This window comes from Equus asinus, chromosome 5 (assembly GCF_041296235.1).
Source record: "Equus asinus isolate D_3611 breed Donkey chromosome 5, EquAss-T2T_v2, whole genome shotgun sequence".
Lineage (NCBI taxonomy): Eukaryota > Metazoa > Chordata > Mammalia > Perissodactyla > Equidae > Equus > Equus asinus.
The window spans coordinates 9,223,847-9,512,204 of NC_091794.1; the positions used below are offsets into that span (position 1 = coordinate 9,223,847).

Here is a 288,358-nt window from a genome sequence, read left to right on the forward strand (position 1 = left end):
ATGTATCTCCCATCTAATTCTATGCGCTTTGAGGGTATAACTATTACTACTATGCATGGGATTTTGCATGTACCACGTACTTTCACAACACTCTGCTGTGGTTCTTGATATAAAAGCAGTTATTAACATTGTTCTCTCTTCACTATATTCTGGGCAGTAACAAATGGTTAGAAAAATCAAGAATTTAGAGAACAGATTCCTTGTTGATTAGGAATGATCGACTATATGCTATGTCAGCCGAGGACCTGCAGCCTTTCCCAGATCGGGCATTCCTTACTTGGAACCTTAGTATAACTTTGACTTTCAGTTCGAAGACATGGGAGTAGCTCATCTATGCGGTATTCTTAAAATGACATGGTTTTGATATTTAATAACAAAATCTTCTGGGATGGGTACTTTGTACCACTTGGTCCAGTGAGCTTTTAAATCAGATGTCTTTTGCTTAAAATCAAGAAGAAAAATCACCAAATAGAAATGCTCTGAAAGAAATGTTTGTGCTCATTTGAAAGACAAAATACCAACTCTGCATTTTGTTAACATTCATTTTATAAAATACCTTAAAAGAACAGATAAAGTACTTGAGTTTACATAATAACCAGAATTGAAAAAGGGTGAATAAAATATAAATTAATTGAACACATAACTATTTGCCACATTAGACAAGTTTAAAAAAGGCCTTTAAAAAAATAAAACAGTAATTGGGAAGAAAACCCTTCACTCTATTGCTGTCTTTTTCTGGAAACTTCTCCCAGAAGCACTAAAATTCCAGGTCAACAGGTAGTACCTGTATTTTTGAAAACACACTGTAATTTGCTTCCAAATCTGTCAGCTTAATAAGAGGAAAAATTAAAATTTTAACCAGGTTAGGCAATTCAGTGCAAATTAAAGCTTCAAGTTGAAAATCCGAGAGGAAAAGTAATGTCCAAACTGTAGGAAATGCTTCTGGAACTGAAAAACAAAAAATTCACATTATGAAGAAATCTTTGCAAGTGTTCTTGTGTGTGAAACATTGAGTAACAAATGGGCCCTTTGAAGTTGCCATTAGGGATCTGTTATTAAGACTTTTTGCAACGTGGGCAGGGGGAAACGGATGGAGAGGGGCTAAAGGTCGTCTCTGTGGAGGGAGGTTCAAGGCAACCAAAAGCATTGCTCTGATTCTAGACAGTTGGTCAGGATATTACATGAAAGGGAAAAAAAGAGATTATGGAGATTAATTTACTGGACTATCACTGAGGATCAGTACTTTCACCCCCAGAACATGTTGCCGGGTCGGGGAGAGCAGGTTACTGTTGGCCATGCTAAGTTTTAATTTTATGGACATGGCACAGTGGCTTAAAAAATCATCTTATTACCAAGTCTGGAGAAATGGGAGGAATGTCTCCTTTTTGGATCACAGTGCAACTAAGTCTGCTTCATTTACAACCAATAATAGGTAGTCACTTTTATAATTAAAAAAGCATTTTGGCTTAATTATTTCCTCAAAAATTTTTTTTTGGAGTTTGGTAAGTCATAGGTAATAGGTAGCAACGGGTTTCCATGACAGTGTTGGATAGAAAGTTTCCTTCTTTCCATTTGATCCTGTACAACTTTCTGACTCATTCTTTTTCATGACAAAACTAATGGTTGCTATTGAGTACAAGATGCAGAGAGATTTTGGTGGAGGCTAGTTTTCTTTGCAGAATAGATTTTTAAAAACATTTCAGGTCTAAATTTACTACGTCGTTACCAGTCTTTTTCTAATTCTCACGGGAAATTTTCCGTATTACTTGAAAATTGTTTGAGAATGTACTAAGTTTTCTAACATTCATAATTTTACATCATTTCCTACTCTATTAAGAACACCATAAATATGAAGTGGCAACTTCTGGCTTTTAGACTATACCTGTAATCAGCAGGTCAAAAAAAGCCAAAATATACAGTGCTATTCCAATGTGACATCAGAAACTGAGAAAACAAGTGAAAGATCATGAGGACAGAACATGGAGTTCACAAAGTCATGGAGAATTAGCCGATACGATTTTAAAAAATTGTAAAAAGCTATACTCGAATATGTATGTACTCACAGGAAGGACTAAGGCAAATTGAAACTTCCCCTCTAGGGACCTTAACCAGCTCAGAATCATCTGGAGAAATTAAAACATGAGCACAAATTACCCAAGGCCTGTGACTCCTCAAGTCCCCCAATCATGACAGCCAAACTGTCAGGAAAGGCCACTGTCACTTGGCAAAGGAACGCAGTAGCTCCCCTCCCCAGGTCGCCCTGGCTGATGACAGTCTTGAACGGCATTCACTCCCCCGGGGTCTGCTAGATGTCTGGTCATGTCAATTCCTGAAGAGAGGCTCGCTGTCGGATGCATTTCTTGGCATCACACTGTGTTTGAAACTAAGAAAGGAGTGGCCGAAACAGGCACAACCCCACAATTAGTCCATATTTAGAAAACCTACTGTTGGTTCAAGCATTTTACACAGACCTGGTTTTGTTTCATTTCTCTACTAACTTCTCATTAGGAAATAAAAATAAAAGCAAACTGCCTGAAAATTCTGAAGCCCTGATGGGAACCTTCTAGGCTTTGTCCATCAGAAAGACTTACCATCGAAAATGCAGATAAAGAATCAGAAAACATTATATTGGAATCAGCTTGCAACAGTTTGTGCTTTAAAAACACAGTGCCTAACAGCGCCGAGCACATCATAAATGCTCAATAAATATTTGTAGATTTACGAAAGGTAATAACACGGTTTCTGAAGAACCAACCACCATTTTGCAAAAAAGGCAAAACTCTATTAATTTCTTTCACCTGACTGGATGGAGCAATGTGGAGCAATGAATGAGAGAGTCTACAAGTTAGATACGAACTCTAATTTGATTGCAGAGAGAAGATGACTAAGGACTTTGCAAAACACATTGCCACAGTAGCATCAGCACTTAACAGTGCATCGAAGAGTTAACGTTTCCACTGAAATAGGAGCTGGTTCCTAAGCCGGTTAGGTACCAGAGTGTAATAAGTCAAACAGGAAATGAACTCTATTCCACTTCGGGGAAGGAATGACCATAATTTTATCTGCAAATTATTAATATATTTCAGGGAGCTGGCCCTCTTATTCAGCATGCCTCAGAGTAATGCGGGCATAAATATCAAGGGACCTCATCATATGACTTCAGTATGGCATTGTCATGTGCAAGTGTATTTCTCCCACATCTGCAGTAGTTGCTTTCTAATATTTTAGATTTTTACAGAGTCGTGACACGCCTGAGATGACAGAGATGAGAATATGGAAGATTGAGAATCACAAAACTTACACTAAAAAGGGAAGCTCCTTTATATTATATGAAAACCCCTTATAAAAGGCAATTCATTGACAAAAAAAATGCTTTATACATTCAGATTTTCTCCATCTCTCAACAGCGATGGTTTCCAAAAAAAGACTCAGTAGTGAAGGCCACACACTTTTTTTTTGCATTAGTTTCATGAGTCGAAAATCAGAACTTTTAAAGCATCTTGTAAATGAGAGAAATGGAACTAGACCTGGTGGGGGTGGGATGGGGATATGATGGGAGAGGCCAAAATGAAGAGGTGACTAGCTGCTGACATGGACGGTGAAGGAACGGGTGGGACTGTTACAGCAGACCTGACCACGCTACAAAGGGTCCGTCAAGAACACAGTACAGGTATCAAAAAAACCAAAACAAAACTAAAAACGAGAACAAACTGCAACGTCGCCAACTTGTAAACAAGGAAAAGCATTTCACAGATTCAAAGTTCAAGGGAAGTAAACGTCTTTAAATTATTTTTGTCAGTTCAACCCTGATTTAAAAGTATGGCTAGCAAAAAAGAGGAAGCCGCGGCCGCTGGCGTCCTGAGCACGCAGCTGTCTTTTGGGCGAAGCAGCACTTCCAAGCCTCGCTCTTCTCCAGATGCCACGTGAGGAGGCGACACCCCTCTGGAATACTTTCCACACTCCTGGAATACTCATCGATTGCTTGATGTTTTGGTGTTTACAGTCCTGGCTGCTATAGATTTAAACGTGGGGAGACTGGAGGGGGGAAGGCAAATTCTCGGAGGATGCTCCGGGCCACTTCGACATTATTCTGGGCTATCTCTAAGGCTCTCTTCACTTCTTCAAAGGCGTAACCCTCTCCCATGAGTTTTGCAATTTTTGCATCGACGTTTTCCAACGCAGCCTCAGGCCCATGGGGTTTTCTGTGGTGAACTTCCGGTGCAGTCCTGCGGGGCCGGGGTTTAGGGGGTCTGGCTGGTGCTTGTGAACCATCTGTAGATTTTCAGAGAGAGATCGTTTCAAGAATGAGATAAAGAAAAGACTTAACATATTAGTATTGTCTCATTATTTTATATGAAAACACTATTTTTCATTACCTCTACAAATAAACTTTTTCCATTTTTACATCCTATTGAGGGTAAGTTATATTGTTCCCCTTTGAAACATTAGAAAGCTGAAGTAGAATGTGTTGGAAATTCAACTTAGAAATTAACACACATTTATTCCCAATTCCACATATTATTCTTCAAACCACATGAAATAAAAGAGATACAAAAGGAAAAAAAATAAGAACAATTGTCTGAAGAAGAAAGGCTTCCACTCAGTTTGGTAATACAGCTCCTCCTCCTCTGCTGTGGCGGAGGAACTTTCTTGGGTAGTTTCCACCAGAGGAAGAAACTCTATTACAAGCTCGTAGACATCGGTGCAGAACATCCCCACACGGCGCTCCATCCCGCCCTCGTCACAGCAGAAGTGCTCTGAGACATAGGCTTTGTAGTGTCTCTGCCTGTCTGATTTTTCAGGTTAATAACGCTAGAAAGTGATGCCTTATTCCGATGCTGGGGTGGGACGGAACGGGGAGGAATAGAGTAGATGTCTATAGTCTCACGTTAGTAGGTTGAACAGAAATAACCTCCGTGCTTTGTTCAAATGCTTTATCCAGATCCCAGTGTAGGAAGTTCTGCCTGAGAAACAGCAAAGCCAGCAGAAACGCGAGCAGTGAGAGCTAGGTTCCAGGTCAGTCCTCTGATGACAGTGTCTTAAAGTTAAACCAAACGACACTCGTGCCCATGAATAATCTTATTAAGAGGAAAGAAAATTAATTACAGGCCATCACCCCACACAGATCACCAGGGCATGGGCTGGTAACTTGAGAGGGTACTTTTTATCGCCGATGTTTGGTGCTTTACTTCAAGAGCCTCGATTTTAAAAAAACGTTAAAATAAAAACTGTCAAATTTGTGTCATGAAACACATTTATGGATTTAAGACTAGGGAGATATCAACACGTATTTAATATCTTTCTTCTTAGAACACTGACAAATGATACATCTAAGGACACAGGTAAGTAAATGAGGAAGTGAGGCTAGAAGCCAACTGCCTGGTGACTCTTGTCCCCACCCTGCCCCTCCTGGTCTCTGCTGCCTTACCAACTTTCCCAATGTCTTCAGGAGATATTGTAAGTTGATATTTTCAATAACAATCAAATCTAAATCATAAAAAACTATTATTTCATTATTTTTTCCCTAAGCATGATATTTTTCTATGAGGAGGTAACTTGTAAAAAACAACATCCTGTTCACAATTCTGGCAGTATCAATATAACAAACACAAAATAAAAGCCTTGAGGATGAAAATATTTGGTTCCACCCCAAATTGGATGATAGCTCTTTTTTTAATTTTTCCTTTCTTCTAGGATAATGTCCAGTTTGAAAAAAATATTATAGCTGTAGATAAAGCTTATTAAATTATGCTTATATACAAGAACACACATTAATTTCTGCTTCTTGCTAAAGTCTGTACTGTTTCTTGCATCTGTACCTAAACAACATCTCAAATTATTATGGTCTGCTAAATTACATTTCTTACTGTTTTGAGGTTTCATTTATTTTTCTATTAAGTATTTCCATTATATCATGCAGAGATGGACAATAAATTATACTTTGCTTCTAATCATTTCCAAAACACATTAGAAATTCTAGCAAGCTTTCCTTTACTCTAGTCAATTACCACAGAATTTATACATTGAAATCTTATCTGTCCTGATTTACTGTTAAGTGAGAAAAGTACCTAGACTTAAATACAAGTCTAAATTTCTTGCATTCTCCTGGTAATTTTCTAAGAGTTTTTCTAATATTATTTTGTTTCTGTCCAAAATACTAAGAAGGGCACATGAATGTCAACCATCTTTAAAAAGAACAGCTGTGTATACTACTTGAGTGGGAAGGAGACTATGGCAGCTGGAGGCACATGTAATAGTGTAATTGGCAAAGAAGTCTTAGATGTAGAACTTTTAGATTTAATAAACATAAGTATTTTTGATCTTGGTAGATGACACTAAAAAAGATGGCACCTGTCACCAGGAAAAAACCCCAAGAAACCTATCTACTCTGTGAGGCTGCTACAATTCATACTGGCCAAAGCAATCTTGAGAAAGAAGAACAAAACTGGAGGCATCGTGTTCCCTGATTTCAAACTCTAAAATAAAGCTATACTAATTAAAACAGTATGGTATTGGCATACCAAAGGACACACAGATCAAGGAAACAGAATAGAGAGCCTAGAAATAAACCCACACATATATGGTAAAGTAATTTACAACAAAGAAGCCAAGAACATACAGTGGGGAAAGGACAGTCTGTTTAATTAATGGTGTTGGAAAGGCTGGACAGCCACATGCAAAAGAATGCAATGGCCCTCTATCTTACACCACACACAAAAATTAATTCAAAATGGATTAAAAACTTGAATGTAAGATCTGAAACCATAAAACTCCTAGAAGAAAACATAGGCAGGAAGCTCCTTGACACAGGTCTCGGTGATGATCTTTTGAATCTGACATCAAAAGTAAAAGCAAAAATAAACAAGTGGGACTCCATCAAACTAAAAGCATCTGCACAGCAAAGGAAATCTTCAACAAAATACAAAGGCAGCCTACCAAATGGGAGAAAATATTTGCAAATCATATAGCTGATAAGGGGTTAATATCCAAAATACATTAAAAAACTCATATAACTTAGATTAAAAAATGGGAGGAAGTTCTGAATAGACATTTTTCCGAAGAAGATATACAGATGGCCAACAGGCAGATGAAAAGATGCTCAACATCATTAATCATCAGGGAAATGCAAATCAAAACTGTAATGAGACCTCACCTGTTAGGATGGCTGTTATCAAAAAGACATGAAATAACAAGTGTTGGTGAGGATTTGGAGAAAGGGAACCCTTGTGCACTGCTGGTGGGAATTTAAATTGGTGCAGCCACTATAGAAAACTGAATAGAAATTCCTTGAAAAATTAAAAACAGAACTAGCAAATGATGTAGCAATTTCACTTCTGGGTCTTTACCTGAAGAAAAGGCAAACACTAACTTGAAAAGATTGCTCCCATTCTTCACTGCGGCATTACTTAGAACAGACAAGACATGGAAACAACCTATGTGTGCATCAATGGGCGGATGGATAAAGAAACTGTGATATGTATGTACAATGGAATATTATTCAGCCATAAAAAAGAATGAGATCTAGCCATTTCTGACAACATGGATGGAGGTCAAGGGCATTATGCTAAGTGACATAAATCAGACAGAGAAAGACAAATAGCATATGATCTCTCTTATATGTGGAATCTAAAAGAGAAAACAACCCAGCTCATAGATAGAGAGAACAGATTGGTGGTTGTCAGAGGCTGGGGAGTGAGGTTGAGGGAAAGGGATGAAGTGGGTCAAAAGGTAAAAAAAGAAAAAAAAAGTTGGTTAGAACTGGAGTGCCATCTAAAGGTATTTAATTCACATTTAAATATATCTATACATATATCTATCTATCTATATTAATTTTGTGCCAGCAAAAGAAAGAGATAATAGAGTGGATCCAGTGGCCACTGGGCCTCCAGTCTGCATGCCCGGGTCTAGCCTTGTGGGTTGCACTAAAGGGGATCAAATGCTAGCTCAATTCAATCACTGGTTTGTGTGATAACAGCAACACTTACACACCCTCCCTATGGGCTAGGCACTGTTCTGTTTTCTATCTGTTAGCTCATTTAATCCTCACATCTGCTCTAAGAGGTAAGTGTTCTCTATTTCATGTAAGGAGAATTAAGGCTCAGGGAGGGTAAGCAGCTTACCCAGGCTTGCACAGCTCATAAAGAGTACAGCCAGGCTTTGACTGCAGGCAGCGTGGCTTCAGAGTCCATGCTTGTAACCTCTACTCCACACTGCCCGTTCTGGAGTGAACAGCACAACCACCACCACCACCATGAAAATCGTAGATGCTACAAGGGTTCATGGCTCTCCAAAGGGTCATGAACTAGAGATAGAAAGTATATCTGCACCCTTACACTTTCATTGTTGCAGGGGGGCAGGAGACACTAGTGACAAAAGTTCTAAAAGGCCCTTAGGCAGAATATGATTAAAAAGAAAAAGTGAACACGTTCTGTGCGCCTCCATCCACAGGAGTGGATGGTGCTCCCCTCAGCGGCCGCCAGCGGCTTTACTGTAAGAGGTCCTTCTTACTTCCCTCAGCATCTAAACTTTGGGGGGATTTTCTTTGGTCCAGCAAATATCATCATATTGATGAACAAATTTTCCTATTTTCTATTTCTGTTATATTAAGGCTTATTTAACAACAACAATCACACCGAGTTTCTAGATTTCTAGACAAAAAAAAAGGGATTTAATGTGTTAGTTTTCATGCATATAAAGTTAGAGTTTGTTAGAGTTTTAAAATATTAGTGTTTGACAGTACATACAAATGATGGACTATCATACAATAACTGAAAATAACATTTACTTAAAAATGTAATGATGTGATAAGGTACTTATGATACTATATCAAATGGAATTGAGACAGAATCGACATATTATGATCTCAACTATGTGCAAATGTACACAGACAGCACATCAGAAGGAAGCCCTCCACAATGGTAATGATGTTCCTTATTGATGAGACGGTGATGGATGACTCTTTTTCTTCTTGTTTTCCTGTAATTCTATTTTATTCTCCAATGTACGTATACCCCTTTCACAATTAGGAAAAAAAATAGCCTCAGGTCCCCTCTGGGGGTTTCACAGCTCTGAGCTGCTCGAGGATCTAAGATGAGAAACAAAGACTGATTTTGAGGTACAAAATGTATAAAAACCATAAAAAGCCTACAGTGAGTGGCTTCCTAAGGTCACGTGAGGAGTGATCAGAATCCAGGTTCTGAAATTCCTGGTAGAGCCAGGCTCCCTCCAACACCTCCTCCATCCTCTCATCACTCTTCTTTTGCTACTCTCTACTTGATCTCATCATTGGGCATCTCCGGGTTCAGTTTAGCGATCGCTGGTATAGACACACGTGACTCTTCAAACTTAATTTTGGCTTAGCTACTGGTGAGATAACAACAGCAACCTTGCGAACAAAAACATATGTGTGTGCATAGTTGACTGAGGAAAGACAGAAGTGAGTCAAATCCCGTCACAGTGATACTTACTAGCTATGATGCTGTGGTAAATTACTAAACTTGGTTGTGTCTTACTCTCTTCTATACATTGACATTAAATTACCTATTTCTGATTGGATGTGAGGAATAAAATTACATCTATATCTATATTATATGTAAAATTTATATTTTATATAATCATATAATGTAATATGCATTTATATAAAATACTCAATATATTATCAATATACAATGTAAAATATATATTTCATATGTATAACTATGTAAATTACATATGTCATATATGTGAAATTAACTTTCTCTATATAATCTATATATCTATATCTAAAGTACTCAGCATAGAATCTGACCCATAGTAAGTGCTTATTAAAAAGTTTTAAAAATGATTATTATGTAAAATCTGAGACATAATCTCTAAAGTTATTTAGTAATTCAGTGACAATACTTGGGATGGATATCAAGATTCTTAGACAACTGATTCTCTCAACTATAACAATATCTGAGAATTAAAAGAAAAAACATATAAATTTCACTGATCAAAACATACAACAAATCTCAAACACATCATCATTATGACTTTGTTATTACTATAAGTTGAATCAATTAATTCTGGAACTTAATAAACTCGAATTGCTGCCACTATAGATACACTGTCTACTTTTAGAGGGACATGTTTCATAGTTTTCCCTAACTACGAATGAATAAAATATCTTCACATATACTGTGGTAGATAATTATAATAGTTAAAGCTGAAGTTATAACATACAACTTTTTGCATACATCCAGAAAGAAAATGGTCATAAAAGAACTACCTTTGTATTAGATATGTAAAAAAAAAAAAAAAATCTAGGTTCTACAGCTTTAAAACTGAAGCTATATGTAAGGAAAAACATTTCAGGTTGTTGAATTGTGGTAAAACTCTGACATTGCAAATTCCTTTGAGACACAAAACAAAACAAAATCTTAAAAACACATAATTTATCATAAAACTTATCACTAATGACAATACACAATTCCAACCCTTGTAGGAAGTGCAGCCATGATTTCCAACTGAGATCTTAATGGAGATAACTACAGAATATTTGGTCTTAATATAAAATTGATTAAACATTGCATCACTCTTGCTTTCAGCGAGTAAATGACAAGTAGTATTGGAACCAATTCCTTCTATAATGAGACGGCTTTTATTTTGTTGGTGTTCTCGGCAATTAGATCTTTTACCAGCTACAAACACACATAATACGAGTCATGTGAGGAAATTCCAGCATTGTTTTCAAGTGTCACCTTGAACTGCCTTCTAAACACTACGTCTATGAAAGATCTTCTCAAGGGCTAATGCTGGCCCTTCAGCAGCATGAGCACAAACACGTCGTCATTATGACTTTGTTATTCTATTATAAGTTAGATTCCCTGGGTGTTTAAAGAATGGTATTCAAGTTGTAGCACATTATATCTTACCATAAGAGAAAAGTAAACTGGAGAACTTGTAAAAACTCACACAAAGCTAGTATAGATTTGAACACCATGTGAATAACATACCCATGTGAAGAAATAATCAGATTATTAGCAAAAAGCTTTGCCACATATACAGTTATATGCGAATTTAACACAGTCTTGTAAAATCTACTTATTTCTAATTATCATTCTGACATACCCATATCATTAAATATCAATTGTTATATCTAAAAAACTTTAAGGAAATTATAGAATATTTTTGGGGGAAGAATAAAACATTTGGAAGGCTCTTTGTATATGCTACATACATATACATGCACAGGTCTTTTTTAGATAAGAGGATAAGCAAGATACTTTAAACCAATGAAATTATATTTTTGAATTCTTTAGAAATATTCTATTCACAGAAAGCTTATACATAAAAAAGTAACTATCAATTATTTAGACCACCATAAAAGATAAGAGAAATTGAATTTCTAAGGTGCAGCAATTATATTTGCTCAATGGTCATCTTAAAAATGTCTTATTAGAAACATGTTATTGCCCAGTAAGGGTTATTAGAGTCCTAAAGGCACAGAGTACTCCGTCTGAGGTTTTTGATGCAAAGACCTAACCAAGAAGGCTATCCCAGTCCCCTGCTGGGATGAACTAAACTCATAGACAGCACGGAAGCCCTGCAAACTGCATGTGAGCACACATCTTGTTGGATAAGAAAGTATCTTATTTTCTGTGGTTGGACTGTGTTTGTAAAGAGAGTTCAGGGAGGAGGGTGAAATATTTGATGTCACAGGCAGCTGAGGCTCTCAGGGTAACAATCAAGACGATTTTAGCACTCAGGTAGAAGCCAGTTCAGGCTTCTGGTAAATGCCTCTTTGGGGATATTTCAACAAGGTACGTGAGTCAAAGTTCTTCCTTGAAATTTCCAGTGCAATGCTAATCAGAATTCCTACCACTTGAAATCATATATATGCATGATGTTCCTCTGGGCTCTACAACACCCACATATTACAGAACAAACTGCAAAGGAGCTGTGAAAATAGTGTTTTGGTCACAACTCTTCCCATAACCTGAGTCTAAGTTTCTTTTACTCCAGAGTTGGTGGTACTGACTATGTTATCTTACACCACTCATGCTACCTTCCTCAAAGTTGTATCTGAACGTTACTTCCTTCAGGGATTTGCTTCCTTCTCTTACACAGAGGCTGTCAGATATCATCTCCCGTTCTTCTTGACTTTCACATTTTTCCATTGATCTGGAAATCTACCCTTTGGACTGGAACTACAGTGTTTCAATGGCTACACGTGGCTATATCTGAAATCTTGAAATGACAAGAGGTATATTGGTAAGAGATCATGGATCAAAATTTGAAAACTTTAATAACATCTTCTATGCTTTCTTGAGTTATATTCAAACGTGAGAACTAATACAACTCTAGAGGGATTCTGCATCTCCCACGCATGTCGTCACGTACATAAGAACTACCATGCCGATGATTCTCAAAGCAGCTCATTAATGATCTTGATTCAGAAGTTACAGAATGTGTGGCTATCACTACTAAGTCTTCTGTGACTCGGTTTGAGCTTAAAAACAGAAAATAAAACTCTTGAAATTGGACAAAAATCCACATAGGAAAAACTTCGGCTATTCACAACTAAGAGACAAAAATATTGTTCATATTGCTCGAAACGTATGTGTGTGTTCACCATAACATAGACATCAGTTACCCTTCCTTCTACTCATCCACCCACCCACGAAACATGTGCCAGGCAGTCTTCTGGACACTCGGGGACACAGCAGTGAACCAAACACACTCCTATCTTCAAAGCGTTAATACTCTAACAGAGGAGATAGACAAACAACAGTCAAGCAAAGAAAATGAGCAACATTTCAGGCAGTGACAGGTTCTACGAAGAAAAATAAGGCACAAGAAGGGGACAGAGAGTGACTGTGGAAGATGGGGACTGTTTTAGACAGGGTCTCCGGGAGGGCTCTGGAAGAGGCAGAGACGCAGCATTTCATAATTCATGGCTACGAGTAAGACTTGTATTTCCTAAAATGAGACTTCCTTCTACCCAATGGCTGGCAGTGGAGCACTGCACAGGAGCCATAAATAAGCAATGAAAATTAATAGTTTGGTGCTAATATTAATTCTGAAGAGATTTCTTCCTTTAATGGAGAAATAAGACAATTCAGCATTTCAATGTACAAAGAGATTTCTCATATCTAATAAGGCAAAACAAAAGTTAGAGAATGAACAGATTTCTAATCGGAAAACGTGCTTGACTAACTGATCAAAGATGGTATTAAGGCCTGATTTTTTCTTTTCCATGAGGCAATTTTGTAGGTAGTCCTCTCATAATTCAAGCTTTATAAGCAAAATGCAAAGGCAATAAAAATACTTCCTTAGGCTGGCGGTGCTCATTAAGTTACATAATGAAATGGTGCCCTGAAAGGCAAAAAGTCCTCTGCAAACGTAAGGTTTTATTATTACTATTATTAGCCAACTCACCTGCAGATGAAGGAAGCTGATCATAATCCTGCGATGTTCTGTTGGATTTGACATTTTCGCCTGGTAATCTCCTGGCAGGAGGCAAAGGAACTTGGTTGCTTGCAGAATCAAAAAAGGGATCTTAAAAATAAAAATAATTTTCAAATTAAAACGATGATCTCTGCCAACTGGCTGAAGAAAAAAAATTCTAGACATTCTCTATAAGGATCACATTTTTTAAAAAATAAATTAGAAAACAGATGACTATTAGCCATTTTCTAATTTATTCATCACTTGCTCAAACATGCTCTTCTCATTCATTCCTAAGTGATACGGACTACTGATTTTATATTTTTATTTTTCAGATCTCTTACTTATTGTAAATTTGTTGATAGAATCTGCTTCTAATTTTTATTTTCTCTCCCAATCTGTCTTGTACAATGAACAGAAACTGTTCTAAAATAAAAGAAAAAAATGGGTTTTGGATTTTGCCTGTAAGAGGTATCAAATCACTTGATCTCTCCAAGTGGTAGGCAGACATCATCTCTAAAACGGTCCTGACATTTGGAATTTGTGAGGATTAAATGAATTCACATATGTGAAATTTCCTGTACATATAAGGCGCTTTATAAGATAATATTACATTGGGCATCACGTGCTAAAAATCATTGTTAATTGGCTCACTGAATAGAATAGTAAATTCACTTGTTAAAAACTGTGCCATTATAAAGATTAAGGTTTGAATATACAATAAAAAGTGATATTTTTTAACCATTTGGCACTCAAAAGAGGGGAATCTAAAATAGTGAAAAATATGAATTGTAGACAAAAACTATTTTAATACTCCTAGTGATATTTACTAACTGGAACTAAAGGCAGAAAAAAGATTTTGTCAGTGCCACTATATTAAGTCATTAGGACCATAAACCTAACGGGCTTAAAATTAGTAGAAAATGGGTTTAAATCTACAGAACTGGTCCCCTGATGAGCAGATGAACTTTACCTCTGCAGTCTCTGGTTCATGGTCATTTATGTGCCACCACTTCCATCTCAGGCTCCTCTTTTCTCCTCTCTCACATCGTTCTGCATTACGTCTGCCAGTGTCTCCAAAGGCAGCCTATGTTCTTCTGAAGGCAGGGACTCTCTTTCTCGTCATGTTTGAATTATGTCTCTTATCACAACACAGTACCAAGCACATTGCTTGGCAAATAGCTTGCACTTAATATCTACTTTTCTTTTCTTTCTTTTTTTTTTTGAGGAAGATTAGCCCTGAGCTAACATCTGCTGCCAATCCTCCTCTTTTTGCTGAGGAAGACTGGCCCTGAGCTAACATCCATGCCCATCTTCCTCTACTTTATGTGTGACACCTGCCACTGCATGGCTTGACAAACGGTGCGTAGGTCTGCACCCGGGATCCAAACTGGAGAACCACGGGCCGCTGAAGCAGAATGTGTGAACTTGACCACTGTGCCACCAGGCCAGCCCCAATATCTACTTTTAAATGACAAAAATAAACCTACACAGATTCAGATTTTTCATAAATTCAAAATCAGTGAAATTTGAATTGCTAACATAAACCTAAAACTGCAAATATTAAAGATCTGATTATATTTCATTATTTTAACTTCCATTTAGTTTGACCTTAAGAATATGTAAGAATTTCGTTATTTAAGAAGTAAATCCATGCCTATACTAATTTTTGACTAGACAGTGGAAGGCAAGAGTTGAAGTCATTGATTATTTTCCCCTATTGGAGTACAATAATTATCCTCAGCTTTGCTGGCGACCTTTTGGCCTAAGCAAGGCTATTTAACTTGCTTTCATTAATTTCAAGATTAAAATGAGCCTTAGATTTTGAGCTTTCAATATCTGAAGAGTCAATGGTTCAGCCTCATTAATTTTGCTGAAACATTTTAGGAAGGAATGAGAAGATAAATCAAATTCCATGCAAAAAATGTTAATCTTTTGATTTGGAAGAGTAACCAATCATGGCGATTTCTCCATAAATTTAGAAATTTCCCAAAGATTTAGATTTAAATATTCAATAAAATTTACTCTCACTTCTTGTGTATTCTAAAACATCACTGATACATTAGGTCAGAGGAAAAATTGTCATTTATAATACATACGCTTTATTTCGTTGGGGTAATTCAGAGGTTTATCAGCTATACTTATGCTATTTCTAATCAACTATTATCTAAGACTAAACATCAGATTCTGGATACATCGCAGAGTCATACATAGACCACAACATATACAGCTGTATGATATTGCTCCAATAAACTATTTCACTTAAAATGTTACTAGGGACACGAAAAACATTACTATAAATAGCAAAAATACTTCTTTACACTGTAGTTCAACTCTGAACCATGGTAATGTTCTGTCTTGCTTCACGCTAAGTTTGCCACTGGTCAGGCAGAGTGTAAACCAGGCTTCTGTGCAAACTTGTAAAGTTGGAAGCATTCACGCTTCGTTGGGAAAAGATATTATATACAACACAATTACTACATGGAGTACAATAATTACCAACTGTCTCCTGACAAGGAAAATCTGAAAAGCAATAAAGTTTTTAAAAATAAATTCTTTAAAAACTAATTAAAGTAAAATTTCATATCTACACTTAGGATTAAAACATGTAACAAGAATAAAAATATTTCGTTTGAAAAGGAGGAGAGCTAACACATGTGGTTTAAAACAAGAGAAACAGTTGTCTCAATGGATCTCATAAAGAATCTGGCAATGGACTAGAAATTTGTCACATCAATGACATGAAGGATTGGAAAAGGAAAAAAGTTGTCATTTTTTCTTTGAAGTATTTATTATTAAGGATGTCAATGCTATTGGGAACGGAATTAGAATACTTCTATGTATAAAAAGAGGTCAAGAGAGCAATAGGTCCAAATGACACCGTTCTGTCCATGTTAGCCCCACACCACAGACTAAGGAAAACTGCTGCTAAGCGTCCTGGCAGCCAAGTATAGCCCCACACCACAGACTAAGGAAAACTGCTGCTAAGTGTCCTGGCAGCCAAGTATAGCCCCACACCACAGACTAAGGAAAACTGCTGCTAAGCTTCCTGGCAGCCAAGTAAAACCCAAATGAGCAAACTCTCCAGGAAACGGAACAGTTTATACGACTTTTGCTTTATCTAGACAAAAGGAGGCATTTTCATTTTGAAGTAGTAATTTTTTAAAATATTTAATCTTGAGAGGACTTTTTATGAAGACTTCTACATAAAGCACAATGAATAACAGAATTATGATAAAGAATTAAAACATTTTACACTTAGTTCTTTCGATAAAAACAGGTAAAAGTATGTACCTGTGTAAAATGTTTGTTTCCAGGTCCTGGAAAACTTGACTTAATTGTAAAAGAAGGCACTGCATTAAGCTTCCATTTAACGGGGCTTAAATCACATACATAAAAGGTGATAGGTACATTGTAGGAATCTGGCCACAAATTATCCAGAAGTCAACCTTGTGAAAGGTTAAGTCAACTAAGATTCAGAATGGCTTATTTTATTAAAATGGTAAAGTTCATGACAAGACAAAGATCTGAATAAGTGTATGTGAAAAAGATAGCAAAATGTTAGTGTTCTTAGATAGCTATACAAATAGAGCCCAAGACTTATCCATGCTTTCTGCTTGGAACAGAAGGGTGACGACCCTCCTCAACTGGTAGCATCCAGTGAGTTCCTGTGCTCCATGAGGGCAGGGAGGCATCCAGACGAGTGGGCGACACAGGGACAACTCAATCAATATTTATTGACGAAAATTAAACTCAAAATTATTTCTTGAAAATAAACTACTTTTAGAAACTGAAGCTATGTATTCCAATTATATGTCTATAATTTTTGCATCTTATCCACAAATCATTTTCTAAGCTATCAAACCAAGTGAAAAAAAACCTGAGAAAAATGAATGCTAAAGGTGAATGATCTTAGCTAAGATGTCCCAGTTTTCAAGGACAGGTGCCAAAGCACTCTTTAAACACTGCACATTTGCTCTCATACAGAAATGTAAAGCAGTTGCTAATAAGGAAAATCTTCAGCCTGTGTTTAACCAAACCAAATGGAGACAGCACAGGTTCCAGAGCACAGGTCACAGTGTCACCAACAGGACAGACTGGAACAGTTCCTGTCAGCAAATCCAACACAACTGAACTCTTTCTTCTGACTGAGGGAGCGAACGGCTTACTATGTCTCTTTATTCTTATTTCTACTCCTCATTTGAGTTAAAAAAAAAAAAAAAGCTATGTAGTAATTTTTCCTTGCAGATGAGTAATTTTAGTAGTTACCTTGACATATTAAAAATAACAGTATCAAAACAAAATGCAGACATTTCAGAAAAATTTGTCTATTAATGTTACAACGCAATTTACCAAAATATTATGTTTTTGAATAAAATTATGATCCTAAGGCATATCTAGTAAAATTGAAAAATCTTATTAATAGAAAACAAATACTGCACTCACAATCCAGAGACAGAGCCTAAATTTTGTCCCCATCACTCTCCCAATCACAGAGCCCTCTGGTTCTCGGGACACCTTCTGAGACATAAGGGTGTTATTTGAACTGGATCATCTCTATAGCACCACTTCCAAATTCTCTGATTCCTCTTGCTTTGCCACTTTTGTGATCCTTTTGGCATTAAACCAACCAATTGACAAACAAATCTGCCCACTGCGGTTGCCCCACCCAGGGATTCTCCTGCTAGGGAGCTAGAAACCTAGAATTATTAATACATATTTGACAGTGTGATGTTAGAACTATTTTTCCTTTAAGTGAAATGTTTCCCTTGGCTTTTCTCTCCTACCTGAAGGAAGAAGGAAAAGGTCCTGTCCTGAGGATGGTCGGCTACTGGAGCCAGAAGGTTTTGAATGTTCGACGAGACTGTGCCTTGCGGGAGGTGGGGGAGGCGGGAGGGACGGGGGGAGGGCATCGAAAGCATCTTCACCTGCACGTGAAGAAAGGTCAGTATCAACAGCAGAACTTCATTAATCAAAACACAGTATCAGCCAAAGTAATGACTGACTTTCTCTTGCCGCTTATCAAGAACTTCCCCTGCAGGGTTTATCCAGCAGTTCACTGACTTTGATAACAGAAGCCAATTATTTTGTGGGAGTGTTCGGAGAGAAACACAGACACACAAACACACATGTGCAGGTGTCAACTTTTCTATCTCCCAGGCCTTTCTAATAAAAAGAAGCATTGCACGTTATGAAACAGCTTCTTATTCGCTTGCAATCTTTATATTAAGACACTGGAAGCATGCACTAAAAATTATAGGTCATACCATTAAAATAGAATTCTTTGTGTAACAATGAGAGTTCACTGCCTCTAAATAGAAAATCACACCATGCACAAAATATTTAATGTCACAGAATACTTCAGATTATCTTTTGAAGTTTATTCCACTGGATTTTAATTCATTTAAACTAATGTTCCATATATCTTATTGTCAAAACACATAGAAAATGCACCTACAGTAGGAATCTGGTACTTGTCTACTTATCAGATCTAAAGAGAAACAGTTAAATATAGAACTACCTTTTGTGGTGCCAAAGCTAGTCACTTATATTTGCATATTTCCCAGCTTTAGTAACTACAGAATATCACAGCATGCTTTTATGTCTACTTATTTTTCCCCTGCTACATCTTACTATTCTACTCAGAGTTTCCCTTGACTCTAAAAAAATAAAATAAAATTGCGGCGTATGTATTTTTGTAAGTGATCGCAAATATCTGTGAATGAAACAGAGTATAAACAAACACCTACATATTACAGTAATAAAAATTTACATGTATTTAAGTTTATTGACTTAAACACAAAGGTATATTTAAAAAAATGGTTTTACCATTCATCCAGCTTGCCTTGCAAAAAATATTCAAAATATTTTCTCCAATGATCACAAATCTTTTTCTAACTTAAAATATTTGAAGGTACAGGAGGCAAGAGTGAGCTTCGTTATCATTCCAACCTTCAGCTATCTGCTACATTATTTTATTCATTCAAATCCTCTTTCAGCCTCTCAGTGTCAGGCACCAGGCTAGGCACATGGGTAACGTGAAGATCAAAATCACAGGGCCTGAACCAAGGAGCTTAGATTCCACAAGGAGATCTAAGAAAAGTTCACAAATGATTCACCAGTGAATGGCCCACAGGTCCCACAGAGAGTGCTATGCCCTGTACGAGGGAAGGGAAACGCAGAAAGTGGCATTCAGCAAGGTGTCACCAGGAACAAGGTGGCCTGGGATTTCAGGGGCTCAAAACATTTCCTCATCAAATGCGAGGATGGTGCCTTCTGGGCAAAGTGACTAGTGTAAGTAAAGCTCGAGAGGCACATGAAGAGCTAAAGGAAGGTCGGGTTAAGAAGACAGGTTGGAACAATTATATGCACTGTCCAGTGTGGTAGTCACCATCCACATATAGCTATCTAGTTTCAATTAGCTAAAGTTCAGTTCCACGGTCGCACAGGTAAATACACTGATCCTTCACATCACCACATAAAGTTCTACCGGACCGTGCTCATCTAGGTCATGAAGCCTGGGGAACACGCCAACAACCAGCATATAAGAGGATGTGGAACGGAGAAAAAGACTGGAGATAAAGAAGGAAGTTAGTGGGCTCTTGTAATTCATGGAGGTGAGAATAAAGCACTGAACTACAGAAAGGACAAGAGCAAAAGACATTGCAGTTATATACTGGCAACACTGGTCGATGGTGTTTGTGGAAAAAATCGAAAGGTTCATTTCATACTTCTAGGAGCCTAGTAACCAATTCCGATAAACTAACAAATGGACTTTCATCATACATTATTTTACATTAGGGTGACTTGTTACTGCGAAGCCTTAAGGTGCGAGGAAGTTCTCATTGTCTTCCTTTAAAAATAAGGTGAGAAGCTTCCTACTTAAAATTAATGAAATAAACACAGACACCTGCACCAGCCACCTGTAACATACACACCTGGGTGTACCTTCACGTGTACACACACAAACACACGTTACAGTATTTCATATTAAAATTGGAAACAAAGAAATTGAGATTCTTTGGGTGTGTTGTCATTGCAATGATTATAAGACAGAATTTATTCTCAGCTCTCGACAATAAAATATATAATTTTCCGTAATGTAATTAGCTTAGTGGAACTGGGTCATTTTATGCTGAAAGAAAAAGTAAGTACACATTCATTAAGAACTGTACTTAAAATCTTAGATAACACTTGAAATCTACTATAAGAAAAGCACCTGGGAGAAGGAACAATACTCCCACAGGTTTTATAGACTGCATTTAGTACATGAAGAATATGACTTGATAAAACCCTGACTGATGCCCAGCTATTTACATTATTGCTTCAATCATCTAAATGGAATAATGGTCACATGAACTTGAGAGCCAGCAACACGTGGAGAATCCATTCTAATTCAGATGAATTCACAACCCTGTGAGTCTGCGTTACACTGAAATCTGAATTCTGATAATTCAGATATTAACGGAAAGAAGAGACAGGGTGGCTTGTTTGAAAATTTTTTAAAGGTTTCAACCTAATGGAGGGATGAGAAGATCATAATCAGAGGGCGTCCTGTTGAGTGAAGAACCATGCTTTGGACTGTCGCGAGTTGGAGGCCTGGCAGGTGGTAATGGCACTGGATCAGAGGCTGAATCAAAAACATCTCCTAGAGGATAACACAAAATCTTAATGTATTTTCAGTACAACAATGGGATGAAAATTTGCCTTTAAATTCTGACCATTAAGATGTAGAACATAAAAAGAATACGTTGCATACATACCCTTTAAATAGATGCCTAACTCTGGAATGTTTGATTTCTTCATCTCTGAAGATGTACCATGTGTTCCATTCAATATACAATGACCATTGTCACAAGACCTAAAGCACAGATCAAAGGACAAAAATCATAAGGAGAATTACTCTCCGTTTAAAATTCAGGCGGTGGGTGATGCGAACTAGCAACTCTGTTCATATAATAAAATTTGAAAATAAATATAATTAATTTCCTTTTCTGCAAAAAGTACAAGTAATATTATCTAGATACTCTTACTCAAATACTTTTACAGAAGTAAATATCCCATGGAAGACAGTGCCTCTTTTTTTTTTTTTAAAGCGAAACCAAGAACTCCAAGGGCCACAAAAATTGTTGATACCCTAAACATATCTGCGAAATTCACACATTGTTTTGCAAGAGTTCAATAATACTTTGTCAAGTTTTCGGAAAAAAAAATGTAATAAAGTGAAAACTACATAGTCCCAATGGCTTCATTATTTGCTGATGGTATTTAACATATTTTTATTTCTCTAATTTAAGCTTTCCTTATAACAAACTAGAGGCCATCAAAGGAGAATCATTAAACGATAAGTAATTTATTAAAATTCTGACGGGCATATTCAAAGACCTAGAGTCTAGGTATAATTTCACTGCTGCCGTGAAGAAAACTCTGGCACTTCTGACAACTGTAAAAAAACGACTTTAGCAAAGGCCTTGGGTACATGACAAATATTTCAATCTGGTGTCTGTAAAGGATAATACTCACTAATAAGTATTTTTGTTGCTGGTATGAATACTTTGGAGTCACACTATGAACCACAATGAACAAAACTGGGGCATGGGAAGACAGTGGCAGGAAGAGAAGACACAGAGTGCATTTTGTCTTCAGGACACAGCCAGGAAACAATGAGCTCTCTGCTCACCACGCCATTTTGCTCACAAAGAGCGATAGAAAGCAGAGTTCATATTTTACTTTTCTCTGATTTACTCTGAATTCTTGGGGCAAAGTAAAAGTACACAAACAATGGAGGAGACAGTGGATATTTGAATAGTCAATGCAAGTGTGCTGCATTGGAAATTCATTTCCATTCTCTCTGGTGGCCTCGTCTCTTTAAGGGGCCAGAGATGGTTCATTTAAAAAGATTTACCATGTACTGAATTTTCATAATACTGATAGATTTTTACTGAAACCGAATTTAATTATTTACCTACTGTTTAACTTTTCCACATACTGGCAATTTACTTCTCCTGATGTTCCACAGGGGCAAAAAAAACAAAACCAGAAGGAAGGAAGTGTTTAAGCTTAAAGAGTGCTTTGTAGAGGACACAGAAAATGCCTCATCCATCACTTTTCAAGAACAAATTAGACAAAAAATTCACTCCAATTAAATTTAGGGATTATCAACATTTATTACTTCTCTATAACAGTAGAAAGATGGTAATGGTGGTCATAATTCAAATTTACTTTCAGGATTTGGGAGGCCTGCCACTAAAAATCTCATCCTGTATGATATGACAAATAAAATTTAAAGTATTAAAATTATCTCTCTCACTTCTCCACCAAGGAAAAAAATGAGACTCCAAAGGAGACCAAAAAAGCTCAACTTATCTCAGTTTTTAAAAATTGCTACACATTTGTAAAAGCCAAAGGAACGGAAAGTTGTAACAATTATATTCGATGTCAAGGAATAACTTTCTTCTCTAATCAGAGCAGTAGACATTGGTTCTTCTGATATAACAAATTGACTCTCAGTTATTTGCCTTCTCGATGATACTATTTTATCAACAAATGCCTTAAACACCAGCAACTAGCGAGAAATGCTTTGATTCTTGCTTTGAAATATGAAGCCCTGGACTGCAGAGTGTTAACAATCCTGGTTAACAACTCTGCAGTGTTGATAATGCTAACCAGGATCACTCATTAAGACAGATTTCTGGCTAAAATGAAGATCTATCTCTCTTTTCCTAGTATTGCATTTTCTACCTCATTGCGATACTCAAAGAAAGGCCTTAAAGTATTTTTTAGACTTTTCATCTGAAAAGAACATTCCACTCATAAAACACTTTCCGTTGATTGACTTGACCTCAAAAGGAAGTGGCACACTAAGTAAAGATGACACAGACGACTGAAGTGCTCAGTGCTCTCCTATCCTTCTGTCAACCAAGAGATACCGGGAGGCAGGAAGGCCAGGCCACCAGCTGTGGTTGAGCACTAGTCTGTGTGCCGAGCACAGCTCCAGAGATGTTGTTATACAAAGGAAACTGGAGCTCAGAAAGTTCAGAAGCTGAGACTGGACTTACTGAGTACCTCATATATGTCAGATTAAAAAAAATAAACAGAAAAATATTCGGTTACAATTTACTAATTCAATTATATAAATGCAGAATCACCCTTCTACTTAAAGACAACTAATATTTCAATACACAACACTCATTTTTAATAACTCCTATATACCTCAATGGGGCAGGCACTTCAGAGACCAAGGATATCGCCATTATAGTGAGGATAAACAAATTGTCAGGAAGAAAAGAAAAGAAAACACTATTTCTCAGATTCTTATCTGATCCAAGGAAAAGTAAAACAGTACGTGATGAGAAACACTTAAAACAATTTTAGGTTTTTGTTTTTACTTCTTTCTTCAAGATCTGAATAGGAGGAGGTAGCATATCAAGAAGGGAAATGAATATAAATTATACTGGTCTTTACAGCATGAAGAAAAATCCTAAGGAAGGGTGGCATAATACCTTGGTTTCTAAGCACTAAGTTTTCTTCATGACATATGTGTTCAGAACTGATAAAATGCATTGAAAATAGCTTACTGAAAATTCTTGAATCAATCACCACTGTATGTAACCTGGAGCACAGTTTTATTGAGTATAATTTGTTTTTTGGGGGGAGAAGGGCCACAAAATGTTCCGTTAGACTCACTAGTCAACTAATTTGGTGAAATGACTTTCTGATTAATGAGAAATATCCATGTTTTAGTTCTGTCTGAAAGTAATGCAAAAAATAGTGTATAGGAAGAGGAGGCTTTGAGCAAGAAATCAAGGAATTTTAATTAAATAGATGTGATTCCATTGCTAAAAACAACCACCACAAGTGATAATGCTCATGCAGATGTGAGGTGACAAAAAGCCGTGCATTTTCTTACCTAAGAGAAGGTTTCAGGTTATGACAGTGAGACGGTTGTGAGTTCAGGGGAACGGGGTGGGATGAAGGAACCTTGTACTCCTCATCCTCCTCTTCTGCTGGGTCTCTTGTTTTCTCTGAAAGTGAATTTGCTAATGGACCAGTACACCTACCAGAGGAAAAAACAAATCCAGTCTAGCTTAAGCATTGTAATTTAGAATAGGCAAGGCTGACGTCACAGACTAAAATCAAAGAAGCTACTTTGTCACTTGTGTCATTTTCCAATTACAGGGTAACATCAGAAGAACTGTTCTTACACTAAAGACAGACGAAGAGGAGTTTCAATCTTTTGTGAAGACTCTATTGATGGAATAAAAGAATTTCGTACTTATGATTTTAAATGGCACACTAAGGAAAACTAGTAACCTGTCAAAAAAATAAAAAGATCTTGGAGCAGTAAGAGAACGCATAAAATTATTCAAACCAAAGCTATTAAAAATATTACTATTTTGTTCCAATGTAACTTAAATGGGCAAATTAAGATGATAAATAAATAAATAAATAAATAAATATATATATATATATGCACTGGAGTTTTACGTAATAATGAAGTCTTTATAGAAAGGTCAAACTGTTTCTTGTGAATATTACCTATAGTTGGAAAAAAAAATTCACTTTAATTAAATGAATCAATACTTTCTCCTGTGAAGTTACAATTCAAATTGTTAATTTTCTTCCAACAACTAAGAACTAAAAATGACTGGAACAATTAAAAGAAGATAATAAGAGAACTTGAGTCTTTGAGGTAGAGTACATTATTTTCTGGATTAAATTCTATGGCTAAAGAAAAAAAGAATGAAAATGAGTAAAACAATCAAAAGAAATGTTAAGCATTTTACTCATCCATGAGAGTAAATAAAATAAAACAAAGCCAAACAAACAAATCTTCCTGGTTTCACAGTTGTTGCTCCTGGAGTTTACCCTACCCCTTGCTGAGGCCAGTGAAAACACCACAGCGGGAAGGCAGATAGCTGCCCTGGGCGACCAGCGAGTCTGCAAGACCCCAGGGACACATACGGACCCAAAGCTTTTTGCTCATCATCACGAAACTCAAGATAAATCTGTTTCAGTAAAAAATCAAGAAAAAAAAAAAAAAAAAAATCTTTGTGGCTGCAATTTTGAAGCACTTTCTGTAGAGGGAGCAAGAGGCCTTTGGTATATGAGCCATTAAGCCTGAAATAACTTTTCCATTTTGATTTCTTCTCACTAGTTAGAATGAAAACACATTTAAGGGCTTTTCTCTGTGCCCATTACAAGACCTTTTGAAAAACCTGAAGGTTTGCAAGTTTCAAATACATATCTGAGTCTCTAGGAAGCTCAGGATGAAAGAAAAATCTCTCCTAAGATTTTTCTGAAGTGTATTTTTACCCGTCTTGGAAGACTTTTTCAACACTGATTCTTGAATTCTTGTTTGTTTGAGAGACCTTGGAATCCAAATGACAGTTTATGGCGTGATGAAAGCACAGTGATGCAGTGACAGAAAGTCCACCATCACCGCCCAGAGCACAAGCTAATAACTTTATTGATAACCTAAGGGTTACAGCAACTATGGTGTAGCCTTGGAAGCTGGACATCCCAGATAAAGGCCATGAGCACATGGACTGCAAAATGGTGACCTGATGAGCATTAGAGAGGGATTTCAAATATTACTTGCTCACAAATTCTTATAAATATGGACATCAATTTAGCTAACTCAAGAATGGGTTCTAATAGCAAATAAGAAAAATATGCATGCTTTCCATGCCCTAATATACTTTCATTCATAACCAATCTTTCTTCCTATGCAATTCAAGCATATACTGAATAAAAGAAAAAGACTTACTGAGCAAATATTCAACAACTACATCAATGTCAGGAATGTTCTACTACCTGCCTGTTGCAGGTTAGTTCCCAAGATTTAAGACTTTTCAAAGCAGCCCTGCACTACAAAATAAGAATGGACAAATTCTGAGATCACATCTGGTGTGGCTGATTCTATATTTTCTCTTCAGTGATAAAGAATTTCATCTGGGTAATTTCCCCCTACTCTTTTGCTTTGCTGCAAATCAACAGATGGAGTAGGTCTGAAGGAAATGAAAAGCAAAACCCATCTAATACTTTATGGAATAATAAGGGCTTACCGCTAAAACTTACAAGTCAGAGATTACTAGCATAAATGGATTTTAGTGAATTGTATCTAGAAATGAAAAAAATTTCCAAGTGGCATTTGCATTTAAATCTGAAAAAGAATGCTTAGATATCCCCTTTATCATCATTTTAATAAAGTTCTAAAGAGTCAGATTTTATTTTTCATTATATTTTTAATGCAAACTTCTTATATCAGTATAATATTCTACTGAGATTAAAAAATATGCCAATTTATAAGAATATCATTCCAGTGTACTTTATTCAATATTACATAAATTTTTATACAAAATTGATCTTATCCAGTTCTGAAGGGGAAATAAAAGCAGTTCCTATCATAAAAACCTTGGAATATAGCCTATGGATTTAGGATAATCATGTGTCAATGTAGGTCCATCAATTTTAACAAACATACCACTGCAGTGGAGGATGCTGATAATGAGAGAGGCTAGGCATGTGTGGGGACAGAGAGTATATGAGAAATCTCTGTACCTTCTCTTCAGTTTTGCTGTGAATCTAAAACTGCTCTAAAAAAATAAAATCTGAATAAAAAATAATAGAAGAGGAAGGTACAAACAAGATTAAAAAGTTGTATATAAAGTACCAAAAAAGAAATCTCAATTCACGTAAATAATTACACTATTTGTAATTATGTGTGGGGTTTTTTCCCCTTCACAAACTCATGCAAAAAGTAGGTTCTATTTTACCACTTGCAACTAAATAAGTGGTAAAATAATTAGCTTGAGAAATTTCATAAGCTATCTTATATGTTTACTTTTGGCAGTGGAGAAAATACCTAACTTATGGGACATGGGAAAATTTTCGGTCATTGATTTAGCTTATGGGAAATTTTTAGGATACCAGAAATAAAATAGAGCAAACTGTATTTGGCTGGTTCCAAGTTAAAGCTGCCAAGTAATCCATCCTCTCATTTTCACCCATGACTTCATTCCCTTTCTATTATCATCATGCATGCACAGAGTGTTCTGCATTGTTGCTGTCATTCCTGAGTCAATACACTGGTAATGCACAAGGACACATACTCCCAAAGAGGCTCAGCCATCCCCGCTGTAACTGCTACCTCTTCTTAAATTCACTGTGTGTATGTTATTGGAGCCTTCAGTGAGAAATACATCCATTTTCTGCACGTGCACACTTGAAACAAACCAAGAATATATTTTCTAACGCCATTCTTAATTAGTGGTTTTCCATTTTGAAACTGAAGGCTCACAGAAGCATTCCTCTACAGCTTCCTATATTCCTGATGTGAGAGGCACAGAAATCAGAGGGGTGACCTTTGGCACATCCCACTGGCTTTACCTATACAACTTGTACCTCAAACGTCACCCTTGACAAGTCCTTTTCTTTCCTTCATTTGAGTAATTCCTGATACCTCAATTAGTCCCATCAACTTTTTCAGAAAAAAAGCAAAGTAGATATATCTATCTTTATTGTCTATATATGAACCTCCTGCGACATCACCCTACAAAACAATAATGTTCTTTCAACTTTAATCTTTTCTATTACGTACATTTAGTGTATGTTCATTCACTGATATTGTGTTTTTTATACATTCATCTATGTCTTTCATCTATTTCTGTCTTGAGTTGCAAAACGCTTAAGGGTAGACCCAGACTCAACAAAGGCCTGGCATGGTGTGTGTCCAGGGGAGCACTCACAAGCTTTCACACAAAAATAATGAGTGATGATTAAGGAAATACATGACCAAGCTGTTAAGGAAAAGAGGTCACTGTTAGGATCCTTTCATAATCTAGAAAAGCATTTTAAATGTGATATGTTATTTTGTTTTATACATGTAAGAATTTTTCTTTATTTAATAATATCTGAAGGCAAGGTTTTAAAAAGTATCTTTTATTAAAATCAAACTTTCAGAGCCTGCAGCATACATTAGCCCATATTTCTTACATTAACTATCCCATTCTAACATGGAAAATACCTAAATCAGAGACATGAGAGCCAAGAGAGGTGGTAACAGAAACCATAGCTCTATTTGAGATGACGATTACACATGTGCCACACATAAGCCATTTCCCCAAAATATCAGAGTAAGTTTTATAATAGACATATTAATTTTGATAGTTCTTTCATGATATCAAGAAGAGTCAGTGTGGTATATTCCTGGGTTTAATATAAACTTTAATTATAAGCATTTTCACTGACTTGTTTTTAAATTGGAGAAACAAATTTTGTTACATTTTTAAATTAACTTATTCCAGAACAATATTCATTTCTAACACTTTTTGGGGTCTGCTTTGGAAATCAAGAGGATAGGTGTTGAGGAAACTCATACTTTTCTTGAGAATCTAATTTTCCAATACATGTTGAACATTCAAGACTTTATGATAATATTTGAAGTGGCATTATTTGTAATTGCCAAAAACTGGAAACAACCCAAATGTCCTTTAGTGGAGGCATAGATAAAAAAAAAACATGGTGTGTTTTACAATGGAATACCTACTCTGAGTAATACAAAGAAACAAATGATTGATCACTTGGCAACATGGATGAATCTCAAATGCATTATGCTAAGTAGAAAGAAGCCAGACTCAAAAGGCTACATACTGTATGATTCTATTGATATAACCTTCTGGAAAAAGCAAAGCTATATGGACATGAATCAAATTGGCAGTTTCCAGGGTTTAGGGTGAGGGGGGAAACTGACACAAGGCACAGAGGTTTTAGAGTGATGGAACTCTTCTGTATCTTGATTGTGGTGGTGATTACATGACCATGCATTTGTCAAAAGTCACAAAACTGTGCATTAGAGTGAATTTTACTGTATATAAATCATGCTTTAACGTAAGTGGAAAAATTTCATTTTAAGCTTAAAAACTCATTTTAACTCATTTAAGATATTGCAGATAAGCATATTTCACAGACAAATATGCTTAATATTCTTAGTGGCCTTCAAATCACTTATTTAATTCTATTTGAGCCTAACAGAAACATAAGAGACGCTTGAATGTGGTGGAACACATGAAGATGCCCTCACTTAATATGAAAAGAAAACCTCATTCTAACGCTACATACTTTCTATCAATAGATCAAAATGTTCATCGAAAAATGGAGACTATATGGTAGATTATGTCTCTAATATGACAAGAAAGAGACACTATAAGAAATATAATTTGGATTGTATATTTAAGTAGAATCTAATGGCTCACATTTCTGTTGAAGGCTACTTAAGTATTTGTGGTCATTAATCAGTTTTACGGTAAATTACAAGTAACAGATTTGTCAGACTACTGGGATTAATGTTAATATCAGTTCCCCATCACAGCTTTTAGCCAGAGAAAATGAAAGATTAGTTGAATTAGTGGCATTCTCTGACCCAGATTATAGCCATCCTCTAAATGTTATTTTTCAACAAAAGATGACAGGGGGATTACAATTCTATGTGAATTTAGAAATTATAATAATAAAATGGAGAAAAATAATGCCCACAATATTTATTTTTTACTCCTTCCACACATTATTGCTCTTTCTTTTGAGACCAGTTTAAAACGATATACTTGCAGCCCTCAATTCTTTTCATCAATGAGTCAACACGTAGATTCTAGAGATTCACCAGAGAACACTAGAAAACCTGTGTTAGGATGGTCAAGCTGCCTTTGCAGGAGATTTTAACAAAACTTTATTTTTTCTGCATAATCTCACTGATTTATAAATTAAGTCTGAGTTTCAAACACTGAGTCATACTAATAGGTCAAACCAAATGTACACCATTTCTACATGATACATCAGTGAGAGAAGAAGGCCACAGTGATCACAGTGAACAAACTGAAGGACCCATTTCCACACCATCCCCTATATATCATGTCAACTGCTACTTACAGGGGACTGCCATCTTCGATAATAGCCACTTTTCCATCTACCCGAGGTCAGGCAAATAAAAATAGTGCATCATCTTGGCAAGTCTTAAAAAGACTTTAAGGTACTAGAATGAAAGCTGGTGAAAAACTAATAAAGAGCAACAATGTTCACCCACTGAGTCAAGAAAATAGAGTAGCTCTTAATTACAGCTCTATTTCCACTAAACAGTTTACCATTTTTTTAAAAATTTAAATCAATGATACTAACTTATCACTGAACATAAACAAGATTAATATAAAACTGAAGCAATTATTGCCTACACAAATCCTCAGGTGAACAATAACCGAACACGTTTTCCTGATCTTCTGACATTAAGTGCAGGTAATGAAGCCTGGTATGCACCATACACAAGATGAAAATTTCCATCAAGCTCATTCCCCTTAAGTTTTTTTAGATTACAATGTGATATTTGTTTTAATAGCTCCTGTGGCTTAGCACTTTTTCCTCTTTCTCTGTCATTTTGCTCTCTAGTTAAAAATAAAGCAAAACAGAACAAAAACTTTCCCCTCTATTATGAATTTGTCCATCATTTCAGTCAAATTGGTCTAGCTTCACAGTTTTACATTTATCTATCTACAGCCCATTTTGGCCACTAGTTAAAGATAACCAACTCACACACGCCCACACGCACAGATGCCGAGGTCGTTTGGGGGTGTGGACCTCCTTGATAACTCTCACGGGAAGGTGGCAGCAGTTGAAGCTGCATTCACAAATCCACAGGTCTAGTTTATTTCCCCCAGCAATTCGGCATATACAGAGAGAATATGATGATAACCAATAATAGATAATGTTTACCAAATTTTACTAAACAGAAATGTTCTAAATACGTTTTCCACAATATCAACATTTTAGGGGTAAATAGCCTTTTTCAAGGTAATACTTTAATATATAAGTTCTTATATTGTTAAAAATATCACAGAGTTACATTCATATGTCTAAGAGCGTAGCCGATCTACTAAATTTGAACACTGGGCATGTAGAAATGCATTTATCAGCTTTAGATAGCACCTAGTGAGATATTTGCCTGAATACAACATAAAGTTTAAAAGCTCAGATGATATGTCCACCTGTCCCCACAACATCTCTAATTGGATGTGTGTATATAACAGGATCTCAAACTCAACAGCTCCATAAGTCTTCATTTTACCACCTCTGCCCCTTTCCCACACCTGCTGCTTCTCCAAGCTCCCTCACTTTGGTAAATGGCCTCAGCCATTCACCCTACTTCTTTAGCCAAAAACCTATGTAAGGGTCATCCTTGGCTGTCACACCCCACAAATAGCCAATTTATTAACTGGTATTGTTGAATCAAAATACAACCCAAAGCTGACCATGTAACTCCAGTCAAGCCCCGCCTGCCTCTTACTGGCCAACCACATCACATGACCACACTCTCCACTGGTCTACCCGCTGTCACTTCTGCTGCCCTAAAGACAATCTTCCACATAGCAGTCAGTGAAACTCTTTAAAAACGCAAACCAGAATCATGTCATAATGCTGATCAAAACCTTCCAATGGCTCCTAAAACTAACCAAAGTTCTTACCATAGCTTTAGAGGCAGTGTAGGATTCGCCTTATTCAACTCCAGCCACTTTCCCTTCTCGCTGTTCTTCAGATACGCCAAAGGGATTCGGCTGCCTCACTGTTTTGCACTTGAGCTCTGTCGAGCTTTCATGCTCTTCACCTGCTAACCTCGTGGCTCGCTCCCTTCCTTCTTTCAGGTTTTTGTTCAAATACTACGTTTTCTGATGACCTCATCTATCACTATTTACCCCCTTTCCTGCTTTATTTTCCCTCCCAGTGCTTACTACCACCTGACAACATACAATCTAGTTATCTGTTCACTTTCTGTTCTCCCTAAAGAGAGCCATACATTCCAATGAGGATGGGATCTCATCTTGTTCATGCTCAACCTCCAGCCAGGGCGTGCAACTGAATGAAAATAGGATACTTAGGAAAAATCTGGATTCTCTATTCATGGAACCTGAAACATCACCACCTGATCTGTTTAGAAAAGCATATATAATAATGATCAACACCACCACTTCCAACAACGAAAAACTTTTTACAAAAATATGAACCAAGTAATATTGGTTCACAGGTATTTGAAAAATTAAGATTAATATGTCAAAAGTACAAAAAGTCCATTTCTAAAGGACAAGGCAGGAAACAAAATTCTAAGGAAAAAAAAAAAAAGACATTCCTCAGCTTTCCAGAACATTATCTTACCTGGAAGGAATTACTCTATTATTACTTGCAATAATTCCTCTGCTTATTTGTCAACATCTTGCGTCAAGCAGAATAAATATTTTTAACTGTTTAAGGTTCATTTGGTTTAATTTTCAAAGATCAAATTACTTCAAGATAAATATAATTTAGTAAAAATTTACACTATAAAGTTAAAATTTCATTCTGCCCCTGAAAAATATTACCCATGTTTCAAGCTTTTACTTAAAAATTTATATTTATAGTTTAAATGTCAATGATATTAAATAGAAACCATTTAGAAAAATAATTTCAGAAAAAAATTAGTAAATCTATACACAGTAGTTTTAGCTTACTTTTACAACAGTATATTTTTTAAAAATAAATTCTATATTCTAAGTTACATAATTCTAAACTACATATTAAAAGTCACTTAATTGCAAGCTTATAGTTTTATAAGAAAGTAAATACTATTGCAGAGTAGCCTCCTACAGCAAGTAAATGGAAATCAGAGTAACAATATCAAATAATTTAACACTTACAACTTCAGTTAGTATTTATAACACCAGGGTATAGATTTAAAGGTAAATACTAGCTTTGACATTATTGAATTCAACACTGGGATTTTCAACATCTGTGAGAATTGCAAAAGTCTATGTTAGGTAGTAATTTGTAATTTTGTTTGGCCTGATTTTGAAACATGCACTAAGAGTCTAACATGGAAACAGGTCCTTGAACACTGACGTGTCTCTTCAGTGAATGACATTTTGCTAAGACCTCTGTTCCGCGCCCCTCCAGGCCTGAGGGTCTATACTCAATTGTACTCTGCTTATACATGCTAATGAGGCCAAAGGAGACAAAACATAAAAAACAAATATCAAACAAATAAAAAGAACCAGGGTACTAATCCAGCTCATACTGGTTTCAGCAATGGGTTGAAATCAACCAAATATAAACGGACATTCAAGTTGCCAAATATTTTCTACATAATTAACACCATGGATGAGCACTCCTTAAAAAACAGGTTGTACTAGGGCCGGCTCGGTTGTGTAGCGGTTAAGTTCACGCACTCCGCTCCAACAGCCTGGGATTGGCAGGTTTGATCCTGGGTGCAGACCTACACCCCACTTATCAAGCCAGGATGTGGTGGCATCCCACACACGAAACAGAGGAAGAAGGTAAGAGATGTTAGCTCAGGGCTGATCTTCCTCACCAAAACAAACAAACAAACAGACTGCATAGGATCTAAAAAGTTGAACCTCAAAAGGATTTTTGAAATAATTTAAGGTAAACAGATTCCCTCAATTATCAGATGGAGAAAGTGAGGCCCAGAGAAGTTACCTTGTTCAAATCAAGAGAAACACTTAATGCTGGAGTCAGGTCTGTGACCAAGTCTGATTTTACTTTAATGTTCATTTCAAAATTCCATGCTGGTTTCATAATAAATACAGTGCATACATGATTAAGAAAAATATTTATTAAAAAAATTTTTTTTGATGAAGATTAGCCCTGAGCTAACTACTGCCAATCCTCCTCATTTTGCTGAGGAAGACTGGCACTGAGCCAACATCTGTGCCCATCTTCCTCTACTTGATATGTGGGATGCCTACCACAGCATGGTGTGCCAAGCGGTGCCACGTCCGCCCCCAGGATCCAACCCGCGAACCCTGGGCAACTGAGAAGCGGAACGAGCAAACTTGACCGCTGCGCCACCAGGCCGGCCCCCTATTTATTAAAATTTAAGTGACAAAGGAGGGCATGAAATTATCTTTACAGTCAAATCATGTAAAAAGAAGTGCAAAAAGAAAAAACGTCAAAATGTTAAAACTCTTAGCATTGATATTTGGGGTATATATATACCTGTGTTTATGACTTTAATTTTTCCTTTCTTTTCCATACTTTCCATATTTTCTACAATGATGTGCTACCCTATATCGTCAGAACCAAAAATAAACTGGAGAGATAAATGTGCCATTAAAAGCCAACACTTGGCTGTTAACTAAGGTTAATAGTAAAATAGAAAACTAACTTGCTGCTAAGCATGCACTATTAAAATATTTCTCTGGTTGAGTAAAGCAAATGCATTGTATCTGAGGGAAAAATCAAGACTAAATAGGGAGAAAGTATATCCACCTGCACTTACAAATTGAAGTATTAAAAAAAATCAATAAAATGCATTTTACTATGAATTTGTTCTTCTCTCTTTATAGGAGAAACAAGGACTCAATATTAAATACAAACGAAGCAAACTGCAGCTCAGCTTCTTATGCCTCTCGCCAACATGAATTTAATAAACGGAATGTGAAAATTTCATATCTAATTAGCAATATTTCATTTACTTCATTTTCTAACATTCTCTGAATTATCAGAGGTATTTGAGTTTAGATGTTTTATTACATATAAATATACCAGAAGTTCATTTGGGGCTAAAATATCATATGTTCTTACTGGTTTAGAGGCTACTACACGGAATATGTGTATTTGCTTCCAACTTCTATGTCTGCTACATATCCGGCAGTTCCAAGAAAAGTTCCCACTAGAGAATGGTCCAACTAGCTTAGTTTCCCACTGTCCCTTGAATGATGTCAAATTTCATATTCTTGCTTTTTCTCATATACTATCTTTTCCAATTGTGCCCATCCTTTGTGACTCAGGAAATTTCCATCCTCTCTATGAAATATCCTTGACTTACAAAGTCTATGACAGCCTCTCCTCCAAGCTTATATAAAAAATAACAAAGTATAATCATACAATTTAGTGCATAATGTTCTCTAGTGATTTCATGTACACTAATTTTATATCTTAAAGTAGATTGTAAATTTCCTGGGAGCTGGGAGCCGGCTTATCATTCTTCTGCATTCATATGTACAGTGGGAGCCCAGTGACCAGCAGAGGAAGGAGTGAAGAAGCTCCTTCAATCGGAAATGAGGATCTTAAGCTGATAAAATTAAAGTCAATCAACCAAGCAACCAAGTATTCTCGGTGTACTCAATACAAAGCAAAAACAGGGAGGTGTTACGGGAAAATCAGAGAATAGCAGGCTTTTGCCCTCAAAACCTTATAATCTTTTTAATGTGGAGAGGCACTTTAAAATTAGAACAGAGTAGAGCACAGTAAATAATTAAATGTGTAGAAAATACACTCCAGGAAGAGGAATGAGAATCAGTCTTACTATCATCATTCTGACTGAAGAAGTCACAGAAGTTTCCTAAAGAAATAGAGCCTGAGACACAGACCTTTAGAATAAGGATTCTGAAAAGGTAATGCAAGGGAGGGAATAGTATGAAAAACTCACAAAGCCAGAAAATTATCAAGACACTAGGAGTTACTGAACAACATTCTAGTTGAATAAAATTCTGTGGCTCTTACTGCTAAGCAGGAGAGCATAGAATCAATTTAGAAGGAAAAAAAACAATGTTGGGTTTTGAGTAGGAAAGTCATCAGGGGAAAGCAGAATTTAAATTAAATCAGCTACATGAACAAAATATACTGGAGGAGAAGCAGGCAGCCAGATTTAATATAAAGAATAAGAAAATGGAAATCAGGAGAATTGCTTTACCGTGGTTTGACTTGCACAGACATATCACTTAATTGTCCAATGTGCCTCTTGTGCCCTCGTTTTTCAAACGAGACACCCAGGTTAACTCATTTTCTAGGTTTAAAATCCACTGTTATTACCTCTGAGACCATATCATATGATCAAGTATAAGGCTCTTTCAGTTGTCTAGCTATGAGGCGAAGCTAGGGCAATGGGCAAGATCAGCTGAATATGAAAAACTTCCAAAGAACAGTCAACAGGACTTAGTGGCTGAACAGATTTGCGAAATGAGAAAACGGGAGGAACCAAAGATTATTTTATATCATATAGGGTAGTTGGGCTAAATGTGACCTGTCTGAGGAAGAGAGGCACACTGTGAGGGAGAGCTTGCTGTGCTTGCTACGCTATCCTCTTCCTGGATGTGGGGAGAGTCAGCTTTCTCTCCCGGTGGCTCTATGTGTAATCTCAGGGTTTAGGTAAGTCTCATGGATGCTGTGGTTACCAGCAACGAATCAGGAAGGAGCTTGATTACTGGCACTTTAGTTTATAAATCAGGCTGGATCATTTTTATTGATGCTTTTTTTATTCACCCTGTACTTTCTGTACTGAGAACCTCAAAACCACTATTTACCGTATCTTTATGCATGGACAAGCGGTCACCAAATTCAAGAAAACTCACTTGATGCTAGGGAGAAGGGTGGTAGCTGGAGGAGGAGGAGAGAGCCGGGGAGGAACATCATATTCTTCACTTCCCAGGTGGCCATTGGAGAAGACCTGAAAGGAAATCAAAAGGTTAGTTCGGAATTTAACTTCTGGAGGACCTGAAAATAATAGCAGCTCCTAGAAAATCTATACGTTTGAAAAGAATACACAATTTCAGTTTATTTAAACAAGTGGAATACCATATAATTAACTTAGGAGGCAGGTGCACCACAGTGATTACTCACCACAACCCAAAGCAGTACCATGGTATATGGGAAAAATACCATATAACATGGTTCTTAAACATCTGGAGAAGGAATGCTATAATTTCTATAAATCAGATCTAGATAGCTAGATAAATAAATAGTAAAATTCCCCAAACATGATGAGTTTTCAAATGATTCAGTAAAAAAATAAAAAAAAAAAAAAAGGCAGCACTGATATGATTCTTATTTCAACTTCTCCCAAATAAAAGTGCTCTAAATTATACGTCTCTGGGGTTAGCAGAACATTTTCCAACTTCTCCATAAAACAGTGCATGAGTAGAATCAGAAATGCCTTTGTTCTTTCGAGGGCGAGGCTTTGGCACTACTGGGAACTAGAGATCTGTCTGGCTTTCGAAGTGCAGACAATTTTAAACATAATTTTCAGTGTGTGGACAACACACACCAAAACTGTTACCTTGCTCATAAGGTACCACTGAAAGCCAGAGTTTAATTACTCAGAATTCAGAAATTCTGATTTCCACGTTGCTCAGTTACATGACAGGAACTGTCTGAATCACTCCTCTTTACTAATCCAACAACTGGAAATTAAAGCAACTTAAAAAAAAAGAATAACTTTTCAGAGACATATTTACAAGAAAAGATTAAAGATATTTTAAGACCTTTAAGTAATCATTGGAGTTTTATTATGGGGCTCTTTCCCACACCCTTATTAACTCATATTTAAAAGGTATAGGCTGATGTTGGGGCAAAAAGGATGTCACGTGGCTTGAAGAGTCCTCCATAACCCAATCAGTGACCTACCAAGTGCTTCTCTTCCCCCTCACATTTCTAAAATGGTGTTGAAGCTTTAGAATGCAAAAGTGAAAAGGCCATGTCTTTCTCTATCAACTCAAAATAAGTAAAGGAATATGTTTAAAGAATACTTTTGAAATATATCAATGTTTGCATTTCAAAGCTACACAATCTAAATTTTATAGCATTAAAGTTTCACTCTAAAAACTAGGTCCTATGCCATAGTGTAGATTTTTCTTTTTCATGTCTCCTTTCATTAGATTCAATATATGACAATTACATTATGACAAAACACATCTTTAAATGAAATGATTTTATCATAGGTTTCTGACTATGGACCACATAACAGAACAAGGCAGAGTTTTTTGAACTTTGCTAGAGAGAAGAAATTTCTAAGCAGATATTAATCATTGCAAAGTTCAATGAAAACCTTTAACATAAAAAAATGCCTTTTATCCAACAAATACATGTATCAAATCACAAATGCTCATTGTGATAATGAGCATTTAAAGCCATCCTTAATTGGGGTCCTGTGCATGTTGCCAGGATGGATACAATGTAAGATTTTTGCAATGGAATCTCCTCGATGTTACTGTTTCACAACACATTTAAAGTTCATTCTGTAAAATGTAATATGGGTTTTATATGGAATAATTTGTTTTATTAGGAGAAAGTACCTAATGTACTGTTAATACCTAATAAAAGTTCAGCAATTATTAAAAAAAGGGGAGACATGGGAATATTTCTGTTGTATTACCTCTAATTTAACAATAAGACAACCATAATTTTATACTCAGAACATTGTGAACATATCTGAAAAGGAATATCAATATATCCAAACATTTACTGATATTAAAAATGCTTTCACCTTGCACATTAGGTAAATAGGAGAATAAACATATTAATAACAGAGCTTGCACAATATTTTTGCGTACTACCATAAATTTCAACAAGTCATGCAGGCAATGATGTCTATCATCGGTAAAAACCACGAAGCACAGTTAATGACGCAATTTATTGCCTAGGAAAGCAATAACTGAAGAAAGTTAAGTGACTTATTCCTAATTTTGTGAAACAATCTACTAACGTGGTTTAAAACGCAAATAGCACTTTCTCTAACTGCTTTAGAAACACACCGTTATTAACGCACAGTAACTCAAGGATTTCTCCTGCCTCTGAAATGCCACAGTGTCTCTTCTGAACCATTCATTTGGCACTTGGCCTCTGCTGATTTGCTTATTTGTGTAGTTATGTTCTGTGGAAGAGCACTCAGGCCACACTGAATCTCTTTCAGCACAAAGACTCTCTGATTTCCTCATTTTATAGGACGTTCCTCAGCGCTTTACACACAGTAGGGCTTAAACGAATACTGACTGCTGATGGGCTTAGATGACCTTATTAATGGAGGCATTAACCAATGGAGTGACTTTCCTTTGGTACTGCTGGAAGAAACTCATTAGTTTACTGAGCTTCTCTTAGCAAATACATCCAATTTGTTAATGGCTAATTTTGTATACTGTTCTAAAATATGTACTGAGAGTTAACAATATGCCTAATACCAAACAAGTAGTTCTTCACAATTCTTTCCTAATTGGTAGACTGAGATTACACTATGTGCAAACGGCAAAGGACCTAGATATGCAGGTAGTACTATAGCGATGTTCATATTTGTGTTCATTTAACGTGCTCATTGACATTACTTGATAGTGGTTGGATGACAAGATTTATTTCATTCTGAATTCTATGTTTCCACCTGCACCCATTTCATTTGACTTAAAATCATTTTTGTTGCCACTAATTGAGGGAGTGCAGTAAGTCGCAACCTTTTGAGCGAAGAATAAATAGTTTTTGTTCTCTGGAAATCTGAGAGGCCTGTTTGCAAACAGGGGAAAACAACAGTTCCTCAAATATGAAGGCTGATACTATCAACTGAAGCAATTCACACTGAAATATCCCTGGGTCAAGCCTCCTTAACTCTCAATTAAGGAACCATCTTTTTCTTCTGCCTTCCCAGCTCTTGGTCACAAATCTACCACAATTCCATTGCAAATGCTACCAACTTAAATGTTCTGATCCTATCACTCCTCTGCCAAAAAACTTTAAAAGCTTTCTCCTGTCTATCAAATTAAAGATAACTTAGTGTAGAGGAGAAGACACTCCATTACTGGTTTCCCTCTACACTGCCATTGTTTGACTGGTCCTTCTTACTGTATGTCCTATACCCTATCCAAACTTGACTTCCTACACTATGCATATTGTCACACCTCCATGCTATCCCTTCCTGTCACATTTACAAAAACAACACTTACCAATCTTTGAATGTCTATAGTCAGTGACCCTCTTGCACGAAGCTTTCCTTATTCCTTCTTTTACCTGCACCTCAATCAGAATGTCTTCTTCCTCTTGGGGATCCCACACTCTATTTTCTCGATGCTTCTCCTATGCCTTATCTACACACACACCTGACTCCTCCTCATCAGATGGTGCTTCATTCGTTCGTACTCCCCACCATGAACAATGAACAGCCTAAATTCTCATACAGCTGACACAGGCTGAAGGGATAATAATGTGTTAAGGGAAGTTTAGACTTGTGGAAGAAGTATAATCTGAGTTATCACATAATTTAAATTCTAGATTACCCTAGATTAAAAGTTTTCTACATGCCTCAAGATGGCATTTAATCCTAATCTTGAAGTTTGAAATGTTTTCTCGTGATCCAGATACTGTCTAAAAATTAAGGTTAAAACATTTGGGACCCTTGAGAGAGAGGGAAAAACAGATACTTTTGTGATAATCTTGCCAAAATTAAGAAAAGCCTTTGTATTGGTAAAGAATCCCAAGCACAACCCTTTTCCCCATCCCACATATATAAACCCACACATACACGACCACAAAAATATTGCTATAATTCTGCCTTCAACAGTATCAGATTGGCAATGAAACCAGTGTACACAGAGGACTTATTTTCTGAAAAACAGTCCTTGAGATTTATAGATAAGTTTAAGGTCATTCATATAAACATGTGCCTTTCCACCAAAACAGCAGAAGCCACAATCTCAAAAAGGGGAATTGTTCGGTGTATTTATCTAGTGGCATCTAACAGATTATTGCATATAGGGAAGGTCACTTTAGAATAACGTCACTTCAAGTAACATGAGAAGTCAGAGATAGTTTTATCACATAAGAAACAGCAGTATTCTTAATCTTTCAAGAGGAACGAATAAAGATAGATGGACACAATGTTACTATCTAGATATAAGTAGATAAATTTCAAGTTTCCAATGACATTTTAAAACACGTTAGTGCAAATATTTTAACCTCAGGTAATTAAAACACACAAACCAACAACAACAATAAATAAATATCTAGCTGACAAAATATTTATTAAGGAACGGGTTTATAATGTGGCTAGAACCTGAATTCCAGAGGATGGAAACCGAACCACAGGAAAGAAATGTCTTGCATGTAAAACAGATAAATAAACCTAAGGCAGTAAATGAAAGTCACAGAAAATCCTCACACTTCATTTTGACTATGAACTACCGGGATTTTCCCCTCAGAGCTCTCTACAATTACCAAATGGAATAATTACAACTGAATTTATTCTTGCTCTCCTTACCATTTATCTAGTGAAGATGCAAATAAAAAGGGCAATAGTTCTAATGGACGTTGGGAACTGGCACACTGACAGATGACAAATATGAAGGTGAGTGAATCTTTACTCCATTAATGGGAGGGTTTCGGTTTTGAAGTCCCCTTATGGTATTCCATATGCACATTTAATTTAAATGGAAACTTTTAGTACTTACCCAAGTTTACGTGTCTTTAAAATGAGAAGATATTTAATTTGAAGCATTACCTCTGATGAAAACAAGTCTAAATGATCGTTGTTACTATTTGACACAAAAACGTATTTGCTTGCATTTGGAGACTGATGGGTTATTTGAAAATAATAGATCAGCCTTCAAATATATAAATCCCCAAACACTTTATTCCTATGATAAAATTTTTAAAAAATTGCACACTAGGTATGGCAGGTGAGAATACATGGTGACATTTACCATTTTCATCAAGAATATGAATCCTTTTTCATCAAAATAATTTCCCTTTCCTCTTCAGGCCTTCTACAGAAAACTACTATTCTGGTGTAAGGAGGAAAAAACAGTCTATTTTAAATAAGAAAATTACATTCTACCTTTGGTTGAAGGTCACTGCTGGAACAATACATCAAAAACTGTCTATGCCCCTTGTGTATCATGGATGTCCTCTTTCTCCAAGTCCTTTCCTGCCTTACCCAAGACTCCTGACAACCCCGGCACGCACACAGCCTTTCACCTCTATCATCCGCTTAAGTACTGGAATAACTCAGCAACCAAGTTACTGAGTGCTGACCACGTACTCATTAGGAAGGACGCTAAATAAAAGGAGAGAGGAAGGGCGGAATGAAAAGATGATTTGGGTTTTAAACTCTAAAAAGAAAAAGCACAACTATTTTGAATGAAAATGTCAACTGTTCCAACTTATTCTGATACTCTGTGCCTAGCTGTTATTTTGGTTTTATTCAGAACCAAGAGGTACGGGGATTTAGATATTTGGAGGGTAACTATTTTAGATACTAGGTACTCGTATTATTCCATTTTATAAAGTAAGGAAAATAAGTGGAGTTGGGGGTGAAGATGTGGCAAGTTGCTCAAATCCACAGAGCCAGTAAATTCTAGTGCAGGAAGTAAAATTCGGGTGTGATTCCAGAGCCTGGCTAATCTATGTTGATAAGATGTTTTAGTTCTGTTAAAACACAGCCGTCAGGTTTGCCTTATCATTTTTACTTCTGCCTGAAGGAGCTGAACGGTTCCTCTTCTATGAAGACACTTTGTGAAATTTGAAAGGGGAGAGAACACTGGGACTCTGGTTATCCCAAACACCAGGAGAGTCTTGCCTATAGAAGGGCCTTACAGATGTGTAATTAAACTCATTTGGACTGAGGAGCTACAAAGATAGAATTGTGAGAAACAAACCCCAACCCAGGATCACAGAAACCGAGAACTCAGGATCCCAGATGGACTGACTCAGTCTTTCGCTGCTGTTGTTACTTGAAGCCAGCCTCTTCAGTCTCCCACCAGTGAATTGAGGAATGAGGCTTTTTCTACTTTATGTAAGTTGTGATATTCTCTGTGGTCTGCTGAAGTGGGACCATTTTTTCTTTCATAAAGATAATGAAAAAGGAGAAAAAGAAGAGACATGGTCTGTTTTATAGCACTTAATACATTAACTACATATAAATCCTTCTTTATAATCCACTTTAGAAGTCAAACAGCTAGATTAAATTAGAAATCTTAGAAGTCTAATTTTCTTTTAAATGCTAAGTCTAGTTGTAACATGAAATTAACTTTGAGAATATAAGCACTGCAATTTCATACACACAATGTATATTAAAGACCTTAAAGAATCTTGATGAGGATTATTTCCAGAGAAATAAACAAGATTAAAATCCAGCTTTCAAGGAAGAGAGAAATTTGGCAATTCACTCAGTGTTCTCTGGGATACTGATATATATCAATGATCAGGACAAAAAGTTCACATAGAAAACATTTAAAGGGATGTTCATAACTGAAGTCACTATTAATATTTCATAGCTACAGTTAGTATAATAAAAATAAGCTTTCATCCCTATAACCTAAGAAATTTAACCCCAATTTTGGAAACTCTAACTTTCTAGACAAAAATTAACAGCCAGCGTCCCAGGGCTTATGAGAGCAAGTCTGTTATGAGCGCTAGAAGTACATAACGTATGACGTAAAGGAACCCTGAAACAAGAGGTCTTCAACCAATTGGCTAAGGTAATTATTCTAAGTATTTCTAAAGTCCTTTCAGAAAATAAACTGTAACATGCTGCTGAGATGTAACCAGGCAATTCTGTCGGAGCTCACTCCACCACTCTTCTCAAGACAAGTATGATCATATATGAATGAAAAGTGATAGAAGCTAGAGAGAAAAAAAAAAAATCACTGAAAAAAAAAAAATAAAAGACTGGCAGGTCCCTCCAAGCAGGATTCCAGTCTGTGGAAACATTGTTCTAAGGCTGAAAAGCTCTCCATTTTCAGAGAGCATTACAAAAATTTCTTTTCTAAGTGCTTTCTCTTCCACTTACATCGTATTTACATGACCTCGGAGGAAAGCTTTAGAGCTTCTTGTATATAACAGACGAGGAGACTGACAGTACCAAGCCGAGTCACTGACGAAGAGTCACGGCAAACCACCAGCACTTCTTGCCTCTGTTTTGAACGCCATACTAGACGGTTATGACTCTTCCTATCCTGGCTACCCTAGAATATCACTGAGGCTAAACATTATCATACACAGTTTTCATTATCACTTTACCTTCACACGTGCACACACACGCACGTGCACACAAGAGTCGAGTACATGTCACACTTTACACTTCTTCATTTCTTGAATATCTTATAGGATTAACTCACCAACTGCAAGCCATTATTTTGAAGGAACAGATCAGTCACCTCAAGTAACAATTTAAGATCAATAGAGATGAGGTCACTTTAACATTGCAGTCTTCAAACGAGGCAAAACCCCCTTCAGCTGAGAAAAGATGGCAGCGATCTGATCGCAGAGCCAAAAATGTCATCGAAGCAGATACCAGAAAATATTATACCTCTGCCAAAGGCCTACAAAGAGTCATAAACTCAATGATTTCTGCTGCTGCCTCTTTGGTTCCCTCTACACTTCAATTCTTTCCTGGACCTATGAACGACAGTGGTGATGTCCTTCACGTAAGAGCTCAACAAGTGTGAGAGTCTCCCTGAGTTTTATGGAGGAATACTTGCTCGGTAAGAGTGCAGTGGACTTGGTGTTTTTAGGTATGTGAGAAGTTCATTTTACCTGGCTGCCTCAGGTGTACTGTGCTGGGCAACAACAACTCCAGTGACTGATTTATGATATACTATAAATACACAACTCTTTTTCAAATTAGATAGAGCTAGGAGAGTTAAAAAAAAAAAGAGTGCTGGTTCTCCCACCAACAAGTTGTTAACGGGAAAAATTTTTGGCAGATGAAATAAGGGAGAGTGAAATAAATCTCTGGCAAACTGTCTCGTGTCTTCACATTAAAATTAAATCATTTCGAACCTTCTTCTTGACAACTTCTTTTAAGTTCAAGTTTTAATGAGCTTCTGATTATTTATAACTTGGAGATAATTAAAGACCTGCAGGGAAGTGCCACACTGGGCAAAAAGACACTGTCCAACCTTTGACACTACCTCTGATCAGAAGAGTTTAAGCAGACTGTTTATCTTCTGCTTTGCAGATTTCTTACCTTGGCTCCTTCTGCAGGCAGATCGTGGCGTCTGTGTTTCCTGATAAGCACTGGGTCAGTGCCCATTCTACTGTGCCTTCCATTTACATTCGAACTAGCTGTGATTCCAGGCTTCGGAGAGCCATCCCCTAGCAGTCGACATCCCACAGATTGATTAGTCCCAAACACATCCCGAGGGCACCAGGCTTCTAGAGGCATCGGCTGGTCTCTGGAAGGCACACTTTCCATGTGATGGAAGTGACGACTCAGTCTATTGTCAGGTGGGACAGGGGGAGGTCTCTCAGGTGGAGGGGGAGGAGGATCTCTCAAGGGAGGAGGTGGTGCTGGCAGCGGTTTATCTTGTTTTCTCACCATGCAGGGAGAAGACTAAAGAGACACAAGAGGAAAAAAGAAAATCAAAAGTTGCCCCATGCACTGAAACGACTTCCAGACCAGTATATCATTGCTTTTGTTTTCTAAGGCCTCATGGAGCTTTATTAGCTTACTACGCCATCTTTCCATAAGTTTCTTTTTATCAGCAGTTAATGAAATTTTAAAAATTTAATGAACGACTCATATAAATATATTTCTTTAGGAGTTTTGTAGAAAATGAGTACACAAAGTCAAATAGTAGGATTATAGAGACCATACAAGAAAAAGCAGAATATCAAAATTATTTGATGATTTTGACTGGTTGACATTAAAAGAATATTGAGTCATTAATTTATTTGCACATTTCCATGATTTAGGAGAGAGAGAAGAGGCTCATCAAAGTCGTCATAGTTCTACCTTTAAAGAGCAACCTAATTTGTAAAGTCTCTGGAAGACTTAGTGTTGGTTTTGCCATTTTTGCGTCCGCCATGGCAATACAGAGCAAATGGTAAGAAGCAAATTTGCTGTGGTTCTTTCTTTCATCAGTTATTAGCAGAATAGTGAAAAATCACAAATAATAGAGGAGCATCATTTATAGATCTTACTTGAATTTTATGAATCCTTAAAATGAAAAGAAAACCCCACAACAGTCTGATTCTTCCATGGAAATATGAAGGTATACGCCACTGAACTGAACCCCTGTGACTTTTTTAGCTTTTATTTTTATTACTATGGTTCATTTGATGAATGATTTGTGCCTTTATTGTTAGAAAATACCACAGAAAAAAGGAATGTGTTGTGTACTTACATAATTCTGACTAAATAACATTCCAAAATGTCTTAATACGATCTTAAAACCAAGTTGACTATAATGTAGAAAAATCAAACACTACTAAAATATTGTGCTTCCAGCTAATTTTAGACTATAAAGCATATTACCAAATGGAATTAATTTCTAAAATCTTGTATTTAATAAAGCAAAATGATGTGCTCTTATCAAATCTGGAAAAAATTTGCACAGAATTAGAATAAACTGTGGGCTTAGATTCACAGAATTAGAATTATGTCTTTAATATTAAACAGTAATGTAATTACTTTGCAAATATTGTAATTCTTTGTAATTAATTCCTTCAGGTATTAAAAGTACATATAATTTCCTCTTCTGAGTCACCTTGAAACATGGGTGATAATTTATCACACCTTAAGCTCTTATGCAAATACACTGCCATCATATTTTTCTTGTCCTGACACTACGAAAATGAGTGTAAAATATCATTTGATAAGAGCATGCAGTTTATTTTAATACATATAATGACTTCTAAATCCATTTTATAGAATAACTATTCTGACTCTATTTATTTTAGCAAATCAGGGGGCTGTTACAGACACATGCTCTCTCTGAATAACTCTGTTAACTTTTATAGTAATAAAGCCAGAAACACGATCGTGGGCTCACCATCAACAAAATAAGAAACCCATCAAAGTTATTCATAAACAAGAGCACAAAAAATATGAGCCATGGAATTTAAAAGAAGCTGAGCAGTCGATAATTGTCACATAAAATTATCGTGTGTGTTTCTAATAAAATTGATTTACCTTTGGGGAACCAGTTGGGCTGCCACAGGGAGACCGCACTATGCCCTTCTGAATCAGGTCCAGGCGAGGGGGCACGGGGGGCAGGCTCAGATGTGGGATCTGGAGAGGGTCTGGATGTGGTTTTCTTCTCTGTGCAAGGGGAGAGGATCCTGGTGATGTGACCGGTGAATTCTGCCTGTCAGTGCACTAAAAGAGAAAAACGTTGTTTATTCAATGTGGAAAGCGTATGCCTTTCAGTTCTTAAAGACGACATTTAGTTTTGAGAAGGTGTCTGCCACTGAACGTCTGTTAAACTCACTTAGTTTACTCTGATTAATAGACGGAAAGAGCTCACGTTGTCCCTCAATGGCAGTATTACATAAAGAATAAATGAATAAGTTTCTCCTACACATTGCTTAGAAAGGGCTTAGGAAAAAAGAACAGCAAAAGCACAGTTTAAGAACAATCAAACGCAGACATTCTTCTGGAAACCCATCCACGTTTCATGAAGAATCCCAGAAATTCACAATGCAGTAATGCACATTGCTCTTGGTTATCCATATTGTAGAATTTTCTTCAGTCTTTGATTTGTAGTACATTCTAGCACTCTAGAACTTAGAAATTATTTCGTTCCATACAAAATATATATCCAGTGCATAGTGTACTTTCCTACGAACCAATTAAATCAGGTAGAGTTTAAAAAAAATAGTGATTTAAAATAAACAGATTTAAGCCCAAATGTTTTCTTCTCAAGCCTTCACATGGGAAAGAAATCCTCAAGTTTAATGTTTTTTCCTTTAAAAACAATGAACTAAATCTAGGAAAGTTTGTACTTCTGGTAAAAACTGATACAGTTCTATGCCACTACAGGTTTTCCATCTTGTCTGATAGACAAAATAGCATCAAAAAGCCAACAAAAAGTACTTTGATTTGTACATATGTAACCCTTTCTATTTTGGAAGTTTGTTCCTGTCTTTTTTTTTTTAACGCGATATAACCTGATTGCTACTTGGTATAAAAATCATACTGTTTAATCAAATAGCCTCACTAGGATAAACAAGAATCTGTTCTGAAATCGTGGGCAGTGTCCTTTTCAAGGCCACATTACTAGCTCTTTGGAGATCCAGGCTTAATTTTTAAACCTACTACATTAATCTATCACGCTTTGATATTCAGCTGTTTCCTAATGCTACTATTTATAAAGAACTCTAAGCTTGTTGTTAAGCCATTTCCCTCTAACATTACTCACATTTATAAGAGTAGTTGATGTCAACAATTGACACTTTAATTCGAACTCTTAACAACAGTGAGAAAGATTTAGCCATAGCATCTTTAACTAAGATGGGACAATAGATTTGTCAGCAATCTGCGCTTAGTTACACGGCGTAAGGCTTTTTCTCTAACGAACTGAAACTGGGGTTTCCCTGATGTTTTTCTCATCATTAGACTGGGGTTATGGGCTTTTGGAAGGAAGACCTGGGAGGTAAAGTAACATTTAACCACAGAGCTTCAAGGGTCCTTGTCATCCCTGTGACTCGTCACTGTTGATGCTGGCCCTGATGAGCCGGCTGAGGGACGACCACCCAGGTTTCTTCTCTGTAAAGTTCCTCTCTTTTCTCCCCCTTTCCAAACTGTACTCTTTGGAAGGAAGTTACTATGTGCAGCCTGCACTTAAGGAGTGGGAAGTTATGCTCTCCCTTGTAAAGGCTTTTTAGAAATAAATTTGAGTAGCTAAACAGAAGCTACTCAATATATTTAGACATAATTTTACACAATTTTAAGAAACTTCTCCTTCAGTAATTTCATGATTCTTTTTCATATCTCTTACCTATGATAAGGCAAAACAATTTCAATTGTTACTAAATTGAAGAAGAAAAAGTAGAAATTCTACAGTCATAAAATGATTTTAATGCAGCCAGTGATTCTTAAGACAATTCTACCCTAGAATCATGGGGCCCGACATGATCATGAATTTGAAACTTAGGGAGTAAAACCAATCCCAACATGATCATCAACAGAACAGAAAGATCTCCTGATGTAAACCTATGTGCGTCACAGAATCGTAGCATTTCAGATCACATGACGTCTAATTCTCCACAGTTCCCAGTAGCATAAATCACATTCTCTAAGAACTAGCAAAACTGTTACCCGATAAAAATGGTTTGTGGATCTGTTTACTATCCTTCACAAAAAAAGACTCAAGAAGCCAAGCCGTCCACAAGTTCCTGTCCCAAACAGTTTGTTATATATACAGGGAACGCATAGTACTTCAGTCAGTCAGTCACCTGCAGAGAAATCGTTCCATGCTTGGTGCACACCCTGCAGAGACTGTCAAACCAGACCTACTCTCCTCCAAGCACGTTTATTCCACAGCCATCTTCCTGCTTCTCTCATTACTGGAGATAAGAAAGAGAATTCTCACAGAGCCAACAGCCCACCCTCACTATCAGAACTTGACTTCTAGCTTTACACTGAATTACTTATTATCATTTAAGCAATTACTAAATTCTTAGTTTGTTCAAATAATGGAATGGATTTGATTCGAAATGAGTGAAGGACTTGTTAGATATTGAAAGGGTATACTGAAAATCCTCAGGACAGACGTCCAAACTAATGTGTGTGGTGCAGCAATAACCTTGAACTTCTAGATACTTCCAGAAGAACACACTTTGTGAATGAAGAAGAGCAGCTTTGTGAATGTAAATGGAAGCAGACCTTGCTTAGCACAATTTATATTGTGTTCTCAAGGTGATTATACACTGTCCTCCTGAAGAACTAATTCATTTTGAAGCATGACAATATCTGTAAGTTGGCTTAGTTAGAAGGATTTTATGCAGGATATATTAGTATGTGAAGCATCAAAAAGCACTTTATCTTTATTGATTATTTGGACTAAATTCACCATAACTTTTTCACTTTCCCGAGTTCTCCTAAATACAGTAAAATTCCCATGTAAGAGTAGATAATTTAAGAATACTATATTTAAGATATTTAAGACTGTATTATTTTTTGCTGAACCTTTTGCGCTATCAACTATTCTGCAACTAGAGCATTGCAACTTTGCACTAACTTTTATTGCTGAAAAAAACTGAATGCTAACTATGAACATCTGGAAACATTTTTAGTAGACGGTGTCAGCAGACAGTCACATGAAGAGGTCACTTCTCATTTATTTGAATAGCCTCCCTTTTTCTTTCCTTCCTATTTGAAAGTCTAAGGTGGAAAGAAGCCTAACGCAATGCTTCACTCTCCAGCTCATAATTAAATTCTTAGATGAGACATTAAAAAATCACTGGGGCTGGGCAGGTGGTGTAGTGGTTAAGTTCACGTGCTCTCCTTCAGCAGCCTGGGGTTCACAGGTTCCAATCCTGGGCATGGACGTACACACCACTCATCAAGCCATGCTGTGGTGGCATCCCACATACAAAATGAAGGAAGACTGGCACAGATGTTAGTTCAGGGACAATCTTTCTCAAGCAAAAAAAAAAAAGAGGAAGACTGGCAACAGACGTTAGCTCAGGGCCTCACCAAATAAAAAACAAAAATGCCAAAACAACATCATCAAAAAAATTCATGATATCAAAATTTATCAGTTCAGGGGCCGGCCCGGTAGCACAGTGGTTAAGTGTGCACGTTAGGCTTTGGCGGCCCAGGGTCCGCTGGTTCAGATCCCGGGTGCGGACATGGCACTGCTTGGCACACCATGCTGTGGTAGGCGTTCCACATATAAAGTAGAGGAAGATGGGCACAGACGTTAGCTCAGGGCCAGTCTTCCTCAGCGCAAAAAGAGGAGGATTGGCAGCAGTTAGCTCAGGGCTAATCTTCCTCAAAAAAAAAAAAATTATCAGCTTAACTTTAAGAATAGAGAGTTTGCCCATTTTTGCCTTCTGAAAATAAAAAGCAAGATAGATTGATTTAACATAGATTGATAGTATTTCTTGCATAAACTACACCTCTGTCTCCATATAATATTTAAATATTTAATAGCCTTTTAAAGGACTTTGATTTCTAGAGTATCACAATTCCCATAGTTATCAGGTATAAAACATATCTTACAGCTGAGATGTGACAAAGGGATGTGACCAGTCATCTTTATTCTACACATTTATATTATTCCACACATAGATTCCACAATCAGACATTTCCCTCAGGCTTCTTCTCTGCCTTCTTCCACAGAGCTAATCCCCAGCCGAGGAACACACGGGCCACTGATCTTTCTCTACTTCTGACAGGCGACAAAGAGAGTTGTTGGGGAAAAACAACAACAAACAAACCTGGACCCTATCCTCTGGCTCAGGCTTAAATTCTAAGACTGTGAACTGTGCTAACTTAATCACCTCTTACTGATTTATCCAGCATGCCTCATAATCTCTAATGTCCACTATGTACAGAAACGCAGATTTAATACATATACATGAAACATCTTGAGTAGAAGAGTAGGAAAGCATGTGTTTAAATCCTGAATAACACCAGGTGAGTGTTTTGTTGATAGGGATACACTGGATTGGAATACGTGAATTACAAGTGTGGCTATCAAACTGTAATGCCAACTGATTACAAAGAATAAGGATGTTTTCTTTAATAACCATATAACTAAACATGTAGTCTGACTTCATATACACATATTCCCTATGATATTTAAGTTTCAGCCAGAACTTTAAAATGACATGTAGTCTTGTATAAATCACCACCTGTTGATATTGTTACCTGCAGATTACAGAATAAGGTTAATCTGTTTTGTGGAGACTTTATGGCTTAAGAAAATTAAATGAAGTATGGTAAAATCAAGGCTGCTATAGAGCATTTAATTTTTATTTGGATGACACAGTTAGGAACACTGACTATTTTGATACAGAAGGGACAGAATGCCACCTATTACATCTCCAAAGTTCCAGAGCTTGCTCATCTTCACTCCCAAAAGATAACTCTATTGGAGATATCTTTAACTCTCTTGAAGGTTCCCATCCTTCTTATTTTGTCATAGACAATCTGTCTCAGTATCAGACCCAAACAAAGCAAGAGCAACAAAATCAAATATTTAAACAAATAATTAGACTAAAGTCTCACAATGCATTCAAAAGCCAAACAGAAATGCCACTTGGATTATTTGCTGTAATTAACTTTGACCATTAGCACAAAAATCTAACATTGCATTTAACACCAATTTTTGTTTTTTCATCTTGATCTAGACAGTGTCTAAGTATAGAGAGAACAAATAATAAGAGGAAGAGGAGCTGAAGAGTGTGAGTAGGTCCATGAGTTTAGGGGATGCCTGCTGTCAAAGTGTTTACCACAGCAAATGAGTTTCACAGGTGTGGGCATGCCTCTCCTTGTGTCTTTTCAATGGTGTTTTCATTTCACTTTTTTCCTCATTATTAAGAACACAATTTCACTGAATAAAATTTTGGAATTATAGGAAAATATAAAGATGTTTTGAGAACATCTACACAGCCATTGGTGATGGCTCCTAACCACATACACAATTTTTAATCTGCGCTATATTGGTCAATATCAGACCCAAAGAACTTTAGCACCATTAAACATTCTTCATGAATATAATTTTAAAGGGTGAATTTTATGGATATACCAATATTTACATAACTCTTCCCTTGCTGTGAACATTTACCAATTTTTCTCTATTAGAAAGCAACAATATAAAGAAGTCTTTCACCATACGTACTTTAATTTTTAAGGACAAAAATCATAGAATTTTTTGAGCATAGGACAATATACTCATAACTATGTCAAAGTTCATGAATATCTCTAAAACCCTTTTGCTGTCAAGATGGTAAAACCAATTTATTCCTCTACTAGTCAGGTGTGATGGTTACCAGTGTACAAACTTCAAAGGCATAAGAGTAATTCTAGTTTTGATTTTTTGTTTGATACTTGATTGGCATTTCAATGGCCCAAGTTGATGTGTAAATTTGAAGTTTTTTGACAAATAATTAGCAAAAAAAAAATACACTGTTTGCATTATTTCTTCTTTGGATTACTGGCTTTTTCTGTTTTATTATCTATCATATTCTTTTATTTACCCCTCAATGATTTTAACGAGCTCTTTATATATTAGGATAGTGAACCTCTATATGTTACAATTGTTGTAAATACTTTTTTCCCAATTTAATTCATTTTCTAATTATTTTATGGTAGAGATTTCACCTCCACTCTTGTGGTTTTAATTTCTTAATGAATAAATAAAATCTGATTAGTATAATAAAAAAGGCATATTAATCCAGAGATTCTTAAAAGGATCATGTCCTTTTTGCCATTGCCTTAAATGAATTCCTTCTTTTGTCACTCCTTCATCTTTACCTGTCCACTCTGTTAGGTTAGGATAAAGAAATGGAAAGCTTCAGAAAAATTAATTAGTAAAGTATGGGAAGTAGGATGTGGACACAGAACTAACTGTTACAGAATTCACTGAACAATATTAAAAAGAATCATTTATATAGAGATAACTGCAAGAGTTTGGAAGAATGGAGCCATCCTTTCAAGTTACAGGACAGCTGATTTGTATAATTCCATTCCTTTACTTTGATTTTCAGTAACTCTCACTTTTTTCTAGTATTATGCTTGTTCTCAGAACTTTAGAAAAAATTGTCTTTTTTCGTTTTAGCTCCTTTCAAAATACAAAAGCTGGGCGCCTTAATTCCTGCCTATATCATTATCATACAAGCATACTTGTCTAACAACTTCTCTCAAGTTCTTTAATACTGGTAGCTGACGAGTACATCTTGAACAAACTGGAATCCTGGTGCTCTCGAAATTTAAAGACCATATTTCATTATTTTATGTCTACATATTCAAAAATTTTTCCCAGCCCTTTTCTTCATGAAATGAATAAATGCTATTCCTCATTTCTCTGACAAAATTTACAGAATTCTTTAGTACTTAGAATAGGATGCTAATGACTACCATAATGAATACAGAAATATGAATTTGCAATTTTGACAGAAAATCCTGAGAGAAAAGGCCCAAGACGTAAAGTAGTCAAAAGCCCATCTCAGCATGCTCAGCAATTACCAATAATAATCGGGGACTTGTCCTATTTTAGTCACTCTTCATTTTACCCACACCTTTTAAAGAGTGATTTTATAAAAGCTTTAATAAGGTCCACTATTATGGAAATGGAAAAACATTTGGTAAGAAACTTCAAACCCAGCCAGGCTATTATTAAAAACAAGACAAGAGAAAACCTCTCCAATTACTAATGAGAGTTCTGACAATCCCGGAGATAATCAAAGTCAACTTTGTAATATTTCTAACAAGATTTTCACTTAATGAATTTTCATACCTGAACAAAGTAGATGCACGTATAATAAGGATGATGAGAAGGACTCTTACAGGATCAACATTTTGCTCTAAATGCATGAAAATTAATGAAAGATACTGATAAAACTTTTATCACATAAAATATAATATTCTAAGTTTATTTCCCTTGTGAATATTCTCTTGGTTCTTTTTTTCTCATATTAACTGGTGAATATAAAATCTAAAGTCTCTAAAATAATACCCTATACAGAATACTATTCAGAAGGTATCTATTACAAGAACAATTACAGACACACACACATATACCCATATGTAATTTACAGTATAAGCGACTTACATTGTCTATTTTGGAGTACCTATGCCTTTGTTCCCTTTAGACAATAAACAGAAGCTTATATGAGGAATGTGGTGTAAGAACAATATAACCATTTCCTGCTTATCCACAGTCACACTTCCAGAAGCCTTATCTGCAGGAATTTAGGGAGAAACTCAGAGTGAAAAAGAAAAGTCCTCCCAACTTGATCTGTAGATTCAATGCAATCCCAGCAAGTTATTTTGTGGATATCCTCAAAAGGATTACAAAGTTTATACGAAGACAAAAGACCTGGAATAGTCAACACAATATTGAAGGAGAAGAACAAAGCTGAAGGACTGACACCACCTGACTTCCAGACCTACTACAAAGCTACAGTAATCAAAACTGAGTGGTATTGGCAAAAAAAAGAAAATAGCTAAATACATCAGTGGAACAAAACAGAGAGCTCAGAAATAGATGCATACAAAAATAGTCAACTGATCTCTGACAAAGGAGCAAAGGCAGTCCAATGGAGCAAAGACAGTCTTTTCAACAAATGGTGCTGAAACAACTGGACACCCACACTCAAAAAAAAGAAATCTAGACACAGACCTTACAGCCTTCCCGAAAATTAACTCAGAATGGACCACAAACCTAAATATAAAATGCAAAATTATAAAACTCCTAGGAGATAACATAGAAGAAATACAGACGACCTTGGGTTTGCTGATCACTTTTTAGATACAACACCAAAGGCATGACCCATGAAAGAAAGAATTGATAAGCTGGACTTCATGAAAATTACCAACTTCTGCTCTGCAAAAGAAACTATCAAGAAATTAAAAAGACAAGCCACGGACTAGAAGAAAACATCTGGAAAAGACACATCTGATGAACGACTGTTATGTAAAATATACAAAGAACTCTTAAAACTCAACAATAAGAAAACTAACAATCAGATTTAAAAATGGGCCAAAGACCTTAACAGACACCTCACCAAAGACAGACAGACAGCAAGTAAGCATATGAAAAAATGCTGCACGTTCTATGTCATCAGGAAAATGCAAATTCAAACAACGAGATCACTCTATAGTAGCGCCCCTCCTCCATGGTTTCGCTTTCCGAGTTTCAGTTACCTGCAGTCAAGCGGGGTCCGGGAGCAGATGCTCCTCCTCTGACATATCTGATACATCATCAGAAGGTCAATGATAGCCTAACCCTGTGTCACAAGCCTATGTAATTCACCTCCCTTCATCTCATCACGTAGGCATTTTATCATCTCCCATCATCACAAGAAGGGTGAGTACAGTATAATAAGATATTTTGAGAGAGACAGAGACTACATTCATAACTTTTATTACAATATATTGTTATAATTGTTCTATTTTATATCAGTTATTGTTGTTAATCTCAGACTGTGCCTAATTTATAAATTAAACTTTATCATAGGTATGTATGCATAGGGAAAAACATAGTGTATATAGGGTTCAGTACTATCCGTGGTTTCAGGCATCCACCGGGGGTCTTGGGACACATCCACAGTGGATACGGGGGGACCCTACTGTACACCTTTTTGAAGGGCCGAAATCCACAACACTGACAACATCAAGTGCTAACAAAGATGTGGACCAACAGGAACTCTCATTCATTGCTGGTGGGAATGAAAAATGGTACAGCCAGTTTGGAAGACAGTTTGGTAGTTTCTTTCAAAACTAAACATACTCTTACCACACAATACAGCAATCATGCTCCTTTGTTACTTACCCAAAGGAGTTGAAAACTATGCCTACACAAAAACCTGTACAAAGATGTTTATAACTGCTTTATTCTTAATTCCCAAAACTTGGAAGCAAACGAGATGTCTTCCAGTAGGTGAATGGATAAATAAACTGTGATACATCCAGACAACGAAATATGATTCAGTACTAAAAGCTATCTAAATGAGTACTAAATGAGCTATCAAGCCATGGAAAGACATGGAGGAACCTTAAATGCATATTACTAAGAGAAATAAGCCAATCTGAGAAGGCTACATACTATATGAGTCCCACTACATGACATTCTGGAAAAGGCAAAGCTAGGGAGACAGTAAAAAGATCAGTGGTTGCCTGATCTTTTGGGGGAGGAGAACAGAGGATTTTTAGGGCAATGAAAATACTCTGCATAATAGTATAATGGTGACACATGTCACTAAACATTTTTTCAAACCCACAGAATGTACCACACCAAAAGTGAACCCTAATGTAAACTAAAGACTATGGGTGATTACGATGTGTCCACGTAGGTTCATCAATTGTAACAAATGTCCCACTCTGGTTGGGGATGTTGATAACGGGGGAGGCTTGGGGTACATGAGAAATCTCTGTGTTTCCTTCAATTTTGCTGTGTACGTTAAACTGTTCCAAAAGTCTTACAATACAAAAACAAAACAAAATGAAACAACCACCAACCAAACCAAAGAAAAGCCCTCTAAATGAGGGGAAAAATTCTGCTGCATCTCTCCCTGTAGGAACGGAATGCAGGCACCTTGCTCCCTTACTAAGAACATGGATATTTGATTTGTGTGTAAAATGAGGTTCACTATTTTAAGTAATTATTATTGTTTACGTTCCACTAATAACTTCTGGAAATTTTGGATACTACAAACAAGAAGCAATGAAGAACAGGAAAACGGTTAGAAACTTATACTTGGAGAAATACTGACGGGAGTAAGAGCTGACTTCTCCCTGAGGTTTGACAAGAAGGCGGTCAATAAAATTGCCAATAGGGTCAACTTTAAAGAAGTGCAAACAGCCTCACAGATGGAATAATCCCAAGGCACCGCTCCATTAAAAAGTTAAACATTGTTAACTACACAGAATTATACTGCTTCCTCTTGAAGTACCTTTTATGAGAAGGACATAATCTCCTGGCTTGTGACTAGCCTCCATAACCCCGAAGTTTCTTTGAAGTTTCATATTTCACTTTAAACACTTAAATGAATTTCGCATCCTGATCCAAATATATATGTGATTTAAATTTAAATTTACGGTTCCTTTCTCTTTATGCAACTTTCCCTTAAATCTTGTTGTGAAATGTAAGCTTCAAGAAGTCTGTCATGTGGACTGTCGTGGCTTCTTATGCCCTTTGGTTCACTCAGCTGCACAGGCAATTTTGAGAAGTCAGGGAAGGGTGACATATAATTCAGAAATATTTCCATAAAAATGGCTGAGAAACAAGAACATTCTGGGAATTAAAGGAATCAACTGCAGTCACTGAAAAATGCTCTCATGTGAAACCCCTAGCGTTCCCCAAATACCAGGTACAGCTGGTTTGAACAACAAGCAATTACTACGTACTGTAGTTCTTCATCCTTCTTTAGAGAATGCTTAATCATTTCCATTTACTTATGTCGAAAATAAGACTGTTAGAAGCTTATCTAAATTACTTAGTCACTAAAATAGCATTTCCACTGACATGTTGGCAACTGTGTATTTTCTCTGAGTTTTAAACCTAAAGATTGATTTTATAGTAAATTACTTAATGTGACTAGGCAATGAAATAACTATGTAGATATTAACACATTAAAGAAATCAAACCAAGTGCTTGTCAACCCAATACAGTTTTGTCTAATTCTTCCTAAAGAATGATAGGTAACAGTAGCCAAAAGAAAAAACTTTCGTAGACATTTCAAAAATACTGATATTTAATGCTCAGAAATACAACAGTATTTCAAGAGTCTTAAATAATACTATATATAAAAAATGTTAATAACAACTAATACTTAACATTCACTAGGTACTAGCACTGTTCCAATGATTTCACATATATTAATTCATTTACTCTCAACTCTAAGAGGTAGGGTTTCAGAGACAAGGTCACTGAGGCAGAGGGAGTTAAAAAAAACCAACAAAAGGGGCTGGCCCCGTGGCCAAGTGGTTAAGTTCACATGCTCCGCTGCAGGTGGCCCAGTGTTTCGTTGGTTCGAATCCTGGGCGCGGACATGGCACTGCTCATCAAACCACGCTGAGGCAGCATCCCACGTGCCACAACTAGAAGGACCCACAATGAAGAATATACAACTATGTACTGGGGGGCTTTGGGGAAAAAAAGGAAAAAAATAAAATCTTTAAAAAAAAACAAAACCCAACAAAAGGCGCATAGATACTAAGTAGCAAAACTTGAACATGAACTCAGGCAGCTGGAGTCCAGGGACCACAGCTCTCCTTGAGTGCAGTGAAGAACAAGTGTCACCAGTGATCATGCAGGAAAAAGAAATCTTTCTCAAAGGCAGACTGTGCGTCAGGCACCATGCAAGGCTCCAAGGACGAAGAGGAAGGCCGGCCTCTGCCCTCCAAGGCTCCCAGTCTACACAGGAGGCTGACCCCAAACTGAGAAGCAGAGTTCTGTGCTTCTCTAACTACTACACATTCCAACCACTCTTGAGGAATATGTAACAATGTTTTCAGGGTCCCCTATAACATCATATAGCACTCAGATGAGGCAGTATTTTCCCTTGGTTAATCACATACTAATAAAGAAAACGCTACTCTTTTGCATGGAGAGCTTTAAGAAAATCAGTAAACAGAATGCATTTAAATGGCAAACAAGGAAACCTGTACCTTTGGATTGTTTACTGTCATCAATGACTCATCCACGCACAGCTGGAGAGGTCAGGACTACTGGCATTGTGATTGGATTCATTCTTCTTGGGTGGGGCTGTTCCATGGGCTGTAGGATGTTTCCCACTTCTGGCCCTGCCCACTAAATGCCAGTGGTTTCCCCCACCACTCAGCCACTGTAAAAATCAAAAATGTCCCTACATATTTCTGAGCACTCAAGAGGCAGAACTGCCAGTAGCTGAGAACCATGTCCTATGATCTGAACGTCTACGTTTATCTTTGTATCTCACTTTCGCTGTAATTTTTGTCCTTACTGTCCCAGCATGGCTGAAATCTAAGTCACATTAAAAAGGCAACACTCTCCTAAAAACACTGTGACCTGTACACATGAACTCTTTCCTCAGGATCACGGACATGATGGATCCTTTTTTCACACTTCTTATTAGGAAAAGCAAGAATCAGATGACATGTTAAGTTTTCAATTAGCAATATGCATTTTAATTGGTGACAGCAACATTAGGAGAATGTACAAAAAAAGACAAAAGAAGAATAGGTCCCTTGACCTCTGGCCACACCCGTTTTTGTTCTTATATGGCCATTCATAAAGATTTTGAATATTGTTTTAAGAAAATATAATGTTTGAGACCAAAGGAATTAATCTCGGTTCATATCCTAGGTCAGTCTGTCAACATTTTTGTTTTGTATGAAAATCTTTATCTGTTTCTAATTTTATGTCTTTGGTGAATAATATGTTCCATCAGCATAACTGCTAAGGAACTATTAAGACTCCCATTACACCTTTGGCCAAATGAACAAAACTCTGACTAGCAACACCTTTTGCTAGCTCTGATCTGACTGAAGTCAGAGAGAAGGATGTGACTGTACCAGTCACACCCCAGACTGCATCCAGGCTCACATCAGATCCAGTTATCCTAGAGATTCTGACAGCTTGGGAACTCAGCCAACAGCAGAGTTCCAAGCAAAATCTAAAACCTCTATTCAAAATCATAAAAGAGCTTATATCCAGGAAGGCAACCAATACACCGTATTATGGATTTTTTGGTTCTACTTGCTTTTATAAAGATTAGCATTATTAGACATACCTAACTTCTTATAAAAGAAATAACAAAAATACATTCTATATGTCCAGATGCTACTATTTATCCACTCCAGCTGCAGGATATCACCATGGTAACAGATATACAAACACCTCAGTCCTCTATGCTACGACAGAAGTGCTACTAGTTTAAAGAATGCAATATGCTTAAGACAGGCAGAAATGATTTCACCATACAGTTATCAACCTGCTCATAAAAGAGGAGAAAGATGAGATGAATATTTCAGATGGCAGATAAAGAAAATTGAATCATTCTGTTGGATGATGACTGACAGTCACTCTTGGAGTTGAGAATGAAATGTTTTAAAAACAAATAAATGAATGAATGAATGAGGCAAAAGAATGATTTAAAAATAGAGAGGAAGAAAATTCAGACAGAAGAGCTATTATGTCAAATGACCATGTGATATTTGTTTATAACCTCACCTGTAAGACAGAACTGGACAAAACCTATAATTTTAAGTATTGTACATATTTTTGCATTCAGTCCTCAGATTGGAACAAAGATAAAAAGATGCATAAGATCAGGTCATTGATCTCAGAGAATATGTGAGCATGCAGGTACATTTATTATTTCATTTAACAAATATTGACTGAGTGCATTTAGGTGCCAGGAAACACAAAGATAAATATGACATTGGGCCTGGACTTAAAAATTAATAATCCTATGGAGAAGATAGTCCTTTAAATAAAACATTAACAATGGAGTCTAACTCCTGAAATAGACGTAAATATAAAGTATTACGAGAATATAATGTCATAGCAACATTTTTCCCAATTATTCAGAAAGAACTGATGTTTTGCTTTATCTACACTAAAATTTAGGTTTTACTGACAATTAAGTGGCCAGAATTAAGAAATATTACAAAGTTCACAATCTGTTTAATTGACCAGAGGCACTTCAGTGCACATAAAGACATTTAATGGAAATACGATTTTGCAACTTAAAAACAAATAATTACAAGTCCTTTCAATTTCCCCAATACCTAACTGCCACAGGAAAGCACAGACATACTACTAACTGGTGAAGCCTTCGTGAGGCAACCCTGTTGATGGCCCAATAAGCCTCTGAAGTGGGACGTCCGGGACAGTTAGGTCTGAGTGCGCCAGTCCTATCTCTTACAGGTCGACTAAAGAAAAGAAAACTATAAAAATCTTTCAGTTCCCTCGACAGAAAGCTCACCAGTGTGGGAGAGAGAAGAAAACAGGCACGGTCTTGAGAGTGGGTGAAAAGCTCAGGGAAAGTCAGAGTCACCTGTGAGCATCTGCTGCCCATGTCACATTAGCAGAGTCCTTTCAGGGTCAGTGGCACTACGGAAATGAGGCTCAGCTGCAACGTAAAGTGTGGCTAACAGGCCGAAACTGAAAGTTTCCCCAAACTCACAGAGGGCAGACGCTGTTTTCCCCCAAGCAGTAAGGAACACAGCGTTCTTGGAAGAACTACTCTGAAGGCCCCACTCCCCTCCCCTGACTTGAATCACTGAAAGAAGAAAACCCATTTAGTAAAGAAAACTGAAATGCCTTTTCCTAGCTGGAAAACATTATCACCCAGGTCACATGAACTATTTGAGCTGTTGTATGTTTCTCAAATACTTTTCTGTCATTCCCTGTTATCCATGCATTCAATAAACATTCTTTAAATGCTTACTGGGCCCTAGACCAGAGATTGCAATCCTTTTCTTAAAGGGGTAGCTAGTAAATATTTTAGGCTTTGCAAGCCAAGATGCAAAATCAAGGAAATTATGTAAGTACCTATAAAATCATTTAAATATACAGCCATTTAAAATGTAAAATCATTCTTGGCACACAGACAACCAAACAAACCAAAACAGGCCACAGTTTGCTGATTCCAGTGCTAGATTCCAGTCAACTATCCAGGCCAAACTAAGACCATTAGGTTATTAAAAGCCAAGGTCTTTTGCACCAAGACCTAGCTTCTTCCAAGAAGGACCTACAGGAATGATCTAATAAAGCTCTGTCCAATAGAATTACCTACTGGCCAACAGACACTTCTATTATATCTATCTGTAGTAGATTTCAATACCAATAGAAAATGTTCTGTGCCTATACAGTTCAATATGTAGCCATCAGACATAAGTGGCTATTCAGCATTTAAAAGATGTTGAGTGTGACTGAGGAACAAAATTTTTAAATTTTATTAAGTTTTAAATTTCCGTTTATATAGCCACATATGGTTAGTCTATTGGAGAACAGATTTAATAGTCACTTATATACCAATTAGCAAAGCCTAATTGAATTTGCTTGGGTTTCTGGTGACTCATTAGGTAGGTATAGGGCATAAATATTTTTATAGGTTAATACCAACAGATCACAATTCAAATTATTTTTAACTTCTGGGTAAAAATAGGGAGTTACGTTGTGTAAATGATGTACATTATATTACAGAACTGAAAAGACCTTCAGATGACAGGTAGTTACACTCTCTCTATCAAGTACAATGTGTGTGACATATTCCAAAGAGGGCAAGAGGGGCAATATTGCACGATGGCTCACAACTAGATTTCTGAAGTTACAAAGACCTGGAATAAAGCACCAGTTCTGTAAAGATTAGTACTGGGATCTTAGGCAAGTTATTTCACCTCTTTCTTCCTCAGTTTCCTCTTTTATAAAACAGGACAATAATAGTAGCTTCTCCACTGGGTTGGTGAGATGATCAAATGAGATCAAGGATTTAAGAACCTAGAACAGTGCCAGGTCACTAAAATCATAAACGTTACTATTTTATTACCAATACTAATTAAAATTAATAATACTACATGATAAATATTCTGGGATACACTCCATAATCTGACTTAGAAGAAATCATTTCGTCACTCTGCATGTGACAGAGCTGCATATGGGGTGTGGATATATTGCTGTATTGTTATCCAGACAACATAACTTTGAATCCTGGCTCTACAATCTACTAATACAGCAAAGTCAGCTGACTAGTATGAGCCTCATTTCCTCATCTGAAAAATAAGAAAAAGAATACTTCCCTCTCCAAATTGTTAACAAAATAAAATACGTGAAAAACCTTTGCTCATCTAAAAGATATTAATATTGGTTTGTTGATTGAGTTCATCTTAAAATCAAGTCTCAATTCCCTGTTTTGATTTTTTTTCTTCTTCATTCTTTAGGATCACTGAAGAATATTTCCTTTCTCCTATCTCTTGGGTCAAAGATCACACAATTCAAAACTAAAGACTAAATGTAGTTGTTGGGATTAAAGGGTGGAATCCAGAGCAGTTTCTCTGAGAGTTAAGTTATGATATTTATGAAAAACCACTGAGGTGAAGAATAAAAATCATCCCAAACCAAAGAAAAATTTGAAAGTAGCCATGTTGGTGATGTTAACGTATTTCCATGTGTAAAATGTGTACATAAAAAATCCTAAGGGTGGTATACCTTTGGTGAGCATGGAACACTGGAACATAGGAAATGCAGGATGCCAAGAGATAAACTTGACGCAGCCCTAAAGAAGGGGTAACCCAAAGAAACGTTTCATATGTTCACTGCATCAAGTGTTTCCCTACCACAGAGGGAAGCACATGGCAAATACACATTATCATCACTCCGCCTAGATGGCAAACAGGGTTCATGTTACCTGCCAAATTCTAATGAATGGCAGTAGAGGTTCTATAGGGCTGTGTAGGCCAAGTATGAACTCAGCAGGGATGAGTCCGTGATAGATTAGCCATGTCTGCCATGAGTCAGGAGGAAGGGCGGCACCTTCATACTGTACTTGCATCCCTTTCATACCACTCACTGTCATTTCTCTGGTTCTGAGAGCACAAAACTTCCAGGTGTAATCTGAACTTCACGTATCTTTCTGTACAGAGAACAGCCTGGTATCTAAGAATCCAGCTGTCTTGATCATTCTATTTCTAGTTCATAAATTACTCAGTTGGCATTCTTGTTCATTGACTAGTCTCTTGTGAACTTGGTTATGTAAACCCCAACTGGGCAGCAGTAGCCATTCTCAGTGAACTGACAAAGTCAATTTTTCGAGTTGGCAATATTGATGAGCAAACCCCAGAACTATGATAAATACACAAAATAAATCTATGTAACCTCTTAGTAGGCTGCATTCCCGATAAGAACTCTATGAGACACTTCTTTTAGACTTTAACAAAGACTATTTTTAATCAGTATCATCACTTCCAATTTTAATAATTTCTTTTCTTACATTTTTCTTCACAGATCTGCTATGGCTAGTCTTAGACGATGTCTAATTCTATACAAAAGCTCTCACCATCTCTCACTTTGAAGTTTCAAACCAATGAGAGTACTCTGAGTTGAGTCTAGTTCTTTCTCATCTATGATTTCATCAGCCTGTCAACATTACTTATGTTTTCACCTTTCTTTTGATTCCTGAATCTTTCTTTCCCAAACCCAAACCCACTCAGTTATACTCCATTTGTGACAGCAGCATTTCATTTCATGTCCACACACTGCTCTATTTAAACCTATATTTTCTATTTTTACCTTTCGAACATTTGCCAACCGATTCATCATCAAGGACTCCTCTCGGTCATCGTCGTCATCCAAGTCCAGCATTGGCATTCCAAAGGGGTCAATGATGCTGCAGCACCTGGAGCCTTCATCTCTCGGATCAAAGGGGTCCACAATGATGGGCTCTGTTCCTTTTATTTCGCAGCGACAGAAGGGGCAGCCCTGGCCATCTGACTCCTGAACAAACACAAAACATGTGGTGACTCGTCTTTGTTCAAATAATACAGTACTCAGAGGGGCCAGTGTTCTACAACTATAAAGAAAAGTAAAAAAAGAAGTTTTAGGGGAGGGGTCGGAGGTGAGGGAAGATAGGTCTCAAAGACAGAGTGGAGTAGGAGAGACAGCCAACAGAAAATATGAGAAATGTTCAGTATTTCAAAGTTTCAAAGAAAAAAAATTTCTTTTAAAAGGAAAGATTTCCATTTTCCAAAGAAAAGGAACCTAACTTTATTTTCCTGAAGGCTCACTTACAATTTTAATGTATCAAAACTTTAGAGTCTGACAGAAAACTAGAAATTGAATCATGTCTCGTCACCAAAAGGCAGCAGTGCTAATTAAACATCCTAGAAAAAGGACATTTTGATAAAAATCCATAATAAATAAAGTAGTAGAATCATTAATAACAATCTATTGCAAAATCCATTTTGGAAAAGTTCCTGTGCCAATAACTGTGGCTAAACGTTTCCATTTTAATTGCCTTGGTCTTTTAAAATCTTGATTTACAATCAATCAGTGGGAAAAAAATAAGAAAGTAAATTTATATTCAGAAAGCATCATCTGTCCTGAGAGCCTGTCATCCTGACACAGCTCATTTGGAATATAATACTATATATATTACAAAATACTAAGATGTTAAGTTGTGCCCCTCAGCTTGCTTTCAAACTAGACAGTGCAAAAAGATATGTGCAAATATTTTGGGGCCAGAAATTCATTTACTGGTAATTATTGAAGGTTTTGTTTAGAGTTTCCCAATTCCATTTCTGAAAACTAACTGCATTAAGAATTCACAGTTGGTAGGGAAAGAGGACAAGATGGTTTTCTTGCCATGCAGATAATGCTGCCTTCTAGAGACAGACTATATAATATTCTCCACCATATTTCAGGTTTTGTGTTATATCCTGACTTTAGTAATGCGTTATTTAAAAAAAAAGTAAAAATCATAAATCATTTCAAGGCAGAAATTAGATGAATTAGCACCACTGTAGACATGAGACAAGGGATACAAGAGAACTAAAATCTTCAAAGAAATCTCTCAGTACTTGACTCAGGACTGTAGCACCCATCGGTATCTACCTGCCCTACAGTGGTACCCTGCTGAGCGGTGGAGTAACACGCTCCCTCTCCTCTCATTGCACAATTACTGAGTATCTGCTCTGTGGCAGATCCTGTGGTAAGCAGTTTATTCTTTCCCAAGCACCACTTCGATTAATAAATTGAACATCTCCTTTGCCACACAAATTGTCAAAAAAAAGAAAAACAAACACTCTTTGAATCGGTTAATGAAAAGAAACTGCAATGTTCCCTTATTCATCTACTGTGACATAATTTGGGAAAGAAACTTGGAATGGTAAAACAGTTGAACTAAGGTGATGTTTAGAAACACAGACAGGCTAATACAAGAACGTTTGGTGTTTACTGCCCCACACACTTGGGTCTGGTGGGCTTCAAGGCAACTTAAATATTATTTGCTCATCATTTTATAGATAATAAAGCTGCGAGTTAGTTGTTCTATTTTGGAAAACGTTCTCACATTGATATTTTCTAGCACAGGAGTAAATATTTAAGGAAAGTTAATCCTTTCTCCTATCTCTCAATAACAAGAACATTAAATTTAAGTGCATATTCAACATACCTTGTCCTATAGGTAAAATTTCCTTATTATAAAAGCTAAAAGGGATCCATGTTGCGTGCCTGTAGTAAAATTTTCTTACAAATCTACATAAAATAATATCAAAAAGATAGTTCTAATTTATAAGAGCAGAATGTGAAAGAGCTGATGTTCCCAGTGTCTTTAACGCATGAAAGATGGAAAGCAGTATTCGGAGGCCTAAGTAGACACTTCATTCCTTCATACATTTAAGCAAAAATTACAGAAAATTTCAAACATATATAAAAGCAGAGAGAAAAGTGTAATGAATCTCTATATACCTATCACCCAGCTTCAACAATTATTAACTGATGCCAATTTGTTTCATTCATACCTTCGCTTCCTCCCTCCATCCTTGGACTATTTTGAAACACATCCTACACATTACATAAATTCACCCATAAATGTTTTAGTTTGTGTATCTAAAAATAGAAAGTCTTTTAAGACTTAACTACAATTATCATAACTTAAAATCAATCCACTTGATCTAAATCAGTAAAGTTACATTATTTTTTAGTGCAGTGCCTACAATGTGTAAGCCACTGTGTTCAGCTACAAAGTCTTCTCTTAGAACCTCCATGGGTCAACTTGCACATTGTTTTGATTACAGATGACTTCCAGTTGATGTGATTTACTTCCTGATAAAGGGTAACTGAAAAGATTGAGTTTGGAAAGGGGAGCAGGAGAAAGGCAATAATAGCATCTTGATGGTACAAGAAAGAGACTGGAAACAGTTCCTCTAAAACCAAACTCAGGTTTTTCTCTCTCTCTCCTACCCAAAAGTTAATGCTACACAAATTACCGAAGCGTGTTAGAGCAGTTGTGTTATAAGCATATATTACAAAAGATATTTTTGTTCAGCTGTATCTTTGTTGAGAGTTTATATCACTCACTGGATCAAAAACCAGCTGCAATGTATATCCATTCTGAGTCGCAAACACAGATTGCACTGAATGTGTCTCCTTAATGGTATTTACTCTAATATGATCCCACCCATCACTCTTTCTCTGTAAAGCGACTACTGTTATATGCAAATTAAGTTCAACCAGAAATTCTCAAATGCCACTTTGGTACTCTGCCCTAGTTTCTGTCAGATGGTTGACTGAATACACAAGAAGAATGTCTTCGATAGACATGTAACTCATCAAGATTGTGCCTCAGTAATTAAAATAATGTTTCTCTCAATATATACTTAATGCAAGATCAAGGAGCATATGTTAATGAAGACAGAGCAATAAATAACTCCTTTTCTAGTCCCCAAAAGTCACATTCCGAGAATATTAAGTAGTAGTACTTTGGACTCCATCCGTTCTAATTGACTCAGTAGATTTCACTTCCTCAAATCAGAAATACTTCTAAACCAAAGGATACAGAAGTTACCAGTGAGTACGACACTCACCTAAAAGTTAACTAAGTAATATGCACATGATAAAACAATTTAGACTCATTAGCCAACCATTAAAACTATAAGTTAATATTAACTATAAATATAACTTTAGGTAACCTGAGAATAAATTGACAGAAAAACAGAAAAAAATTTTTTGACTTCCCCCAAAAATTTCCCATTCCTCAATAAAACCCTATGTAAAAACCTAAATAAATATTATCAGTATCATCTCATCACTATCACCATTATGCATCAGTTACCTGCCATATTCTTTGTTTAAATATTGTTCAGATGGATAGTATCTCTTAAATAAATGCTTTCCTTTAATTCTTTAAACATAAACATTACATATAGTACAATGTATTTGCTCTCAGCATGATTAATTATTCGAGGACACATTTTAAGGTCAATCGCTTCATGCCTTCCCACAAATACAATATACATGGAGGGCCCTGGAGAACACACAGGACTCCATGAGTCTCAGCTTGGAATGCATTTTATATGTGTATTGTGTATGTTTTCTGTATCAGTAACTTTTAATTTACATTATCTTGCTCTTCATGTAGATTTGAAGTGACCACAAATCTTTTTTTGAAACATGGAATAATTATAAATAAATAGATAAATATAAAACATACATACACACACTGAGAGTAGACTGGGTCGATACTAAGCATTTTCAGAGCACAAAATTTCCCATAGAAACACAAAACTTCTTGTTACAAGAAGGAATAAGGACAGTTAATAATAATCTTAGACTAAACAACCCAGAGTGGGAGAGATCTTTGGCTGTGGTGCTCTTTTATGATGGGCAAGGGAAGAGGACTCTGGGGAATCCAGACTCTTCTAATGTTAATATGGGATGCCCCTAAAGGCATGCAAGTGAATCAGAAAAGGAGCATGGATGTTCTGAACCAGGACACCTGGACTGCAATCCAACACCCATAATTACAGCTGCCTGACAGTGGATAAGCCATTTCATCTTATTTGTAGAGTATAGTGAGAAGTATAGTGAGAAATGCACATTTTAAGGGACATCATAAAGTGAGATAAATTAATTCAAAACTTTCCAAAGTGCTATGCAAATTCCAGTTGGTATAATTACTATAAAAATAGTCTCAGGAACAAAGAAACATAGTAAGATAATTGAGGAAACATATCATAGCATCTGAAGCAAAATTCATATATCCGTAAGACTTTCATCTTGTAATGAAATGAATACAACTTAAAAACTGTGTGGGCCAGCCTGGTGGCCTAGTGCTTAAGTCTGTGCACTCTGCTTTGGTGGCCTAGGGTTCACGGGTTTGGATCCCAGGTGCAGACCTACACATCGCTCATCAGCCACACTGTGGCAGTATCCTACACACAAAACAGAGGAAGATTGGCACAGATGTTAGCTCAGGGCCAATCTTCCTCACCAAAAAGAATAAATAAAATAACCTACAGAATTTTCAGTGTACACAGATTAACAATAATAAGAAATAAGACACATATTCTTAAGAGATTTCATCAGTTTACTATGTTAGGAACAATAACAATAACTAAAATTCCAGGCAATGTTGTAAGCACTATTTATGTGCTAACTCATTTAATCCTACAAGGTAGGTACTGTCATTCTCTCCATTTTGCCAATAAGACAATTGAGAGCTTACATAATTTGATAGAGGTCACACAGCTAAGCAGCACTGAGTAGGATATCCTGTCTAGGAGGTCTGTTTCTAGAGCCCAGTCTTTTTGTCAGTCCACCTCACTATACCACACCACAGAATCAGGATGTGGTAGAGTTCCTTAATCTCCGATCCACTGCTTAGGTTAAAATAAAGGGGTTTAAAAACGGCTGTCTAGTATTGATCATTCCAAAATGGAAAAAAAATTGTGAACTACTTTGCTCAAATTGCAAGTTTCAAAATAAAAGAAACTACTATAATCAATGAATTTTGTTTGCTCTAATTGAAAAATTTCAGCTTTAATAGGAAGATGTAAAACGTGTCCTAGTAACTATAATTTTCCAGGAGAAATACGTTTTACATAGTAAGAGCTTTTCTGTTTAAATATTTGCTAGAATCCAATTTAAAAATTTAATGCATGAAGTTTGTGAGTTTGCATTCTGAAGATGTTTTATTTAATGGAGTGAACTTTTAAAACATCTATTAAAGGCCCTCGTTGAAGCCAAATGAAACTGTTTCCAAAGGGCCAGTACTGGCCATCGTCCAGACACCCTGTGATACAGCAAGCATCCACTTAACTCACTCCCAAGACTCAGAGTCAAGCATCTGCTCTTCCCAGAGTTTATTTTCTCAAATCTGTCTCCTCCTTTTCACTCCTACTGACATCACTGTTCATGACATCACTGTACCACTTTTGGACAATCCTAGTAGTCCTTATATTACTCCCAAAGTGAAATAGGAGCTGGAACATTTTATTTTATCACATTTATACAAAAAGATACAACACATAATCAAAGACAGAAATACCAACTTATAACATTCGTAAAAGCAAATATTTTATTTGTAGTACTAAGGTTACAAAATTTCACTGAGTCTAGAAATTTGAAGGTTGGTTGCTTCTGACGGAAGATACAGTAAGACATTCTGTCTTTAGGCCTTAAATGTGATCAGTTGAGCTCACTTCTCACCACTCTTAGACAACTACACTTTTTTTCCCTAATGATGCTCTCTAAATATGGGACATCCATAAATCTCTTTAGTCACATGTCATATTAAATCAGGGTTTACTGATTTTCACCTATTGACTTTTTTGTGAATTACTATTTTGAACACTCCAATATTTTTTCTTTAAATTATTCTGAAAAAATATGCAGAAGGAATAATCACAGGAGAAAATTAATTTTCCTTTTAATTGAATTGAAGTCCTTGGCAGTAATTCAAAACAAGGCTGTATGTTTAATTGACATTTGTGTATCCTTTTTCACTTTGAAAGGAAGATTGGAAAACCACAGAGTTTGTGCCATTCATGAGCTCAGAAGCGATTTTCTAGATTCCTGGAAAAAACACAGAATGAAAACAATTCCTTACTTTACACCTGATGTGATAAGGTGACCCTGCAACAGCACCGCGGTATAACATGCTACATAAAAAGAGAAGACGTGGAGGAGCTGAGGGTGAGGAAGAAAATGTTTTGTTAATATCCATGGAATAGCATGGAAGGGAAAGAAAACTCTCCAAGTTTCATTGTCAAGAGTAGAACCTAAAGGCCGCACCCAGTGATACTGCCTCAAAAAATGCCTCTAGAGAGGAGATTATTCAACTTATTTAGTATTCTGTGCAAACTCTGGCTTGCTTATTCAATTTATTAAATAACACAGATGTTTCAGAAGGAGAAAAAAGTATCTGACACCTCTTCGGAGGCATGACTAATGGGCCATTATGACAGCAATTAAAGAGGAACCACTTGCAGCCTGTAACTAACTGACACTACTACCATGCATTTCTTAGGGTTTCTGCTAATTACATAAAATCTTAGTCTCCACTGAATTTCAATTAAATCAAAGTAGGGCATCAAATGGAAGGAAAAGTTGGTGAAGAATGACTTGCTAAAAATGCACACTGGCTGAACACATAATGTTTTATGGTCAGGGTTTAATATTTCCTATTGGACTCTGACTGATTTATCAGCACTTCTTGGCAGACACACAGCCTTTAAAATCCTTTTCATACCAGCATGCCCAACCAAAGTAGGAGAAAGTCACAAAAAATGTCTCCCATCCCTAATTAAATCTGAAGGATAACTGGATGTTCATTTCAAGTAATTATTAGTATCAAGCCCCTTTATAAAACTTTCAAATTTAATTCTAACTTCTTGAGGGTGGAGGCTGTGTCTTGGTGTTCTTCTTAGCTCAGAGATTAGCACAGAACCCGAGACACAGCAGCTGCTTAAGGAATGCTTCCTAAATAAATAAATGAATAAATGGATTTGAGATCTTGGAGGACAATGGACGAAACAAGTCATGTCTGCTTCTACCAAACCAGTTAGGGGAAGCAAAATAACAAATTATCCCTGTGCATAATTAAGTTTGAAAACTTAATTTTTTTCTCTATAGAAAAAAACAACGAGCATATAAAACAGGAACACAGGCTTTAAAGACAGAAAAGATGCACTCTAGCCCTGTACCATTTTGAATATGGAAAAAATTGAAAGAGAGAGACATATATTACTGCAAGTACTCAATCCAGAGACTTAATACTCACACAGTTCCCATTACATCTACAAGCTTAGATACAATGTTTGACAATACATTGCAGAACTATGAAAATGCTCAATAATTTTGTTCTTTTTGTTCTCATATTCACCATCAACTGGGTTAAATCTAATGAGCAGCTCATTGAGGCTATGATTTGAAGTTTTTAACATATCTAATGTTTGTCAACTGTGTTTTAACTGGATTAACTTTATAAGACTTTTATTTTTGTTAAATAATAGGGGCATTTTGCAATAACACATTTAAATGATTGTCAGACACTGTTATTCATACAACAATATGTAAGCTGCCACAACAGAGCTGCTGGTTGGCAGGAAGCACCACTCTGTGAAATCTATATGTAAATGTAGAAATATTCAGGTCATCCAAAAGTGGAAATGTTGAAAGTTGAAGCTTCCTTTAACTGCTAAGATCCCACTGAAATATAGAGACTGTGGAATATCACCTTGAAATTCTCAGACCTTGGTCTCAGCACAGTTTTCCTCAGAGTAGAGAAAACGTGAACCAGGGATCATCGTGCATGGTTCTTGGCGTAAAAAAGCAATATCTAGAAACTCAGTCGTATTGCCTTTAGGTGAGTGCCAGTATTATTGTAAGCAATAAAAGTATAATAACGTGGCTCAAAAATAAGTGGAAAAAATCAAAATGTGAAAAGTTGAAGGGAATTCCCCAGCAGCTACTGAATGGAACAAATGGATCTGAGGTTTAAAATTCTTAGGGTTCATTCTCACATCAAGCATGATAAAAGGTCTTTGAAAAGATCATAAATACTTCTCAGAAGAGAAATGGACAGAACTAAGACATTACAAGGGCTTTCCAGAATTGATCTACAATACCAATGTCTTTTTATTTACTGTAATCTTAGTACTCTTCTTCTCTTTCCTTTATACTATTGAGCATTTACTGAGTATTCATGTGTCGGTAGGGAGCATGCTAGAGGAGAGGGATTCTAAAGAGGTAAAGCAATCCACCTTCTAAAGGAGGAGCAGGTAAATATGTAAATGCTTACAATGCAAATACAATGAGGTAAGAGCTTCCAGGGACATTCGCAAGTGTATCAAAAGAATACTTCTTAATCCTGAACTTCCTTGTGTGGGAAGAACTCAAAAACAATGGTGAAACAATGCCTCTGCATATTTCTCACTAATCTATATGCAAAATTTTATGATCTGGTCAGCATAATAACATTATTCACTAGTGACACGAGTGTGAATTAATTTGATTATTTCAACCTTCTACTTTTGAATTTATCATTTTTGTTACTACTTAGTAAGCTACTTTCTACCAATATTACTAATCTCTCATATACCTTCTCCTAAAATTTTACTCAGACTGTTTTTAGTACTTGAAAATTTATGGACTTCCTCAATTCCTAAAAGTAAAACTGAGAAGTATTTCAAAGTTAAAAATAAAAAAAAGAAACAGCAAATGGTAACAATTTACAAATATGACTGGACGTATCTTCATACAAGGCCATTAGATCAATATGAAAAATCATGAAGTGAATGGAGGAACTGATAAGCTACCAGTAAGAGGAACCACACCACTTGGAGAATGCACAATAAAATATAGAAAAGTTGTGATGGTGTAAAGGGCAAAGAATTAATAACATAGTCATGATAACCAGGAAACAGTCCCGTGTCTTTTGCACATAACATACCTATTTTAAATATTTCATAAACTCAATAAAAATAAATATATAGTATTGGCCCTGAAACTTTAAAAGATAAATTTCTTTCAAAAAGTTTACAGAAAGTAAAAGAAATAAAATCTTTTTGTTTGTTTTATATTAGCCCATTCTCTTTTACTCACCCTGAGCCACAAGGTAAACAGATATTTTGTACACCTTAAACAATAATCTTTACTAATCAAAGGTTTCTGCCAAACTAATGGGAGTTTCTGACTCTTAACTCACTTAACTTCCAATTACTAGGCAAACTGAAGGTGCCAACTCCTGCAATACGTACGTGTGTACGTGTGTGCGCGCATATGGGGTCCAAGACTGGGGCCCCAAGAGAAGAGGCTGCGATACACAGGCCACGCCTGAAGGTAGAGAGGCCTGAGAGTTTGTGCCAGCCTAACATTCTGGTTTTCTTCCAGGAGAAATGCAAAGCTTTCATTTTCTTGGTACCTATGAGAACCAGCCTACCACTCGGAAGGCCACGTCAATCCAAAGGGTTGACAAACACAAGTAGCCTCTTGCCCTGAAATGCTGAATGGGTATCAGGTGAAGCGAATCACCCTAAAGCAGTCATATTCCAGTCAGCCAGGCACTGAGTCCACACCATCTCTATAATAGTTCCTACTGATACCTTTGAAACACACTTGCAAACAGTTTTGTCATCTACCAGTGGAACTAAATTTATTGTAAGTTATTTATAGAAAGACATTGCTAAGTCTGCAGAACTATGATTGTTAACATGATGAAAATAGCAATCAAGTGCCCTGGGTGTTGAGAACGAGCTTGCCAGTGCCATATTGACGTCCCCCTTCCTCCAGCTTCTCCCTGTACGATACAAAATCCCAATGCCATGAAGGATAAAGGGAAATTAGAGCAGCACATCAAGGAAAAGATAAAGCAAAATATAAAACAAATGCATCTTGAAAGAGGGAAGTGCAGCGATGCTGAACAATTTTTACTGAGGTAGCAAAGACGTCTGGGAGTTCAGAAATGGCATTGAAAATGTAAATCAATCGTAATTCAATTCCTAGTTCCTCCTCATTTTCTTCACCCATTTTTTAAATCTCTCCAAAGGAAGAAGGGGGCCCCTTTTATAAGATTGTGAAAATGTGAAAATCATTATATTTTATTACCAAATAATGGGCTCAGCAGGCATCAACACTCCTCTGAGTCTGCAGCCCCTTCCTAACCCTCTAAGGCCATCCTTCCTCAGGCAATGCAGAGGTTCTGGGACGGAGTGAAGACAAGGACTGAGAGGGCACAGGAATAGGGTAGGGATGTCAATCACATATTCAGTGGCAAAATTTTGTGTGTGTGTGTGAGAAAGACTGGCTCTGAGCTAACATTCATTACCAATCTTCCTCTTTTTGCTTAAGGAAGGTTGTCGCTGAGCTGACATCTATGCCAATCTTCCTCTCTTTTATATGGGATGCTGCCACAGTTTGGCTTAACGAGTGGTGCTAGCTCAGTGCCGGGGATCTGAACCTGCAAACTCCAGGCCACCGAAGCGGAGTAGGCAAACTCAACCACTACGCCACCAGGCCGGCCCCTGCAAATTTTTTTAAAAGCCTTGAAATTTTTGCTTTCTAAACCCCATCAATAACATTGACTTCAATACTGACTGTGTTAAACAGCAGTTAAAAAAACGGCTTGATCAAAATATTCTATGAATCCTCCAAATAGTCAAAACCGGAAATCTGTCCAAAGATCCATTTAAAATCCCCAAACTTTATTACAGATAAAGAAATATAAGAAAGTCCTTGGGGAAACCAGTCATTCCCCAGGTCTTACTCTAAAACATCAAATCAATTTCTATTTATTGAATGTCTGCCTACAGAGAGGAAGGCAGTTTGTCTTAGAGTCTGTTTCGGTAAATTTGAAAATTCAATGCCTGTTTCCATGGGCACCATAAATATTTGGGAGACTTTTCCTGTTTGATTCTCCTCCTTTAGCCTGACAGAGGAACTGGAGACATCCGTGAGACAGGAGCCACACCTCCTCAAGAGGAGGAGCGGGTGAAACACTCACACAGGATTTATCTACTGGGTTGACTGCTTCAGAATCTGACCTACTATAAATAGAATCTGACCTACAATTAACAATATAAATACGGTTAGCTGGTAATACTGATAAGAGACATTCTGAAATCAATAGTTACAGAGGTGGAACTACTTATGACTAATATCATAAAATTAAGTTAACCTCACAAAAGAAACAAAATATAAAACACAGCAAAAGAAATCAAATTATATAAATAAATGAAACTCAAACACATGAGATTTTTGTAACAACCATTCAAAACAAAGCACTTAGCAGTATTATTGCCTGACTAATTAAGCTGAAGAAAACTGAGAAGAGAAACATTAGCAGAGAATATAAGGAAGAAACCAATGTCCCCACTGAACCCGCGGTCAGACCTGCCATGCTGTCAGGCACGAAGTGCACATCAGATGGCCGCAAGGCTCGATCTTGACGTCTTTGTCGTTCTCGGCACAGATTTTACAGAGCTGAAAAGTGGAGCCCATTTCACAATACAATTCATATTGCTCCTGGAATTTGGGGGGAAAGAAAGGCAATGTTAATTATTTTTCTAGCAGGAATTGTTAACATTGAATTTTCTCAAGTACAATCACTTACAATAAATTCCTCACACTTGATCCTGTCAAGATTATGTCACCATTTAAGACATGTTTTAAGCTGATGATTACAATTTGGTCTACAAAATCAGTTTTTAAAAGTTTTGAGCTTTTATCAGCAATTGTATAGACTTCAGATTATTGAACGTCTCATCCCGTTCCTTTCGGAAAGAACTTGCTTCAATAACTGATTCAAAAGATAAAACTTATGGTTTTAAAAGGTAACATAAATAACTTTATTTTCTTTGTAAATGCTACATGATCATCTAATTTTACTGTCAAATTGCAAATATATCTGTATGATTCCGGCTGAACATTAAATTTTATGTCTTAGATAACTTTAGAACTTCTAGAATGGAAGAAAAGCAGCACGTCCCAAGTCCTTCCTGTGTGCTGGGGACTGTAGGCCACACTTAGGATGTTATGGGATGTCTCCAGCATAATAACACTTATTGAATTAAAAGAATACCTGAGGCTCAGTAAGTTTCAATTGTTTTCCTCAAATTCTACATCAAACCTCTAACTCTAAATTGCATACTCCTCCCCCAATCTAACGCTGTCAAGAAAACTAATCACTTCAGCAACCCAAAAACTGTTTTATTAAACAGGTATTCTCTGGATTTACTAGTTTAGAACCTTCTGGCATAGTAAAATTCTCAGTGTTCAGATACTGAAAAGATCTATGTCACAAAGAATATAAAAATATATTGGTAAATGTCAAGAAAATAAGAAAAAAAGGGTTACTTAACAGGGATACAAAGAAAAAGAGTTACAGAAATAAAAATCTGTTTAAATAAAGCAATGTTTTAGTCTAGTAAGTGCCTACTATGTACCTGGTCCTGGGTAGGATGAAAAAACGAAAATTTTAATCTCTAACCTACTACAAGATTTTACAATCTTGGTGGGAAAAATACATATAGACATATACACACACAGATACACACACATGCACATACACACATTCATACAGAAACTGTCTATCCTCATGTATGTAAAGGTGACTACATAAACAATTTTTAAAGAAATTAAGGAAAAAGATAAGAGAGAATGGATCAAGATGGAAAAGAAATAAATCTAGATAAATCTAAAGTTATCTAAAATAAATTATAAATTACTGAAGTCCCTGAAATAATAGATAAGTATTTACATTGGCTATGACACCCAAAGGACCAATTTGCAATTACAAAAAAATTACAATAAGCTACAATCGCAGATGCAGAACTCACTGCAACCTAAAGAGTAAGCTATTCACATCTATATGAGTAATGTAAGGGAATGCCACCACTCCTGCGTATTGTTAAACAATCGCCTTACAAACAGGAATTGTGTCTTGTGAGCGTTCTTTAACTTGTATTAGAAAATACAGAATCACTACAAAATTTAGGGAATGGCAATCATATATTAAATTTAAAAAACCACCCACAAACTGCACTGTGTCAACAACTGTGTTTCACAAAATATAAAGAGCACTGGGACTGAAATCTGGAGTATTGAAAATAAAATCAAAAGTTATCTATTGTCTTCCCCAAAACCTGTAATTCCTGGTTTTTACTATTTATTATACAAAGGAGAAAAATACCTAAATTACAAAATATTTTGAAACTGGGTTATACGTAGAATAAAATATACAAGGTCTCCCTCTGACTTCTCCCTGATTTCCCACAACTTCTCACTTCCTCAGTTAAACACTGTTACCAGTTTGGTTTTTAATCTTTATTTTTAAAAAGTAGTTTCATATGTTCATATATGGTTATTTCTTATGTATGCATTTATTTACAGAAATTGAACTTACATAATGTAACTTTACAAAATGAAATGTTACACAATTGAGCTTTACATAAATGGAATTTTTTTACATAACAAGACGCAGAAGTTCTCAGAGTATGTATATCTACTTCCTCCTGTTTTTGACTTTATTGTATAAGACAATAGGAGTGCCTTATGGTTTACTTAATCTATGATTGAGTATTTTCGTATGCAATTTTTCATTTTTATGAAAAATGATATAAATGGAAGCTAGAGTCAAAAGATATTTTTGTTTAGATTTTGATAATTACTGAGTATCACCCTCAAGAAAGGCTTCACTAAGCTACACTCCCACTCATAATCTGTGAGGGTGCCAACCAGGCATTTATAAGAATATAATTATTATCTTCAATTACTCATCCAACTCTAAAAGCTAATGCATATAATTATTCTGATTTTCTTTGGATTTTTCTAATCCTACAGCTCTCTCCTCATACTACCTACCTACCAATGGATTTATCTATCTCCCCACATAAAGCCAAGATTGTATTGGAAACAAAAATATTAATAGCAGAAATTTTTATCCAAAAAATGGAGAAGTAATATAATTTCTTTTTAAACACCCTTAGAATTCCTTAAGTGTCTTTTGCATTAAATACCTATAGATGATTTTAGCTATAGTATGAGACATTTATTTCAAAGGCATTATAGATACTTATCAATTACAAATACATTTTCAGAAATTGTCCTTACCTGTGTAACTTTTATATGATCATGGGGTGTAGGTTCACACAATCCAGTTAAATCAGGATTATAACTTCTCCCATCAGGATAAAGATAGCTGGATTATAAACAGAAATCTTATTACCATAAAAATACAAGTTTTAATTGCATTTAAGTTTACTTAATTGAATTCTTCTATACTCAAACACACATTTTGATGTTTCCTTTTTATGTAACTTATATCAATAACCTGTCCTATGACTGTTTCCATAATGTTACAAGTTATTTTTAGGTCATTTAAAATCTAGAAATCATTTCCATATAAGAAATATACAATGAATATGGACTCGGCCACTCAGCAACCATTTTCAATTAAACACCTTTACTGCATGTCCTTCACGTAAGTTAAACAATTTATTTTTCTGGACACTCATGATCTATTCCAAAATACTTTGAATATACACCTATTTGCAATTACTAGGTCTTTTACCTAAAGCATGGTTAATGTTAACTGTATCATTTTACACCATGCTTAATACCCCAAGGAGAGAAACATGGAATTAAAGCCCACAAGTTTCCCATATGGCTTGATGAGCAGTGTGTAGGTCCCTCGCGTAGGATCCGAACCAGCGAACCCCAGGCTGCTGAAGTTGAGCATGTGAACTTAACCACTCGGCCATGGGGCCGGCCCCGCCCATCCTCGTCCCTTCTGTCTCACCTTCCATTCATCCCAACACATACTCGTGTGCACATACACACAAGTTCAAAGAAATTAGAAAATGTTTCAATTTTATATTTCATTTACTTCAAATAAAGCTCCAAAGACAGAATGGTTTACAAACATAAGGTTTCATTATTAGGCTTAAAACAAGAACTAAAAGTTACAGTAATAATGCCTTCTTCTGTGCTGAAACAGTTTTTACGAATGCAGAAATTCATTAAAAACTGGTTTATTGTGTTGGTAAATACCTATTATAGATTTAAAAATGGTAATATTACTGCTGGATTTCATCATTTCATTAAATCAGTTAATTTTAATATCTTTCTGTTCTAGATGGCTTGAATGAAAAATTAAGAATATAATAGTACGGTGGTGAATATTTTAAAGGGCAAAACTATACTAAAACTATTCTGTGAAGTAAAAGATATTTAGCCTATAAATATATTAATAAGTGTTAAAATTTACCCAGGAAAACCAGAAAAAATGAACGTAGAGGACCGACAATTCTTATATGGTAAGGAACACATCGGTGAGATCACTTATTTTTAAGATTTAGGAAAAAGAGTTGACTACACCTGAATATGACACAAACGTAGAGTGTCATTATGGCGGTGAGATAAAACTCTACAAATATTAAATGAGGAGTGGTAAGCAAAAGTTGACAAATAACTTTCTTTTCATATGCTCAAATGGCCAATTTTTAAAACTATTATATAACACTTTGTTCATCACACTTCAAAAACATGTAGACTTGTAGGAAGAATTCAGAAATGAAAGATTACAAATGTGACAACAAGGTTGCTGGAGGAAAGGTTAAAACGTTCTCTCCATGTAATGTCTAAGGGGCATTTCAATGATTCTCACCCTCAGTAAACTAGGGAACTTCTAGGGAGCCCCTTCCAACTGCAGTGAAGGAAGGAAGAACCCTGGCTGGTTATCAAAGGGAACTTCTTCACCACCTACTGGATTAACGATCAAGGAAGAACAGCCGATCCTGATCAGGACCAGATGATATCCCTTCCGTTTTTACTGATCTTTAAGGGGGAAAAAAAAAAAACCCCAACCATCTGATTAATATAATGATATTTCAATCTAATCTAAAATCTGGTCTATTTAAAAATCAGGTTAAAATTTTAACCTAAATCTATTTTAATGTAATCTATCACTAAAGTTCAAATTCAACTCACCAAACCCCTCTGAAGATGTGTGTGTGCAAATATTAGCAGCTAATTTGTGTAGTTCAGAGGCTAGACTACTGATTAGAAATTATAATTTGTCATTTTTTGATTGACTTTTGAAAAACAGATGGGAGGTATTATAACAATCAGCTATATCAAATTACTCCATTTACAGATTTGCCTACTCCTAACCTCTATTTATAAATTAAAACTTCAAAGCACATTTTCTTATAAACAAAACTCCTGCCTAGTAAATCAAAAGCTACACATATGAATCTTTGATGTACTAGAGATAAGGTATAAATAACTGAGAATAGCAAATTTATGATAATTAAAAGAAAAATAAATACACACTTGATACCACAGTTTGCCATACAATTCTTATATAACTATTTCTTGAAAGCTCACAACTTTCAAAAATGCATTCTTTTTCTTCACATAGATCCTATCACTTTTTTTCCTCAGTGTCTTTGCAATTACTTTTGAAAGGGTAAAACTTCAATCATTTGCCTTTTGCTAATTCTGGTGGACATTCTCCTGCTAGGTTTCTATCACAATCCATGCTGTGGCAAGTTTGATCACATCTGTCTCCAAGTTACTCAGCAAGGCAAAGGGCAATAAAAGCCAGTATGACAAAGTGACACTGAAAATACAACAAAAGCATGAAGGGAATGGCATGTGACTAAAATGAATGAGAAGTTTATTATGAGGGGGCCTAGCACATTGTCTAAGCTTTGGAGAAAAATCATTATTAGCCTATAAAACAAAGGAGAACTTATTTATTTTTAAATTTTATTTTATTTTTTGTTTTGTCTTGTTTTGTTGTTTTTGAGGAAGATGAGCCCTGAGCTAACAAGTGCCAATCCTCCTCTTTTTGCTGAGGAAGACTGGCCCTGAGCTAACATCCATGCCCATCTTCCTCTACTTTATATGTGGGATGCCTACCACAGCATGGCGTTTGCCAAGTGGTGCCACGTCCACACGTGGGATCCAAATCGGTGAACCCCAGGCCGCTGAGAAACGGAACGTGCTAACTTAACCGCTGCACCACCGGGCTAGCCCCGTATTTTTAAATTTTAAAAAAGAACCGCTTAAGATAAATTGAATTTAGTTATTAACATAATTCAGGAACACAAATTTATTATTGTATGAATAAAAGAAGGGAGGTACAAAGAAAAAAAGGGAGAGAAAGGGTGAGAAAAAAGAAAATCTGGCCTACTGGATGAAATAAAAAGTCAAAATAGCTATTTGAGGGTGACAAGAGACAAAGAGAACAATTATTTTTAAAGAATTCTCTCTTAATATATATATTTTTACATTTATTTTAAAACTACTTTTAAGTTCCAACTTCTTCGCCTATGAAAGATATAAACTCATAATTTGATGTTGGAATTTATTTGCTTTAACATATAGTTAAATTCAAATAAGTACGTTACCTTAAAATGACTATTTTAAGAGATGAACAATACAAACTAAGAAGCATCCATTTCTCAGTCTTGAAACGAAAACCAGCAGCCACATCCTCAGCCTCACTATCCACTGCCCGCCTCTCAGAGCGGTCTCCGGTTTTCAAACCTGTGACTACAAGCACCCAACTCCCACTTCTCATACTCACAATCCTTCCCTGCTGCCATCAATCAGGGCTTGGAATAAGGGCTTGTTATGAGGGATGGTCTGCAAGATATTGCCATCCCCCGTCACATAGCCGATGGCCCACTGTCCCAGTCGAGTGCAGCTTAACCGGAAAATGTAGCTGTAAAACACAAGAGAATTACATTTAACCACATTCAAAACGTAAGCTAACTGCTAAACAATTTGTTGGGTTTTTTAAGCAAAAACAAACAGAATCATTTAGAATTCCTGATGTAAATTTCTATCTTCTAACTCATTTTAACACCACTGTACTTCTCCATTTATTGATCTATAAAAGAAACACTAATAATTTCATTTAAATATCTCCAGAGTTATATGAGGAAATAACTTAAGTTGTACACTATCAAGTGATTTACTGCCATCACCATCAGAGGGTGCTCTGTATGAAAGTGCTGGTGGTATGAAACAGCTATGACATACATCATTTTTGGAAAGTAAAAATAAAACAAGTAAAAATTTAATTTGTCCACTTCAGACAGAAATTGAGTCAGTTTCTACTGTGGAATTCAATATATTATTCTGTCATTTAAAAACTATGCATTTTTAGTTGTTAATAACTTGTTCAAAAATAATACTTATTCTTTCAAGCATTCCAGCCATTCATCTTTAAATAAAAACTCAAAAGGGCTGAACTATACTAACGAGAAGGCAAACGAGATAAGTTCATGGCTGCCATCTAACTCTGTCAAGTTCAATGTCTTGCAATAAGAAGTCAAAATAGTTCAAAAATATAAATCAAATTAACAACAATTCTGTTAAAATTAATCCCCAATGACCGGAGACATTGACTTGGCTTTAAATTCATCAGTATCATTTATATACTAATTTAGCTATTTATTTCATTTTAGATCATTTCTATTTATTTAAATGTATTGCATTCCATCTTGCCATCATGATATCTATAACTAGATTTTATAACCCCTTAAGCAGACCAAAGCAGGTAAACTTAATTTGTTGACTATATGTTTGAATACCCTGGCTGCTGGATGTATGTGGCGGACATAAGTGTTTCTTAATCTACATTAGTTACTGATGAACCAAGTACTGTAAAAGTAACTTTACAAAATAAGTTAGCACAAAAAAACAGTTACCGACTTACTGGATTTAATTAACTTGTATATTTAGTCCTGCAACATGATTTCATCGAGGAAAATCGAAGATTTTTAAAGAAAGGAAGAAGTTGTGATTTTTTAAATACTAAGAACTTCATATTGGTTATAAAACCCTTGGAAAGGACTTTTCAAGAAAGGTTAAAACATTCTCTTAGAGAGTCTGAAAACAGAATATCAATTATTGGCATCTTTAATCAAATAAAATAATTCCACACAGACTTATGGCTGTCAGCTGGATCCAAAGGAAAACACAGCCTGAGGAACCCACATGTCACTGGAATAGACCCAATTATTTCTTTACCATAATGCCAAAGAGATGAAACACATTCCAAGAGAAAGGACCAGTTAAGCACAGATATTCTGCAAAGCAAATATTTATCCAAGTAACTTGATTTTTTCACTAAGAGAGTTTTCCTGAATACATTGTAAACACTCCATCACATTTTACATATTATAATTTACCATAGACTAATCATTTCATCTTTAATTACCTAAAACTTAGAATAAATTATTACAGGGGAAGTTGGGAAGAAAAGGAAGATATCCTCTCACAGGGCGCTATCCTTTTATTGAGAGCCTATTCCAATAGTAGTAAGAGCTGGCTTTTGCTTCCAACACTGTCATTAATTATCTCCATGATCTTGAACAAGAGAACACAAAAGGGACTCCATTTCTTTATTATATTTATAGAATTGGACAAGATAATTTCTGAAATAACTTTTGCATTAAATTCATATGATTGAATGATTCCAACCATATCACATCTTTCAAATCATACTCCAAGAACAAGAAGATACTCTGATGCCAATCTAGAGACTAAAAACTATGGAAAAATCTGGTTATGAGAGATCCTTGAATGAAACAAAATGACTCATCTAAGCTACTGTCAAGGTGCAAAATATCTGACCTGCTCTCATGGTCACAATGACAACCAACTCTCCTTAATCTAAAGAGAGGACTTCAACAGGAGTCAAATTATTTTCTGTACCCAATACCTTTTAATATACCATATGAACTCTTAAAAATAAAAAAGGTAGAAATTCTCATTATGGGATAGAAGAAAGGAGTCAACAACATTGGCAGATTCGCCATTAATAAGGTATGATTTCTTGGCAGAAGCCAGAGGGGCTGACCAAACAGCTAACCTCTGTGAATCCCACTCAGTTTCATCATCTGGAAAATAAAATATAAACTCTGAGGATTCAAAAGCGTGAAGTATTATGGAATAAATTTTCACATACATGACATAGGTTTGCATTCTAATAATAGGCTTATACAGGTTTATGTACTTACATGTGTTTATCATGTATGTATATGCATACGTATGCGATTATGCGTTTATATGTATTAAATGTACTTATGTGTTTTATCATAGAGCCAAGTCGAGCGTCTTGAAAAATACTCTAAAATAATGAACATGAAACTGATTTATTTCGTGTTTAGCACAATAATCAAGTACTAAAATATACACATACAATTTTATACACAAACAACGCACCATGAAAACAGTTGATATGCTAATATCCTACTCCAATTTGAAAATCAGAACTCTGAGACTTAATGAATCTTTAAGCTCATCAAATTACATAGTACCATATCCTTTCACTTTATGAACACTCGGTTTCAGAACATGCACAAAGTATCCACTTAAAGGATTCAATTAAGAAGCATGGTTCTGGTATATTAGCATTTGCCTCCCCCACCCCCATGAGTGCTACTGATTGACTTAAGAATGAACCATAGAGGATTTTTCATCTTTACATATATCACATAGTATTACTGCTAAAAAGTCTTACCTTCCAGGTTTGGTGCTGTATTTCTGTAGTCGTGCTTTAACTTCATCATATGTGAGAAATGCCATGTAACCCGGATGCGTTACAGCTAAGAAATTCCAATTCCGTAAAATAGAGCCCCAAGGCTAAAAATATAAATAAATTAAATATTATCTAGAGAATATCAGCTATCAATTGTATAGCAATCCATCATTTAATACACTTCTTGAAATTCTCTTGGGTATTTTTACAGTGAATGTGAGCCTATATGCTTTAGGTTGACCTTTGTTATCTAACAGCAGACATGCAACAACTTATTCCCTTTTTGGAGAAATATGATTAGGCAGAAAACAGATTTCTTAGGAATAGAATACAGAGGGAAAAAAGGAAAACCACATAATCTCTTCTCTACAAATTCTATTCCCAAAGCAGCACTCAAGATCATTGTGAAACACAAACCACATCACTGCAAAATCCTCTAACGTTCAGTAAAAGCCAAAGTCCTTACAAATGGCCTAGAGGACCTTCCAGGGTTGATGCTCAGGTCCCTTTCCATCCCCGTCTGCTGTGACTCTCCCTCTTTCTGTCTCTTCTCTGGGTGCACTGCCCTCTCTGCTGTTGGCTTGAGAACAGTTGTGTTGTCTCATCTCAGAGCCTTGGCATTCCTCCACCAGAATTCTCTTTCCCCAAACATCCATGTGATTCCTCTCTCCAAATGTCACTTCCTCAGCGAGGCCTTCTCAGATCACCCAATTTAAGACTGTTACCTCTCACCCTGTTCTTTATATCCCTGTGTTTCTGACTGGTCACTACTGTACCTTCAGACATCTCATTTTATAGAACAAGAAACCATATCGCAAAATGTAAGTGATTTGGCAAAGATTGCACATCAACCATAAGCTACAAGAGAGCAAGAACATGCCTGTCTTGGTTACCAAAGGGATGCCAACACCAATGCACTGTGCCAAAAACAGTGATCAGGCAGGGACAACTGTTGTTGAACAGTTCCTCTAATTAGCGACTTGTCCAAAAGGCCTCGACTCCCAGCATAGTGGTCTTTCCATGGTAACATACGACTATGCTCGCATTTGGTTAATTCTTGCACAGTTATAAAATGAGAAAAGGCTGATGGTTTAGAAGTGAGTTATGCAAAAATCTTTTACAGAAATACACACACACGGTTTGTATCATTTTCTCTTCAATGTGATTAGTTGTCCCTCCAATTACCATGGCTGGAGAAGAAAGGCAGTCAGTGACAGACAGCTTTGCTTGAGGACATGAAAGAATCATCTCTGCCATGTTTTTAAGGCTGAAGCTACATTTATTCCAAGGAATTGGCAGGATACTCTATCTGATGTGCCAGATTATGAACTCAAATCTTCTACATAAAAGAAAAAAAAGGGTACTTTATTTTGCCAAGTGAAAGTTGTTGAAAGAGTCCTCCTAGACATGATTATTGGTAGAGGGCTCCTGCTTTTGTTTGTTTTGAGACTTGGTCTTCATCATTGTAAAGTAAGTTTCAAATTTACAAGGCAAATTCTTCAAAGATTATATCCCTTGAGATGAGGATAACAAGGGAAAGAACGATTTAGTAATGGAGAGTTTTTTAACCTTTTCTGACATAACAAGAAAAATCTTCAAGGTATTTCCCCATCACACTAAAATAACTAATTGGGCAAAAAGGAGCTCTGGAGAACATTATTATGAGAGGTTCTGTCCATGCACTTGAAAAAAAATACATGTTTTTAATTTTCTTCTTAAGGCATGACTAAAAATTGCATAAACAATACTTGGAAGAGTATCAGCATATGTTTTAAAAAAACTGAGAAATAACTGAGCTATTACAGGCACTGGGTTTTGACTTGTTTTGTTCTGCTTCATTTACAAACGACAAGGATGGAAAGAACATAAAATATTCGAGTGACTTCCATTAAGCTTACACAAATTAATGGAAGAGCTGTTAAAAAAAAATGCTGACCTTTATACGGAGCCAATGCACAGACAAAAATGCAAGTGAAGAAGAGATGAAATCAGAGTTTTGAGTCAACTGCTACGGTACTCATCAACCATTTCTTAGCATATAATCCAGAGGGCCAGCTTTTCAGTGCAAAAATATTTATGTAACAGAAAGAGTCCATGTACTGTTTTTCTTGTGAATGCAACCCACAGTCAGAAACACGTGGTAGTTATGTGTTTTTTTGTTTTGGGGTTTTTTTAAAAAGTATTTTGCCCCACTAATGACTTAAAGAAGGAAAAACAAAGTGCTTTGGAGAGTAAGAATTATTTTTGCCATTAGTTCTTAGAGTAAAGGAAATCTTTTCACACACAACAACACAAAATTATTTGGAGGTTCTTAAATGACCACAGAAATCAATGAAGTGAATTAAGGACAGTAGTCCCTCCATTCTCCTGAAATGTGATTATTTTCAACAAGAGCCATTTACTGACTTACAACTTACGCCAGAAGTGGGGCCTCACTGGTCTGCCCAGATACTCCCTCTTGTTCTTTGCCACAATGGCTGAGTTTCCTCCTCTTCTTTTTCTCCCTATTCCATTGATGCTATATACTCCGTACTCACTATTATATTCCCCCACATCACTCATTCCTTGTCTTGCCACCCCTCAAATTTACTGCTCCATTTCTCAACAACTCAGTCTTCTCTAGTAGTGGGGAAAATGGAAAAAAGGAGCAACAGCCCCAGGGAGAGGGAAGCAAAGTCCTGTGTTCCCATTCTAGGACTTCAGCACCTGCCAATCCCAGCATCTCTGAACTACCTGGAGAGGAGAAAGAGAGGGTTAAAGGCAGAAGAAAGAAGAGGAAATGAGGAAGGTAGCCATTGCAAGATCTTTCCAATGACTCCCAGGCATTTGATCCAGTTCTGGCAGAACACCAGGATGAGAGAAGAGAGGAAGAAAGGGTAACTAACATCCAGTTTTCTTACTTCTTTTGCTTCCTAAGCAATTCTCCACTTTATCTCCTAGCCCCTGCTGACACCTTCCTTCAAACCCTCATGCTAGCTCTCTATGTCAAACTCCAATCCTGAGGGTGTACCTGCCCACCTTCAGATCCTACTCTGCTAAAACACCCCACTCTCAACAATTGGGAGCTGCATGGATTCACTGCCAATCAACGACCAATATTGCGGCTGCAGCAAAATACATGTTCACGCAGTTATAGTCTTCGCAGACTTACATTTCTCATACAGAAGACATCACTGCAACTTAGGAAAACTATTACTCAATTATTAAAGTTACATAAAAATAAAAGACCAGTAAAAGTTAATATATCTGTTTTTCTATGCATAGAACCAATTTTACCATATTCTAAATCACAGGTATGATTATAGTCAAAGTATTTGAATAATGAACCAAAAGTAGTGAAGAATCTCCGAAATATATATGGGCTAATGAGGGTTCTTTAGCTACTTCTGCAATGTGTTTTAGAAGAGACTAGGTGTTCTTTGGTCCACAGGTAAGATTTACTTTTCACAGGAGCTCTACTTAAAAGATTCTTTTCCTCTTCCATCCCAGTGAGCATAAATAAAATACACAGACCTTACGGTGTTAAGATCACTTGGGCTGTTTCAAAGTGAAACAGCTTATAGGAAAATGTGTGCACATATTAAGCAGCAGTTTGGGTAAGCGTTTAACCAACAGTAAGTTGCCCTCGTATCTTTAATAGATAACTCTAAGCGTTCCAGCATTTAACAAAAAATAACTCTTCCTAGAGTGAACAGTTAGATTTAAGTATGAAAAACCTCAGTTCTCTTCCCTCACAAGGGGAAGAGGCAAAGCACCTACTAATTAGAACGTCTTTGTATCACGTTAATAAAGTATTTGTAAAATGATCAGAAACCTTCAAAAAAAAAAAAAAGGAGAGGTCCCATTATAAAAAGGTCAGTATCAGGTGACACAACCTTTTCCTAAAATGTACCTTAATCACTGAAAAAACAGAGGCTGACAACCTGTGTATAATAAAGGATTCATGAAACTACTGTGAACTGACAATAGGCACAAGCACACTTTCCGCAGTCGCTTATCTAACTTCCTATCCCACGCGCCTCGGCAGAATTAGGATTTTCAAGTTATAAGAAAGTAAAATGTATTCTATAAGTATCGTTGACAAGAGTTAATTTGCCTTCTGTTAAATTAAAAGTTAATCCTATGCAATCTTGTTTTCTTACATAAATCAGTCACTCGATCCTTGCAGGCTGATGCCAAGCGGAGGCATAAATCAAAGAAGCAAAACTCTTCTAACAAGGGCAACATGAAAACCAATATTACACTCTAACATTCGTTGAGAGCATGTTTCAAACAGAATAAATCTTACTCCAGACTAAAATAATAAAAGACTGTGTCAGAATATAAGCAGTCTGGTTTCTGATCAATTTGCCTCACTTACTATACAATTTATATTACTAGAATCGCAAAGATTTTGAGTGGGACTCTTTCATTTTGTGGCTACTTGAATTGAATCCCACAGATGATACACAATTTGGTGGCACAGCCAAATTCAAAATACAAATGTCAAGTCTCCATGTTTAGGGTAATTCCATCAAGATACACCGAAGAACAAAACGACAGCATCCAGCTTTCATCAGGATACCTGCTTCAGAATAGCTATGTGAGAACAATTATAAAGGAGTGATTAAGAAAAATAACAATAAACAGGACAAGAAGGTTATTCTCAAAGTCATTAGAGAGAAAACAAGAAAAAATCTAAATTTTCAAAAAGAGAGATTTGTTAAATTAAGGTCATACTATTTTTATGGAGTATTATATAGCAGCTGAAAATTGATAATTACATTGATGAAAAATATTTATTGACATGGATAAATGTTTATAACACATGGTTGAATGAGCAAAGCAAGATGTATGACAGTACACACCATGACAACCCCTCTGCAGAACAGGATGAAGTTGCTGTTTATTTCCAAGTTCACCATCTCCCTTCTCACCTAATGAATGTGGAGGCAAAGGGGAGACGCTGGATACAACCCCAGTAAGCGCCCACCTGTAGATGTTACATTCTATCAGTTACTGGGCTAAAAAGACAAAGGGAGATACTAAAGGGGGAATTTAAAACAAAGCTCCAGTTACACGAATCTTCTCAAAGCTGACAAGCAAAGGCCAGGCTGACTGCGTCTGCTCCTCCAAACTTCAACCCCAAACTGACAGCAATGATCAAAAACTTACACCAATGACCTGCTTTAAAATTACAGACCATCAAAAATGAGACTATTTCCCATACGTTTGTGTGTGTGCACATGTATGAAAAAGAGACACACACACAAATGCACACATGTACGCCCACACACACACAAGGAAAGGAAGGGAAGGAAGGGAAGATTACGCAAACAGAAAGCTTACCTGAAACAGCCTGGTAAAAATATCAAATTCAAAAACTGAAATGTAGTCATTACAAGTTAAATCAATTGTTGATTTTAGAGCCATTGCTTCCAGGCCAGAGCTAATCTGATGGACCTCATGAAGACACTGTCTGAACACTTTCCACGGGACGATAGTTCTGTGCAAGAAAAAAAAATGAGGAATTGAATTAAGTGTCATTTAAGACATACCTTCCATTGAAACAGCACAATTCAATTATAACATTAACATAATTGCATTTGTGCTAAAAGACAAATAGTTAAGAATATTCTTCATAATTCAGAACACATGTAATGGATTTTGCCAACAGAAATATTTTCCATTTGCTGAGAATGTGACAAAAATCTAAATCAATTTTTCTCTTAAACAGTCATTAGTTATCAAGATATTTTTAAAAGTACATCTAAAGAAGGTATTAGGTCAAAGTCCTGTGTGTCTGATCTCTGCATTTGTGTATACAAGATTATTTAAAACTTTGAATCAAGTTAAATTTTCCCCTCTATCTATTTTCATAAAATAATTACATTATGGGTTCTTTGAACAAAACACTCTTTGCTCATGGCACAAAAGGATAATTTGTATCCACTACTTTGAGGAAGTTCAGGTGGAAAGTCATCAAGACATTTGGGCCATAGCTGGACATTTTCTGCAGAGATGAAAGGCACATGTTATCCAACATATTAATGCAAAGGGAAATTTTAATGTGTTTTAACCAATCACACTGCCTATCATATGGAAATTTATTTATTCAACACTAATTCATTTTTACTAAATATCACATACCAAAATTTTTATCAGGTAATGCATTTACACAGTTAAAAACTTAGAAGAGCACAGAGTGGGATCCGGGCAAGTCTCCCAGCCTGTCCCCCACCTGACCCGACACTCGCCCAGCTCCTCCCAACCGTGAAAATAAGGAACGCTCATTATTGATTCCCTAGTTAATTTTCCTCCTTTTCGAATGTTAAATGTCTATTCCTGAATAGGTTAACGAAAGCCTTAGTTCATATTTTTAACATTTTAAGCTGCAGTTTTCACAAGAGGATAGCATAAGAGCTACATACACCCTCTTACAAGATTGCAAATATTTGTCTTAGGTTTTTCTTTACCAGCATCTCTTTAGAAATAAAAGACGCAGGCAGAATGGACTAAGTAGCCCCCATCCTATACCAATCCTCCTAGTGAAGCATCACCATAAATGTACAACTTTCGAATTCATTCAAGAATTCTCTCTTGCAGTGGTTGCCAAAGTTGAGCATGCATCAGAGCCATTGAAGGGTTTGCTAACACAGCAATTGCTGACCCTCAACCCAAGATATTCTGACTCAGTCTGACCGGGATGGGGCCTGAGAACTTACAGTGCTAACAAGTTCCCAAAGTGATGCTGATGCTGCTGCTCGTCTGGGGCCAACTCTGAGCCATTCATCTATTGTATCCATTAATGGCCAAGGCAAAGCACTGTGGAGCAACATAATTATGGCAATACAAGATATTCTCACTGACCTTGAAGAACACACTTTAGGGTAGAAATAAGATTTGCAATGCGGAAGAATACAGAGGGGGAACATTTAAGGAAGGGCTGGAGGAATTCCAGAGAATGAGCGGTCTGTGGCAAAATGAATAAATTAATGGTGAGACAGCCTGTATTTATAAGAAAGTTTAGGTTTGATATACCATTAAAAGAAAAAAAAAAATATCAGGCTGAATACATCAAAAGGTTTTTCTCTATGTATGAAAAAAACAGGAAACCACAGAGAACCGAAGAGAGACACCACATCAGACACCATTTAGAAGAAACACACGTCAGGCTCTGATTAAGGTTAACAAAATGCCGCTGTTTTAAAAGAACAAGGAAAACTTCTGATAATGTTAGAAGGCTATTGATTTATGGTGAAGTGTAAATATGCAATTATGTCCAGCTTCATTATGGTTAGTGTGGAATTAGTGCCTGAGAAGTACATTTTTCTTTTCCAAATTAACGTTTCAAATATTCAAGATACAAAAAAGACATGAACCATAATACTCAAAGTAAAAAAAAAAAATTAAATAAAGAACTACTGATTTAAGAATGGCATATGTTTTATCTTTGGTATGGAAATGTTAAGAGAAATTTGCCTCGTGTTATAAAAAGTAAATTGGCCAAACAGATACCTTCAATGTCTGTTACTGTAAAAAAAAAAAAAAAAATTATCCTCATCTCAGTATTTAAGATGCATGCAGACCATAACTCTTTTGAATGGTTTCTCAGGGTAAATTCTAAAAAAAAAAGTACAAACTTCTAAAGTTGTAGTCTAACATATCATTTTGAAACAACAATTTACAAAGGGGCAAGCGACATTTCCACAGTACTTGCGTAAATGAGCCTTCTTCACAGATCGCTTGTGATAAACCTAAGGTCTACACAAGCATTCACTGGAACCGTAATTAAGGGTAGAAACAAAGCTTAAGAAGAGAGGGCATTACCTGCTTAACTTTCCATACAGCACATTTGTACACAGATAGCCCTCCTTAGATCAGCTGAGCCAAAGACCCACCACTGGGAGAAGGTGGCAGGAGGGGGTCTCATAGTGAAGAACAGAATAGAGTACAATGACTTGTTTAAAAAAAAAGAAAAAGATTGTTCTAAACTGTTGCACTAAGGATGTAAACTTCCCAGAGAGGATTTCAAACTGCTACCACCTTCTTTCCTGAGGTGTACAGGGGGAAGGGAAAGAGAGAGGATGACTTTTCACACCTTAAACTGCAGCAAGGTGACAGAGTGGTGGTTTCTACGACCTCTTCCCCTAGTGACGAAGCAAGTGAGAGAAAACATTCGTACAAATTGTTTTACAAATATGTAGAAATTTCAGTATGCTGGCAGAGACCTGGGAAAAGGAAAGAGCAAGAAAAGAACAGAACAGAAAAGGGCCAGCTAAGCTTCAGGCTCTCACCAATCTAGAAATACTTTAATCTGTACTTTTACCACTCACAATTATGAATCACTTTAATTACAAGTTGAATTAACTTTAAAATCCACTGAAAAGCACAAGTAACTGTCAACCCACAAAGAATGGAATACGACACCAGTGAGTAGCCAGGTACTTGTAATAAGATGATTTTAGAATCTTTAGACTTCCAATAGGAGTAAGAGCTGCCATTTACTGATGATTTACTATCTGCCAATCACCAAGTTAAGTACTTTATATCTATTGCCTGATTCTGTCATAGTAACACTATGAGGCAGATAATATACTGACCCTCATGATACAGATGAGGAAACTGAGGCTTAAAGAGGTTAAGTGACTTGCCCAAGAAAGACCTTTTATGTGCCAGGCATTGTGCTAGGTTCAAAACAGAAAAATAAATAAATCAAACCACAATGTAATAAGTGGAAAGACTTGTAAATAAATTATGTTGTACCATGTGCTAAGGTTATCAGAGAAAAAGACGCATATGCCACGGGGATCCCATGGGATGGAGCTCCTTGAGAACAGAAACTGTATCCTATTCACCTTTGCCCAAGACAAACAAGGTATGCAACTAAAATCTGTGTAATTAAATTAAACTGTGTCTAAAGAAGGCAAGGGAGTGTTTCATGGAGGAGGAGCCCAGATATTTGATTGTGCTACCACACTTGCTTACTACACAGCGGTCTTTTGATGATGGAAAAAAAGTGATAGTCTATTCATGTAATGTCAGGAGAGGTAAGAACTTGATAAATATAAGGCTATATTACAATTCTGTTATCAGATAATGGGTCCTGGTCTATCTACCAAAAAAACAAGACTAACTGTCTTTTTTAAAGTCTTGAAAATAGAGCGTCCTTTCAGAGAAAATAGGATCAAACAGATACAGGTAAACAAAACTGAAAAGGGGTCAGCAGGTCAGCAACTGACAAATCACTCCATCTTCCAGGCTTGTCCTCTCCTCTGTAGAAGTGGAGGAGGGTATTATTCTAAATTTGAAAATCCTGCAGTTTTAAGACAAAAGTAAAAGGAGTGGAAGACAAACAATGTTAGGAGATTGTTACCAAAAAGAATGGCAAAATATTTTCATGAAACCACAAACTCATAAAAGGCTATAGGTTTTATTTTTAACTCATATAAAAAAAAATCCATAGGGACCGGCCTGGTGGCATAGTGGTTAAGTTCATGCGCTCTGCTTCAGCAGCCTGGGGTTTCCCATTTTGGATCCTGGGTGCAGACCTACACACCACTCATCAAGCCATGCTGTGGCAGCATCCCATATACAAAGTAGAGGAAGACTGGCACAGACGTTAGCTCAGCGCCAATCTCCCTCAAGTAAAAAGAGGAAGATTGGCAATACATGTTAGCTCAGGGCCAATCTTCTCACCAAAAACAAAAAACTCCAGAAAATAAAGGAGTGAATCTCAACAAAGGCTAGTGTGTTTGGAAACAGAAACTTTCAAATACTTCTGAAGTGAATGAGAATTTACACAGCATTTCTAGAAGGCAATTTGGCAGTAACTTTCAAATGCCTATAAATTTTGACCCAGAATGCCTACTTTTAGGGATTTTGCCTAAGAGGAAAAATCAATACACAGCAGTAAAAAGACTCCTCTGTAATTCTCTTCAATACAGTGCTGTTCATAACAGCAAAATATTAAAAGCAAATATATTCAATAGTAATAATAAACAAACTATATCCATAGATTAGAATATTTTACAGCAACTAACAATTGTGTGGGAAAATATTTATTGTCATGGAAAAGTGTCCATGGCACACTAAATGGGAATAGCATTTTTAAAATTGTGTGTCTTTTATGATCCAATGCTAAAAACTATCTAGAATGTCTGGAGAGATCAACACAAATTGTAATTGATAAGTGTGGTAGGATTATATGTGATTATTTTACTTTTTTCTATATTTCTAATATGCCCTAATGGCTTAAAAGAGTAAAAGATACACTAAAACTGCTTTACAATACATTATATAATCATAGAAAGAATTAAAAACCAAAATTAGAATACTATTTGCCTGTGGTTTTATATCTAGGAAATACAAAATAGTTTATAAACCATGAGAATTAATGAGAGAATTCAAAATGGTTGCTGAATATAAGACCAATATACAAAAATCAGTTGTATTTCTATATATAAGCAATATATAATTAGAAAACAACACTTAAAAATACTTGACCTTTACAATACCACCTGAAAACATCAAATAAATAGGAATAAAGCTAACAAAAAATGAGCAAAGCCATAACATAAACACACACACATACACAGAGAGTTAAAAGACATAAAGGGACATAACACTTTAATGGACTGGCGGACTCAACATTGTAAAGATGTCAATTCTCCCCAAGTTGATTCTTAGATTTAATATAACCCCCCTCAAAAATCCCAGGAGACATTTTTGTAGTAGGAATGGATAAGGTGACTCTAAACTTTATAGGGAAATGCCAAGAGCCAAGAATAATGAAGCCAATCCTCAACCAGAAAAACAGCGGCAAGCTTCTGCTCCTTTACGTTAATGAAAACAATGCAGCACTGGCACAGGGATGAGCAAACACACAGATGGGACAAAACAGAAAGTTTAGAAACAAATGCAACCGTATCTGGACACTGGAGGTATGACATCAATTATATATAAACAGCAGTGGAGAATGGACGATATTTTCAATAAATGATGCTGGGTCAAATGGATGTACATATGGATGAAACTGAATCTTGACTCCTACCAAATAAAAATCAATTTTAGATTCACCTTAGACCTAAATATGAAATATAAAACAATGAAGTTTTCTGGAAGAAACTTAAGAGACTGTCTTATGCATGCATTACTTTGGAGCAGGCAAAAATTTAAACAGAACCCAAAATGGGGGTCAAAGGATAAAAGGAAAAGACAAATTAAAAACCTGTATTCATGAAAAGATACCATTAACAAAGTCAAAAAGAAAGCCACATATTGGGAGAAACTATTTACATACATAAAATTAACAAAAGATTCACATCTATAATATATAAAGACAAAAAAGCAATTGTCCTTCAGTATATTTTCTCTGAAAGTTCAGTGACACTTGGTAGGTTCCTAATACACATGAAACACAACAGCTCACAGATCACAGCAAGATGGCCTTGATTTGCTGAGGTCAGACTGAACAAAATTAAGAAATTATATACTCTAAAAGTAGAAAGTCCTGCCACAGCAGAGCTTAGGTAAGGCTTTAAAATGATCTTACCTTTAGCATTAAGAGCCCAGCTTGTCTTACAAACTAACAAAAAAGTCTGCGATAATGCTGACTTTAAAAAGCTTTATTTACTTTGCCATTAAGTCTTTACCAGCAGAACTTGGTTCCAAAGAACCGGAGAGAGTCTCAGATTCTACCCAATTTCAAGCTAAGGAGTTAGCTGATCAGTTTCCTGGGTGCTGGCAGAAGACACAGCGTTTCTGGCTCTGAGCCAAAGGACTCTGTTCTCCCAGCAAAAGCAGTGGTCAGAGCATCAGCATTTTCTGGACTTGCCCCCTGGCCTCTAACTCCCATAGGAAGATGCAGAGGGGGCCAGGTGACATCTTCGCGCACAGTGGGTTTGTAACTGGAAAGGAACCAAGACTTTAGGGAGCCCAAATATTTTATAACGGTCAGTAAGTATGTCTGTTCTTTGATTTGGAGAGAATACTACCTCTATCTTCTGGGTCAGGAAGCAAGAGTGCTCTTTGTTCCAGAAGGAGAAACTGTCTCTCTACCTGCCAAGGTAGAAACATCTAGCAGAGAAGGGAACAAATGTTCAGAGGAATTAAAAATCAGGACCTTTTTGAATCCAGAGGCACATTATTAAACACTTTATAAGAAAATAATTCTTGCTCTGAATACAACATAAGAACTTCTGAGAAGGAAAAAATAAGTGACTTAAAAACTCTGTTTTAATGAATTAAACTGATCAACCGACTAGAACTAAGAAATAGAGAAACATGAAGTCTGGTTTTTTAAAAAACAGGGCCCTGCACAGGAGAGCTTTTCCAATGATACTTTAGAAACATAATTTCTGGAAGTTTTAGTGATTGGGTTAATGTTCAGAATTATTCAGGAAACATAAAGGGTCTCAGTAAATGGCATGAAGGCATCATCCTCATTTGGCAGAACAGATAAAAAGAAGAAAAAAAAAGGCTAACTAATTAATTATTTCTCAAGATGGGGCAGTAAAATAAGTAGCCAAAGTCTGGATACAAACAGGTTAGACTTTGGAGAGCAAGGTTACAATTATATCATTAGGAAGCTCTGAAACTTCAAAGTAAGAAAAGATTTTCAGATTCTACCCGCTAGGGTGGCTGGCTGTAATTCACCAACAGTCTTGGTAGAGGGCCAGACACATTAATCACCTACTCAGTGCACAGAAAAATCCAACGCACCTATTCAGTGCACACCAAAAACCCAACATACCCAGTCAGTACGCACCAAAAACCCACACAACATGTGGAGCCTACTAAAGCTTTGGTTATAAAGGAGACTTGCAGAATTTTAAAAAGAAAAAATAAATTACATTACAGATGCCTTGTTGTTACCGGATCTAATGAGAGCTTTTAAGTCTGCATCCAGTTGATCTTTCGGTACTATCATCTGGTTCATCTCCCTCTTCCTTTACGTCCCATCTTCCTTCAGCATCTATAATACCACACTCGCCAGGTGTTCTCCCGACTTTCTGGTCACTCTTCTATTTTCTTAAATTCCTCTGTGCATACTTCATTCACGGGAATTCTTTAAGGATCCGTCCTCTTCCTCCTCCCTACACATTCTCCATGGGCTACGTCAATTAGTCCAATGGCTTAACGCAGCCTTCAGAGATTACAAACTCCAGTGTCTGGGGAGCGCGCAGATAACTACGTGAGTCAAGAGGCAAGGGTGGCCATGAACTGGAGGGGAGCACATCTAACCTGGGCAACTGGCACCCAGGTCGAGCTAATTGGGGCCCTGTCAGAATTCACATCTAGTGTTGCCCTCACTCTCAACTTTTTAGTGAAATTCAATACAATATTTTTGCGTAAAATCAATAATTTTTCAAAGTTACCAACTAACTTTTTAAAAAATTTAAATACTGCATAAGGCCAAGGAAAACATTCCACAGGCTGTCGATCTGCAAACTCTCATAAACATGCTGTCAAATTTAAAATCCTATCTTTATTCTATATTCTTTCCACAACCTCAAGGCCATATATGCAACCTACTAACAGATGTCGCCATGTGGATTTATCTGTATGCATGAGACTAAACACATGCCAAACAGAACTGATCTGATTGCCAAATCTCTTCTTCCTATTTTTACTGTCTCCGTGAACGGTACCCAATTGTTTGAGCCGGAGACTGAGGCATGGCATTGAACTCCTTCCAATTTCACCTCCCATATCTTGTAATGAAGCATGATTAATTTTATCTTCATGGCATTCTCAAATTCATGCACTTCTTTAATTAATTAATGTGTGTGTATATATAATCTTAAGTACATTATTATAATCTCTACTTAGTTTCCAGCAACAGTCTCCTTCCTCTCTCCTAATTTATCAGTTTCTAAAGTACGTGAGGGGTTAGGGTTGAAGGAGGCAGTCATAGATCCCAGGAGGTAGGCAAGATGATCCTTTTTAGGATGAGGAAAAAACACTGAAATTCTACTTGCATTTTTATATAATTTAAAAAATTTATACTATAATGCATCTTTTATTTGTATTATATGTGAGAATACACATTTATTTGTAGAATAGTAGACATGTATTTTTCTGTATATGTATGTATGCAGACGATAGATACTATACGCTCAAAAAGTATTCAGTAATAAGTTAGTAATAAAGAATACAATTGAATGAGTTTGGGAACCACTGCTCAAATTCATTATCCAAACTTCAGCAAGAGCAACCCACCTAAAATGCAAGCGTGACCACTTCCCTACTTAAAACTCATCAATGGGTCCCCAGTGTTCTCAGCACTCCAAAGAACAGAGTTTTAAAAGTGCAACTTTGTCTATGGAACAACCAAATGCAAAGGCCAGAAAGAGACAGAGCTTTCAAAGCATAGTCCAAGAAAGAATAACAATTTTAAGTACTTTGGTCCTTGAGGCAGGGGAATTCCCCTGGTGGATCACAAACCACCACCCCTTATGTAGATTCCATGCTCGCCAAGAAATGTTCTGGATAAGATATGGCTCCACATATAATTTACTACACTATCATCATTTGCCTGACAGTAGCATTAATCGTTGTAAATTAATAAAACCATTATTCTGGGTTATAAATCAGTTTGTGAGCTCAGTTAAACCGTGTCCATTCTCTAATCATACTCTTGGACTCTAAGGAAATCATGTTTCATGGGTGAGAACCAGAACCTACATCATGGTGATTTCACTGGGGTACATGTCACTTACTGGGGAGTACAGTGAAGAGAAGAAGGAAACAGAACAAAACAACAACAAAAAGAAGAAAAACACCAAACGCCATTTACAGAACCTTGAAGTAACTCTATCTTTCACAATTCAGTCCCACTCGTGGAATTCTCCGCTGAACGGACTGCATTCTCCTTATTAACACATGTGCAACTCATACAAAATACCAGCCCTCCATATCGCTCTAGTAAGTAATTAACTCACGACAGTCGTGTGTCACTTGACAGGGATATGTTCTGAGAAACGCATCGACAGGTGGCAGATCATTGTGCGAACGTCACAGAGTGCACTTACACAAACCTAGATGGTATAACCTACTACACACCTAGGCTACATGGTACTAATCTTATGGGACCCCCGTCATCCATGTGGTCTGTCGTTGACCAAAATGTCATTACGTGGTGCACAACTGTATCTGTGACATACCTTAGGCACTTTCCTAATGGGACAGAACTGATTGTAAATTTTTATCATCTTTATATACTGTATTCCTCAAGTTGAATACATACTGCTTAAAGACAGAAAGTTATAATTTCACAACTTATTTGCTTTTCCTATCTAGGGATCTTGTTACAATGAGCTGAACAAAATAGCCCTGCAATTTTATTTTCCTTATTGATATAAAGATAGTTTGATTTTTCAAAACAGGCAATAATAGGAATTGACCAAATAATAACAATATTAAATAGCAATTCTTGAGTTTATTTCAGTTCTTTTCTTCCCTCTTTCTCGCTAGAGCTCCTGCTACACAGTTTCTTTGTAACAGTCCTTGATTTCTATCATGCACCTCTCCTTTAATTAAATATGACTAAGTTGCCTTTTCTTTGATTAGAGGGAAAACTGATCTAGTTAATATGCTAGAAAAACATGTCTTTCTCTTACCGGAAAGGTAAAGAAACCATGGTCATTTGTTTCTTACTAAAAGTGAAAGGAAAATACAGGAAACCAAAGAAGGTCCATACCACTTCCCCAGGAAATCAGGGGTAGAGGCAATGAACTGAGCTATAAATAGATCATCATTTTTCCATGGTAAGCAGGTCAGTTTCTTATAGTCTACCTTACTTTTACATAGGGATACACACAATTTTAGAAAGCTTTCATCTCCTTTTGGATTTAGCTTTTAAATTTCTAGGAACTGTGGAACCTCCATTATACAAAGTTGACTATTGATTATATCAGTTGTAGAATAATTAATAAATATACTCATAGGGTTCTGAGCAAGATTTAAGGTTTAAATTGGTTAATTACTCTACAACACAGAGTGCTTACTATGCACCAGACACTGCTCTACCTGCCTTAGAGGTAGATTTCAGCTCTTTTAACCTTTGCAACAACCCTAGATAGTAGGCATTACTGTTGCTATCATCCACATTCCACAGAGGAAGAAACTGACGGCTGGAAAAACCAAGTAGCTTGCCCAAAGTCAGAAAGCTAGTAAATGCTGCAGTGGGCACCTGAACACAGACGGCGCGCCTGCACACCCACCCCCAAGCACACTGCCTCTCGACAAAGCAAGCGAGCACATTCCGCCTCTCCTCTCTCTCACATGCACAGGCTCACACACATTCCTCTACTGCTCAACTCAGTTGAAGGAAAGAGCAGCAGCTCCCGGAGGGCTAAACATGAGACACTGTACTGAGCTACTTCCGGAAACACAGACATGAATGAATAAGCCTGACTCCATGGAGTTTATAGTCTAATGGGAAGTAAGATAACTAGACAGACAATCTTGACAGAGTAACAAATACAGAGGATAAATAAGAGCTTAGAGGAGTAAAAGATCTAATAATATCAATAAGGGATAGAATCATGAGCAAGACAACTGTGAGGGACAAGTGAGAACTTTTATGCCAGAGATTATAAAAATCTTCAAGCAGAAGGAGCAACATGGGCAAAGACAGAAACCTGTAATTGCTGATGTGTCAGGAAAGAGCCAAATAATCCAACTTGACTGAACAACAGGACATAAGTAAAGGAGGAGAGAACTTAAATGGTAGAAAAATGCACGATGAACTTGACCCACAGTTACTGAGCGTCTGTTATATAGACAGTACCCAAAGGACTCATTCAATAGCCATTGAAAGAATAATGCTTAAATCTTATACTGAAAATGGAGCCAGCATATGTGAATGCATTGATCACAGAGTTTGACATAAAATAACTCTAATAAATGTATGTTTTTACTAATTTTTGAATAAAAAATTCAACAAGGAGCTTCATAATCAAACAGGAAAACCCATATAGTAAACATAAATTCAATAATATAAATGTATTTAAAATATAACAGGAACACAAAGCATAAAGTAATTAAAGGCAAACATGTGGGAGGGTGCATATTAGTACGAACAATCCAGAAAAGAAGACTTCTGAGCTAGACCAGAAGAGAGTCAAAATTCTACAAAGGTGAAAAAGAAAGGGGGGAGAGAGGCATGCCAGGGAGCAGAAGTGTAAGAACCGATGACAAAAAAATCAATTTGTAGATAATAAAGTTATTGAAAATTCTGAGCAGAGAACAAACACCATCCACCCAAGCACTCATCCACACATTCAGTCACACAGGCTGCTGACAGTAAGGAGAGCTTACACACTCCAGGAGATGTGCCATGCTCTGAGAAACAAAACTCAGTAAGGCACATCCCTGCCTCCCAGAAATCTTTCTAGTCTCCTGGAAAATGTGAACATGTCAGCAGTTCACTGCAGTGCAGTCTGACAGAGGTGCGCACAGGTCCCTGGGAGCACAGAGCAGGGGTGTCCACCTTAGAATGGGGAGTCAAGGAAAGCTGCCAGAGTGGCAACTCTGGGTAGGGTGTGGGCGACTGGCTTCCCCAGCAGTGGGTGTAAGAGAGGGAAACAAAGACACTGATGTGTGAAAAAAAGAAGCATGTTAGGAAATAAGTGTGGAGTGTTAAGCAGTTTACTTGTGTCTTTGAGGATGAGCGGACCACAAACAGATGAACCCAGCAAAAACAGTTCCCGGAGCTTGTCATGTTAATGGGATTTTGGACTTTAACCCAGAATTAATAATGATTCATAGAAGCATTTCAGGCAAAACAAATTAGAATGATGAGTTCTGCTTTTTAAAGGGCTCACTGGTTTCACTAAGCAACACAACCGGATAGGTTACTGAAGATAGAGAGAGCAGTCAGAGAGCTGCTGCAGTAGTCCAGGGAAGAACTCAAACTTGAACTTGAAGAACAGAACTTGAAGGAAAGGAAGCATGGGGAGGAGAAGGTGCATAGAGAGATTCAGGAGTTAGAACCCTCGGTTCTTGCTGAATCATCATCTGCTTGGAAACGCATGTCTAAATCTCCTCAATGACAAGAAGTCCTCATTACGAGCAGCCCAGGAGCTGCTAGCAGACTTGCTTAGACAAATGACTGTCACCCAGAGTCTAATCACATTAATGTCTTTTTTCTTTTTTTTAAAGCTAATCATACATCTTTGGAGCCTCATCCTTAAGGTTTCTGAATTATAAACTACTAATCCAGCATGCGAAGACGCAGTTTGGTTTGGCTCATGTTACAGAATTTACTTAGACACATTTATTCAATAATGCCACTGCTCTTTTCCTACATATTTCTACTGTCTCCTGGTCAACAGACTAAGAGAACAAAAGCGGGATTCAACTATTAAAACATTTAATGAATTTGCATAAAAATCTAACAAATGCAAAACCTCCCAACCGGTTTCCCATGACACATGATGTGTTACTGATCCCTGGGGACTCCGGGCTGGCAGAGCCTCTTGGCGGCAGGGGCCAGGTCCTGAGCAGAGGTGGGCCTGCCGTGACGTCAAGAAGGCCTGGAAGCAGAGAGATGAAGCAGGGGGCATATGACCCCTAAAGAGGTTTGTGTGCCTGCTGCCTGTGTTTACGAGATCTGAATCCTAACATCGCCTTTAGGAGTTTTACAAAGTTTTCTGAACAATAGCTTTTTGCCAATTTTAACTCAATCTTAATATTCTGTTCTTGCTGACAATTGTTTTTGGGAAAAAAGTCACAGTAATACTAGTTAAGCTAAAAGCTGCTTTATAAAAATCATAATCTGTCTATTTTTAGAACCTACCTCTCAATGGTTCTGTTTTTGGAAAGAATACTGCTTTCAAGTTTAAAGGCACTTGGTTAGGTCAAATGAAAGCAGGCTTACATGTCCTCAATACGCAGCGAGATAAAGAACGGAAATACTTCCATAGGAGAACTAAGTTATGCAAAAACACAAACTACTATTAGAGCTTAAGGAAGATAAAGGAATTTAAAGTTCTGAAATCACTCATTTATTGGGTTCATTCATTCAATAAAATATAATGGAACTATAAGGTGAAAATCCTCAGAGAATATAAAGATGGCTTCTCCAATGATCTAATAAAAGAATCATTAATTTTGATGACTATAGAAATACATCTGAGTTCCAGAAGGAGCTTTAAATTTGGCTCTCATAAATCAAGCAATTTTCTAAAATAAGTGAAGACAGGAGACAAAGGCACAGGGTTGGGAGGAAGGGAGAGTATTTAATCTGTATTTCAAGAATGCCCCATTTGATTCACTAGTGGTTTCACTCATGTAGCAGTTGGACAGAAATTTCAGCCTCTTGATGTCTGTGGTTATAAATAAAGGGAAATAAAGATGTCTCAATGCATAATTCTCTGTGTCTTGAGGTGCCAGCAAAACTAACTCCTCTCTTGGAAAACGTGTGAGTAATCTGTCTATTTTTTTAACTGACCTTTTGGCAAGCAAACAATTTTATAACAGTAGAATTCTCAGTTTTCAAAAAGAAACACCACAAACAATTTGCCCCATAGGTTTTCTTAAAATTTTAAGATAAAGTTTATTTTGAAGTCACCAACTGTTTGCATTGGCTCAGTGCTAATATATGAGCTGTAACTTCAAGAACTCCTCGCAGCTCCTCTCTCCAGAAGGCCATCCCTTCTGCCTCCTACCAGTCACAAATATTTAATTAGCATACACTTGACCGCTATTCTAATAGATGAGAAGGAACGTTTTCTCTTTTTAATTTCTCATTTGTGAATGCATATAGGAGCATTACAAATAGCTAAATTTCTGGGACACAATGTCTGTGTTAATGGCAATAACCACATTTCCTCTTCTAGTGCCTAAGAATAATTCAGAATACAGTTTATTTAAGAAGTGGGTTAAAGGTTTTAATATTTTCAAAACCAAAACATTATGTACCTAATAAAATGTGCATTGCTTTATGTAAATATATTCTAATCATGGCGGTAGCTATAGATAAAGAGCACTTCATAAAGAAAAAGGAAAGAAAACCCAATGTTACAGTTAATTCACCAGCATCAGAGGGCTACGATCATCAAAAGCGTAGATCAACATTTTATGTCTCCTATCATCAGCTAATGTATAAATACAGACTTTTAACTACAGGAATGAAAACAGAAATCTATGTGTAAGCAATCACTCTTCCTCCTTAACACTCAGCCAGGATTCTGCCTGTGTTGAAGGACATTCTTAGGGCACTACCTCATCAAAGGGATCCTTAAAAGGCTAGGCAAGAAACCATTGCCTCTTGATGCTCAGTTCTTGATCATCTCACTGAGAGATTCCCAAGAAAAACCGTGCAAGTTTTATTTAAATTATACTGACTTTAGACATTCAATCCCTAGTATTTACTTAACTCACCAGAGCTTGTGTCTGGGTAGGAAGTACCTAAAGGAAACATCTTTAGCTACTTTGTGATAGAAGGCAACTTTGTGATAACCTTATCCTCATTTTCATATCTTGTTTACACATGTATACTTTCTGTGCAATGAGACAAAGCAAGTCTAAATACAGGCCTTTTCCCACCTTGATTTCAGATCTTAACCAAGCTTAGACACCACCTCCTCCAGGAAGCAGTCCCTGATCCTGAAATCCTGAAGCAACTGTTCCCCTCTTGGAATCATCACAACTTATTTACGCCGTTTTTAAAATATCTATCCCTTCTGCCTTTTATTCTGTGTATGTGTTTTATGCATGTACCGTTACAAAAAGTTATGAGCTTCCCATGTAGAGAGACTCTATCTTACATACCGCTGCTTCTTAGAGCAAACTCTAACTCAAATGCTCATCAAATAAGTAAATGTCGTATAACTGACATTTACTTGGTAATGACATAAAACTATCCAGCTATTGAGGTATACTTTTGGTGGCTAACTTAACAGAAAAATTAGCAATCAAAACACTTATCAAAAACACTCAAGTACATTCTCAAAATACCCAAGTAAGATCTATACCATATGGAATTGGAGGCAGGATTAGGCCATTTTTCAAAGATGGAGCCAAACTGTGAAATGATTTGTACTTACTTGTCCCCAAAAAACTTTCTCCAGAATTCTGCAGCATCTGCTTTCGTGATTCGAAAGGTATCTCCCTGGAATTGCCCATTAGGAAAGATTGCCTTGATTTCTGCCAGCATGTGACTGAAGATAAGGGACAGTTTTGTGAGATTTCGTCTGTAGACACAAGGGAGGAAAAATGAAGGGAAAAAATAAATATATATATGCATGTCAGTTTTAATGGGAATATACATTATAAAAAATAAAATTAAGTACTGTATCAACCTAGATCTTGGTGGCTGGTCACGAACCTCAACTTAATGTCCTTAAAAACAATGTTGATAAAAACTGTACATTTAAATTCCTAACAGGCTTTCACTTATCACTCATCCATACCCATGTGCTCACTCATGAACAAGATAAATTACATGAGTTTACTATGAGAGAGGGACACCTAAAAAAATCATCATCAGATATAAATGCTAAACACAAAAGAGAGTGTGACTATTTCTAGCAATGACTAATCTAATAAAGATTTGTCATTACAGGAGAATCCAGGAAGATAAGTAGTTGTTTGACAGATGACAGACCTGGAATGGACAGAAGGGGAGGGAGCGAAGGAAAGGAGAAGGTATTTTGGCAGTAGGAACAGCATGTTCAAAAGTACAGAGGGCTGGAATAGAATGGTTTGTACAATATCTTGCCTAAGTAAGGCTGGTGAAGAGCAGAAGGCGACTGGAGGAAATGGCCTGCGACAGGATGAGGACGTGTGGTTGGGACATGACATAAAGAGGCATCTGAAACAATGAACACAGCTTCTGTCAAATACACTTGCCACTCCTACCTAAAAATCAGAGTTTCTGATGTCGAGTTCCAGATATGTCATATTTTAGAAGCTCCCTGGGCAATTCTAACGTACTCCCCTCCTTAAGATCCACTGCTACAAAGAACTGGGAGCCAAAATTGATTAAAAAGCTTAAGGAACTGATCAAGTCTCTGTTTTAGAAGGAAGTTATGGTACTATGAAAAAACGGTTCTGGATGGAGGGAAATGCAGGTGTCATCTCTATTCTGATTTCCATGGTAAGTTCAGGGGATCCTCACGATTCAAAACAGGATTCCTACTTCAAAACGGCGGTATCATCGGCACTGCCTCCTACCAGAGCATACGTTTACAACATTAATTACGCTTATCAGTCCACAACTGCTAGTGCCAGATAGTAAGGAAACAAGTGAAACACAAGATACTACAAAAAACTTTTCAGTCTTGGACCGACCTTGCTTCTTTATATTCCTGTTTACTCAGAACCACCAGAACTCAACAGGCACACCTATAACATCTTTTCCTTTGGAAGCTTCAGCTGCTTTTGTGTGTGTGTGTTGAGGGGTCGGGGGTGAGTGTGGGGAGGAGGCATCTGCTTTAGAACTAAAGTAAATATAGAGGAAAATTAACAGAGAAAGCCATCAATCTGCAATGCACACAAAACCAATGTTTCAACAGGCCTTTGGCATTGAAAGTTGTGGTTCTTTGCCTCATTTTTACTCACGTACCTGTGTTTAATTAATCTCAAATAAGCAAAAAAAGCCATTTTAGGTACCAAGGAGATCATATGGTATGCACCCGTCTATAAAGTCAATGGGTGTCACTCTTTCTAAAACATTTACAAAAGAAATATATAGCTTCCTATAGAAGAGGAAAGAGGAACACAGAATAAATGAAGGCATTTGTGATAAAAAGTGGTAAAAGTAGGAATGAAGAGCAAGCAATAAAGTATAAACTAATCTACATCTCAACAAATTCATCTCTATTGGAAAACCCAAAATGTCCCAATTTCCACAAGCGTTATTAACTATGAGAAGATTTATGAAAAACAAGGGTCAGAACTCAGGTCTTATTTTAGTGCTGAATGGGAACAATAAAAAATCTGCAAAATCATGATGGTTACACAGAATGTTCTATCATTTCTTAGACTCAGCCACACTTAAGCACAACTCAGCCTCATCCAGATGTAAAACTTTTTTAATTAGTTGAATCTTTCATATCCTTATTTATGTCAACACACCCTCATTTAGATGATGGAAGATATAAAAAATTCAGTCTTAGGAAATGAAAAGCGAACTGCTGAACTATCAAAGGAAAGGACTGTGGCCAATGCACACTGCAACTGACTTTTGAAATCTGAGCTTAAGGAAAAACATAAAGTCACTTTAGAAAATCTGCAATAAATTTATTTCTATAATTAGGCAAAAGGGTTAATTTTCCACCAAACTTCCAATTGATACAGAAGAAAGAAGAGAAGTCAAGATGGCTATAATTAGGGTAAAGCAACTGTTCCTTATTTTCTGAACCGGTTGCTCTCCATCCTCTTGTTTCTTTGTTCTTTAATCATCGCCAAATGTTTTTCATTTTTATTTGTTAGCTCTCAGGTCTGAAGCACAATGCCAGTGAGCAGCCATCTGGGATATTAGATCCCCTGGCTATGTAGACACTAAAATTTACAGCAGAAATAATAACATCGTATCTTTATAATTTACAGGCTGGAAGCTCTAGTGATCACTGGTACCTATAACCAATCACTGCTTAATTATAAAATGTGCATATAGTTCAATTTTCTTGTTCCTGCAAGTGGATCAACACATTTTTATCTGACTTTTTGTATAAACTAAGGCAGTCAAAATATAGATTTTGCCTTTAGTCTTCAAAGAAATTCAAATTCAGGTTGTTGAAAATATGTGAATGCAACAGTTTCATATTACTTTATTTTTCACATATACAAGAATATATATATATATATATTTAGTGTGAGGAAGATTGGCCCTTAGCTAACATCTGTTGCCAATCTTCCTCTTTTTGCTGAGGAAGACTGGCCTTGAGCTAACATCTGTGCCCATCTTCCTCTATTTTATATGTGGGATGCCTCCCACAGCATGGCTTGATGAGTGGTGCCAGATCTGCTCCTGGGATCTGAACCTGAAAACCCCAGGCCACCAAAGCACAGCGTGTGAACTTAACCACTACGCCATGGGGCTTGCCCCTATATTTTTGTATCTAACTTTTAAATACATGCACACCATACTTATGTAAATAATCACTCTCCAAATCCACTGTTTAAAAGATTAATTTACAGAAGTTGCCATCCACACCAAAATATGAAAAGAACTGACAGCTAATTCTATCATCTGATGTCATTTAAATTTATTATCACAGCAAATAGGATTTGTCTTATGTGATTATGCGTGTGTGCGTGGGAGGTTTGTTGACTATATTCTGCTATACATTATGTGCTTTAATTCCCCACCCTATTCTGCACCATTTGATATCCATTTTAAAAATAATAACCACCTCTAATTTTGAAAATAAAATCCAAGAATACAGTCATCTTTATGACCACATAAACACAGGGGTAAGAAAGGCAACAATTAACATTTCTTTGTAGACGAAATGCTTTTGCCTATTACGCAATTTCTCCACATTTAGCCCATTTCTCTAAGTCCACTTGATTGTCCCTCATCATAAGGCCAAACCTGATGACTGCTTAATAAAGGATTAGATGCTTACTAATTAAGAATGTGTTTCTATCACTAAAACTACCCCACTGCAAACAACTAAAGAAATCAAAGTTTATCTGCAAAGTAACCCACAGTTTCAGTTTCCTGCTGTCAACCAAGGTCCAAAAATATTAAATGGAAAATTCCAGAAATAAACAATTCATAAGATTTAAACTGTGCACCATTCTGAGTAGTGTGATGAAATCTTGGGCAGTCGAGCTCCGTCCTGCCCGGGATGTGACTCAGTCCTTTGTCCAGCACATCCAGACTATACACACCACCTGCCTGTGAGTCCAACTTAGCCTCCTGGTTATCAGATTGACTGTCGCGGTATCGCAGTGCTTGTGTTCAAGTCATGCTTATTTTACTAACAATGGCCCCAAAGTGCAAGAAAAGGGATGCTGGCAATTCCAAAACGTCGAAGAGAAGCCATGAAGTGCTTCAAGTGAAAAGGTGAAAGTTCTCCACTTAGTCAGGAAAGAAAAAAATCTTGTACGCTGAGGTTACAAAGATCTTTGATAACTTTTATTACAATATATTGCTATAATTGTTCTATTTTACTACTAGTTGTTGTTACTCTCTTACTGTGCCTGATTTATAAATTGAACTTTATATAGGTCTGTATGCATAGGAAAAAACATAGTATACATAGCGTTCGGTAATATCTGTGGTTTTAGGCATCCACTGGGGATCACGGAACGAATCCCCCAGAGATAACAGGGGACTACTGTAATTTTACAAGGAATTTTGCAATACTTTATTTCACATATAGGAGATACTTTATTTTGACTAATTACTATCACATATCTCCCATTAATCATCCCAAGCTAAGCCATTTTTAAAATTTGTGTGGGGTTTTTTTTAATAAGAAATAATTTCAGAATAAAAGTAATTTGAAATACCAGGTAATCAAAAAGTAGCTTCTAGATGTCAACCGGGTAAATCAGTGAAGATGCTAATATTAGCAGAGACCTGAAGAAGGGCTGGGGAGGCAGAGAGGAGAAAAAAGCCAAGGAGGGGGAGGACAGCGGGGCAGCTAGCTACATTTATAAAAGAGAAAACTATGACAAATGCATCAGCAATGTCAAGAATATCACCGAAAAAGCAAGGTACCTCTTTTACCCTGGATTTAATCACCTACGGTTGTATTTCTTTAAAACAGTATGAATCAATTTCTACAAAAGTCAAGTCAAATGACTGCACAGAAATGAGGTTGGAGCAGAGTGACTGAGCATGACCGCTGGGATGATAGAGCCTCAGCGTTAATGAGTAAGTTTTAGGAGCCTAAGCTGGCGACAGCCAACAGCATAAGGAGACCAGGGACACAAAAGGTTTGATGATGACACAATCCTACCTTTAATAAATTTATCACATAATATGGGAGAAAAAGACATGAATAGGTTATTATGATACAGCACAGTGGGGGCAAGGCACCCATTATAACTATCTTGATGTGATGAATTAAATTTGAAAAACAAATTAAAAATATCAAGATTTGATTAGTAGCCTCCACTCAATGTGGGAGACACACAGGAATGTAATCTAATTAGATGGCACACAGTCCTTGCATTTTCTCCATTCAAGAAACAGCTGTGCCATAAATCAAGGAAGAAATTAAAAGCTTTAAATGCTGAACTAGTGAAAACCTTTAAATGACACTTTATATCAGAGAGGTCCAAAGTGTGTGAGAAGGTACTGCCTTTGGCAGAAGAAATGGGAGACCATTTTTTATCCAAAATCTATTAATAATTCAATTCTCACATTTAAAAGCTAGAACATGCTCTTCTTAATCTTTACAAGGTGAAACAAATTCAACATAAAAAGAAAGGCAAGGAGGAAAGAGTATAAACAGTGCACTTAAAATGAGACTCGGGTCCAGTTAAAGAGCAATTCCCATTCACTGTATTCCTGATGTAGTGCCCTCCAAGACGGGCTTAGAGAGTTACTTCACACTGTTTTTGACCTTGGGGACATTCTGATTCCTAAGAAATTGAGGAGACTAGGCTGATGGAAGCCTTGCCTTTCATTTATCCCTCTTGAGAACAGACTGTTATTAAGATAGATTCTGAGAGGCTTAAATCAAACTGGATCTTACCGATCCCCTACCCAAATGATTTAAAGTTTTCAATACTTCTAAGGGAGTATGAAGCAGATCTTAAAAGTCTAAATACCAATAAAGACTCAGTGTCCACCCTCAGGCATAAGAGAAGTCAAGAGTGTGCGCAGAAACAACCTCACCTGAGATGCAGGCAGCAGGGCAGTTTTCCAAGCTGCTTTATGTCACGTCTTAGAAACTGAACTGCTCACTTACAAAGGAATTTAGCAAACTATGCCAGCTCAAAACCTGCATTACAATAGGTAACCAAGGAAGGTCTTTTTCCTTTGTGAAAAGAATACATCATCCACCACTAACATGGCTAGGGAGGCCAAGCCCGAAAGTGTGGCTGGGAAAGGTGAAACATGGGCATCATTCGATCTCTCTGTAGTATGCTCTTGAACGTGTTGCCTACAAAGGTCTACACTAAGAGCAAGAGAATATCCCTCAAAATAAGGATGCTGCTCTCAGGGTAAACAGATCTGCTTGCTAAAATAGTTTTAAGTGGACAATTTGCAAATGCCTTACTTCAACATAACTCAACGTGAAATATGTCTATCATGTTCACATGTAAAATCCTTTGACAAGTGCCCAGGTTTGAACAAGTTACTTAACCTCTCTCACGGAATCAGTTTTCTTATCTCTAAAAATTTTAAATAAAAATGCCTGTCTCACCAAGTTGCTGTGAGGAGTAAAGAAGGCATATAGGTAAGAGTCTTACACATCTAATTTTAAAAACTCTCAATAAATAAGGTTATTATTATTAATTCTACCTACCACTTCTGTTTAAAAGTATAAATATATATCATAGCAGTCTTTATTCTTTTCCCATACAATATTATTGTCCATTAAACTGATGACCATCTTAGTAAGGTAAAAATCACCATTCTAACCCATTAAGATCATTAATTGTCACGGAGGTCTTTTATAATTCCAAGGCAAACACCGGGCATATTTGATTCAGCCATTCAGTCTTTATTTCACAAAGTTTGATTGAGTGCCTATTACATATTTGGCTTGGTCTAGGAACTGATGATACAAAGATGAAGATGACACAATCCTACTCTTGATGAATTTAAGGAGCTCAGAGATCTCCAAAGGTGCAGAACACTGTAGTGGGAACAGAGCTGAGACAGAACCAGGGCCAAGGTGGTCATCAGAGAGAGGGACCGAGGAGTTTCCGATTTCTGGGGTGATGTAGTTCTGGCCAGAATGTGGCCCTGCAACAGGCAGCTCCAGCAGAGGGAAGGTGAAGTAGGCTAAGAGCTAGGTAACTCCAAGGTTGGATGGGGTCATTCAGGTGGATTTCGAAGTTTCCTACGATTACGACAGCGGTCTGCATGAAGAAAAGGACTATAATAAACCTTATCTCAATATATTCAATAAAGCTTCCCAAATAATTTTTTTAAATGTCAGTTATTTTAACTTTGCGGCAATGCCAAAGGAGGATTAACAACATCCCTTTGATGATTTCAACAAAGAGTTTTTATGGAAAATTTATTATGGGAACCTGCTACAGTATGATATGATCACTCATACTTTCATCTGGTTTTAAAGTTTAACAATATCTACTTCAACAAAGAAAACTCTTTTGTCTTTAGTTTTGGACTTCTTTTGATTAAACCTAATCTGTAACAAGTATCCTTTTGTAAAACAAATATTTAAAATGTAGACTAGTCTATTAGTTGAGAAAGAAAAAATCCATTCCTACATTCCTTTTTATTTAAGATAAAACACAATGCAAGCTCTGTGAACTAAGTGGAAAGTCATCATTGCTATGAGATTCATATAGAAGAAACCAGAACACAGAACTTTGTTTTCTTTGTTTGATTTTCTTTGTTAGTTCTTGTTCAAAAGAAAAAGAAACATTAGAAGTTCAAACTATACTTTTACGACCTGGGGTAATTTGATAAAAGAAAAGTCTCATCAACAAGCAAAACAATCTTGACCTTGAAGCAACATTCTTTTTTAAATCTATATTTACTTTTTGTTCTTTGCAATTCCCAGTAGATCGTAAAATATATGTATGTATATATATAGTGAAGTCAACCTGAATTATGTCAATTAGCATTTATTCCTTCTAATGAAAAATTCTTAATTATCTTTTACTTGTTACATTCCCTACTCCATTATTTTTACTTTTATTTTTTTATCACACTTGACACTTCAAGGATGGCTTTTGTTTGGTTTTTACTCAATAGCATATAGTTTAAAATTCTCCAAAAGAATATTTTCTTCAAGATTTCTACCTTTCATGGGACCAAGCTACCTTTCTACCATTTCTCACCCCACTTCTCTGCGCTCCTATGAATGGTCTCCTGCTTTTCCTGATCCACACTGTCAGTTAATCCAGCTCTTCTTCCTCTCCCATGCCTCAGCCCAGGGAACTTTCACCTGCATCCGTTTTATGTCAAAATACTCCCAGGGTCTCTTTGCATAGCTCTTCCCAGATGTGATCTATCAGGTTATTAAATGCCACACCACTTCCGCCACTTGACGGTACCTGCCACAGGACAAAGGTTTCTCTGAAGTGCATGACGGTTATTGTATATACATACTGCACTTCACTTCTATTGAGAAAAAGTCTTTGTCGGAAAAAAAAAAAAGTCTTATTATTCCTGTAACAGCTTCTTACACATAATAGATAGCCAATAAATCTTAATTTCAAGGACTCTGAAAATATTAAAGGACTATAAATAAGAAAGACTTTCCTGACCCAAAAACAAGTGCTAATCAACAGGCAGATAAGAGTAGTACATAGAAACAAGTCACAGAAACACCACACAGTGAAGCACCAAATTTCAAAACCTTGATGAAAAGGAATTTTACCAAAAGTTGCTTTAACAGAGAATTAAAAATCTGGAGTTTGACTCTAAATTACAAAATAAAATCTTCGTTCTGTAAGTTTTAAGGTCTTGTCTTTTCTCTATCAGTTTTTTTTTTTAATTTTCTTTGTGAATGACAAAATATAATACCAGCAAGCTAAAAGAAATTAATGCTATATCCTCCATTTTTAGTTTCCAGAAACTCAAGTAAATTGATCACATTTGTCATACTTTCTGAGGAAATGCAACATAGTTTCCCATCACACTCCCTGTTCCCTGACAGTTACTTCCTCCTTTTGGTTCTGGAAATTTCCCTTATGGATACCTTTGTCCCACTTGAATCCTGCTCTCCTGGAAAGACAAACGAACCACAGAAAGAGGAAAGAGATAGCTCATCTCTCTGGTGCTCATACTGTGCGTCACTAACAGAAGAAAACTCAAATCATGAGATTCATCCCATCTTTTCCCCTCGGTTTAAAATTATCTTTATTCAAATGGTTGGGCAAATATAAAAATAAACACAATTTTGCCAAGTAATCCTCATTTATTTTTTGTATAATCTGATATGGATCCCACATTATACCATTGTGCATTTGTGTGTCTATGTGCGTACATGTGCGCTCCTGCACCATAACATGAAAGTGTGAAGTGAAAACAGGATAATACATGGTATTCTCAGTACAGTCTTAGTTAAAGCTAAATATCATACTACAGATAAATAGAAAATAATATAGGATATACACAAAAAGACATAAATGGTTTTTGTCTTTATTTTTTTCTTTAAACATCCCTATTTTCAACAAGAAACAAAAATGTCATTGAGAAGCCAGCATATTGATTTTGTCAGGCAGACCTGCAATGTGCGTGTAGGGGACCAAACAGATTTCCAGATCCTCTGACAGGGCCCCTGGCACCCAGGCTGCTCTGGCTCTCAAGTCGAGAAGGTATCTCTGGTGCAGTTACCCCAAACCACTTAGCTGGCCATGGATTCCCAACGTTCTGAAAAGTATCAGCCCTTCCGCCATAGTACATTTACCAATGGCACGCCAGTATGTTTCCAAATCCTTCCCTAAAAGAAGGACTCAAGCATAATTCACATGTTTAGAATATAAAGCAGGGAATACAAAGGTCCAACAGTCCAGTAACTGCTCAAGCCGAAGGAGGAGTCAGCTCCTTCTGTTTAAGTCTCATTATCCTTAAATCTAGTTGGTGACTTTATCTCCTACCTTTATAATTGTCTCCTACAGAATGCTTAAATTCAAGTTGAATTAATTTTAGGAGCAAGAAAGTCTCTCACAGTTAGATAGCTAAATTAGCAATCACATATATTCTTTGTCATACAACAGCATAAAAGAAATTTACAGTTATATATGACCAGAGGATTCAATTACCCACATTTTTTCCTTCACCTTATCAGACATATGATGTATATGTATGATAATGGCTCAAGAGAAGGGGACTAATTTAGGCTGTCTCCAGCCTCACAGAGAAATACTGGGCTTTTTTTTAAGTGGTGAGACTATATTGGGACTTTTCTTTCAAAATGAAAAACAAAAGGTAAAACAGTCATAGAAAAACAGGGCTGCAATAGTTGTTAGCAGGGGCCAGCCCCGTGGCCGAGTGGTCAAGTTCACACACACTGCTTCGGCGGCCCAGGGTTTCGCTGTTTCGGCGCAGACCTAGCACCTCTTATTGCTGTGCTGAGGCAGCATCCCACACAGCAGAGCTAGAAGGACCCACAACTAGCATACACAACTATGTACTAGGGGGCTTTCGGGAGAAGAAGAAATTAAAAAAGAGGAAGACTGGCAACAGATGTTATGTTAGCTCAGGGCCAATCTTCAAAAAAAAAAACAGAAATAGTCATTAGCAGAACAACTTACCTGGACCACAATAAACTTCTTAAAGTTTCTAAATATAGCAACAAGAGATAGGCTCTTAAAAAAACACTTTAAAGGGCCTACAGTTCTCATGAACTGGCAAAAGTTAAACTGGATGTAGCTTATTCTGTAGCTGAGCAGTGATGGGACCTTCTAGGCAAGTGGTTTCTACATCCCCAGCCTCGTTAAGGAAACACTGGGATACAGTGAAGGAAAACATGGCCCGGGTAGCACAGGGTTCTAGACACATCTCTCCCCATCTCATTACTCCATGATACGAAAAAAAGCTGAGAGCTTCTCTCATCTGAAGTGTTTTCCGCTATAAAATGAAGCGACTGTGGTACATAATTTCTGAGGACTCACTCCATTCTATGGGGTTTTCATCACTTTTATTCCAGCCAGTAAGAGGTGACTAGACAGCTCTGGCATGAAAAAGTCCATATGCTTCTGGAAAAAATTGTGACTCCATTTCACAACTAATATAGAAGTACACCATGCTATCTAACATTTTCAATTTACAGATTTTCCTCAATATGCCTCTGAGATTGCAGAAATCCTGAAGTTAGGCTGCAAAGCTTCAACATGTAAAGCTGAAATTATAGTAAGTATAAAAGTTCATTAGTATATTTGGAAGCCTTGATTTTTATTTTGTTCTTAACCATAAAAGACATCTCTGACATTTCTTTCTTTTCCTTTTTTCAACAAAGAAAAACCCTTAAGTAACATTAGCTCTCAAAACAAAGAAAACCACAAAGCAAAAGAAATTTTAAAAAAATAAAAGGTAATTTAAAAACTCTGTGTTTCATGTTAATGAATAGTAAACACTAGAATATTGAAACCATATGAAAAATGTAGACTACTAGAACAGAGTATGCCCACTGGGAAAGTCAGGGTTTTAAAAGCTGATTTTATTTATTTGTTCTTGGTAAGGAAATGTGCTAATATATGTAGTAGGCATAGCATAGTATCATGTCTAAGAATTTTAACTTTTATCTCAACCAAGAGTTTAGAAATATCCAAATGTAGAGAGACTATTAAGTTTACCACATGACGGCTGGTAAACACCATGAATCAAATCCCTTTACTATTTCAGTCTGATTGCAAATGGAATAACCCCCACATAATAAAATCATCCCCAGATATTGCCTTTGGGGTAGGTAGACAAATATATCTAACCTGCCTACACTCAGAAGACGATATGTTACAGCATTAAAAACTCCAGCTCTGGAGTCAAACTTACCTAAACTGGAGCTTAACCACTTAGTAAACAGATGGCCTTGGGTTGTTAAGTTCACCTCTCTAAGGTATAGTTTCCTTATTTCTAAAATATTAATTATAACAGTACTTATCTCAGAGGATTTGTGATGGATTACAATGGCCAAAAATTCTTTGCCACTCTTCCCATGATGGAATGGAGTCTACTTCCCTCTCCTTTTACCTAGGCTAGTCTGTGCCTTGCTTTGATCGATAGGATGAGGTGGAAATGATGCTGTGTAAATTCTGAGGCTAGGCCTTATAAAGGCAGCTTCTGCCTTTATATCTTGGAAAACACTCTTGGAATTTAGCCGCCATGCTGTGAGGAAGCCCAAGTAGTCATGCAGAAAGGCCCTAGTGAGGCCCCAGCTGCAAGGCAGCAACAAATGCTAGGCTGTGAGTGAGGCCATTGGACCATCCAGCTGAACTAACACCCCAGCCAACACCACATGAAGTAGAGTTCAACCTACAAAATCATAACAAATCATAATTATTGTTGAATTAAGCCCCGAAGTTTTGTGGTGGTTTAGTACACAGCAGTAGATAACTCACTTGGGGACTGACACACAGCAAGAATTGGACAAATCTTAACCATTACTACTAGCATGTGAGTGCTGCCAACTTATCGTTACCATTATCATCATCAATAGTAGGAGTTGAAAGGATAGAAGTCTCTTCTGTCAATAGGAATAAGTAAATAAGTTACAGACAAAGGACCAAACACATTATTTAAAAGTGGTATTCTTACCTAACAAAGTATTTTTTACATCACAAATTATAAATTTTACATCCTCTACATTTTCTCTGATGCTAAAACAAATCACCCAAGAGAGGTTTTTAGAAGAAATCTGGACTATGCTAATTGGAAAGCAGCCTACTCAGATTTGGATCTGAAGGAATTTCTATAGTTAATTCCCAAAACATATTTATTTAAGTAACTGTACAATGAACTGAACTGTGAAAATACCATTAAGCTAATCCACTGATTTATACTGACAACAGACTTAATTTCTACAAGTCTTAAATGCTCACTCAAAGATAGAGAATTTCCTTAACATTATACATACGTAACATGTAAGTGAAGACCCGCAATGTTTACAGACGGTATAGCAGCGTCTTCTAATTGAGTTGCCATTTAAACCACATATTTTCTGAAGACAATCTAACACAACTAGATTTGACATTATGTCCAGATAAGAAATCGTCCTGGACGTTGGCTTGTCTAGTTCTATTCACTGGGGTCTCTGTTTAAAAGTAAAGCACTATTAATAATCCCTTACTTATCAACACTGAGGTATACACAGTGATTTTTTTTTCATGTAATTCTTTTGGCTCCCAGCCATACTAAACCATCACTATAATAATCTTGAGAATACATTTAAAAATTCTGCTGAACAGATCATTGTACCTGTTTACACACATAAATGCTTTTAGTGAAATGGTAATTCAACAGATGTGTTGCCATATTCAAAAGATGTAGAATTTAATTTATACACTAAGCATGAGAATCAATCATTATTCCTCTCTTGGAGATACCTATCATTGAAAACTTAACAAAAATAAAGAAAATCCAAATATTTAAAAAGAAGAAACCATTTTTAATATTTCAGTCAAACATTAGAATGATGGGGGAAGGATTGCATATATTCTCTGCTTAATCAAGTATTTTTTCAGGAATCAAATATTAAGAGAGAAAGAAAAGCTACAAATAATCCAGAAAGAACAGGCTGTAGACGTAGCACCGGGTAATCTTTTCGTTTTGTGGCACAGCTACTCAGGGTGCGGCTTGCTGCTTCTCATCCCAAAAGTCGAGTTTGTTTGCACAAATGTCAGTTCTCCCTATTTTTTAGAATAATTTTATATGCACAGAAATTGTAATCTACATACATGGAATTCCAGTGACTTTAAATACAGTTTATTCACTCAACAAACAGTTTTTGAGGCTCTGCTATGATCTGCCACCATGCGAGGCAATAGGAATAAGAAGATGAAAACCAGTTACATCCTTGCCTTCCAGGAGGTTATAATCTAAGTGGGTAATTAGATACAAAAACATGAAATTACAATACAGTGTGTAATTGTCTAACTGAGGTACATTCAAGGTGCTTCAGGAACACAGGAGCTAAAGGGAGAAAGTGCTCAACTCTGGGCCTCTCAGAGGATTAGGAGAGGCAGGGGCAAGCAGAACAGCCAGATGAAAGCAGCAAGCCTGTCGACAAAGGCCTGTGTGCAGGAGCAGGAGTGATTTGTATTCAGGGAAGCGGCTGATGGGGAAGGAAGACCACTGTGTCGATGTTAAACTGCCTCCCCCCCAGGCCTGCCCATCTTACCAGCACAGGCCACCACCTACTCAGGCTGCTCCAGGATGCGGAGGTCTATATATCCAACCATGATTCCTCCAGGGAGGACTACATGTAGGAGGAATTTGAAAAAGAAAACCCCTTTCAATCAAGTTTATCATAAGGCATAACTTAATATCTAGGAATTCTTAGATCTTTATCCAAATTTAAAAGCTTTTATTAAAGATTTCTCTGTTGTAAGATAAGAAGTGAATTTTGAGGGTTTCTTCCCTGCATCCTTGATGGAATATAATCTAGATTCAACAAATTGAGAAAACAAGCAAAAGAAAACAATGGCACACAGAGAGGGATGCACCAGAAGCCTGTGTCTTAGAAGCAGATGCTCTCCTTCGGCAGAATCTCAGCCCCTGGTGTATTACCATTTGAAACCGACTCAGAGATCACACTGCTGATGCACATCCAAAAGGATGTGTTTCCATTTCAAAATACCACAGTAATTCCCTCACTTCCAGAAATGATTCACCAGATAAATATTTCGTGTAGTAAAGAAATGTATCCTTTTTCCATGATCTAAAATAGAATACTGAGCTGAAATGGCCAACCCCAAACACAACATTATCAACAACCAATCAGATACCACACTGCCAGGTGACAGTCATACAGACGATTCCCTGGGGAGGGAGACTCTGCAGAAGCTCTCAAGAACGACACCCGTTCGATTCCACTGAATGCAGCGCCATCTGTTCCTTAAAGATGGACTGTAGTTAAGCAATACATTTTTCCATTAAGTTTTATGGAGCCTGATGTATTTCCTGTGTCAAAATCTGTCACAAAAATCTGTTTCTCAGACATCTGTTTGGTATAACACACATGTGAATATGGTACTGCTTGGAGATGAGTACAGACAGCAGCGTGTAGCCTAGCATTTGGCTTCTGATTAGGAACTATTTCCAGTATGTTTATTGGGGGATTTAATTTAGATCCTATTAATATCTTATTTATCACTGTTCTTTCCATCACAAACCCATAATATGTATACCACAAGGGATAATAAAGTATATCTTCTTCATTGTGAATAGCATTTTCATAGTCAAGTGCAAAGAAAGACAGACTAAATTTGAAGAAGAATGAGTGATAATACTTATTTTGTGGGCCTTAGATTTCAGTTAGGCATTCAAAATCTAGGGCAAGAACAAAAACAAACGTCTAACTATTATACTCAAAATCCGGTCCCTGGACCAGTGGCATAAATATCACCTGACAGCTTGTTAAAAATGCAGTCTCAGGCCCCAGCCCAGAGCTACTGAATCAGAAGCTGCCCTTCATTGAGACCCCCAGGTGACTCACATGCATGTTTAATGTCTGGTTTAGCACTGCTTTAGCAGCAACCTCAAAAGACGTTTTATTTTTCAATGCTCTGCCTCTACATTAAACTGCACCTAAAGTGGCCCCAAGATCTAAGTACCTGTTCAAAGGTTTGTGAAAGATTCCACTCTTGTCTCAAACCATGTATCTACCACTCCCTCTTATGACATGGCCAATGTGCTGGAACATCATTGTTCTAGAGTGACTTAGCTTCTCTTCCAGGACAGACCTCCAAGGCAACTGCTGATGGGGCTTTCAGTTGTCATCCATCCCTCTTACTCACTAACCCTAAGGAACTCACCCCTAGTCCTTGAGGGCCCAGTCCTGGGACAGTCTGTACTTTCCACATCTGTAAATATCAACATCAGACTGATAGTAACTTCATCACCACACCCCATCTCACCCCCACATCTCTACCCTGGGAGAAGAACTAAATTCTTCTGATTGGTTAACATATTGCCAGAGGTCACAGAAAGGGCATGCATCCTCCTACTACAGGAAACAGAAGACGACCACACACATCACCAGTTCAGTGTAAGTGTGGTTCACCTATGCCTAATTTGAGAAAGGGGCAAATTAGTTCTCCCTTCAATAATCTCCCTCCATCACCACGAACCTTTGAGATCCCTTAATGCAAGCAACCCATCTGCAATGCTTGGTTTTATCTTTCAGAACAGCAAAAGCGGAAGAAAAGTAAGACCTGCCAGCTGAAAAATAAAAAACACCTTCTCCAAATGCCATTAGGTGTTTTCCCCGCCTAGAAATGATCTTTCCCACTGCTATTTATCTCCTTGTAACTTAATAATTAAAGAGCGTTGAGGGCCTCCCTGCCTACCCACCAGCATAAATATCCTTGGCAAATGTCAATCAAGCACAGCTAACTAATTTTATCATGAGAACCTCTAATCAGAGAGAGCAAGATCTTGGCACCGGCTGTGGTGGAGTGATGAACGCACCACCACAGGCTGGAACACGGCCAGGGAGTGTCAAAGTCTGAAAGGAGCAGCTGCGAATCCTAAGGGGGATGCTGCTCCATTCTGGCACCGGAGAGAAGGAAAGCGAAAGGCAGAAAGAGGCTCTCCTGGCAGAGCACGTAAGCACGCCCAGCACTCTGAGAGGCCAGCTTCGTGTAATAAATCAAGGGTAAAATTAACCAAGGGGCTCTGAAAAGCTGTGATGCAGAGGAGCCAGCCTTTCAGTACGAGAGGATTGATGGAAGAAGGTGTTCTAGTAACCACTGGTTTCCAGCTGCTTTTATTTAAAGGAACGTGAAATGTTTAACAACAAAAATAGAGGAAACTAACATAGGATTCCTATTTATTTCACTAAAAGGGTATTAACACAAAGCCTACCATCTATTTGTCATTAAATAATATTTTCACACCACAAGAACAAGGAGGACATAATTTCAGGGGAAAAAAAATGCATTCCTTTAAACTGAATAAATTTAACTCCATGAAAGACTAGGTAAAATGCCTGCCATCACTTTCAGTTCTAGGCCAGAGAGAGGTCTAAGGAACCCATGTCACGAGCCATTCAGAGAACCAGGCTGGTGTGAAGTTCCATGCCGCAGTGTGCCTCCACAGGGCTAGTCACAGCTGAAGAAGTCAGCTAGGGCACGCTGCAGTCGCTTAGAAAAAGAAATGAAACAAAAAGGGACAAGGAAGCTTCTCACAAAAATGACTTAAATATGGCCTGCTAATAACTAGTTATTATTCACCTATGAAATATTAGCTCCTTTTTTTTCTCCAACTCTGAAACTGACTTGCAAATATAGATTATACACAGGAAAAGGCTATGAGGAAAAAGAAGACTATTAAAATATACCCAGCCAAGACTCAAAATGAGACTGAAGGCAATGCCTCCCATTTAAATCATTTAATTCAACTGAAAGTTTAACACAAAATACTAAGATTTCTTTGGACATAAAATTCCAGGTTATCAAATTATTTGGATAGCAAAATTTAGTGCTGTAAGTTAATTTCAAATATTCTCTGTTAAACTTCCTGCCAACTGTTACCATGTAAAGGAAGAAAAATCATTATTTCAACATGGGTCTTACATGAATAAGCCTATTACTAAAAGTCACGCCTGCTTACTGAAAAACCCAAATAGATTTCTGCATATCTCAATACTGCTCAACCGTGAAAATGATGTGATCAGACATTAACCTTACTAGGTAGTTTTGTTCCCCCTGAGTTAGCAGATATAACAAAAGCACACATATGTACATTGTTTCAGGTCATTTCAAAATAATCACAGAAATGTAGAGATGAAGACAACTTAAAATGATATAAGTATTTCCATCTTCTTGTTTACAGAAGTGGAACCGCAAACTCAAAACAGTTGGGACAGGCCCAATGTCTCAGACCAACCAGAGGCTACGACTGAGTCTTCAAACTACTAATTATACTGAAACCACACAGACATCTTGCCCCTAACATAAACAGGCAATACCTTCTTGTGGCCTAACCAATGAGTCATCTATAACTGGTTTTTAAATAATAAAAAAAGTTAATAACAGATACCATATAACTATATTAAAATATGTTAAAAATATATACATATATTGTACTAAAATACATGCATACCCTATGACCCAGTAATTTCACTCTTAGGTATATACACATCAGAAATGCATGCATGTGTGCAGCACAAATGCTCTAGAATCTTCATAGCAACATTATTCAAACCAAAACCACTCAAATGTCCATCAATAGCGGAATGAACAAATTGTGAAATATTCACAAAACGGAATACTGAGCATTAGTGAAAATGAGCAAACCGCAACAACATGCGGCAATGAGAGTGAATCTCACAATCACAATTTTGAGTCAAAGAAACCAGACTCAAAAGGGCAGACGATGGGATTTTGGTTCTTAAGTAAAGTTTACCTAATTATATGTGGACATATTGCCTATTAGGCTACAGACATCCATAAATACGTGGACAGATACGTGTTGAATATGTGTATAAAATATAGCTATGCCCCCCGCCCCCAGTAAAGGAGGAGGAAGAGACTTCTGCTCTTTTCTTCATACTCACTCCTTGAAACACAAGCTTAAGAGAGTGCCCTTCTCACCGCCTCCTTTTCCATCTCAGCTAAAAGTGAAACTGCCATAAGGCCGTGACTGAGGCTAACTCAGAAGGAAAGTTGTCTCATCGTTTTTTCAGCCTGCCATTGTGGATATCATAATGGCAAATCATATGGTTTGATTTTTTAATTCATCTTCCTTCCACTGAAAAAATCCAACCACCAACTTCACAAAATAAACTCAGGATTTCAATAAAAACTCAGTTTTCCAATAAAACACTTTTGAATTTCTGATATAAATATGCAAAACAACACAGGTAAAATCAGGCCTAATTTAAATCTGTAATATAAGTTAGGACATCAGGACAACATGATCTTCTTGGGTCTGAATCCCTCTTCCTCAGAAACCCCCTAATTCTACACATTAAAGCAGAAAGAAGAAAAGCGGAAAGTGGAAGCTCTACCCTCTCCATTACCTTATTCCTGCTCAAGAAGGCAGCTCCCCCTGGTTACAGCCATTCCAAACTGAGAAGTGGACAAGAGTTCCTGAGCTGCCTCAGGTGGCATCTGAAGAGCTCATCCAGACCACCTCATTTCGGTCATTCCAAATTTTAAGGTGATACCCATTACCAGAGGCAGGCACACATGTAGTTTTTTTAAGAGATGACCGATATACAGCGTAATCTCAGCAAATTACAAAATATATTTCTTTTTCAAAAATGCCACTTTAAATATTATCAAACAGAGATGTAAAGTGCTAAAAATTTTTTTAAGTAGAGTTTTAAAAATACACAGATATCAGGGCCGGCCGGATGGCATAGTGGTTAAGTTCGTGCGCTCTGCTTCAGTGGCCTGGGGTTCACTGGCTCAGATCCTGGGTGTGGACCTATGCACTGCTTATCAAGCCATGCTGAGGCGGCATCCCACGTAAAAGAAGTAGAAAGACTTACAACTAGGATATACAACTACGTACTGGGGCTTTGGGGAGAAAAAAAAAAGGACGTAGATTGGCAACAGATGTTAGCTCAGGGCCAGTCTTCCTTACTTAAAAAAAAAAAAGACCACACAGATATCCCATAGCACCGTTTGAATTCTGCCCATGTGAATTTATTAGCTATTCAAAAGTTAAAATACATTTAAATGTAAAAATAAAATAAAAGGCCATCAGTAGCTGCATTAAATGTGTCTGTTTTCTACTGTCTCTAAAACAAGGCAGAAACACATGAGATTCAACAATAATTTCTTTCCTTTAAGGTTTCATTAAAGGATGATTAAATTTAACCCTATTCAGAGATGTGAAATGTTGACATGCTACATTATAACCACTCAGAGAAATACAAGGTGTTAGGCACAACCTTCTGAGCTCCCGTGACAGGTCATTAACCAAAATATTTGATCCTATAGCCCACAATAAAAATAGAAATGTTACCAGAAATCAGACTGCTTAGGGGTAAGAATAGGCTGAATGAGGATTTAAGTCTGGTTTTTTTCCCCATCTGTAGTCAGCACCAGATGTTAGAGGCTGAGATTAGGGGCGGGGAAGGAAACTTCCTCTTTTAAAACCCAAGAACTATGCTTTTTCTCCCATTACTGCTTATTTTGAGTGACATTAGGTGTGCAAACACACAAGGTTTCAAATGAAAAGTTGCAGCCTAGATGTCAGACTCTCCTAACTGTGAGTGAGTGTGGGTGTAAGGAGGTCAGCAATTTAGAGAGGTATTTACATTTTGGTTTGGTTTGCTTTGCTTTGCTTTGGGGATGGGAGGGAGGGCACCACAGAGAAAGCCAAAAGGTGATTAAGCTGCACCCCTCAGAAAAGCACCATAGAGGGGCTGGAGCAAGCAGCAAGGAAACCCAGTTCCTTTTAAAGAAACATCAATACTCCTAAAGAGAAGAAACGGCGAACAGGTCAAATGAGACCTCCAGGGTAATCATTTGTAATCTCTCAAGATCTAATAAACAGCATGGCTAGATGGAACAATGAAATGTATAAAAGTGACCAGAGTCATGAAGATGAAAATGTAGGAAAGAAGAAATAGCAGTGAGAGAGAAGAACATGCAATAAATAACGAGAAGGAACAAAGAAAGAAAAAGTTCCCTGCAATTGGGGAAATGAAGGAAAAATAACAAGAGGGAATTAACAAAATAAATTAACAAATAAAATAAAGGGCAAGAAAAATGAAGAAGGATTTTAATGTACAAATTATAAAAGAGAACACTTAAGCAGGGAAAAGCTATCTTCTCGCAGGCTTTACATTTTTATTAACTACATATAATGGGCATCATTGGTATGCATTTGTTAACTAGATGAGGCTAAACCATGGCATCATGAAGTTTGTTTTAGTACCTTATATATGCAGACTGGTCCCATCCACAATTAAAATACTTATATAATAAGCAAAAAAAAAAGGAAGGCATTCCAGCATTTGATTCAGAAATAACATTTGTCTATGTTATCTCTGGGAAGTAAGACTATATACAAGCAATTTTTATTTTATTGTTTTGTTTATACTCATATATTTCCAAATTTTCTATAATGAGTACGTATTCACCCTATAATCCAGACAAGAATAAAATATAGTCTTAAACATTCAGTTTTGAGGTCCAAGGAAGACAGAGCATGAAAGAATGTTCTCCTAGCAACTAGGATTTTACCACACATCTTGAATTGGTGTCTACAACAGTCACCACTCCCCCACCCACACACACACCCTGGATCAGGTGTGTGGATTTAAGGCTAGTGTTATGACTGATGAACCCACTGCAAGGAAGACCCCTCCCAAGACTCCAAAATAAGCATCCATAGAATCATATTTTTAAAACTATGCTCTATTGAAATATCTCAAAATCTGAACCTGTCATTATTGTACCCATTTTTGCTATAGATCCACAATTTTTTTTAAAATATGATATACCCAAAAATCTTTTTTCTGCAGAAGGCAGGAATAAAACAGTTCTCCGTAATAAAAAAGAGCAAGATGTTAACATAGTATCACAAAGATAATTCTCTTCAAATGTCCTTTTTCTTTTCAAAGGCTATCTATCTTGCACCTTTAGGCCATTTATAGTCTATGAAGAATAAACAAGTTATAATCCATCCACAAATATTTTCTGAATAAGTCACAAAGCACCTACGAATTCCCCCCATCCCTGTGCGCATGTTTTTTTGCAGAGTGACTGTTCCGTCCACCAAGAGGTGGACTCTCTTGCTCCACCCCTTTAATCAAGGCTTGGTCATGTGACTAGCTTAGGTCAATGAGTTGTGTAAATGCAACAGAAGCAAAGGCTTGCACAGCTCCAGTGCATTGGTGGGCCCCTTCTCCTCCTGCTGGGAACCATTACGCAATCATGTGAACATGCCCAAGCTCTTCCTCGAGGATGAAAGACACATGGAAAGAAGCTCCAGCCATCTAGCTGAGGCCCCAGACACACAAAGTGAGGCCATCCAGTCACAGCTGAGTGGCTCAGATCACAGGATCCCCCCCGCCCCCAGCCAACCCAAAGAATCATGAGAAATAATGAATAATCCTTCTCTTAAGCCTCTAGGTTCACAGCAGCAAAAGCAAACTGACATAGACACTAAGTGCTAAACACCGTAACAATATCTGTAAAGCACCTAACATAGTACCTAGCATCTATGATTACCTTATAAATGCTAGCATTTTATTCTTTCTTCTAGGTCCTCCAGAGAGCGGAAAAAGCTATGGTGATGCTCACCTTATCACAGTGTCAGAAAATCTGGAGGGTTCTTAAAACTCTGATGACTGAGCTCCACCTGCAGGGTTTCTGCTTCAGTGAGTCTAGGGTGGAGACTGAGAATCTGCCTTTCCAACAAGTTCCCCAGGAGCTGCCGCTGCTGCAGATTCTGCAGGTCGGCAGAGCACACTGTGCAAACCCTAAGATTTACAGTCCACGTCATTCGTTCAACAATACTTCTTAAACACATCTATATTCAGGAAGACGCTGGGCTAAAGACTACAGAGAAACAACAGTGTAATAAGTAAAGCAGGGCGCAGGTGTTGCTGGGGCTAGAGGTGCGCCTAGAGGAAGGCTTCTGACTGTGCGTGTTGGGGAAGTGAGGAGATGTGGCTCAAGGATGACAATCACCTCACACCCTCCGTCTGCCCCAAGAGTACCACATACGTCTGCTTCCCAAACATATGAGGCTATAGAGTTAGCCTATAACATGTTCTCACTATTTTCCTCCTTTTCTGACATTCTGAAAATTCTATCAGACAAGGCCAGTGCAACCTTCTAGAGAATGGCCTAGGTTTTAAACACAAGCATTCATAATTCCTGCTGTAGAAATAATGACATGGAGTTAACCTGGCCTGAGGCATTTCAGTTGGATTCTCCTTTTGCCTAATTTGCTTCCAGAGAGTGTGCCCAAGTTCTAGAATACAGGAATGTGTCTAATTCCTAGTGCCTAATTTCTACTATGTCATGACTAAGGTAATGACTGAATCTGAGCTATGAACTTTCACATTTCCAGTGTTAAAAGAGAAAATATTTGCCATTTTCTGGATGAAGAAGCCAAGAAACATAAGTTTGTGGGTACTTCTGACACGACAAAACCTACACTTTCCAAAAATACGTGATGTCCTGGTAAAAACATTTGACTACAAGTCCAAAGATCAGAATTCTGGATGTGTTCTGTGGATCCTGGACAAATCACTTAACCTCCTTGGTTTGGGCCTCAGATTCCTCACCTGAAAAAAGGAAGTTGGTGACCAGTGATTCTCAAATTTGCCTTTGTGTTACCATCACGTGGCTGTTTTGTAAAATCCTCATGCCCAGGCAATATCCTAGAACAACTAAATCAAAACCTCTGGAGGTGGTACCCGGATATCAGAGTTGCTTATGCTCCCCAAGTAACTCCATTGTGCAGCCAACGTGGAAAACCACTGAGTGAGAGATCTCCAGGTGCCTTCTCACATTCGCTGGCTCCCACGACGGGCTGCACATCACAATCACCTGAGGAGCTTACAGATCCTATCACTGCCAGGGGCCACGCCCGCCTAAGTCAGTCCGGCCTCAGAGGGTATCAAGGCACTGGCGTTGCTATAAAAGCTCTCCAGATGATTCCGATGGATCGCCATTGACTGGGACTCAAAGTCAAGGTCCACATGCTTAATTTACAGAAAAATTAACCTTAGAATGCTTTAACTGGCAATCTCTTATCTGGTTACAATACGGTTGTTAACAAAAACCTGGAATTACATACAAATTTCTAGGAAAACAAAATATATACAAAACCACTAACCACAATCCTGTGAGCCAAAGCAATATCCCAAGAATTATCCTACTGATAATTCTGGAATAAATCCCTGACATGATCTGACTTACTGGGAAATTACAATTACAGTATATTAGCAGAGAAATAAAAAGAACACATGTAAAGACATAATTTGAGTCTTAACAAGCTACTGCACAAATCAAATTCAGTAAACAAATATAAAAACAAACTGTGAAAGTCAAATGCATACTTTATTAAAAACGTCAACCCATTTGGCTTATTCAATCACTTGAAGAGAGAGAGAAAGAGAAAATGTTACATGTTAAAAAAAAAATCTCAGGAAGAGATTTAAACATTTACACTTCTTGGATCTTGAATGTTTGACAAGTTCTCATGAAAAAAAAATTTTTAATCATTCATGACTTGAGCACGTGGAAAGTCAGATTTTAGAGGGGATTTACCCTTTCTTTGGTGCTGAAACACCAGATTATTAATAAAAATAATCTTTAAAGCACCCAGGAAAATAACAATAAAAGCAGCAGCTATTATTACAGATTATGGTCTATAATGTTAGTCACTTGCAAAATCTGGGTACAGGAGGCTAAAATGACACAATTTTAAATACTGTACTTACAGAAGTGGGAAAAGATAGTATTTTCAATGAGAAAGCATATAATATTTTTAATATTTCAACGTATTATAGATTACTCAAAATATGTTTAGCCACTTAAAAGACAATGAACTCAAAGGTTAAAATGAGTAATCCTCTAACAAATGGCTGGTCAAATTAGTCACTTAGCCTTTTAAGTAAGCATTAAGCATTAAGACAGGTCTGAACAATCTTAATTTTCATTTTGTAAAGAACTTTGTTGGGCTTAACCACATCACTGACTTCATTTACATGACATGGTTTTCTTCCTTCACTCCGTGTGGTATGGGGAACAGCGAGGGGACTTCCTAAAACGGGCTGGGCCTGCCCACTGCCCATCTTGAAGGTGCCTTTACAATTTTGTTGTTGTTTTAATATGGGCTAGAGACAACTCTAAGCTACTCCATTGCTAACAACAGCAACATAAACTTTGTTAAAACTCCTAAGGGTTAAGAATTAAGAATAATAGGATTTCCTCAAAAACATGCTTCAAAAATGGCGACCAGCTGAGGACTCCACCTCTGTCAGCATGACGCTTTGAGCTGTAACCTAGCACAGCCTCCTGAAAGACCCCAGGATGACTGGGGGAAGGTGAAGAGCTTACCTGGATTGTAAGAGGAAGGCGAAACAGATTTCTTCAAATACATAAAGGAAAATATACATACTTGAATCAGAGATGATAAAGAATATCAATTTGCCAAAAATAATTAACTGAATCATATTGATAATTTTCGAGATAATCCTGTAAGGAAGCCACTAATGTGCCATAAATCTACAATCCCTCCAGGAGAGACTCCCACACCCGCACAGGTCCACATCAGGCTGGCTGTCAGATTGCCGCCCTGCTTCATCTCTTGGCCCGTGCATCTAGCCTCCTTCCTTACTGCACCTTCACACACACGATCTGCAGTTACCTAAGTAAGGTGCTTCTGTTTCAGCCACTGGGGTCCCTTCTTCTCACATCCAGTCCTCTCCAGCTGGAACAGTTCCCAGTTTGCTTTTTACTCTCACTAAAGCCTCCTTGGCCTTATGCAGAATTGTTCATGTGCTTACACATATCTTTCTGAGAAAAAGAATCCATGGTCTCTACTAGACTCTTAAAGGTGTCTATGAGCCAAGAGAGATTAGGAACTAGCTGCCGACTAAAAGCTTAAGTGAAAGTTCTGTGCCGTGTGGGTGCCAAATACCTAAGTCACACATGCAAACACTTGCTACCAATGCAGGTCCCCAGTTTCCAAGGGACTTACCACCAGGAGCAAAAGATGAAAAGAAAGTTCAAATCCCAAAAGAGCCTACCCATAAAAATCATCACTTGTCCCTATGTTTTGGGAGGCAAGGTCAAAAGAGAAAAGAGGAAGATGTTTGCCTGGATCCATCGAGACACACTTTCAATCTGCACTTCAGGCTGCAGCCAGCTCAGAGGAAGCAGCTCAGACATTTATACTATCAGTGGATTCTACTATTAAATTAATTGCTCCCTAAAACATTTAAAACACATTGGAACTTTCATTTGGTAATGGAAAAAAAATTTAGTGAAGTTAGCAAGGGGCTTAACATATGAATGAAGAAAATATTTTCTTGGCAGTTATAAATACATATGTATATATTTTAATACAGTATTCGATTTCATCAGTTGAATTTAACTGCTTTATTCTAACAGGAGAATTCTTTGGCTGAGATACTGAGGGAGGTAACATCTAAACCTGTAGTGCTGATGAAAATTAAATGAGAGAATCCAGCGAAGTCTTTACTCCAGCCAATGCTCCCAGGCACTCCGTTATGCATAGCTCTCATGCACAGTCATTTGATGGACAAATTTTGGTTAGTGAAACATATTCACTGAGCAAGCAATTCCAGGTAATTTGCTAGTTGCGATTATTGCAATGTGTAATTTTTACTTGTGATAATGACCCAAGAGATTTAGAATACACGATTTGTAGAATAATGAAGGCAACTCTACGTATTTCTTTAGGCTACTGAAGAAGAGAGACTGAATTTATGAGGCCTGAGATTTATCTTTCAAGCCCTAATGTACAGCAGTTTGTAGGTCTCCGCTTCCCCACCGTAACTGCTATTTGCTATTAAATACAGCTCCTTGCAAAGTGTCGAGGGCACCAGAGAGACCTCCAGGGTGTATGTTCATGGAGCGAACCACCTCCTCAGGACCCTCAAAGCTCAGGACAAAGGAGCCCCCTCAAGCACTCTGTCCCTGCCGTCCCCCTTCCTCGAGCTGAAAGTCGGGGTGGGGGGTGCACAGTGGAAGGCCAGCTCAACCGTGCCCTCCTCAGCTGTGTCCTAGAAGTCTCGCAAGTGCTAGTTGTAATTATCCGTTCTATTAGTCTAACAGGTGGGGTGGGTAGTGGGAGGGAAAGCAGTGCCTTCTTAGTCAAAAATCAAATTAAGATCATCTTGAAGTTGATTAATATGACAAAGTTAATAAAGCTGGGGTATATTCTCTAAGATAATGGAATAAACTTAAATTTATAGTGGTATACCCCTTGAAGTGGCTACCTGTTTCTTCATTATACTCTTTTTTTCAAGTTACATTTTCCCCTCCAAAATGTACTGCTGGCTTAAAAATATTTGAAACTAGGAGCAGTGCCTGGAACAGGCAAGCCATGCAATGACAGGAGCGCTTTCTAGGGCAGCGCTGACAGGAAGTGTCCCCCATGCAGCCAAGAACCTGTGCTTCTTTCTCTTAAGCTACAACTGTACTCCACGAGCTTAGCAGTTCTCACATAGCACTCTGACTTCACACAAACTCCCTAACTCCAACATTTTTAATATGTACAAATGTAAATGACTGAAAAAAAGCAACTTCCTAAACCGGCACTGCCCTACATGGGTGGTCACTCAGCACACGTGCTGTTCAGCAATTCAGATGTGCTAGTCTACCCAGATCTACCGTAAGGGCAAAAGCACACTGCACTTCTGAGACTTAGTATGAAAAAAAGGTAAATATTAAGAATTTGTTATATTGATTACATGTTGAAATAATATTTTAGATATTTTATTTCAGGTTAAACAAAATATATTATTAAAATTAACTTCATCTACTTTCTATTTTTTAAACACAGATACTAGATAATTTAAAATGACATGTGCCTTGCATTATATTTCTATTGGACACCATTGTCCTTTAGCTCATCTGCTCGCACCTTGTTTTATCTGTTGCTTTATTTCCATTTTTCTTTAGTTTCTGGCTGCTCCTTAAGAATCCTTGAATGCACTTAGATATTCTCCTGTAGCAGAATAGAGTCCCTCTGTCCCTGCTCCGTAAGTGAGAGAGCGTTCCACTTCTAATACCCTTCACTGCCAACTATCTCAAAAAAAATAAGCAACTCTATATCCAGCAGCTCCTCTTCCTCACCGCACAGTAACTTCTACATCCACCACCACAATAACTGTGCCTCAGAGTCAGACTCCCACCACCTCTCATCCAAATGACAGCCATGGGCACCCATCAGTTCCCCTGCCTCCCTTCTACCCCCTGATACATTTCCATGCTTTTCCTATGATCATCTTTCTAAAGGTAGATCACTTCACTCACCTCCTGAAACAAATGTCAATGGTATCCTAATTTTTATAAAGTTCACATTTCTGAGCATGGTATTCATTCTCTCTAGCCTGAACTGACAATCCCAGCCTTAATTTTCATTACATCTCTTCTTAAAACATCTCAGCCAACTTCTTATACTATTACTTGGAATTCCCTGGAATGCCAGGTACCTTCAGAAGCCCCTCTCATGACACATGCCATTGCTTCAGACTGCAGGACTCCTCCCTTGCGCGGTGCTTGCCCAAATCCTTTCAACCCTTAGTGAGGCCATCACCAGCCCCAAAGCTGCAATGAACCCCCCTGCTCTCTAAGCCCCATCCACTCTGCCAGGATCAGCAGTGCAGCCTTTATATCTTTTCTTCCCTTGAATTATATTCACCTATCTGTCTCCTCTGCTATGATTCTTTTTTAAAGAACAAAAGAATGAAAGAGAGGAAAGGAGAAAGGGAGGAAAAGGAAAAAAAAAAAAAAACAGAACAAAAAAGATTCTTAAGGATAGGAAGCAGGTCATGTTAACCACCGTGTTCCCACAGCACCCATTCCCATGATCTGCACGTAGCGGGGACTCAGTGGGATAAACGTCTGCTAAATGAGAACAGTGTGAATGAAATTTGTCAAAAGGATAAGTGTTTGCTAAGTAAGAACAGTATAAGTGAAATTTGTTCCAGTTTTATAAACTCAGAAATTCAAAGAGATTTTTAATTCTCACTTTAACATGGCATTACACATAACATGTGTTGAGTTAATGAATAAATGAATTAACTTCTATATACACTCAAGACACCTTCTGCCCGGAGAGGTCTCAACAAACATAACTGTCCTTACCAAACAAATGATATTTCAGGACAAGAAACTCAGCCCTCCAAGGGAAGCTGCCTCTATTCTCAAATATTCACCAAACTTCACTTGAAAGCAAAAGTAGAACTTGTTATTTTATTTATATGGTCTAATGAACTGACTCATTAAACTTCTCATAAAGCCGGAGTGAGTATGCAACCCCTATCTGCTCTCAGCAAGCGGATTTTTCTCCTTAAAGGTCACAGAGCCATGAGGCGCCTTCACCCCTCACTCAGCTTTGCCAACAGCTGGCTGAGAAGCAACTCAAAGAAAAGAGGTGCCACAGGAAACAGCATATGTTCCACCAGGTTATTTTTAAAGTTAAAAATTAATGGGTAGAAATTTCAAAAAGAGACAGCGAAAAAAATCTGAAAACTGTTAAAATATAGATCAACAAGATAGAAATGTTTAGAAACTAAATCTTAATTTACCAGAATTAAAGACACATAAATGAGGCCAATTCCAGCTATGGATTTGTGTAAAACATTCATTGTTGCTTCCAAAAATTTGCAAAAAAAATTTTTTTAAAGCAACTTTCATTTTCATTACAAAACTAAAAATGGAACTATATGAACTACTAAGCTACTGTTATAGAGCTGTTCAGAGACACGAATTGAGACTCTTTTAGGCTTACTTGCTGTCTAACTATGATAATGACTTAGTTTTGATTGAAACAAATACCAAACTAAATATTTATGTCAATTAGTGCATAGGGCGATGCATCATACATATATCTACTAGAGTACCATTATACAAAGGGAAACTCCAACTTTTCTAAGTAAATTTCTATTGATACATCCAAATTTCACTGAAATAAATTTTACCAGATAAAATTTTACAGAAAGGTTAATCACTTACTTTCCTAAAGATACTAGTTTTCATCAAAAACTCATGATGGGTAAAGATATCTTCCATTATTGACAATTGAACGGTTGTACTAACTAGCAGTGTAATCTGGTAAAGAATCCGGAGAATTGGGTATATGTCCGGTAAGCAGTTTTAGTAGTTTTATTTGTGAAATAATATCACAATATTCAGAGAGACATATACAATTAAGGGAGAAATAATATACATATTTCCATAAAATATATTACAAATACATAAATAGATAAAATATATTTGTATAAATACATTTATACATATATCTTACAAAGAATAATAAGAATTTACAATCATAACACAAAAATCTTATTTGCTTTAAACAGAAAGAAATAAGCAACTGGGATCCTTCTCAAGATTCTGCTGTCAGTACAAAGATTATTCAGAATTACTGCTGTTGAAGCAGAATCTAACCTATCAATACAGAGCTAGAAAGGACTGCAGAGATCATGTGGTGTAACTCCATGAATTTCGAGATAAGTAACGCAGGACACTTGCCTGACATCACAAAACCGGTTGGAAAGAGAACCAGGACCAGAAGTGGAATCTCAAGATACCGTAATCAGTTCTTGTTCATTATACTATCACTGTGTATGCAGTAAATCAGTCACTGCACTATGGAATGAAATCAGAAGACAAGCCACCAAGAAGGAACCTATGATTACAAAACTTGTCCCAAAAGATACTGCTGATCCTGGGTCTGTTTGGCCAGCTTGGCTATTTAGGTTTCGGTACTAACAATTTCCTTCTGCTGAGCCTTCCAAAACTGATAGCAAAAGTATTTTCCACATAAATGTAAATAACAAAATTTATTTCTCATCCTTCTAAGAAAATTCTTCAATTTTTCATCTAAAAAGGTGTTTTTGTTAAAATACTTCAGAACCCTAAAAAAATAAAATTTATTTTAAACATCCTTAGAGTATAAGGATAAAACTGTAAGACTAAGCTAAATTATTAATTTTATTCTCCCCACCCCAACTTTCTGTCATGCCTAATCCCTGTCCCATACTCCTTAGTAATACTTTTTCTCTAAGGATCTGTATGTGCATGTGTTTTGCCATCTCTTTTAGCTGTAAGCTGTTCAAGTAATCATTTGTTCACCAGAGATCTCATTAAGGCAAACTCTGTGTTTTCATAATATGAACTTTATATCAGTTTCGTGCTATATCGTAGACTTTCTTATGTCATTGTACTGTTTTCATCCAACTATACTCAAGTTTCATAAAAAAAGGAATCATAATTTCTATTTCCTTTGTTTTGTCCCACATGCTTTGTACATAGTAAATAACAGCTTGGTTAAAGATAAAATCTGTGACTTAGATCTCAATCTTTGAGGCACCAACAATAACACACATTCAGGATAAAGTACTTTAAGATGAGAATAGCACTAGTAGATATTATTCATTACCAGTATTTCCAAAAATTGTTGTTTATTTGGTTGGTTTTGTTTACAAAAACTAGTATCTATTGATGTAAATACTTTCATGTGACAATTTAAAAATTATTTTAGGACAAATCCAAGACTAAACTATATCCAAACACTAGGAGCACTGAAAGTAAATTAAGACAAATTTCTAAAACTAAGTAATGCATTAGCTAGTTTCATTGTAGCTTTTAGATTATAAGACCAGCATCAACGCTCTGCAGCTGCTTAAATGAAAACACAAAATGACCCACTATTTCAGTAGATTCATTCATTCATTCATTCGCTCAGCAAACATTTATCGAGTTCAGGTAACATGCACAATTCTGGGCAATGGTGATACAGCCATGAATGTATAGGAAGATACTCAGTTAAACGAATGAATAGAGAGTCAGATGAAAACAGACAAACATACACATGAAGCAAATCTTTAAAAAATAACTTCAGGAGTCAGCCCCCTGGCGTGGTGATTGAGTTTGACACTCTGCTTCAGTGGCCTGGGTACATGAGTTCAGATCCTGGGCACAGACTTACACCACTCATCAGCCATGCTATGGCGGTGACCCACATACAAAATAGAGGAAGACTGAGACAGATGTTAGCTCAGGGCTAATCTTCCTCAGCAGAAAAAAAAAAAGAACTTTGGTTTCATTACTCTACTTTGTTACAATAAAATCAGAAGTAGTTAAAAAAAAAAAAGAAGTATATAAGCAACACATTCCATCTATGAAGAGCTCAGGAAATAAATACACCCAATGCTTGAGTTTAATCATAGGAGATTACTAATATAGTCCAACTGAATGACACAATGGAATATGATTACTTGAAAACTGTGTCAATAATCACTTGACTTCTATGTGGAAGCCTAACAGCTGACAGAGGGTTAGCACGAGATGGTAAAATCAGCTCAGTATGACGCATCTGTCACCTGGCCACTCATAAGCCTACAAACAGTGCCTTCCGACGACGACTTATTTTTAAGCATACACATAGTCTGTCAAGAATAACAAGCAAAAGAATAACCTAAGGCGAAATGATGGAGACAATAAAAAAGATCAATGGTTGCTAGGGGTTGGTTGGCCAGGAGGAGGAATAGGTAGAGAATAGAAGATTTTTAGGCAGTTGAAAATACTCTGTATGATACCATAATAATAGATACGTCATACATCTGTCCAAACTCACAGAATGTACACCACCAAGAGTGAACCCTAATGTGATCTATGGACTGAGTGATTATGACGTATCAATGCAGCTTCATCAATTATAACAAATGCACCACTCTGGTGGGGGATCTTGATAAGGGGGAGGCTGTGCTTGAGTGAGGCCAGCGAGTACATGGGGAATCTCTGTCCCTTCCCCTCAATTTTGCTGTGAACCTAAAACTTCTCTAAAAAGCCATAGTCAATAAAAAGAAAATAATAACCTCACCACCATCTTGCATTTATTTAAATTCAAACATGTCTAGTGAAAGGTCTGCTTTATGCTCACTCTTGTTTACGGTTATTAAGAGTCATAAAATCAAGGACTGGGAGATAGGGCTGTGTACAAATCCCAGACAGTTCCAGCAAACTGCCAAACACTGTTCTTATTGTTTTCCTTTGCAAAAGCTGGGTGGTTAACTGCTTTCCCAAACAGATGAGGGCTCAGATGGGGCAAAGGTCACGTACACTGTTTAATGGTATGTAGCTAAACAATGAAGCAATGGTAACTTACGCACGTGGTTTTAATGTCCCATTATCATCTTCTGAAATGAAGAGATTCAGTGAAAAATGAAGATGGAACATTCAGAAACAGAGAATCAGCACTCCCTAATAACTAAGTATAAACCAGGATAGCAAAAATAGCAAGTCTAAAATGCCTAAAGAAACACATTTGTAGACATTAGAAGAAAATAAAAAGAAACTTTAGAACTCTCTACTGACTTCAAGAAGAAGAAATCCACGCTAATGCTCCACTGAGTACAGAAGGCATACACCCAGAAACACACTTTAAGTCTTACCAGGAGCTCTACAAAGTAAGTGAAACTGGTTTTACTGTGGATTTATGCCCGTTTAAAATCAATGCTGCCTGGAAATAATGCCAATTCAAAGACATTGCCTATTGGGAAATGTTTTTCCCTCATTTTTATTCAATAAAATTAATGACATAGTTTTCATTTCTAATTATATTCACCACAATGTTCCCTATTTTATTACTAAAATAAAAGTTTCTTGGCTCAAAATCTTAAAAAAAGTATTTTCTTGCAAAAAATTAAAACACTCAATTAAAATACCCAGAATTAACTTTTGTGAATTAGATTTATTTAAAGTGGTTTAATATTTTTTATTCTAAATTCGTACAAGTCACATATTTAAAAATACAAGCTATATTCCATAGTCCACCAACTAGCCCAGCTGAGAGAAATCACAAAAACAAATTAGATAGAAGGTGAACTTAGCAGAAAAATAGCCAATCCTGGTAAAACTTTACTTCTAAACCTCAAAATTAAAAATCAGAGGAAACCAAAACACTGTTCTAGTCAAGTCACATGTTAGAAAACTTAACGACCTCAAGCAAAGATATTCCACAGTTTGAGAAAACAATCCATCATGATAAGGCATTTTTCTACAATCATAAAATGTAGAAAAGATTAAATAGAACTGCTTGCAACACGGGAAGAAATTTGATTTTCGATCAGATTCCAACACCAAATCAAACTCTTACATGAAGTTCTTTATGCTTCCTGTCAGGTCTAAAGGTCGGCTACTTCTAGGAATTACTAAGGTTGCCCGCTGCTCAATTATAAGCTTCAAGTACTTCATAGGTCTAAGTTTAAAACACTGCTTAATGCATTAAGTATATATATTCTGTATCATATATAGTTCAGAAACCACATGTTTAAAATCCATTAAGACTCCACTTCTGTTACTACTTTTTATTATCAAAGCAATTAGTCACAAGAAAAAAGCATTAGCAGATACGTATGTGATTAAAACATTTCTTTTTTATTCTAATCCCAGTGATTAAAGAGTAGTTTCAGGAAACTTTAATTAGGCTTTTCCCTGTATATTGGAGGACTCCTGCTGGGCAGAAACAAAAGTAGGGCTTTAATTCCAATTTTCGACTTAGATCCAAATTGATAAAACTAAGTTTTTTAGGAACACAGTTAGCTAAGAGGCATAGTTAATATCTTTCAATATAGGAAGATGAGTCAAATTCTGGCACTAATGCTAGTGAACAATCCTTGACACTTGCAGAATTCTATGATAGAATTCCACAGCAACACGGAGTTTAAGACGCAGTTATTTTGTCTCCTTTGGTGACCTGAGCAAGTCACTGAAGCGATCTATAAACTTCTACTTTCTCATCTTAAAAATGACTGGCCTACAGACACACACACTCACTCACTCAAATGAGTGCACGCATAGCTGGAGAAATCTGAATGAGCTCTGAGGATGATGCCAATGTTGATTTCCTGCTATTGATATTGTGCTGTGGTTACACAAGATGTTAACATTGGGGGAGACTGGATAAAATTTCAAAATAAAAAGTTGGAACAAAAAAAAAAGATTTGCCTAGATAAATTCCAATATTCCATCCAGCTCTGAAATTCTGTAAACCTGTAAAAATCAATGGTTTTTTTTCTACTTGGTTTCCCTCCCTTTCTTCCATTCCCCCTTCTTTTACTTCCTTATTTGTTTGCTTGTTGTTTTAACTTACGCTCTAATGACTGAAGCCTACCAGTAATACCCATCTTACTGTTTTGCAGTTAGTGGCACACAGAGCAAAGAGGACAATAGGAAAATGCAGACACTCACAAAGATGACTAGCTGATTATAAATGCTAAAATACTATGGAGGAAATTTCAGCAAAGACAGTTTCAAATACCTATCTACTCTCCAACAAGTATTTACTGAGGATGTGCATGCCTTGATGTCCATGCTAGTCACTGTGGGTACAACAGTGACTAACAACAGACCCTGACAGATGAGAACCATAGCAGAATTTACAGGACAGTGTGAGAAAGGCAGGAATCAAACTATCATGCAAATCAAAGTCACAATGCCACTGTGCCAAACAGTGATTCCAAGGGACTGGGCAAAAGAGTGTGGACACAGCAAAGAACAAGGGACATCTGGAGTGAGATGCAGCTAGAGGGGTGATAAGGGACAGACCCAGACTCATACATGATGTTTAAGATTGGAGACCTATCAAAGATTTGACACTCTTCTTTGCTCTTCCTATTTCTAGAAAAGTTGTATGTAGGAAGACTGCTAAGTTTCTCCTTGACTACTGTTCTAAATAAAATCAATAGCTTAACTTCAGTCTTAATTTCTTATTTTAACATAGTCCTCTTAGGCAGGTCACTTAAACTGACAGTCTATCAATTTTCTTATCTATAAAATATAAATAAAATCATTAAGCCCATTTATGTCTCAGAACTACTGAGAGAATTAAACGGCAAGTTGCATTTTAAAGATGAAGCAAAGAAGAAGGTAGTATATGAATTAAAAAATGATATTTCAAACACTTAAAACTATCCTACAAAAACAGCATTGTTTAATGAATAAAATTCCATTAACTCAACAAACAAGACGATAAGAACAGTAGGCCATTTTCTCTGGAGGGAAGAAGAGTGACAAAATGATTAAATGAGAAAAAACTGTAAGGGGCCAGCCCAGTGGCACAGTGGTTAAGTTCACAGGTTCTGCTTCGGAGGCCCAGGGTTCGCTGGAGCGGATCCTGGGTTTGGACATGGCACCTCATGGCAAGCCATGCTGTGGCAGGCGTCCTACATATAAAGTCGAGGAAGACAGGCACGGATGTTAGCTCAAGGCCAGTCTTCCTCAGGAAAAAGAGAAGGATTAGCAGATGTTAGCTCAAGGCTAATCTTCCTCAAAAAAAAGAAAAAAAGAAAAAGAAAAAACTCTGGAGAATATTTCACTATATAATAATACATACTTTCTATGTACGTGACAAACACAAACATAAAACAGGAAGAAGTCAAATTAACCATAGCAAACAAAATTTCCAACATGGGTATCTGAGGGCTTATCTCTGTTGGCTTCTTTCATGGAAGAAAATACTTTAAAAGACTGGTAATAACAGAGATGGGAATAAAAGAAAACCCACTACAGACAACAGTTATTGATTATTCTATTACTAAATACAAAGTGGGTGCGTGCTCCTTAACCACTTGATTATATTTACAACGTAATTTTTATGCAGAGGTTTTTTTGAGTAAAGTTATAAAAAGCCATCATTTCTCCTACTCCTAAACATGACCATTTTTTGACTATTAAAATATTAGTCCAAATTACAATTACAAATTCAACGTTCAAGGTCTGTAAGGTTATGTCCCCAGGGGCCAAAAACAATATTGCATTTATAATTTATCACAGAAATATTAGAGAATATATCATTTTGTGAAGAAAAATTCACATGTGAGGCACAAGGAAGCAGCTACACATACAGAGCCAATATTAGGAGATAACTGGTGAGTCTACACCACAAAATTCACTAACAAGAACTTCAAGTTGGGTATTACTCAACTACTCTTAGGAAATCGGCCGCTTGTCTTCGGCACTGCTGGGAAAGCTGCCTTCCTCCTCCTCCTCCTCAACGGCAGCATTTCAGTGAAGAAAAGCTGTCTATATGCTACCTGCAAAGCCCGTTAGACTCTCCCAGGAAGAGGAAGCCTAGGATGGGAAAACTGATTGATGGTGTTGAAACTTACATGCAGCTTAGCTTAAAATGCAGTTCAATTAAGCAATTTTGATTTTTTCACTTCTCTATAATGAAAATGAAAAGAAAGATGATCTGGCTTTTATGCTCAAACACTCATGCCTCAGAATTTGAGAAATCAAGGAGTGAGACTCAAAATTTGAATAGGATTTTGGACAGAATTAAATTCTCCCAACTAAAGCTTTTATGTGCTTTATGTTTATCTGTTCATCAAAGACAATAAGAAAAATAAATAATTTGACGAAAAATAAAATTTACAAGATAGAACACAGATATGCAGATTTGTCAATATACCTAAATCGATTAATTAAGCATCAATGAGGTTAAGTAAACTGTTGCTTTCACTTTGTTTTGTTTTATGCAAAGTAGTACCTTTACTACTTGATTTAAATTCTGTAAAAAATTTGATCTAAGTTATTTGTCATGAGAATAAACAGACTTCAATGCTACAAGTGAAATCTTTTAATCAATTAGGTATCTCCCACCATTGACATATTTGAGGAAAATAGTATAAGTATACAAAACATGCTGAAAAAATGAATAAATAGATTCATGGAAGCATAAGGAGATGTGACACCAAGTTTGCTGATTCTTCTGAAGTCACTCTTGTGCCCATTCTTCTTTCCCATTCTCACCGGCACTATTGTAAATTTTAGGCTTCAATTAGTTCTTATTTATATTACCACAACAGTCTCTAGAAGTGTTCCGATTATCAACTTCATCTAACTCCAATTTATCCTGCACAGTGGTGTCAAATCCTCATAATCACACCTCTGGTAACATCACGGCTTTTCAATTATTTCTCATGTCCCAATGAATGTGAGGCATATTTATTAGTCTAAGATTCAGGTACTTCCAAGATCTGGTATCAATCACTCACCTCCAGAGCTAAATTTTCTACCCCTCCCTCAGACTACCACAGACCTTGTATCTGCTGCCCCTGGGCCTGGCACAGTGCAGTCCTCCCATCTCCCATCCTCTGCTCACCAAGATCCCACCTGTTTCGGAGGTTGGAATCAAATGCTCTCCATTAAACTCTCCATGATCAGGCCAGCCTGACATAAGAAATCTCTCCCTCTTCAAAAGTTCTTTCTTTATGCTTCTTTCAAAGCACTTTTCATCACTCTTCTATGTAAAATGATACTGTCTTTTGTATGCCTACATTATTTCCTTAATTTCATAACTCCTTCAGGGCAACTGAGCTTTAAATCTAGGGAGAGTGCCTTATACACCTGTGGTAACCATGTCTTTATTGAATGAGTGACAGAAATATCTTCATTCTCTTTGAGTGTGACAGTAAAAGAGAGAGAAATAAAAGCATCCATTTAAGGATGATAAGCAAATCCACAGGAAGAAAGGCTATTAATAGATTTCTATTACAATGGAATATCAATGATAACTTTTATCAGTGCCACTGAAACATACACAGACTGCATGGCATCATCCGATTTAATCATGTTTTCTACTTTGTTAAACTATGAAATTAATAAGAACAACTTGACTTCCCCAAAGCCACTTGAAGCAAATCTGTCAATTAATTTCACCTAAACCACTTAGACAACTGCTAAGCAGGTTTGCCCAATCTTCATATTTGCACATAAGCTTCTCTTTCTTCATAAGCTTAATTTTGCTATGTTAAGCTCTTGGGTACACCTAAGGTTCCGGGTGCATTAATGGAACTCTTACAAATGCTATTCATTATTCCCTATGCTAAATACATTTTTAAAAATAAAAGCACTCCAGAAAGTCGACTACAACAAAAGAGAAGCAAAAGGGATCTTCTAGAAGTAAAAACAGGAGTAAATTGTGCATACACTGAATTCCACTTTATGTGTTTGCATCCATGGGCTCTTCATCTAAAGTCAAGTTAAGTGCTTTTAAGAAACAAAGTCTGTATTCGAAAGTTGAATTATCACCTCCTTAATTCAGTCAAGTTTATAAACCATCAAGTTTACTGAGCACCAAAATATGGGCCCAGCACTACTGCATGGACACCAAAAAGTAAATGATCTCTGCCAAAGGAATATGAATTTCAACTGAAGTCACAAGTCTCCCACAGTTGCAAGCAACGTAAAACAAAGCATACTTTGACATACACTGGTATCAGTTCTTAAGAGCTAAACCAGGCTCAGGAAAAGGAGAAATCTGCAAGATTCCAGATGGGTGGGAGGGGAAACCATAACCAAAGGCACAGAGACAGGAATTAGCATGACATGTTTCTAGGATTATGAAAGAATGAAAAAGCGATGAAGACAAATCCAGAGTAGTGAGAAATGAGATGGGATATGCAAAGTAAATCCGATAACAAAGAAGACTTCCCTACCTTTAGCGCAATGGAGGAACAAGATGCTGAAGGCCAGCCATTACAATAATCTAGCCATGAGAAAGGGAAGGAAGGCCGAAATAACACAGCTGCAAGACTAGGGAACAAGCAGCAGCAGCAAATATTATTTTTAAGGGAGAAGAGATTCAATAGAACTTGGGACTAAATGAAGAGGAGAAAGAGATGAATGAGTAGTCACAGATGACCTGAAGCTTGATGACACTAACAGAAGCAGGATGTTGGGGAGTAAGAGGAGCTCAGGCCAATTAATATAAGATGATGTGCTGAGCTCCAAGCACACTCATTTAAGGTTCCACAGGCAATGCTGAACTAGACCCAAGCTGAACAGAAAGAATCAGAGACAAGAGAACCATAAGCCTGACAATGATAATCGAGAGTTCAATGAAATCAGGAAGAAGAGAGTAGACTTGGTGAGAGACTGAGCCTTGGGGAACACTGGCATTTGGGAGGAAGAGAACCCAACAAGAGGAATGCAGATGGAATAGTTCAGAGGTAAGAAAAGAACTGAAACAGACAATGTTACTGAAAACCAGAGAAGTGAGTATTTCAGAAACCAGTGGGAAGTGCAGCACAGACCAAGCCACTGAGCTGAACAGTAAGGTCAAAGGAAATCTCAGGGCAAGTTCTGAAAACTGGAATATACTGAAGCCCAAATGCAAGACACAGCAGAAGGCATTGTTTAGGAAAATTAGAGTTGTGTACACCACTAGTTTGGCAATAAAGGCAGGCAGAAAAGTGACTAATGCAAGTTTTCAGGTTGATGTAGGAAAGAAGCTGATACTTACTATGCAGTTTGAGTGTCCAAGGTATTACATACACATATACATAAAGCAAGACACATTGTCACAGTCAATAAAATCTAATTTGCATTGTTTTATGTCTATCAATTTATCATTTTAAATTATGATGATGAAACTTGTTTCCAGGAATAAAAATACACTTGTGAAAATAAACAATTATTATTTCAAAAGGTTTAATTATATAATCTCATTTAAATATTATAGTTTCCAGAAATCCATGTGCTTTCATTTAAATATGTCACAATATTACTAAAGTGGCTTTTAAAAAATACCACAAACTTCGTCATAATTAGTGAAAACTTGTCCTAAAAAAACTTCAGACAATAATGATTCCAAAGAATGGAAATTCATAGGTTGGAAATAATAAAATGTATTTACAGTCATAATCTTGTAAAATCAGATTCTAGACAAACATAAAAACTCTTCATTCCATAACTCAATTTAGTAAATAAGCCATTAATTTCAATGGTCCATCGTCATAAACAATCAACCCTTACTGACATTATATTCCTGCACTGATAAAAGGAAGGCTTGAGTCAGCCCTGGTGGTCTAGTGGTTAAGATTCGGCGCTCTCACTGCTGCGGCCCGGGTTTGTTTCCTAGTCGTGGAACCACACCACCCATCTGTCAGTTGTCATACTGTGGCAGCGGCTCACATAAGGATTAAACTAACAACTAGGATACACAACCATGTACTGAAGCTTTGAAGGAAAAAAAAAAAGGAAGCCTTGAGACATAAAATCTCCAGGTATTTACAATGCAGTTGTTGGGGAAACTGGAGAGACATTAAAAAGGTAATCAAATGGTTTCACGTTAACAGTATTCCCTACTGAAAGTAAGAGAGCAATTTAAAATCAAGCACAATGACTACACAGTTTTTTCACATCAAAAAAATGCTAAGAAACAGCACTGACATTTTTGAAATTAAAGCAACAAATTAAAAGTCAAAATTAAAAGCAAAAAAATTCATGGATGATTTTGATTACTTTTGATAAATATGCCATAAACACAACTGTGTATTACCCCTGAATTTAATGCAAATGTTGTTTAAATAATTCTAAATACAAGAAAAACTGTAAGAATTCTTCAACCAATAAATTAAAATGTGAAAAGCCTACAGAAGTTTAGAAAAACGGATAATTGTGAAGGTTAGTTTTACTTAAATAATTATAAACAATAGGGTGTACAGCTATTTCAAGCTACTCTATCACTTTAAGACCTTTTAGTCGTTTACAAAGCACAGGGTATAGACAAATTGGAGTCTACAGACTTGGATTTAGAAAAGTGAGGATCTGGCCCATGCTATTGACTTATAAAAAGATCCTCAAAGAAACTGGCTATGGCAGTGAGTGAAAGGAAAGCAAAAAAAATCCGTTTCAACTCGATTCTCTCTGACTTAAGTGCACAACTGCACCTGTCAGTCTGCAAAGCAGAGACCCTTCCACTCAGAGGCAGGCCGCAACCCCATGATGCCCCAAACAGACGTGCAAATGTTAGATACAACTTGACTAGGTCTAGACTCATGCAGCAGCTAAATATAGTCCACGATTGTGCAAACCACTTTAGAAGTATAAACACAAATATTTAAGTTGGAGCATGAAGTTTCTCTGAAAGCCAAATTAATAGATTCGTCAAAATATATAATGAGGTGAAAGTAGGTATTACAACTTGGTTTCTACACAGTGTTGAGTTGAGTGGTTCTACAACTCAGTTTCTGGTCAAAAGTAATCAATAGTATAGTTTTTCTGTGGCTGTGTTCTTTGTGTCTTGATTTCCTTGCTCCTGAAAAGTTTCAACTCTCATTTCTAGAAGTGTAATATCATCAGAACTTTGAGCTAATTGCTATATGGCAAAATTCTTTAAATGGACGTCACATTTCCTTTCAGTTTTACTCACTCTACATATAGAATATCAAACAATTCCAAAATTCCTTTGATACGCTATTTTCCTATTATTACATACAAAAAAATTCCTAAAATGAAACTATTATCTTTATTTGTGAACTCTGTTTATCCTAACTATATTAGGGTTCAAAAAGCAGCAGCTAGAAGAAAGAGTTTAATGTAGCAGAAGCTAGATGGGAGGGGAGGGAGGAGCTACATTTCATCTGATTCTAGGAAAAAAACTGATCATATATAAATGAATGGTCAAGATACCAAGGTTTATGCTCATCAACGAGCAGTTCTCTCCCCTTGTCATCTCATCCCTTTTTTGTTCTTATAGTGATTAAGGAAAACAACTCGTTCCACCCTAGAGAGAGAGCATCAGCTCACTTGTTTTAAACCAGTCACCATAATTAGGTCATATGAATGTCACATACACACAAAATTAAAAATGTGAAACCTCAAAGAGCACAGAAAAAAATTATTTAGGATAGTTTTTAAGAATTTTACATGAGATAATACATATAGAAAAACGAGACTTGGCCCCACTGTAAGGAAATCAACAGAACGATAACCTGAGAATTCATTTGACTTAAAAAGTCCTAGAAAGATTATTTTCCATCTTTGTTACTCCCCACTCCTTTTCTTTACTAGTGAAAGTGCAATTTTAATTTTAGAAAAACTAATAATTCAACAATTTCAATGGAGATTCATAAGATCTGGTTTAAAGAAAATATTTTACCTACGTCCTTAAAGGTAGGATATAAAGTAATGGTTGTGAGGTATCCATAAGACACCAAGATCTCCAACACTTAAATTTTTATATAAATGCCAAAAGAATTAAATATTCCATTGTTTCTAATTTCCTAATTTAATAGGATTCAGAAAATTGACCTAGGCACTCATTCTGCCCCTTACATGCAAACACAAGATAATTTAGGCACCTGGCTCAGATTATTCAATAATCCTAGTCTCCTAAAGATCAGAGACAACCTACTATTCGAATGGTGAACATCTGCCGAAGAGACTCAGCAATATTTCAGTGCCAGACAGTTCAAACGTGTATACATTCAGCTTCCTAAAAGTCAAGTGCCAGGGCAAACGATCTGACTAGTAAGTCATGTCTATTTCTACCAGCAGGTAGCATCCTATCACAGAAATCAGTCTATAGACAGATTGTTAAAATTTCACAATAAGAGTACAGATGCATACAATTGTTACTGCCAAAAAAAGAAAAAAAATTACTACAAAGCAGACAGAAAAAGAACCTGACTACGAAGGTCAGTGGCACTTCTGTACTAGTGCCAAGTAAGCATCTGTACTCTCCTCCCCGAACAAACGAGAAGATACTGCGAGCATCCAGCCAACGACCCTGCTTCCTCAGGATTCCTGGGCACGGAAATGTGCATTTAAAAAGATATGTAGGATCTGTGCTCACTGACCCTTTTTCTTCCTCAACTAATTTTTCATCATTTCAATATTTCTCTATATCTTTAACCAACTTCCTCTTTCCTCCTATCTCAGAGGAAGAAACAGAGCTTCTCGTTTCCAAAGTCATGACTCCATTCCTTGTCACCTCTTCTCACCGTCCAAATGTAAACAAGCATAGATGTGAATACATGTGTCCATATATAGCCCTGTTCACATCACGTGACCATACTAAACACACCTGTCTGTATCTTATTTATTTTTGTGTAAAACCTTGAAAATTGTTCCATACCAGCACAGATACAACTCATTATTTTTACAAATGGAAATGTTCCATTTTATGTACAAAATGTTATATATTTTATGTATAATTTCTTTAACTGATTTTCTATCATTTGCTACTATAAATTACAATTATAACTTTTGTTTATAATTATTTTTATTTATATGCATTTATATACAAATTCATAAGGTGTGTGTACACACACACAGAGTGACAGTGCTTAACCTATTTAACAAATTACACTTTTGAATGGGATAACGCTAAATATCTCTCAATGCGAGAGGCACGGGAAGGCTGCTCAAAAACAGCTGGCGAATGTGAAAGAAAGAAAATGCCTTAACAGTTATCAGGCCTGCTCATTCCTTATGAAGTCTGATAGCTCAGGTCCTATTCTTAGGATGAGCAGGGTAACAGGCAGAGATTCTAAGTCTTTCCATGGCTAGTTAATTCTGGAATGAACTGGTTCTCTCTATTTTGGGTACTGTGAATGGGATCTCCTCCCTCCCAGAGTGAACTAAAGCAATGTTCTCACTCAGTGACGTTTGTTGGGGGTTAGTGTCCCTTCAGGCACACTCAGAGCCAAGGTAAACAAACCATTAACTCTAAAATACTAGAGTGAGGGTAACAGCAGGACCCTTCAGACATGGGTGGGAAAGAAACCTCCCACCTGACAGGATTTAAAATGTTCTTCAAAGTCTCCTCTGCTATTCTTAGTACCCAAACAATTCTCTCCCATTTAGTTTTGTCTTTCCATTTTGTGGTTTCTTTAAAAAGTAACGTGTTTAACCAACATATAACATTATTCACAAATCACCCAGCAGCACTGTGTAGAGAACTGAATGACAGCTAGTAGGGATACCAGCATTTTCTGATTTATAACTTCACTGCTCCTTAAATGAAAGAGGAGCGTTGCTCCCCAGACTGAAGCAGAGAGAGCTCTCCAGCCTTGTCCCTCTCATCATATCCCGTCTTGTTGACATGCTATCTTCGTGCTGCTTGTGTTCCTGTTTATGGCTCAGAGAAGTACTTGTTTATAAAACCCGTTCAATGCCCTATTCATCCCGAGAAGTTCAGTGTGTTGAAATTAAAGGCTGTGCTTGTATTTGATAAGTGAAATGACAGAGGACAGAAGGTCTAAACAGCTTTATCTTAGGCCCTTATAAAAGGCCCTAAAATTCAAACATCGCCTCTGACATTCTTCCTGCTTCTACCAAAAATAGATGGCAAGTTTGAACTTCACTGAAACAGCTGTTTCTGGCTATGATCAGTGTCACTGACAAACAAAACTGCACAGAACAGAAGGCTCCCGGGCCTGATCCCATCTCTGCTTCTCTTGGAGACCTTCCATCCCCACCGCTAAGGGGAGACGGGGGAAAGACAGCTCCCCCTCCAGACTCAACCACTGGGATGTGCATTCCTCTTGCTCCACCAGACTCCTTCGGAACCACAGCAGTTCAGCATAGACATTTTCAGATCCATAAACTATTGTTATTTTACAAGAAAATCTTGAGTTCAAAGTAATCAGTTTAGGAAACACATAGAAGACTTCATGTTCCTTAATTCACTTATATCCTACTTCCAAATCAATCAATCTATTCCAAATCCCTGCAAGTCAGTCACCTGCACTCTGATGAACAAGGTACTGCCTTTCCCACTGGGTTAGTCTTCCTACTGCCCACCATGGACGAGCCATGCACCGCGGCAGTGGTGACCTTTGACATGGAGGATGCTTTTCTGTCTTGGTCACAAGTACGCTCTTTGTTTCAAGTTTCACGTAATGTTCTCTTGCACTGAGCTCTAAGGTGCGAACGTCCCCTAAGCTCCGCACCCAGAAATCCTCTGCTGCCCAGGGCACAAGCACCCTACCATGTTCCGTGGGGCTTCCATCCTCATCATTTCTCCATTCTCTCCTTCCTCAATGACCCCCCCAAACTCTGGCCCTACTACTAATTAGCAATAGTTGACTCTAGATAGTCCACTATACTTTTCTTCTTTAAAAAACCCAAATCACCTTTTCTCCCCATTTTTCCCCACACTGTTACCATTCCTACTTTACCTTCTGAACTCTGAGGTTCTCTAAAACTCCCCCTTTCAAAACTCTTCTCTCCATCATCAGTCCTCTGGAGGAGCAGGCAGCTAACTGGGAATCTTAAACTTAAGCCTACTGGTGTTTCTTTCCTGCAGCCTCAGAATTTCCCAAACTCCAGATTTACACGTTGTCAAATCCTCCAGAACTCCCTCCGCAGCCCTGCTCACTCTTCAGGGATCAATGTGAAGTGGCCGCAGTCTCCTTTCTTTAAAGGGCAAATGTATGCCTAAGGGGTCTTGGAGGGGTACTAGTTGTGGAGACTGTTACCACAGCCTGGAATTCAAATGTCAAACCCCTCCCCTGCTTATGCATGTAAAATAGACCAGGGGCTGGGTTTCTGCGGTCCAAGGAAGGCTACTTGAGTTAACAAACAAGTACCCAGAACCTAAACCAAATGGCACATATTTCTCTCACCTTAAGAGGGTTGAATACCACAAACACAGCCGTGGCTCAAGGAAACTGTGACGTTCAGGCTGTCTTTGGTGAATTCTGCCCTGCATTCTCCGGGCCCCTTCCTTCTTTGTACCCTTCGCTGGTGCCCACCACACAGCCCATTCCTACTCACAACTGGCTTAAGGGATAACAACTTAAAAGAGGATTTTGATATCAACTGTGGAATTCCAGGCAGTGGAAAGAGAAGAGGAGACAGACAGCTCAGGGAACACAGGAACCCCACGAGGGAGAGCGCACTGAGCACAGGGGTGCTCCCACATCCTCCCACTTCACACCAGCCACTGGGAGGGAGACTTCACTCTTCCATCTTCTCCCTTTCAGACTTAGGAGGAGCTGAGATGGAAAGGGGAAGGAGAGGAAAAGGACAACGGGGAGACGGAAAAAGACATTCAAAGCAAAACGTGGAAGTAGTCTAGTTTTCCTGATGTCTTCTGCCTACTCTCTAAACCATACGGAAGAGGAATCAGGCTCAAGAACTCAACATGATGCTGTGTGACTAAAGCAGGGCCGGGACAGAGCAGGTGCTCAACCAGCAGGTTGAAGGAACCAATGAAAAACTAAATGACTTAGTAAACATTTGAGAGTAACGTAAATTAACAATAGATTTTACTGCCACGTAACTCTTGCCTGTTTCAAGATTAAAAACAACTCCTCATTAAATTGTTTTAAAGGTACAAAGTGCTTTGCTGTTAGTTGAAATTATCCCCTGCTTTTGACTGACTGTTCCCAACGAAGAGATGTGAAGGTGATAATTTAAGAAGCATTATGTCACCATCCAAGGCTGATGTTCCGCCTTCACGTTCTGGCATTCACTAACGAACATTCACTGACAAACAATGCACATCACAAAGTGAACCCCAATCTTCCCACTCATATTTCATTTCAAATCTGAATGGCATCTTTGAGAGTATTTTGATAACATATAAATTAGTAGAAATTAGACAAACTCAATTTAATAAGATATAAATTTTTGAGACAATTGCTTTAATTAAGCACTTAAACAACAAATCCAAATGATTCTGAAGTTTAAAACCCAGCACGTTAGGCTTCTAAAATGGCTCCAGCATGACATGTCCTCAATTTCGGTTATGGAGACCCAAGTTCACTGCACAACTCAATGAGGGCAACAAGGTAGCAGACACTTCAAAAGAAATCCATTGTCTCCTTGACCAGAGAAATGAACTCACATTTACTTGCTACATAAAATGGTCTCTATGAAGTCATTCATTAAGAAGTAGTTAACCCATGTGGTACAAAACGTAACAATACAGTATAAAACATGATCTCTACTAAAAAGAGATAAAATATTAAACAAGACACACGAACTTGGCAACACCAGAGTTTCAGTATTTAATCCAACAAATTTCCTACTCCATTCTCTAGTCTTTACCACCACCACATAAACTGTATTAATCTTCCCCATGCATTTTAAATGGTGCCACTTCACTGTTAAAGAACTACAATGGTTCTCCACAGCATTTAGAAGATCAAATCCATATTCCTTAGCCCTCCATTATTTTGCCCCCAACTTCATTCACCTTCTCATCATCTTTTATCATTTTCTCAAATAATAACATTAAAGATAAAAGCAGCTCGCATTAATTTAATAACCACTAATTGCCTGGAATTACATTAGGCAGTTAACCAATACTTATCTAAATCTTCTCAACCACTCCACTAGATGGATATTACAAAACCCTTCTTACAAGGAAGGACATTGAGACACAAAGAAGTTAAGTAAGTTACCTGAGTTACACAGTTAGTAACTTAGACAGAGTTTGAACTCAGATCTATCTGGCTAATGACTAATGGGATGATCCAAATTGGGTACGGAAATGAGTAAAGCCTGAAGAGACTGAAGAAACCAGAAGAATGGAGTAGGAATAACAGAGAATACCAACGAAGCTCAAGAGCAGATTTCCTGGGTACAAGGAAATGAGAGGTAGAAGGCCTGGGGGGGTGTTCACAGAATGAGATTTTGGAATTAAGGATTCCGAAGGGTAGCATGACGAGGCCAGGGACACACATGGCTGAGTGGAATAATTCTAAGAGTCCCCAGAGTGAAGTCAATGAGGCAGGAATTACAGTTGCCTAAAAGGAAAGGAACACCTGGAGTGGGAAAAGCCTGTGGGGAAAAGTTCCCTTCCAATGCTGAGGTAAGCTGTGAAGACTAATATTGACGTCTACAAGGACGTGTCTGCTACTGGAGTCATAAGATTGTGGAAGCCTTGCCAGGAAAGATTTTCCAAAGCAAACAGGAATAATGGTACATGAGTGGTTCCTGTAAAACAAGAGACTTCCAACATTGCTCCAAGGATCAGGATACAGAGACTGTGGTGCTAGAAAGTTTTCTATATTGATATGGAAGGAAACATTCCATTTTCCCATCATACATAAATGAATTTTAAAATGTGAAAGAATCACAGGCAAGGAAGATTACATACGGAGACTTCCTAGTTTTCTATAAAATGCAAGATGCCTGGTATTGGCAGGCAGCTATATCTACACATACAAAATGTGACGGAATTTGCACAAGACACAAATATGGAGCTCGGAAAAGACACCAACAGGACAGCTTTGTTCTTGTAATGTACTACTACCCTTCTTTCAACTTTCCCCATCTAGAGCCTCACATGTAATTTATGATGATTCTGCAAGGGCGGAGTACGTCAATATAATGAAACATATCTAAGTAACTTGGGACAAAGGCATACTATTCAGTGAAGCTATGTCCCATCTCCAGTGTGATGATGTAAGTTGCCTTTTGAACTGAAAATGACAAACTAAACAATGCTTTCTGAAAACTTCTCACTCATCATTATGAAACTTCTTTTTTCCTATACTCATCTCCCACACAGAAGTTGGTTCCTATAACATTCACAATTTCTTGTAAGTGGTATCACCTAGTTTAAAAGGTTGCAAAGCATGGGGCATTTTTCCATCCATTATAATATGAGCCCACAAACTCCCTGAGTAAGTAATGAATTTCACCAGTGTGTGTGTTCAGGACCAATGCCAGGCACCTGGTCTCTATTAAGGTCCTAGAGCTCTGGCGAGCGGGCCAGGCAAAGCTGCACCAGAGTTTCCCCAGACACCAGGCAAATGCAGAAGAGGAAGAGAAAGATGAGGGACCAAAAACGTAAGGAAGGTATGGCAGGACAGACACAAAGACTAAAACCACAGGAAATCTGGACACTCAACAGACAATATCCTGTTTAACCCTCAATGGGTCATAAAATCCAGCAGAGTCGGGGATAGTCACAAAATGACTTAACAGAGAATAACTGCATAAAATAAATCACAACAATGTAATACTAAAGAGTCTCATTAGCATGAACCTAGTGCTTGCTTTTACCTAAGTAAGGCATCGTTAATAAAGCTTTATTTCTCACAGCCAAGCCTTCACTCACTACTATTATATAAATTTGGAACTTAAATCTCAAAAGAATGTGGCAGAAATGGTGAGTCCTTTCCAGACAGTGGTGGATTTAAGCTTTGGCTGTGTGACAGAGACCCAAAACAATAGTGGCTTTTGCGGATGTTTATTTCCCTCTCACCTAAAAGCACAGCAGCTCTAGTGTCCGAGGTGGTCAATGTTTTTCCCTTGAAGTTCTGCCATCCCTAAGCCATCGCTCTCCCCCATGTGGCCCAAGATGACTCATAACCATCTTCCCATTCTAGCCAGCAAGGAGCAGGAAACAGGGGGAGAGGAGGGCATGTGGCCTCCCTTTAAAGGCATGATCCAGAAGCTGCACACCTCACTTCTATTCACATCCAATTAGTCAGAACTTACTCACAGGGCCACATCAGCTCCATGCGAGCCCAGGAAATACTGTCTTCACTACGGGTAAATAAAAGTGAGGAAATATATTATGATAAACAAGGAGCAAAATGAATTTTGGGGGCAATCAGCAATCTTTAACAGATGACAATGGAAACTACAAAATGATTCTCATGAGATATAAAATGAAGTTTCATGGAGTGCACTGAGCCAAATTAGAAGTAATATTATTAATTTTCATCTTTCCTTAAAGGAGAAAATATTAAAATAGATGCCAAGATACTTCAAAGGTAGGATCATATGAAAGACTAAACATTTTTAAAAACCAACACCAAAATGAACAGTTTTCCCATTTTAGTCTCAAACTTGTTCTAGCATAGAACAGCAAATAAATAAATATGCAACAACAAATTTAAGTAATACTACTCTCGACCCTTGGGCAAATACTTTCTACCTTTCTTTGAGTGATGAATTTACAAGTGAGAGATGATTATATATAAACCATAAATTTAAGTATTTTAACAAAGTTATTTATCTGAACACAATCTACTAGATTTTTAAAATAATCAGCAAGTCTAAGGTATCTTAGCCCTCAGTCCAGAAAAGGTCAAAGGAGGTTTTACACAACTTTCTCTGGGCACATTTCAAGATATCACCTACATGAGCAGTGATGAGGTAGTTCAAAAATGTGAGAAAACATTTCAACCACAATGGAACAGAAGCTTCTAGGGAACTTCTAGGCCACATTTCTAGGCCAGAAAATTAAACATGTACAACTGGCTGCAATTCTTTTTAAGTTATAGTCTTCCGAAAAATAACATACAATTTAAGTAACATCTTTTTAATCTTCTATCCCCCTATGTAGTAACTACTAAAGATATACTGTAATATCCTCTAACACAATGATAATGTTTTAAAATATCGTTTTTATAAAGTTCACAAAATATGCTTACTTCAGGAAATATGTTACTTTCCAAATCCGGTTTTGTACCTTATGACAAAATAAACACTCTAGTATCAAACACACAGGTGAACTAGATGTAATGAAAACTGTCTGTCTGTCTGCACAGCTGTTTTCTCACAGTGAAGGCAGACCAACTCCCACACACACAACTGCAGCTATCTTTACGACATGCAAGAAGATCTCTTTCCCAAATCAAACTTTTCTATCTTGTTCTCCTCCTTTCAAAAAAAAAATCCTTTCAAAGTTAATGAGCATTCACCTTAATTTAAAATCTCCTATCACTTAGTCTAGCATATTGCACAAAATTTTTAAAAGATACATTATTATAACTTTGGAAACATTGCTTCACATTTCTAATTGATTATTCCTCTGCAGGAAAAATTCCTGCTGTCGAAAGCCATTACAAGAAGTGCAAATCATTTATTATGCTGAAATTTTAACTCAACACAGCCTTAATAACAGAATTTGAAGCGTTATCTTCAAATACTGCTTTAACTTAAAGAAATACCTCACTTTATATGTAATTAGCACACCAGTAAACCCAAGAACTCCAACGATCAGGTCTATTTTCACTGGAACACTTAGGAATTCTACTGCTTTAGATGTTAAGAAACAAAGAAGAGAGCAATAACGTACAGTTATAATCTGTACTTTCTACCCCCGCCCCGCCCCCCAAATAATGCACTGCTGTCAACATCAAAACAACTTCTGTGATATAATCACCTTATAAATCCTTGAGAATCACGATAGGAAAAGCCTCCTAATAAAGGCGTTGAATAGGTGTTCAAAATTGCCTAATAAGGTTGTCCCTTGTTTATTTGACGGACATTTAGGTCCTTGTACTTCATTTCCTAGAGGAAGCAACATTTCCTATCAAAGGCTTTCTTCTCCCTGTAACACTTCCCCGAGTCAGCAATACAAGGATCTGAACGTTTTCCTTCTGTTAGGGGAAGCATTGGGAACCTTGATACTGGATCAATCTTATGAAGCATCAAATAGTAACAAGAAAGATCAATCAGATTTTGTTGTGAGAGATAGGAGACAGATGAGAACTACACATTTTCTTTCTTTTAAAGAACCATCTCTGTCTCCAAAAGTTTGTTTCAGAAAAAAACCCCAAAAGACCTGCAGCCTGAGATCAAATTTTAAAGTTGAAGTTGTAAGACAGGAAAATATCTGACTACATAATTTCAGAGACAAAGCCATTTCAGGGTATCAAGTCAGGCACACGCCTGCGTAGATCAAATGCTTGTCTCAGGCAGAGCCTCGTGGGAAGCACAATGTCCACTGCATCTTCAATTAGGGCACAATGAGGAAAATCCTCAAGCCGAAAAGGCAAACCCTGTTCCCTGAAGTCGGCCACTCCCTGCAGGTGTTAACTGAGCACCCACCGTGCATATGCACGTGGTCTAGCACACGGCTGAAGCAAGGCAGGATCGAAAACGCACCAGCAGCACCAAACTTCAAAATGAACAGCTAGCACGTGAAATACCCAAAATGCAAAACGTTGTCATTTAAATATGAAATTCTGTGGTACACTGTCAGAGTAACTTCCTTTCTTGTTTTTTCCCCCAATATATACTCCCCCACCCCCATCAGAAACAACCATGCTCATAGTGAGAAGTCAGAAGAGCAGAAGAGAAAAAGCATGAAAAGGAAACCAAAATCCCCCAATTCCCACCCTGCTAAGATACCCCAAACCACAGCACCCCAACACAATACCCTTTCCCATATTCCTAAACCTGGTGGGTACTTCCTACTCCTTTAAAATGTCTTCCATGACACCATCCCCTGCCCATCTCTAACTGCTCCTCAACCCTCGAGCCTCAGCTCACCCATAATTCCCCACTGCAGGTCTTCCCCAACCCCTAGGTGGGCTCGGGCGCCCTCCTCTGCGAGCACTGAGGACCCTGAGTGTCCCTCAACTAGATACAGGGCATCTGAAGAACCAACATAGAACTCTGCTTCGACACCACCAACTGCAGTGTTTTGACACATAGTGAAAGCTCAAAAGACTCAAATTCTAGCACTCGAGTATTCAGAAAATGCTTTAAGAAGGAGAACTTCAATTATACCTTGACAGACAGGTAACATAAGTGAGAAAAAGAAGAAACCATCAGTAAGCATTCCAAACACCATCCAGGACATCTATTTTAGAGGGGGCGGTCAAAGAAGGCCCATCTAAGGAGGTGATATGTGTACCGAGGCTTTGTCCCTGCCCTAAAAATGTAGAGCCAGAGAAACAGCTTTTCAGAAAGGGGAAGCAATCTGAAGAGGCAACAAGGTGGAAAAGATTTTGGCGCAATTCAGGAATCAAGATTAGACCAGTGAGGCTGAAGTTTAAATGTTAATCAAGAGGAAGCAAGACAGTTCCACGGTAGTTTTTTAATTATTTCCAATTAAGGGAACCAAATAAACAAAGCTATAAAGAGGGAATACTATAGTATGGAATACTGATAGAGAATATAGGTCAGAGAAGTAGAGTGGAGCCAAAAGGCTGGTCAAAGCAGTTTTAGGTTGATACCACCAGAAATAAGGTACCATTAAAAACTTGTTATAAAAATAATCTGGCATGATGTAATTATTCAAAAGATGACAACCCTTTCAAAGAGGTGTAAAGTAATGCCTGAATACTATTCACCCGTTCCATGTATCAAAGACCCCCATATATGACACAGTCATAATATTATGTTCATTAACTTAAAAGTTAAGACCAAGAAACTACCCAATAGCACCTAAGTTATAAGGATTTTGAAATTTTACTTTAATTTGCATTAAGAAGAAATATAATATGGATGCATGGAGTTCCAATTTCATGCTTCTCAGTAAAACTTTTAAATATGCTAATTTTAAGCACTAAAGTACAACAAACAAATATGTGGAAAGCGGTTTCACTTGTAAGTCTGACTTTCTATGCTATTTAGTTCTAGGCTAAAACAGACTCTAGACACTGGTTCTAATTATGGATCAGCAGGCAAAAGAGTGATGCACGTGGCTGCCAGGTCCTTTTCATCCTTCCTAAAATGTCACATAAAAATATAACACTCAGCTGATGAAAAGAAATCTCTCTGGACCATACAAGATTAACAAGCCCAATTTAATTAACTTTCTCTGGCTTAATAACTACTAAATTTCTCCTTCCATTCACAGAAACAAAACTGAACAAAACAAACCAAAACCCACAATGGTTCTTGTCCATATACAGGTATAATAATGCCTGTCAAGTTTTATGATGCTCCTTAAACAGCATGTAGCTTGAGATTAGTGCGCACTCATCACTCGCTCTTTTAATGCATCGTTGCTGAGTCCCTACTACATGCAGGAACTGCTGTAGGCACTGCGGAGAGAGTAGTGAAGAAAAGAAAGAACCTTATACAGATTGTGACAGGATCTGGAAAGAAGAAAACGGAGTACCAGGAGAGAAAATAATGTGCAGAATAATTTTGGGTGACCGGTCAAGGAAGGTGTCTCTGAGGAACTGACACGTAAGCTGTGATCTGAAGGATGAGCGAGAGTTAGAGAGCCGAAACAGCTTCAGGCAGGAGCAGTCACAGATATGAAGGTCCTGGAGGCCTTAAAAACTGAAAAATGTGAGTTGCTGGAGCAAAAAGACCGGAGGGAGACCGTCTTGAGATGGGGCTAGAAAGGCAGATAATGGAGAAATATAAGTGATGAACCACTCCTATGAATAAATAGTGCTTTTGTCGTGTTATTACTCAAGGTTATAGCCATCACAGTTTCTATTCATTTCAACCACATGGTCTTGTATAAAGAGAACAGATTTTGTGGCTAGCAAATAAAAACGACTCATTCTGCACAATGGTTCTGGAGAGCCTTCCAGAATCCTGCTTCAAGAAGAACAGTGAAAGCCGACCAGCTACCCTTTCCCTGGGACAAACAGGCTTATTAATTTCCATGACCAGTTAAAAATAAAAACAAAATTAAAAACTTTAATGTAAGATAAAGATTAGTGATTTTTACTTTTTTTACAACTCATTTGGCTTTCAAATACTCAGTAGGATATTTTCTTTCTGCTTGTAATCAGTTTTGTTTTCTGAATAAGAAATGCTGTTAAGATTTGTTTTCCATCCAGGGGTATTGTAAGCATAAATGTTTCAGTTCAATTCCGATGTAAAAAGTAAGATTCACATTCCTAGGCATTTCACTTATAATTCAAATAACTCCACTATTCATGGCAATTTCAAAAATCAAATATGCTTCTCTTTTAAATCTATTGACATCAATAATGAATAATCTAGAGATAAGACTTTTTTCTTTTTATTGTTGGAGCAGCATAAATTTTAAAACAAAAATTCTAAGCCTCATATAACAGTTCCTCTGAAACAGTTAATCACTAAACATCGGTATCCCAAAGGAATTAGAACTTGATAATTAAGCAAAACCTTTAATTGTTTTTAAAAAAATGGGGGCTGGCCCCGTGGCCGAGTGGTTAAGTTCGCAAGCTCCCTGCAGACGGCCCAGTGTTTCGTTGGTTCGAGTCCTGGGCGCGGACATGGCACTGCTCATCAGACCACGCTGAGGCAGCGTCCCACATGCCACAACGAGAAGAACCCACAACGAAGAATACACAACTATGTACCGGGGGGCTTTGGGGAGAAAAAGGAAAAAATAAAATCTTTAAAAAAAAAAAAATGAAAGTTACTATTCTTCTAGATCTTGAGCTTGCCAAGTCCAGAATAAACTGGCCTTCTCAAATTATCCACTAAATAGCCCTTCTATTTTATTACTGATTTTTTGTTTTCACGGCAAATGAGATCGTTAACTCTACATCCTTGAAAACCATATTAATCAAAATGTCCCCTTTGTACATTAAAATGAGCTCAAAAATTTGAAAACAAACTGTTAAGGATTGAATTAAGCTCTGTTCATAAAAGAACAGATGACATGGGGGAAAATCCAGCCCAAATGAGAACATCAGGACTCTGCACTTCTTTGCCCTTACTGACTTCATCTGGAGAATTAGTTCTTACAACTCCACACGTAGAGGGGTACAGGAAACTTCCGGGTAGAAATTTTCTAAGGCTTTCACTCAGAATCCAAGAAACTATTTCTTACATAGTTGTAGACAGTCAGTGGTATCGCTCCAATGAAACAATGCTAAGAGCTCCTTAAACCAAGAGAAGAGCTGAAGGAAACATAAATATATTTCTAGCAATTGAAGAGAAATCAGAAGATTCATATAACTAAATGGGGGAGGGGGGACTAAATCTTACCGACATCATGTTTACTTACAATAAATTTTAGCACAAAATTCACTATGTAAGTTGATTACAAACCCCAAATGAGAAGGAAACAAAAAGGACTCACGTTAAAAAAACAAAGCACGTAACGTGCACAGGTCTTTTTCAAAAGCCTATTATTATATTCTCTAAGTTTATACCAATTAAAGAAAGTTGCTTTTCAATTTTAACTACTACTACTACATGTCATGAGAGACTCTATATTCTTTAGAAATGCTGGAATCTTGAGGTCATCTATTGGACCTTTCATTGGAAGCTTTTCTTATTCACCAATTAAACGATGAATACATGCTCCCCCCAGAGCTGGGGAGTTGTACAAACTATGTAACATTTTGCAACTGAAGGACAGTCTGCGTCTTGCATATCACTTGTTAACCTCCATGAACTATCAGCACCAGTCATTTTTCAAGGCTCTTTATTTTTATTTTAATGGGTTAAAAGCAAATGTTTTTCCAAGATCTTCATATTACTTGTACAGATAAAAAGAAATATGTAATTCTACAAAGAATAACCTGGGAAGGGTTCATATACGAATTTATTTTCCTATGCTATGAACAGTTCTACAAACTAACTTCAGTCTAAAAAAAAAAAAGACCAACAATTTTGAAGTCATTTCTCATAGAAAGTCTTTGTGAAACTGAAGAACTGAATTTTGAATTATGTGAAATAACTACTATCTCACAGTGAAGAAAATCTCTAGTAGAGCTGTGGGAAATTAAAAATAATCACCATAAAGAAAAACGAATGTGAGCTTACTAAAAAGGAGAGAGAAGATACTAGAAGAAACTTTACATGTTTAAACCAACTTGATTCTGAACTCCAACTAGAAATTTAAAATAGTGCTATGTAAAATTAAGTAAAAAAGTAATTTTACTCTAAGGCACACTGGCACCCAGAAAAACTTTTATGCTCTTAAAAATATACCCTACTAGTTCCAGATGAACTTTCAACCAAATGCAGTAGATTGTTGATATATTAAAATACTTGATGTACATTCTGCTTCTGTCCAAGCTTCGGTGACCTGCAGTGAATTGGAAACTTCCTAAAATAACATCTCATTAAAGTTCTTTACAGTAGTTTGAGATTGTAATACAGCAAATAAAGTCCTGCTCTCATCTTGTTTACTTGCCATCTGTCTCTCCCTTAATATCCAGTACTGAACAGGCTAAAAGAATTCTAGTTATTTTAATCCCACATAAATGACAGTTTACAATACATACATACAAAGAAGAATTTAACTTGCTGCTGGAATAATGACATATATATGTAGAGGAAGTAAATAAAGAGCAGTCACATAATGGAAAGTTATCAGGGACACAACATCTACACTGATCTTTACACGTAATGGTCACCTTGGGTGACTAAAGGAAAACACTGTTTGCCTTTTGAGTCCCATCTGTAAAGCTTCACTTCCCAACCTTAAAGTCATGTCAAAGATGTACCAGGACCACCATATTGCACAACTCCCTGGAGGGCTATTTCTCTTAGGAAACAGTAAAAGGGTCAAGACAGATCTCGGCCACCTTCTCTTCACAAACGGTTCCTGAAATAAGAAGACCAATTCCATCAATTCTAGGAGCCCCCATCCTCTTTCAGACAGAGGTCTCAAAGACTTCCTCATCCCCAAACAAAACAATCTATCAGGGTTATGTGTGTCTAAAAGCACTTCCCAGCAAACGAAATGTGGATTTGGGAGCAGCCCCAATCTTCCCATAATAAATAAAATTAAATTTTTTTATGTAAGAAGAACTATCAGGATAAATTGAAAAGAACAACTCAAGGACGTTCCCAAACTAGTCTGGGGAAATACCATGAACACACCACAAACGCAAAATGAAACAAAAGAGTATACCTCTTAAGGATCGGTTTTGATCTCCACAGTTATAAGAAGAGAAAAACTATTTGGCAAATATTTTTAGGCAAGTTTCAGTACTAAAATATGGCCTAAGAAATGGATGGAGCACAGCCAATCAAAATGGTAAAGTTGAGATTACTGACATCCCACATTAGTTAACTTACAAAAACACACAAAACCACCCCCACTTTGGTACAGTGAGTCAAAATAAACTGCTGACAAATCCTAACAGCTATGTGAGGGGGCGCAACAATAACACACAGTGAGAACACACATGCCTCTGTTTTCCTTCAAAGTCTGTTTCTAAGTCTGCACAGTTGATGTAAGAGAACGGCAATTCCTTTCTTTAGAAGTCCTGTCTACATGTTCACAATGTCTCAGATGTCCCTCGAGCTGGGATACTCATCCCACAAAAACACAAAAAAGCAGCGTATATGGCAAGAATACCCGATCCAAATGTCTAACCCTGCCTTTTAAAAGGAAAGAAAAAGAGATGGCAGTTAAATACACAAATAGCTAAAATCTGAAAACTGATTTTCAAGTTTGAAAATCCTTATCTATAACAGGGAACTCCATCAATAAGAACACAAGATGATTACCATACTAAGACTTTTTTCACCTGTGCACATGTATTGACGCGCTCCCTGAAGAGCGTAAAGCCGTGCGATGACCCTATGCTGCACAGCAAGCTATAAAGAAGACGGAGCACTTCTGTCAACAATATATACCAAACGAAACTGGACTATTCATGTCGAAAGCATAGGTTTGGGAGGATTCCCCAGTTGCTGAAAAGTCCTGTGTGTTTAGAGTCATAAATACAACATAGCACAGAAACAAAAACCGTCTTTGAAGAAATGTTAAAATAAGAATAAGAGGAAGTGAAAACACTCATAAGAGCTCAGAGGGAGAACTAGCCAGTCAGTAGGAAGGCCATGAAGTAGGCTCACTGCCATGTGCGGTCTGTGGGAACAGGCGGAATGGGTTTTTCAGGGATTCATCTCACAGGTGCAAAGGGGTTACTAGGACACGCCATTAAGCAAGTGCTTCCAACCACAGTAACTTCACCAACTTTATCCAAAAGGGTAACTACATTAAAGATATTGTATATACACAAGGAATTCAAAATTGTCTTAAAAGATAATCTATAATAAATAACAATGGTGTTACAATGCTTATGGACCCCTTTCCTCCTTCTAAAATCAATGGCGTCCACTGCCAGCTCTGCAGGAGCTGACATTAAGAGGTTACCTACAATTCTAAAAGCGAGCCTTTGGACACCTCACAGGACACCTCCCAATGTGACATTTTCACTTTTTCCTGTTTCCAGGCCCCAGTAGCTCATAATCAAGGAATCCATCAGGATGTTCAAATGATCCTACAGTAATTCTACATAAAAAATCATAGTTTTTTCATGAGTGTTTGCCAACTGTGAAGCACTGTTCTGGATACCTTGGGAGACACAAAGGAGAAGAAGTGATTTTTGCCTTTAGAGAATTTATAATGAGGGGCCCGCCCCATGGCCAAGTGTTTAAGTTCTCGCGCTCTGCTTCAGCTGCCCAGGGGTTCGCCAGTTTGGATCCTTGGCACGGACACGGCACCACTCGTCAAGCCATGCTAAGGCGGCGTCCCACATACCACAACCAGAGGCACTCACAACTAGAATATACAACTATGTACGGGGGAGCTTTGGGGAGAAGAGGGGAAAAAGAAAAAGAAGAAGATTGGCAACAGATGTTAGCTCAGGTGCCAATCTTTAAAAAAAATACCTTATAATGAGACACCTAAGATAACCAGATTTGTCACCATTTTAAAAAGAGACCAATATTTGACAATATATCACTAAGTGCCACATGAAAGGCCTTGATAAATGCTACAGTTGGAGGAAAAAGAGACATTTTGTAATAAGAAAGAGGATCTGCATAAACGGGGGAGACAGGAAGGAGAAATGGCAGGATTTAGGGCTGGCATGCAAAGATAAACTCTAAAGGTAGTGATTAGGCCAATCTAAAAAGAATATAAAAAGATAATTTCAATTCTTCTTTTCCAACAAAATTCCTTCAAAGGCATTACAGAAACTTATCTTTCTTGGAGCTCCTTTAAAATGACTCACACTAGGGAGAGGATCCCTACAGAGCTGATGAAGGAAGTGTATTCGAGTGAAGAGTTCTGAGCAGACGCAGGATTCCAGTCCCACCCGAGCCACCTCAGCGGCCCCTGGGAACTGTGTACACAAAGTGAGACGATTTGACTCATGGGGATTCTGAGAGCAGGCAGGGTATCAGAAATAGGTAGGGCACTTTTAAAAAATGTGGATACTCGGATCCCAACTGGTAAAGACAGAAGTACTGAGTGAAGTCAGGGATCTGTACTTCATCATTCCAGGGGACAGACTGCATTATCTGGCCCGCGGACTGTGAAGGGAAACCACTAGATAAGATCAATGCGAAAGACCTTAGTGACATATCTGGTGTTAAAAAAAAAAAAACTATAAAAAAGTGTAAATTTATTGCACTTTAAAATGATCATATACATGAGAATACTGAGACAAGACAGGAAATAGGGGTCTAACGGGGTTTTAGCTCTCAATCGCCAACCACCTGTCATTACCATTTTATTGCCCTTAGAAGATCACCATGATCAGTGAGTCATACGGCATCACTGACAAAAAAGGGGAGAAAAGGAAGAAAATGCTTGTCTAAAAATGCCAGGTTTCTAAGACTGCCGTAGGAGAGGGTCTCAATAGTGCAGGGGTCAGTAAACTTTCTCAGTAAAGGCCCAGACAGTAAATGTTTTCAGTTTTGTGAGCCATATACTCTGTGGCAATACTCCCTTCTGTCACTGTAGCCGTACGATGGGCACGTCCACGAGCCACTGACATTTTATTTACGGCAAGAGCGCCGGTTGACCAGGTAGTGATAAAGTGGAAAACAGCACTGTAACCGATTACCAATTTCAAGACTTCATTTACTTTATAAAAACATAACTCTTACATATCCAATTGTCAGGAGGACAAACTAAAATTGTAATTATACAGGAAAAAAATCACAAAAAATTCATTAAGGAGAATTTTTTTGTTTCTTAGAACTTGAATCCATGCAAACCTACTTTAATCAGATAAATGAGACTCGCCTGACCAGAATTGAGATCTTCAGTCAAATTAAAGTTGTCTGAAATTTCTGGAAAAAGAATGAACTTGACAGCTCAACATGCTGTCACAATCATAGAAAATCAACATACCCCATAAAAACCCTTTACAACAAAAACTGAAGTGTTTGCAGCATCTGTAAAAGGAGTTCACATTTTCATTAATATATTTCAGGAAAAATATTTAGGTAACCTTTCCTATTTCCTTAAAGGGAAAAAAATAAAAACTTTGTTCATCTCGAGAAATGAAAAGCTTTAAGAAGTCACAGGCAACATTTCTTACACACACACACAGAAATATGTATACAAAAAGGCATGCTTGAGAAATGAAGCTTTAAACTGTCCTAAATTTAACTAATAATATAAGCTGTCTCGTAAAAAAAAAAAAAAAAAAAGCTGCATTTACTGACCATTTGACATACAACATTAATACTGGTTTAATGAAGATGAGAAAACACCTCATTTTCACAAGTATAAAATGTGCTAATTGTTCAAATGAGTGCTCCTGAAACAAAGCTGAAAGCATTTACAATGCTGATACCCCTCAGATGCCAACAGCTGCGGGCTCACATTCGCCAACTGGTAATGAGACAGCATTTAGAAATACATCACATGTGAATGTATACAACTCCTGTCAAGTCATGTAACCTCCAGTCAATTTAGCTGCTCCAGATTGAAAATGGAATTAGAATACTTATCACTCATTTCTGAGGGATAGACACTGATAACAAAGATAAATAATATATTTCTTTAAAAACATAATTTCAATCTTCCTTACCTACTAAAACTAATTATTTGCTTTCAATTATTTGGGTCTAAACAAAAGTTTACATTAGTCAACGTTTAAAAGAGAATGAGGTATTATTCAATGAAAAAAGAAAACAATTGTTTTCTCTATTAAAGGATGAGTTTTTAGATAAAACTGTCTCAATTTTTGGATTCCTTCTTGCATTTTTAAATATTTTTTTCCTAGAAAGCCAACAAGAATAGAAAAAACTTACACTAAAAAGTTCTCACTATTGTGCTGGATGTCAGATTTCTTCAGGACTAAAACGACCTAAGAGAAATCTGGAGGCAGCAAGTCGGGTGGAAAGGTTCCAGGACGGCTTTTTGATCAATAATAAAAAGTGGACAGAAATATGTGGTGCTGCCCTTCTGTCCTCAGTCTCGTAGCCTTAAAAATGATGGAGCTGCAGCAGGAATTCCACAACTATGAGGCGACCAGAATGAGGACAGACTCAACACACTAAGGAAGGAGACTACAAAGCCAGAAGGAGCTTGGGTCTCTAACCACATTGTTGAGAAACACAGACCTCTTATATGTAAACTACAGTTGATGGGGCATTGTCACTTTTATCCAACACGTTCCTGATTGATGCAACTTATGTATTCAATCTATGTTGACAGAACACTTTTAAAATTCTACTATTCAAAATTTAGATTAATACTTTAAGCCAAGACTTGGGAAACTAGAGGCCCACAGGGCAAATTTAGTCTTCCACATGTTTCTGTACATAAAGTTTTATCAGAACACAATCATTTCAATTCACTGACATATTGTCTGTGTCTGCTTCCCTGCTATAAAGGCAGAGCTGAGGAGTTGTCAGAGACCATCTGGCAAAGTCTAAAATATTTACTATCTAGCTCTCTACAGCTTGCTGACCCCTGCTTTAAGCTACTCAACATGACATCTTTCGAAACAATCACTACTCTTGTCTAAGCTAAAATCCTTCAACTGATTCTCTAAAATCTTAATTTGGAATCATACTTATAATACCTTATATCTTAATATTAAAGACACAAAGGGAACGTGAAGTAGCCTTCACTATGTCACCAACATGGAAAACACCTCCCTTCTCTTTTTTTAATTTGCAATACAGAAAACTTTGTAAACAGATTTAATGATGATGATGTAAGTCATAATTAACTATTTTAATTAATCCTCCAGAGTTTATCACAAAATAAAAGAACAAAACAGGGATTCTTAATCAAGGATAAGCAGAGCTATTAATATTCTAAGTTTTAATTAAATATACATATTTATAGTACTAATAATTTCTAAAGAGAGATGGCATTTTATACTTCGAAATCAGTAAGAATGTCTGTTATAAGAAGGTACTTATAAATTCACTTATGTTGATGTATATGAAAATTTTCTTACCAATAAAAGTTGAATTCAACACACTTTTCAATATAGTCACGTGCAGCATAACAACATTTCGGTCAACAACAGACCACATATACGACAGTGGTCCCATAAGACTAATACCATATAGCCTAAGTGTACAGCAGGTTCTGTCATCTAGGTTTGTGCAAATACACCCTACAATATTCACACGACAAAATCATCTAACAACGCATTTCTCAGAACGTATCTCTGTCCCTGACATGTCTGTATATCCACAGAAATTAATCAATAAATTAATTCACCATGCTTTTTATTACAAATCCAAAAAAACTACAAAAATTATTTGAGCTACAAGGCCCTTAAAAAATAATTTTAAGTAATTTTGTTTGGCATTTTCTTCTACCAGGCAGTTTTTCACACTTAGGTCATACACTCTAACGAGTTTCAATTGTCTTCCCCTCCTTAGTATAAATTTCACACTGCCACATTTGGTCACTGTTATGGGTTGAATTGTGTCCCCTAAAAACATATATTGAAATCCTAACCTCAACCCTACCTGTCAATGTGACCTTATTTGGAAATAGAGTCTTTGGAGACGTAATAAAGTTAAGATGGGGTCATTAGGCTGGGCCCCAATCCAATGTGACTGGTGTTCTTGTAAGAAGAGGGAAATCTGGATACACACAGAGGAGGACACCATGTGATGACAGAAGCAGAGACATAAATTATGCTGCCACAAGCCAAGGAATGCCTGGGGCTCCCAGAAGCTCAGAGAGTCATGGAAGCTTCCTGCCCTAGGGGATTTGACGGAGCATGGCCCTGGTGACACCTTGATTTCAGACTTCTAGGCTCCAGAACTGTGAGAGAATCAACTTAAACAACTTAAACTGTTGTTCAAGGCACTCAGTTGGTGGTATTTTGTTACAGCAGCCCTAGGAGACCAACACAGTCACAGGTCTAGGATTACACGTGGTTACAGGATCACATTATCAGATGATCAAAGTGACACATTTCAATATATGTGTCTAAATTATCTTTCTGTTTAATCTGTTCCTCAATGGCTCAACCAAAAAAGACAGGCAACCTCAATCTTTCTTTATTATCTGAATCTATAATTGGGTACTTTTTGTAATGACCTCATATGTGCCTCCTGCTATAATTAGCACATTTATAAACAACTGACGTATAAATACAAACTCCAACAAGAACTCATGCTCTAACAATAATGAGCTTCAAGAGACAAAAGATTAACATTAAAAATGGATTTAGAAAACTGAGTATTTCCGAAGCACTTTATTTCAAAACAGTCAGACATGAGTACCATTTTACGAACTACCCAATTAGTGCTGGATGCTAATCTGTTTGGATTCCCAGAAACTCCACTTCTTTGTTAAATTACTTGAGGAAAAAAAAAAAAGCAGGTTCTTGGGCTAGATTTCCAAAGACTCCTCAGGCTATAGGACTATCACTGCAGCCTGCCTGTTTTATAAACAAACTTCAATTTAGTTTTGTAAGAAATTGCCACAGGAGCTTTCTTTAACTAAATAACAAATCGGCCACTTGAAAGACATCATTCATGAACCTTCTTGGTGGGAGTATTGTTATTATGAAACTAAAAACAGGCATTCTTTCTTGAGTGCTTCTGGATTTTAATTATCAAATTTGAATGTCACCAGATATTTACTGAAAAGAAAACATCAATTTTAATAAGCTGCCTTAAGACTGAAAACATAAAAGGTATTCAACCATAAAGCCAAGTTCACTGGAGTCTTGTGAGTCAGCTTACTGTCTTATAATACAACTGTTATCACTCTCAGGAATTTATAAACATTTAATAAACTCTAAACCGCAGGGAAAAAAATTCTGCAATTTTAAAATCAAAATATCATGTGTGTATAATATAGTTTGACTTGGAAGGAATCTAAATAAATTGCAATAAAATTTTTAATAGCTAATAAACCAGGAGTTAAGGGCTGAATGACATTAACACAGGGCTGGAAAAGGCATAAATAAAATAAGCGGCAAATAAATAGATTATATGTAAACATTTTATTTAAAATTTAAGAACAGTTCATTTAGTTTCAAGTTATATCTGAATAATTTTTTCTTTTGTAATTTGAAAATGTACCGCAAAGAAGAAGTTGCTAGAGAAACTCCTTTCACTTTTCACTTATATGAAAATCACCAAGAAAATTACTCTATAGCTAGTTAGCAAAACAGCATGGATATAGTGAGCCATGAAGTCCTTGACAGTCAAAGATGCATCCCGCAAGCTCTCACCTGCCCACTCTAACAGACTTCCTTTGTTTAACATTGAAAACATTTGTCTAAATAACTTTCTTGTGGCCTCTACTTCCATGGTGTGTTAAAGAAATAAGCCCTTTCATTTCCAAACTTGAGAAAAATTATATTCACATCTCTCAGAGGCGGGAAATATGAATGAAAGCATTCTTATCAAGACTAAATAAACTTTTTATTCATTTATGATGTGTCAGTCTCAAGAAGATGTTCAAGTTTCTAAAGAAAATTCCATTTCCTACCTGGCAGACACACTTCTACTTAAAAAGACTGACTACTGTTTGTCCTCTGAAGTCAAGTTACTTATGACTTTAAAACGACAGAAATTAATCTTTTCATTCCTATAGACTTCCAACAAAAAGGAAAAAATGCCTAGAATGCAAATAGAGAAAAAAACTAAATAGCAATTGAGTATATTTCTAATACTTGTGTTCAAAAAAGATCAGTAACTTATTTTGACTTATTTAAAAGTCATCTTGTTTCTACTTGCAACTTGTCCCTTGTCCTCTTGAAACGCTAACTGAAACTTTTACCATTAAATAAAAAAGAAAAATAGGAAGACTAGGTTAATTTTGTAAACATAAAATTATTTCTAAAAAAGAGTATAAACCATTCCCTCTCGTGCATCAATAAATAAGATATTCCATGGAATAAATGGAATGCATTCAATGCAGTACAAATTATTTATAAAAGACATAACTTCCCTAAGATGAACTCTCCTGCAAATGATCATTGTAATAAAAACAATATTTGTACTAGAAACTACCACTGGATTTGAAAAATTATTTAATAGACTGATGTAACAGTAGCATTTAGTCTAAAACAAACTACATCTTCATTGTATGATGCTGAAATGTCTGAGTCAAAAAAATATTGTGAATATCTAGAAAATAATTTAAAGACTGAAAACACATACACTGGAGTCAGGAAACCAATCAAAGTTACAGAGAACACTTGGAGCAGAAATGGCATCAGACCACGAGATCCTTACTTGGTGAAACAGCACTCTGCCCTCATTTCCTTCTAACAATGTACAGAGCCGCCTATGAGAAAATGTGGAACTTACTGTGGCATTATAAACAAGGCCACGAACCTGTGAAATCAAGTAATAATTAAAATTATCACATAAAGCCCAAACTTGGCATACAGGTCAATCTCTTTATATGGGTAAACTGAAAACCCATGATGAATTTCAAAACTATTTCCATAACCACGTAATCAACATGTACTTGTGTTTACAAAAACGTAAACATTTAAATTAATACAACATTACTCTTTGGTCCCAGCAATGCTGTCATCCAGGGGTATGAGGACAGCAAGCAGGCTTGTTTGCAGCAGTGTGTTTCATTGCTGCTTTCATTCTTGTTACTGTTGCAGCTAATGTTGTCTGGATTCAACTTTTAAACCAACCATGTATATTTAATGTATCAGTTCCAAAATGTTCTTGGTACACTATCTCACAAATTACACAAAGGGAGACAGCAAGCACAGTGATTTGTGGTCCCTTAAGGGGAAAGGCACTTTATTAATGTAGCAGGTTATACATTTTTCTTTGTTCAGCCAAATGGTCAATGGAGAAAGAAGATTTTTGCCTGATGCTTCCGAAGGATTTTAAATAAAGGCTAGGCTAGCACCTTGTAGGACTAATTTTTCTATGTATGTCAAAATACTTTTTTAAAAGTCTTAACTGGAATGAATATTATTACAAAAGCTATTTAAACTATGAGTTGTTTTCTACAATGCATGTGCATAAGGAGTGGTCCAGGGGCTTTGAAATGGCATTAATAATATGACAACATCGATGAATTACTCTCTGGCATGAACTTTTTCAAAGCCTTTATTTTCTTCACAGCTAGGTCATCAAATGCAAAGCTCTTTTTCCACCTCGGTTGCCTCTGGTTTTGTTTCAGTGGTTGTAAACCAGAGTGTGGGAGGGAAAATTGGGTCTTAGCATTCTGGTTCACTGAAGCGGTTCTAAAATATGGAAAATCTGAACATCCCTGGGCCACCACCTCTGGGTATTCTCAAAAACAGTGTCCAATCCCAGGCTTCACCGAACAGGTGATTAGTACATAATTTCTTCTATAAAAGAGTCAATTTTACTATTGAAATGGTCAAAGCATGAAAGTGCTAGTCAAACTGCTCAAGAAAGGTGAGATGTACAATCCTGTCAACTGTCGATTTGTCAGCTGTAACTACCTTCACACCCATTTAGACTTTTGTCAGGAAAACTTTAAGAAATCTGATAAATGTTTCTCCTCTTCTCTGCGCTTGAAACTATAAATTCTCCCTTCTCTACATGATCCCCAACCCCACTCCACACATACACATGAACACTTGATGCGTGCCAGAAGTCAATGAATTACTCTTCCTAGCAATACCAGCTCAGAACAGTCAAGACACTCAGCTGGAAAAGCACCAACTCAGTGTGAGGTTCACTTGTTTGTAAGGGAAAATAAAAAACCCAAAAACTCAGGACAAGTGGTACTAGAGAAGCAAGAGGTTTACTGTAAAAGTCAAGTGGGGCACGCGCTGGCCTCTCCCAGAAATCATCATTCCACCCATTCGCAAAATAAGAGGCTTGCCCTATGCCCTCTGTACCTATTTCAGTAGCAAATAAATTTATCTAACTATAATTTCCAATCTCTCGCCTTCTACACAGGAAATACATTGTGCGCCATGTGTTATATTTATTTTTTCTATCTGTTATTATATTTATCACTTTTATGTGAAATTGCTTTAAAAAGTCAGGCTACTCACATTTTAGGAATCAACTAAAACAGAGCTAGTTCAAAACTGATAACCAAATTTTCCCCATTTGCCCTTACATTTAAAACAAATCCACAAAGAAGTTTATTTTTGACATAACAGAAACATTAAAATAAACATTTTGATTCACAAACTCATCCAGCACAGTTTTATTCAATAAAGTACATAACCACTCGGGGCAATGCTGGTTTAGTCACTGAACTTCAAATTACTATTTCTGCTATTCCTGTCCCCTTTACTTTTAACTTAATAATACAATGTCCCTACGGACATTATTTGGAGAACCAAAAAAAGACTGTTCAGAGAATTTATAATATTCTCAATAATCAGTGTGTCATACAGGTTAGATAAGTCATTCTACCACATACAGTACTCTTTTGTCTAACAGCCATGAGAACATTCTAAGAAGTTTCTTTTATATTCTGCTGAGCAAAATGCCCCAGAGCTCCATGTACAATGGCACACTTTAGCCTCAGTTTGGATATGAAATCCTAGTGGGAACCTGGAAATGAATGTGTAAAAATATATTACTACCAAAAGAAACATAAATTAAAAATCTATGTCCTTGTTACAGTGCATCAAGAATGGTACATTATGATGAATTATGATTAAACATGTATCAAATGTAAGTTTTGCATAAGTACAGCTAGTCACAGAACACAGAACATTTTCTCTTCCATCAGAAAATAGAACACGGATGACAGTAAAATTCAGTGAGGAATATGCTCTACCAGTATAGAAACTAATAAACTTTGTCACAGGGTTGAATTTAGGAGAGTAAAAAAATTTACCTGAACACCTAAAACAGACTTTACAGAGCTGCTTCAAGGTGATCAGTGAGCATCATGCAATCTATCATTATCTATGGAAATCTACGTGCAATCAACCAAAATTTACAGAGATTCCCCCATGATATGCTCCCACATAAAAAGCCAAAAAATATCAAAATTTATAAATAAAATGGTAATTACACACACATTTCAAGTTTCTAAAGCAGACAGTGATAGTGGGATACAAGTTTACCATAGCACATATTACTGCATCTAATTAAAACACTGTATCCACTCAAATTCCTAGACCTATAAGTCACACACCTCTCACTGTTTGGATAACCTAAAAAATAAAATTTAAAAGATTACTTTGTTGAATCAGGAAGAATTTCAGGGCTACTAAGTTTCAGTAAGAAGTATAAAGACATCTATAAAACAACTTAGTTTTATCAGATCAATGGTAGAACGACAAAGTGAAAACATAATTTTAAACATAAACATCTGACTTCGCATAACCTTGGCCATTTTGGAAAGGTTTGTAAGAATAAACAATCACTATGATATTTCTCCAGCTCACTTCTGGTACCTGGTGGCAATTCAAATTCCCCTTGGTAGTCCTGGAGAGAGTCTCAGAGCTTTAAAGCTAAAAGGCAACTGGAAGATTCACCACCCTCAAGATGTGTAAACTGTGGTCCAAGAACATTAAGTGATGAGCCCACAGTTACATAATTGGTTAGACTCCTACGATTCCGTGAAGGTTCATCACTAATTTAGAGGGTAAATAATAAATAAGTAAACATTTTACATTTGGCAGAGGGTTTTCTATGTTTGAATTTGATGGTTTTACTCACTCTGGCTACTTGTTTAGCTGGTATTTACAGACAACTTCAGACGCCACATACCTACATAACTGAATTTTCTATTATGCAATTCTATGGTTTATTAGACTAAGCCAGATTAGTTTTTCTGACCCGAAAGGAACATTAGAGGTCTCTTAGAGGTTTTCCTATATGTAAGGAAACCATAATTCAGAAAGGTTAAGTGTCTTAAACTAAAACTCAACTTAACTATGTTAAGACATTATACATTTTAATTAATATTTGCTTTCCAATTTGGAAATCTAAATTGACTCCTATCAGTGAATATTCTAGATATATTTAATATATCCCAGAAATGGAAAACTCTATTATTTTCTTTATTTGGTTTAAGATAGATGATGAAATTTAACATTGAAATAGCCAAACAACAAACTTTAATGATGAGTCTCTAAGTCAAAAGGCTATAAAATGAGGATTCAGTTGATGTCACTTCAGTATTTGCCACCCCAGTCCAGTTCTCACTTAGTAGTCAGTTAAAGTATGGGAACTGAAACTACACCACCACCCACATCTACACCCCGCCCCCAACACGCACACACATCCAATCAAGACTGTGTCTTAAAGACTCTGTCTCCAGTACCAAATGCTGGTGAATACAGAGCAACAGGAACTCTCATCCATTGCTGATGGGCACGCAAAACAGTGCGGCCACTTGAGAAGACAGTCTTGGAGTTTCTTACAAAGCTAAACATAGGCTTACCACAAGATCCAGCAATCAGGCTCTGAGGTATTTACACAAATGAGCTGAAGGCTTATGTCCACACAAAAACCTGCTTCTGAATAGTTACAGCAGCTTTACACATAACTGCCAAAAATTCGAAGCAACCAGGATATCCTTCAACAGGTGAATGGACAAACTGCAGTACAGCCACATAATGGAGTATTATTCAGGGATAAAAAGAAATGAGCTATCAAGCAATGGAAAGACATGGGGGAACCTTAAATGCACACTGTTAAGTGAAAGGAGCCAGTCTGAAATAGTTACATATTATATGATTTCAACTATACGACATTCTGAAGAAGGCAAAACTGCAGAGAGTAAAAGATGAGTGGTTGTCAGGGGTTCAGGAAGTGTGTGGTGGGCGTCAGGGCATTGGGAAGCAATGAGCAGGTGGAGAACAGGGCATTTTCAGGGCAGTGAAACTAATCTATATGATACTCTAATGGTAGATACATGACATTATAAATTTTCAAAACCCACAGAACTGTGCAACACAAAGAGTGAACCTCAATATAAACTATGAACTTTAGTTAATACCATGTCAATATTGGTTCATCAATTGTAACAAATGTACCACACTATGCAAGATACTAATAACAGGAGAAACTGCATAGGGGCGTGGGGATATGTGGGAACTCTGTACTTTCTGAGTAATTTTTCTAAAAACCTAAAACTGCCCTAAAATATAAAGTCTATTGAAAAGAAAAGAACACTGTCTCATGAACTGGCTACTATCATAAAGAAATTTACGTAAAACTGCAAGGTTTAAAGAATGTGAAAAGTGAATACATAAACGTAATGACATGTCCCCCAAAACAAATACAAAGTGACATTTGTGCTAACCATGAAGCAAAAAGCAACAGAGGGGCCAGCTCAGTGGCGTAGTGGTTAAGTTCGCGCATCTCTGCTTCAGAGGCCCAGCGTTCATGAGTTCGGATCCTGGGTTCAGACCTACACACCGCTCATCAGCCATGCTGTGGCGGCATCCCACATACGGAACAGAGGAAGATTGGCACAGATGTTAGTTCAGCAACAATCTTCCTCAAGCAAAAAGAGGAAAATTGGCAACAGATGTTAGCTCAGGGCTGATCTTCCTCACCAAAAACAAATTTAAAAATTAAAAAATAAATATTTTTTTAAAAAGCAACAATAAATGACCTTAACGCTAAGAAAAATAAAATCTGAAATATTCTTACCTGTCCTGTGATTGTTCTTCGTACATCCTCTCCTTGCCTTCTTTAAAGAGTCTTATTGCCCGCTTGGACTTTTTCATTAGACTATCAATGTAGATTTTAAAATATTCATTCTCACTGAGTTGGGCAAGTTTCTGGTTGTCATCATATTTACTCAATATAAGTCGCAAATGCTGATATGTATCAGGTAAAATATCAAGTATATATGGTGGGCTATTTTTCAACTGAAGTTTGGGATTTTGGCACAGTCTGACCTAAAAACAAAGACAGAAATAAAATACTTTCACATGAACCATAATAATTTCTTTCATAGAAAAATCATAAATTTATGAAACTATGTACTATTTCTTTAGTTTCCATAATATAAATTTTGATCTAAAAATTACTATCTCCATCTACAAAGAACTGGTAAATATTCATGTCTTAATATAATTAGATACTGTTTTCTTCTCCTGCCATTCAGTTTTTTGTGTGTCATACCTTTACTTTCAACTCCTAAAGTTTTCATTCTTTCTTCTGTCCCATTGTTTGTGGCTTAACAGAACTCCAGTGTGCTAATTACTGTATGCCAATAATAGTCTCTTTCTAAAACAAAAATGAGGAAATAGGCCTCTTCTGCTGGCAACCAATGTCTCATGTTTAGTTATAATTTTACTGCACTGAACACCGAGCTAAAGCTCTTTCACATATTTTAATTACTGTTTTGGTCTACTGTTCCTGAACCCCAAGGAGAATGAAACAGAGGTGCAATTTTAATCACGGAGTCATTAGGTAGCAAATGGGTGTCAGGTCAGAACGAGTCTTCTCCACTCCCAGAGCGTCTCCCATGCCTATAAACACGTGCTACATAACGGTTTAGTCACCCATCAGGTGCCACCCAACCACTGGGGCGTTCAGGGCTGCCTGCAGAACTGAAAATACCTTCTGCTCACTGGAAAAGCTAGTAACTCAACTACTATATTCACTTCTACATGTTCACGTGATTCGGTCAAACATAAGTGAACCCATCTCATTCTTACCTCTTGAATCAGGGCATAAGGAACCAGCCAATTGAACAATTTTTTTATGATGTCATTGGGGATTGCACCAGGGCATACAGAGTGTAAGGGTGCTCACCCTTACCAAAGGCAAAATGTACACAGAAAAGCAGATTTACCAGGAAGCTAGTGAAGCGTAAGCTTCGGGGTCCCTCAAATACTCGGCTCCCTTCTAAGGTGTTCCTCATGTATTTTTTTGTAAAATTTTCAAGAGTAGGATATTTTAAGCACAATTGGTTCAGATTTCCATCTTTTTCCAGTATGACTTCCCTTCATTGCACTTAGCCTCCTGTTGGGTGGCACTGGGGTGGCCACGGGCATTTTTGGAATCTGGCTAATGGGAATTCGAGTTGGAGATACACGTAGTTTGGCTTTAGTGGAGGTACATGTGAGGAGCGCAGTCACTTCTGTAACTAGTGACATTATTGTCAGCCGTTGTGATAAAAGAATGGCTTCAGGAATACTTCAGGTGCTGACCAGCCCCGCACAGGAGCAGGAAGGTCTAGTCTAATCCTGGTACCCAGGACAGGAAGCATACATGGGCAATGGAAGAGATCAAAGTACAAAATGCACAGAGTTGAGATTATGTCTCTGATGCTCGTGGATTTATCCTTCTTTTAAAAAATTTATAACTTCTTGTGACTTTATCATTCTAAAAAACTTCACTTTCATATCCAATTTTGTAATTGCCCTTTTGCATTCCTTCTCTTTAAAAGGACCCCTCCAAATTTCAGGTTCCACAAACATGGATCCACTCCTAGGTACTGATAAAAGTACCTGGGCCAAATAGAAAACAGCTGAATAATAATAATTTGAAGAACCAAAAACAGAATAAACGAGGAAACAACAAATGGAAAAAGTACCCAAACTTACTATCTCACTTGCTTTCTTTAAGAAATAACCATATCATTTTTTTGTGGGGAGAAAAATCTAGCTCAAACTATCAAGCATCAGCCCCTAATTTAAGACAATCATCTGTCACATTGACCCAGGGCATCACATCTTCCTGTTCTTTGTATACAGTGCCTAAAACAGAACTGTCTAGCACACGGTACAGAACTAGTTAATGGACGTAGAGATGACTTGCTTAGTTGATTTTGGAATACTTTATACGTATTTTTTACACCTAAATAGTATATGATTATATTACTTCCTTATTTACATGATGGAACTGTACTAGTATTCAAAGCAATAACTCAATGATATAAGCACAGTTTAAATGTAAGAACATTATTTTGATCTCCTAAAGAAATTCTAGGAAGGTAAGATGACATCTAATTTACTAAATAATGCCAAATCTTTACAGAAGTATAGTTAAAAGGGCTGATAAAGCTTTTTCACCCTCTTCTCATTTTTGTGACACTTTGACATAATCAGAGAAACTCATCCTGCCCTAGAGACTGACGAAGTCCCAAATATGTCAATGATTTAACAAATCCTCGTTGAAGTAGTTTTTCAATTCTTAGAACTAAAAGAGAGTATCACAAATATACCCAAATTCCAAAAGTATCACCACCAACATCCTACAGCAGGCTACAGCTTAACTTCAGCAACATAAAACCTGGTACAACATGTCACAGATCGATAAATCATTAACTTGTAGTTAGGGAACTGGGCAGTTTCAAATTCATTTCCTCCACTGGTGAATTTTTTAACTAATAAATAAAAAATTTCTCACAGGTAGTTTTTTTCAGACATTCCAAATAACTGTTCTTTAATAGATTTTTTTAAGTGTTACAGAGTTTTAATTTACTATTCTCTACCTGACCTTTTTCTCATTAGCTTTACTTAAACAGTAATTCTATCTGGGAATTTCTTTCTTTATTCGGTAACATTGTTTGAATAACTACTATATACCAGGCACTGAGCTTCGTGCCAGGAAATTACAGATGACTAAAACACACTTCCTGCCTCAAGGGGTCTGAGAGAAGAGACCTAGTTCTCTATAATTAACTTAGGAGCAATGTAATTCTTGCTCTAAGGGATCTTAGTAAGGATCCAGTCCAATCCATTCATTTTCAGATAAGAAACTAAGAACTACAAAGATTAAGGCACTATTAAAAAACCATTAATCCAGCCAAAGAGCCTGCAACTTCTGAATCTCAGCCTGATCTTCTTTTTAACTGTATCATGATTTAAGTAGAATTAGGCACATAATTAATGATCCCTGGCTAAACTCATTTACATTTTTATTTTATTCCATTTGCAAATTTACATGAACTTCAGGACCCATTTGTAATTCCGCAAAGGTTTATGTGTCAGACATTGTTTCAGGCCCCAGGGAATACAGGAGGGAATAAATCACAGGCCTGTCCTCTAGTTGTTTTCCGGTGAAAAAGACGGGTGGCTTAACAAAGAATCACAGGGGACTTAAAGGAAGAGAGCACAAAGTGCTGGGGGACAGCAGCGGCTCACTCACAGCTTGACACGGGAGTGTCCTAAGTCTGCAAAAGGAATATTCCAGGCAGAGGAGTGTGCAAAGGCTTGAGAGGCACCTGAGAGCAGGGTGTGTTAAGAGAGGAGTCAGTGTGGTCATTCTAAAAGTTGGGGGCACAGGAAGCCAGCAGGGGAGTGGTCCAAGCATGTCTGAAACAGGTGACAGTCAGTTCATCAAGACCCTTCCAGGCCACACAATTGTCTACACTGGCATGTGGGAAACTGCAACATACAATGCCGAACTACAATATGCCGCTGAGTGTGCAGTCTATCAGTTGGATTAGTATTAAACTCTGATTTATGATGGCTCCTGCTGAAAATGAATAACCCTACACCAGGACTTTGACTTCTAAGCAGGTCAAATTCAATTCTATTCAATAAATATTTATTGAGTACCTGCTATGTGCAAGGAGCAGCGAAAGCCAGGGAAAGAAAAATTGCTTTTCTAAAAGCAGCATATTAAGGAGAAAAACCAAGCTCATCATAAGGTTCAAGTTCAGATTCAAACACCTAGATCTCTTCTAGAAATATCTAAGTCTCTCCCTGAATGAAAGTACGTCCCAACAGAGAAGAGATTTCGAAAAAGAACAAGTCCACAGTCACGTTATACAAACAAGAACTTTTTAGGGCACCAACTGATGCATAAAAGGACTGGTTCATTAGCAATGGTGCTTTTTGCTTCTGAACTAAAAGGCAAAACATTTAGTACTGGAATTAGGCTAAATATTCCATTATAGTCATTGACTGAAAGGATTTTACAGCTAAAGAAGACCTTGCAGATCACCAAGACCAACTCTCTCCTTTTGACATGACAACAGTGACAACACAGAAATGGAACCTAGCTGACTTTACTGCCCGATGTCTGGACTTCAGAGCCAGGCCCTCCTTCCATAACAGTAGACAACTGCCTGTTGTATTTGCTGAAACACAGTTAAGACTTTTAAGCAGACCTTTGTGTATATGTCCGCATGTTTCATATACATAAAAATATGTCTAACCTATACATACTACATATGTATTTCAATAAACACATGAATATATATCCACATACATAAAATATATATTCAACCATATCAAAGCAAAGGCATAAATATAAACATAGGATTTACCAGTACTATAAAACTTTTCAAAGCCATTAATTATTCTTGGAACACTTTCGCATTTAAAGAGTTTCCTGACTGTGCCTTAATTAAAATTTCTAGCCAAAAGGTAGCAAAGAAGTATTAGGTCAGCTAACATATTTCTCGCACACAAGGTTCAAACTAGCCCCTGAAACATACGGCAGAAATTCTACTGAAGCAAGTGGAAACGTCGACAGCCGACTTTCATTATAAAGCATACCTCACTTCATCGAGCCTTCAGTTACATTAAATCAAGTAATGTACCCAAGAGGTGAACTAGCCCATTTTTCAAAAACAGTATGGAAAGCCTGAAAGATCCTTTGTCTGTGCTCCTCACATAAATGTTAGAAGAGGCTCCTTATTGCAATTATATAAAGTATGTCATGATAAAAAGCATCTATGAGCTCTTCGGGTTCTCCATTTTAATTCAGCAATCATCACTAAGTATATAGAAGTATAAAAATGAATACAGTATAACATGTAAAAAAGTATAAAAATAATACAAAACTCTTTCTACATAGAATATTAATGGGGCAAAACAAGGTTAGCATATAAAATTGGTTATGAGCCTAGTATATTAATCATAGTGGGATTTAGGAGGAACTATCGATTCCTTTATGGTTTTTGATGAAGGTCTCTATAGAAGACTGGCATATGAAAATATCAATTGTGTATTCATTTGTTCACTATCTTTCTTCAAAATGAGAATGGAACTTCCTTCAGGGTGGAGCACATATCTATCTCACTGGTCTATCTCCATCACCTAACATGGAATCTTGCATATAATTTGTTGTTAGTGCTTTCAAGTCCAATTCCTAGCAACCCTGTGGACAGCAGAGCAGAACCATGCCCAGTCTTTTTGCGCCATCCTCTCCCCTTCCAGCGTTGCCCCTGCTATTCACAGGGTTTTCATGGCAAATTTTTTCGGAAGTGGATGGTGAGGTCCTTTTTCCTAGTCTGTCTCAGTCTGGAAGCTCTGCTGAAACTTGTCGACCATGCATGACCCTGCTGGTATTTCAAATCCCGGTGGCAGAGCTTTCAGCATCACAGCAACACGTCACCGCCACAGTATGACAACCGACAGATGGTGGTGTGGTTTCCTGACCAGGAAACGAACCCAGGCCTCAGCAGAGCCCAATCTTAACCACTAGACCATCCCTGGGTGACTGCCTTGCATATAGCAGATGCACAATAAATATTTAACGTGAGCAAGGAGGAATAAAAGGAGGAAAGGAACTAAGGAAGAACCTCTCAGAAGACGTAAGGTAATATTACAAATAGGTTATCCATACCTATATTCAACAAACCTAACTAAACATGAGTACAAAGTCTGGAGAAGACTTGATCTTACCAAGAATAAGGGGTAAAGATCCTTTTCATTTACTTCTCATGGAAAGAGGAAGAATCATATTATTTCCTAGAGCAGCGTGCTGGAATCTTCACACTATGAACAAGATTCTATCACCTTAGAATCAATCAAGCCCAGGACCTGGTCCTGACATTTGCTGGCCTTACAACCTCGGGCTAGTCTCTTCTTCTGGCAACCTCTTAGGATGCGACAGTTCCTACAGGAAGGATGTGAAGGGCTCTGCACGGTACCTGGCACATAGTTGGCACTCCCTGCTTTTTAGTATTTCTTCTCCTTCCATATTTTGTGCTATATCACAACGTGGCAAGATCCCCACAGGTTTTGCAAAGGTGTGAGAATTAGACCAAGAGCGCTGACCACTTGGTTGGGGATCATTAAGAATTCTTTTAGTTCCTAAACTTCTTCATACTACCTGCAACCCTTAAAAAGTTTCCTGCTTCATGCAGGAAGGCAGTAAATGAGGCTAATAAGCCCAGGTCAGCACTCCCAGTGAGGCATCAGTACAGCAGCACTCAGCTCATGTGGAGTCTTTTAACCGGCAGAACATTTAGTTTGATAACTATTTTTGTTATTGGTCTTAGAAGATAGCGCAAGTGAGCTTAACAATTATTTAAATATTACTATGTAACAGAGCTAAAAATTTAGCTGGATATTTTCAAAATGCTTCTTTCATTATTAGGAAAAAATCAGCAACTTACAAATACATTTTAAAAAACAAAGCCTTAAATATACGCCCAAGCAGAGTAGATAAAAATAGCAATGTGGTAGGGGGCTGGCCCAGTGGTGTAGTGGTTAAGTTCACACGCTCTGCTTCTGCCGCCCAGCGTTTTGCGGCTTCAGATCCCAGGCACAGACACAGCACAGCTTATCAAGCCATGTTGTGGTGGCATCCCACATAAAATAGAGGAAAACTGGCACAGATGTTAGCTCAGCGACAATCTTCCTCAAGCAAAAAGAGAAAGACCGGCAACAGATGTTAGCTGAGGGCCAATCTTCCTCACACACACACAAAAAAAAACAGCATTGTGGCATCATTTAAGTTACAGCATGTTTTTAAGGTGATAATACAAGGGATGAGAACTGATTTCTATTTCAGTTTTTTACTTATTTACCCTCTTAATTGCTGGAAAACTAGTTAAAATACATATTGTTTACTCTATAATATACAATTTTAAAACACGGTTTAAACACTACAAATGTTATGCCTTAAATCACTTCCTGACAACCCAACATAAAATTTATAAATTTCCAGGCCAGACCCGGTGGCCTAGTGGTTAAGTTATGTGTGCTCTGCTTTGGTGGCCCAAGTTCAGATCCCAGGCACGGAGCTACACCGCTCTGTTAGTGGCCACGCTGTGCTGGCAGCCCACATACTGAAAAATAGAGGAAGAGTGGCACAGATGTTAGCTCAGGGTGAAAATTCTTCAGCAAAAAAGTAAAAATAAAAATTTACAAATTCCTTCAAAACCTGTTGGTGTATTTCCTTACTCCCCTCTTGTCTAAGTGGAAGTCACAGTCATCTACCAAGGTTTACTCTTCCAGCTGTTTCTCGCCTTCACCTCCCACACTGCAATCCAAGAGGCCCCTTTATCAGTACTTCCTCCCTCACACCTGAAATCACTCCCTCCCTGCATGCCTTCCCCTCCCCCCATGAAACTCTCCACAGCACCCACAAACACACACAAAGTTGTGCTCTGCTCAAACCCTCAAACTATAAGAACTTTCTTCCTTTTCACTAGTTGTTGCAGTTCTAGAACAATTTTAAATAATCCACACGCCCTTTTTCATCTAGCCCTATCACATCAGCAAAACTACTCTGAAAGATCAAGAATGGTCTCTTCAATGACTTCTTAAATTTTCATCCTGTTCCGTTTTCTTCACTTGAACTTGAACTTGGTCTTCTCAGAATTTGAAACTCTCTCCTTACTGAAGCTGTCTCTACCCAGGAAATCAGTATGCTCTAATTCTTTTCCTACCTCTCTCATCACTGTTCTTTGCAGGATTCTCTTTCCTTCATTGCCATATAATTATAGACACAACCCCACACACAGCCAACAGTTCCAATCTCTGACTTCGTCTCTGACTCTCACCTTCTCCTCTGCCTTGCAAATCTCTTGTGGTTCTATGGCTTGAAATGCTACCTTTACTGGCATATCTACCAATCACATGTCTCTACTTTCAACTTCTCTCTTGAACTGTACATTCATTTTTCTAACTTCAAAATGGATTTCATTCTGACATGTCAAACTCAACATGGCCAAAAACAAACTTCTTATGCACCAACTCCCATGCTTCCTCTTTTGTTTCCTACGTTCTTTACCTCATTAAGGGCATCACTGCCTTCAGAGTCAACGAGGCTGAAAACCTCAAGAGTCACTTTCACTTCACTTCTCTTTCATCCTCTCTCTGAAGGGTCACCAGGACCTGCAGATTTTACTTCCAAAATGCCTCCCACATTGGAACCAACACTGGCTATGCCCATTGTCCATTCTCCAGCTCAACCCTTCATTATTTCTTGCCTGGCCTATTTTAATTCCTTTTGATCATTCTTCCTACTTTTAAGTGTCTCTTCTTACTCCGTCCTCTGTAGAATCAAGAGAGTAACCTATCACAGCAAGGCCTTCACTTTTCCCCATTCTGCTCAAAGCTGTTCACAGTTCTCTGTCTACCAAATAAAGAAAGTCCAAGTTCCTTGACGGAACGGTCAAAGCCTCTTCATCTTTCTCTAACTTTCCTTCTCTGGCTCAACATCTCCCTTTACCCATCATTCCTTCAGCCTGACATGTCCTCCACCTCGCTGGAATCCAAAACATCCTCTAAAAAATAGCTGGATGGTACCGCCACCATGCTGCATCCTACACCAACTTTTCATCCCTAGCCAGCAACATTCACCTCCACCACGTGCTATGTCACAGCACTTTAACAATATCATTTTACAGCACTTACTACATTCTACAGGATGGCATGGCTATTTATAAGTCTCCACCTTTCCATCATTGAGATATGATAAAGGAATGATGAAATCAACAGATAGCATATAAAGCAACTTTGAAAGAAAGGAAAATTTTGATTCAAAATCTGGATGGTTAAAATTTTGTAAGAGTTAAAAGATTACTAACTGATGAAGGCTTCTGTTAAGTGTAGGCCCTACATCACAAGGATAAACCAAGGTAGCTCTTGGAAGAATTGCTTTAAGTCTTTTCTTTTTATCAAAAGCTTTTCCTAGAAGTGGCAAGTAGCCAACTTTGGCGTCACTTCATTTATCTAAGCACAAACTCAAAATCTAACTCAGCGCGAAACACAACTGCCCAGACACTTACTGTGTTACCGTCTACCCAGTCTACCAGCGTCCTCTGATTCTGCTAACACAAGACAACTCCACTGAGAAAAAGGAAAGAGGCGAAGAAGAATTCAAATAAGTGCTATTCCCTGCTCCAAAGGCCCGAGAAGGTGACATTCTCAAAACCAAGAGACAGAAACAAGAAGCCTCAAAACTTCATTTTACTCTGCTGCAAGCAACATTTTTCCAAGGTGTGAGGAAGTGTTCTTAGAAAAGAATCCTTACTCTTATTGTTGAAACAGCTAATCCAAGCATCTCTGATTGACAAACTTTAAAGTACATTATGATTGCAGGGAAATTATAAAGAGAGAGGACAAATTATATTCCAAGCTTGACAAACGTACCAAATGTACTGAGAGTAAAGGGCAGGAAAAGCTGTTTGGCATCATCACTTTTTTAATGCTTTTAAAACTCTTGCAGTAATGTAATTTCAGATAAATGACAAGGACAGCAAGACAAAAACGTAGGCAGGTACTCAACTTGGTTTGCTCTTTGGCATCAATTAATTATTTTTTAATTTCCTGAATATCCATGTGTGCTCAGTACATTTAGTCTCTATTAGATAGAAAATTGTTTCTTCCATTTTCCATCACCTGGCTAAGATGTCTGTGAAAATCACGCTCAAGAACCTCACATTAATAAATGATCATTCCTACCATACTGATTAGCAATCATTTCCTTAGCCTCACTGCAGCATTTCCAACAAGACTACAATAATGCTGTTCCTAAAGGCAGTGGCCAGCGGAATCCAGACAGACAACTGTCTGAACTCTGGCCAGCAAAACAAGGTGGATGTTCTCTACTTTGCTCCCACTGTACTTTGCATGGGTCTGTATTACAGCCCTGTCCATACTACATGGCAATTATCCTTTTCTGTGCCTGGCTCTCACCCTGGTCTTGGGTTCCTGGAAGGATCAAGGGCGGAGTGATATCTTCTCTAGCATTGCATCCCCAGTAATCGTAGGAGCGTAGCAGGCCCTCCACAAATGTTTATGGAATGTTTAAGAAAGTCCATCTCTATAATAGGTTTGGAACAGACTCCACATTTTGGGTGTATCTGAACCTAGATGTGTAGTCACGAGTCACAGTTCTGTCACTCTATCACACAGCATCCACTGACTTGAAGAACTGAGGGTCAGCTATTGACTTACACGACACAGAGAGCTAAGGCCAGAGAGTATGTCTAAATGGGATGCTGTGGGGCAGGCTACCATTCTTTTTCTCAGTAAAGGTACCATGCTAACTCCGTGGCCCTGATGTTTTGTTACAAAACACTTTGTCTTACAAGGAACACAACTGAGCGATCACTCCCGCCTATCCAGTGACGCTGTATAGGAAGCCTGCCCTCTGAAAACATAACAGTTGGCTGAAATTGAAATCTCAGTTGACCATTTTTAAATTCTGGAGGCCAGGGAATGATGAAACTACACACTTACTAGATATTTCCCCTACCGTCGAAGACTGCTTCAGACCCCCTGTAAAATAAGTTATTTTACTGTGCAAGTGGCTGAGAAACACTGAACTTGAAGCTTGTTTTCATATTTATACTTCTAAGATCTGCTCTCGTTGACGAGGCTTCATAAAGAAAATATGCTAACTAAACACTTAACCCTACCTTTTACATAATTACTAGTTAGACTTGAAAGTTACTATTTTCTGTTATTCACAAGCTAAGCTCATGCTCTTGCTATTATTCTACAAAACAGTTAGGTAATGTGTCAAGGGATTAACTTTTGGACTAATAATAAAGTTCCTGATGTAATTACCAGGACAATGTGGATATTATGAACCGCTTCCTTCACCACTGACAGAGAAGAAAAGATAAACACGTGTGGGGGATGCTTCTGCATTACACAAATAAAATACATTTCTAATTAGCAATTATCAATGCCTTTTCATTACTGTGCGAGAGAGTAGCAATAAACATGCTGACCTCTTTCACAATGATTTATGTGATTTCTCTCCACAAGGCCCATGAATGCGTTCATAAATGAAGACAACAATTTTCACCCTTGACAAATAATGAAGACAAATAGGGGAGGCCATACAATGCACCTCTGCCAACACCTGCACCCGCATCCCACTAAGTAGAGACTGTAGATAATAGATTTCCTTATGAGTCAAGCTTCTCAATTGGAGAGGCTAAACCCAAACCCACAGAAGAGTTAATAAAATAAACAACGGCAGAAGCTTAACTATCAAATAACCATCTATTTTACCATAACTCATGGTGAAATAATTAAAAGAGGATAAAACTTACGTTAACAATCAGCTACAGACAAAGTTATGCACACATTTTTTAATGTTTCAAAAATAATGACTTCATGTCAACTATAGCTCACCACTTCCTTCTATAAATCCTTCTCACTTGATGTTCTAACACTCACTCACAAACGTACCAATTTTGACCACTCAAAGAGGGCGGGGAGGGAGAAGCAGCTCCCTGAGAGAATCTGACCCATTTCTTGCCCACTCATATAACAGATAAGTTAGAGAAAAACCTCGAATTCTCTCTCTTATGCCCAACTAACGATTTAGGCGATGAGAGCGACCTTCAATTGCATGCTCTTTAAAAAGGCAAAGACAGCTAGTATTGTGTCTGCCAAATACATGCACTTTTTCCAACTGCATTCTCTTCATTCTTAAGTATCCATCCAATGCTACCATCAAACCCTGACCTCAAGCAGCAAGTTGCAATGTTCTGACACTATGACATCATTCTGTCTGGAGCACTTTTAATATCACAATTTGAATAAATTGGCAGAAGCTTAAATAGGTCACGCTGAAGCCCAAAACTAAGGATATTTATCTGGCAAAAATATTCTGGCTCTGCATTTAGCGCCACGGGCCATAGAATGACAGGCCTATCAGTCATCTACCCATCTGTACTTTCCATAGGGGTAAATGAAAATAAAGTAAATCTTATCACCTTCCTGTATTGCTAATACCACTGCCAGTGGCTTTTTGCGGCAAAACATTTGCACACAGATACAAACTAAAGTAAAGGAGACAGCTACCATATGATTTCACGGAAGCTTCAGCACATCCCTACAAAGGAATGTTTCTTTAAACCTCCATTTCTGCAGTTATAAACATATCAAGAGCTCTGCATTATAAATTTATAATTAGCCCCAAATATCTACGAAATAAAACAATAAGCTGCTACAAACATTTACCAATATATAGGTAAATATATTTTGCTTCAAAATATCTTGCTTCAAAAGCAAGAACTATTAATTTTGCACAGCAGCAGGCTACAGCTTAATCATATTTATTACATAATCCTACTTAGTAGGATAGGACATTGACAGCCACAGTTCTCTCATAGACCCCTGTGAAGTATTCTGGTTGCCCAGACTTCTCTGGGTACTGATATCCAGCTTCATTTCTTCTTGTGAAATTGTAAATCATCTGAAAGCAACATGCAGAAACCACACCACAGAGGTTTCTGATACTCTCAGCCCCACCACCTCCATCATAAATTTTCCTTTCACAATAAACAATGTGCAATCGAAAAGGTTTCCTGTTTCAAAATGGAATAGATGAAAGAAACTGTAACTCCTCCATTAACAGCAAAAAAAAAAAGTTTCTTAATGAAGATGAATTCTCAAAGATGAAAATGGAAACTCTCTTAAATACTGCTTCCTCACTTAAGGACTAATCTAGTTCTTTCCCCAGTAAATATTCTCAGCACCATACATTGTGGTTGTCATCAGCGGTTCATCAGAGCCTTTTCTTAAACTGTTTGTATTATTTTTTTATCTAACAGCAACACAACCTCACATAAAACAGAGCACACACATCCAAACTATAAGAGCAGCCAACAGTAACAACTTTGCATATCTGAGTCATATAGAGGAACTTTGAACCTTGAAGAGTTGGACAAAAGGGAAAAAAAACAAGTCTTTGCTCTGAATCCAACTTTTCAAAACTCACAGAGTGGATGTAAGAAAAATGGTCAATCCAAATCAAAAGACTGTTGCCATAACAATAATTATTATTAATTAATAGTATAAATAGAACTGGAGAAACCATACCCAGGGTGAATAGGGCTATGCACAGGCACAGTAAGACAGAACCTACCACTTTGTCCATGAGTTTCCAAGTTTTCTCCACAGTCCTGCGATCTGCTGCTGCTTGCTTAGGGGGTCCAACTGCATCCTGAATAGCATCAATAATACCCAAAATTCGTCCTTTTCGGGGGTTTCCTCCTCGACCACCAGGGTTTCTGCCGTTCATAGAATTTGCCATCTGGAATCTTAGTTCTTTGAGAGGCAGATTAAAGAAAAAGAAAAGTTAGCTGATCATGAAAATATTTACCCAATAGAAAATTGAACAGGTTAACTTGTACCCACTACAACCTACTCCATCACTGAGCACAAAAGCCAGGGTCCCAGATTCAACTTTTCAATAGTAAGTGAACTGCACTCTCAACCTTTACACACAACAAACAGGTTTAGCAGCAATGACTTGAGATTTGCTTTTGGAACACTAAGTTAAAGACGCATCCTTCTCACGTTTCACGTAGTGAAGGCTTGATTAATACCTAACTCCTAACAACAACAAAAAATCAACTTACAGAGGTTTCCTCCAACTAGATTAAGAACACAATGTTCTCTTCCTCACTGCCTTAACTCCAATTCAAAATACTAGAAGTGAAGCCTCTACAAAACAGATTGGGAGCCTCACTCAAACAGCGCACTTTCACTGTTAGATTTCGCCAAGTTATATAAACGTACAGATTATTCTACACGAGCATAAGGGTCACGTCTGTTGTCAACAAAAGCTTAGGACTTGGATTTTCCCCGCTAAAACCACCGAGTGCAGCCCCATGAACATGGACCCACGAAGACACAGTTCTTTAAACCAACGCGATGAGGAGTTATCCCCAAGTTAAGAGTCAAACAAACCAACAAACAACCCATTTCAAAAGAGTGAGAAACTGACAAGAGCGAGCGGCTCAGAAAGGAGGAGAGAGTTCACTTCTTTTGCTCCTCGCCTGTCGTCTCACCCTAGAGGGCGGGGGGTCCAAAGCTTTGTTTCGGGACGTTTGTGTCCCCTCCCCGCTCAGGCCCCTCCCCTGCCCCTCTCGGACCCCAGCTGGGAGAGGAGGCTGGACCGAGAAAGGACGAAGGAGCCCCTGGCGCCGCCGGCGCCCGCAGCCCGTCCGTGCCGGGCGCTGCGCTCTGGGCGCCCGGTGGGCGCACCGCCCGGGCCGTCTGCAGCCCAGGCCGCCCGACTCCCGGACTCCCCTTCCTCCCGCGGCCCGGCCCGGTTACGCTCTTTAAATACCCCTCTTCAGCGGTGACGACGGCGGCAGCAGCAGCTGGAAGCCGGGGCTGTCCCCTCTCCCTCCGTGGCCAGCGCCTGGATGCCCCGGCGCCCCTGGCCGGAAAGACGCGTCGAGCCCCGCGGCGCCCCCTGCCCGCCTGGCCCGCCGGCGCCGCGGCCGTCCGGAGACACGCGTGTGCGCGGCCCCGACCCCACGCGCGAGCCCAGGGTGCGTGGGAGCCCGGGCAGCGAGTGTGCAGCCGCCGTGAAGCGCGCTCCCCAGGAAGGAGCGCCCGGGAGGACGGCCACCGAGACGCGGACGCAACAATTACCGTCAAGACCAATCCACGCCCGCGCTCCCCGCCTGCCCGCCCGACTCGGGGAGGCCGCGGGACGCCGCAGCGGCGCTGGCTGGAGGAGGAGACCACTCGCTGGACACCCCACCCCTGGAGGATACACAGAGACGGGGACGGGGCGGGGCAGGGGGCGGGGCCGCGCGAGGCCGAGCCAATCCCGCTCGCCCTTGCGCTGCCCGACAGCTGGCGGCACCAATGGGCGGGAGGCGCCCGTCCTCCTCGCACGGCCGCCCCGTCCACGTCTGCCACAGTACACAATGGCCCCAAAGGAAGGCCCGCTCGCCGCACCTCCCAAATGGAAAGGGCCTCGGGGGGGAATAGAGGGGCTCGACTCACCGAGAACGAAAGTGGGAGAGAGAAAGGAAATAGAAGAGAGGATGCAAGGACTAGGGAGGTGACCAATAGGAGTGGGCGGGTGGGCGTGAACGGTGGGAGCGGGAGCCGAAGCCGACTGGGGCCAAGAGGCGGGACTTCCTGCCTCGCTCACCTTCCTCGTCTTTTGTTTCATAGCAACAGAGTAGTGAGTGGCTGAGGGTGTTACTTCTCTGCTCTGGGCGGGTCCGAGGCTGAGGAATTTCATCTCCCTAGGGCTGCCAAACTCTTCTGCCCAGGACAGCAGCCAAACAGGTCTACTGCGTTGCCGCTGCTTGGCTATCTAAAAAGAGCAACAGTCACCACTCTTCTAAGATGAAGCATGAGCCTCACGTAGAGTAGAGTAGGGTTAACACCTGAGTGCCAACCAAAACTTCCTGAATTCTGAGTGTTTCCCTTTTACTGTTAGTTCTAGAGGGATTGCAGATCAAACATTAGGCTGATGAAAAAGCAAATAGTTGACAACGCTGGCCAAATAGTCTCTAGTCATCATGTCAGGGCAGTGAAAGAACCAGACCTTGGGAGTTTATAAAATATGCATTGCACCTTATTAATTACTACAAGTTTCTGCAAAAATGACTGAAGAGGAAACAGCTTTCGTATTTTGTCTGAGTCACATTGACTCTACATAGATGTCTCTCCGTCTTAAAAACATCCTTATTCTATCTGCCATTCTCTCCCAGCATTTTTAATCTCTCATAATCTCTCTGTGGCTCCATCCATATACCCTTAGAAAGGCCCACATCTGGCAAGTCTTAAAAGGAAAAAGCTACTGTGCTGGGACCCTTCTTTCAACAAGATCATAAATTAAACAAATGTCTTCTATTTCTTTCTATGTAACTTCAACCCTACCACAGGAGTTACTAACAATTGCTCTGGATTGTCCTGCTTTGGAATTTTCTTTCCACTACAGCTGATAGTATTGAATACACTTTACACCTTGGGCTTCTCAGATGATGTGATATTTTTGTGCCTTAAAAAAAAAAATTCTATTCTTTCTCTAACCAATTAACCTGATAAAATGTTTCTCAATGGTTCTAACCACTTTCTAGGTAAGTAACCATCTTAGTACTGTGATTATTACTGTCAAGGATCTTGAGTTGTTATAGACATACTTTACAGCCCTAAATTCATATGGTTAAGATTTTCATTTGATTAAAACAGGCAAAACATGTTCTTTGCAACTAGTCAGATAAAATGTGGTTCAGGAAGTAATTTTGTTTCTTTGCCATTATTTCTCTGCCAATAATTAAAGAGTAGTTCCTTGTTTTCACATTGTGTTTATCTACAAAAGTGCTGGCCTCTCGGTATCTCCTCCACCCATGCATATCTCCTTTACTCATAGTAACAGTAGCTGCATTTACTAAGAGACTGCAAAAGGGAAAATCTTATTGGGTCACCTTTTAAATGAATCCAAAGAGAATATAAACTGTGTATAGAAGGTTTTTCAGCATGTAGGAAAACAGTGGCTTAAGGGAACATTCTAACTAAGTGTATTATTCCTAATCATATCTACATAAATGTAGAATAAGCAAAATATGTGTTCTAGCATGTGGCACTCCTTTTATATTAGTTTTGCAACTGAAAGAGATGACAATGAGAAAATGGCACTGCCTATGGTATCAAGCATATTATGTTGATACAAATTATAAGTTTTGTGGGATATGGTTAGACATATATGTAGATATACACACATAATACACATTTACATACACGTATAATATCAAGAAATGACAGCTTCATTCTCAACGAGCTGTTTTATCAAAGCCATCTAGAGTCCAAGTTAGGTTCTGGTGTAGCCGGGTTTCCATTTAAGCCCAAACTAGGGACTCCGGGTTATATCTGATGAATTGATGGGGGGCGGGGGGTGGGGGGAGAGGTAGCCCTCCCTGCAAACTATTACCATGAGGTGATGAACATGGGAGAATAAAGACCTGTTGGGATAAAACTTCATATCCCAGGTGCCTCTAATGGAGACACAAGAGAGTGAAGAAAAGACTGCATACTGAGGGGCTATAAAGGAGCACAAAGAAATGTTTTCATAGAAGACTTTGTGATACTCAGACCACAAGCAGTAGTGTTTCAAAGTGACAGAATTAGCTAGAGAAATATTCTCCTCATTTCTACATAGAACAGGTCTATCTCCAACATGGTGCAGTTTAACATGAACACAGCATCCTTTGGCAGCATGGTGATTTGTAACCTAGAGAGAACCTGGTACAGCATCTTTACAGGCGAGGACGGTTCTCCTGGAAGATCCTGACAGGCAGAATGGTGAGACTCCTACCCAAGAATCTTGCAAACACCGTAGCAACCAGTAGGGGAATAATATGAACAAACTGATCATAAGCACACGCGAGACCCTTCCCCCAGCACTCCCAGAAAAGACTGGGAGACTTCCCGGCATGCACTGAGAGATTTTGTAATGGCAGCAATGAACCCTTGTAATCTGAGCATTAATATTTGATGTTAATATTTATATCATAGATTGGTGCCATCTTGGAAAATGCAGATTATAGTCCTGTCTTTGAACACAGGAAAAAAATTTTTTAAAGAAAAGACAACTATTTGGGGCAAGTGTTTAAACTTTTCTCATTCAGTTCAATTTTTCTTCTTTTCTTTTTTCTACTTTCTCCAAAATCAAAGGTGATCCATGTGATACTGGACATGACTTGATTAAATAACAAAACACTCCCATAATTTATTTGACCCTTAATAGCTACTCAAAAAAATATTTGTTGAATGATGCATTGGCTGTTTAAGGGTATTGCCTAGGAAGTATAAAGCTGTCCCTGTTTCTGTGCTGTGGGGAATCCATTTTATTCACAATTCCAAGCAAGATGTCACTTTTCCTACAAGGTGGATTTACAGTACCCCTCCTAACACAGAAACAAGGAATGACACAACACAAGCAACTGATCTTCTGGAGAAAACGTGGATACAAATTCACAGGCTAGAGAGAAATAAGAGCAGTATTATTACTTAGTCATATTTGGGTTTAACAAGTCATTCCATGTTAAGAGGAATAGGTTTCCATCTGTCCTCACCAACACATGCAAATAGGGGGCGGTGACGGATGATGATCTATGGATTCATCAGATATAATCAGACTCTGAGTACTAGTTTGGGCTCAACTGGAATTTTTGCTTAACAATAACAGCGACAACAAAAATACCGAGGACTTAAGATAGAACCTTACTTCTCTCGTACATAGGAAAAGTCTGAAAGTAGGAATTACAGGTAGGAATGGTGACCCCTCAACTTTATCAAGACCCAAAATTCTGTCTTTCTTCTGTATCATCCCAACACCTGGCTTCCCACCCTCAGACTCACTTTATGTTACAAGATGGCTATTAGTGCTCCAGCCATCACTGCTGATTTTCAGGCTACAAACTAAGAGGAGAAGTGGAAAGCTATATCGAACTTCTAGCTGAATCAATTCCCTTTCAGCAATTTTCAAAGAACTCCCGTAAATATTTCTCTTTAATAGTTCAAAGCCAAAACTCAGTCCCATAGCCAAACTTAGCTGCAAAAATGTCTGGAAGGCAATGTGCTTTTTATTATAGGAAGCAATATCACTAGCTAAAAGCTCGAGTTTTCTTTCTAAAGAGTAAGGAGTGAGTATATATTTGTCAAGAAACCGGCAAATACTACCACAAAGGTCTTGTTCTGAGAATTAAAACTTATGATTAATCAGTTCTTGAAGCGAAAACTAGAGATTCCAATGCAGATGGTATGAGATAATGAAAATTTGGGATACCCAGATTAAATCCAGGACATATGATATGTTCTATATTATATATATATTAAATCCAGAACATATATATATATTCTATATTATATATGTGTGTATATATATGTTTATGTGTTCTGTGTTTACCGTGTGCAATTGGTTGAATCTGCACATGTGGAACCTGTGGATACAGAGGGCCAACTAAGGGATGTGAGCATCTGCAGATTTTGCTATCCGCGGAGAGTCCTGCAACAAATACCCCATGGATACCAAGGGCCGACTGTATATATATCATATGTAAATTTTATGCATGTTATGTGTAAACGTATATAAAATATATATATGTTACAATGTTACTTTATTAGAAAAACTGGTGTCTGCTTTTACTGGACACAAATATTCTTAAAGTTTATTATGTAGAAGTATATATAGCAAATTACATACAATTCTCACTACAGCATGCTGACTCAATAATCCTGAAGAATTGAGTATCACAAGGTTTGGAATGGGCAAAATTAAGTAAGCAATTTCCTTAATACCTTTCCTCCTAAAATTTATATCATATTAAAGCGATATATCCAAAAAAAATAACATCTTCAAAATTCCTTCTTTGAGAGTTTCTTTCCCAGACAGTGTATTCCCAGATTAGTTCTTTTCCAGACAATGATTTATTTGGCAGTTGTTCTTTTTAGTACAAAGAATTTATATTGAAGTGTTAAATACAGATACTTCAAAACTTGGAATAAACCTACCACTTTGTCTCAGTTTTGTATTCCTTCATACTCTCATTGTATTCTTCATTCTTCATTGCATTCACATTTCACAGAACATTTTCCATGTTCCCCTAACATGCTTTGATTCAGAAAAATATGGATAATTTTCTTTTCCCTCAGGAGTTTGTGTGAAAAATGTAAAATTTGATGAAATTTGTCACAATAATTTCTCTTCAGTCCCTATGCGTTTTGATTTATACCACATGAATACAATATTGATTTTTTATTTTTATCTTTCAATTAAAATAAAAATTCAGAATTTCAAGGCTGAAGGGGATCTTGGTACTGATCACATCACTCAGTTTGGCAGATCTGGAAATTGGCAAATTTATCCGGGGTAATTGGATCCTGAAAAATATAGATGATAAACCCAAATTCACAGGAGATTAATGTATAGCTTAAAAACTATGTAATTGTGTGCATAATATAACTGCTAATCAGACCAGTATTAATATAAACCAGTTATATGTTCATTTTTCTACCCAAAAAGCCAAATTAAGACTAGAAAGTTCCAAAATGAATGTATAACTCAGGAGCACATTACCTACAGGAGTAACTAGTAATGTCAGTAGAGATCTAAGATATTCTGAGCTGCAGAAAGTGTTCTCTATTGCTTTACATGTTCTTCATTCTCTGTACAGACATTATCCTTTTCTAAGTTAAATCTCTTGATTGTTTCAGAGCACACCCTTTCTTAGGTGTTCATCTTTATCAGCTCTGACTCCTAACTGCTCATTCACTCATTTATTCAAAAAACCGTGTTTGAGCATCCAGTATATGCCAGGTATATGCTAGACCCTGGGGAATGCAAAGATGGTTAAGCACCAGTCAGTTTCCAGAGAAAAAGCAGGCGTACAAGGAGATCATTATAAACTCACATGGTAAAAACAATAATTTTTGTAGGCGAAGGTCATTATGAGAAAGTGAGGAAAGGCATCTAACTCATCTTGGAAAAAGTGATTACAAAGCTGAGACATATAAGATAAATAGCGTTAACGGTTAAGCACAAAAGTGTCATTTTAGTCAGAGTAGATCTCATGAGCAAGGGCATAAAAGAAAGAAAACATCTGTGGACACAGGGAATAAGTGGGTCCATTTTGTGGGAAGCAGAGAAAGGTAAATAAAAGGCAAAAAGCAGCAAGTGACCAGTAAATTAAAATAAGGTCCCAGATGCCCAATTAAAGAACTTGGATTTGAACCTTTTTTGGATGGGGACCCATTGAAGAGTTTTAAGCCAGGGAAAGTGCATTGGACTAGAAGAGCAAGAGAGGTGACACTGTGACCTTTGTATTTCAGGGTGTTCACCCTGGTGGTCAGATTGATAACAGATTGGAGAGAGATGAGAATGAAGGCAGGGTGGCCAGTGAGGGCAGGTGCCACAAGTGATGGTGAGAACCTAAAATGGGGCAGTGGAAGTGAAGGTAAAAAACAAGTGCCGTAGTGAGAAATACTGAGAAAAGTAGTTTCCAATCCTCTCTGCCCTTTACAATTACAAATTTCCAGGCCCCACTCCAAGAGATTCTGCTTTGATTGATCTAGAATATTTTTAAAGCTCCTCAGGTGATCCTAATTAGCAACTGAAGCTGAGAATCAGATTAGTTAATTTAGTAGTCACTGATAATTGTATGACTATGAAACATACAGAAAGTGGAGAGGTCAAGAATTATGGCCATTATTCTACCTCCGATGACTTGGTAAAGATATCCTCAACAACTAGCAGAGAGAATATCAAAGGACATTCTATTTAGGAGAAAGGGGGCATAAATTTGGTTTTGAAAATAAAAGATTTAAGGCAGCTATGGAGTAAGCAGAAAGATATTTTAGTTGGATGATTGGATATATATGATCATAGGTTTGGAAACATTCACAAGTGAGTGATACCTGAGAGTTATAAAGTCCCAAAGGAATATTATATGGGATAAGAAGAGCATTGAGTTGAGAGTTGAACCCTGAGAACCAACATTCAGAGAAAAGCGGAGAAAAAAGAAATCACAAAAAGACAGAGGCTAGAATAGAATAGCAGGGAAAAAACAAAACAAAACAAAACAGCTGAGTGTGGTATTCTGGAAACCAGGGTAGTACAGTATTTCCAAGAAGCAAACAACAGTTTCAAATGCAGGAGAGGGGTCCAATTAAAAAAAAAAAAAAAAAGATTGCAAAATATGATTTGGAGTTAACAATTGAGAGGTGATTTGTGACATTAGTGGGAACAATGTCAATTGAAGAATGAGTTGGAAAGAATGCGAGATGATGAACTATAAAGCTTAGTCATTAAGAAATCTGTATAAGGATGGAGAAGAGAATTTAGACAGTATCTGTAAATAAACAGAATCAGGTGGGTTATGGAAGGCAAATTTTTGGAATAAGAGAAATTTAAGCATGAGTGTATATTTTGAGAGACAAATTAGAAAGAAAGAGATAAAAGAGCATGTTATCCTATGAGCATGGAATAAAAGAGACCTCTGAGAATAAAAAGGGGACGCATGGAAATTACACATATAAATAAATTTCTAGAGGTGGTAAGAGGTTGAAGGCAACCACGCTTAATGCCTTCCAACTCTACTAGATGAAGTAACAGACCAAATTTTCTTCTCAAATTGGAGGAGACTTGAGAAGAGTGGTGGAGGCTTTGAGTTGAAGGAAAAGGACAAGTAAGAAAAAGAGTGAAAATCTTTTCTGAGGGCACAGGAGAGTTTGGAGACTATGAATTGGACAGTGATACCAACCTGGAAGAATTTGTAAATTTCTCTAGCAGGGTGCTGGGGAAGTAAGATTGTATCTTCAAAATAGCTTTGTGTTTCAATTGAGCAGACATTGCCGAAATACGAGAATAACAGCAATCAAGGCTTTTGGTGCGAGAGCATTTCAGATGACCAACCATGGTTCAAGATGGGTCAAGGAGGAAGAAATGGTCCATATGAAAGAAAAGAGGGTTATCTTTTTAACACAGAGTGTTAATGTGCCTCAGCCTGCCAGAAAAGCCATGGTTGAAAAATTATGACAAATTTTCTCACGTGGTAGGTATATGAGCTCAATCTGTTATCTTTTTCCAAATCATTACATTTATTCCACAATAAGAGGATGTCTTCATTTGGTAGCATTTTATGAAGTGCCAGGCTTGTGCAGGGTTGATGATTTTGCTTATGTGCACTCCACCCCCACTCCCACCACATCAAACACCTCCCCAGCGGGAAGTCACTTGGTCCACTTATATACATTCTTTTTTTTCCCCGTCACATCTTGTTTTGTTTCACTTGTCGACTAGAAGAAACCATCTATTTCCAACATTACAAGGGAAGATCAAGAAGGCCTCATGTTGCTATTTAATCTTTGGTATTAATGAAAAAACAGATGTACTTTTAAAATTTGATTTCATGACCAGTGAGCAAGGATGAGAGGCAGAGACCTCAGTCAGGAGCTAAGTGCAGATTATATTTTCTATAGTAATGAAAAGGAATCTTCACATGAATAATACTTACCTATGAAATATAGGTCAGAGCCTTTCTTACCAGGTACAGTTGCATCTAAATATGAAGAAAAATGAATTTGAAAATAAAAAGCGACATTTGGAAGGCATCCTCTGGGAAGGGACTGAGGTGATGAACACAATTGATTTCCTAGTCTTCTTCCCTGGTGCCTGCTCTCTAAATGACCTCTTTTCAATTTCCATCTTACTCTCACAGGTCACCAGAAGATTGCTGAGAAGGCAATCAAAATTGTGAACATTGATTTTTTTTTAATATACATAAAAGGATAAATGAGGGGATTGTCTGAGTTGAATGTGAACAGCAGGAGAGAGAGACCTAACCATCGCGTGCTAAAGTTAGTCAGTTTCCTAAAGGAGCATTAGAAAAAAAGTTTATAAAAATTCTTGGGGAAAATAACCACTACAATTCTTCCCAGTTGCTAAATCTCTTGACAGGCTTTTTTTTTTTTTTTCCAGGTACAGATAAGTTTGCCAAAAGAGAAAGAAAGAAAGAGAGAGAGAGAAAGAAAAAGTAAAACCATTCACAACCTACAAGTCTTTCTTTTTCTTATATTCTTCCTTACTTGGTTTTCAAAGCACTGAGCAATTCTACTGTTGCATCAACATATATAAAGAATAGCCAGACAGGCTTTGCTCAGGGTCAGGGGCAAGGTAATTCTTGCATGAAATTAGCTATTTCTTGGCAGAGCTAAAAATAACAAACTCTTTGAGATGCTACCATGGCTCATCCAGCTTTCAAGCAAGTTTCTTTTCTAAATTTCAATGTGGATAGCTTATCCTCTGCCTCTTAGCCATAATGCACCTGATGGAAGCATTTCCTCCTACCTGTGGATATTGATAGAGGATTGCCACATGTTATTTAGAGTCTAACGCGGGAAATAAATGTTAGTGTGGAACTGAGATTACATATGCACAATTAAGCCATATTATTGGTAGAAAATGAACAGTACTATATTATGTACCTGGAGTTTCTCTCATACATACTGTAAATTGGCTGCTACTAGCTTATTCAATCAGTATTTGATATATATATACATAATTACGATGCCTACTATAAAAATAAAAAAGAAATGAGTGTTTAACTTGGGCAAAAGAGGTAAGGGATGCCCCAGGGAGAAAGTAAGCTAGACTTTCAGGGAGGTTGAAAGAAGAAACTGAAGTTCGGAGATGGGGTAAAGGTTGGGGAACGTAGGGTACACAGGAAGCATAATAAATACTCGTCTCTGCGCCCAAGGGAAAAAACAGTATCAGCCCGTGCCAGAAAGCTCACACTGAAAATGACAAAATTCAACAGATAACAAAAACCAAACTATATGATGTTTTAAATGATATAATTGGGAGTATGTACTAATTCTGTAGTCAAAAGGGAATTCTAAAGTTTACTGAAGAGGGTAAAGATAAAATAAAATCAGTATTTGAGGGGCATTATTATTAGTATGGTGGACCATCTAAGAAAATACGGAAATGAGGAGATGAGCAGCAGGGGCTCTTGTTAGGAGGCTGTTGACCTGTTTGGGCTGGAGCAGTTTAGGGTCTGGTATGGTGTGGTAGCCCCGGCAGTGGGAAGAAATTAAAGGGATGAATGTTAGACATACTTTAAAGAAGAAGAAGGATCGTGACTTTGACTCTAATTGAATATGATTTTAAAAAGAAGCAAAAAGTAACATAATTGTCTCCACATATATGTATTTGATTAAAATAGAGAAGTCAAGAAGGGGAACAGACCTGGGGTTAGAATGAACTCAATTTCGTACACCTGGGCTGAAGGCTATATTAGGTCATAAAGAGGTCTTTTTCATGGAGGTTCATTGTCTTCTTCTATATCATAATATCTAACAATATCTGGCTAAAAAATCCTCAGTTTGATAGATAGAGAAACATCTTAGGATAGAGGAAATCTCGTCAATTCCAAATACGCAACCACACTCAGTGATCTAATAGCCTTTGGGTAAGCACACTAAGAGGGGATTCCATTGGCACTGAGGCACTGCTGAATGTGGAGGAAAACTCTTCCTTACACAGGGCCAAAATCTACATCCTCGGAGATACCTCAGTGACCTCGTGTCTACCACTTGGAACCATAGAGAAAAACGCAATCTTCTTTTTGGTTGCAAGCTCTTCAAAGTATATTAAGATGGCAACAAATAGTCTCCTGAACCTTCCAGGTTTCTTAAACTGGTCCTTAAGTTATTTGGTTTCTATCCTTTCACCTTTTGATATTTCTTCTTTGGCCATACTTGGATTTATTTGTCTCACTTAAAATGCAAGATTCACCTACGGTAAATGATGGACTTTGGGTGATCATGATGTGTCAATGTAGGTTTATCAATTGTAAAAAATGTACCACTCTGGTGGGGGATGTTGATAGCGGGAGAGGCTATCCATGTATGGGGGCGCGGGGTCTACGAGAGATCTCTATATTTTCCTCTTAATCTTGCTGTGAAACTAAAACTGCTCTAAGAAAATAAAATCTTAAAAAAATATGTTGTTCAGATATGAATACTGTTGCAGATATGGTCTCATTACAGAACATAGTTGAACTTGGTCGTTTCACAGATTGTAAGTTTATTAAGGCAGCCTTCTATGCCATTAGTTGTGGTCTATTGGCTCATTTATTTAAGCTCAAGTATATTTCATCCAAAATGCTACTCAGCTATTTTTTACCTATCTTGTTGATTGCTTAAATAAAGTTATTAATTGTACCTTTCTCACCATTCGTCAGTTAAAACATGCACAAGCACCTGAATGCTATCGATGGATGGGACAATTACCCACACCGCAGGCCCAAATCCAAGAAAGTTTTTGAAGTTTACCTTAAAGGACCTCTTTACCAGGATCGAATGAAGAGCCTTCAAATCCACTTCAGAAAATTTCTCTTACTGATTAAATTCCACATTTATATGACACAAGACATCAGATGACATTAAGCTAATGCTTGAAATGGGTAGTCTATTGGAATGCCTCAACTTTTTTTTGAGGTGTCAGCAAAGGTTAAGTTTTAATAAGAAACAGGAATTCAAGAGAAGAACAAATTTTACAATAGTTTCATATGCAGTACTTAAAGAGATCTGCTGAATCAGGATTTGAGGAGAATATTCTTATTCTGTATATTTTAGATTTGTGTTTTTTCATACATAGCAGCTTCTGATATGTAATACTTAACTAATTAAAGAAGCTTATTACTGTAGAAACAAAAAGGTTTACTCAAAGGCTGAAATGGAATGGATGGGATTCATTCCAAAGAGGCCTCAATGATGCTTGTATCATAAAATCCACAGTAAAAATGGAAGAGGAGGTAAGCATAGTCATGAAAGCACGATGTGGGAAAATAAGCATTTAATAAATGCTAACTTGTCCAAATAATGAAAACATTGGGGGAAGGTGCTGACAGTGAAGGAAACTGCTTTATATCAGTGCAAATTTAATTAATAACCTGACATGTAAAAACAAAAGCTGGATCAGATTAGGCCAGGAAAAGTGCAAATAGAGCTTGAATTAATAACGTTTGATGGAACAAAAAGGACATAGCCATGGAGGGAATGGGGTCTGCAGGGACTAAAGTTAACTGCAGAGGTTGGTGGCTTTTAGAATTCAATGGAACCCACCCTGTTTACAGCCATAAACCAGATTCATTTATAGTTTCTGATGTAAAGACGTTGGAAGCATGGAGACTGGTAGGTAGAATCAGAAGATTAATGGGCCCTGGAGACGGGCACTTACAAATAAAGACCCCATAGGGTGCCACAATTTCACTACTTCCGTCCTTAAGATCATCCCAGCAAATAGCGGATCACTTTCCCTCTGGGAATAAAAAAGGAAACAGTGTCCGTCATTTCAGAGGGGATGACAGTGGCACCAAGATGATGGCCATTATTTAACAGTTGGATACAGAAGTCAGGTTTTTCATTCTGATCCTAATAAAATGAGGAGTACTTGAAAATCCTATTCCATCCCCCACACAGTGGAGGACCCATACTTCTAATCATCTTCACTCACAAAATATATCAATACAGACTTACAGAAGCAGAATTTTCAGGAGAACAACGGGGTGTAATAACAATGGAAACACTGATTAAAACAATAGTCATAATAACTTTAACTTATATTTTCTTTCATAAGTTTAAAAGTTTATTTGCAATTTAGGGGTACAAAAAGCATTATACTAAACACTCATGGTGAAGAATAGGTTACCAAGTTGGATGTCAAGGGGTAGCACATGTAAGAAAGAAGGTAAATGTGATAGTATTTTAAAGACTAGATGGAAAGGCAAATGAAACTGTCTGAGAACATTTCCTCAAAATATTTGTTTGTCTATCCACCAAACTGTGAAAACCAAAGGGAGTGGGGAAAAAAGAGAGTGGTCTTAAATTAAGAAAAATAAATAAATAAACTAAATTATTCTTTTCTCAAAGTGTTGATATTTTGAATAGATCAACAATTATGGTTGAAGCTATTTTTCTCACATAACTCAGTGTTTTTGAGAAAGAAGAAAAGCTTTTAAAATCCTTTAATCGGTCTATGTTAAATAGCTAAGCTGATTGCTTCATTTTAAATCAAGATGTCATCATTAAACACCATTTCAATTTTACTTAATGAATATTTATTGAGCATCTTTTATGTACAAATGAAGATATGCTGGTATACAAAGTAAACAAGAAAAAGTATTGTACTAGAAATTTGGGGGTTTCAAGTGGTAAAAACCCAATTCAAAGCAGTTTAAACAAAAGAACAAGGGATGTGGGTGAGGGGAGCAGTGCTTGTGACTCAGGCTCAGCTGGGTTTCCAGGAGCTGGAACACTTGTCTGTTGACCCTGCTTTGGTCTTATTCGTAAGCAGGCTCTCCCCATGTGGTAGCAAGTTAGCCACCTGCAGTTCTAACCTTTCCTCATTCTTGCAGCTTATTATGCCTCTGAAAAGAGTCTCTCTTTCCCAATAGTTTGAAGAAACTCCCAGGGAAGGATCTGATTAGCTTGGCTTGTATCATTAAACCATCCCCAAAACAGTTACTGGAGCCAGAAGACTGAAGTGCTGAACTGGGGCCCTCACTCTAGCCACACAGAGTGAGAATGGAGTGGGGAGGTCTAGATGCTGACAGGCAAAGACCTCGTGTGCACCTTGGGTATCTCCTGGTTACAAGCTCTGTATGTAAGCTGAATATGATCTGAGTTTAGTCCTCACTCTACTGGTTACCGCCTTCTCACTAGTCACCCAATCACATTAACCTTCAGTTTCTTGTAAAGTGGAAACATAAATAGCTGGTCTCACAACATGATGGAGTGTTCTGTTCATTCAACGACAATTCCAAGATAATAACTTCCCTAGCTTTATTTCTACTTTACCAGCCACTCCTTGTCTTCTGCTGCATCTTCCTCTTGTAATGGATCTCTAAATGTGGAAGTGACTAGCGCTGTACCCTATATTCACCTCCTGCCCTTCTCCATTGTCAACATCTCTCTAAATGACCTCATCCACTCTCATGGCCTTAAATACCATCTCTATATGCAGTTTAAATACCTATCTCCAACTCTGACCTCTCCCTGCAACATCAGATTCCTATTTCTAAATATCTATTTGATATTTCCACATGAAACTTTCATAGACCCAGAACAGAGCTTGTGATATCACAGACTCTCAAACCCACTTCTTCCCTATGCCCCCATATTGTAAAGAGCATTGTAACTCATGCAAATACTTAAGACAAAAATCTAGAAATTATTCTTGATGCTGTTTCTTCATCCTTCAAATCCACATTATTGGCAAGTTACGTAAATTCTACTTTCAAAACTTATCCCAAATTTATCCATGCTCTCTGTCTCTACTATTAACAGCCCAGCCCAAGAAACCATTGTCTCTTGGCTTGACTATGAACATCCTAATTGATCTCCCATGCCTTCCTAGATCCTATTCTTGGCAGAACAGCCAGAGTATCCCATTAAAATGTAACTTAGCTCACATCACAAAAATCCTCACATCTCACACAGCTTCCCATCTCACTTGCAGTAAAAGCCCTCATCTCTAGTATTAGCTACAAGACCCTACTTGACCTGGCCCCTATTATCTTTCAGATCTCATCTCTGACCATTCCAGTCCCTCACTCACACCAGCTCATTCTTGTCTCAGGGATTTTCTCCCGGTCTCTCCTTTTGCTTACTCTTCCCTTTCATCTTCTCAAGACTGATTTCTTCTAGTCAGCTATAAGTTTAAATGTCATCTGTGCAAAATGTGGTTGTCTAGGAAAAACTCTCCTGTTATTTCTCTACTATTCATTCAAAACTGCTGTACTCTAAGTGTGTCAGAGTTTTTCCCCACATCAAGCAGTTTACCAACCCTGATGGGCACCAATTCGGTGTCCTAAATTCATTCAGTTCTGACACTATATACCTTGAGTTAGCATCAGATCCTAGAGGTTAGAGGCTCAGTCCCATGAGACTGCCCCACCCAGCCCCAACTACAGACACCAATTGCAAGTCTAGGTTGTCACCTGTGCTTCTGACTGACTGGCTAGAAATCGGAGGTTCCCACAACCCCATCCTTGGATTTAGTTAATTAACTAGAGCAGCTCACAGAACTCAGGAAAACAGTTCACTTACTAGATTTCTCATTTATTAATGCAAAGGATATTAAAGGATATGAATGAACAGTCAGATGAAGAGATAGGGTGGGCAAGGTTGGGAAGGGTTCTGAGCACAGGAGCTTCTGTCCCTTTGGAGCCTTGGGTGCACAAAACTTGTTCGCCAACCTGGTGTTCTCTGAACTCCATCCTTTTTGAGTTTTTAATGGAAGATTCATGAAATGGGCGTGATTGATTAAATCATTGGCCATTGGTGACTAAGTCATCTCCAGCCCCTCTCCCCATCTTGGAGGTGAGAGGGGGTGTGGGGGTGCTGAAAGCTCCCACCCTCTGATCACTTGGTTTGTTCCCCTTGCAACCTGCCCCCATCCTTAGGGGCTTTTCAAAAGTCTTCTCATTTACATGAATATGGTGTGGTTGAAAGGGACTTGTTATGAATAACAAAAGACACCTTTATTGCTCTTTTCATTTAGGAAATTCCAAGAGTTTTAAGAGCTGTGTGCCAGGACAAGGTGGCTGAAGACCAAATATGTATTTATTATAAATGTCAATATCACAATTGTTCTCCAATTGTTCAATCAAAAATGGCCACCCAGCCTCACTCTATTTCAGGAGCCTACAAATTTTTTTCTGTACAGGACCAAATAGCAAATATTTTAGGTTTTGCAGGCCATATGTTCTCTGTTACAGCTAATTGACTGGTGTTGCAACAGGAAAGCTGCCATAGACAACAGGTAAATAAAGGAGTGTGGCTGTGTTCCAATAAAACTTTATTTGCAAGAAAACAGGCCAACATAGGTTGCTATTCCTGCTCAATTACATCAAACTGTTTTGATTCTCTGCTTCATAGCATCTTATTTGTGCACTATGTTTTTCCTCACTTAGATTTAGACTCTGTGAGAACGGCAGCCAACTTGCTTGTCCTACTCATTGTTTTTTTCCTGACACCTAATGACTGGAGCATAGAGAGAGCTTGGTAAATACTTAATGAATGAGTGGATGGATGAGTGAATGAATGAAATTGGTATGTAAAATTCAACACACTATGGAAAAAACAATACCACCTCAGAGTGTCTACCTAATTTTTCATTAGAACAAGAAAGATGAAGAAATTATTGCTACAGATAGTTGGTTTTACTATTTAAAAGTTTCTATTTGTTCTTTGGGTGCAATTAAACCACGTAATGACAGAAAGACAACGGGAAATTTAAATCACGTTTCCGTAGCATATATTTTACAAATTCGATTTGTTTTTACTTTACATTAAGGCACTTCTCTCAGGCCAGTATTCTCAGCCTGGAGTTATTTTGCCCCCCAGGGGACTTCTGGCACTGTCTGGAGATAGTTTTGATTATCACAACTTGGGGGAGGGGTACCACTGACATCTAGAGGACAGAAGCCAAGGATGTTGCTCAATATCCTACAATGTGCAGAACAACCCCCCACAACAAAGAATGATCTGCCCCAAAATGCAATAGTGCTGAAGTTAAAAAATCCTGCCTCGGGCTTATTTCCCGTGAAAATAGGTCTTTGTGTTTAGGGAAATGCTTATGAAATTTCAGGATGCTACCTAAATCTGTAGACCAGTTTTGAAAATGTGTGAGAAAGCAGATTGTACTTCTTAAAAGCCATAACTTTTGTATGAGATGCAAAGCAATTCTGAAGGGCATATTTCACTTGGGGAAAAAAAGACAAACCTTACTGTAGCATTCATATTCCAAGATCATTGAGTAACCTCCTTAGACGAGTCAGACTTCAGACTGCTTTGCTCGCGAACTCACACAAGGTTAAGTGCCTACTACATTTCATGATATTCATTGGCCCAATGACAACAATGACAGTAAATTTGAGCTGACATCCTATGGCAGCAACAAAACAGGAAAGGAAGGAAGGAGCATTCCAAGGGCAAGAACAAGCAGCAAGAATCCTTTTATAGTTTTCGTGTTAGCCCGTTTCTTTGTTGTCACACGCTGACACTGTCCATTGTTGGTAAACTGGCCCTATGCCACACTATCTCAACATGTTAAGCTCAAACAATAGCTATAGTTTCTAGGTACTTAAATCTAGAGATAATTTTTCACTTACTTCTAATTTTTTTTAGATCTCAGTGGAATTATACCAAGAATCTGTTGGTCTGAATGCAGAACTGTTATTGAGGAATATAAAGAGTAGCTTTTGTAACCATTCACTCATGATTGCTTAACCTGGAAGGTGAATAGGTGTGTGTGTGTATGTGTGTGTGTGTTGGAGTGATGGGGGAAAGGGTATCCAGAAGACAACCAAAGGCAATGTTTGCACATTTTGATGCTGTTCATATCGTTAAATAAATAATGGGGATTATACATGAACAACATGGGCAATTATGTCTTCGTGAAACTCCCCTGTTTCATTACTTGGATTCTACTGTTATCTCTGTGACTACTCTTTCCCTGCCACCTTCCCAAGGATGTTTACCCATGTGGATATGCCTTAAAGTTCTATCTTTGGTCTCCCTCATTTCATTCTGTATTCTACTTTAGGATTTCATCCATTCTAATGGCTTCAACTATGGCTTCCTTGCCAGTGACTTTCAAGTCTTTATCTCCATTTTCACCTACTTCAGGAACATCTATTCTTCAATCTTAAGAGCTATGGATATATCTATTTGGAAATCATCCTGGTGCCTTAAATTGCATATGTCCAAAACTCAGCTCATTGTTTCCTCCTCATATCTAGACCTTTCACCATGATCCCCATTTCATTCATCCCACTGGGTAACACAAAAATATAGAAGTCACCTTGAGCCTCCTTCTCCCTAACGTGCAACTTCCAAAGCATCATAAAGTTCTACTCTTTTTACCTCTGAAATTGTTCTTAAACGGATTCACTTCTCCCCTGTCTACTACCACCACGCTCGTCTGTGTTACCACTCCATCTTTTGATTATGGTATTTTCACGCTGAAACATTTTCAATGTCATCCTATTGCTCTTAGGTGAAAGATCCTTTAACATAAACTACAAAGATCAGCATGGTTTAACTCTTTCTTGACCTTCTTGTCCGAGATTACGCCTCCCATGCTCTCACTGTCTCTACTTCAGTGACATGTCCTTCTTTCCATTTCTCACATGCCATCCTCTTGCTCTCCACAAGGTGCTGTAACAGTCATGGTGGTTGTGTTTACAACACACACACACATACTTACTGTGGCTTGGAAGGCCCTTTGCTGCTCTCTTCTTCTATTTGACTCCCACCAGCTAGCCTCAGATTTCAAACTGAGTCATTTCAGTGGGAGAGGCACTCCCCAGAAGCACCGCCAGCACTCCTTTGGCTGTAGCCACAAGTGTAACTATCTCCCCTTCATGGTGCTTGTAACATTTGTTGTACTTTAAATTTACATTCGTTTGAAATATCCAGCAGCCCAGTTGTCCCTTCAATAGGCCGTTAATCTATCTGGTTTTCCCCAGCATTTTATCCCCAGCATTTAGCTTGGTTCTTGGCACATAATAGGATACCAATAAGTACTTATTAAAACTATGAGTAATAATTAAACTCATCATTTTGACACATCACTTCACCCCACAATGCTTACATTTCTGAGTTCTCTAATTCTGTTGGTGTTACCCTCACCTCCTATGCCCCAGGCCCAAATGTTCCAGCTTCCTTGGCTTTCTCGTTCTCTCTTGCTGTCTACACCTATCTGTTTGCCAGGCGTCGTTGATTTTACCTTGAGAGCATACTTCCCATAAACCTGCTCAACGTCATGGCTTACTGCTCTCTCCTGGTGCAGGGCCGCCCCATTCCATCTCTGGGCTGTTACAAAATCACCCAACTGGCTTCTACATCTAATCTCTTCTTGCCTCAATCTGTCTTATAGTCTTCCAAAAACACTGTTAACATTGCTCCTATGATCAAAATGATTTTAGGATTCCCAGCTGTCTATTCAATATGGTATCTAGAAGGCAGATTGTCTCTAATCTTGACTCAATGAACATTTTCTCAATTAATTTTATACATTCTCTTTTTCATATCTTATTTTCCAACCAAACTGAAATATTTTGTGTGCCTAGTACATGCTGTATGTTTGCCACCCCCAGGACTTTGTAATACTTTGCCCTTATAGCTTATTGTCCTTTAAGCACAAGTTCTACTTTCTTTTTCTAGACTGTCCTTTTATATTTAGACTCTTTCCTACTTATCATTATGTAAGACTACGGGGACTAACACTGGGGCTTTGGACACAAAGGATGTTCAATAGATATATTTAATGAATTGCTTTGTTCCTTCTCTTTTTTTCTATGTATCTTTAGACTAGGAAGGGTAGATATTTTCTCACATATTTTATACTTTCTTTCAGAGTTTTTCCATATCTTTTTTTGAAAAGGCAGCCAAAAAAAAAGATTTTATGGTCTTCCTCCTTTGCCTTTTAAGAGGACTTCATTTTCTCCAAAACTGACAAAGTGGTAAGAGCAGGCTTTAAAATTATGAACTAGGAATGAAGAGTACAAACACTTGTTAAAAATTGTGCTTTTCTATACGTGAAGATGGCAGGCAATTCATAAACTGGTTATAGACTGGAGAAAGATGAAGTGTACCAAAATTAACAATACATACCGTAAATACTAAACTAGCAGCCCTGGAAAACTTTAAGTTGGCTTTTACTGCAGCAGTTACCTTTCTTCTCCGGAAATATCTCAACTGTTTCCTGGGGAGCTTAAACACCGGTGTTCTTGGCACTTTAAGCTAAGACAACTTACCATAATATTGGTTGTAGTTGTTTCCATAGTAGTCAGCCTAGAAACTATAATTTTGAATTGCTAACCCAACACTACAGACGTTTTTTTTCTTTTCTGCAAAAAACACTAAATTTAAGTTTTTAAATAGTATTTTTAATAATTATACATGTGCTTTGCACATATTTTCTAATAAGACTCTTCTATATGTTAAAGCAAGTTTTATCTTCCATTTTAAATATTCTTTCTACATAAACCATGTAAGTGTTAAGATTTTTTACTAAGCAGATATTCACTTTTTTTTTTTACCTTAAATTTCTTTTATATAGTTCATTGCTCCAAGCCATATGTGCACATATACACACAGCTCAGCATGGTTAATAAAGTGCAACAGTATAAAAGATTTATAGATTAAAATGAAAATATGAAAGTATATATTATAAAATTTAACTACCATCTTTAAAGACTCTCACACGTAAAAATCATGGTGGTAAAACCACAAACCAACCACTGCGTGGAAATCTTTCCTATTAACTTTCAAGGCTTTTCCAAATAGAGCTTAGACCCATTGAAGGCCTTTCTGTGGAGTAAACTTAATGTGCATGCGTGAAAGTGTCTAAAAATAAAATAATTCCAGCCTTGGCCATTTCAAAATTTAACTCTTGTGGTCATGAAACCTAGAGTGAATGTCATCTTTCAAAATTGAGATGTGGTGGGAAAACAGTCCATTATCTGTTAGGATACCTTAGTATACGGCAAGAGGAAAGTTTATTTACTTAAAAGTGAAATTACAGCAAAGAAATCCTACTCTATTGAGTTTGTTTTAACATCAACTTTTAACAGTTACTCATTAATTTCTCCTCACTTAGGTAAAAGATAATTTATGAAAGAAAAAGCACTATTTAAAACATTGATGATCAGTAAAATGTTGAGGAAAAAACCCCTTATTTTAGTAACAGCTAAATTGAATTAATGAAATATCTCACTCAATAACAGTAGTGACTATTACTTACGTATTTGGCAACATTTTATCATTTCTATATTTTGGTTTATAGAATTTATGGAAGTTCATCGTAGCATACAAATTTGTCTTGGGTATGATAGGTAGCCAACATTTTGAATACCTATTAACCTGCATTTTTTGAATATTGGTAGGTACCATGCACTATGCAAAGTATTGTATTTTTTCAGATAATTCTTGCAACAATCCTATGAGGTAAGTGCTATTAACCGGACTTCAAGGAAACGATCTTTAGAAAATTAAACAATGTGCCCAAATCAAACAGTGAGTCAACAGTAGAACTTGGATTCAGACACAGGCCTTTCTGACTCCAGAGCCCGTGCTTCAAACTCTCTCACAGTATTGCCTCCCCTGAACTGGGCTTTCCTGACCCAAGACACTACACTTAACCCTAACAATGGCAAGAAGCAGAAAACATTATCCTTATGTTAAAAATCAAAATTGAGCTTTGGATAAATAAAGTAGCTTGTAAGTAAGTCGTATAGCTGAAGTCATAAACTGAGGTTTGTCTAAATTTAGAGCCCATGCTCTTTTCACTACCCCAGTCCAACTGGACTTTCAGCAGAGATGGAAATGATCTCTCTTGGCTGTTCAGTAAGGTAGCCACACGCCATATGTGCCTATTGAACACTTGAAAGATGGCTAGTGCTACCAAAGACCCATGTTTTAAATTTTACTTAATTCAATTGAATTTATTTTTTTGATCCACTTCACCCATTTCTCCTACTTCCCATCCCCCACCTCTGGCAACTACCAATCTGTTCTCTGTATCTATGATATGACTTTTTAAAAATAGATTCTATTTATAAGAACCATCATACAGTATTTGTCTTTCTTTGTCTGATTTATTTCACTTAGCATAATGCCCTCGAGGTCCATCCATGTTGTCACAAATGGCAGATTTCCTTATTTTTTAGGGCTGAATACTATCCCACCATATATACGTACCACAATTTCTTCATCCATTCATCCATTTATGGAGACTTAGGTTGTTTCCATGTCTTGACTATTGTAAATAATGCTGCAATGATCATGGGGGTGCATATATCTTTTCAAGTTAGTGTTTTCATTTTCTTTGGATAAATACCCAGAAGTGGAATTGCTGGATGATATAGTAATTCTATTTTTAGTTTTTTGAGGAACATCCATACTGTTTTCCACACTTGCTGCCCAATTTACATTCCCAGCAACAGTGTACATGGGCTCCCTTTTCTTCACATCCTCACCAACACTTGTTATTTCTTGTCTTTTTGATTATAATCATTCTAATGAGTGTGAATTGATAGCTCATTGTGGTTTTTATTTGCATTTTTCTCATGATTAATGGTGTTGAGCATATTTTCATTAATTTTAATCTTTTCCTTAATTTTTCAAGTTAATTGATTTTAATGAATTAAAATTCAAATTTAAATGCCATATGGGTAATGGCTACCATACTGCACAGTGCAACCATGATTGGACCCTATTATCCTGACCTCCTAAGCAATAAATAAAGAGAATCATACAAAAAAATTTCATATGAACTTACTTAGTAAGTGAACTCAATTTTAAACAAATTCAATTTTTCCTCACTAGTTGATCCTTTAACTCAATATAAAGTAGAATTTTCAAGTAAAGTTACCCAGCCTTATCCAAGGTAGAACTCAAAAAATATTTCCTTCTCAGTTCTTGTTCTAAGGTAACTTTTTTTCTAGTTGCTTTATTTCGATTTACTTTAACTTTCTTTGAAATTGCTTGAAAGTAAAAAACCCCACATTTTAAATCATGTTGGAAAAGTATTTTACCACACACTTTGATGGCATCCCCCTTCATTTTTCTACATCTAGAAAATGTGAATCCAGTCTTCAGTCTTTCCGCAGTAAACCTGTTCCGTATTTTACTGGTCATGCTGTGACATTCAGAGATCGGTAAACCCCAATTTAGAGAAACAGGAGTCAGAGATGAGGAAGTTAAGTCAAAAGGGGATTGAGTTTAATGCCACAATTCCTAGTTTGGGCAAATAACCCAAGACCAAGCCATGAAGCTTTCTGTTTTTCACCCTTTCAACAACATGGGAAAACAACCCAAAGGCTTATGAGGTTAAATGTTTCCCCAGGCTAAGTTCTGCAAGAAAAGTTATTGGCAGACAACTGCCTCAGTACCAGCTTAAGCTGCCTGTTTAAGACGGAGGACTCTGAAGCAGCGCCTTGTCCTCTTACTGTACACCAAGGGGTTATTTACGTCTTAGAACTAGTCTTAGAATCTGCTAGGATAATATCTGGATTTCTAGAATGAGCACATAGAACAACTTCTCTTTAGCTTGTAGAATTGCTACCAGTCCTCCCTAGGCTGCTTCCTTCTTTTCTCGTCTTACTCTCCCTCTAGAATCCAGAGAGGACTCCCAAAGCCACCCGATTAGGAAAAGGCGTTGAATGTCAGCCGTCATAACACGGAAGGTTCTGCAACACATACAGCCTAAGATATATAACACACCAAACATTTTGATAAAAATTGAAAATACTATTCAAAGCAATAAAACTCATCTCAAGACTGATATAATAACCTATTCAGAAATCAAAATTAAATTTTCATGAGATCTAAGCGCTGAGTTAAATTAGTTTTTTCAGAAAAGTTTAAAAAATGGCGACAAAATTATTTCTGAAAACCATATATTAAAGGACAAATTTATAATCTATCTGCGAATACCTAGAAGATCTTAAGAGAATAAACTATTCTCACTCAGGAAGATTTGGCTGCAGGCTTTTGTCCTAACGTTGAATATAAAGTTTAAGAAGAAACTGTCAAAATGTTAAATGTGCTTCTTAAAAAACAAGATACCCTACTACTAGTTGAACCCTTCTTCCTTAGAGAACTCAGACTTTTGTTTAAGTTAATAATGTGTGCAGCTAAAAACAGACTGCTCTGTGGCTTCAAGTGGCTATGTGACCCAGTCCTGGACAGTGAGATGGCGGAGAAGACCCTGGGGGAGATGTTCCTTCCTAAATAAAAAGGCAAACTCTTGCTGAGATAAAGCATTTTTGCCATTTGCATTTCCCCCTGCTTTCTGCCTGGAATACAGAGATAATGACTAGAGGTCTAAGATCAGTCTTGTAATCATGAGGATAAAAGACTGTGTCTACCATGGTGGGGACAGAAAGATAGGAGCCTGAGGACTTGATGACATCATGATGCTGCTTTGACAGCCTGGACTGCTATCATCAGACAACTTGCTGTATGAGAAAAATGAACAACCTATCTGGTTAAGCCCCTATGGGTTGTGTTCTCTGTAGAATACACTCAGATGCAAACCTAATGGATTCCATGCACTATAAAATTACAAAGATTATAAACATCGATGTGTAATTATTTGGCTAAGACCAATTATGAAATGAAAGATGACAATGTGTAGAAATGGAAAAAAGAAATGATGATTTCATATTTTTAATATGAGCGTGTTCTCTTAAGTATCCTCTAACCAGTCTGTTAAAAAATATAACTTTGGCAGTTTTGCAAATTTACAGTCATTCCAAAAGAATTTTTTTTAATGGCCTAAAACAGGCTCCTCAATCATCATGTAGAAAGCAAACCCTTTCCTAAATCTAAATCCTAAATCCTAAATCAAATCTAAAGTAGAGTGATGGAAATATTAAAGTCCTTAGGTTAAAATGATTAAATCAGAAGTACTGGCCTGTAGAGCAAATTGACTTTTCATTCTTTTCAATAATTATCTTTTTACACGATAGAAACATATGATATAGCGATCGAATTTCTAGTATTTGTAAGTTAAAAGCAGTGTTTGAAAGCATTTACTAATAAAGAAATAATTTCACACGTGAAAATTTTAAAAATGAAATTGATTTAAAACAAGCACGAGATGTTGTTCATGATACATCCAATATTACACGTATTTTTAAATAAAATCTTGATACTTTGATCTATATTTATATAGTCATCCCATTTTAATATTGTGTATAAATGAACTTAACTATTTCTTTTGAAAAACTAGGCTAAGATTCAATTTCTATCATAAGAAAATCTTTTGTAAAAAATACTCTGAAACCCTCTTTGCACCTGTTTCCTTATGCATTGAACAGGTATGAGAAGATTTCCTACCCCATGGACTTGTCATATTATACATATATATATATATATTTTTTTTAAGTGATATATTTTAAATTATATATATTTAAACATATATATATATTGAGCACATCAAACACGTCTGGCACAAAGTAAGCAATTGTTAATAAAAGATTGTTATTATCATTGCTAGGGAGGTAGATTTGATGATATGTTCACAAACGTGTGCTTTCCTTCTATGGTATTGAGTTTTGGCTGGGAAGTGGCTCCCCAGATAGGGGTTACGTTCCCTGGCTCCTCTTGCAACTTGGTGGGCTGTGAGCTAGCTCTTGCTCGTGGAATGTGAGCCGCAGTGGTGTGTATCACTTGTAGGCCAAGATATTTACAAAGTAGGTGTACTTCCCTATGCTCTTTTCTCCCCATTTGCCAAGTATATATAGACAAACTCTGACCTTACAAGGCGAAGAGACATAAAGTGGAAGAACCCTGGGTCCTTGAATTACTAGGTGGAGGAAAGTCACCTACGTGGAAATGATAAACCCTAGAATCAGACCAGATAAACCCTAGAATCAGACCAGTACACGAGCAAGAAACAAACTGCTATGATGTTAAGAAACTAAAACTTGGGAGTTAATTTGTTATTTTTAGTCAGTTGTCAAAATGTTTTATAAAAGTGATTTAATAAAATTCATATTTACTATATAGCTGAAAGTAAATTCTGATTTTTCTATGGATTTATTATGATATTCAGATATTCATGTATTTTGTAATTAAATCTCAAAGATAAATTTTAGCATCATTACATTATTTCTTCTGTAAGTTTTAAAAACATTAACTTCTATAATGTTCCCTTATAAAACCCAATTAATTTTTGTGGATTTGAAATTTAATTATTGAAACCAGAGAACGCATTACAGAAGCTATTATAGTTCAAGATTTTTTTTTGCAAATGAATGGTCATAAAGGAAATTTGACAATTTAAACACTAATTAAAAGGAAGGATGTTCTAGTAATTGATGTCCTAGGAATTTTACTGGTGAGCAAAATTCTATTAATAGATGTTGGACTATCTTTCAGTTGATATTTGCCCGAAATGATATTATCTGTGATTTTAGTTATGATATTATGACCAGAGCTGTTAGCTATTTCTTTTACATAAATAATTAGAACTTTAGTTTAAATCTTCTATAACTCTTCTATAACTCAATTTTTAAAAATAAAATGGGAACAATGTAAAAGTTGTGATAGTACCAAAAATCTCAGTGACCTTCATATTTTTTAACAAAAGTAGAGCAGTATTTATTCTGATATATTTGATTCTATATTTAGATCCTAGAAGGCAGAGATCTATCTTATTATCTATCTGTCTATCCACATTTGCATACAAATATGCTCATAGATACAGTGTTTGGTCTTCCATCTGACCCCTACTCAGAATATGAGTATGGAACTTCTATAGTTTGCTCAAATAAACCCCACTTATATACTTTCTCTTTTTTCAAAATGAGCTCTGGACTCATCTGTGACATTAACAGTATGTTTGGCCATGTTATGTGTTTATGTGTATGTATGTATGACTGCACATTTGTATATGGAAAAGGATAGATGAGGATTCTTATTCAACACGCTTGGGTGCCCTACCTTCTCGGAGACACCTGTTATAGAGAAATGAGAAAATTCAGGTCTCTGCCTGCAGTTATCTTAAAGCATTAAATTTTTTTTTTGTAATTATAATTAGTGCTCATCTTAAGGATGTAATGATATGTTTTGTTTTGACATTAACAATTCTTTTAATATAGAGTTTCACTGACCTGTTGTGTTGAAAAGAGTCAATGGCTAAGTTATGTTTACTCAAGAAGAGATTTGCAACCTGTCCAGTTGCTATGGGAGCTACATTCTTTTGTTCACTAAATCAATCTATGCAAGAAAAGGATGGAAACTTTGTAAATGATTAAGGCAATATATGCTTATTAAATACAATTTTGGAAAATATTAAATAGCATTAAAAATGTCCCCCATAATTCTTTCACCAAACATAACTCTGTTAATATTTTGAGATGTTTCCCTCTTACTTCACTGAACACATTTTTTGTTGTAATAGTAGTATTTGAATCATTTAGACATTTTTGCAGCATTGTTTTTCAGTTAACATATCATACTTTTTAAATTAAAGTTATATTTCAAAAAGAAACACACATGTGCCTTGTGTGTACAAAGCACATAGGATTGTATATTCTTTAAATATCATTTTGCCATCTTGCATGTTAATGCCTTTGAAGCAATCTGTGACAAAGTGCATTTATATTCATTCTCCAACTGTTCTTTGTAACACATTTTCTCTCAAAAATTATCCCATTTTCTGGTTCAAAATCCATCTCAAATCCATCATATTACCATATATGGGCAGATTTGTACAAGGCTTACTCATGGTTATGTGTCAGACTAACTTCTAATACAAACATACTTTTGGAGAAACTATCTGTGGTGGTTATGCCACATCTCTGTTCCTCTCTGTTTGTTCACATATTCCTCTCTGTGATTGTTCTTTCTCTTTTGGCTCTGACTTTCATTCACTTACTCATTTCTTGAATTTTTACTGAGCACTTTTGCATGTCAAGCAACATGCTAGACACTGGGCTACAATGGTGAAAAGGACACAATTTTTGACAGTCAATTACAATATCATGTGATAAGTGCTGATTAGCATAAATAGGACGTATTATAACAGAAATAGTAAAGGCAGACAGTCTTGTCTTAGGGGATTGAGAATAGCATTCTTGAGAACACGGCTTTATCAACTGGAATACTGCCGGCCTAGGGTACGACTGATGGCCAGGAAAGGAAGATTTAGTTGTTACGAAGAATTTCCTCAAATATAAATTTGGTAACTCAGATAGATTCAGGAATGAGACATTCTAAATCTGGGATAAAGCAAGGTGTTAAGAAAGGAGTAGCCAAGCTCCAGTGAAAGATTAAAGGCAGGGAAAGACCAAAACAAACCAATTTAGCTACAGATCCTGCCTCAGAAAACTGCCCTCCGCAGAGGCCACCCAATGCATGGTGCCTAATGGGCACAGCAGTTCCCATGAACATAATGTGATCATTGATAGCAAGTGGCTTAGCTTAGTGGGTGGGGTAGTGCAGCACAGAATTCTAGATGAAGTGCCGGACATTATGAGAACTTTCTATACATAGAAGAACCGTGGACAGGAATATGGAGACAGGATCCAGACTAGGGAACGGGCTAAAGTCCTCAGCTTTGAAACTAGTAGCTTCGCTGCCGGATAGAAAAGCAATGGAGTCTAGGAGAAATGACATACAATAGACTCTTAGGGAAGGAAACTCAGGCTGAATCTTGTCTGATGGCCAGGATCAACATGGAGTATATGGAAGCCTGTATCATTGGGAAAGGGACACACTTCCGGTCCCAGCTACACTGAATCCATGATCTGGTTAGACGTATTCTTTCCTTTCAAATGAAGTTTGCTTGCAGACACACGAAATTCTTTTTCTCTTCTGTAATCCTTCAAAATAGAGGCCCACGCTATCAAGTTTTAGTAATATTTTCAGTAAAATGCTGTTAAATTATTAACTGTCAGAGTCAAGAGGGAAACTGCAGTAGATAAATATTGTCAGAGAAATACACAGTCCCACAAAGATTCCCAGTTTTATTCAATTAGAGGAGTGGGCTGGGTCCTAGTCCGAGCCGTCCTTGAGGAGCTGGGATCTCTGGAAGGCACTCTGTGGGCCTTCTGAGAGGTGACGGGGAAGAGCAGGACTCCACACTCGCCTATTTACCCTGGTTTGTGAGCTCTGAGAGTAGGTATTGACTTTGTGGATTCATGACATACAAGCATAGGAACTGAGTAAACTTCTGAGATCAATTCTCTGCCTAACTTCCATAATGGTAAATAATTTCTGCTGATGGTCTTCAAAAAAGAATCTGAGAAGGACACACAGAATTCCCACAGACTACTTATCTCAGGAATTCACTTCCTGACTCAAGAATCCCAGTCAATTAAGCAACGGGCAGAAGCCTGCAGACGGTATCTATGAGTCCTGTGAGCAATCAGATGCACAAACTTCCTCTGACCAAGAATTCTCCCTGACCTTGCAATCCTCTTAAAGTTCTTTAGATTATTAAGTTTACAAAAACTAATTGTCCAATTAATATATGTTCAATCTAAAACATTTGAAGGTTCAGATTAAGTGTAAAGAGGGAGAAAATATCCATCTGTAATTACACTGACTTTTTCAATTTAACATATCAAAGATCTAAATGTTTTGAGAGTCTGTATTCTTAAGATTAAACCTCCCTATGGACCAGCCCTGGCGACCCGGCGGTTAAGTTCAGTGCGCTCTGCCTTGGTGGCCAGGGTTCGGTTCCCTGGCATGGACCTATGCCGCTTGTGTGTCAGCAGTCATACTGTGGCAGCTCATGTCCAAAAAGAGGAAGGCTGGGAGCGGATGTTAGCTCAGGGTGAATCTTCTTCACCAAAAAAGAAAGAAGGAAAGAAAGGAAGAAGGAAGGGAGGGAGGGAGAGAGAGAAAGAGAAAGGCAAAAGGAAGGAAGAAAGGATGGAAGGAAGGGAGGAAGGAAGGAAGGAAGGAAAGAAGAAAGAAAGAAAGAAACAGATTAAAACTCCCCAAGGTGGAACAGAGTATCTCTGAGACCCTTACCCTTTTAGGGGGGAGAAGACTCTTCTCTTATCTATAAAATTATTCAGGAAGTGAAATGGAATTGAGACTGACTTGAAAAGCAAGTGGATTTTCTACTCTTGAGCCTTCAAAAGCCAGTATAGTTTCTAACCAAACCTATATAATGTTTAGGAAAAGGCTATTTCTACAATTAGGTCTCATTCATACAATGGAACACCATGCTTCCACCATGAAAAAGAAAAAAATCGTTCTTTATTTATTAATGTGAAGCAATATTCAAGATATATTAATCAAAACCAAAATTAAACAGTGTAATAGGTTATGATGTATTCATATGTGTGCTAAAAAGGGGATCGGTCTATGGATAGATAACATATACACCTGTATATCCAGAGGATATTTCCAGTAGACTATACAAAAACTATTAATTGCTTATGGGTGAGTGGGGAGAGAGGAAGGTGGGGAGGCTGCAGAAGACAGGTAGTGGGTTACTGAGATGGGAGGAAGACATTTCTTATCTGATTGCCTTTTTCCTATTGGATATTTTTACTACATAAATGTATTGTTATTTCTATTAAAAATTAGTTTAATAACCTGTCATTCCACATACTTTATGGAATGGTGTAGATTTTAATTGAAAACTTACTCCATTAGCAAAAGATTGTTATGAGGTATCCAAATAATTATTTAACATTGAACCTATACATTAAGACTGAGTTATTTGCCCATTTCCAATATACCAAATAGTTATAAAAATTGGACCTTTAGAGGGCTAAAATGTAGTCTTATGGAATAATATAGTAAATTCTATCTATTCTTTCAGGGCAAAAGTTTCTGCAGTCTTGAAAACTATTATTTAGGAATTTAAAACCTTGCTAGAATTCTATACTATATAGCTATCCTCTGTCTACTTTCCATTTCTTAGACTATTGAGCATTTAGATAAACTTCAATTCATCCCTTACTTGTGCTGCCAAAACAAAGGCCTCCTGGGACTATCATCCATTGCCCAATCTGAAAAAAACTGTAAGGCAAAATTCTATTCCTTTTGGAAATGCAGTATTTACTGGATGTGAATAACGTCACTACAGCAATCAATGACCTTGGCTGTGTGGTCAAGAGAGCTGTAGAGCACACTCATTTGTTTATTTTGAATCCTCTGAAGAAAAGTGTAGCATTTTGAGACCTCATCATTAGTCGTATAGATAATTGCAATTTAATATTCTGAATAATTCTCAGATAATTGTTGATGATAGCTCATGAAATTAGGTTGTTCATAAACTCTTAAGAGATTGGCCATTTTCTGGATTTATATATTTAAGAATACATTTCTCTTCTATTATTTAAATTCTTCTTGTTTTAGAATCTGCAAAAAGGAGATGGATCTTAACTAAGGAAATTTCATCTCATTGTGGAAGATATGTTGAGGCGTAAGAAACAATGTTTCATTGGAAACATTATCTGAGACTTGACAGAATAAAAATATGTCCTGGCGCTGAGTAAGCAGATGAGAGGGAAGTGGAAGAGATTTGACTGATATAGTCTATCTTTCCACTAAGAATTTTTTCCTTTATTTTCTGACTCTAGATGTTTTTAATCTTATTTTTGATTGCCTAAGCATACCCATCTTTCATGGGTCTTTAGTCTATGTCAAGTTGCCTCAACTTGAGCTAAAAAAGTTAAGTTACATTATAGTTAAGTTATAGAAAATCACATACATAACTAATTTGTAATCACACTCCTTGAAAACAAAAACAGAGCATTTCACACCAAATATGCTTTATATAGCGGTTCCACTTCTAAGGTAATTTTGCCAGTTTTTGAAAAATTGAAACCACTCCTGAAAGACATTTTACTAACTGAAAATATTCCGAAAGAATTGTGATCTGATTGTCCCATAGAGGTCTCAAGCTAAAAATGTCCAAAATTAAATTCAGTATTTTTCCACACTTACTGTCCGGTCAGCTCTCTCTCGGGCTATGTTTCTAATCTCAGTAAAGGGCTTTACCCTTCTCTACTCTTAATTACTCCATCCCTTCCACCTCGTCCTGTCAAACTGACCTCCTAAACATTTCCTGGATCCACCTCTTCTCTCCTTTTAAGCTCGTCCTAGTTGAAGCTCCAGTGACGGTTTACTCCCATGAACACTGCAGCAGTTCAGCAATTAGTCTCCCTTCACATCTTCAGTCTTCTTCCCACTTAGAGTCCATTCACCACAAATATTTTTAAGACACAGATATGATCACGTTACTTCCTTCAAGTGACTTCTTTATGAAGAGTTCAAGACTTAAACAGCTGGCACTTGCCTAATTTTCCATGATCAAATTTTGTCCCGTTTCCCAGATGTATTCTGAATAGTACACTCATGACCTCTGCTTTCCTGAATAAGACATTTTCTCTTACAATTTCATGGAGTTTAAAGTGTGGTTGGGCAGACAAGAGTCCTAGGAAAGAACTTCGGCAAATATCCCCAGGAATAGACGTGACAGTAAATAATTTAAAAAAATACATATGGGAAAAATTGGGCTTATGCTCTAAACAAAGCAAAGTATAAATATAAGAAAACTTCTTTCCCCCAAAGATAGAGATTAAGGAAATATTACCAAGAAATAAACCACGGTCTTGCTAGAAGGTACTTTTCTTTTTGTGAAAGTAGGGAAGAATTGTTAAAGAATAGTATGGCTTCATTTTTGTTATTGTCTCAACCTTGGTGGGGAAAGAGGGTCTAATAAGTAATTTGCATAAAAGTACGAAGCGATGTCCTAGGAAGGAAATGGTACAATGGTAATTGAGGCAGTTGAAGAAATCCTTTCCTATGCCCCTTTAATTCCAGCCAAACCACACTCATTACCTGAAGCTCCCTGAAGTAGTATTGCTTTCCCACACATTGGGCATGATGCTTTCTCTGCCTGGAATGCTTTCCCCTCTCTTTGCCTGCCAGTTTAACTCTGATTCATCTTTCGAGTTTCTATTTCAGTGTCACCACCTCTGTGAAGCTTTCCCATCGGTCTCCTCTGCTGTAACACTTTTTGCCATATATTAAAGCTGTTTACTCACTCGTTTATCTCTTCAAGTATATCATGCTTTCTTCAAGGGCACTATTGTGCCCCTAGTATCTGTCACAAAGTAAAGACTCTACATTTGTTGAGTAAATAAAGGAATGACTCTACCATAAGCTCTGAAGAAAGAAACAAATAGCAGCACTATTAAAATCATTAGATAGGATCCGGGTTCTATAGTTAGTAATTTGAAAAAATTAACATTCTGTTCATAGCATAAATTCAGGTTAATCTGCAAAAAGTTCTCAGTCTCATTACCATTGTAAGGGAAACCATCCACTTCCTCTTCTCACGTTCTACTTTGTTCATAAATAAGGAACTTCCACTCTCTCAAAAATGTGACAACAAGACCACTTGCTTTTCTCTGATCTCTCACTTCTTCCTTTCCTTGGAAGGAGGAGTGATTTATACGATGGGTGAGATGGTGGGAGTCTGACTTACATTGATCTATATCTCTTTTTTCTGGCACTTGATGTCAATATGCTCAAGGGTGCTCAGCATATGAGACCTTTCCTCTTGAACTCTTTGTGTACAGCTTGATGTGAGGCAGCTAATAAGGTGTGTGCCACTTTGCAGACTCAGCTTGCTCTAATATAAGTCTCAATGCCTAGACATGTGAAGAAACCCATTTTGTTTTCATGGGCAAGAGAGGCTTTCTAATCCAGCTTTATCAAATGTAAGTCAGTAATTCATTTTCATCTCTATCTGGTCCTTCTGTTTATTTCTCAATGGGTATAGAATTTGTCTGTGTGAGGTGAGAATACCACTCTCAAAACCAAACAACATTTAATAATCCTCACAAGTGTACATATTTATATGTGGTAAAGGAATCTTTTGGTTCCCCGGATGGCAGAGCCACTAAATCTTGGAAACAGAGTATAACTAGGGGTTACTTTGATGAACTGGTGGCAGATTCTCTATGGAAATAGGATAATTAGACTCACTCCCAAGAAATCTATTCAAAAAACAGAAATCAGAGCTGGTGAAATTTAGGCACAACTCTTCTCCCTTACTGCCAGACCACTGGAAACCTCTTAGACATTCCATCAAACTTCCTCTCTGTGGTTGACATTACAATCGAGACTTGGCTCTTGCTTATATCATGGTTCAGTTGGCTCCTGCGTTTTACTGCTAATATTGGATTTTACTGAGCTCTTCTTTCCCTGACCTACTTTTGTGTAGCATCTCCTTCCTCCACAAGGCCAGACACCTCCAAATGACCAGGATAGTGGAAAAAGGCAGAATAATATCTCTTAATGTAAACATGGTCCTTGCTTCATTTTTCTGATTTAGGACAAAGACAAGGACTTGGAGATGGGTCATTGGTCTTTCTACTCCATCTTAAGGAAGGGTTGTCGGGCCAGTTAGTTGGTTCCTGTCTTGTTATTACATGGTAAAAATCCTTCCCCTTCAAGAATCCAGGCTGTATAACTCAGACATGGGAAAATGCACTGTGGAAGAATATATCCAGGGAACAGGTAGTGCCAAAGTTTCCTGAAAAAACGGGTGAAGATTAGCCAAGAGAAGTTTTGAAAAAGAAAACACTAGGAGAGATTGCTGTGAATTTTTTGGGGGTTGGGGGGTTAAGTAGAAAGTATGGGGGAGATACCTATGAGTGGACTCCCTTGCGAAGAACTTAACTTGTGTGTTTCCACTTTGGAAACTGAGAATATGCGATTTACCATAAAGCTTTTGTTTTCCTCTTTTGAGTTTTCATCTTAAATTGCACCAACACTTCAGCAAAGAAAATCATATGTAGCTGCATATACAGCCTGATGGTCTTGGGGAAGCTAAAGGGGTGAGGAAGTAAAGAGGTAGGATGACCTGATGTGCCTTCCAAGGGAAATCAGCCGGCCGTGCATACTGTGGCCATCAGCTCAGGAAGAGTGTGACCTCAGTCCTTTCTATTTCCATCCTTAAGCTCACTGTAGATTTTCTCTGAAGGACAGGGCATGATGCATCCTGTTTGTCTCATGGATAAGAAGATATGCAAGACAGAAAGTCTAATGAGGAATTCTAGAAAACAAAACTGTGGTTAATTTTCAGGTGAAATACTGACTTGGATGAACATGAAAACACAAGCAAAATATGGTTTTCCTTCACAATTGAGAGAGAGCTAAAGATAGTACAACACGGAATCACAGAATTTAGAGCCAGAAAAAGCCTTAGAAATTATTCAATCCTCACTCCTGGTTTCGAAACCGAGGTTTAAAGAGGTTAAAATCTTGTCCCAAGGGTCTGGCCCCTTGGCCGAGTGGTTGAGTTCGCACGCTCCACTTCAGCAGCTCTGTTTCACTAGTTCAGATCCTGGCCACGGACATGGCACTGCTCGTCAGGCCATGCTGAGGCAGTGTCCCACACAGCACAACCAGAAGAACCACAACTACAATATACAACTATGTACTGGGGGGCTTTGGGGAGAAGAAGAAGGAAAAAAAAACAAAAGAAGAAGAAGATTGACAAGAGATGTTAGCTCAGGTGCCAATCTTTAAAAAACATCTTGTCCCCAGACCACCAGTGTGCGATGGGCCAGCAGGGATGTGGTAAAGCCTGGAAGCCAAGACCCCTGTTCAATAATCTGTGTCCCTTACATGTCATCCTGTACCTATCCTCAAATAGCCCTTATTAGCTGTGATGAAAACCAATCTATGCCTCAAATCAGCAGAGTCTAAGAATGATCATCTTTCTAGTCAACTGTGCCTGATGAGCTCTATGACCTGGATTTCTCCTGCAGTGTCTCAGTTTTCCCTTGCCCAGTTATTTTTATGACCTATTTAATAAGTCATAAAATTATATGCTAAATTAAAAAGACTATAACTTGGAAGACTATATTACGAGGATAATGTCATTGGTAAGGAATCCTAAGTAGACTGTTCTTTTTTTAATTTCATAGATCTCTGTAAGTTCTGCTTACGGGAGCTGGTTTGAACTAGATACAAAGAAATTAGCCATATAACAATTTATCTCTTTGGCAAGCCCATTTTCTTAGTTGTTCAAAATGACTCCTGCTTTAGAAATGAATCTATGTTCAAAGCCAGTGTACAAACCTACTGGTCATTGCAATAATATTGCCAAATGTCATCTGACCTGCCCAAATATGTATTTTTAGACAGTTCTATAAATGGCTCCTTCCCACGGGATATATATTTTTATTCCTTTTTTGTGAATGAATGCGTTCCCCGCTCCCGCACCCTTCATTTACAGGAAGAGGAAGAAACATTGGAATTACTAAATAGAGCATGACTTTTTTTCCAGACAGCAGGCCCAACCATGAGAATTAGAACGTCACTTGGCAACCTGATCCCTTTTCTATCCTCAGAGACGCTGACCGCTGACCTTTAGGAAAGAGCTTACCTCTATACACTTCCCTAAGCCTAATAAGGTCAGGAGGGGTTGCTGAGAAACTCTTATTTCCCTTGGCCCAATTTAAAGACATCACAACCTTTTTCAGTGAGGTTTCAATCCCACAAAAAAATTTAGTAACGAAATTTTGGATCTAAAATTTGTTACATGAAAAACTACTAAAATCAGTTCATTGTAATTTGCTCCAATTTAAAATAATTATCATGAGAGTGTAGCCTTTGTATTTGTGTGTGTGTTTTTAAATCATCCTCTTTTTAATCCTTTTAGTATTATCGTAATTATATTAAGGTTAATCAAATGCATGTTCGTTTTTTAGCTTAACTGGCAAAAATGCAGAAGAAAAGTACAAATTTTAAAATGCAATCACTATTCAGAGTAAACTTTTAGAGTAAAATGTTAAATTCATTTCATAAGTAAACTGTTATTTGCTTACATCCATTCAGAAATGCACCAGGAAATTCTGTCGGTTAATCTGACTCTATGGTATCTTTAGGGTCCCTCCTGGTAACTCTGCCTGCCTAGTTCTTTCATAATAAAAGCCAAATCCCCACGAATAACTCTTTATAGCAGAAGAAAGTCAACTGTGGAGCAGAAGAGGAAAATAGGCATCCGGCAGATACTGGAATTTACTTGGAAATACAAATAGAGAAAGCAAATTAGTAGTTGATAAATATTGAGAGGTCTTCAATGACTAAAGTTCATGTACTTAAACGGTAAACAGCAGAGGCAAGCTTCCAGAAAGCCAGTTACTGGAAGGATTTGTTGTGCTCCTTTCGTATGATGTCATGAAAGCCTTTTGAAACATTAAAACATAAAAGTCACCACCCCACTTCCTTCTCAGAGATATTCTAAATGCCACCGAAAGTTCAAGGGACTAAAACACCCTGATCTCTTAAAGATCTCCACTTTTGGAATAAGGATCCAGGACGTTTTAAATTTTACCTGGTTAGATTGCCAAAATAATCCTTAAGTCTTAGAATGCTTTGGATCTTAAACTTTTTTCTTAAAGTCTGTCAACTTACAGAAAGTGTTATTGTAAAACCGTGTAGAAACTTACTGCATCCTGACAAATAACAACTGAGCTTAATGATTGAAGCTTTGGCAAAATTTAGTTCATCCTCTTTACTTTTTTTTTATTATTATATTTGACGTATATTATATATATAATTATTGGTAGTTTTCCATTTTAAAGCAAAAAGTTATAAAAAGCTCAGAGTTTCTTTTTTGAGATATGTTAACGCAAAAGGTAATTTCTATTGCTTTAGACGACACCATGTTTTCATTGTTTGAAATCATATGAATCTGTGGTTACTGACTGGTACTATTTTGCCCATGCTGCTAGAGACAGTCTTACAATGTGTGGAATTGCAATGGAAACTTTGGATGACCTCCCTTCCGCTGCTAAATTCAAATAATAGAGTTTTGTTGATTTGGCATCTTTAACTTGACATTACTCAAAGTACATAATTTATCTTTAAATTCAGGTCATGCCCCTATGGATCATTATTTCCTTTATAAAGGGCCTTTCTTGGCTAATGAGGCCTTTATTTTACAGGATAAGAGATACCTAAGGTTTTGTCGTTGAAATGAACTGCCCAGTTTCTACCCATATTATCTCGATAGTAGGATATTGCCATACTGCACATCTAATATACATATATATATATAATCTTGGAGAGAGTATTTGTAAATTGTTTTCAATATTTCTGATTCTTTGCTTCTCTTTATTCTCTCTATAAGTCTATATACCATCAAACCATAACACAGGAAAACTTAAGGAAGTTGAAAATAAACATCAGAAATTTTATGTTGGGTAAGAAGTTGGGTATGAAAGAATCTACAATAGGCTAATAATAAACTTCTGGGTTATCTGTGTATTTTTATCATGCATTATTTCTCTTAAAACATAATTTTTTTACTATCATAATTTTTTCATTATCAAAAGTTTATAATTTTAATGATTTTATAGCATAATTTTATATCGCCAGATGTTATGACAAGGAACTTTCCTGGAAGAAAAGTATAAAGACTCAACATTAATTTATTAAAATTAACCTTTATGATCACTAGTGAGAGACAGTCAAATAATGATAGCTTTCTCAAAAATACATAGTGGTAGTTGGATTTAGAGTAGATACAGAGGAGTTTTTAGGTTAAATTTGGTGCATCAACATTGTTCTTGGCAGAATGCATTTACTCATTCATTCATTGTTTTCAGATATTTATTAAGGGTCTATTACTCATCATGCTAGGTAATGGAAAGCTATGGCCCTTGCTCTCGAATAGGGCGTGGTCCAATGAGGAGATAGGCACAGTGTCTGAGTACTTGTGAGGAGACTCTAACCTGGATTCAGGATCAAGTGGAATAGAGGAGGGGAATCTTCCTCGAGGAAGCTTCTTAATTGATGACCAGGTATCGGTCAGATAAAGGTGGATAGGCATTTGAGACCAGAAATAGAGTCAGCAAAGATAGAAAGGCTTAAAACAGATGGTATCCAGGGAACTCAACTAATGTTGCTAAAGCATAAAGTGGAAGATCAAAAGTGGCAATGGATGGCTAGAGGATGGGTAGAAGCCAGATTGTGGAGGACCTTCTATGTCATGTTTGGGATCGTGGTTCTTTTTCTTATAAGCAATGGAGAGGCATAGAAGGACTATTAGCAGGTGTAGACATATGGAGAATGAATTTGAGAAGATTAGCTTGGAGCCAATTGGGATGCTGCTAAAATAATCCATTTTAAAGATAATGCAGTAACAGCAGGAACAAAGAGGACTAGATCTATTTAAGAAATATTTTGGTGGTAAAATCAGCAGGACATTTATTAAATGGGGAAGACAAGGGTGAAGGGATAATTAAGAATATATATTTATAGTGTGAGTGACTAGGTAGATGGTCAAACTTCTAATTTGTATAGAAGGTTCTAGAGAAGTAGGTTTAGAGAGGAAGAGGATGGGCTGATGCTGAAACCTTTTAATTTTAGAGAGGGCTTTAGGTCATTCAAATGGACGTGTCTGGCAGACATTGGTATATAAAAGTCAAAATTCAAAGGAGATTTTTAACCAGAAATATCAATTCAGAAATCATTTTCCTATAGCTAGTAGTTAAAATAATAAGTGTGGGCCGAGATGTCCCAGGAAATAGTATGGAATAGGACTGGTGTCCAACAGCACAGTCTTTGGAAAGTTTTAAGTGAGCAGAAAAGAAAAAGTCCAGTAGGAAGACAAAACAGAATTGGCTACAAAGCATTAGAAAATTTAAACTGAGGAATAAAGTGTCAATAAAGCCTATTAAGGGGAAAATTTTATGTGTTTCTATTTGTTCCTAGAGAGATGGACAGAACAATGATCAATTTTGTTTGCAACAGAAAAGCCCAGAACAGTAAGGAATAATGTTCACCTATAGATACCATGAATAAGGGAATCATTAGTATTTTAGAGAGATTGTCCAGGGTTGTGATGGGGAAGTGTCCCTATTACCATGTGTTAGGAGTGACCGCATGGATGACAAAGTAGAGATAGAAATATAAACTAATCTTTGGAGAAGTTTGGATGAGAAAGGACTGAGAAAGATTAGATGGTTCTTAGAAGGAAATGCTGCATTAAAGGGAAGTTTGTTACACTGGGGAAGTCCTGAGCATATTTATAGGCCCAGAGATAGGAGCCAGGTGAGAGGCAGAGACCAAAAACACAGAGGTGAAATAATCCTTGCTAGCAGAGCAAGATTCCAAAAGAATCAGGACGGCACAGTCTTAGTGGTTTAAAATAAATGCGAAGCCATTGAATTCTTAGATACTGGGGAAGGAAAATGAGCTTGGGTTTGTATACAAGCAGATTTGAAGATCTGGAGCCCAGAAGTAGAAACAGATCGTATCTGAAGGCTTCAATAGTATCAGCACAGTTGGAGACAAGGTCTTCTGCTGGGAAAGCAGGTGGTGGGAGTTGATCAGGGAATTTAAGAAGAGAGTGTGGGATCTGGAATAATCATTGATGGAAATGGAAGAAGGAATTGGCCAAGGACAAATAAACACATTAACTATTGGGAAGAAGAACCAGTTGAGATTTAAAACTGTGCTAGAGATGATCACAATCTGCCTGGTTTGCTCATTTTCTGCACAGGTGCTCAGTGTCTAGGGTATAGGAACACAGAAGGCATATTTTAGCATTAATGCAAGTTTGAGATTTCTTTGAGAGAAGGCAGCAGAGAAAGAATGTAAGGAAATTGAGGGTGATCTAAGAGTCATTTAGATAATCAGATATGGAGTTGGAGATAAGCAAAGAAGTAGAAGGGGATAAGGAACCAGGGGAATGAAAACTGTTAAGGACAGATAGAAATAAAGAAGAGAGGGGGCCTAAAAAAGATTGGGGGTATGCCCAGGGATTAGAACCGAAGGGAAATTATTGAACAGACTCTGACTAAGATGTAATTCGGCCAAGAACATAACACTCTCTAGAATTTGTAATAATCTTCCTGTTCCTAGGATGCTTTGCTCTCATTAGGTACTTCTCACTTAACTTCTGTTCTACTGAAAAAAAGAAGAAGAAGAAGAAGAAGTGTTACTTTACAGATAAAAAGACTGAGGTAGTGTGTACTGTTAAGAGGCTGCCGAAGATAATAGGGAGTTAGTAAAGAAGGAAAAATACAAGACAGGGTGTTTTTAGGAAATTAGGTTAAAGGTGCCACTTGAACACTTGAATAGAGCCTTATAATCTTTTCTTCTTCATTTAAGAGATAGAGGGTTTTTTCCCATACAACATTGCTATAGAACTCTATACGTAACTAAGGGAGTTTGAAATAGCAGCACAGATAAAGATGTCCACGCTCTGCTTGGTGAGGCATTCACAAGAAATACCAGCACTGGCTAAATGTTAGGAAGAAAGAAAGAGAGATAAAGAGAGAAAGACAGTGAGAAATAAGAAAGAAAGGCAATCTAATTTTCTAACAAAGTCTATCAAAATATAACAAAATAGAGTTGAAGTATGCCATAGGATTTCTTTTATATCACAGACCGAAACATCTTAATATCTTATAAATCCTCTTCAAACCTAAAAAAACCCCCCAAAAACAAAAATTCTCCCCCAAACTCAGACTACAATGGCTAATAGTACCTTCTCTTCCTTCCCCACTCATTCATCTTCCGTTCTCTTCTCCTCGGGCAACCCTCAGACTTTCCCTCCACTAAAATCCATCTTATCAAATGGTAGTGAAGTGAGGGAGAAAGTAGGGGAGCAGAAAAGTCTAATAATACAGCACTATGATATTCAAATGTTGCTATCCTGTGTTTGCAAATTCATCCAGGGAGTAAAGCAGCAGATGAAGAGAAATACTGTTAGACTCTTTTTTATAGAAAGTCTGTCTGTCTTTCTCTTCCACCTCTGTGGTATTATGTGATAGTGGAAGCTTAGGCTCTGGAGCCAGGCTGCTGGGGTTTAGATCCAGGCTCTTCCACTTATGAACTGTGTGCCTCTAAGCAACTTGTGTAGCCTGTCTCTACCTGCATTTCCTCCTCTATAACGTGAGTGTGATGAGAACAGCACTGAACTCAGAGTTATCAGGAGGATTAAGGGAGAAAATGTTGATAGTATATAGTAAGTCCTCAATAAATGTTAACCATTATTGCTTTGACCTCTAATACAGAGAAAAGAAGAAAAGAAGAAAAAGGAAGTCAGAGAGAAGAGAATTTAAACCTGTGTCAGTTACTTTAGGAACAGTCTGTAAAACAGAAAGTTATTATTAGAATTTTCCCAATATAGAAGTACTCAAAGCTAGGAGATCAGCAAACCCTCAAGGAGTTTTGATGGCAGGTCCTGTGGAAATCAGATGACTGTTTAGTGGTCCTAAGTAAGATTTAATTGCACAACTGAATTCAGGGTGAAGGGTATTAGTGAGATGAGTTCAATTAATAGATGAATCTTTTTTTGTTTTTTGCTGAGGAAGATTGTCCCTGAGCTAACATTCCTTCATTTTGTGTGTGGGTGGCCACCACAGCATGTCTTGATGAATGACGTAGGTCCACGCCCAGGATCCAAACTCATAAACCCTGGGCCACTGAAGCAGTGTGTGCAAACTTAGCCACTACACCACTGGGGTGGCCCCAATAGATGACTCCCTTTTTTTTTTTTAAAGACCACCTGAGCTAACATCTGCCGTCAATCTTCTTTTTTTCCCCTTCTTCTTCTCATGAAAGCCCCCCAGTACATAGTTGTATATTCCCCTGGCCACCAAAGCGGAGCACAAGAGCTTAACTACTCAGCCATGGGGGCAACCCCTAGATGACTCTTAATAGTTGTGTACAGTATGGGAGTTAGAAACTGAAATGGAAAAATAAAAATTTTTGACAAAGATATCAACAAGAATCTTAACCATTTATTACATTGTAGGTCTTGCTTTATGGAGAATATTTGATTCAGTGAATGCTACTTATGTTTAGTTTGATAGAGTTTTCACTAAAAAAAAGTAGTGGAAAATGTGTGGTCTTCTAGTGAATGTCAGAGCTAGCTCATGCTTTACGTTTCAGATTGGGTGACTCTTATTCCTACTGTCAACTGTTGGTCGTATAGCTATTTTAGATTTTTAAGTAGTAAGTAAAATTCTCAAAATCTGAATCTGTAACTTAAAGCTATAAAATACCCCTAAATTTTATTTACATGACCAAACTCTCTTACAACTCTATAACAAATAACAAGCAAGAATCTCTACTTAATCCATTGATACTCCAGGCCATTTATTACCTACCCTATATTGTCCTGGATTATTCATAAATCTTTTTGGTTTATTACTTGACTCCTCAGCTGTTATATAAGTCCCTTGAAGGCAGTATTATTTGACCCTCAGGTGTGACCTAACATGCCACCTTATACCTCAGGCAGGCAGGTTTGAATCACAAAGAAAACAAAGAAACAAAAACCTTTACCTACAACTTTTATTTGTCTGCTTATATACTCTCTGAAGATAGAGACATCATCTGTCTGGGCTCAGCATTCAGGCCTGGCTTAGTGCATACACAAAATAAATATATGAAAGGCCTAGGAATAAATGGTATCCATTGAAAGGCTGTAATTTAGACAGAGTAGCCTTGGGCAAAATCAGGAAGTGGGTGAAATTGGTCTTTGATGTTTCCCGCCTCCACTTCTCCTATTCTTTCCTATTTCAGAGACATCTCTTTCCTCCCCGGAAAGTGAAATAAGGTGGCACAGACACCGAGAAAGTGGCTTGAGAGTCCAGTAAGTGTCCTTGTCCCCCAGGCTATCACATACTAGAAAAGGAGAGGGGACAGTCCCCAGCACAGGAGCCCTGGAACATTAGCACCTCTTGGTTGAGCCAGGTAAGTGTGGGCACTTGCACAAGAGGCAACTTGGGTTCTTCTCTCTTCAGATCTGTTTCATGGAGGGGGATTGCTCTGGATTTTGGTTTCCAGAGGGGGTGGAAGGAAGGTTTTGTTTTGGTTTTTATTAAACAGGTAGAACATCGCAGAGTTCTAGGCCCTCCAGGATCTGCTGGCTGTTCTGCTTGAACTTCAGAGAGGTGTTTGGTCAGCCTTGCAGCAAACTTTTCCCTTTGGAAAATGGGAGATATTTGGAGGCACAAAAATGAGAAATTCTGACGCCTGAACCCAGCACAGAAGTTGTCATTCTCTTAGACTTTATGGTTCCATAGTCCAGCCACACAGCCAAAAGTACATGGACTTTGGAGTAATGTGTGAATTCAAATTCTCTTCAATCTTTGCTACATGTGTTAAATTTGGACAACTCCCAACCTGTCTGAACTTAAGTTTCAACGAACATAATTCAGAGATAGTAATACCTATCTCCTGGGAAGTTATAAGAACTAAATGAGACAGGATGTGCAAAGCATGGAGACAGTGTTCGATGCAGTTGTAAAGTGCCTAATGGAGAAGGGAAACACAATGCTTGTTCACTTCTATAGGACACTCCGATTGTCTATCCTGAGCAGTACCAAATTCCCTTGGGAATTGCTTCTCCTGTATTTCAGCCTCGTAGAAGCTGCCAGTCACAGACCCTGCGCCTCAGAGTGTAGGATGGAAACGTGGTCCAGGCTAGGCCAATCATAGTAACCCACTTCCCTGCCAAAATGATTATTCTGCAAAGACCAGTCAGCGTTCTTCCCCAGTGTTTTACTAGCTAGAGCTTGTAGGGAAGCATCTCTTCTTCTCAAGTCAGCAGTACACAAAATTGAAGTCAAGACTGAGGCAGAAAGGATGAAGAGAATCCCGAGGGGGACTGAAAAAGCTGCTTCTACTTATACTCCAGGGCAGCTTCCCCTCCACTTCTCTTCATTTCATGAGCTGGATTGCATTGGGTTCCTGGTATTTACATCCCTAAGTAAAGCTGACTTATACAGATTTCTCTCTTCTTCCTCCCAATGTGGAAGGCATTTTCTATTTGCTTCAGGACCTGCCTATTTTGAATTGGAAATGCCTAAATAAAATCCTTCTGCTCCTTCTCCTTCACTAAAAACTTGTTATTGCCTATCCTTTTCCTCTTTACATCTGTGTTCCAGGACCTAAGCGTTGGGAAACCAGATGCGTAACTTCTATGACTCTACCAATGACTATGGAAAGAACAGTGACATGATAAGTCAATATGAAAACTGGGACTGGAGAAGATTGAATACAGCTATTAATACTTACAAAAATCTAATGAAAATCTCTTGGGAAATTCAAATTGGCAGATCTTGAGTTCAATATGGGGACAATATTTTCCCCATTTCCATATTTCTTGTTGAACATATAACCACTGACATTGAAGATAGTTGAGCTATAGGACATAATTAAAGGCATCAAGCAAAAAAATATAAATTCAAAAGTATTTTCTGATATCTTTATTTTTAGGTAAAATTCACAACACATATAATTAAACATTTTATTTTTTATTTATTTATTTTTTTGGTGAGGAAGATTGGCCCTGAGCTAACATATGTACCAATCTTCCTCTACTTTATATGTGGGATGCCTCCACAGCATGGCCGATGAGTAGAACAGGTCCGCACCCAGGATCTGAATCTGCCAACCCCAGGTCGCTGAAGGGGAGCACATGGAGCTTTAGCCACTAGGCCACGGGGCTGGCCCCATAATTAACCATTTAAAGTGCACAGTTCAGTGGCATTTAGTTCATTCATAATGCTGTGAAAACATAATCCTTAAGCAGTAACTCCAGATATACTTTCAACACCACGGTCCTTATGAATTGAGACCTCCCTCTTAAAAATAATTCAATGATAGGCTTTATTTTTATTTTCAAAAATGCATAAGATTCATCAGACATGGAAAATAATCTTTCCCTTTCACTGGGGTTTTTTCATGTGATCCTCATCTCTCCCAGAAGTCTGGCATTATAGGTCTGGATCTTTTCAAAATACCATAAATGGTAGAGTTCATTTCATAAAATATTACCACTGAAATATGTAAAGAAATATTACACAGGTACTTGTAGTACTTCCTTCCATTCATTAAGTGGGGAAAAAAAGATGTACTAATTCAAAGACAGTCAGCCCTATAACAAATGACCTGCTTGGCTCCTGGCCTCTCCATCCAGCCTTCCCACACAATCACAGGCCCTCAGCCTACCTTTATTGGTGAGCTTGCTCCAGGCTCTGGGCCCTATTCAGGGTGGGGGAGGCAGAGAGGTGGGTAATTCAAGTTCAGCAGTTCAACAAGCTGCCATCCTGAGTCCCAATCCCAATTACAGATGTCCTGTGTGGTATTTCACTATGTCTGAGTTCCTGCTTTGATAACCTCTCCCAGTTTCTCTAAGACAGGGGTCTTGCCTTGTGCTCCCTAGTCCTTGAAGCCAGGACCTCTGCATGACTTCCTGCTAGGTCTTGGAATCTTTGTGGAAATGGGGAGGGGCAAAGAAAGGAAGAAGACATGTTCTCCTTCCATCTCAGACATCACATTGCAAGTGGCTCCTCTAGAAGCCTGGGGACTCAATTTTTAGTGCCTGTGCTGGGGTATGGCAGGGCATGAGAATGGAACTTTCTGCACAGAAAAAGGCAAGAATTGGTAATGGGCTTCCTCAATTGGAAATGAGGACAGGAGTATTGTCCCCTATTCCAAAGCTTTCTGTCCCAAAGCATGGAAAGAGTCATTCAAGAGGAATTGTAACTCAGAACCTATGTTGCATACTGATGAAAGGCCTAACCTAACTTAAAATCTTGTTTGGTAATCTTTTTTTTTTTTGGGGGGGGAGGAAGGTTGGCCTTGGGCTAACCTAACATCTGTTGCCAATCCTCCTCTTTTTGCTTGAGGAAGATTGTCTCTGAGCTAACATCTGTGCCAATCTTCCTCTATTTTGTATGTGGGATGCTGCCACAGCATGGCTTGATGAGCAGTGTGTAGGTTAATGCCCTATCCAAACCCGTGAACCCTGGCTGACAGAGTGGAGTGTGTGAACTTAACCACTATGCCACCAGGCAGGCCCTGGCACTGGTAATCTTTGCAAGCTCCTGGCAGAAGCAATTTTGAAGTGACCCCCTAGGGAGCTTTTGAGACTCACGTGTGAGCGTCAGTTAGAACATAACTCTCTTTGAAGATAAACGCACAGATAATAAACAGAAAACATATGAAGTGCAATCCCACAAGTCCACAAATGAGACAAAGAGAAATTTGAAAGGGACTTTAAAATCAGTGTGCTTAAATTCTTCTAGGAGACAGAGGAAGGACTAGAACTCACAAAATAATAATGGGAATACATGCTCGAAAAAGCGTAACCTGGAAAACAGAAATTAAACCAAACTATTGAAACTACTATTATTGCTATTACTATTATTGTTTAATTGGTTAAGGCACAGGTTAGAACAGCTGAAGAGAATTACTGAACTGGAATATAAAGTTGGGGACAATTCAGATCAAATTGCAAAGATATAAGGGGATGGGAAGTATGAAAAAGGAAGAGGGAGAAGATAGAATGAGAAGCGCCAGCATATGTCTGAATTCCAGAAGAAGAGAATCAGGAAAAAGCAATATTTGAAAGTGTATACTGAATGTAAAATGCACACCTAGATACATCATAATGGACTTAAACAATAGCACAAAGAGAAGGTCATAGAATCTATCAAGAGAACTCTCACCTATTTCTTTTGGAACAAGTTGCTCGAGAGGAAGCAGAACCCAAAGCCCCTAAGTGCTCTTCTGTCCTAGGATGGAACATCCTGGAGGAAACTTCCTTCACCAGTTTGTCTAGTTCCAGTTAGTTATACACCATCCTCGTTTCATTTCGTGGAGCAGAAAGGTCTTTTCTTTCTAAACTCCTCTCACTTCTTGACCGCATTCTTTCCATGTCTTAAGCCCTGTTGGAGAGGGCTTCATGGTGATGCAGACCCTGGGGCGGATCTCACAGGGACTACCTGGTGTGTGAGATGCTCAGGAGTAACGGAGGGTATGCACACAGACACACAGACAGGGTTGTCATGCTGCCCATGGTCAGCACTCTGGACTGATGGAGAGTGTGCACACACACATGGGGGCTTGTGTGTAGCTGCCCACACTCATCACGTGAAGAGGTCTTATAATCCAGAGCTGTCTGAGCCACACCATTCCTTTGGTGACTCTTCCTCCAGAGACAAACAGGAGTGAAGAGGAAGTTGGAACACGGGTGAGAAGACACAATATTAGTGTACAGAAAAGTCAATGGGAAGACTTTGGAAATCTAAATGAAACACAGAAGCCTTTTTGAAGGAAACCTCTGCATATACTTCCACAAAAGCTGATTCAGCTCATTTAATTGTGAGAGGAAAAATGTGGAAGAATGGAATTCACTGAAGCAGGGAGGGAAGAGGCTGTGTGTAATGCAAAGCACCATGGTGTTCAACACAGTTCAAGAGAAGCTCCGAGAAGGCAGAGAGGCCCTGGCCTGAACGAGTGAGAGGAGACTTCTGACAGGCCACGAAGCATAGTAAAAACATCGGCGCTTAGGATCAAACAGATGCTACCACTTCAGTGGCGTGATACGCAGTCATCTTCTTCAGAAGTTGGTTGAGAGTGTTGCCACAGCAAAGGGTAAACAAAGTGCATGTGTGTACTGATCAAAGGATGGATCTGAAGAGCCTTCTCCCCTCCACCTTTCCTGGAAGCAGACTTACAAAAATACCACCTGTGCCCTGACACCTTGGGTTTCTTTGAGCAAGATAGCTGAAGCTTAGAACCAGGTAACGATTCTATGGAAACTGTTTTATTTGTTTTCAGGCTTTGGTAGGAACATTTGAAAGAGATTATTAAGTGCTCAGCACATCTTAACAAAAATCTCTTCTCTGGGTTTTTATGTCTGTCTGTCTGTCTATCTGTCTGTATCTATCTATCTATCTATCTATCTATCTATCTATCTATCATTTATCTATCCTCTATTTATTTTTGACTCCTCTCATATTTCTGTGCTTTGGAATTTAGAGTATTTTAAATTTAGAAAATTTCATAAGATTATTATTTACTAAACATCTATTATTAAATATTACATTGAACCATGCGAAATTGCTAATATTCAAATTGTTTTGGGTCTACAAAAGAAAAAAAGACAGTTTCATAAGGTTCACTCTAAGCATAAAAGATAAAGAGCTAGTTTTCATCAGTCTCTCGTTCCCGCTTTCAGAGGGGCTGGTAAAGCCTTTGCCAGTTGGGGCTGAGGGAACGGCTCCAGGTCTTCCTCTGGGCTTGTTCTCTTCACTTCGTATTATAGGTCTGTTTTCTTTAGGAGCTGTATTGCTGAACTTTTCATTTTTCCTAATGTTTGCTTAAAGCTTACTGGTGAGTTTGGCATCGTTTTCTCCTCCCCTAACACATTTTCTCCTCTTCTACACCGGTATCACCTTCTCTCCTTTCCACTCCCAACTCTTTCAAGTAGCCATTGGTAGCCTGGTGTGTACCTGTCCATACACTTCTCCATGCTCATATAACCATATTGAAATACAGTTGCACATACATACTTAGGGTTTGCCCTTTGTCTTTCTTTTAAAAATAAGGCTGTGCGCTCCACACACTTCTCTGCATCCTCATCTCATTTTGAAGCATATTGTGGAAGTCTCTTCAAAGCAGTGAGAATAGCTTCATTATCACTGCTCAATAGCTGTCTAGTATCCCATAATACAGATGAAGTGAAGTTTATTCAGCATGCCCTGTGGTGTGTTGGAGCCAGCTTGTGTCAGTGAGCCAAACTCTCCCCAACTCTATGTTCAGTAATATCACGGTGATAGCTTGAAATCAGCCATGGTGGGGATGTGAAAAACATCAAAGGCAACAGATCAGGGCCTTTTATTTATTTACTTTTTCAGAGAACCAGCTTACCAGCATGCCATGGTCCATGCCACTGCTAGTGTGTGTGTGTATGTGTGCGTGTTAATTTCCAGAATTATTTTCCACGTGTGATGCACCTTTTGTGTATCTATCTTTACCTATGGCGCTTTTATTTCTATGAGACAAATCCCAGGTATTGGATTGTTGAAATGAAGGGCATGTAAACTTTGAATTTTAGCAAATGTTAGGATGACTTTCCAAAATTGCTGCCACCATGGTTGAGATTTCCTCTCTCGTTTCTGACTCCCTTCAGTGTTAGGTGTTATCTTTTTTACTTAACTCATGTTTTCCTGACATCCATGAAGATTTTAGCATGTTTTTGTAGGTTTTTCAGCCACTTGGATTTGCTCTTTCGTGCCTTGTGTATTCATTTCTTTTTCATTTGTTCCTTTCAGGTTCGTAAGTGTTTTATAACCATTTCGCAAAATTTCTTGATGCATTACAGATATTTAGTCTTTTATTTGTCATCTGCATTTCAATTTTTTCTAAACTGGTATTTGTCTTTCAATCCTAATATATTTTTGCATAAAAATATTTTTGATAACATCTGTACTTCTCTTCTCAGTTTGGGAAGAGCTTTTCAATCTCTAGGCTATAAATAGTCTCCAAAATATCTTTTAAGATTTGTTTTTATTGGGTCTAAATTTGTTGTACATTTAAGTAGTTTTCATTTTGTTTGCTTTTATAAACAACAGTGTGTTCTTAAATAAGTCACAGTGCACATCTGTGATGATCACCTCCAAACCATTAAAATGGCTAAACAACAATGACAACAAAAAACCACCCTCAATCATAGCAACTTCTCAAGTTAATGTATTTGAACACTTTTAAGAGCCTATTCTGATAAAGTCAATGCCAGGAGATGCTTTAGTCATTATTGCATACATAAAATACTCATGAAATTTCATGACATATAATTATTTCAAAAGATTACACAGCCTGTCCTTCTGCAGCTATGTGGGTCTCCATCTAACTTAACAATTTAGTTTCATTACTTATCATCCTACATAAAAGTAAAATGTCTGCACTACTGCAAAAGATGCTAAAGTAGTAAACTAAGAACAAAACTTGAAAATTTAGGTTATTGTATTATTTCAGGGGTTTAGAAAATTCAAACTTCATAGTGAATTAGGGCTAGATGATGATGACAATGATGATGTTGAATACAACGATGATGGTGCTTTTGAAGAAGAAGAAAAAGAAAAAGAAGGAGGAGGAGGAGGAAGTGAGAAGAAGGTGGTGAGGAGAAGCTAGGGTCATTCCTGCTTGAACCTAGCCCAGAGCGAACAGTCGTTATTAAATTTTCTATAATACACGTTGTAGAAAATAATATTTCTTGATATTTTCTTTTCCTAGTGTTGACCATTAGAAGCATAAACGAAACATGCATTTTTCAGGGGGAGTGTGCTGGTTATCATAGAGAGACCTTCCGTTTTGCTTGACATAGTAGACTATAGCATTTATAATACAACAGGTTTAATGCTAATTGTGAAGATAATCCTTTTCCACTGTAAATTTGCTAGTTATACATTTAAATGATGATATAAGTGATTAACACTTGCTAACAGATGATGATGAACTTAATTGCAAATACAGCCAATAATATCTTTGGAACACTTGTAAGAAGTGTACTACACCCTTTCAAGTGATAATTTGATTTTTAGATGTGACTAATAATAGTAGCTGACATTTATTTTATGGCAGTATGCTAAGATCCTTTAACATGGTAATTAATTTATATTCCCAACAAATGGAGAGGTAGGCCCTATTTTTCTCATCATTTTATAACTGAAGAAACTGAGGCAGTGTTAAGTAAATGTCACATATTTAGTAAGTAGGATGGCAAAAACCAATCAACTCTATATTACCACTCAAAAATACTAAACATAGCCCATTATCTAGATTTTTCAATAACATATGAATTAAATCTTACTTTGATAAGGACTAGAATAAACTTCTTATAGTTCAACTCAAAAAACATTAAAAAAAATCATAGTTGGTGTTTCTATGTACTTAATGTAGTTATACTTGCAATCCAGGATTTCATCATTTGCATTTGCCATTCAATAAAAGTTAATTTTCAAACCGCTGCTAGAAAAGATGGTCATTTAAAAATCTAACTTTGAAAAAAAATATAAATGACAGAAATTTACTGTTCTAAACAGTCCTAGCCTTAGGCAGTATTCACAACACACCCTTAACTTAAAAGGTTAATTTAGGCTTTAAGGGAAAAATAAAATGACCATTGTTTATGATTCTTAATTTGGTTAAAAGTTTTGAGAGATTGGTTTCATCATGAGCCAGAGGACACATTGATTTATAGAAAGATATTGGCTTCATTTAACATATAATAAATAAAACCATGTGTTTGTTTTTGTTTTTTCTAAACCACAATCTTTTAGAAGGCTCAAATTTACAGAGAAGCCCTGATGATAGCATGTGTTGAATTTATAAAGCAAGGCTTTGACAATTACACCATACATACGAATTCTTTCATATGAAGCAGGCTCTTTGTATACGTATCTTTGATATTATTTTTGTGAATAGACACAGAAGCATGCTGATATTAATCTTTAGTCATCTAAGTTTGCTAAATGATGGAAAAGAGACTGTTACAGACCATTACAGAGATAGACAATACAACAAAAGAGGAAGTAATTTTACAGGTTCAGTATTTTAATAACGAAAATGGTTCCTCAATGTCTACAGGATAAACTCCTAGCTTCTCACTGCACATGAAGCTCTGGGACATGGGTCTTTTCTACACATCCTACCTGTCTGCCACACCGGCTACTTCCCAATGCAGGAATAATACACTCCAGTAAGTAGTTCCTGGGACCTATAATGTGCTTCAGGGAAAGTCTGTATCTTTCACAGACTCCTGGTAAAAACTGGGTCCAAGGCTGGTTCAAGGCTTCTTCTTTCAAAACTTTCCTTAAGTTGTTTAAGCATGGTGGATTTTCATTTCTTGGGTCAGTTTTATAAAATCTATTTCACTATTATATTTTTCGGAGCTATTCTTAGTTATATATATATAAGTTATATATACACGTATCTAACATATATATGATATGATATGTATCATATATCCTCTAGTCAACTGTGAATTCCTTGGTGTCAAAACTATGTTTTATTTGTCCCTGATATCAAAACTATCTTTTCTTTGTCTTTGAGTCCTAAGTAGAACATATGAGACATGGCAGTATCTCAGTTTGTCTGAGCTGAATGGGTTTTAAACATATTTCCTTCCAAAGTAGCATAATTAAGAAATTCTAGCCATCACTTTTAGGTCATTCTCCGAGGAAATGTGATAGAGGAGACAAACCCCTGGGTCAAGATCAGGAACGCTGGATTCTGTCTTGGCTCTCCCTCTAAATCTCTGTGGCCTTGGGTATTGACACGAGATCTCCTTGAACCAAAATGAAGACGTCTATAAAATAAGGATACACTTTGCCACTTTAAATATAGATGGTTCTTGGAGCTGATGAACAACAAAATAAATATGGGACTTAATTAATTCAATAATGACCAAGCAGTTTCCTGGAAGGATTAGGTCTGAATGAAATCTTAAAAAGTGTATAATAAGGATTTATACAATTTAGGAATTTTAAAAGTTTAAAGAAATTAAATGCTTTATTTATCATAATTCTGTATGAAATTTCTTGAAAATTTACTCAGTTTATATATTATCTTAAAAGTCTTATATCATGAAATAAGACATAAATTCTGTTGTATTAATTTCCTTCTCAAGTAAATTTTGATTGATACGAGTTGATAAGGCATAATAATAATTGTGAAGACCCTTGACCTCAGATAAAGCACTTTTTATAAATATTTCCATTTCCTGTTGGTTTACGTCTAGCTCTCCCTTTCTCTGCTTGTGTTCTGAACTAGTTGAGTTAGAGTAAGGCAGATGAATAATAAAATATCAGTTTTATTACTACCAAAAATAATTTTTGGATAATATGGCTTTAGGTCTGTTACTGTTAGGCAAGTAGATTTGTGCACACAGCTCTTCAGGAGCAGTCGAACATGCCAACCAAGGCATAACAGTACTGGGAATCTGCACGCCTCCCTGTGAGGAGGAAGGGGGAAAGAAGGGTGAGCCATTTCAGGCCCTATTTCTCCTCCCAAAGAGACAGCACTTCTTATCCCCTGGGGCAGAGTGAATAAGGGGGTGGAGAGAAGCCAAAAGTGTCATGTGCACCAATATATCTTCACAGGGAAGAAAATATCAGTAGTTAGGAATAAGTGTTGGCCCAAACACCATCAGCTATGATCACAAGGTATGTGCAGAAAGAGTTTACAATAATTGTTTAAAGAGACAAATTCGAGACCTCATAAAAATGCTTTGCGCGTACACAGGGTGGTGTGAGGGATGAGGGGGGTAGAGGCAGGTTTGGCCTGCTCCTTCCGCTAGATTTTCTTTGTCTGCTGTTCCTCATTCTCTTGCTCGCCCCTTGCACAAAACCCCCTGCAGATTCTCAGCTGATGACACAGCAGCAGCAGCAGCAATAGCAATTTAGTGCTCACAAGCCGTTGCCTCTGAACTCCTCGACCAGCCAATTGTCTCCAAAATTCTCCAATTTTCTGACCACGCTCAGGGGCAGCTTCTAGGGGAGAAGATGTAAATAAAGATGTTCAAACCAGAGGCTCACGGATCTAATTCAACTACTAACATGTTTTTGTTTGTCCATGTGGATCTTTACCGTGTATTTGATTTTAATTCTATGAATTCATTTACTTTTGGATCTTACGTACAGAAAGTTGGATAACCACACTTCTCAATCAATAGAGTATTATCATATGTCCGTGTAAGGCTCTTCCTGATCTTCAAAAGAATTTTGATATTTCTCTCCCATTTCTCATAGTCAGACTCTTGTCTCCCACGATCAAGGCAGGCCTCTAATGTGTTTGATTTATGTCATTTAATGTACATAAAATGCTATGGAACATTTTTTGTTGTTTTCTATGTGAATGCATTTTTAATTCATATAAATGGTATTATGCCATAAGTCTCATTCCTTTTTTCCTCCTCAATGCTATGTTTTATAAATCCATGCCACTATGCGCCGAAAACTATTTTTATAAAACTTGAATCAGTTTTCAACATTTATGAACTAGAAGATTTTACATACAAATGCAGATCCTCGGCTTCTCTTTGCATCCTTTTCTGCATGGCAAACAATCACGGGAGTGGTATTGACTACTGCCTCTGGAAGGGGCACCTGGTTTCTGTGTTTCCATTAGACCCCGGTCCCTCATTACCTGCCTCCTAGAAGCTGTGAAACGTGAGCATGGCTCATGGGCCACGGTGGCCTGTTAAACTCCTTTACTTTCCTTCCCTTCTCCCCGCCTTGTCCCTATCATTAAAACTCCAGTTTAACTTCTAACTACCTGTATCTTTTTCTCAGTTATTAACTTTTTCTCCAAGGACAAAAAGTGACTCTGATTCCTTTCCGTTTTCACACTTGTATATAATTCAGCCCTTCCTTTTTACTAGGCCCTTCCACTGTGTTCTATGTCAACACCTTTTCTTTCATCTTTCCATTAACTCAGATACGTGCACTTTGTCCTCATTTATGAGGTGACTTCCCTCTGTAGATATCATTTCTCCTACTTCCATCACAGTCCTGCCTTTTCTCACTCTCCTATACCTTTGCATAGTACTGCCTGTTCTATCACTGCTTCTAAGAGTGGAATCCTCTACATCCGCACACGTCTCCTCTTTTGAAGTACAATATATGCTCTGCTTTTACTCTTCATTCATTCCTTCAGTTAGTCAGTCAACAAATACTTATTGAGCTACTACTAGGTGCTAGATGCACCATTCTAGTTTCTGAGAATATATAAATAGATGAAAAACAAAACAAAACAAAACAAATACAAATATCTCCCTATTTCTATCCTCACGACTCAGAAGATATCAGTAGTTGGGGATAAGTGTTGGCCTAAACACTATCACTCTCCCACACTCTTAAGTGGTTTTAACAACTGTTTCAAAAATGTTTGAATGCACTTATTGACTTTTATAATTTTCATGTAATGCTTAAAAAAATAGGTTGAAAATACAATTAAGTCTCCACATTTGTTAGAATCCTTAATTGGTTTGGAGAATTGTAGGTTTAGGTTTAGTTCCAGGTTAATTTCACTCCAGTTTACCACTAAGCCAGCAAAAAGCAGTGGAAATAACATACTCAGACTAAGGATGAGTGTGGAAACTTCTCTCTGATGTCTTCCCTTTTCTTCATGGAGCCAGACTAAGTTTGCTGGTCATTGCAGCCAATATGGATGGAGGAAGCTACCAGGTCAGAGGACCCAAGGATCTGTCTGCGATACTTTCAAACATCTGGCTGAGGGAGGCAGTTCCCTGCTCTGGCCAGGTATCCACCTTTCTGTTCTATTTCCGATGTGTCGCTGGACTCACAGGGGGCCTGGCCATGCTGACCATGGTGAGCAAGGACTTGCTAATCATCAGAGCCTTCCATTCTCTCTAGGTGAGAGGAAGTTTGACTTGGAAGTGATTGAGGTGAGAAGAGAAGAGCATTGATAGGGAGGTTAGAAAAGAGAGCATTGAACGGTAGAGCTCTTCCCTAAAGTGACTAGAAAGGACACTCACAGGAGCGTTCTCTGACAATTTGCTTTAGGCATCTGGCAATGCAGTCCCTGGCCTTGGTCACGGATGACCATGAGCAGAGTGTTTTCCTTTTAAAACTCTTGTCATGAAATAATTTCTTTTCTTCATCTAACTCAAGATCTGGTTTGCAAAAGTTCAATGCAACTTTTAAGATAAAAATTCGTATATGCCTAAGCAAAAATTTTATATACCTAATGAAAATTTTTATATACCAATTTTAGGTTGGACTTTGATGATTTATTTTGTTACTACTACAGCTTTAATTAACATGTTTTTGTAGTATACATAATGTATTTCTGATATTTTAAAGTTAATTTCTTTCTTTTTTAATGATCATTGCTTAGAGTAAGAAAGTCGATAAATCAATATAACAGTACCACACATGTCTACCAGGTGTGTTTGTTCTCAGTTTGTAATTGAATCATGTTTATGTATTTTATTTATAAAAAGAAAATTTTGTTCACGCTAGTTTCAAAGAGATAGGGTACATAAATGAAGTTGTCTTTCAATCAATGGAGTGATCTACTATTTATTGATGACCTACTATGTGTCAGGCATTGTATATGTTGCTAGACATATTCTATTTAAATTAATTCAAGTTAAATTGAGGATGGGATTTTTATTCCAATTTTAGGTGCGAGGATAATGAATCTCACAGACAATAAGTAATCTGAAGGAGATTATATAGCTAGTATGTGGCAGAACTATAATTAAATAGTGACAATATGTAAAGCCTACACACACACACACACACACACACACACACGTACTTTGAAGAGTAAGCCAACAGTTCAGAAGTTAGCAATGAACCTACCTGATTCCAGATCTCATATTTCCCCAAGCTAAGAGCAATAGTGTTACAGGAAAGAGGCCATCTGCTTTGACTCTTCCCCCAGGGCTGGCACGACTGGGTAGACGTAGCTGGCTTGATTTGAGGGGCATGAGGAAGGAAGACTTGCTCAGACCCAGACTAGCTCCAGTCCAAGTCCCCATCTGATAGGCCACAATTTAAGCTATATTCCTGAGGGTCTTTCTTGAGGGTTTCTAGATCTTTTCAAGCCTCTTAGTAAAATGTTTAATATTCCTAGAGTATTATGCTTTGAGTTGATATCAATAAAACCTCAGAGGATTTGTTGATCCAAACCATTTCCAGTGATGGCAGATAACAGAGAGCACAGTCCCCAAGGATTAAGACAAAGGAGGCAGTACAGGTTTTCCCACGGGAAGGCAAGCAACAGGTAATGCTAAGAGAGCCATACAAGGGATGTGAGGCAGCAAATAATAAACTGCACTTATTTACAGTTTTCTCAAGTTTTCTGTGCTCAGTACATAGACAGGCATCAATTCTGACCTTTAGAAAAATATTAGTTTTTGATGTGATATTCTCAATTTGTCCTAGAAATCATTTAAGAAAGTAAACATAGTACTATGCAACCTCTTAAGCCTGCCTGTTTTTTTTTTTTTTTTTTTTGTAATGAAGCGTACCTGCTTCACATGTGTCGGTTGTGTTATCTTCTGGTAATGTGTGTTATCTCAAGGTCAAATGAATCCCTGCAGGGAGACCACAAATACACAGCATTGCAAATGACCTCAGCAGAACAGAAAAGGGAATATTAATCAAGTTTAAGCACTCTAAGACAGCAGGGGACTATTTTGGCTAGGTTGTGTGACAGTTTTAATGGCATGACTATTTGACAGCTCTTTCATTCCAGGAAAAACAGCTGCACAAAGAGTCAGGGAGGTCATGAGTCAAATTAAAATCTCAAAGGAGAAATAAAATCTCAGAAGTATCCTCTTTACGAAGATGGACAGTGTCTCCAGTGGATACGCATGTGACGGCATCTCATGTTTGATTTTAAAGTGAGAGACAACTAGTTACTGTGCATGAATAATATCAATTGGATGAGAACTATGAAGGTTTGGAAAAAGAAAGACGAAACTAGAAAGACTGCTCAAAGCTCTAGTTAATCGGAGGCAACAAAATAAAGAAGAATAATTATAGTTTTTACTTTTATTTCCTCACCACTAGGTAACACAATGATTGGTGTCTTCCAATTGATAATATTCATTCATCCATTTATTCCTTCAGCAAGCATAAAAAATGGAGCTATGCTATATGAAAAGGATTGTCAAAGTCACCAGTGTTATAAGAACACGAGAAGACAGGAGAGATGAGATTGAAAGCCAGATAAGAAATGGAAAGGTTAGTGCCTGGAGAAGAAGGCAATGTGTAGATGGAAAGAAGGGAAGCAACCCAGTGTCAGGGAGACAAGGTTGGAAACCAAGGAATAAACGGGTGGAATGTGAGGTTTAGAGCTTTCTCCACGAAAATTCAGCATCTGTCTGGTTGCACTTTTGAGGTCTTGCCTGCTGTGGTTGCTGGGCTTCTAGACTTGTGGGAGTTGTATAATATTCTGCACCAAAGCAGAGTAAGTTAAAGTTTCTGTGATTCTAGCTGTCACATATCCACTCTGTGTGTTAACTCTAGTAATCATCAAATGCTGATCAGACATGCTGATCATTTTAATGATGTAAATTAGATCATATTAACATCCCTGCTGACAAATGCTTCAAATGCTTCCCATTGCACTTGGAAGACAATTCAAACTCTTTAGCATCACCTATAAGGCCTAAGTGATAGGGTCCCTGACTACCTCTCCAATCTCATTCTCTGTCACTCACCCTGCCTCTCCATTCTCCACCTGCACTGGCCTCTTTTCAGTGCCTCAGACATGCCAAGGCCTCTGTGCTGGTCCTTTTGGCAGGGTGTCCCACTCCCATGCCCACCACTCTCCATCTGACTAAGCTCTATTCATGTTTGAGATTTTAATTCAAAAGTCCCTTCCTTGAGGAAGCCTCTCTGACCCTTACGTCTAAAATAAATTACTATTCTCTCATTATTTTGTCTCATTGCACACAGTTCTTTTTCTTCATAGCACTTATTGCACATTGAAATTGTATGATAATATATACTGCAATTATATTATATAATGCCTAGTGTTTTAAGTTCCGTGAAGACAAGGACCATGTTGTTTTTTACTTACAAGATAATGCCTGACTTATAATAAGTACTAGATAAATGTTTGTGAAAAGAATAAAAAAAAGGGCAATTATAATCTTGAAGAAGGTGGATAATTATTACATAACACTTGCTGGGTTTTAGAGTCAAGATATTATTTTGAACTTGGGGTCTCTAGAGAGGAATAATAAATACAGTCCTTGGTGGAAAACACCTGAGCTAGATGACCTCCGACTGTCCTTGGCACATGTGGCATCCTAGCAGTCCAGAGGAGCTGTGTGCAGTCCTGGCTGTGGGGTCCTGCTTCTTTACCTTGTTGCCTCTCAGTTTCCCAAAGTGTTAAATGAGTGGTTGAGTTGGATGGCCTTTGTGATTTCTATATCAAAAATTAAAGAAAATCATATCTCTATCCAGGAATTTTAGAAAAAAATTCATGTGAAGCATTAAGGGTTTTAATGGCTAGCAGCCTGTCACTGTATCAAGCTGCTGGCATAATGACTGCAGGTTAAGGACCCAGGGCCACTTACTCACTTTTCACCCATTCCCTTCACCTAAAGAGCCTGTCTGATTTCTCCAGGGAGAGACTAGAAACACGTATGGGCAAGTACTCAAAAAAATCCAGCATTTGACTTTCTAAACACTCTTATCACTTCAACATCTAGGTTTGGCACCGAATTACAGAACTCTACACGACAGCTGCCTTCACTATCATGCGTGTGGGCTGAGTAAGAGATTTCTCCTTTATAAGAGCCCTTTTCAGAAAGTCAAACCTACAGCTGCTCTATCTTCATGTCACTGCCTTAAGGAAGTCATTTTATAGACTATTTTGGACTTTTTCCTTTTTTTACTCTGTACTGAGACACTATAAGTGGACAAAATTCCAAATATACATTCCCATACTTACCAAATGTGTTTGTTACTGCTACAGTGTGTTTTGACTCTAAAAGTACCATTCTGTCAAGGGACGGCACCATCATTTCTCACAGTATCAGTGTTGTAGAGTACCTGTCAGATTGTTTGGCATGATTATACAACTACTGTTGATAAAGTTCAGTTCATAGCCAGGAAATAACAGCCTTCAACTAAAGTTCACAAATGTGAGTCTGATACTAAATCCATTACCGAGCTCACCTGCAATTTAATGTAAAGAAACTTTCTTGGTTGAAACATGGCTTGCAGTGAGAACCACAAGATGTCACAGACTCATTTTATAATCTAGGAGAAGGAAATTTTATTCCTAGGTTTTTCCCTTCTTGAGAAAGAAAGACAATCACATCAGACACATGTCTCAGATTCAGATATATTCATTGTATTTGTGAATTGATGGGACAAGTCCTGATCTGACAGATAAATACTTGAAGAATATAGAGCTGAAAAAACCTTATGGATATGCTAATGGCTGTCCAATGATTAGCTTTGGAGTGAGACAGTTTCTCGAATGACTATGTTAGCTATGAGTTGAAATTGGATGAGAGCACTGGAGGTACCATTGGACCCTAGTAAGACCACTGACTTTGGCTTACACTGCTTCTCCCTTAGTCTAGAATACCCAGCATGAACATCAAACATCAACATGAACATCACCTGCTCTACAAAGCCTCTCTTGACTTTGTGTTCCCCCAAATTGACAGCTGTCACCTACTCTTTATCCTATGTTCCCTGTGTACGCAGCACGCATGCCTGTTATAAACTCTGACTTCTTTGTTTAACTGATTCTTCTCTGGCAGTAAGTTTCATGACAGAAGTCACAATCTCACTCATTTTTGCTTACCCATTTCTTATCTCACTACCACACGTCAGGGCTGAAAAAGGTGAATAAGATAGAGGCCCTTCTTGCTAGGAGTTTTCAGTGTGATCAGACCCCTCGTAAGTGTGGTTACTTGACATCTGGTGTTAATAGCTAGCCAAAGGTTAAAGATTACTTTCAGTTGAAAACTGGCCTTGGGATCTAAGAGAAAACTAAACAGGAAATGAGTTTTTTTCCCTCTGCTTCCCATGCTATACCTTCTTCCACTCCTCAGATTCCCAGTGTCTTCCTGTGGTCTTTAGGGATCCACATCCTCACACACGATACTTAGACTGGGTCTGCCCTTCCTAGAAAAGTCTCCCATGCCCCCATTTTCTTTCTCATCCTCTTCTCACTCCAACCCCTCCCCAGTGAAGACTCCCTTTCATAAATGTTATACTGGGTATTATTCTGATGATCTGAACAAGGGAATGTATATCACTTAGCGAGGTATAAATTATTGATGGCTTATGTTGTGTCAGTAAGGAGGCCTTCTAATTAAGAGAATGTGTGAGCTTACAGGGAGGTGTTATTGTTCACTCTTACCTTGAACTGCTAAACAAAAACCTATCCACTTAACCCTTCTATCTTTGGTTCCAGGCAGGAGTAATGAATCCCCTTGATGAGACTCTCATACCTCTTAAATACAATTTTCTGAAAGGGGAAGAAAATAGTATCTGAGATTCACTAGACAGAATGAGTAGAAATGACAATTTAAAAATTAGTGTTGAGATCTCATCAAGATGGCGGGCAGTGTAAGCAGACTCAGAACTCATCTCCTGCCGTGAACACAACCAGGTTACAACTATTTTTGGAAAAATGACCCAGGATAGAAAACTGAAAACTGGATAAAAAGAACCCCCTCAACAAAGGACAGTCCTGACTAAGGTGTAAGGGGCAGAAATTCCTGATGGAGAGAAAAAAGTCACCTTCGGGAGCAGTGGAGTTTCTCAGCTGGCCAGGCAGGAGCCACCCTAAGGTATGCAGCCCTCCCTGGAGGGGTGAGTTCTGGAGTGGGGGCAGATACTGCTGTAAGCATCCTTCAGACTCAGCCCAACTGAGACGAGGGTCTTACTATCTGGCTTCACTGGCTCTTAACTGCAGCAGGGAATACCCCCAGAAAAGCTATCTGACGAAAGTCAAAAAGACCTGGGTCTTAAAGGGCCCAAGCGCAAACTCACCTATCTCAGCAACCTAAAATCACCAGAGAGAAGGCTGACAGTCTGTTGGTGAAAAGAGACTCACCTGGTGGGCTCTGGGGCCATCTCAGTGAGAGGAGGGACCTCTCCAGAGACTGAGACATGGGTGGGGGCCATTGTTCTGACCTGGTCCAGGCGTGTTGACACAGACCTTGGCAGCTGCCATTGAAGTTCTTCCCCAGGCCTATTAGCCCAGGAGGCTGCCACACCCACTAGGGCACAGATTTAACTCAGTTCAGCCAGGGCAGCAGCCTGCCCTAGGGACCCACCCAGCCCAACAGCAAACCCTCCAGCTTCTTGTTGGCCTGCATTGACTGGGTGTCTCGATCCTCTACAGGCAGGTGAGTGTGTCCACCTCTGTGGGGAAGTGCCTGTGTGAAGACCAGGTGAACTGTAGGGGGCATTGGTGAGAGGTGGGGGCTTCTGCAGTGGGGCATTGGGGTATGCTCCAGGGGGTTGGGAAGTGTGCATGGAACATGACTGTGTTGACAGTATGTGTGGTCCTGTGGGGAGTGAGGCTTATCAGCAGCAGAAGACCTGTGCTTCACAAATAGCCATAAAAAAGATCAGCTTCAGGGGCCGGCCCCATGGCCAGGTGGTTAAGTTCGAGCGCTCCACTGCAGGTAGCCCAGTGTTTTGCCAGTTCAAATCCTGGGCGCGGACATGGCACTGCTCATCCAGCCACGCTGAGGCGGCATCCCACATGCCACAACTAGAAGGACCCACAACTAAAACATACAACTATGTACTGGGGGGCTTTGGGGAGAAAAAGGAAAAAAATAAAATCTTAAAAAAAAAAAAAAGATCAGCTTCACCTTCCAAAGCCTGAAATAACTGTACCTAGGGCCAGCCCCACTCAGCTGCACTCCTAAGAGAACTGACAATAGCTTTGTAGGCCTGAGGCCTATAGTAGCTGTAAGTCCCTGAGCCTAGCAACCAGTTACATTGGGTACCTACCCAATTAACAGGAAAACTGCAACAGGAGTGTGCTGTTAGACCTTGTAGCCAACGGTGCTGAGGCTCATCAAACCAGATTTACAAACAGCTGGCCAGGAAGGAAAGACCAGACTCTCTGTGTACCTGCATTAATAGCAACCCTGCCACAGCAGAAGGACACAAGTAGCCCACAAAGGGGTCATTCCTGGATGTTTTGAACTGGTGATGAGAGGGAAGCACACTGCTGGGCCTCAAAGGCATCTCTTACATGAGGCCACTTCTCCAAGATCAGGAGACATAGCCGACTCACATAATACATAGAAATAAGCACAGAGAAAGAGGCATAATGAGGAGACAAAGGAATACATTCCAAGCAAGGGAACAGAACAAAACCCCAGAAAAAGGACTAAATGAAACAGAAAACAGCGACCTACCCAACAAAGAGTTCAAACAAAATCTCACAAGGATGCTCACAGATATGGGGAGAAGACTGGATGAACACAGCGAGATCATCAACAAAGAACAGGAAAATATAAAAAGAACCAATCAGAAATGAAGAATACAATACTGGAAATGAAAAATTCACTAGAGGGACTCAATAGAAGAGTAGAGGATGCAGAAGAATGGATCAGTGAGCTTAATGAAAGACTAGAGGAAATCACCAAAGCAGAATAGAAAAAAGAAAAAAGAATTAGACAGAATAAGATCAGTCTAAGGGAACTCTGGGACAATATCAAGTGCACTAACATTTATATTATAGGTGTCCCAGAAGGAGAAGAGAGAGATAAAGGGGCAGAAAATTTATTTGAAGAAATAATAGATGAAAATTTTCCTAATCTAAGGAAGGAAACAGACATTCAAGCACAGAGAGCTTCATACAAGATAAGCCCAAAGAGGCGCACACTATGACACATTATAATTAAAATGTCCAAAAGTAAAGATAAAGAGAGAAGCCTAAAAGTGGCAAGAGAAAGGCAACAAGTGACATACAAAGGAAAGCCCATAAGGCTATCAGCAGACTTCTCAGCAGAAACCCTACAGGCGAGAAGTGAATGGCATGACGTATTTAAATTGCTAAAAGGAAAAAACCTACAGCCAAGCATATTCTATCCATCAAGACTGTCATTCAGAATGGGAGGAGAGATAAAGAACTTCCCAGACAAGCAAAAATTAAAGGAGTTTATCACCAAGAAACCAGTTCTACAAGAAATGCTGAAGGGACTTATTTAAGTGGGAAAGCAATGATCACAAATAGAGATACAAAAAATTATCAAAAATAATAACCCCCCCCAAATCAGACAATAAAATCACTGATAAAGGTAAAAATATAGTAAAGGTAGCAGATCAACCACCTGTGTGGATAAGATGAAGGTTAAAAGACCAAAGTACTAAAATTACCTATTTCAATGATAAGAGGGTAATGGATAGACACACACAAAACAAGAGATTATGTATGATTTCAAAAACATAAAATGTGGGAGGAGGGGAGTGAAAAAGTAGTGCTTTTAGAAAGAGGTTAAGCTAGAGTCTATCAACTCAATATAGACTGTTATATACATAGAATATTTTATAGGTTCCTCATGGTGATCACAACTCAGAAACCTATAATAAGTAAGCAAATAAGTAAGATGAAAGAAATCAAACACATTACTAAAGAAAGCCATCAAACCACAAGGGAAGAAAGCAAGAGAAAAAGAGAGGAACAGAGAAGGAACTAAAACACCCAGAAAAAAAAAAGGTAACAAAATAGCAATAACTGCATATTTATCAATAGCTGCTTTAAATGTCAATGGACTAAATGCTCCAATCAAATGCCACAGACCAATTGGATGAAAAAACGAGACCCATGTATATGCTGCATACAAGAGACACACTTCAGACCTAAAGACACTCACAAACTGAAAGTGAAAGGATGGAAAAAGAGATTCCATGCAAATGGCAAAGAAAAGAAAGCTGGGGTAGCAGTACTTATATCAGACAAAATAGACTTTAAAACAAAAACTGTAACAAGAGACAAAGACAGGCACTACATAATGATAAAGGGAACAATCCAACAGGAGGATATAACACTTGTAAATATCTATGTACCCACATAGGAGCACCTAAATATATAAAGCAATTATTAACAGACATAAAAGGAGAAATAGACAGTAAAAATTAGTGTTGTCTACATTTGGCACTAATGTCTATATTCTTTCTCACCTTCTTGATATTTTTATATATCCTAAAGACCTGTATTTATTTTTTGAATAAGCATATTTAATAGATAATTTATATGTTTCATTAGTTTGTGTGGGTTGCAAAGTTATCTTTTGGATTAAATTAAAAATTTTAAGGACTAATTTACCTCCCTGGCCTACTTGTTTATTTTGGCCAATTCATGAAGTATGCTTTCCTCTAGGCATGTAAAAAAGGAAAAAAACTGAGTTTTTAAGGTGTTGTGGACAGACAAGTAACAAGATAGAAAATTCGTGGATCACCCATATTAGAACTTTAATCTTAGGTTCCAGTACAGGCATACACCCGTGGACTGGATGTGCTCTACATTTTAAAGGCCATTACCCCTATGGGATTGTCATACTTTACTGCTACTGGATCCTCAAATAATTGGTAACTTGTTTCATGAAGTCATGAAGGCTTGGCTGACTGTAGTACTATTTGACCAAACCAGTTGTGGCTCATAGCCTTACAGTGATGCCCCTCCACCTCAGTGGGTACCTCATAACACTCCCTGTGCTTCAGCCATCTTCAAATACTTGTCCATCAAAAGTAGATTTTTCCTCCTTAATCCACTGCTCCAGTTTTGTTGCTCCATTTCCTTCTAAGAGCCATTTAAACAGATGCTTTTCTAAAATTATTATTGGAATGTACCATTTGTTCTTAGGAAGACAGACAAATATCAGAACAGATTATAATGAATTAATTTGGGTTTCTTTCACTTAATATTATATCATAGACGTTTTCTTGTCTTACTTAATATTCCTGTAAAATGACTCCCTTGGCTTCCTAATATTCCATAGTATAAGATGGTATTCTTTATGTTACCATTCTCATAGTGTTGGACACTTAGTTTATTTCCAAACATTCACTGTTAAAACTAATGTTCAGCAAAAATTTAAATATTAAAACCCATTATCACCTGACATTTGTTCTTTGCTTACTTTATTGATGACTTTAATGTAGTTTACTCACAAGGCACTAATTGGTACACAAATAAAAAATGACCTTGGTCAGCAGCTGGGGATACCTTTGTCCAATTATGAATTTGCCATCATCTTGGCAACTAAAAGCGCATTCAGAAGCCAAAAGAAAATTGCTCTGATTTAGTTAATCTTTTCAGTTCACTTTACCAGCATTGTTATTGTCCTAAGAGTGTTCTTTCAAAGCTTCTCTTAGCAGATCGAAGTAGCGATAAACCTAGGAGCAAAACTATCATTTTAATCATCTCTGTAACTGTGAGAGATTGGGATGTCTACTATTTAGTAAAAAACAAAGGAAAGATTAATTAGAGACAGGAAAAAAATTGATAGCCGTGTATAAGAAGAGAGTAAACCGTTTGCCTCTGTATATCCATTTATCTACATCATCTATCGCCTCGACAGCTATTTAGAGAGCACTCCTCCCCTTGAAAAAGACCATATGCTTTAACAGACAAACTTCCAGAAGGTCAGGAAACACAGCGCTTCTGTGGAGCACTGCTTTGCCTAGGGCTGCTTGTGTTGGAGCCATGAAGCCTGCTTTTAAGGACCCAAGGGGCCTGTGGGCTTTTTCTGCTGGAGCAAGCTCCTGGTGTCATTTTCACTATATTTCTGGCCTTAGCAGAATCTGGAATAGACTACAGGCCGGAGCGCGTTGGCACATGTGTGCATCTCTACCATCTGTTTTGCTTCTTCAATTCATCAATATCCTCTACTTACGATCTAGAACATCACTTAGCACAGTTATGAAAAATATGTACACTGAGTATTTTGCCCTTAATTACTTTTATAGATCTTTTCGTAGGAAATTGTGCTGTGGTATGTGAGCAATGACAAAGTAAAACGTAATTGCAAAAAAAAGCAGTAAATCATTACAATTAAATATTTAAGCCTCAACTAATTATCAAGTCAATGGAAGTTGTAGTCTGGGCAGCCTAATGAACAGTTTGGAAAAGGAAGCTGGATAGCTCTGTGTCTGCTACTGTTCTGTGGCAAGCTTATTTTTTGTTAACTACTTTAGATTTATGTTAAAAACTTATCAAGGTATTTCCTCTACACATATTATTTGAAATATTGAAACATTAATATGAACTGTATCTATGTCTTATGGTAGCTGGAAAATGATAACTCCCTTGAGAGAAGAGCCACCATCATTTATAATATTTAAAATAATTGGTGAAGCCTGAAAACATTTTGGAAAGGATATATTTATGTTAACATAATAATTATATTTCTGTCATAGATGACACAAATGTGAGTACCACTCTGCCAGGGAATTTTCCCAAACCTCTTCAATTCATTGCAAACAACTGCCAGAAGGGTAGCATTTGTCATTCTGTTACAGGAAAAAAAAAATCAGGGACAAAGAGTCAGCTAGAAGAATTAGAAAGAATGAAAAAGAAAAACTTTGAAGATAAAATAAAGGGTACATGAATATATTCTGGATCCTGTAAGTAGCCACAGGAGTTCCCCTGTCATAGTAAAAAAAGCATTTAAAAAGAATAGTAATAATCCACCCACAGAACTGCCTGACAAAGAAACCATAATGTGCTGAACATAACGGAATCTAAGGAGTCTGGGGCAGAATTAGAAATACAACCAAAATTTCCTGACAAAAATCTTCAATTACCAGAAGGTTCTCCCCTTCACATCATTTTAGTTTTATTACAATGAATGCCTAGTGGTCACAAAACCTTAAATTAAATTACAAGGTGATGAAAATTCTGAAGGCAGTTAAATTTGTATTTTTCCATTCCTCATGGAACGAAGAAAGGAAATGAGAATAATTGCCTTTAAATCCCTTTACTCTTCTGACCATTCACTAGTAATTTCAAATAAGAGTTTACAATCTGGCTTTAAACCTGAAGGCAACTATATGATACAAATGCAAATTTCCAAGCCCCTCACTAAACAACAAATAATTTCTCTACCTGCTAATATTAGTTGCAATAACTTACATAGAATTGTTCTTTTGTCTAACGAGGTGAAGTTTATTAGATTCAAAACCAATTTACTCTACTTTCCTCCAGTCTGCCTATCATTTTTTCTCTTCATTTTGCATCAATCTGCAGAAGGATGAAAGAGCATAGAGGATGGTGCAAGAGATGTTTTTAATGACTCAGGCCTAGAAGTGCGCACACCACTTCCATTTATGTTCCATTGACTACAACTCAATTAGATGACCACACGTAACTGCAAAATGGTGGCAAAACTAGTTTAGCTGCGTGCACAGGAGGAAGAGAAAAAGGTAGTCTCTCTCATAGAGGAAGTCAATGCACTCCTCCAAAGCCTGGAGAATCCTTAGTCTGAGGTAGAGAGAAAATATCAGTAACCAGAGCTGGGTTGGACACTTAGGTAGTGATAAGTCAATATATCCCCTGGCGGGGAGGGTCAACAGAAGACTAAATAAGGAAGAATAGACAGGAGTCTGTAATGAGGAGGTCAGAGCATGGTTTCAGGATCCACACAACAAAATGCTGGTGACCTGCTATGGTATTTCTCATTTAGGGGCCCAAGTGTGATGCAGTGTCCTGGAAACAGATGTTTAAGGAGTCTGGAATAGTCATTAAATAAGGCCCATTCAAATTTGGATCCCTTCTTGCCTTGACTGTTTTTATCAGAGAAGGTATGTGTGCAGAGACTGCTATCACTCTCTGCATTGATGTTAGATATTTATGGATCTGTCTCTTCCACTGGATTGAAAATTCTATAAGAGCCAGGAGTGTTATCTTATTCATCTCTGTATTCTTGGAATCTGGCATCTTCAAGAAATGAAACACAGTAGTCCTTTGTAAACTAAACTGAACTGATTCTGTAGGGGTATCTCAAACATGTCATGTAGCCTCTGATAAGCATGAAACAGGTTCTTGTTCACAAGATTACAGAATTTTCAGCTTGCAGAACTGTTTACAGCATTTGGATACCTGCTTTTAAAGAACTTTCAGATTTTATTATAATATGTTAAACCATCTAACAAAGAATACGGCATTTCTATCCTGCTCTACTAAGCATTGTAAATATCCTAAGTAAACATCATAAACTCACAAATAAATCCTTACAATGGGGGAAGAGAAGGAAATAGAGTTTGCAGATGGAACAACAAGAACAAAGAGGATATCTCAGGATCCAGAATTACAGTGAAGAAACGCAAAATACTAAAAATGACCTAGAAGTATACGCATTGACCATTTAATATCATTTTTACTAAAATATTTTAATTCTGAATTTTTACTTGGAAGCCTAGTTCAAATTTTATTATAAAAGAGAGTTTACAGAAATTCCCTTTATAACCAATTTTACTGCAACCTGTAGCCTGGAAGGGACTGAAAATCCGATATGAAATCCTGTTGAGCTGTCCTGATTTTGCAGGTGAGTTGACAGTCTCTGTTGACAAAGCACTTTAGTGTATGTTCTCATAACAAGCACATAAGCTTTGCATCTGTGTCTGTTTTAGATGGAGTCGCTTTGTGGCCCTCTACCCTCAATCCAGAGTTATGCTTTGTCTTGGTCTGGGAAACTTTCCACTGAGTCTTAGGAATCGATTATACGTCTTTGACTTTGTAGATTGTGGGTTTCACTCTCTCCTAAATATCTCAGTTGATTTAGATCCAGCCACTTGTCTCTTTATTTTTTTTCTCATCCCTCAAAAGTACAAAGAAGGTGGAGTCTTCTGCCTAAAGCACTAAAAAAGGATTAGGAGTCCTTACAAATCCCAATTTGATTTCTTCTCCTCTCTCCAAAATTGACTTCCTGTCTCTGCTTTCTTCCTAAGTCCATACAGACCTGGATCGTCTGGAAATGTGTTCTAAGAATCCTCAAGAAACTTAGGACGGCCTTTCAAGCCACCTGGATGACTTTGTGAAGATCACTGAGTACTTAAGCAAAATGCGTCTCCACAGACCTCTTCTTCCCCACCCCTTCCTTCCTGTCTTCTCTTTTTCCTTACTTCTTATTTATCTTGCTATTATTTGGCCTAAATTTTAACTAAACGTATTTATTCATTTACTTATCCTTTTAAATAAATAAATTTTTAGTGGTCTAAATACACTTTAAAAGATTAAAAAATGCACTGAAAAGTCTCCCTCACAATCCTGCTCCTCATCCAAGAATTCCCAGCTCCTGCCGTCATTCTGTACTTTTTATTATTTTCCCTTTTATTTCTTAATAGAAACCTAACCTACAGATTTTGGCATACAAAGACTACTTCTCTGCCCTTCAACTTTATTTTTAGTAAAGTGGCACTAAGATGTACTTGGATATATGTAACATTTTCACAAAGAAAAAGAAATTGGAAGGATTCATTGTGTATGTGACAGCAGATATATTAGGAATAAATTTAATATATAGTAAATCCTTGACAAGAATTTAATTTAATGTAACAAGTTATTCTTTTTTTTTTTTTGAGGAAGATTCGCCCTGAGCAAGCTGCCGGCAATACTCCTCTTTTTGCTGAGGAAAACTGGCCCTGAGCTAACATCCATGCCCATCTTCCTCTACTTTATACGTGAGACGCCTACCGCAGCATGGCGTGCCAAGCAGTACCATGTCCGCACATGGATCCGAACCGCTGAACCCCAGGCCACCGAAGCGTGATGGGTGCACTTAACTGCTGCGCCACCAGGCCAGCCCCTAAAAAGTTATTCTTAATATAAGTTATTTCAGCCTCAGGTCATCATGGAATGGACTGTCTAAGAGTAACAGCAGAAGTGATGTGAAATCCATTCAGTCCATGTCAAACTGGAGCTGATACCAAATCGCTTCAATCCATCTCAAACCGGAGCTCATATCTAATTCATTCTTTTTCTGGAAACGGAACCATAATTAGAAAATGTGTGTGAATGAAACGATGGAAGAAATCATTACTGTGAAATCTAAATGCCTTCTGAGTGTGTGGAAAAGCATAAAAATCCTCGGTGAGCAATACAACATGGAAGGACAGAATTTTGCTTTTAAAGAGCTCATGGGCTTAAGAAATAGTATTATTATTACAAAAATATTTTATTATCTCTACCAGAGAAAGATTTGCAAACTCAGTGGAAGAAGAAAAAGGAGGAGGAGAAAAAGAAGAAAGAGCAGGAGGAAGAAGACTTTCTATTTTCACTGCACTTATTTGGAATGAGGCAGACCGGCCTGGGTTGGAAAACCCCAATCTACCATTTATTAATTGATGGCATTTAAACTTGGTCCTCAGTGTAATTCTCAGTGAGAATAATCTCAATTTAAACTTGGTCCTCAGTATCCTCACCTATAGAGTGAGAACGATCATAATACCTATTTTGAAGTTGGAAAAGTGTGTTGTAAACTATAGTGTTAAAGTAGCTATTACTTTGAAACTGCTCTTTTATTCTTTCTAGTTTATTTTAGTAAGTTACTAAATTCAGTCAGAGAAAACTAGTGTTGGAATCACTGTCATGCTAACTAGTAAACGTGATCTCTGTGTACAAATTCTAGACAGGTGCTGCTCTTAGACGCTAACACTGTGGAGGTGTAGCTTGGCAAATACAGGCATCTTTGTGTGATCTAGGTGCCTTATGTCCAGAGAGCTCTGTGTTATCGTGCAGGTTGACAATGGCCCAAATTTCAGTGTCTACTCATCACCTTGGTTCTGCTGTTGTGCAGGACAAAACCTGTGGAATTGTGGGCCGGGCTTTAGTTGGAAGGCTTTCTGGAGGGCATCGAGTCTGGGTCTTTCCCTCCAGAGGACACGTGTAAAGTGAGCAACTCGTTCATTATGCAGCAAATTCGTTTGTTACTGGCTTGCTGTATGTCTACCTTTAACTTCCAAACATTACTCTTAGATTCCTTTCTCTCAAGCCATAGCATATATTTCCATATGCAACTCTTAAGTAATTGAAAACTTCTATCAAGTTTTCCCCAGAACATGATGTGGTGGACCTGATTGGTGTCCTCTTTATTTCTAGTAGAACTCTCAATTTTGCTGAAATCTATCTTCTCTCTCCCTCATATATCATTACGTCTCAAAGGAGCATGACCTCTCCTTAGTTCTGGGGTGTCCTGGTTAGAGTAGGACTAATCCCATTCTTTTGCAAGCGATGAGTCAGGAATGGTAATGAGACACAGTTCTGACCAATGCAGTCACAAGAGAAGTCTTCTGGAGAACATTTTCTTTCTCTCTTTCTCTTAGTCATGGGCCATAGAGAGAGAGGCATTGCTATTAGATGTAGTCTCTGAGTTGGATGCCTTGATGTGTCATTATCATGTGAAGGGTACTTTAAATCTGAACTTCCTGTTACGCAAGAAAATACAATTTCTTACTTTTTACACCAATCTGAGTTGGAGCTGCTGTTACTTGCACCCAAGGGCATTTTAACTGATGAGAACACACTTCTCTGCAGGCGAAGCAGCCTCAGGGTTTTTTCCCCTTAAGGCTTTCTTCATAAGCTTTTTCCTGAGCCTAGATTATCCTGGTCACTGCCTTCTGGACTCTTCTAAGCTTGTTGGAGCCCAGCATTGAACACAATAGCTCCTTTTGGGATGTTCAGTTCAGTGTTCTGCTGACTCATGCTGAATTTATGAACTCAAAGTCCCAAGACATTTTTGTGCTTGCTCTGAGGATAACGCATGTGCTTCACCCTGAATAGTGTAGTTGTTTGTTTGTTTAACCAAAGCACCTAATTTTAAAATTTGTCTTTATTAAATTATATCTGGTTCAATTCAGTCCATCGTTCTATTCTGTTGAGATACTACAGAAATCCATCCTGGAAAACTATGCATTTGCTATCTATTCCTCCTTTAACGGTTCTTAAATATGTTAAATAGGTCCTCTATATCTTTGTTGGTAAAAACTGTGATCCACAAAAGACTGAGAGGAAATCTTTGAATCAAGTCATTAAAAAACTTTCTTCTGATTCACATTGCTCTACTATTAAACTCTTTTCATAAACTTGCACAGCCACTTAAAAGTTCATTGGAGTACACAGTTCAGTCCATGGTCTTTCCCACGTTCCATAAATGCTGTCTCTTGCTTTCCTTTAATCAAAAAGGATTTTTTAAGCATTAGAATTTATCTTACCACATTTTAAACTTGAAAATATAAAATATAAATATATTTTAATCTGTCACGGCTCATTCTCGATGAATACAGGCTGATCTTTTAGCTGATCAACTAATTACTTTCTTAATGTTTTTAGTAGACCATCTATAATCTTTCCTAGGATGGACGTATTGTAAATAGCCTATTGTTAACGCAATATCAAATTTCCCACTGTTCTGTAGGCTTGAGAAATCATTTATCTGATCTAGTCTTTAGGTACTAGAGGACAGTTCCAGTGAGAGTTATAGGGATCTCATTGGTATTAGCTCCTTGAAGGGTAATTAGTCCTGGCTAGGGGGTTAAAACTCATCTGGAGTGTCTAGATGTCTCTCAGGTGACTTGGACTGCAGTACTTTCATACTCATGCTTGTTCTGTCTTTTCCATTCTGAAGAGGCATCTCTGGTTCAAGAGATAATATAGTGATTGAAAGCATAAGCTCTGTAGTTAGGCTACTTGAGTTCAAGTCCTGGCTCTGCCCCTTACTAACTGTGGCCTGTGGACAGCTTACATAACCTCTTTAACTTTCAATTTCCGCATTTGTGAGAAAAGGGATGATAACTATCCACATCATGATGTTATGTTTAGATTTAAATGACATAATCTGCCTAAAGTGCCTCATCTGACGCCTAGCACATGGACATTAACTCACTAAATGTAGTTATTCCAGAGAGGATAAGGGAAGAGTACAGGCCATTCCATTCTGTTTGTTACAACTAATGTTAATCACTGCTTTCAGTAATAGATCTGTGTTTTCTTATTCCTCTTGCACCAAGCAAATATTTTTCACTCGTTGAAGATTATTCTTGGCGGTATCTTTCTCACTTTGTTCTTAGAGGCCTTGTCTTGCTTTTGCGGGTGAGTTTCTCTATCCATCTTGTGTACGTTGACAGACATTGCAGTTTATCATGCTGTAGTCTTTCTGTATCCCTCCTCTTCTCTCATACAGGAACATGTGCAGTTTATAGCCATAATTTTATTTGTTAGTGTTCACATTTCCTCTTGAATCAGGTCATGGTATCAGCCCCTAGGTGGGAAATGTGCCTTCTTAAATTAGGTACTTACTGCCTGCCCAGTCCTCCTTATTTCTAAGTTAACATCTTCTCATTTGCCCAAGGTTTCTATCTTTTCCAGGATATGAAACGATTTCTCACAGTTGGTCTGCATTAGTCTAGAGCACCTTTTGTCACACAAAACATCCATCTGGTTAAGAACAAAATTGCCTATGAGACACTTCAAGAATTTATCAGATATGCATTTTGGCCAAATTAAAGCTGTGTTTTCCCAGAAGATGAAGTCCCTACCTGTGTCTGCAGGTCTATTACTGTTGAGCAAAGAAAACTTTTTCGTTGCTATGTTCTTGGTGTGAGTATCACCTTGTCAAGTACTGGAGAGATGCAGTGTTTGTCTACTTAGTGTCCTTGAATTAGAAGCTGGACTTCCATATGTTTATTATTCCCTCCTTTTGCTTCATCATTCAGCTCTCTGAGACCATAAGGTTTGATTGTAATGATCTTTTTTCTCTTTCTTTCTCCTTCTATTCAATACTAGATAAGTTTTCTTTTACTTTTTATGCCTTAAAAAATCCCTCTAGGGGCTGGCCTGGTGGCACAGCAGTTAAGTTTGCACATTCCACTTTGGTGGCCCCAGGTTCACTGGTTCAGATCCCGGGTGCAGACCTACACACCGCTTATCAAGCCATGCTGTGGCAGGCATCCCACATACAAAGTAGAGGAAGATGGGCACAGATGTTAGCTCAGAACCAGTCTTCCTCAGCAAAAGGAGGAGGATTGGTGGTAGATGTTAGCTCGGGGCTAATCTTCCTCCAAAAAAAAAGCCTTCTATTTCTCCTTAATATATCGTCTCCATTCTCCATCCAGGGTTGTACCAGGGCTACATTAAACTAACATAGGAAAAAAGTGGAATAGCCTTGACCTTGTGCATTTCTATTTAACAGAGAGCTCTCAGCTCTCTCCCTGGCTTTGCATGAAGACTTGATGTTAAACCTTGAGCAGCTCCATTAAAATATCATTGCATCAGTGCACCAGCCTGGTGGCAGAGTAGTTGAGTTTAGTGCTCTGCTTCAGTGGCCCAGTGTTCATGGGTTCGGGCCTTCTGGGATAGACCTACACACTTCTCATCAAGCCATGCTGCAGCAGCATACCATATACAAAATAGAGGCAGATTGGCACAGATGTTAGCTCAGGGACAACTTTCCTCAAGCAAAAAGAGGAAGATTGGCAATGTATGTTAGCTCAGGGCCAATCTTCCTCACCGACACACACACACACACAAATCATTGCATCAGGACTTCTGTCTCAGTTAATATTTTAAAAAGACAGACACTTTTTTGATAGAGCAATTTCTATTCCCAATCTATTTCTTTGAAGCCCTTTCTCCTATTGACTTTTTTTTCTCCTTTTAGGAGGGGTCATGAGGCTAATGGGGCTGGAGTGGGGACGAATACCCTTCCCATAGTCAGATACATTTTCAGGATTGTGCTCCGTGCAGTAGCATGATTTTCCCTGAAGAGTAGGCCTTTGTTATGGAGAAGGCTCTGGATGTGTTTCTCAGTGCTTATTCTTTCCTTCCCGTGACCAGTGCCAACAGGGGATCTTTCTTGTGTCTTCACCATGAAAACCTGGTGCGAATCTAGGGGGACAGTCCGTGGAAGTGCTGGGGCCCTCTTAGGACTGAGACCTCCAGAAGTTTCTCACTTTCATGCTAGTTCACCACACTTAGCATCCAGCAATTCCTCAAAATTATAAATTACATATTCCTACCGGTTTATGGCTTTAGCAGCTGCTGTTTCAGGTAAGGAGATCTTAGCGGTGACTCTGTATTCACTTGAGTCTTTAGATTTCAAGATGGCAGCTTAATCTGTGACCTCAGTTCTCTGACGGGTGGAAGAAAATTCATTGATTTTTCAGTTTTGTCAGCTTTTCCTTGTGAAGATGGGAGGGAGTGATGACTTCTAAGCTGATTACATGTTGGCTCTCAAACTGGAAGTCTGTTTAACTTTTTAAAAAAATGTCAAACTGCTTTCCAAAGTGGTTGTACCATTTAATATTCCCACTGGCAGTGTATAGAGTTCCAGTTGGTCCACTTCCCTACCAACACCTGGGATGGCCACTATTTTTTCTTTTTCCCAACGATTGGCACCTGGGCTAACAACTGTTGCCAATGTTTTTTTTTTTTTTTTTTCCTGCTTTATCTCCCCAAACCCCCGCTGTACACGGTTGTATATCTGAGTTGCATGTCCTTCTAGTTGCGGGATGTGGGATGCGGCCTCAACGTGGCCTGACGAGCGGTGCCATGTCCGCGCCCAGGATCCAAACCCTGGGCCGCCACAGCGGAGCACGCAAACTTAACCACTCGGCCACAGAGCCGGCCCCATGGGATGGCCACTATTTTTAATGATAAATATTCTAATAAGTGTTATCTCAGTTTGGTTTTAATTTTTATTTCCCTATCACTAATTAAATTGAACATTTTTCATGTGCTTATTTGCCATCATATATATTCTTTGGTGAAGGGTCTGTTCAAATAGTTTGCCCATTCATTTTATCAGATTGTTTGTTTTTTATTGCTAAGTTCTGGATATAATTCTTTTTATCACATAAGTGATTTACCATTATTTTCTCCCAGTCTATGGCTTGACTTTTGATTCTCTATAGTATATTTCAAAAAGAAGGAGTTATAAATGTTGATAAACTCTAACTTATTTTTCCCTCTTATGGATTGTGCTTTTGGTGATGTAGCTAAAAAACCTTTGTCTAACCCAAGATCAAAAAGATTTTCTTCTATGTTTTGTCCTCAACTTTTTATAATTTTACTTTTTGCATTTAATTCTATGGAGTTAATTTTTGAATATGTGAGAGTTATGGGTTGATGATCATTTTTTTGGCATATGGATATCAAATTGTTCCAGTATCATTTGATGAAAGGATCATCCTTTCTCCACTAAATTACTTTTAAACCTTTTTCAAAAATTGTTCTCCATATATATTTGGATATATTTCTAGAATCTTTATCCTATTGCATTAATCTGATTGTGTATTTTCAGGCCAATACCACTATATCTTGATTATTGTAGCTTTAAATCTTTGAAGTAAGTCTTGTAATTTCTCTTACTTTCTTCTTCTCTTTTGAAGTTATTTTGGCTAGTCTATGTTCTTTGTATTTCCATATGGATTTTAGACTCCGTTTTCCAATTTCTGTAAAAAAGTATGCTGCAATTTTAATTGAGATTTTATAGTAATTATAGATCAACTTGGGGGGGAACTAGAATCTTAACAATATTAAGGCTGCTGACTCATTAACACATCTCATTTATTTAGATCTTCTTTAATCTTTCAGCAATGTTTTGTAAATTTTAATGTACAGGGCTTGCATGAATTTCATTAAATTTATCTCCAATTATTTCATATTTTTGGATGCTACTGTCAATGGTAGTTTTAACAATTTCAGTTCCCAGTTGTTCTTTGCTAGTGTATAGAAATACAATTGATTTTTGTATATTGCTTTCATATCCTGCAACTTGCTAAACTTAGTTATGAGTTCTGGTAACTTTTTGTATATTTCATATTATGTTTTACATAAACAGTCTTATGTAAAATGATGGGTTCTTCCTTTCCAATCTAGATAGCTTTCACTTCTTTGTCTTGCCTGTTGAAATGACTAAAACTGTCAGCCCAAAGTTGAATATAAGTGATGAAAGTGGTCACTCTTATATCATTCCTTGATCTTAGGGGAGAAATGATTCAATCTTTCACCATGAAGCATTGTGTTGATGTTAGCTGTAAGTTTTTATAGCTGCCCTTTATCAAGTTGAGGAAACTCACTTCTATACCTAGTTTCCTAGTTGGTAAGGGTTTTTTTTAATCAAACAGATATTGGATTTTGACAAATACTTTCTCTACATGTGTTGAGATGGTCATGTGTGGTATTGTTTGTTGTTAACATTGAGAACTATGTTGATTGATTTTTTTCATAAAGACTTCGTTTTTGGGGGTGTAGTTTTAAGTTCACAGCAGAATTGAAGGGAAGGTACAGAGATTTCCCATAAACCCCTTGGCCCCACATGTGCCTGCCCTCCTCCATTACCAACATCCCCTACTACAGTGGTTCATTTAATGAATCTACATTGACACACTATAATCACTCAAAGTCGATAGTTTACATTAGGGTTCACTCTTGGTGTTTACATTCTGTGGATTTGGACAAATGTATAATGACATGCATCAAGCATTATAGCATACAGAGTATTTTCAATGCCTTAAAAATCCTCTGTGCTCCACCTATTCATCCCTCACCCTCCCCAACCCTGGGAGACCACTGATCTTTTTCTTGTCTCCATAGTTGTGCCTATTCCAGATGTCATGTAGGTGAAATTGTTCAGTGCATAGCCTTTTCAGATTGGCTTATTTCACTTAGTAATATGCATTTAAGGTTCCTCCATGTCTTCTCATGGCTTGATAGCTCGTTTCTTTTTAGCACTGAATAATATTCCATTATCTGGGTGTACCACAGTTTATTTATCCATTCACCTACTGAAAGATATGTTGTTTGCTTCTGAGTTTTGGCAATTATGAATAAACCTGTCATAAATATCCAAGTGCAGGTTTTTGTGTGGACATAAGTTTTCAAATCCTTTGGGTAAATATCAAGGAGCATGATTGCTGGATTGTATGGTAAGACTATGTTTAGCTTTGTAAGAAACTGCCAAACTGTCTTCTAAAATGACTGTACCATTTTACATTCCTACCAGCAATGAATGCTCCGTATATTTTCCAACATTTGGTGTTGTCAGTGCTCTGGATTTTGGCCATTCTGATAGCTATATAGTGGCATGTCATTGTTTTAATTTGCATTTCCCTGATGAAATATGATGTGGAGCATTCTTTCATGCGCTTATTTGACATCTGTATATCTTATTTGTTGAGGTGTTTGTTAAGGTCTTCAGCCTATTTTTTAAATTAAGTTGTTTATTTTCTTATTGTCGAGTTTTAAGAGTTCTTTGTATATTTTGGATACCAGTTGTTTATTAGATGTCTTTTGCAAATATTTCTCTTAGGTTGTGGCATGTCTTCTCTTTCCGTTGATGTTCTCTTTCACAGAGCAGAAATTTTAAATTTTAATGAAGTCTCACATGAATTATTTCCTTCTCGGATCTTGCCTTTGGCATTGTATCTAAAAAGTCATTGCCATACCCAAAGTCATCTAGATTTTCTCTTACGTTTTCTTCTAGGGGTTTTATATTTTTGTGTTTTATGTTTAGCTCTATGATCTACTTTGACTTAATTTTCATGAAGGATGTGAGGTCTGTACCTAGATTCATTTTTTGTTGCATGTGGATGTCCAGTTTTTCCAGCACCATTTGTTGAAGAGACTCTCTTTTTTCCATTGTATTGCTTCTGCCTCTTTCTCAAAGATCAGTTGACTATATTTATGTGGATCATTTCTGGAGTCTTTATTCTGTTCTACTGATCTATTTGTGTATTCTTTCACTAATATCACACTGACTTGATTACTGTAATTTTATCGTAAGTCTTGAAGTCAGGCAGTGTCAGTTTTCCAACTTTGTTCTTCTCTTTCAGTATTTTGTTGGCTATTCTGAGTCTATGCCTCTCTATAGAAACTTGAGGATCAGTTTGTTAATATCCACAAAATAACTTGCTGGGATTTTGATTGGGATTGCTGTGAATCTATAGATCAAGTTGGGAAGAACTGATGTCTTGACACTGTTGATTGATTTTTGAGTGTTAAACCCAACTGTCAGGCTCAGGATAAACTTGGTCATGATTTGTTATCGTTTTCATATATTGTTTAATTTGATTGGTTAAAATTTTGTTGATTTTTGTATCTATATTCCTTAGGGATGTTAGTTTGGAATTTTCTTTCCTTTTAATGTCTTTGTCTAGGTTTATTGTTGGAGTAATGTTGATCTCAATGCATAATTTGGTAAGTATTCCCTCCTCTCCGAGCATCTGGAGATAATTTGCATAGAATTGGTATTATTTCTGCCTTAAATGCTTGGGAGAATTTCTCAGTGGAACAATTTGGGAGTTTCCTTTGTGGGGAATGTTTTGAACTACAGATTAAATTTCTTTAATAGATATAAGGCTATTCAGTTTTTATGTCTTTCTTCTTGATTGAGATTTGGTAATTTTATCTTTCCAAGAATTCTTCCATTTAATCTAAATTTTTTAATTTATTTGCCTAAAATTGTTTGTAATATTTTAAAATTCTTTTAATACTTGTAGAGTCTATTGTGATGTCATTGCTCTGATTCCTGATATCAGTAATTTGTTCTTCTTTCTTTTTTACTTCATCATTCTGACTGGAGATTTACATATTTTGTTAACCTCATTTTCTTTATTGTTTCTCTGTCTTCGATTTTATTGATTTCCATTTTCATCTTGATTATTTCTTTTTTTCTGCTTCCTTTGGGTGTAGTTTGTTCTTCTTTTTCTAGTTTCTTAAGGTGGAAGTTAAAGTCATTGATTTGTGACCTTTCTCTTTTCTAATATGAGGAGTTTGTGATATATATTTCTCTCTAATCACTCTTTTAGCTGCATCCCACAAATTCTTATATGTTGTGTTTTCATTTTTATTTAGTTAAAAATACTTTCCAACTTTTATTTTTGTTTATTCTTGGACCCATTAATTATTTAGAAGTGTGTTACTTCATTTTCAAATATTTGGGAATTTTCTAGATATCTCTCTGTTGTCAATTCCTAATTAAGTCTGTTGAGATTAGAGAACATATTTTGTATGTCTTGCATCTCTTTAAATTTATTAAAATTTGTTTTATGGCCCAACATATGGTCATCTTGTCAAATCCATTTTGTAGGTGGAATATTGTGAATTAGTGCAATTAGTGTTTTGACTTTGCTTTCCTCTTTTTCTACTCCCACAAAAAAGAAGAGGAAAACATTTAGATTTCTTTTTTTATTATTTTCTTCATTTATTTATTTTACAGACTAAAGAATTACTTTGTCGTGTTTCTGAAAGCTTATTTTGGATTATACCATCCTCAAGACATCTGCTAATACTTTTGAGTTAACATATCTCATCTCCTTTGAAATTTGCCCCTCTGCTCTCTTTGAAGCTCGCTGCTACACCTATTTTTGTCCTATTTTATGTTGGCCCCCTAGCGCTACACAATCTTTTCAGAAATAAAATTCAGGTATGGATTGGTTCAGTTAATAATCCCTTTAGCTCTATAGCAAACACCTTTACTTGAAAATTTTAACCTGGTGTTATTTTCCAACTGCTATTTTTAAAATTTTTCCTTCATGCATCCATTGCATCACTGATATATAACCTTGCTAAGTTTAATATACTTTTATTCCTTCAAGAGAAATGTAGTTAAAGTTGACTTTTAAATGTCCTATGACCTTTTTGTTTCATATTAGTACTATTTCAAGAAATATATTTTTATAGTTGGCTTTTTTTGGGTCTGAATTATTTTTTAATACCCGTAACATAACTTACTAAGAATTTCTTAAAATAAGAATAACCCTGCTGCTCAAAAGATATATTTTTGCTGGTGAAACTATATACATAAAGTTTTTTTGTCTCCAAATATTATATTATATTGAAAATAAAGCTTTTATATGAATCTAAGATAAGCCTATTAATATTATTCATTGTCTACCAAGAGTGCCATGTCTTTGATATCTGATATTCATGAGTCTTTTCTCCTTCTGCGTCAATGCTAATAAAACCACCACAAACCAGGTGTGCATGAATACAAGAACTATAGATGTGTGTGAATATATATTACTTATAAAAACACAAAGACAAGACTCAAAGTTTAAAGGGTGCTGCGCTGCTCCCTTTTGAAAGTGAGAATGAGTCATGCTTTTGATATTTTATCTCTAGGATTCAGAGAATTGCTGGAGGCAATGCTATTTAAGAAAAGGAGAAAAGCTTCTTCAAAAAGATTTATAGACTATATTCCTATTTTACTTTTCTCATGGTTCTATTTCATCCTCCAGCTAAAACTTTCTATGGCATTTGAAAACTAATATCACTAAAACATTTGAATATATAGTACTATTTGTGTCTTTTATCTCCAAATTAAAGAAATACAGGGATTAAATCAATTACTTTAGGTTGCTCTCTTTAATCCAACAAATCAGAAAGATCCCCTTGCAGTAGAAATTTTATCTTGAGTCCCATAAAATTTAAATGACCAGGGAATATTTTTTCATGTGTCTGTAACTTCTAAAAATTATGCAAGTAATATATTTTCATTAGAAATAGGAAAAATACAGAAAATAAATGTTTTCTATAATTATATCATTGGAGGTGACCACTCTTAATATTTTGGCTTGTAAACCGTTGTAGTCAAGCAGATAGATGCATCCACTTATTTAAGTAGTTAATTCTAAATAAGCCTACTAAATTCACCAAATTCCCAAGACTTTTATTCCTCCCCTTTCTCTGATATAATACATTCAATTGTTAGCAAAGATTTTTGCTTCTACCTTTCAAATGTATATGGTACCTGACCAATTCCCTATACCATCCCACCATGTTTGTCTAAATCATTGTCACGAAGAAGGCAATAGCCTTCTAGCTGATCTCTCCCTTCCATTCTTGACCCTTAGAGACTATTCTTCACATTACAAGAAATTGATCATTTAAAAACACGAGTGTAGTCAATGGCTCATCTGCTTTCCTCCCTCCAACGGCTTTACATCTGACTCAGAGTAAAGACAACATTACAATGTCCTGGAAGAGCTTGCACAATTAAGTCTTAGGCATTTCCATGATTTTAGATCTAAACTCCTCTTCACTTACTCCATTTCAGTTATACAGGCTTCCTTGTTATTAAAAAAGAACACATGTGGTCCTGCCGAAGAAGATTTTCTTGGGCTGCTCCCTCTCTGTGAAGTGATCTTTGCTCAGAGGCACACATGGCTGGATCCTGCCCTCCTTCAGGTCTCTGCTACGATGTCCTGTGTCAGAGAGGCTTTCTCCAATCTCCCCATATAAACTAGGACCCTTCACCCATTCTCCTTCTCATGCTTTCTCTTTGCAGCGTTTATCATTACCTGATTGATATGTATTTCCTTGTTTTTGTTTGTCTCTTCACTCAGTCTGTCTTATTTACTTGTGCTTTTCTGTATCTGGAATGTGGCTCGGTACATAATGGGCACTTGCAATTATTTGTTGAGTAAATTGAACTGATAGATACAATGAATAGATGTAATGATACAATTGATACAATCGATGCAGTGACTATATATTCTGATTTTGATAAATATGAAGATACTTACAAGGAAAAAGCAATGGAGTGTTTTAATAAGAACTATTCCATAACTCCTGGGGGTGCCATCATGAGGAAAAGAACCAATCCAAGATGTAGAAAAGTTAGCAGAAATTCAGCCATCTGGATTGTGGAAAGTATTTTCCTGTAGAAACAATGTAATAAAGGCAATGAAATTAGAAGGGAGAACACAAAATTCAAACACAATTTTATAACTCATGTTGTAGTTGAAAGAGTATAAGAGCTCCGAGCACTTCCCTACCCCCATCCACAAGTTCTAAGGTTCTTGAATCATATCCTGCAGTTTTTCTGGGACCTGAATTCCTTTGAAACTTGAGCCATGAAGTAGTCTGAAGGTTTTGGTGCCTAAAAGGAGGGTCTCTTGACCAAGGAATACCTAAATGAGCTTTGAAGAAAGGTACACGTATTAGTCCGCTAGGGCTGTCATAACAAAAGATCACAGACTAGGTGACTTAAGCAACAGACATTAGTTTTCTCACAGTTCTGGAGTCTGGAAGTCCAAGATCGAGATGCCAGCAGGTTGTGTCTGATGATGCATCTCTCCTTGGGTTGCAGATGGTGGCCTTGCCACTGTACCCTCACATGGCCTCTCCCCTGTGCGCTTGCAAAAAGAGAAAGATCTCCAGTGTTTCTTCCTTTTCTTATAAGGACACTAGTCCTACCAGAAGGAAGTTCTCCTCCTATGACTTCACTTAACCTTTATTATCTCCTGCTAGGTCCTATCTTTAAATACAGGCATGTTGGGGGTTAGGGCTTCAATATATAAATTTTGGGGGGACACAATTCAGTCTATAATAAAAGCCTTTTGCACACGGCAGTGGGGAGGGGTCTGAGACAGCAGTCCAGAGGCTGGAGACAGGGAAGTAGCCTGCTCGGGGAAAGGATACTGCAGCCAGATGGGCATCCTGGTACTTAGAGCCCCTGGAGAGGGTTGGTAAATCTCCTACCACCTGTGCAGATTTCCCCAGACCTTTCAAATTTAAGCAGCTGCTGTTTATCATCCCTCCCTCCTCTCAGCTGGCAAATCTTGACAACAAGCAGAGATTGTTTACCTTGCCAGTGTTCTTTAGGGACAGTCTAAACTTGCAAAGCTTCTCAAGGTGTAGTTCCCCCTGGCTACAACACCAGAAATGCCTGGGAGGATGTTATAAATGTACATCCTAGAGGCCTATTTCAGACCTACTGAATCAGAAGTGCTAGGGCTGGGGCCCTGCCATTAGCAGCCCTAGGAGTTACCCTCATGCCATTTCTGCACACCAAAATTCGAGAACCCCTGAAGAGTTTTGGACCAATCGCAATTCTGTTATATTGCAGTTTTAATTGTAGTTGTCTTCCTCATTCCCTCCCTTTCCTTCCTTCCTTCATTTTTCCCCCCTTGAAGTCCCAAGTAGCTCTTTAAAATAACATATGCATTTTACTAGAAAACTTAGTATCCTGTTTATAAACATATCCATAATAACTATCAGAGTATAAGAAAGTGAATATATTGCAAAGCATGAGGTGATGCTGAGCAGCTGACAGAAGGAAAGAAAAACACACCTTGAGAGAGAAGGTTATAGATCATAAGATCTCTGCAGGGAAAAAAGAAGGTTCTCAAGAGAGGGTGAGATTTCTGATCAGAAGATGCTAGTCTCACCATTCATTAAGGAGTAAGCAGTTCCTTTGTTAGAAGGGGAGTAAAAAGCTTGGAAAGGAAAGATGGAACAGACAGAGTTGAGGTATGTTCCATTTCTCTGATTTTTTTCCAGTTTCTGTTCGTGGTTAGAGGCCCTTAGGCAGGAGGGACCCTCAGTAAAGGAACAGCCTCCAGCTTGCTTGTGTGCAGAGCTCCTATTTCTTGATAAGAGCTCCTAAGCCCCCGGAGGGTCAGATCAGTTGCTTAGAAGGAAGATTTTTTTTTGTTTTTCTTCCCCTTGTGGCTGGTGGTACCAAGCATCATAGATAAATCAAGCAAGACTTTCCAGGCAGGAAGAGAAAATTGGATTTGGAAAAGCATTCTAATCAGTTCAAACTGAGGCCCTCTGATTGTGAGAATTCCGAGGTATCATGTGTGATTCCAAAACACATCATCTGTTTGACAGGCTCTTCACATTTTGCATGATTGCACAAAGGCTTTTTGACGTATGGATTTGATCCAAGCCACTTAAGCATAATTTGGAAAATGGGATGAGGCAGGAGCAGAGGCAACATTTTTTGCTCTTTCTTTTTGACCCAGAAAGAAATACGATTTTAAGTGATTTGGTTATCTAAGGGAGCTTCTCCTTGCTCTGTCACCTAGCTTTTGTGACCTCAATCCCACTTATTAAGTACAGCCCAGGCAGCCCGTCTGAATGCTGTCAGCTTATGGTTTATCCCAGGAGATTCATTACAAAGAATCAAGGATCATGCATAACTAGCTAAGACTAAACTCCAGGCAAACCGTAATTACACAGCTGGGGTCAAGGGAGAATTATGTGTAGAGGCACATTGCCCCAGGTCTCCCAGACTTTTCAAGTCACTGCTGCAGGGCATTCAAGCGGGTCAGTGGCTCTTGTCATGACCTTCAATTGGTTTGTTTCTCTGTACTGATTTTCTCCCTAATCCAATGTGTCCTATATGTTGCTGTTTGAGTAATCTTCCTAAAGAAGTGTTCTGTTTAATGGTCTTCTTCTTGCCTAGTTCCTAACACCTTTCCAGGTACCTCTGACTCTCTATTAAAAATTGGTTCTTGAAAATGTGGTTCACATACTAGCAGCATCAACATCACTTCAGTATTTGTTAGAAATGCAAACACTTGGGCCTCATTTCAATCACACAGAATCAGAAACACAGGGCATGGGGGCCAGTGAGCTCTGTTTTAGCAAATCTCTAGGTGACTCTAATGTGCTAAAATTTTCAGAAGCACTGCTCTAAACCTTAACAACTCACCTTTCTGAGCTTACTATATTCCATTTCTTCTCCATTTACAAATTTGACTATTTATGGTTCCCTGAATGACCTCCAATTCTGTTATCACTTTGTCTGTTTATGGCATTTCCTTTGATTGGAATAAAATTGTACCATCTATGCCATTGGGATCTTACCAATCCTTTAGGGCCCAGCTCAAATTCCACAGTCTTTCCCCAGGGGTTTTTCAACCTAAGCACTGTTGACATTTGGGGCTGGAGAGAATTCACTGTTGTGGGGGCTGTTCTGTTCATTTTAGGGTGTTTTGCAGCTCCCCAGCCTCTATACTAGATGCCAGTAGTACCTCCTGTTGTGACAACCAAAAACCTGTTCAGACATTGTCAAATGTTGAGCAGGTAAATAAAATTGCCCTTGGTTAAGAACCAGTGGTACACTGTCATGCTGTTGTTTACCCCACGTCCCAAAGCCAGACTAAATCTCTCTATTCTTGTGTTCCTAGAGAAACTAGGCTCTTATTATTTTGCTAAATCAGAATCAGAAAGTTGTATTGTTTTCTTAAGAATAAAAAAATGAGCTTCTATATATAAAATTTTCCTATAAAACGTAAAATGGTGTGAATATGTAAGACATGGACTTCATCTTGTGTGATGCTACTTTATGCCATTTATCCATTCATTCAAAAAGATCAAGGACTTACCATGTTCTGGTTGCCACATAATTTGGCATAGTTAGGTTCCCCAGAGCAGCACTGATAGCCTGGGAGTAGTTAGGAGCAGGTACTCAATCTTTTAGCATGAGACAGACGCTGGGAGTGGGAATGGACCCATCATATGTTTGGGGGATAGAAAACCAGTCAAGTGGGCAGACCATGGTGGCAGGGGCCTGGGGCATTGTGATGGTTAATTTTACACGTTAACTTGGAGGGTGTTTTGGGTGAGATTAACCTTTAAATTGGTGAACTTTGAGTAAGTGGATTGCCCTCCATAATGTGGATGAGCCTCATCCAGTCGGTTGAAGGTCCCAATAGAACAAAAGACTGGCCTCCTCAAGTAAGACAGAGTTCTCCAGCAGATTGCCTTTAGACAGGAACTGCACCGTCGGCTCTCCTGGGTCTCCAGGCTGCAGATTTTGGACTCACTAGCCTCCACAATCATGTGAGCCAATTGCTTATAATCAATCTCTCTCTCTCACTCTCTCTCCTATTGGGTCTGTTTCTCTGGAGAACTCTGACTGATACAGGCATCCAAAGAAAGGTGGCACTTGAAGCTGGCAGAAAGCATCCAAGGGTCCAATATGGATTGAGGGATGAGTTTCTAATGAGAGGCTGGTAGGATTCAGTCATAGGATTTCAGAAATGAGAGGCTTTTAGAAATGTAGGCAGTTAATTGACATCAGAGTAGTCTTTCAGCAGGTAGGAATGCCCCCAATCTTCTTTCATGGGTAAAGAAACTAGCAAAAAATATATGGTCCTAAAGACTTATCAGTGCCGTACCTTGAGTCAGGAAACACAATAGACTGAGGCTTGAATCCCTGAAGAACAAGGTAGGTAAGGAATAAAAGAAACTTTTTAAATTATGTGACGCTGGTTATGTTATAGTTGTTGGAAGAATTGCTAAGCAATAATCTTAATAGTGACTTTCACAGAGTGGACACAGGAGTCAGAGAATCATAGAAGCTGAGTTAACACACGTCTGCCTAGTCTATGATAATTTAGCAGTGGGAGGCCTGACATTCCTTTTCAGGGGAGACAATAAGTAGCTGCTAACTTCTGTTGTTCTTTACTGAAAATATCTTTATAGTTTCTAAAATCTCCACCGATAAGGCTCTCCATTTTTGGGAAAACACCAGAAAACCAAAATTTTTATTTGTTTAATGTATTTTACACAATTAGTGTATTCTAATTCTTGACTTAAAAGGAAAAGATCATTGAAAAGATATCTGCACCCTGAAGTTCACTGCAGCATTATTTACAACAGCCAAGATATGGAAACAACCTAAGTGTCCATTGGTGGATGAATGGATAAAGAAGCTGTGGTATGTATATACAATAGAATGCTATTCAGCCATAAAAATGAATGAAATCTTGCCATTTGTGAAACATGAATGGACCTTAAGGGCATTATGCTAAGTGAAATAAGTTAGACAGAGAAAGACAAATACCATATGATTTCTCTTATGGGTGGAATCTGTAAATAAATAAATAAATAAATAAATGAAAACCTAGCTCATAGATACAGAGAACAGATTAGTGGTTGCCAGAGGCAGGAGTAGGGACTAGGGGGTGGGAGAAATGAGTAAACTGGGTTTGCTTTTTTTTTTAGTTTAAATAAATTGTTCATCTTTAAAAAAAAAATGAAAGGGGAAGATCAGCCTCTGTATGGTAGCCTAAAATATTCTCAAGGATCACTAGTAATTAGCATAAAACTCAATTATAAACAGGCATACTGAACTCCATACATAAAGATATCGATCTCTTGAGAACTTTGAACTATTTACCATGCCTTCTGAGGTAGTCCTCTTATTTGTAACAGGAAATCGTTTCCAGCCTCACAATGCTTTCTGTCTTCACCATAACATCAACAGAGTCCCGACAGACTTGCCTGTCCTATTTACTGCCACTTTCCCTGGCCTCTACCTACTTTGTCATCTTTCTCTTTAAATAGTTAGGAAGTCCCCTGCCATCACAGAACTTAGGAGACTGGCTTCCAGACTGAAAAAGGAAAAAAAAAAGACTACGGGAGCAAGATCGAAAATACAGATTCCTGAGCCATACCCTTTCCAAGTTCTGATTCACTTGTTCTGGAAAGATCCTAGGGATTTGCATTATCACAAATCACACTAAGTAATTCTGATGCAGGAGGATAGTGAGCCACAGTCTGAGAATCACTGATGTGAGCTGTAGTCCCAGCTCCTAACATCCTAATGAAGTGCAGCGGAAAAAAAACGAAAGGCTTCAGTGGAGACAAGTTGTGGATGGACAAAATGTCAGCAAAGGTGGAAACAAGTGATTTTTACCACTAAATTCACTCTCTGTTTCTTTGCTTCTCCTCTGAGACCCTGCCCCCTCTCTTTTTCTTTCTTCTTTCAGAGTCTCCCCAAGTTATAGCTGTTCAGGAAGCCTAATTTAGCAGTCAGAGAAGATGCCATCACTTCAATTGTTTTCAATTATCACTTCAGTTACTCAGTGTTGGTGCCAATACATATTTAACCAAAGTTAATACCGAAACATAAATTTGAATTATTAAGTAAAAGGACAGGTAACATTCCCGACTTTCAAAAAAAAATGGCATCTCATAGATTTCATTTTTCAACTTGCTTGATGCTTTGCAAGGATTTGTCACAAATTCAGCAATCTTAAGTTTAGTGAGTGGGAGGAAAATATTTCAGTGTGTAAGCCAGAATGATCACTTGTCGGAAAAGAGGAGGAAGATTCCTGAAAACTCTGCTCCTAATATGAGTGTGGTACAAGGCCAAAGAATGAATAACACTTCCAAGAAAAACAATTAGCATCAGGCAAAGTTAGAAAGGAATTAGAAAAGGACAAGTCTCAAACACAGAGGCATACACAGGAGACGGAAGAATTTTGAGGACAGTTTCCATGCCTACATAAAAATATAGAGAGATGTGGTGAGTACTGCCAAGCATGGTAATTAATTCACTAAGCTTGAGAGAAGATGGTGGGCACTAACGGATAGGAGAGAAAAAACGGTGGTTTTCAAGAACAATGAGAAACGGTCTGTGTATTGTTTGTGAGGGCTGCTGTAACAACGTACCACAGACTCCGTGGCTTAAACAGCAGATATTTATTTCCTCCAGTTCTGGAGGCCGGAAGTCCACCATCAAGCTGTCAGCAGGGTTAATTTTGTCTGAGTCCTCTCTCCTTGTCTCACAGACGACTGTCTTCTCCTGTGTCTTCCCCTGTGTGTATCTGTGTCCTAATCTTCTCTTTTTATAAGGACATGAATCATAGCGGATTAGGGCCCACCCTCATGACCTCATTTTAATATAATTACCTCTTTTAGACCGTATCTCCAAACACAGTTGCATTCTGAGGTACTAGAGTTGGGATTTCAACATAGGAATTTTTGGGGAACACAATTTAGCCCCCAGCAGTCTGTCATAAAAGTGTGTCTTTTAATATCATCAAAATATGTTCTACCTATGTAAAAATAGCCATGAAACTGGGGTCTTTGATGAGTTTTGATTTCAGTTTTGGAATATGAAAACCACCATCAGAATTACTCCAGTGGCAGCTTTCTCCCACTCCATCCTGCTCCTGTCATTTTGTCCAACAGAAATCTTGGCATAGTGGCAATTTGGCTCTCACAAACGTATTCAGGGCAGGGATAGCGCACAAGAGTTAATTTACTGCAGCCAAGCATTAGATAACCCAGCAATGCTAGAAGATTAATTTCTTGCCAACAAACTCACAGAGGTGCTATCATGATGACTTGTCTTACGGGGAATGATAAAAGTTCACGGCGTGTACACTGTGCTATCCACTGTCAGTGGGGAGTAGAGGGAAGGAGAGTCTATACCATCTGGTACTCTGCAAAGAATCCTGGAGACTCCCAGTGAGCCTTTCTCACGTGCTAGGTAACGTGTTAAGCTTCTAACACACAAGTATCCCATTTAATCCATTCAATGACCTTAGAAAGTTGACAGAGTTTGTATTACCACTTCGCAGATGAGTAAATTCAAGATTTAGTAACTTGTCCAAGGTCATAGATTTTTTAAACAGCTTTATTAAAGTACAATGACATACAATAAACTGTACGTATCTAAAGTGTGCAGTCCAATATATTTTGACGTGTGTATACATCTGTGAAACCACTAGCACAATCAAAATGCTGAACATATCCACTACCCCCTGAAGTTCTCTCATGCTCCTTTGTAATCCCTCCATCCTTAACTCCCCTACAACTACTACTCCTCAGCATATCACCAGACAACCACTGATTTGTGCTATGTGTCACTATACATTAGTAGGCATTTCCTAGAATTTCTTTCAGATGGAATCATACAATATGTATTTTTTTATATGTACTATTTTTATGTACTATTTTTTATATTGCTTGGCTTCTTTCACCCAATGTAAATATTTTGAAATTAATTCATATCATGCCATATATCAATAGTTTATTCCTTTTTATTGCAGCATAGCATTCCATTGTATAGATACACCATAATCTGTTTATCCGCTCATCTGTTGATGGACATTTGTGTTGTTTCCAGTTTTTGGTTGTTACAAATAGAGTTGGTATAAACATTTTGTCATACAAGTCTTTGTATGGACATATGGTTTCACTTCTCTTGGGAAAATTCCTAGAAGTGGAATGGCTGGATAATATGGTATGCATTACACAGATTGGTCTTGCTTTTTTAACTGATCTAACAATTTCAATGTTTAATTGGAGTGTTTAAAACCTTTTACACTGAATGTGATTATTGATATCATTAGGTTTCAGTCTATGATCTCGAGATTTATTCCCTATTTGTCTCATCTGAACCTTGTTCCTTCATCTTCTTTTTCTGTCTTCTTTTGAATTAATTGAGTATATGTTATGATTTAATTTTACCTCCTTCTTGTCTTGTTACCCACACCAGAGCAATAGGAGGACTTACTTCACTTGTTTCTCATGTGTCTTGTGTTGCCTGGTGTCCAGGGTCATGAAAACCCTTTATTTCATATATTTGGACTGATTTTAATGGTTGGTTCAAGTAGGACAGTAAATTCAGTCCCTGTTATTCTATCTTGGCTGGAAGCTTTTATGTCTATCTATGCTATAGATTTGAAGTAGCAGATTGGACCAGTCTCTCTTATCCACTACTTATATTGACAACCACCATCAGAGCCAAGGGGCCAAGAGTTCCACACCAGTGTCTCTCAGGTCACCTTTCTGTGATTTTATTCCCAGAAAATTGGCTCTTGGAGCTTATTACTGTCCTCTATGTAAGCATATATGTATATCAACATACGGTATTCTTTCTCCCCACCATCTCTCTTTTAGACCAGCCCTGGTTAAATGTTGAATATGGTTAATAAATAAGTGATAGGTGTTTGCTAGGAATTCATGTCATTTTGAGGCTCTCTTAAGGGTCCAATTAATACAAACAAATGCTAGAAAGTTTTTATAAAAGTTCTTAGAAAATAGAGTCAACAAATCAACCAAAAAATATTCTAAAGAAGAAAACTATGTGAGAAATCGATTAAAAATTACATTATCAAACACACACCAACTGCAAAAATCTCTGTAACAAACCAGAATTTATTATGTAAACATTAGGAATATTTCTTAAATTCAAGTACAGTTTTTATCTGACAGACTTGAGAATTTTTTTTTAAAGGGTCATTACCATTGTTGCTCTTCATTGAAGCATGAACATAGTTTCTCTTTTTCCAAGGGGAAAATATAAGCATATTAAGAATCCTCTCATTGTTTGATTTCCACATACCTCTGTGAGTGCATTTTTAAAGAATGGTGAGTTTCTCTATTTCCATAGAAACCCAACAACAGGTACATCTGAACATAGGCTACCATCTGTAGTCACACTTGGATTTTTACATGTTCATAGAGCTGGAAAGCATTTAAAAATAGCACTATGCAGCCAAGCACGTGACTTATTTAAGGCAATGAGGAGCTGGATATTCCGGCCATCACTAAATTCTTCTCAGAAGTTGCTAAGGACTTACCTTTGAAAAATATGTATGTATGTATCTTTAAAAATAAAAAAGATAAAAATATGTATCTCCATCTCCTTTAGAGTAATTGAAGCATTTAGTTTTAGAAAACTGAAGAACAGAAACACAACAAAATGAGCAAATAGTCATTGGACAAACTACATGTTTACACTCTGTAAAGGACCTACTTGGCCACAATACGGTTATACCATGAAAATGGTTTGTAATGGGTGATAGAAGACCTCAGTTCAAATCTCTGTGGGTCTCTTAGCAGTTTATAATCTTAGGCAATCACTAAGTGTCTTTGAACCTGAAAGTTGATAAGAGGATAAAATGAAGTAACAGATATGAAGGCACTTTGTTAGCTGTTCATCATGACAGAAGGGAAAAGCATTTTATTAGAAATCACCTTTTCCCCACTTAAGTTATTGCAATTATATGGTTAAAATATGACCCACTACCCACATGCCTCATTCATCCCCCCAATAAAATATCTATCCTTTAGCCCTAATTCAGTGTGTGTGTGTGTGTCTGTGTGTGTGTGTGTCTGTGCATGGGTGAGTGAGTATGTGTTCATAAATGGAGGGATGTATTGATGGACTGATTGTAGTCTTTAACTCAAGTTGATTCTGGAAAAAATCTTCTCAATCTGACCGCCTCTCTTTCCCATTGACCACAGATGTTTCTTTCTCCATGCCTTTGTGCATGTCATTCTAACTTTTTGCAACACTCTCTCCTCTCTACTTTTCTGCTCCCTTTATACAGATTTTAGCTATCTCACAAAACTCACTGAAATTCCACCTCTTTTGTGAAAATGGTTTTTACACTTTTGGTTGATGATAAGCTCCCCTTCTTGGACACTCTTACAAGCTTGGATTCCGTGCCACTCAGTTTTACACAGTATTTATTTACTTCTTGTTTTCTCTCCCCAACTAGGTTACCCAGACAATTCTCCTGAGAAGTGTATAAATGTATCAGCTACTGGACAACACCACTTGGAGGTCTCGTAGACACTTTAAACTCAATAAGAGCACATAAAGTCTCTAAAACTATTTTTCTTCTTTATTCTCTCTCTCAGTGAATAGTACGTATGTCCAGCTCATTTTACAAGCCACAAAACCTCACAGACATGCTTGATGTCTTCATTACTTTTACCTCTCCATTTCAGGATAGAAGTCGATGTTTTTTTAGCATGGCATGCAAAACTCTTTATGATCTGACCTCTGCTTGTCTCCACAAATCTTTCTTGACTCCGTTGTCCCTCTACCTATTGTTGTACCACTGTTCTGCTCTCAGGATCACATTTCTCAAAATATTTTTCTTTCTCCTCGTCCTTACTTTTTCATCTCTCACTGGCACATTTTTTTTTAATTAGGATTATAACCTTGTGTAATTTCAGGTGTACATTATTGTTTATCAATTCCTGAATGCCCTTCATCGTGCTCACCCCCAGTAGTCTAATTTTTATCTATCACCATACATATGTGCGCCTTTATCCCTTTTGCGCCCCCTCCAATCCCCTTCCCCTCTGGTAACCACTAATCTGGTCTCTTTATCCATGTATTTGTTATCTTCCACACATGAGTGAAATCTTGCAGTATTTCTCACTGACACGTCTTTATGTTCCAAGTTGATTTCCATATCCAAGATACAGCTGAAACAGCCCTTGACAAGATGTAACTGCCATGTTAGTAAATCTAGCATCTCCTTTAAGATAAGTTCTAATCTTATTTGTTCTCTCGTCAGATTCAATGGATCGTTGCACTCCTCCTGAAACATTATCTGACTCTGACCTCCATGATAATACTTGATCCTAGATTTCCTTATATGTCTCTAGTTGTTCCTTGCCAATTTCTTCTTTCAACTCATCTTCTCTTACTTGAAGTGCTGAAGATTCTCAAGGCTCTTTTCGAGGCCCTCTTTTCTGTTCATTCAACATTTTTTTCTCTAGTTGATCTAATCCATTCCTTTTTATAACCTTACCATCATTTATCCTTTAATGACTCCCAAGTTTATTTCTTCAGGATACAATCTTCTTTGAGCTCCTGACCACACACCCAAACACCCTACTCAGCATTCCTGCTTGAATATCTCATAGGCACATCAACTTAATACACCCAACATCAAATTGTTGCTTTTCCTCCAAGTCCTCTCTATCTCTGGTGTTCACCATCTCAGTAAATGATGAATGACCTGTTTACCAAAGCCAAACCTGAGAATAAATACTAAACTCTTCTGTCTTTCTCACTCTTCAGATCCAATCAACCACTGAGAACTGTTGATGCATCCTCCTAAATATTCTTTTAATTTTACACTTATTTCCAACTCTGTGGCCAC

At 37.5% G+C, this 288,358-nt stretch overlaps 1 protein-coding gene across 7 annotated transcripts; it reads right to left on the reverse strand.

Annotated features, from left to right (window-relative positions):
• Positions 1-730: 730 nt before the first annotated feature.
• Positions 731-193,351, reverse strand: CBLB (Cbl proto-oncogene B). Of its 7 annotated transcripts, none has more exons than XM_014853220.3 (19): positions 193,194-193,351; positions 191,674-191,855; positions 178,291-178,541; positions 106,668-106,814; positions 90,961-91,117; positions 85,615-85,736; positions 82,669-82,806; positions 79,185-79,272; positions 76,467-76,598; positions 64,869-65,072; positions 47,114-47,299; positions 45,167-45,532; positions 36,798-36,892; positions 24,320-24,466; positions 21,174-21,271; positions 20,927-21,058; positions 18,198-18,338; positions 13,402-13,521; positions 731-4,272 (listed from the first exon to the last, which is right to left on the reverse strand). In XM_014853220.3, the coding sequence occupies exons 2-19, from the start codon at positions 191,839-191,841 to the stop codon at positions 4,013-4,015; spliced, it is 2,952 nt and encodes a 983-aa protein (XP_014708706.2). In that variant the 5' UTR covers positions 191,842-191,855; positions 193,194-193,351; the 3' UTR covers positions 731-4,012. The 7 variants fall into 7 exon arrangements, with proteins under 7 accessions (XP_014708706.2, XP_014708707.2, XP_044627606.1 ...); XM_014853221.3 differs by lacking the exon at positions 193,194-193,351 and adding an exon at positions 192,883-193,182; XM_044771671.2 differs by lacking the exon at positions 193,194-193,351 and adding an exon at positions 192,538-192,652.
• Between the last annotated feature and the right edge of the window lie 95,007 nt (positions 193,352-288,358).

Excerpts from the sequence above, each read along its gene's own strand:
- CBLB (XM_014853220.3), bottom strand. The coding sequence starts at position 191,841 with ATGGCAAATTCTATGAACGGCAGAAACCCTGGTGGTCGAGGAGGAAAC. Across the intron at positions 24,467-36,797 it reads ACCCTTCTCCCTAGCATCAA|GTGTACTGGTCCATTAGCAA; the intron begins GTGAGTTTTCTT and ends TTCCTCTGGTAG. Across the intron at positions 21,059-21,173 it reads GTTAGGCATCTATTTAAAGG|GAGATGTTTTTGATTCAGCC; the intron begins GTATGTATGCAA and ends GTTATCCTCTAG.